General features: G+C 50.4%; 2 protein-coding genes and 1 pseudogene across 3 annotated transcripts in view; all 3 read right to left on the minus strand.

The window, feature by feature from the left end:
* Positions 1–17,433: 17,433 nt before the first annotated feature.
* LOC140429234 (uncharacterized) lies at positions 17,434–206,021 on the minus strand. Its single transcript, XM_072515986.1, has 13 exons — positions 205,832–206,021; positions 143,450–148,724; positions 126,774–126,869; positions 123,233–123,463; positions 96,661–96,683; positions 85,301–85,422; positions 82,925–83,074; positions 68,170–68,319; positions 66,466–66,613; positions 52,171–52,304; positions 45,235–45,349; positions 23,563–23,739; positions 17,434–20,436 (listed from the first exon to the last, which is right to left on the minus strand). The coding sequence occupies exons 1-13, from the start codon at positions 205,963–205,965 to the stop codon at positions 20,181–20,183; spliced, it is 7,011 nt and encodes a 2,336-aa protein (XP_072372087.1). The 5' UTR covers positions 205,966–206,021; the 3' UTR covers positions 17,434–20,180.
* On the minus strand, positions 56,570–58,386 carry LOC140429925 (large ribosomal subunit protein eL30 pseudogene; annotated as a pseudogene).
* Positions 206,022–217,504: 11,483 nt separating the features above from the next.
* Positions 217,505–288,358, minus strand: part of tent2 (terminal nucleotidyltransferase 2) — a 159,502-nt gene continuing 88,648 nt past the window's right edge. For both annotated transcript variants that reach the window (XM_072515989.1, XM_072515990.1), the window contains 3 exons: positions 273,953–274,044; positions 263,710–263,789; positions 217,505–219,700 (listed from right to left, as the gene is read on the minus strand). In XM_072515989.1, the coding sequence (XP_072372090.1) occupies positions 219,620–219,700; positions 263,710–263,789; positions 273,953–274,044 (253 nt within the window). In that variant the 3' untranslated portion in view covers positions 217,505–219,619. The remainder of the gene's footprint in view (positions 219,701–263,709; positions 263,790–273,952; positions 274,045–288,358) is intronic.

Genomic DNA, 288,358 nt, shown 5'->3' on the forward strand with positions numbered 1-288,358 from the left:
GCGAAGTTCCCCTGACGGTTTTTTGACACAGACCGTGGAACTAACCCAGTCCGTGGGTTCAGTGACCTTTGAAATGACACCCTGGTCCTGGAGGTCTTGCAGCTGCTGCTTGAGGCGGTCCTTGAGGGGTGCCGGCACCCGACGCGGTGCATGAACCACAGGTGTGGCATTCGGCTTCAGCAGTATCTTGTATCGGGAAGGTAGTGTACCCATACCTTCGAAGACGCTGTGGTATTGTGCTATGATGTCATCTAATTGGGCTTGGAAGTTGACATCTGGCGAGGCCGTTGCCTCTGCGGACGACATGGTGTGAACCCGCTGCACAAGATTCAGAATTTTGCAGGCCCGAGCACCAAGCAGGGAAGCTCTGTTGGTTCCTACGATTTCAAAACGCAGGGTTGCTTCTGAAGAACGATGGGATAGTGCAAGCTGGCATGAGCCACTGGCAGCAATGGCATTGCCATTGTAGTCGAGGAGCTGGCAGGCCGGTGGAAGAATGCTTGGTTTGACGCAGATGGTGTCAAGGTCAGACTTTGAAATGAGGTTTACTGAAGCGCCAGTGTCCAGCCTGAAGCGTATGCGAGCCTTGTTGACCGTGAGGGTGGCACACCACTCGTCGTCCGGATCAATGCTCATCGCTGGGAGTTGTTTCACCTTATTCGCTGAAAGCATCGTATGCTTGGTGATGATGCCCACCCGGAATGGGGATGTGAGGCCCTCGGTGTCAGAATCTGGAACCATGTCGGAGTCGGAGTCTGCAACAGGTTGCTGCACTGACCGGACGTTCCTGCGCTGCGACAGGGATCGCTGTGTATTGGGCAGTTGAGCAGATCTGCACAGGGCTGCGTAGTGGCCAAGCTTGCCACACTGGAGACAGCGTCGAGATTTCGCGGGACATTGCCGCTTTAAATGGGCGGAGCCACAGTTGTTGCACGTCATGGCGCCGACGTCAGGACGCTCCATGCGCCACCACGCATGCGCGGTGCGGTCAAACGATGTGCGCACCTGCGCAGTTCGGTCGTCGGTCTCGCCGTCCCCTTGGTCGTGGCGCGCATGAGCAGGAGCCCGGGAAAAGCGCGCGAAATGGCCGCCCTCATCCAGACTCAGGCCCGGGAACTGTTTTACGGCCTGCACCCGCTCCGCATCGTGGGGGCCTTGCCGCACCATCTCTGCCGCCTTGATATGGGAGTACCGGTTGTTAGCGTGCTCGTGGAGGACGCAGGTTTCGATGGCGATGGTAAGGGTCAGCTGCTTAACTTTAAGGAACTGCTGGCGAATGGGATAGGAGTGGACCCCGAAAACGATCTGGTCGCGGACCATGGAGTTGGAAGTGGAGCCGTAGTTGCAGGACTGCGCGAGGATACGGAGGTGGGTTAAGAAGGACTGAAAAGGTTCATCCTTACCCTGCAGCCTCTGCTGGAACACATAGCGCTCAAAGCTCTCGTTGACTTTGATGTCACAGTGGCTGTCGAACTTCAGCAGGACTGTTTTAAACTTTGTCTTGTCCTCGCCTTCAGCAAAGGTGAGGGAGTTGAAGATGTGGCTAGCGTGGTCCCCGGCTGTAGAGAGGAAGAGAGCGATCTTCCTGGCATCCGATGCGGTTTCGAGGTCGGTGGCGTCAAGGTACAGCTAGAACTTCTGCTTAAAAATCTTCCAGTTAGCACCGAGGTTGCCGGCGATGCGGAGCTGCGGGGGAGGGCGCTGTCCATGTTACCGGGTGGCTGATCGCTGGTCAAAGGCAGACTATCTCAATGTAGGTCCGTCAAACTCGAGCATAACTCACTAGTACCATGTTGTGTTGGGTATGACGGGTCTGTGAGGACTGCGTTTACTGCAGCAGTGAGAGAGACAGGCTTCCAACACTTGAAGAAATGCAATTCGATTTTATTGAACACTTAACTATCATACATACTTTAACTGTGGGTTGACACTATCCTTGACTGGAGACCTGAGGCTAACCTGACCAGACTATCTTACTACCACATGGTGTATGTTCTAGTTGCTGCTCATGGGCTCTGACTGTCTCAGAGGCTGGATCCCAAGAGAGCGGGAAAACTAGTGCCCTCTGGCTTTATAGTGGTTGCGTCCTGTCTGGTGATTGGCTGCTGTGTTCTGTGTGTTCACTGGTCATCCTGTGTGTCAATCACTGCCTGTCTGTGCACCATCATATACCTGTGTGTATATTATGACAGCTCATCTTCGTTGTCTGATATGCTCTGCGTAATCTTGCTCTCCCTGGCGGGGGCAGGGGGGGGGGGGGGACCCCAGGAGGACACTGAGGCGACAAACTCACCTCAAAGGAGGAATCTAATGATAACTCAGGTGCAGAGCCTGGACAGGAAGATGGTGAGGAAGAAGAGGCTGAAATGAGGAACATTCAAGGAGGTAGGAACACCAGGGAGACCTTAATTCAGCGTTCCCTCAGCTTGGCTGCCAAGGCTTCCCTTCCATCTGAGACCAAGGCACCACCTTGCCTTTGGCAGCACTCCCGATTTTGAGAGGATTCCTGCCCTGATGGTACGGTGTAAACCTACAGATGATGGCTGCTGGTGATGAATTTGATCCATCTGATGGGGGTCTTGGCTCTGTGGTGCAGAACATCAGGGCCCCATTTCAAGAGGCGCGAGGCATTTTTATGGAGGCGATAGTGGCGCACAAGGAGGTTTTTGTAACGGAGAGTTACTGTCTTTGGGGGAATTTGTTGGAGCACATTTAATCCTATCTCCAAGGCTTGGGGTTAGGTTGGCCTTCTGACCTTGGAGATCTCGTGCTAGTGCTGTTCAATTCTGGTGTTCACAAACGGTGACCAGAAGGAATGTCACTGGTGGGGGTCTCCCAGGAAATTGCAGGCCCCCAGGTGCTTGCCCGCTGGGCAGGGTGGCACCCTGGCACTGATGGTGCCACCTGGGCACCTTGGCACTGCCAGCCTACACCCTGGCAGTGTTAGGCACCCAGCAGTGCCACCTAGGTGCCAGCCTAGCACTGCTAAGGTGCCCAGGTGGCACTGCTAGCTGGCAGGAGTGCAGCAAGGCTGGCTCTGCCAAGGTGTCAGGCTGGCATTTTTCCTGTGCTACGGATTGGGCCCGGGGATGCCCTGTGCAGTGAGTGTTGGTGCAGGATGTGTGAGGGGGCTGGGAGGACCCCATTATCAGTGAGTTGGGGCTTTGTGGGGGGGTTTGGGTGTCTGCACTGAGGAGTTTCAGCGAGTGGAACACCTCAGTGCAGAAAATGGGAAATTAGGGTGTTCCCCATGAGGCCTCATAGCTACCCAAGTGGGGGTTCAATAGCGTGGTGTTTACCAGTGCACCGAGCGGCGGGCAAACCCGGCTAAATGTGCTCGTATGGGACTCTCATTTGGGTACATTGCGCCCAGACTGTTTAAATTGTTTTTTTTACCTTTCCTACAGGAGATCCTGGGCTGAGTAATGAGGTTTGGTAGCATCCGCTCCTCCCTTTGACATTTTGCTGTCTTGCAGTTACGGGATGGCTGTCTGTCATGGCCTGGATCTGGGGAGGAATTTAAATTGTGTTGCGAGTGTTAGCTGATTTCCCCTTAGTGCTGGGTTTCTCGGGTTATTGTTTTTTTCTTCCGTCATTTTGTTTTGAAGCTATGGGTATGATGTAGGTCTGTAATGTTGCCTGTATCCTGTTCGGGTACAGGCATGTCATTTATCCATGGAGGGAGCTTGTTGGGGATTTTGTTCCTGATTCATCCAGTCTTGTTTGTTCCCAATTATGTAATGACTACTGTTTTATGCTGTATCTATTGTACGTTGATACCTATAGCTATCTTTCTGCTTTTGCTACTTTTGGGGCAATTTTTGCAAAAAAATTGAAAATTCCCAAGAAATAAACATTTAAGACAGAGAGGAGGGCAGCACGGTGGCAGAGTGGGTTAGCCCTGTTGCCTCACGGCACCGAGGTCCCAGGTTCGATCCCAGCTCTGGGTCACTGTCTGTGTGGCGTTGCACATTCTCCCCATGTTTGCGTGGCTTTGGCCCCACAACCCAAAGATGTGCAGCCTAGGTGGATTGGCTATGCTAAATTGCCCCTTAATTGGAAAAAGTGAATTGGGTACTCTAAGTTTCAGAAAAAAATCAGAGAGGAGGAATTTCTTCTCTCAGGTTGTAGTGAATCTGTGGAATTCTTTACAACAGAAAGCTGTAGAGGTTGGGCCGTTCAGTATGTTCAAGGCTGAGATAGACAGATTTTTAATCTGTAAGAGAATCAAGGGAATGAAGTGTGGTGCTCTGAGGTACAGACGAACCAACATGGTTGCGATTGGTACAATGCAGTTTTATTCTATTAAACTATTTATACATCAGACTTGGTACTCAGCATGTTGTGCTGTGTGAGTGTCTTGCTATGAGGTCCTGGCCCTGTGCCATCTCCAGATGGACTGCCCAGGAAGTGTCGTGTTTCTTGTTTTATACTGTGTCTGCTCTTGTCTGTGATTGGCTGTCGTGTTATGTGTGCTAATTGGTCCGTTGGTCTGTCTATCATTATGTATGTGTTATGATGTATGTTTGAATATCAGGACAGAGAATAAGGCAGGAAAGTGGAGTTGAGGATTATATCAGAGCAATCATGATCCCATTGCCTGACAGAGCAGACTTGATGGTCTGAATGGCCTTTATTTGCTCTTACATCTTATGGCCTTATTTAATTAAAAAAAGGTTACTTCACAACAATCTCCATCAAAGCTTTCAAGCCACTAGAGATCTTTAGGATGGTGAGTGACTTGGGAGGGGAAGCTGCCAGAGCTGGTGTTCCTATGCGTCTGCTGCCCTTGTCCATCTAGGCGGTAGAGGGCAGGAGTTCGGAAGGTGCTGTTAAAGGAGCTCTCAACTCCTGTAGGAGTGTTAAGTGGGCAACAGCAGATCTCCCATCCATCAACTTTCTTTTTATTAACTTCAACTGGGAGGGGTATATTACGGGTGGACAATTTGCTGCTGCCCATTTTCCACACCGCCAGGGCTAAATGTTCTGCCCTTCATTTTCAGTATTTGTGGAATGACAAAATAGCTTGGAAATGCAGTCTGTAAAATGGTCGGGGCTGTGGATGTTAATGGTATAGCACTGCCGTCTCACGGTGCCGAGGTCCCAGGTTCGATCCTGGCCCTGGATCACTGTCTGTGTGGAGTTTGTATATTCTTCCCCTTGTCTGCGTGGGTCTCACCCCCACAACCCAAATAGATGTGCAGGGTAGGTGGATTTGCCACACTAAATCGCCCCTTAATTGGAAAAATAAAAAAAAACTACTGATTAATGAGCTTAATTAGCACCCCACCCACTACTTAAATATTCATTCTTCCTTCACTGTTGCTGGGTCCTGTTCTCTCAGCACTGTGTGTGTACCTAAACCACGTGAACTGCTGGTTTAGCTCAGTGGGCTAGACAGCTGATTTGAGATGCAGAACAAGGCCAGCAGCGCAGGTTCAATTTCCGTAATGTGGCGACTAGGGGCTTTTCACAGTAACTTCATACTTGTGACAATAAAAGGTTATTATTAATAGTTTAAGAAAGTGGCTCACCACCACCTTCTCAAGAGCAATTAGGGATGGGCAACAAATGCTGGCCTTGATGCTCGTGTAATTGAATAAAAAGATTTTTTTTTGTCAAAATATGTCACATTTTCTACCCTTTCTGCATTAGCATTAGGAAGTACTGCTCTAAATTTTTTTTTGACATTTCCTCCGATTTATCCCTATTTCTAACCCAGATGATCCAGCTGCTGCGGAGAGAGCAGCTTCACGGACTGCATTGCGGGAGCTCTACCTTTAAATTGAACCACTAGATCATCCGTGGCATTTCCCATGGGTGGTCTGCAAATGACTAAGAGAGCAGAACGGTGAAAAGTGTGAGGTAGCACCTGCTGCATATGTCTCGCCCAGTTTTAGGGACAGATGATTTGCAAATAGATGACTCCTTCTCCAATTGGTACCAGAGTTAGTGGTGAGGAAGACTACCATGACGTCACTGTATCATTGAAACTCCCCCCAGTTTCCTCACCTCTACCGAGAAAGATCACCCCTCCGCTTTCCCACATCAGGGCTAAAACTGAGATCAGTGACGCTCAGGCATAAACCAACTTCGCACAATTTCTTTCAAAGGATCTTCACTCACCAGGCAAATGTTTCAAACGTCATGTGCAAGGAAAATAAATGCTCATTGAAGAGTCCAGTGGAGAAAGCCACTCGATTCTGACAGGCAGCCACGTCGTGTCGATGTCGAATGATGACATGTACCGGCCTATGATTTGCTGCAAAGCTCTATCTATGCATTCAACCCAATTTGACAAAACTGAAAACATGGTACATTAGTTTCTGGATAATTAGGGATTTAAGATCAGCAGTACCACGTACAAATTCTGTATGGGTAGAGTCACAGAATTAAAGAAAATCAGTCTTACTAAAATCATTTAGGCCACAGTTTAGAAAATGCTTGCAAACTTCAGTGTGAGGTAAATATGATATCTAGTGACGTGATGAATGTACCCACTATAACAGCTGTACCACTATCCCATGATCTTCGGACTTGGTGCCAAACAGACAATCAGATTAACACCCTCTGGATAGACAGACAGGTCTCTTTGTTGCTGTGTTTTGCATTCAGCTCATTAAAACAAGCTTGGTCAGCAGGACTGTAAATCTGTTTTAAAGTTATTATGTAGATAAAACAAGAAATTTTATGGCCAGCTGAATCATTTTGAGTGAGGCTGATATAATGTTCAGACTGGCATTAACACTACTTGTATTCACAGATTATTTGTAACCTGGGGCAACACACATTGCATTGAGATGTATATGATTTGAATGGGTTGCTAATTAAATGTAAATGATTAGCATTAGTTGCATTATCAAGGCTTTGAGGCCTTTGGAAAATGACACGGCCAAAATTGGAGGCAACAATGCCACAGAGCATTGTTAATTAATACTTGGGCTTGGGCTCTATTCACTGCAGAGATCATGAAGAACAAACTGCTCAGGCCAGACAATCAAACAACACTGCTGTCAACGTATGGGGAAATATTACAATTGTTTCAATGCATAGTTTGAGCTGCAGAGAAGATCTGTGGCTGGATTCACCACCGCGCCAGATTTCTATTTCACCCCACCGGCGGAATGCTCCGTTATGCCGGCTGGTCAATGGGAGGGATTTCCCATTGTGGGGCAGTCCCACGCCGTCAGGAAACCCCCGGACTGCCAGCAAAACAGAGCATCCTGCTGATGGAGAATCCAGCCCCTGATGTTGCAGGTGAGGTGGAAAATTTGACAGTGCAGCCAACTTTTTGACTTTGGATGGAGATGTTTGGTCCCGAGGACAGGACCGGAAAATCCCGGCCACTATGTGCCTCAACTTTCTCAACAAATCTTCTTTGTGGCACCTGGTCAAATTCATCTTTATTTGAATTTATATATAAACAACATCCACTACATTCCCTTTACCAAAACGCTGGGGGAAAATTCAACTTTTTTTTCCTGCCCTTTGGGTGAAATCTTGAGGTTGAGGGGAGGCAGTAACGTAGTGATATTGTCGCTGGACTAGTAATCCAGAAACCCAGGATAATGATCTAGGGATCTGGGTTCGAATCCCACCACAGCAGGTGGCGGAATTTAAACTCAATAAAATATCTGGAGTTAAAAAGTCTAGTGATGACCATGAAACCATTGTCGATTGTTGTAAAAGCCCATGTGGTTCAATAATGTCCTTCAGGGAAGGAAATCTGCCATCCTTACCTGGTCTGGCCTACATGTGACTCCAGACCCACAGCAATGTGGTTGTCTCTTAACTGCCCCCTCAAGGGCAATGAGTGATGGGCAATAAATGTTGGCCCAGCCTGCGATGCCCACGTCACATGAATGAATAAAAAAGATTTTAGTTTGCTCCGTTGGCAGTCCTGTCAAAAATGTAGGTAACGAAACAACTGCTGGGCAGAGAAAACATTGGGCATGATTCAGCGGCCTCGTCGAGCCCGACTTGGTGTTGGGAACAGGCTGCTGAATCTCGTGAGAGGCCTCTTGCGAGATTAACAATGCTTGAAACATCTCTGGCGAGATTCATCGCAATCTGGTTCATTGGGCATGAACTAGATCAGCATATTTAAATGACCAATAGTCCAATAGGCATCCGTGATCTAATCGCCATGCTTTGGAGATCTCGCCAAGGTGACATTTAATACTGGTCCACACAAATATGGATCAGTCGTAATGGCAGCTGGGGAGGAGGGGGCGGTCTCCCAGGCCATTAGAGACCCTGGGTGGTCAGGGACAGGGCAGAGTGGCTCGCTGGCACTTCCGCGGGCACCTGGGCACTTTGGCATTGCCAGACTGGCAGCGGCACTGGCAGGGTGCCAGGGTGCCCAGGTGCAAGGTTGCCACTGCCAGGGGTCGGGCCGGGGGGGGCCTTACCAAGTGGAGGGGGTGAGGAGGTGCTCCCGGGGGCCTCCCCAAGGTTGGAGGAAAGGGGGAAGGAGATCAAGGCAGCCTTCTAAAATGGGACCTCAATCTGCGAGAAGCTTTTCGTTCACCAGCAGGAAAGCACTCTAAGTATGGTCTTGGCGGAGAGAAACACCCTGAGGCCAGAAAAATGACAAAGTGTTGTTGAATAGCGGGGTGGTTCTTGGCACTGCAGCCACTGAGTAACATTCTGCTAAATGCGCCCAAAATCAGGCATAGAATATTTTTGGTTGAATTGCGCCCATTGTTTGTTTGAAAGCTCAGGCTATCTGATCCCAGTGGCCAATTTCACAATGTTTGTTGACATAAGTAAACTTAAAAGGGCCTGGATGATTGACACTTTAATTAGCTTGCTGTCCAGACCGTTATTTTCATAGGAAAATGTGATCAATGGATTTCATTCTTTCAGCTTTTTAAAAAAAGTCATCTCACTTTACACTGTGATGTTCATTGGTTGTAGAATGTTTACAGTAGGTCAATGGACATGGAAGTACCAGTGCCTGACATGGGGACATGATGGGATATGAGGGTGGGTGGAAGGACAGAAACTCGCATAGGGACATGAGGGGTCTTAGGGGTGGGTGGAAGGTCAAAGCTGGGCAGAGGAGGTATGAAGTCATATGGGTGGGGCATGTGGAGTGTTTGGAGGGTGAAGAGGGTGTGAGAGCCGACGGATGGAGGATTTTGTGAGTTTTCTTTCACTGGCCTTTTAAACAGCCCACTCAAACCTGACCCCCAGAAATGAAGATCCTGTCAAGGTGGGCACTTTCTTGCGAGGCTGGTGGACCAAGCTAGGAATTTTTCCATCTTCCTCTGCCTGCCTCGAGGATGAAAATCAAGGCCGTTATTCGAGAGGAGTAGGATATGGAAACATTGGAACCTTAGGGCAAGATTTTTCCTGTGGACTTCTCAAGCTGGTGTGTGGATCAGAAGGCCCAGAAAACCATGGGAAATAGTCACCAATTGTGATTTTCCCTGTGTCATCCAAAGGATGGGGAATGGCCCTGTGCAGGGAGCTGCAGCATCCAGGCAGGCAGGGAGAGTCTGCAGGCCTGAAGGTCCAACCTCCCCAGCCTGCCAACGGGAAGCTACCTCCAAACAGTTAAACTGGCTCCAGGAACCTGGAGACTGACGAGCCTTCATAGGCAATTAACAACCTTGCTTGCCTACCAATCATGTGCAGATGTATACCTCTGTCACCTCCACAAAACAGCCTGGAGGCTGGATGGAGCCTGGGAGCAGACACACAGGCTTGCCAGCCCCTGATCCCAGCCCTGGTGGGGCCTAAAAATCACATCTGCAGAAGTCCAATAGAAGCGACTCTGTTCTGGATAGTTTTACATCAATTAACACTCAATTTCAAATAAAGCATAATACTGCATTTTTTGACATTTCAGACCATTCTTTATTTTACTGCATTTATATGTGAACAACATTTACAGTATTCCAAAAGAACAGTTTGCCTCTCTTTCTAGAAAGGCAAGCCCAAGTATGTCAAGTTATATGCACAATTAATAGTTAGCATAGAGATCATTGCCCAATTACTCAACAAACTGTGTGTAGTTTATGCCAGGGGTCAAAAGAGATCATGGGCTGGATTCTCCATTGGTGGGATCTTCCGTTTCGCCGGCAGATCACTCACGCCCGCGGATTTACTGACGGCGTGGGGGTGCCCACAATAAGAAAACCCATTGGCCAGCTGCTGGGGCGGAGAATCCCAGTGTTGGTGGGGGCGCGCGCCGCAGCTGAAAATGGGTACGGTGGGACAGAGAATGCCGCCGATATTTTGAAAATAAGTAAAAATTCAGACAAATGATCTCCATTCGCAAAGTAAGCAGATTCATTCATTTATTGTTGCGCCTGTTAGATAATAGACCATCAAGAAGATTTCTTTTCACTAAGGGACAAGGGCAGGCTGACTTATATTTTGCTTGGCTTTGATTGACTTTATGATGAATTAATTTTGTGATTCATTCACAGAAACAAGGGCATTTTTAGTTCAAAGATTCTGACTATGTTGCAATCTTAGAACCTAGATAATGGGGTGCGAGGGGTGGTGCATGATTGGTAGTACTAAAGCCAAGTTCAGTCGGACATTGTACAATTATCTTCTCTAAGCTTTCAACCAGCTATACTGCTGTATTTACAATCTCTGAAATAAGTTTTAAATCCCCTCAGTCACTATGTCTTTTTCCTCTGGTCAATTTTATATAGACTGATACCAAACTTCACAGGTATCTGTGGATACTCACATTAGAAACATGAGTATTTTAACATTTCTACTTTTAAACGTCTTTATTCAGATTAATGAAATTATCCAATAACCCTGCCATGTATAATTATAATATCTTCAGATATCTAGCTCAGCAGGTAGATTTCAGAATAAATGCAATGCATGGCATTGACATGACAATTTATTTTTAGCTTATTTTTCATGAAACAAATATTAATTTATAATAAATAAATCCACAGCAGCAGACACCATTAGTAATGAATATGTCATTACACCATCTAACAAGGCAACACTCTCCCTTTAATAGAGAAATTATTAACACTTATCTACAGTACACCTCTTTCAGAATATTCTTTCAGCGCAGCTCATGAACAGTTCTAGAAAAGAATTGTATGAGCCATTTTCCACAAATATTTGGACGAGCAAGGCCATTTCACCCACTCTAGTTAATCCATTCAGGATAACCTCCAGTCTCTCATCGCACCATCTAACTGTTTCTTAAATGACCGTAAGTTTTATTTCCTCTATTGCTTTATCCAGAAGTCTATTCCACATGTTGATCATTCGTGAGAACTTCCTGACATCAGGCTCAATTTTGCAATTTACTAGTTTCTTCCCAACACAATTGTGTAATGCTAGGAATTAGCCTAATGAACGTCCTTCTGGTCTAGAATATTTGTTTTGTGTATCAATAGTCCACTCAAGGTGCAGTCGGATTAGAATATTAGAATATAAAATTAGAATCTTGCAAAGTTTTAGCACAATATAATTTGACTTGTACTTCAATGGCTTAAAATAAATCATTCTGTATGTGTTGTTGATGTCTACTCACATCCTCCCACCGTCTTTCAAATGTACCATTAACTATTGATTAAAAGGGCAGCACGGTGGCGCAGTGGGTTAGCACTGCGGTCTCACGGCGCCGAGGTCCCAGGTTCGATCCCAGCTCTGGGTCACTGTCTGTGTGAAGTTTCCACATTCTCCCCGTGTTTGCATGGGTTTCGCCCCCACAACCCAAAAATGTGCAAGCTAGGTGGATTGGCCATGCTAAATTGCCCCTTAATTGGAAAAAATGAATTGGGTACTCTAAAATTTTTTTTAAAAACAAACACTATTGATTAAAATGGTCAATTAGAAGGCCGACCTGATTGAGGTGTACAAGGTTATGAGGGGCATGAACAGGGTAGATAGGGCGGAGCTGTTCCCCTTAGTTGGAGGGTGAGTTACGAGGGGACATAGGGAGCAGAATTCTCCCCCCCCCATGCCGGGTGGGAGAATCGCCCGGGCGCCGCGTGACTTCCGCCACGCCGCCCCAACGCCCGCATGCGATTCTCCCACCCCCCCCCAAACCGGCGCGGCGAGAAGCACGGCTGGCCGCTGGGAGAATCGCCACTTGACGTTGGTAACGGGCGAGTGGCGATTCTCCAGCCCGGATGGGTCGAGCGCCCTGCCCAACATGACAGGTTCCGCCAGCGCCATCCATACCTGCTCGCTGCCAGCGGGAACAGCGCGGGAACACTGGGGGGGGGGGGGGGCAGCCTGTTGGGGGGGAGGGGGGTTCCTGCACCGGCGGGGGCCTCAAAAGAGGCCGGCCCACCAATCGGTGGGCCGGCATCTCTGAAGGAGGACCTCCTTTCCTCCACCGCCCTGCAAGATCAATCCAACATCTTCTTGCGGGACGGCCGCGGGGAGGACGGCAACCGCGCATGCGCGGGTGACTTCATTTACGCGGCGCCAGTTGCGTCATTTACATGGCCCCGCGCACGTAAATGCCGCGGCGCCGCTCCTAGCCCCCCGGGGGCGGGAGAATAGGGGACTGAGAGCGGCCTCCGACGCCGGAGTGAAACACTCGGGTTTTCACTCCGGTGTCGGGACTTAGTCTCCCGATGGGAGAATTGCGCCCAGGTGCTTTATGTTTTTCAATTTAGAGTACCCAATTCACTGTTTCCAATTAAGGGGCAATGTAGCGTGGCCAATCCACCTACCCTGCACATCTTTGGGTTGTGGGGGCGAAACCCACGCAAACACAGGGAGAATGTGCAAACTCCACACAGACAGTGACCTGGAGCCGGGATCGAACCTGGGACCTTGGTGCCGTGAGGCAGCAATGCTAACCACTGCGCCACCGTGCTGCCCGGAGGGGGGGGGGGGGGGGGCATAGGTTCAAGGGGCAGGAGGTTTAGGAGGGATTTGAGGAAAACCATTATTACTCAGAGGGTGGTGATAGTCTGGAATGCACTGCCTGGGAGGGTGGTAGAGGCGGGTTGCCTCACATCCTTGAAAAAGTATCTGGATGAGCACTTGGCACGTCATAACATTCAAGGCTATGGGCCAATTCTGGCAAATGGGATCAGACAGGCAGATCAGGTGGCTTTTCATGCGTCGGTGCAGACTCGATGGGTCGAAGAGCTTCTGTGCTGTATTATTCTGTGATTTGTAAGATAAAGGATTGAAGAACACCGAGCGAAATTCTCCATCCCGCCCCACCACATTTCTGCCCCGACCCGCCGGCGGGATGCTCCGTTACACCGGCCGGTCAATGGGGTTTCCCATTGTGGGGCAGCCCCACGCCGTCGGGAAACCCCCGGGCGCCGGCAAAACGGAGACTCCCGCCGGCGGAGAATGACGCCCACCATGTTTCATTTCTATTTGTGGCTGTTATAGATTCCTAAACAGCTGTTGCTTTATAAAAACGTTTTTCTTTCTTTATTGAAGGCTGTCAGCATGTTGACAAATTTTATACCAAAATGAGCCATTGTGTCACCTGTGCATAATGTCATTCCTTCACAAGAAACATTGCACTTTAAAAAAAAAAAGATACACATGATTCCATATACAGAACGCAATTGAATGCAGTTCTCATGATCTTTATTATTCCTCTTCAGAGGGTAAAAGGCAAGGGAGGAAGTGATTTCAGGTGTCAAGAATTTAAGTTATGAGGGAAGGTTAAGGAAATTGTCATTTTTATGGAAAAACCAAGTCCGGTCATCTGTTTGAAGTTTCCAAATTGATCAAGGGCATTGGCAAATCATTTCAGTTAAATTAATCACCATCGTGATAGGGCCAAGTACCCAAAAATACATTCAAAATGAGGAAGTTAAAAGGTAAAGGGTAGATCAAGCAGAATATTTTCAACCAACGAAAGGAAAAGAAAATTGTGGAATACGTTTCCTAGGAGGCTAATCGAAGTTGACAGCATAAATGGGTTCACTGTCTCAAGGGAATTCCGGATGGACAATAAATGTTGGCCTTGCCAGCGACTCAAATCCCATGAATAAATGGAAAAAAGGAACAATTAATCACTTTTCAGGACACACAAAGCTTTTGGGATTTAATGCGATGAGGGGCCGATGAGGCAGATTTATAATAAAGGGATTTGTTACTCCTTAAAATTCTGAAATGAGTAACAGCTCGGAAGTAAAATGACCGATATGTTAAAGCAACTGGGCATGGCAGATTGTGATTATTCTCGATTTGTTACTTTAAAATTCAGAATCATCTTTTTAAAAAATAAATTCAGAGTATATATATTTTTTTCAATTAAGGGGCAATTTAGCGTGGCCAATCCACCCACCTTGCGCATCTTTTTGGTGGTGGGGGATGAGACCCACACAGACATGGGAAGAATGTGCAAACTCCACACGGACGGTGACCCGGGGGATTGAACCCGGGTCCTCAGTGCCGTGAGGCAGCAGTGCTAAACACTCTGCCACCGTGCTCAAAATTGAAATGAAATACATCAGCATTTCTGCCGTTCCTCCACATCATCTAACTTCTAGGTTGCCCATTCTGCAGCAAACAAATGTTTTAAAAAAGATAAATGCAGTTCAAATACCGGACAAAGCAGAAAGTTGTCAAAAGAGTTACTAAATGCCGAATGAGTAAAAACTAAATATTGCAAAAACCTTTTTTATCCACCTACAAATGTTCACAAACTCAAACAATAATCTGCGTTTGCCTTGGTACTTAGCAAATAGAAATTCATTCCAATGCAAAAGGTATGAATTGGATTCAATAGTCAACCAGGAGTTAAGGTAAACTACTACACTACACAATATTCCTTCATTATAACACCCTCATGGCACAAACCCCAATTTAGCCTTTTATGTTCATGGCTCCCTCACTGACTGGGTAACTGCACTAGTCAAACAGCCCTGTATGATGTGCCACTTACTATTTTTGTATACCAGTGCTTGAATATTAAATATCTTTGTTTCTCATATTATAAATCTTCATTTATTTAAAAAACTTCTGCCAATTTTCAACCATATAAATAAACTACAAAATAACAGAACATGCCCTTGTACGTATAAACATTCTTATGTACATCACAACAGTATTATATGAAGATGCAGAACAAGCATGAACTGGCAGTAGAGAAAACTGTCAAGGTAAGAAGTATATTATTTTAAGATAATTTCGTGGGAGAATATATTACACTAATATAACAGTTATTACACAAATATAGCAGTTAGAAGTCAGTAGTCAGTACATGACGTACAAACTCACAAAGTTCCAAGCAAACCTTACCAGTGAGGTAACTTTGTTGGGCTTTGCTTTAGTTGTGTTTTATTAAAACATCCCAAATATCTGTTATAACTAACCTTGGGACAAAGGGTGATTGTTTTTGAACACTGCTTTCTTTGCTTTCTCCCTTCCAATGAAATTGGAACATCTTGTGTAAATAAAGTCAGTACTTTTAAGATAGAAGCTGCTGAAACAGTGGGGTATTTTTATTCATTTCCAGAGCAGCCGGTTTTCCAGTGCGGTCAGGGAGAGGTGCTGGATGTGGGATTCGGAGAAGCTTAATTAGAAGCCCACGTTCTTTAAACGTAGGAAGAGCATTTCTGCTCCTCCTGGTCCCACATTCAAAAACGTACCCAGGGCAGTCCAATCGTGCAGTGATGACCTCGAAAACAGGAGCTAGTCACAATATTCTAGATAATAAGCTGAGCCGTACAGTTTCTCTGGAAAGATTCTTCAGTGACTTTTGCAGAGAATGTTTAAAAGTTGAATTCCAAACTTTACTACATTTTTTTATGTCAACCAAGTGTTCATAAGCAGATCAATAAATTAATTGCACTGATTATCATAAAAAAAGTAATTGACTCTCATTTAATTGAGGGAACCAAGACTGAGGAGTGAAATATGTGCACAATGTTACCCTTCAATTTAAATCTCAATTATTAAAGTATCTTGAAGGGACAATTATTTCAAATTCACTTTGTTCACTTACACACTCCTATTGTCTATTTTGAAAGATACTTTTAGCTCATAGCGTTAAAAACAAGTGCGTACTTAAAATGTTCACTTATTTAAAAGACCTGCGTTCACAAGGGCTTAAGATAAATCATATGGTGATACGGCACTGAAGATATCCTTTCAACCCATCGTTCATGTACGAACTATTTGGTGCAGCAATTCAACTGGCCGCACTCTCCTGCTCTTTCCCCATAGCCTTGCAAATATTTTCACTTCAAGTATTTATCCAATTTCCATTTGAAAGTTACATGTTACAATGCAGGATATGGCACAATTTACAGAGTGTGCGGGTAGCACTACTCAAAAATTAACTCTTTCACCTCTGGAGACTCAAGTTCAAATTCAACACAGGTAAAGGTGACCTGAAATTGGTAGCGGGTGCATTGTGAGTAAAATATTTTCTAGTGCACCAAAAACAACAGCAGCATGTACTTATATAGCACCTTTAATGTAGTAAAGCACCCAAAGCGCTTCAGAGGAAAGAGTTACAAAACAAAATTTGACGCCAAACCAATTAAAGAGATTTTAGAGCGGATGACCACAGATTTGGTCTCGGAGGTAGGTATTAAGGAGCATCTTAAAGGAGGAAAGAGAATAATAATAGTATACATGCCAGTGATTATCAGGTCATCATCAACAGCTTCGGCAATCCCGTGTTGAGGATGATTCATCTTTTGCAGATGGCTGGGTGGATAAGAGATAGAATCATAGAATCACAGAATCCCTACAGGGCTGATGGAAGCCATTCAGCCCATTGAGTCTGCGCTGACCCTCTGAAAGATTACCGTACCTAGGCTCACTCCCCTGCCCTGTCCCCGTAACCCCACCAAACTGTTGGACACTAACGGGCATTTGTTTTCTGACCTGCACATTTTTGGACTGCGGAAGGAAACCGGAGCTCCCAGAGGAAACCCCCGCAGACACGGGGAGAAAGTGCAAACTCCACTCAGTCACCCACGGCTGGAATTGAACCTTGGTCGCTGACGCTGAGACACAGCAGTGCTAACTGTGTGCCACCATGCCACCCATCTGCCAGTGTTGGCTGCAGGTTCGCAGATGGCCTATGAGCCATTACAGAGCTCTCCCATAGTGAGGACATCAACTATCAGTTGGTAGAGATGGTGGTGGATTGTTGGCTCGAACAGCTTCCCTCAATTTCTATCTGTCTCTCTTTCCTCTCTCAGTGGCTGCTCTTGGTGAGGTGTAGACCCATTATAACACAGAGGGAAGCCATTCGGCAAATAGAGTCCATACCAGCTCTCTGTAGAGCAATCCAATCAGTCACATTCCAAGTCCATGCCAGCTCTCTGTAGAGCGATCCAATTAATCCCATTCCCCCATTCGTTTCTTGTAGTCCTGCAAGTTTGATTTCCTGAAATACTCATCCAATTTCCTTTTGAAATCATTGATTCTCTCCATTCCTATTGCTCTCGCAGGCAGTAACTTCCAGGTCATCAGCACCCACTGCACAAGACCCCCCCCCCCCCCCCCCCCACCCCCATCCATATCTCTTGTCCAAAACTCCAAATCTGTTCCCTAGTCCCTGTAACATCAGCTAATGGGTGCAGACCATCCGGACTTGTCAGAATCCCGTATACCTCCATCAAATCCAATTGGAAGGTCGTGACACCAGCTATGATGATGGATCATCATTTTGATTGTGATAGGGCACCTGCTTATTAAATGCTAATGGGGCAGACCTTCAGGGGGTCTTTGAAACATTCCTTGGGTCTCTATGCAAATGGGCGTAGCACTGAGCAGAGCATCTGTTTTGGGCAATCTTGAGCGGGGCAGTCTGATGACTTGTCCCCCATCCACCGCAGCTGCTTTGAGGTTATTCAGGTCTGCATTTTGTATGTCTGTGTCTTGGAGGGTGCTCATTTTGTTTTTCAGTCCTCCCATTTGATTTACAAGATCCTTCTAAGACCCTGTTGATAATGTTGTTCTAGGGTCTTGAAATGGTACAAGTTTCAGCCCCATAGCGACGTGTGGGGCCAACCGCTGCCCAATAGACTTTGAGTCTGATTGGTTCTGATATCACGATTATCAAACACTCGGGTACGTAATTTACTGAAGGCTGAGCTGGCACATTGGATTTGGTGATTTACCTCTTCACCATTGTCAGTCTTTTCATAGCTTACAAGACACAGGAAGTGAGCATGACTTTTCAACACTTCACATGAATCGCAATTGGATATTGGATATTACACATTTGGGGTGTGGGTTGGTAAGGACTTTGCTCTTCTTGATGTTCAGGGCAAATCCCATGCTCACATGCTCTCATTGGCTTCAATTAATTTATTTTGGAGTTTCTTTTGTTTGTGGCTTTCAGCTGGTAGAGATTGAAGTGATCATCACCATCAGTGCGATAAAGTTATTACCACACCTTGAGGGAATGTGTCAGTGGTAAGTTACAGTGAAAGATTGAGAATAGTGTTGATGTAGTGACACACCCTGGCTTGATGTCTAGTTTGACAGGAAAGGGGTTTGTGGTAGAGCCATTGAATTTGCACTGCTATCTGCAGTCTTGTAGGAGTCAGATGATGTTTGTGAACCTAGCTGGGCATCCGCGTCACTGTAGCACATTCCAAAGAGCAGTTTGATTCTTCGAGTCAAAGACATTTGTCAGATTGATGATGATTAGTTGTGGTATTTTTGTGCACAATAGATTTACCAACAACACAAAGGGTTATTCTGTCAGTGAAGCTCTTTCATCTTCCCGGGATCAACTGAGAAGGATGGAAGCATCCCTCGGCAGTAATGATCAGGGATACATTATTCTCAAATGGTTCGGCTGCTTAAGTGTTGGATTTGTTCATTTACTTCACAAATACAGAAACAGGAGTAGTTCTTCAGTTCTATCAGATTGGTCTGGCATTTAATTTGATCAGGCTATGATGTACCTTCATTTGCCTGCCTTTCTTCCATATCTCCTGACACCCTTACTGAAGATAGAAAACAAAAGCTCACTGAGGTCTGAACCCAGGCCACATGGTGAGCATGCTGAATTGCAACTACTAAATAATCAGGGGCACCAATGGTTCCTCTGTTGGCCTAGAGAAGATGGAAAAACTATCGATGGAATCACCCATTAGTGCTGATGTGTCACTTATTAATATAATGTGTATAGAAACACAATAAGTGACCATCATTGTAGGTCCTAACCACTAGATCACCAGGAACCTCTGAAAGGCACCTTTCACTTTTTCCTTGCTTTCAAAGTCCATTTTCTTAGTTTTGACTGTAACTGACAATGTTTCCAATGCACTTGCCAAATGTACAAAGAAGAAAGAATAATCAGGGGTGAACATTAGAGCAATATGGGTCAACAGGTTACAGTGCTCAAGGTTGTTTTCAGGTTGATATCCAAATTTTATACATCATAACATGTTAATTTGTTAGTGAAGCTCTCCAATAAATATGGCTTTAGTATGACAAGAAAACTTTCCAAGCAAGTCCATCCATGGAAAATACTTTGAAGTACCCAAAACAATCCAGATGGCAATGCTACTTTAGCAAGTATGCAATACCATGAAAAAGCTATTAATGTAAAGCAATATCTGACAACATACTTCTTATCTCAGTAAACATAGTGGCTAGGATATAAACACATCATTAAATAAAATGCATATTTTAATTGATGAAGATGCTTAGTTCCTGAAAATAACCTTTTACTAGCTGAGAGAATGCCTAATATGCATTGGATGAAAATGCCTTTTCTTCCAACAAGATCTACAAAAACGTTTCCACTGAAATAGAGTGAAAGCAATGATCATAATATTTAAGTCTTTAAAAAAAAAAATCAAAATTAGGCAATAATACATAAAGCCTGGGATTGGCTCAGGTCAGACCCCAGTTCAACGGATGGAGGTAAGACAAATAAGTAAAAAATTCCAAGTGACAGTCAGCGCCTTCTCTTGGTTGAAAGTAGATTTTTGTAAGATTGACAGCCTCACAGTAGGATATGAGCAAAATGCAACACATTTCTCTCTTTGCTCGGTTGGGCATACTATGATTGAACTGCAGAGGCTAACCTTATTTGCTGATAATCATCCATACTGAATTAATATTAACTCACTTCTGATGGGACAGGCATACCTTCGAATATGTACCAGGTTAGGTTTCGGGTGCCCTCAAGGGGAAAAAAAAACACTGCAATGTTCGTTAGCTACTGTTCAAAAACCTGGACAATTAAAAGACTTTGATGGTGTGAAAAATGAATGCCATTAACTGCATTTAGCAAACTCAGGTAACTCAGTGCCAGTGCAGACAGTCAGAAATCCAGGCTGCTCAATAACGAATGCTGGGCAGACGAAGCCAGTGAATTGGTGCTGGAAGGTATGAAGTAACTGTCCGCTTTGGGCATTGAAGAATGACAACTGACCAATGTCACAGTTCACAAAAACACCAACTCTTGCTGGGAAATCTGTGATAAGGACATCATGTGATGCGCCGTTATGAAGAAATTCATACATATGCCTACTAGAAAGAGAAGGAACGTTAACAAGATAACAGATTAGTCAAGGATGAAGCAGAATTAAATTAAACAACTAATAGGTTGCACGGAGTTTAAACATGGATTGTTACGACATCAACCATATCAACAAAAGTCTATGAGGAACGATAACATTTATGTGTTTGAGGGATACAAGCAAACTCATTTTGCAATTTATCGACAATAGTCAAATGACTATGTTCATGAAAATAAATTACTTAAAAGAAAAAATGTTCAATGCACCAGCAACCTCACCTATTTATACATTACCCCACTATGTGTTGGGTTACGCTGTTTGAGGCCACAGGTCTTGTGGCTATGAACCATCAGTCTTGTGATAACGTCAAGCTGGAAAAGCTACCCTGCAAACACCTTCAATGCTGCATTAACTACTGCTTTTACGAAAAGGCTTCATAAATTGCCTTAGTGGTTTACTGAGTGAATGCACCACATGAATCATGCAGACCTGAAAAATCTCAAATTTGTTACGTGAGGGAGATATTAGGAAATTGGGTCCAGAAATGGGATCAAAGATGTAGCAGGCAATTTAGGGGTTAAACAGACTGAGGGAATAAACTGCTAGAACGGAGTCAGAGGGATACGCCCACACCTGGCATGTGTTACATCATAATAATCTTTATTAGTGTCACAAGTAGACTTACATTAACGTTGCAATGATGTTACTGTGAAAATCCCCTAGTCGCCACACTCCGGCACCTGTCCGGGTACACTGAGGGAGAATTCAGAATGTCCAATTCACTATTTTTTGGGACTTGTGGGAGGAAACCGGAGCACCTGGAGGTAACCCACGCAGACACGGGGAGAACATGCAGACTCCGCACAGATAGTGACCCAAGTCGGGAATTGAACCTGAGACCCTGGTGCTGTGAAGCAACAGTGCTAACCACTGTACTACCATACCATGTCGGTGATTTGCACTTGGATTTGGAGCCCAGTCCCCTAGGGGCCGTATTTGGGGTGTCGGACTAACCGGAGCTACAGACGGGAGTAGGGGCAGACGTTTTAGCCTTCGCCTCGCTGATTGCTCCCAGACGGGTCCTGTTGGGGTGGAGGTCAGCCTCTCCACCCATTGCCTCAGTATGGCTTGGGGAACTGATGGAGTTCCTGTATTTGAAGAAGGTTATGTATTCCTTGAGGGGGAAATTAATGGGTTCCACAAGAGTTGGGGTATGATTATTCTTCACTTTACAGAGTTGGTTACCGTCAGCTGCTGGGGGAGGAGGGGGAAACTTGGGGAGGTAAGAATGGGGGGGCTGTTCTTTAATTTAGCGGGGTGTTGGTTGGTAGAGTGGGGGGGGGGTGTAGTTTCTGTTGTTCTTGTTGTTTAGCATTGTTTTATGTACAGAATGTTGAAATGTTAAAAAACAAAAAAAAATATTTTTTAAATAATGAAAGGTGCCACTGAGGTAGGCTTTGTAAAAGGGTTCTGAACGAACTTCCCGAACAGAAGTAAAATTGCTTTGTTAATGCAAGTAACACCTTTGCCCTGTTTGTGTAAGTGAAATGAGAGCTGCAAATTCATTTAAAGTGCTGTTTAATAGAAATTAGAATGTTAAGGTTAAGAAACAACATGATCTGTTAATGTTAAAGTTGAAGTTTAAAAGTTAAAATATTGTTTATCTTTTGTTTTAATAAAGTTTGTTTAGAAAATAACCAAGCCCTATATCGTATATTATTACCCGAGAACTAATCGTTCTTTCCGTAATGCCTTAAAATTGAAAATGTTAGGGCAGCACAGTGGCGCAGTGGTTACCACTGCAGTCTCACGGTCCCAGGTTCGATTCTGGCCCTGGATCACTGTCCGTGTCGAGTTTGAACATTCTTCCCGTATTTGTGTGGGTCTCACCCCCAAAACCCAAATATGTGCAGGGTAGGTGGATTGGACAGGCTAAAATTGCCCCTTAATTGGAAAAAATGAATTGGGTACTCTTTTTTTTTTTATTTTAAAAAGTTATGGGGCGAAGTTCTCCCCCAACGGCGCGATGTCCGCCGACTGGTGCCAAAAATGGCGGCAATCAGACGGGCATCGCGCCGGCCCAAAGGTGCGGAATGCTCCGCATCTTTGGGGGCCGAGCCCCAACATTGAGGGGCTAGGCCGGCGCCGGAGGGATTTCCGCCCCGCCAGCTGGCGGAAATGGCGTTTGGTGCCCCGTCAGCTGGCGCGGAAATGCGGCATATGCGCGGGAGCGTCTGCGGCCGCCGACAGTTTCCCGCGCATGCGCAGTGGGGAGAGTCACTTCCTCCTCCGCCATGGTGGAGACCGTGGCGGAGGCGGAAGGGAAAGAGTGCCCCCACGGCACAGGCCCGCCCGCGGATCGGTGGGCCCCGATCGCGGGCCAGGCCACTGTGGGGGCACCCCCCGGGGTCAGATCGCCCCGCGCCCCCCCCCCAGGACCCCGGAGCCCGCCCACGCCGCCTTGTCCCGCTGGTAAATACCAGCTTTGATTTACGCCGGCGGGACAGGCAATTTCTGGGTGGGACTTCGGCCCAAACGGGCCGGAGATTTCGGCGGGGGCGGGGGCGGGATTCACGGCGGCCAACGGCCATTCTCCGATCCGGCGGGGGGTCGGAGAATGACGCCCCTGGTTCTGGTCCAGTCTCTGTCCGTAACAGATTGAAATATTTGACTAGAGGTTTTTTTTCAAGTTAAAGTATCCAATTCTTTATTTTTCTAATTAAGGGGCAATTTAGCGTGGCCAATCCACCTACCCTGCACATATTTGGGTTTTGGGGGTGAGACCCACACAAACACAGAGAGAATGTGCAAACTCCACACAGACAGTGACCCAGGGCCAGAATCGAACCCAGGTTGTCAGAGCCATGAGGCGGCAGGCAACCACCTACACCTATGCCACCCTATTTGACTAGAGTTAAGGCTAGGGCTATTCTATTGAGCAAGAAGTTTGTTTGTCTCTCCATATCTATCTATAGCCCTTTCCTAACCATTGCCCAGAAAGGTTTAGGCAAAACTAGTGAGGACTAACCCCCTTTATTAGAAGCTTGAATGCAAATGTAAGTTAGGATACAATTGAGCTAATTTCTCTTAAAATGAATGAGCCACTACTATTTAGTGAATATGGGACAAACCATACCCAGCGGGTGTTGCATAATATCGCATGCACCATGATGTTCTGTTTTTCCCCAATGAACTACTTCTTGTAGTGATGGAATTTGCTACTCCGATCCTGTAGGCCTCACATCGGTCTACTATTGCTTCCCAATAAAGTCGACCACGAGCAGGCAAAGGTTCTCCAAGAACAGCAGAGCACCTGTGGAAAGTATAGATTCACTGAGGTTAATAACTTACACAACATAGTAGTAGTTCTGTTTTCGATAATGAGCTGAGTGTTTTTGTTCTGTTGGCAGTTAGGTTTAGTGGAAGTAGGTTTTAGTTGTTCATGTTGACCTCACTGGTTTCTGTATGCGTGTTTGGGTGTAGTGTTTGAGGGCAACGGCAAGGATGAGGGTGGGGAGGGGGATGGAGGATAGGGGTAGTTCGCTGACGGTGACTGCAGATTTTTCTCTGTTTAATCTTGTTTGCCATCTTGGGTGGGCCTGGCTTCTGTATTTTCTATGTAACTGTTGAATAATCCCTCGTGGTGAAAATGGCTGACTGGGGGGGTGGGGGTGGGGGTGAAGGGGAGCACCCAATTAATTTGGTCACCTGGAATGTAAGGGGGTTGAATGGCCCAGTGAAAAGATTGAGGGTATTTGCTTATCTTATAAGTTTATATGCTGATATGGTGTTTTTGTAAGAGACTCACTTGCGGGTCAGAGACCAGACAAGCTTGCGGAAGGGGTGGGCGGGACAAATTTTTCATTCGGGCTTTGATAGTAGGGCCCGTGTGTGGTAATATTAATCAATAAAATGGTTGACCCCAATGGTGGACATGTTACTGTCTGCGAATCTTTGGCGGGCACCTTGGCAATTCTGGTTAAAGTATATGCTCCAAACTGGGACGATTCAGATTTTATTAATAAGCTGCTGGCCTCCATCCCCGATTTAGATTCGCATCAGCTCACATTGGTGGTAACTAAAACGGTGTTTAAACCTCTGGCTCCATCAACTCATCATGTGGGAATCCGGGTGGCCCGTGATTGGGCCTCACTTCATAAATTAAATTATACTAGCCTGCTTATGGTGCCAAATCTGAGTTACAGAAGTGGGACAACCTTCCCCAGTCCTAGGCAGACAGGCTCAGACTATTAAAACAAATGTGCTCCCGAGATTTTTATTTCTTTTACAATGTCCCCCCACTTTTCTCCCCAAGTTCTTCTTTGTCAAAGTTAAGAAATTAGTGACCTAAATTATTTGGGCGGGTAAGACCCCAGGGATAGATAGGCAATCAGGAGGCTTGGCTTTACCCAATTTATTATTATATTGGGCAGCCAATATTCAGACAGTAATGTTGTGGTTCAGTAATCCGGGTTCCATATGGGGGCAAATGGAGTAGAGTTCCTATAAGTGTTTTAGCCTTGGTATAATAGTAACTGCATCTTTGCCGTTCTCTCTGGTAAGACTTTCCTTGAATCCGATAGTGGTGTCCACTGGAAGGAGTTCAGACATCATTTTAAACTTAGTTCCATGTCTTTACTGGCCCCTATCTGCAATAATCATGGGTTTGGATTCAACGTTTAGGTCACGAGAGGAGAAACATTTGGAGAGATTTGGGGACCTGTTTGTGGAGGGAAGGTTTGTCAGCTCTGTGGAGCTGTCAGAGAAATTCCAGCTCCCTGGTTCAGATGCTTCCAGATTTCCGATTATCCGCGCAAGACTTTTCCCTCTTTCCCCTTGGCACCATCCTCCTCCCTGTTGAAGAGGATTTTGTCTTTGACCTGGTCTGGTGAGGGGAGTTCTGCCTAAATGGAGGTCTCCTACTCCACCCAGTGCCTCGGCCTGGTTAGGTGACTCCATGTCTTTCTCACATTTGGAGAAGGTCAGGTACACCATTAGGGGGTCGGTAGAGGGGTTCTGCCTAAGATGGCCATTCGTTTCCCTTTTTCAAGAGCTAGTCACCGTCAGTTGTTCAGGGGCTTGGTTTAATCTTTGTGGGGAGGGCGGGGGGGGGGGGGGGGTTAAGTAAATTTGTGCTTTTGTTTGTTTGTCTTTTTCTTTGATATTGTAACTTGGTTTATTTGTCTTATATTGTTTTGTTTATAATTAAAAATTTTCAATAAACATATTTTTAAAAAAACTTACAACAGAGAAATACAATCCACACAAAAGTATCTGCAAGATATCTGTCACATATTGCATTAGGATAATTGTCTTGGATAATTCAAGAAGTTTACACAGAAGCACTTCACAATTACAAAAACAATGCCTGCACTTAGTTCAATGTATTCACCAGTTCAACATCCTTCTATCAACAAAAGATGATGGACACTTGGCACATAAATCATTGCTGATGGCTGAAGAGGCCTATCATCAAGAGGTACCTTCTTCCACAAGTGACGTAGTCAAAAGGAGCAGGAATAGGCCATCTGACCCCTTGAGTCTCCTCACCATTCAATTAAATCATGGCTGATCTTCCACCTCAACGCTATTTTTCCGCAATATCCCCATATCCCTTGATGTCTTTGTGACTAACTCCAAATCTATTGATCTCGGTTTTGAACATGGCAATGACTGCATCACGGAATCATTACAGTGCAGAAGGAGACCATTTGGCCCATTATGTCAGCACCTCCAGACTGAGCCCCACAATCTTCTGGGCTAGAGAAGTACAAAGATGTCCACCCTCTGGCTGAAGAAATTCCCCCTCATCTTAGTTTTAAAGGATTGTCCCTTCAGTCTGAGGCTGTGCCTAGTGACTCCCAAGTGCAATAATCAATATCAAGCCCTTCATGTCACACTTGAAGTGGTGTTTTGGGCATCCTGCTGGCTGTCTGGCTCCAGTGGCCCTACCAGACAGAAAGTCTTGGGTATGCAACCATCTTCCATTCTGCAGACGTGTCTGAGGCAATGAAGCTGCCTCTGTTTGATGAATGCTAACAAACTTGAGAGCTCCGCTTTTAATAGTTCTAAAATCTATCAGGATTAAAGACAAAAACACATTGGGCGTGGTCTACCGGCTGTTCAAGTCCCATGACGGTGCATGGGTTTCTCGGCAACGAAGGGTGCTGTCACCGGGAAATTCCGCTGACAACGGTGGGGTCGGGAGATCCCACTGGCAGGCTGCCTCTGCCACAGCAAATTGACGGCGGAGTGGAAAATCATGTCCATTGTGTCCTTATCAGGAACCCTTCTACACTGATGATGCTACGACAGTCGCCGACATGGACCGTCAGCTACAAAGACAAATGGATTGTCTCTCCCATTCCTGTAACTTGTTCTGTACAACTATCAGTGACATGGGGCATGGTGGTGCACCTCCATCGCTGATCACATTAAATAACATCCCGCTCGAAGTGGTTATAAAATTCTGCTATCTCGGGTCCACGGCGGTGGGCAACCCACCCCGTGATGTGGCGCTCAATGCACACATAGGGAAAGCAGCTACCAGCTGTGGCTGTTTGACAAAACACACATGGAATATCAAGCTGACCTTTAGGACCAAGCTGATGGGTTACGCGGCTTGTGTTGTCAACACCTTTCGAGATGACTGTGAAACATGGATGACTGTCAAGAAACTCAACAATTTCCACCTTCATTCACAGTGGTATACAGGCAGGAGGGAGTTGCCCTGGGGGTCCTCAACATCATCTCTCGACCCCAGGAAGTCTCAAGGCTTCAGATCAAACATGGGCAAGGAAACTTCTTGCTGATTACCATGTTCTGTCCTCTGTCAGCTGATGAATCAATACTCCTCCATGTTGAACACTGTAGCCAGTTAAAATGGCTAACTCCCGATTTAAAATGGCGAACGGCAAAGGCTGATGGGAAAGTCAGCCAACAGGACACAAATGAGCAGCTGCAGGTTGACTGTGTATTTACCTCTGGAAAGGCCAGACAAGATCGATACCGGCAACCATCAGCATAACAAAACACCAGCCATCTGCATATTAATGAGCAATCCCCGGGAATAATGAGCAACATTTAGACACACAAAGCAAAACCAGACTCTTTGGCGCCAGCAGAAGCCTACACAATGGGAGGTGAACGACCACCTCAAGACCCCCCATCGATCAGGGAACCGTTCCAGCATTGGAGAAAATCAAACCAAGTGATTGGGACAAAGTCCAATCACTTGGAACCAGGTACAGGGTCCGCCCCGAAAGGCGGGAAGCCCCTGGGGACTATAAGAATTAAGCCCAAGTTCAAATCTTTCTTCTTGACCGGGTCACTCAGTAACGCGAACCAACCCTTGACAGTGACCGGTTCAGCCGCCGCCGATATCCAGTAAGTATTACTTCAATGCTCGCTACGAGATAGGCGCTCCTAGCTACCAATCTGTACCAACTTCGAATCCCGCAGGCTCAGAACCCGAACGAAAGGCCATTCGCTTCCCTGACCTGGTGGGCCAGTTCCAAGTTAAGTATTGGCCTGTTAGCTGTAGAAGTAGCTTAGACGTAGAATTTGTACATGAGTAGTGATTATTGTGTATAATAAATGTGCTTTGATTTAAATCTTACTAAGCGGTGTATTGGATTATTGATCATTACTTGGACTTGAACCACGAGGCGGTATCATAAAGATACCTGGCGACTCAAGAGCAAAGGTGATAATACAGAGCAATTAAACTAAGGCAAAAGTTAGGAACATTATTTGGCGACCCCGCCGCGACCCGATTTAGAAGTGGAAAACCACTCCGGGAGAACCCAGAATTTGAATTAGAGATCCAATTGGAAACAGAAAACCACAAGTGTTCAAGCAGTTCTGATCAATACTCAGAATTCGGAAGTGTGTGTATGCATGCGTAACTAACAGGGCGATAAGGTAAAACTGATAGATTTTTTGTTGCGACAAAACTGTTGGAAGTTTGTATTTCGGAAAGTAGCGAAAGCCGTACCTGTATTTACAGCACCGCCTTAATACCCCTGTCCCAAATTTGAAGAGCAGCATCCGGATTAATACCCCTGTCCCAAAATTTGAAGAGCAGCATTTGGATTGGAAAGATGGCAATGCAGGCATTGCAGCGCCTAATGAACCCAGAGGAATTTGCAGTCGCAGCGACCAGCAGCAGTATAGTGGGACAATGTCCCATTTGGGAGGAAGAACATAGAACATAGAAAATTACAGCACAGAACAGGCCCTTCGGCCCACGATGTGCCGAACCTTTGTCCTAGATTAATCATAGATTATCATTGAATTTACAGTGCAGAAGGAGGCTATTCGGCCCAGTGAGTCTGCACCGGCTCTTGGAAAGAGCACCCTACCCAAAGTCAACACCTCCACCCAACACTAAGGGCAATTTTGGGCACTAAGGGCAATTTATCATGGCCAATCCACCTAACCGGCACATATTTGGACTGTGGGAGGAAACCGGAGCACCCGGAGGAAACCCACGCAGACACGGGGAGGATGTGCAGACTCCGCACAGACAGTGACCCAAGCCGGAATCGAACCTGGGACCCTGGAGCTGTGAAGCAATTGTGCTACCCACAATGCTACCGTGCTGCCCTTAAGAACAAATAAATCTACACTATATCATTTTACCGTAATCCATGTACCTATCCAATAGCTGCTTGAAGGTCCCTAATGTTTCCGACTCAACTACTTCCACAGGCAGTGCATTCCATGCCCCCACTACTCTCTGGGTAAAGAACCTACCTCTGACATCCCCCCTATATCAACCAACATTCACCTTAAATTTATGTCCCCTTGTAATGGTTTGTTCCACCCGGGGAAAAAGTCTCTGACTGTCTACTCTATCTATTCCCCTGATCATCTTATAAACCTCTATCAAGTCGCCCCTCATCCTTCTCCATTCTAATGAGAAAAGGCCTAGCACCCTCAACCTTTCCTCGTAAGACCTACTCTCCATTCCAGGCAACATCCTGGTAAATCTCCTTTGCACCTTTTCCAAAGCTTCCACATCCTTCCTAAAACGAGGTGACCAGAACTGTACACAGTACTCCAAATGTGGCCTTACCAAAGTTTTGTACAGCTGCATCATCACCTCACGGCTCTTAAATTCAATCCCTCTGTTAATGAACGCTAGCACACCATAGGCCTTCTTCACAGCTCTATCCACTTGAGTGGCAACTTTCAAAGTTGTATGAACATAGACCCCAAGATCTCTCCGCTCCTCCACATTGCCAAGGACTCTACCGTTAACCCTGTATTCCGCATTCATATTTTTCTTCCAAAATGGACAACCTCACACTTTTCAGGGTTAAACTCCATCTGCCACTTCTCAGCCCAGCTCTGCATCCTATCTATGTCTCTTTGCAGCCGACAACAGCCCTCCTCACTATCCACAACACCACCAATCTTCGTATCGTCTGCAAATTTACTGACCCACCCTTCAACTCCCTCATCCAAGTCATTAATGAAAATCACAAACAGCAGAGGACCCAGAACTGATCCCTGCGGTACGCCACTGGTAACTGGGATACAGGCTGAATATTTGCCATCCACCACCACTCTCTGACTTCTATCGGTTAGCCAGTTCGTTATCCAACTGGCCAAATTTCCCACTATCCCATGCCTCCTTACTTTCTGCATAAGCCTACAATGGGGAACCTTATCAAATGCCTCACTAAAATCCATGTACACTACATCCACTGCTTTACCTTCATCCACATGCTTGGTCACCTCCTCAAAGAATTCAATAAGACTTGTAAGGCAAGACCTACCCCTCACAAATCCGTGCTGACTATCCCTAATCAAGCAGTGTCTTTCCAGATGCTCAGAAATCCTATCTTTCAGTACCCTTTCCATGACTTTGCCTACCACTGAAGTAAGACTAACTGGCCTGTAATTCCCAGGGTTATCCCTAGTCCCTTTTTTGAACAGGGGCACGACATTCGCCTCTCTCCAATCCCCTGGTACCACCCCTGTTGACAGTGAAGACAAAAAGATCATTGCCAACGGCTCTGCAATTTCATCTCTTGCGTCCCATAGAATCCTTGGATATATCCCGTCAGGCCCGGGGGACTTGTCTATCCTCAAGTTTTTCAAAATGCCCAACACATCTTCCTTCCTAACAAGTATTTCCTCGAGCTTACCAGTCTGTTTCACACTGTCCTCTCCAACAATATGGCCCCTCTCATTTGTAAATACAGAAGAAAAGTACTCGTTCAAGACCTCTCCTATCTCTTCAGACTCAATACACAATCTCCCGCTATTGTCCTTGTTCGGACCTACCCTCGCTCTCGTCATTCTCATATTTCTCACATATGTGTAAAAGGCCTTGGGGTTTTCCTTGATCCTACCTGCCAAAGATTGTTCATGCCCTCTCTTAGCTCTCCTAATCCCTTTCTTCAGTTCCCTCCTGGCTGTCTTGTATCCCTCCAATGCCCTGTCTGAACCTTGTTTCCTCAGCCTTACATAAGTCTCCTTTTGCCTCTTAACAAGACATTCAACCCCTCTTGTCAACCATGGTTCCCTCACTCGACCATCTCTTCCCTGCCTGACAGGGACATACATATCAAGGACACGTAGTACCTGTTCCTTGAACAAGTTCCACATTTCACTTGTGTCCTTCCCTGACAGCCTATGTTCCCAACTTATGCACTTCAATTCTTGACTGACAACATCGTATTTACCCTTCCCCCAATTGTAAACCTTGCCCTGTTGCACGCACCTATCCCTCTCCATTACTAAAGTGAAAGTCACAGGATTGTGGTCACTATCTCCAAAATGCTCCCCCACTAACAAATCTATCACTTGCCCTGGTTCATTACCAAGTACTAAATCCAATATTGCCCCTCCTCTGGTCGGACAATCTACATACTGTGTTAGAAAAGCTTCCTGGACACACTGCACAAACACCACCCCATCCAAACTATTTGATCTAAAGAGTTTCCACTCAATGTTTGGGAAGTTAAAGTCACCCATGACTACTACCCTGTGACTTCTGCACCTTTCCAAAATCTGTTTCCCAATCTGTTCCTCCACATCTCTGCTACTATTGGGGGGCCTATAGAAAACTCCTAACAAGGTGACTGCTCCATTCCTATTTCTGACATCAACCCATACTACCTCAGTAGGCTGATACTCTTCAAACTGCCTTTCTGCAGCTCTTATACTATCTCTAATTAACAATCCACCCCCCACCTCTTTTACCACCCTCCCTAATCTTATTGAAACATCTATAACCAGGGACCTCCAACAACCATTTCTGCCCCTCTTCTATCCAAGTTTCCGTGATGGCCATCACATCGTAGTCCCAAGACCCGATCCAGGCCTTAAGTTCACCCACCTTATTCCTGATGATTCTTGCGTTGAAATAAAGACACTTCAACCCATCTCCGTGCCTGCAAGTACTCTCCTTTGTCAGTGTTCCCTTCCCCACTGCCTCATTACACGCTTTGGCATCCTGAATATCGGCTACCTTAGTTGCTGGACTACAAATCCGGTTCCCATTCCCCTGCCAAATTAGTTTAAACCCTCCCGAAGGGTACTAGAAAACATCCCTCCCAGGATATTGGTGCCCCTCTGGTTCAGATGCAACCCGTCCTGCTTGTACAGGTCCCACCTTCCCCAGAATGCGCTCCAATTATCCAAATACCTGAAGCCCTCCCTCCTACACCATTCCTGCAGCCACGTGTTCAGCTGCACTCTCTCCCTATTCCTAGCCTCGCTATCACGTGGCACCAGCAACAAACCAGAGATGACAACTCTGTCTGTCCTGGCTTTTAACTTCCAGCCTAACTCCCTAAACTCGTTTATTACCTCCACACCCCTTTCCCTACCTACGTCGTTGGTACCAATGTGCACCACGACTTCTGGCTGCTCCCCCTCCCCCTTAAGGATCCTGAAGACACGATCCGAGACAACCCTGGCCCTGGCACCCGGGAGGCAACATACCTTCCGGGGGTCTCGCTCGCGACCACAGAATCTCCTATCTATTCCCCTAACCATTGAATCTCCTACAATTTTGCTTTTCTATTCTCCCCCCTTCGCTTCTGAGCCCCAGAGCCAGACTCAGTGCCAGAGACCTGGCCGCTAGGGCCTTCGCCCGGTAGGTCATCCCCCCCAACAGCGTCCAAAACGGTACATTTGTTTTGAAGGGGAACGGCCACGAGGGATCCCTGCACTGTCTGCCTGTTTGGTTTTTTCCCCCCTGACTGTAACCCAGCTATTCTTGGCCTGTACCTTGGGTGTGGTTACCTCCCTGTAACTCTTCTCTATCACCCCCTCTGCCTCCCGGATGATCCGAAGTTCATCCAGCTTCAGCTCCAGTTCCCTAACACGGTCTTTGAGGAGCTGGAGTTGGGTGCACTTCCCGCAGGTATAGTCAGCGGGGACACCGGTGGTATCCCTCACCACCCACATCCTACAGGAGGAGCATGCAACTGGCCTAGCCTCCATCCCCTCTTACCTTACAGAATATAGCTGCCCTGTGGACCAACTGGATCTCCGCCCTCCAACTCTGCTCCCAGTCCGCTGCACTCTCTGTAAACTCCTGGCTCTCTTCTCACTCTTTGCGGAAATGTAGGAAACAAAATGAAAGGAGCACCTTACTCCCTCCTCACCTAACTCCCTCAGTCACCAAACTCTCACTATAGCACTCAAATGCACCAAATTCAGCACTCCCTCAGTCACCAAACTCTCACTATAGCACTCAAATGCACCAAATTCAGCACTCCCTCAGTCACCAAACTCTCACTATAGCACTCAAATGCACCAAATTCAGCACTCAGTGCAAACAAAGTCTGCACTGTTGGGGATCACTTTTATACTGTGAATCTAGCCTCTGAAAACTGGCCTAATCCAATTAACTAATTAGCAAGCTCCAGCCACAAGTGCCTAAAAGTAGAAGCTTTGTTTAAAGCTGATTGAAAATTCACCTTCTTCTAAACCAAACAGCAACTTTTAAGTTAATTAACTAAATAAAAGAAAGACTAGACTTTAGATTAAAATGAAGCCTTATACTCCCTCAGTCACCAAACTCTCACTACAGCACTCAAATGCACCAAATTCAGCATTCAGTGCAAACTCAGTGCAAAGTGATCAGGAAATATCTCAAAGGGAAAGGATGGCCCCTTTAGAATGAATTCTGTGACAACGGGGAATCAGGCCCCGGGAGTATAGGACATACTTGGTGGGAGAACCTGAGCGAGATCCACAAAAAGAGCTTAGGGAAAGCTCGCAAGCCGATGGCAATCGTGTCCTGCTTGGCACAATTACGAGGCACAGAGGAGGTCGTTAGGATGCTCCGGAAAGAAGTTGAGGGCATACATCGGATGAGTAAGGTCGATGTAAGCGAGGTAGAAAAGGAGAATTTGGAATTGAGAAGGAAGTTGGCAGCAAAAGATGGAGAGGTGGATGACGCCAAAAGGGCTCACCAGTCTCAATACAAAAAGGCCTATCAGGACACACAACGTGCAGTCCTGGTACGTGAAGAAACGGAAAAACAGGTAGAGGCATTACAGAAACAGTGTAGCGACCTCAAGGCAGCATTAAGAGCACTCCATGTTGCCACCACAGAACAAAGACAAAGCACATTAGACCACGCAAAGTGCCAGAAGCAGATTGCAGAGCTGCAATCGCTGCTTTCAGTTCAAAAAGGTTTCCAGGAAACCTTTGGAGAAAGATTAGATCAGGAAGATGGCCCTGATTGGGAAGAACTGAATGAAACAGCGCAGAGATATGTTCAGGGAACATGTGCGCAGGGAAAGCCACAAAAGAGAAAAGCGCCCCAATCCCCCACACAGCCGATAGTTCAAGCTCCAATGAACCCAGTATCCACCCACCGCACAGCCACATCGGACGATGCGGAATTTCTATACTCCACCCCCTTAACAGTGACCCAATTACGGGACACGTGCGATAAGATCACACCGTTCCTCCCCACCTCAGACCCCCACCATTTCTTTGCCACAGTTAAGCATCAGGCGACCATGTAAGGCCTGGATGAGCGAGAGCATGTAAAGCTCACCGTTTTAAGTTTAGACCCTTCGGTAGCAGCTGCCCTTCCCGACCCACAGAATGTAGGAGGAGGCACCCTTGCAGAAATGCATACCGCAATCCTGGATGCGATCGGGTATAACCGGGGTGACCCCGTAGATGGCCTCAACAAATGTAGGCAAAAGAAATCCGAGCACCCCACAGCGTTTGCTGGACGCCTGTGGATTCACTTTGCAGCAGTCTTTGGAGACGTAGACCGTGCCCATTTGTCCCCAGCCAACATGGCCAAATGGACCTGCACCCTTATCTCCCATGCCACAGAAACAGGACAGACAGCTTGCACGAGTTATGATCCCTCAGAGGAGGCCCATAACGAGAAGTGGGTAGTGAAAAGATTGTCCTGCGCTTGGGAGCAATCTGTTCAAAGTAAACCTGCAGTTAAGAATACTGAGGAAAAGCAGGCCGGTGCAGATATGCAGGCAGTAAAAACAACACACCAGAACCCCGCATGGGTGAATGAGGGAAAGAACAGCCCCCCACCCAAGTCACAGGAGTGTTACAACTGCGGACAGTTGGGACACTTCGCAAGAGAGTGCAATGCCCCTAAAAAGCCACAGAGCGCCCAGCAGACGGGCGCTCTGAGTAAGAAAAAGACAGAGCCCATTCATAGCGTTAGCATCCGCTCAGATCAGACGGACTTGACCGGAACGGACTGACGATGAACGGGCTCCCCCAGTTGGGTCTGCGACACCCTTTGGGATAGATCTGGACGACCGGTAGTTGCAGCAAAAATTCGGGGACAGCCCATCGAATTTCTCTGGGACACAGGAGGGTCCCGCACCACAATAAATTCCTCCACCATGTTTCAAAAAGACACGTGGCCCACTACAGCCACTATCACCCTCAGCGGCTTTACAGGCCACTCACAGCAGGGACACATCACAGCCCCTGTACCCATTCAAATCGGTACCATCACCACCAAGCACCCCGTAGTTTTAGTTGACCTGCCCCACACAGCAGAACACATTCTGAGAATCGATTTCATGAATTCCCATAATCTTTCATTCAATCCAGTCAACCAGTGTGTTTGGAAGATGGCAAAATCCGCAAGAGCCCCCGCAACGATCAACATAGGAGAGTACATGAACAAAATTAGCGCAGTAGGCGAATTTTGGTTCAACCCGACCACGCTTAGTACGGACAAGCAGGTTCGGGCGGTTCTGCAAAAGAACAGGGCAGCATTCGCGACCCACAAGCACGACTGTGGACGGATGACTGGCTCCGTACAAGTAACAGGACCTAACCCTAGACCCCAAAAACAGTACGGATTTCCCCAAGAGGCAGAGGGAGAAATCTCAAAGGTAATAGAAAGCTTATTAGAGCAGGGCGTACTTAGATCAGTAGCCTCCACTAATAATGCCCCCATTTGGCCAGTGAGAAAGCCCAATGGATCATGGCGACTGACCATCGATTACCAGGAACTCAACAAAGTCACCCCCTCAGCAGCCCCCAAAGTAGCAACCAGTCCCGAACCATGCTCAAGCAGGGACTCAATTCCCGATTCTTTACGGTTTTGGACGTCAGTAATGGATTCTGGTCCATTCCATTGGCAAAGGCGTGCCAGTACAAATTTGCCTTCACCTTTAAAGCACAACAGTACACGTGGACATGCCTGCCACAAGGATTCCACAACTCTCCCTCCATTTTCCACCGACAGCTGGCAAATGGTTTAGCCAAATTCTCTCGCCCTGAATGTCTGGTACAGTACGTAGACGACCTACTACTGCAGACAGACACCAAGGAAGAGCACATTGAGCTTCTGTCCGACCTCCTAGAACTCTTACACTCAATCGGTTGTAAAGTCAACCCCAAAAAGGCCCAGATTTTGGAAGAAAAGGTGATATATTTGGGAACAATTATCACACATGGTAAACGCGAGATCGAGCATAAAAGGATTGACTCGATTGCTAAATTGCCCCTTCCCCAGAACTTTTCAGCCCTCCAGTCGTTTTTAGGACTGGTTGGCTACTGCCGAAACCACATTGACGATTTCACCAGCAAGGCAGCATCCCTCTCAGACCTCCTAAAGAAAGGAGCCCCCTGGGAATGGCTTCCGCAGCATACGGATGCTGTGGACTCTTTAAAACAGGCACTCATAGCAGCCCCCGCACTACAAGTTCCAGACCCGCTTGCCCCTTACGCCATAGAGGTAGCGACCACAGACCGCACCCTTTCAGCCGTGCTCCTCCAGGAACGGCACGACCAGTTAAGGCCCGTAGCTTACGCCTCCAGAATTTTAGATGCTGTGGAGCAGGGATTTTCAGCCTGTGAGAGGCACCTGCTCGCAGTATTCTGGGCAGTGCAGTATTTTTCATACATTACCGGACTGAACCCCATCACAATTCTCACCGAACACACCCCTACCGAACTTTTACTGGACCGTCGACTCAAGGACGGTCCAGTAAGCCAGATTAGAGCAGCTAGATGGACCCTTCTCTTTCAGGGACGGGACATCACTGTTAAAAGGACAAAGACTCACACCTACTTAGCCGACAACTTACAGTATCCCGAAACCCCCCATGAATGTGAGATTATCTCTCCACACCACAACACACGCCCCTTTATCGCTAAAACACCCCCCAGAAAGATAGGTAGTTCAACCCAGAGCACCCAGCACACGGACACGTGTGAGTCCATAAAGATCTATGTGGATGGATCTTCCACAGTCTTGGATGGGAAGCGCAGAACAGGTTGCTGTATATATGTCGAGGACGCGCAGGGACGCGCCCTCGAGGAAATATTGTTAAAACTACCCGGACACTTAGGCGCACAGGCAGCAGAGCTCGCGGCCATCGCGTATATAGTTGAACACCCAGATTCCTTCCCCAGCCCAGCAGACATATACTCGGACAGCCTCTATGTCTGCAACAGCCTCACGGAATTCCTGCCCCTGTGGAAAGCAAGAGGATTTGTTTCCGCAGACGGAAAACCCCTCCCCTCAGCCCGATTGCTCCGTCATATTTTACAGAGAGCCCAGAACAGGACTTATGGGATAATCAAAGTCCGCAGTCACCATCGTTCCTCCCCCCCTGGAAATGTGAAAGCCGACGCACTGGCCAAAGCAGGTTCCAGGCACGGATATTTTTCGACACCCCCCGAAAGCGCACCAGTGAATGAAGTTCAGGTCTCATAGACAAAGATCGAGGATCTAGTGGAGGCCCAGAAGCAGGACAGCAATCTCAGGGAGATTGTAAAAGGAAAATATCCAACACCCTACGAGAGGTTTAGAAATGCACTGACCACACATGACGGTGTGGTGTTAAAAGACACCCTTTATGGTTCCTGAACAGGACAGGAATCAACTGATTTGTTTGTTCCATGACAGTCATGGACATCAGGGAATCGATCCCACTACAGCCCATCTCAAGCAGCTTTGTTGGTGGCCGAATTTAAAGGATGATGTAAATCACTACATCGAGATTTGTCTTATCTGTGCCCAGAATAATCCGGACAGATATGCCAAAACCCTACCCGTTAACGGCCCTGGACTAACCTCCAGATTGATTTTATAGGTCCATTGCCCTCTTGCAGGAATGGCTATAAATATGTACTTGTGGTAATTGACACATTTACAAAATGGGTGGAAGCATTCCCAGCCCGCACAAACACTGCAAAAACCACAGCCAAGGTTTTGACCCACCACATCTTTACAAGATGGGGACTCCCCCGCAGCATTGAATCAGACCAAGGTTCTTACGGGACGTGTCATGCAGAACGTCCTCACGATATTTGGCATCACCCAAAAATTCCACATAGCATACCACCCACAGTCGAGTGGTATCGTGGAGCGCATGAATCGGACCCTAAAATCCACCCTCAGAAAAATGGTCCAGCAAAACAACACCACTTGGGACTCAGTCCTCCCTTTTGCGCTGATGTTTTTGCATAACACTATTTCTACTCCCACAGGTTACACCCCACACACTCTCATGACCGGACGCCCCATGAAAGGCACAGAATATTTATTAGGTTTAGACCTGACCAGCCCCGAAGTGACGGCCCTCACACACGAGAAAGCAGTACAGCAATTAATTGAAAATGTTAAAACGGCTCAGCTAGCAGCCGCAGTAAATTTGGGCACCAGAAAGAAACAGAGCAAGGCTTGTTTCGACAAGACAGTGCATGCGACTGAGTACAGTATAGGACAGCAAGTTATGCTCTCTGTATATAACCCCAGCACATTCCTGTCACCAAAATACTCGGGTCCGTATTCCATTGCAGATAAAGTAAGCCCTTCCGTGTATAAAATAAAGTACCCCAACGGTAAGACTGCGTGGTTCCATATAAACCAGCTGATGCCATATGGAACACAGTCGAACCACGCACACCATGTCATGCTCGACGCAGCACACCACACCCCGCCCACAGCCAACGTAACCCTACCATCCCCCAACACGTCCAGCCCAGCCACGGACTCGACCTCGACTCCACCCCCGAAATATACACTCCGCACCGGAATGCCCACAGACTGCAGCAGCAGAGACAGCGACTGTGACTCGGACGATAGCCACAGCACGCCTCCCTACTACCCCCACCCAGCGATTCCGACTACGATCCGAGTGATCCCTTCATGATCACTTTCCTAAATAAACCCCACCACCGACCACCGACCTACACTGACGACCCCGATTCTGTCCCCACACAACTAGACACCAATTACTGGCACCGAGATAACTCGTTCCGACTCGTCCGCAACGACAAGAGCCCCACCTCACACCATGCAGCCCTTTCAGCCCTGATATACTCAAGAGTTTGGCACCCGGGAGAAGAGGACGACCTTGAGTCTGACTCCCAAAACCCTTTGCGACCCTGTTCGCAACCGAGAACTGAGGTGTCCAGATGATGTTTTAAAAGGAACCGCTTGGGAGAAGTGTTGTCCTTTCTGATGGAACCTGCAGAATGTTTATGTTGTTTGTAAGTTTGTTAAATGTTGTATGTCCGACAGGAGAATTTTTTCTCACTGCCCCAAGCCTATTCGGCCGAAACCTCTGAGGACTTGTCTGCAGAGACTGGTTTAGGAACCAGACGCCCGTTCGTAACTGTCCTTCTGGTTCGAAGGTAGAACCACTACGGCAGCCCCACCACGATGACTACATTTCTTGCCCGTTCTTGTCGGTTTCTCAGGCAGTGGAGAAACGGCTTGGGACCTGCCCTGCCTGGGAACCCCCCCTCTGGTCAACTACGCTCGGGTAGGAGAGACACGACATTAGTAGCCGTCCTACCCGGGGACTCCATCCAACTCTTACCCGTCGCGGCCCATACGCACCTCATTTTGGCACTTTTCGTTCAAAAAGTTTTGTTTTGTTTTAGGTAACCTTTAGGTTGCCAACCACATGCTATTTACATCCTGAAACATTTGGATGGTAAATTGCACAGTCAGCGAGACGGCTCGCACTGGTTCATTATTGGGAAGTGTGTCTTGTCCTAAAATTCGATTTTTGGAAAAAAAAATGAGGGAGTCACACATAGTGACCAATTATAAAGGGCACTACAGGACAGACACACTATCATACAAGATATTAAACAAAGATAGTTACAGACACTATGCTTGTTTCCACAGAACTCCAGAAGTTCCAGGACCGGAGAAGAGAAGAAAAGGAAAGAGAAGAGCCATGAGGACTTCCTCCACATGGATCAGCATCATATTTATGGACATTTGGTTGCGCATGACCGCGAACCCCATGACGTCAAGCCCCCCCAGCCGTTAATGTTTCACTTCCCCGCAGTACCCAGAGCCCAGTCACCAGCGACACCACATCATCTTGGTGTGCCAGGTTTATAACCTCGTACTCTCTGTCCTATGTAATAGAAACATTACTGGTATTAGCGATACTCTGCTGCATAGTGCAGACTATGCGTCGAAGGAAATGGAGAAGGAGAGCCTACCGCGCTTGAACCCCGGTATATAGGATAAGATCCCCTATTTTCGGATACGACCAGACCCCCGACCCCCGCGATCTATAATAAAGAACATTCACTTGCGTTTATTGTAAATAAAGAAATGTAAAGAACTGTTCATGACCAAATTGTACAATCCTGAGCTTGACTGCCAAGCCAGGAAAACTGATGTATAAGATGCTATGATTTTGTTTGTATGGTTGAGGAAGTTAGGATGATGAAGTGTTTAAGTGAGTGTAGTGTATTAAGAATAGTTAGAGGTTCCCAGTTTATTGTTTTGTGATGCATGTCCCTGTTTGTCATAGCGCCCTTAGAATTGTTAGTTAAAATTGCATAGCTATGGTCAGTGCAGAGGCCATGAAGGAAGTGTCCCCCCCAGGTCAGGGAATGGAAAGCAACATAGTTATGTGATCCTTCACGCTTCGCGTTAGGATCACAAGGAGGGAATGTAGCCAGTTAAAATGGCTAACTCCCGATTTAAAATGGCTAACTCCCGATTTAAAATGGCAAACGGCAAAGGCTGATGGGAAAGTCAGCCAACAGGACACAAATGAGCAGCTGCAGGTTGACTGTGTATTTACCTCTGGAAAGGCCAGGCAAGATCGATACCAGCAACCATCAGCATAACAAAACACCAGCCATCTGCATTCTAATGAGCAATCCCCGGGAACAATGAGCAACATTTAGACACAAAGCAAAACCAGACTCTTTGGCGCCAGCAGAAGCCTACACAATGGGAGGTGAATGACCACCTCAGGACCGCCCATCGATCAGGGAACCGCTCCAGCATTGGAGAAAATCGAACCAAGTGATTGGGACAAAGTCCAATCACTTGGAACCAGGTACAGGGTCCGCCCTGAAAGGCGGGAACCCCCTGGGGACTATAAGAATAGAGTCCAAGTTCAAATCGTTCTTCTTGACCGGGTCACTCAGCAACGCAAACCAACCCTTGACAGTGACCGGTTCAGCCGCCGCCGATATCCAGTAAGTCTTACTTCAATGCTCGCTACGCGATAGGCGCTCCTAGCTACCAATCTGTACAAACTTCTATTCCCGCAGGCTCAGAACCCGAACGAAAGGCCATTCGTTTCCCTGACCTGGTGGGCCAGTTCCAAGTTAAGTATTGGCCTGTTAGCTGTAGAAGTAGCTTAGACGTAGAATTTGTACATGAGTAGTGATTACTGTGTATAATAAATGTGCTTTGATTTAAATCTTACTAAGCGGTGTATTGGATTATTGATCATTACTCGGACTTGAACCACGTGGCGGTATCATAAAGATACCTGGCGACTCAAGAGCAAAGGTGATAAAACAGAGCAATTAAACTAAGACCACTTAGAGAAAGCAATGAGGATGCCAAGGGCACAGAATGTGGGTGACTTCAATGTCCATCACCAAGAGTAGCTCGGTTGCAGAACTACTGAACGAGCTGTCCAGGTCCTAAAGGACATAGCTGCCAGGCTGGGTCTGCAAGAGGTGGTGAAGAAACTAATAAGATGGAAAAACATACCAGACCTTATCCTCATCAACCAGCCTGCCACAGATGCATCTGTCCATATCAGCATGGATTACAAATACTGAATATAAGGACTGCTGCATTCAGGATTTTTGTCGCACCAGGACATACATGTAAAATGACACAGACAATGAAGATGGAAATTGTTGAGTGGGTTTACCTATACCAACCACATGGACTGCAGCAGTTCAAGAAGGCAGCTCACCACCACCTTCTCAAAGGGCAATTAGGAATGGGCAACAACACCCTGCTGGAGCGACTGTTGCTTCCTGATGTGGAAGGGGAGGGGAAAATTGGGGATATGCAACAATAATAACCTTTTATCGTCACAAGTATGAAGTTACTGTGCAAAGCCCCTAGTCGCCACATTCCGCCGCCTATTCGGGTAAGCTGGTACGGGAATTGAACCCGCCCTGCTGGCCTTGTTCTGCATCACAAACCAGCTGTCAAGCCCACTGAGCTAAACCAGCCCTTAATGGGAAATATGTAAGTGGCTGGCGGAGCAGGGAGGTGAGCGCGTGGTGAAGATCAAGGAGAAATGGGAAGCGGAGTTGGAACAGGAGATCAATTGGGGAGTATGGAGTGAGGGACCTCCTCTTGCACAAGGATGCGCCTAATGGGCGGTGGAGGCCAGGACGTTGACTGTCTTTAAGACAGAAGTTGATAAATTCTTGATTTCTCAAGGAATTAAGGGCTATGGAGAGAGAGCGGGTAAATGGGTGGGGGGCGGTGAAAAAGGGGAAAACTCTGTACATACTATATAGTTGATTGTTGGGAAGTATTTTTCCCGGGGTGTTTATTTCCTGTAACCTACATGTTTATAATAAAATAAGTTAAAAAAAAAAGAATGGGCAACAAATGCTGGCCTAGCCAGCGAATCCCACACCCCATAAAAATGAATTTAAAACAAGACAAGGTAGCAATAGACGGCAAATAAGTTGACTTTTGCCGTCTACCATTACTTGGAAAGATTCTGTAGCAAAAAAATTGAATTCTGCCACAATTTTTACAGTGTGGGCAGCACGGTGGCGCAGTGGATAACACTGCTGCCTCATGGCACCGAGGTCCCTGGTTCGATTCTGGGTCACTGTCTGTGTGGAGTTTGCACATTCTCCCCGTGTTTGCGTGGGTTTCACCCCCACAACCCAAAGATGAGCAGAGTAGGTGGATTGGCCACACTAAATTGCCCTTAATTGGAGAAAATGAATTTGATAATCTAAATTTTCTAGAACCTTAGTTAGGCCACACTTGGAGTATAGTGTTCAATTCTGGTCGCCACACTACCAGAAGGATGTGGAGGCTTTAGAGAGGGTGCAGAGGAGATTTACCAGAATGTTGCCTGGTATGGAGGGCATTAGCTATGAGGAGCGGTTGAATAAACTCAGTTTGTTCTCATTGGAACGAAGGAGGTTGAGGGGCGACCTGATAGAGGTCTACAAAATTATGAGGGGCATAGACAGAGTGGATAGTCAGAGGCTTTTCCCCGGGGTAGAGGGGTCAATTACTAGGGGGCATAGGTTTAAGGTGAGGGGGCAAGGTTTAGAGTAGATGTACGAGGCAAGTTTTTTACGCAGAGGGTAGTGGGTGCCTGGAACTCGCTACCGGAGGAGGTGGTGGAAGCAGGGATGATAGTGACATTTAAGGGGCATCTTGACAAATACATGAATAGGATGGGAATAGAGGGATACGGACCCAGGAAGTGTAGAAGATTGTAGTTTAGTCGGGCAGCATGGTCGGCACGGGCTTGGAGGGCCGAAGTGCCTGTTCCTGTGCTGTACTCTTCTTTGTTCTTTGTACTAACACTGCTGCTTCTCCTTGGTCGCTGGTTTGGTTCCAAGGGGGTTGGGGCACCTCACATAATGTTCCTCAGTGAGTTCTTCAGCCAGGAATGGACACACTGCATGGGGTAGCGAATTCCTATAGGATCAGAACCCCCTAGCCCTCTGCAGAACATCATCCACATTATCCTCCTCCTTCAACATGTCCAAAGTAAAGATTACTGATGCCACTGTGTGAATAATGCTTCTGGCTCCTCTGAATGTCAGGACCGCTGCCAATTTCCACACTGTCTTCACACTAACTTTGCAGCAGCTGTGGCACTGAGAAACGCTCCTCGTTCAACAATAAAGCAATTTAAAGGCTTTTTTTTATATGTAGAAAAACATGCCAAGGACACAAGCATTGTGAATGGATAACATGATAAATTTCACCCAATTTCACCCCTGATTGAATTTGAATATGTTGAAGGCTTTATGGAAATTTTCAGGAGACAATGGAGTGGGTTAAAGATGATGAGTGAGGTTACAGAAATGGAAGGAAGCAGTTCCCAGGGGTGTGCACTGGGACAAACATCAAATACGGCTGGAGCATTATCAACTCAATGAAAGGTGCTCTTTGATCTGCCCGAACGTGCTGGTCTCCCAGTGCAAAGAGTTGTCCTCAACTGAGTGTTGCGGACTGGCACATTCCAAAATTCAGGACTATGTGCTGAAGATGCTCTAAAGCTTGGGGCAGCTGCTGCAGAGGCGAAATTGGGAATGGTCATTGTCTAAGGCCATATTACATAGCGGGGCTGAAATTTGTGTAGAACCCCTCGGGCTATATAACTCACACTGACTGTATACAGCAAGTATTAAATGTGCCACAATTGTATTGAATCACCTCAGAGTGCAACATGAATTATGTAGAAAATTAGAATATCATTGCACTCTCTGTGGTGGCCATTTTAAATTTTTTTGTCTTTCTTTTAGATATATCAATAAAGAATGCTTCTGTAAAAAACAAAGAGTTGGGAGTTCAGAAGATTTTCTACAGTTTTCTCTTTCTATTTGGGAAACGGGTTGGTTTTATAATAGAAATCATACAGAGCAGAACAACGCCATTCAGCCCATCATACCAATTCTGGTTCTTTGAAAGAGCCATCCATGTGGTCCCATTCCCCTGTTCCTCCCACCAAACCACTGAAAATATTTCTCCTGCAAGTATTTATCCAATTCTCTTATCAAAGTTATTAGTCAATCACCTAACACCTCATTTAGAAAGGGAATCTCAATGCTTGGCCAATGGTGGGACCATGGAAACCAGGGATATGTCCAGCAGGCCGGAATTGGCCAGAATCTCCTTGACTGAAGGAGGTACTTGACTTGCACAAGAATCATGGAGGTAAAGCTGAATCCAATCACACAATGACAGAAGACAATGGAGCTTTAATTCGTTGAGTCATCACTGTCCTTTTTCAGGCTATGTTACAAAATGTAAAGTCTTCAGCCAACCACCAGTTACAGTGTGACGGAATTGTTCTTCTCATGTTTCAATATTGTGGCTACTCACTCAGTCAGGAGACTTTCATTTTCCACAGCTAGCTCATCAAAGTGAATGACTGTCCCGTCTTCAGACAGCTGCAAATGCGGAGGGACTGTTTCTTTGTTCAGTTGAAAGCGAGTATCTATTCAGTGACAAATTAATTTTAAAAATGAAATGCAGTCTTTACTAACAATACCTTTTCAACTTTCAATGTGTGCCGACTCCCCAAAGATAATCAAGTAAAATTCCAGAAATCCATTTATCTTCACACCCCCCAACTTTGAGCCATAGATAGTCATCAAGCAGCACAGGAACATTCCAAAAAGTATGTAATAATTTCAGTCTGCACTGAAGTGCATAGTTTTCGATCCTGTACCCAATCGGTACCTCCCTTTCCTCCAAAGAGAAAACTCAAAAAGATAAGAAGTAGCAGCAGGAAAAGAGTATACAGCCCCTCAAACCTGCTCTGCCACTGAATACATCATGGCTAATCTACTTTCACAACTCCATATTCCCATCTATTCTCCATATCCCCAAAACACCAAAATTCTGTCCATCTCAGCCTTAAATATATTTTTATAGAAATATATAAACAGAGCATCTTCGGGGGTTGAGAATTCCTCGGATTCACATCCCTTTGAGTGAAGTAATTTCTCCTCTTCTCAGTCTGAAACGATCGATCCATTATCCCGAGACTGTGCCCCCCCCACCCAACGGAAACAATCTCTCAGTATCTACCCTATCGAGCCCCTTCAGAATCATATGTTTTTATGAAATCACCTCTCATATTCCTAAACTCCAGAGAGCACAGGCTCAATTTACTCAACCTCTCGCCAGAGGACAACCACCACATCTCAGGGACTAATCGAGTGAATCTTCGCCGTACTGCTTCTAAGGCAAATATATCCTTCCTTAACATGGAGCCCCACCCTCACGTATGGAAGGGGAACCTCCCCCCAATGGAGCAGGGTAACCCCCTACCAATGCCCCCTGACATTGCCCTGTACTGGGGGCAGTGCCCAGGCATGTACCTCAACCCCCAGATGCTACAGGCATCTCCGTGCCCCTGGCATGCTCATCACAACTTGTTTTTTGTTTTTGAAAACCAATAGTGATTCACGCCGGCGGGACCTCACACCGTGGTGGTGGGGGGAGGGAGCGCAGAAACGTTGTGGGTGGACGATATGGTGTTAAGACCAGTAATTATATTATAATTTATAAAAATGTATGGAAGTCAGATTCATGCCTTTTTGGGTCATTACGGGATTTGCACTCAGGGCGAAGATCGCTGCTAATCTCCTACATCATTAATATAAATTGTAAATAGATGAGGCCCCAGCACTGTGCCATGTGGCACTCCATGAGTTACGGCAACCACCTTGTAAAAGCTACATTTATCATTACTCTGCTTCCTGTCCGTTAGACAATCCTCCATCCACACTAATATATTACCCTCTACTCCTTGAGCTTTTATCTTGCATGGTACCATATTGAATGTTTTTTGAAAATCTAAGTATACTACATCTACCAGTTGCCCTTTATCTATCCTAACAAGTTAAATTCTCAAAAAGTTTCAAATAAATTTACAAAACACAATCTTCATTTTGTAATACCATGACTTTGTCTGATCAGACAATGATTTCTTAAGTACATTGTTAAGACTTCAGAATAGATTGTAGCATCTTCCCAACAACTGATGCTAGGCTGCCTGGTATGTAGTTCAAATGTTGGGTTGTCATCCAAAATATTAATTAACCTTTCCTAGTGATTAACTTGTTGTGTATTTATGGCATTGTTTGGTTAACTCTACTTTTTGAGTAATGGTCACTTCGTCTCCAGGCCTTAACGAAGCTCGATTATTTCCTTTGCATTTCATTTGCCTCTTTCTTCTCATTTGCATAAAATGATCTGTCCCCATTTTCATGACTACTTATCTGCCACAATTAATTTTCACAATTATATTTCTATCTCTGATTCATTGCCCAAGGCTCTCAGCTGACGTTTGCTCCTTTCAAGTAGACTCATGGTCAATAATATCTCCAATTTTCAATGTTCTTTCAAACACCACTCGATATTGCAACCCACCCTCTATCCGCAATATCTCTCTACAGCATTGTTACCTCGCTCTACATCCAAGCTTCCCTGCTGCTCAGTTTCAATTCATCCAGTGTCTCATTCCTGTTCTTTCAGAACTATTCTTCTTCATTCCACGGAGTAAGAACAAAGTGTTGCCTCTTCTGCCTACCCTATTTCCATCTCTGACCTCATTCTTCTTCATGAAAGAGGGCAAAAAGGGGGCATGAAATTGTCTTGGCAGATAATGCAAAGGAAAATCCAAAGTGCTTTTACCGATACATAAAGGGTAAAAGGGTGACTAGGGAGAGGGTAGGGCCTCTTAAGGATAAACAGGATCATCTATGTGCAGATCCACAAGGGATGGGAGAGGTCCTAAATGAATATTTCTCGTCAATATTTATTGTTGAGAAAGATACCAATGTTAGGGAAACTGGAGAAATGAAATGCGATGTCTTGAGGAGTGTACATATTACAGAGAAGGAGGTGCTGGAGGTATTAAAGCGGATCAAGATAGATAAATCCCCGGGCCGGGACCTGATGAAATGTATCCCAGGATGTTGTGGGAGGCTAGGGAGGAAATTTCAGGCTCCCTAGCTGAGATACTTAAATCATCGACAGCGACAGGAGACGTGCCTGAAGATTGGAGGGGAGCAAATATTGTGCCCTTGTTTAAGAAGGGCTGTAGGGATAAGCCTGGGAACTACAGACTGGTGAGCCTTACTTCTGTAATGAAATGAAAATCGCTTATTGTCACAAGTAGGCTTCAAATGAGGTTACTGTGAAAAGCCCCTAGTCGCCACATTCCGGCGCCTGTTCGGGGAGGCTGGTACGGGAAATTGTTAGAAGGTACTCTGAGGGACAGGATCTACAGACATCTAATCAGGCATGGGCTAATTAGGGAAAGTCAGCATGGCTTTGTAAGGGGAAAGTCATGTCTCACCAATTTGATTGAGTTTCTTGAAGGGGCAATCAAGAATGTAGATGAGGGTAGTGCAGTCGACGTTGTCTACATGGACTTTAGCAAGGCCTTTGACAAGGTACCGCATGGTAGGTTGTTGCAAAAGTTTAAATCTCACGGAATCCAGGATGAGGTAGCCAATTGGATACAAAATTGGTTTGGTGACCAAAGCCAAAGTGTGGTTGTGGAGGGTTGTTTTTCAAACTGGAGGCCTGGGACCAGCGGTGTGCCTCAGGGATTGGCACTGGGTCCACTGTTCTTTGTTATACAATATTAATGATTTGGATGAGAATGTGGGAGACATGGGGCGAAATTCTCCCCCAACGGCGGGATGCCCGCCGACTGGCGCCAAAGCCGGCGCAAATCAGACGGGCATCGCGCCGGCAAAAAGGTGCGGAAGTCTCCGCATCTTTGGCGGCCTAGCCCCAACATTGAGGGGCTAGGCCGACGCCGGAGGGATTTCCGCCCCGCCAGCTGGCGGAAATGGCGTTTGTTGCCCCGCCAGCTGGCGCGGAAATGCGGCGCATGCGCGGGAGCGTCAGCGGCCGCTGTCAGTTTCCCCGCGCATGCGCGGGAGCGTCAGCGGCCGCCGAAAGTTTCCCGCGCATGCGCAGTGGGGAGAGTCTCTTCCGCCTCCGCCATGGTGGAGGCCGTAGCGGAGGCGGAAGGGAAAGAGTGCCCCCACGGCACAGGCCCGCCCGCGGATCGGTGGGCCCCGATCGCGGGCCAGGCCACCGTGGGGGCACCCCCCGGGGTCAGATCGCCCCGCGCCCCCCCCCAGGACCCCGGAGCCCGCCCACGCTGCCTGGTCCCGCCGGTAAATACCAGGTTTGATTTACGTCGGCGGGACAGGCAGTTTCTGGGCGGGACTTCGGCCCATCCGGGCCGGAGAATCCAGCGGGGGGTCCCGCCAACCGGCGCGGCTGGATTCCCGCCCCCGCCCAATCTCCGGGAGCGGAGACTTCGGCGGGGGCGGGGGCGGGATTCACGGCGGCCAACGGCCATTCTCCGACCCGGCGGGGGGTCGGAGAATGACGCCCAAGGTTAGTAAGTTTGCAGATGACACCAATATTGGTGGCATTGTGGATAGAAGAAGGTTATATAAGATTGCAACAGAATCTTGACCAATTGGGCCAATGGGCCGATGAATGGCAGATGGAGTTTAATTTGGATAAATGTGAGGTGATGCATTTTGGTAGATCAAATCAGGGCAGGACCTACTCAGTTAAATGGTAGGGAGTTGAGGGTGTTACAGAACAAATAAATCTAGGGGTACATAGGTTCACAGGTCCTTGAAGGCGGAGTCACAGGTGGACAGGGTGGTGGAGAAGTCATTCAGCATGCTAGGTTTTATTGGTCAGAATATTGAATACTGGAGTTGGGACGTCTTATTGAAGTTGTACTTCATTAGTCAGACCACACATGGAATACTGTGTTTAGTTCTGGTCACTCTATTATAGGAAGGATATTGTTAAACTAGAAAGAGTGCAGAAGAGATTTACGAGGATGCTACCAGGATGGTCTGAGCTATAAGGAGAGGCTGGATAGGCTGGGACTCTTTTCCCTGGAGCGTAGGAAACTTAGGGGTGACCTTAAAGAAGTTTATAAAATAATGAGGGGTATAGATAAGGTAGACAGTCAACATCCTTTCCCAAAGGTAGAGGAGTCTAGAAAGAGAGGGCATAGGTTTAAGGTGAGAGGGGAGAGATTCAAAAGAGACCAGAGGGGAAATTTGTTCACACAGAGGGTGGTGAGCATCTGGAATGAGTTGAGAGAGGCAGTGGTAGTGACGGGTACAATTTTTTCCTTTAAAAAACAGTTAGACAGTTACATGGGCAGGGTGGATATAGCGGGATATGGGCCAAATGTGGGCAAGTGGGACTAGCTTAGTGATAGAAACTGGGCGGCACGGACAAGCTGGGCCAAAGGGCCTGTTTCCATGCTGTAAACATATGACTCGAAGACTCTATGATGATTTTGCTATGCCCTCTATAACATTACCCTTTTGGACTCAACAATCTGTGCTCCAAGGGATACAGCGTCATCATTTTCTCAATTCACCTCAACGAGTTCAAGCTTGATGTTGAACTCATTTCCTGACACCTTCTCTTCCACATTTTTGTTTATGTTATCCGTCCTTGGGATGTGGGTGTCGTTAGCAAGGCTAGCATTTATTGCCCATCCTTAATTGCCCTCCAGTAATTGTAGGTGAGCTGCCGATAACTGACTGGCTTGCTAAGCCATTTTCAGAGGTCTGTTATGGGTCAACTACAAGTGACTCCGCGAGACCAGGTAAGGAAAGTAGATTTCTTCCCCGGAAGGCCCTTAGTGAACCAGATGGGGTTTTATGACAATCATGTAGTTTCATGATCGTCATTTATTTCGGATTTGTTAATTGAATTTAAGTCCCTCTAGCTCCCTCCCATGGTGGGATTTGAACACATGATGGCAGAGCATTAATCCAGGCCTCTGGATTACCTAATTCAGTAATTTGAGGAAGCCAGTGGTATTGGAACAAGGGTTTATTGAACTATGTACAATACTCTGCCCACGGCAGCACCCCTCTCCCAATCCAGTCCTTGGGCGAGATTATCCGACCCCCCGCCGGGTCGGAGAATCGCCGGGGGCTGGCGTGAATCCCGCCCCCGCCGGTTGCCGAAGTCTCCGTCACCGGATATTTGACGGGGGTGGGAATCGCGCCGCGCCGGTTGGCGGGCCCCCCTGTTCGATTCTCCGGCCCGGATGGGCCGAAGTCCCGCCGCTAAATTGCCTGTCCCGCCGGCGTAAATTAGACCACCTACCTTACTGGCGGGACAAGGCGGCGCGGGCGGGCTCCGGGGTCCTGGGGGGGGCGCGGGGCGATCTGGCCCCAGGGGGTGCCCCCACGGTGGCCTGGCCCGCGATCGGGGCCCACCGATCCACGGGCGGGCCTGTGCCGTGGGGGCACTCTTTCCTTTCCGCCTCCGCCACGGTCTCCACCATGGTGGAGGCAGAAGAGACTCCCTCCACTGCGCATGCGCGGGAATGCCGTCAGCGGCCGCTGACGCTCCTGCGCATGCGCCGCCTGGAGATGTCATTTCCGTGCCAGCTGGCGGGCACCAAAGGCCTTTTCCGCCAGCTGGCGGGGCGGAAATTCGTCCGGCGCCGACCTAGCCCCTCAATGTTGGGGATCGGCCCCCAAAGATGCGGAGCATTCCGCACCTTTGGGGCGGCGCGATGCCCGTCTGATTTGCACCGTTTTGGGCGCCAGTCGGCGGACATCGCGCAGTTTCCGGAGAATTTTGCCCCTGGTTGGGACAACCAATAATTCCTGGCCCTGCTTGGGCCAGTTTTTATATGGAGGTCTTGAACGAGCTCCAGCTGGGTGGCCCCCACCCCCTACTGGGGAAGCTCTTACTCCATGTTTCCTACTGGAAGAGCGACAATGGTTTCCCCGTGATCCTCATGGGGGTTCTGACACCCATCCAGTAACATTACAACTATGCTACTGACACCTACCCCCATTGACTAAGGTGGTCCCGCCTCATCATTCTAACCCTTTCCTCCTCCAGCTTTGACCTCATTTTCTTTCACTGAGAACTGTCACTGAGCCACATTGGGCCACCCAGATTTCTAAATCTTCTTTTGACTGTTTTATTTAATTGCAATTCTGTTTCTTTCAAAATGTTTGTTGCAAATAGGAAACTTTGACTATTTGTATTGCACCTCATTCCGATTTCTTCGCTAATTAATAAAAATTTGCCTGCTCCTTCAGCTCAACAAACTGTCGTGCATCGAGATGTCAGATTGTATCAGTCACAGAAACAGTCAGCAACCTTTGTACAGTCGTCTAAAATAACAAATTGTTCTTTAAAGAATGAGACAAAAATCTAGTAACTGCAGATTTCAGTCGGTAATTGCATCGCAAGATTTTGAAACAAATCACCTACTTTTAGTAGAAATCACCGCTGGCTTGCTCGTATCACTCGTTCCAAGAGTGTTCACGGTTTTCACAAAGAATAGAAACTTCTCTTGTGGCTGTAGCCTGACTGTCAGCTCACACCCTCTGATACCTGCTATTGACCTGAAAGAAGATAAAACGTAAAGTCAGTGTTACTAAACACAATTGAACATAAGGCAGATCTCAGCTTGCAAGGATTCTATTACGGTAAAACGACTTTCCGGCCTCCTTGTACCAATATATGATTCATCCCACACAAGTGTGAGTGAGAACCCCGAGTATTTGATTCTAAACTGAGCTTCAAACCCGCCCCTTTCATATTGGAGAAGAGCTTCCTTTGAGTCGGTTATCGCCGGTGCCCAAGCTGAAGTGTCAGCTTAGTTCAGTTGGTAATGTTTCCTCCTCTGGGGGCAGAAGGCTTACGTCTGATTCCAACTCTGGACATTTTGCGCACCAATACTGTATGGCAGTGATGTTCAAAATGTGTTTGGTCAGCTTCTCTGATCTGGCCTGCAAACCAACTTCCTCTTCAGAACTTGTGCTCCACACAGGCCTCAGCACCTTCTCGATGTTTAACGTTCAAAATCCTGGAGGATAGAAGAGGACTGCTCCCTGATTATTTAGTTGATAAGGGTGCAGCTTTTAATAGGCCAAGAAGCCCAGCGAATTTAAAGAGCTGAATCATTATACGCTGTTCCCTCGTCTACTTCTATATTTGTCTAACTGTGTAATACCATCCAGGTGGCAGGATTCAATGTCAGATTAACCATCAATCATTGGTACAATAATCTTGAGGCCCTTAACTCCCAGGAGCTCCATTTCTAACAGCGCTGTGAGAGTACCTACACCAAATGGACCGCAGCAGCCCAAAAGGAGGCTCACATACACCTTCTTAAAGGCAATAGGAATGAGCAAAATTGCAGGCCTTGCCAGTGAAGTCCATAACCCATGAGGTAATTTTTTTTCATCTGCAAAAAAACTAACAAAAAGCAAAATTCTGTTGGAAATGTTCCGAGATAACCAGAGGACAGAGAAGCAGAAAAGAAACATTAGGAGAGGACAGGGAGGCAGCTGGGGACAGAGATAACGGCTTGGATTTTTAACCCGGTGTCAAGTTCCGTGTGTCGGTGGCGATGGAGGCTGTTGTGACGGCAGGAAACCTGTGAGAGCTTGAAGAAGAGCGGGAGAGAGGGGGGGAGAAAGAGAGAGACAGAACATGAAGGAAGTAAGGGAGCAGACAGCAAGAATAAGACACAAAGAAAAAGAGAGGAAGAAAGAGAGAGAGAGAGAGGGAGAGAGAGGAGGAAAGAGAGAGAGAGAAAGAGAGGGGGGAAGAGAGAGATAGAGAGAAAGAAAAAGAGAACTAGAGAGATGGGGAAGAAAGTGAGAGGGAGAGAGGGAACAAAGAGGAGAGGGGGAAGAGAGAGAGAGGAAGAACTAGAGAGGAAGAAAGGGAGAAAGAGACAAAGAAAGGGAGAGAGAGCAGAAGAAAGGGAGAGCGAGCAGAAGGGAGAGGAAGAAGAAAGAGAGAGAGGGGGGAAGAAAGGGTGCGAGAGCAGAAAAAAGGGAGGGAGCGGAAGAGAGAGAGAGGGAAAAAGGGAGAGAGAGGGAGAGGGAGATGGAGAAAGGAAGAGAGAGAGGAAGAAAAGGAGAGAGGAAGAAAGGGAGAGAGACAGGGAGAGAGAGCGAGAGGAAGTATGGGTGTGAGAGTGGAAGACAGGGAGAGAGAGAGGATTAAAGGGAGAAAGAGAGAGGAAGAAAGAGAGGAAAGGGAGAAACAGAGAGGGGGAGAAAGGGAGAGAGGAAGAAAGGGGGAGAGAGGAAGAGAGGGAAGGGAAGAAAATGAGAAAGTAAGAAAGGGAGATGGAGTAAGAAAGGGAAAGAGAGGGACCAAGAAAGAGAGAGAGAGGAAGAAAGAGAGAGGGAGAAGAAAGAGAGAGAGGAAGTAAGGGAGAGAGAGGAAGAAATAGACAGAGGGAAGAGAGAAAGAGGAAGAAATAGATGGAGGGACGTGAGAAAGAGGAAGAAAGGGTGAGAGAGGAAGAAAAGGAGAGGAATAATGAGAGCAAGAGGAAGAAAGAGAACGAGAGGAAGAAAGAAAGCAAGGGAGGGTGAAAGAGAGAGAGAGACAGAGAAATAGAGCAAAAAAGGGAGAGGAAGAAAGGGAAAGAGAAGATGAAGGAGAGAGAGATGTTGAAAGAGAGGGAGAGGAAGAAAGGGAGACAGTGAGGCAGAAAATGACAGAGAGAGAGAGAGAGAGAGAGAGAGATGAAGAAAGATAAAAAGTGAGGAAAAAAGGTAAAGAGAGCGGGAGAAGAAAGAGAGAAAGGAAGAATGGGAGAGAGAGTGGAAGAAAGGGAGAGGAAGAGAGAGAGGATGAAACAGAGACAGACAGAGGAAGCAAGAGAGAGGAAGAGAGCGAGAGGGGGAAAGAGAAAGGGAGAGAGAGCGAGAGGAAGAAAGGGAGAAGAAGAGAGAGAGGATGAAACAGAGATAGACAGAAGAAGCAAGAGAGAGGAAGAGAGCGAGATGAGGAAAGAGAAAGGGAGAGAGAGGAAGAAAGGGAGAGAGAAGAAGGGGAAAGAGAGGGGAAGAAAGAGAGAGAGAGATGAAAGAGAAAGGTGAAAGAGAGAGAGGAAGAGAGAGAAAAGAAGAAAGGGAGAGAGAGATAGGTAAGAGAGAAAGGTGAAAGAGAGAGATGTAGAAAGGGAAGGTGAGAAGTGAAGTAAGAAAGGGAGAAAGAAAGAGTGAGAGTAAGAAAGGGAGCGAGTGAGAGGGAGAGCAAAAAAGGGAGAAAGAGGAAGAAAGAAAGAGAGAGAAATAGAGAGGAAGTAAGGGAGAGAGAGCAAGAAATAGAGCGGAAAAAGGAGAGAGAGAAAGAAAGGGAGAGAGGAAGAAAAGGGGAAACAGAAAGGAGGAAGAGAGGAAACAGAGAGGAAGACAGGGAGAGGAAGAGAGAGAGAGGAAGGAAGGGAGAGATGACGAAAGAGAGATAAACAAAGAGAGAGGTGAAGAAAGAGAGAGAGGGGAAGAGAGGGAGCAATAAAGCGAGAGGAAGAGAAAGAGAGGATGAAAGAGAGAGCAAGGAAGAAAGGGAGGCAGAAAACGAGGGAGAGGAAGAAAGAGAGAAAGGAAGAGGAAGAAAGAGAGAGGAAGAAAGGAGAAGAAAGAGAGAGGAAAGGGAGAGGAAGAGAGTGAGAAGAAGAAAGAAAGAGAGGGAGAGAAAGAAGGAGAGATGAAGAAAGTGAGAGAGCTGATGAGAGAGAGGATGAAAGAGACAGTGAAGCAGAAAATGAGAGAGAGAGTAAGGGTGAGAAAGAGGAGGAAAGGGAGAAATAGAGGAAGAAAGGGAGAGAGAGGAAGAAAAAAAGGGGAAGAAATTGAGAGGGGAGGAAAGGGAAAAAGAGAGGAAGAAAGGGGGAGAGTGGAAAAAAGGGAGAGGAGAAATGAGAAAAAGAGGGGGAAAAGGAGAAAGAGAGGCAAAAAGGGAGAAAGAGAGGCAAAAAGGGAGCAAGGGAGGAAGAAAGAGAGCGAGAGAAAGAATGGGGATGGGGGAATAGAGAGAGAGAAAATGAAAGAGAGCGAAAGGAACAAACAGAAGGAGAGAATGAAAGTGGGGAAGAGAGAGCGAGAGAGAATGAAAGACAGAGAAAAATTGAGCAAGTAAAAGAAAGAGAGAAAAAAAGACAGAGGAAAGGGAGAAGGGGAGGAAGAGAGAGAGGGAGGAAGGGAGAGAGGGTGAAAGATAAAGAAAGAGAGAGAGAAAGAGGGAGGGAGGGAGAGAGAGAGAGAGAGAAGAGAGAGAAAGAGGGAGAGAAATATGGAGAGAGAGAGAAGGGGGAGGGGAGAGATAAAGAAAAAGAGGTCCAAAACTTTGTGAAGTTTGAATGGTCCAGACCTTAGCCAAATTGGTGCTGGAGCCTGGAATCCAAAGTCCTGCCCCTAAACCCGACAGTCACAATTTTCACCCGTGTGGGAGATTTTTCAAACATCCATGGTTCAGGGAGGCAACTGCATGTTTAGAAGTACTTCTGGCTGGAAACAGAAGTAATTTTAGTAAACCAGGTTTCTAAAATACAACTCATGAGTTTGAGACTGTTGAGGAAAAAATCTAAAGCTGCCAGAATTATTTGGAGAGGTTAGGTACCCTTTTAGGAGAGATCAGTTACCCATTGGGATTGTTACGAGTAGGCATTAGTGTGTGTAAATGTGGAAAAGGTCTTTGGAATTGTCAGTCTCTCCAGCCCTTTAAATACCCTGCTCTTTAAATTTGGAAACAATTGGCAACCTGCAGTTGATTAAGATAATGCTTGCAATTTCAAGAGATGTTTGTTGATATAAGCCTGAGGGTTATCATTATAGGAATAGTGCTGTTTGATTGCTTTCAATTTTTTTTTCTTTTTTCTTTTTATATTGTAACTTTATTTGCAAAATATAACACTGGCTGGATTATTTTTCACTGATTTGCTCTGGCATGCTCCTGATGATGTCAGAATCACCTGGATCAATGATCGCCAATGTGCACACTCTGTAGTATTTACCACAAGCAGTACCCAGTTCAAAGTTGTCGCTGCTGTAGTGATGCACTCCAGTTTTTGCTAACATAGCATAGTACTCAATCTCAGATTTCCTCAAGGCTGGACAGTTGTTAGCAAGAATAACCAGCTTGGCTTTGCCTTGATGAATCATTTTCAAAGTCTGTTTGTAGCCCAGCACATATTTGCCACTTTTCATAACCAGCTGGCGCCTGGAGTTGATGGACTCCAATGACTTTTTTGTCTTCTTGGCTGCAACTATCTTGCCTGCCGCTGTGGCCGCCCCTGCTGCCTTAGCCTGAGGAACGCGGTGAATGGGGAGCCCGGGGGTTGTGAGGGATGTCACGGAGCGGCGGCGGGAGGCAGAGCGGCTCTGCCGGCGAGGCCAACACAAGATGGCTGCAGGGAGAGAAAGGCTTTGATTGCTTTCACAACCTGTCTTTATGATAGTGGAGCCCTGTAAGTTCACAGTTTGACTCACAGCTCTGGGAGGTTATATTATCTTTGATATCTTTATAGGGGACTAGTACTAGAAGGAAATATTTTCATAAGGGATTAAGTACTTGAATTAATTTAAATGTATTGAATGGGCTTTTACAATGAGTATTTATTAAACACAGTGAAGTCTATACTTAGAAATTTATTTTATTTAATCTCAGCATGGCTCCGGATGTCTGTCTATGGTGGACATTGGATAGTTAGCATTGAGAGTGTAAGGACAAAGTGTAGTGAGTGGGATGGGCATGGGCTGGCATGTGTTGGTGCGAAGTTGGCATGGTGGATATAAGGGGCATAGGTTGGCATGGAGGGTGTGAAAGACCATGGGGGGAGGGGTAGGGGTCATGTGGCGGTTGGTATGAGTAGACCTAGATGGGCCTGGGGAGTGTGTAGGGATAAGACTTGAGGCTATTTTTGATTTTTTTATTACAACGGGGACAGTCTCGGATCACTGTGGTGGGCCTTTCAAACAGTTTGCCTTGACACACAGCAACCCCCCACATGAACCAGATATCTGATCATTTGGGCAGTTTCTGAGTCAGCTTTGCTGGGTTGGGAAATTTCCTGACTCTATGCTCCCAACTTGGGAGCGAAAATTTGGCCCAAGAGAGACAGAGAGAAACAGAGAGGGAGAGGAACAGAGAGGCAGAGAGACACACGAGAGAGAGAGAGAGAGAGAGAGACACACACACACACATAGAAAGATGCCAAGAAAGAAAACAGGGAGAGAGCGCAAAAGAGAACGCAAGAGGAGATCTAGAGGAAAAGATCTATAAGCTGTAGGATAAAGAAGAGAGATGGCAGAAGATAATGCATAGACCAGGAGAGGAAAAAGGGGATCTAATAACTAGGTGTAGAAGATCCAGAATTGATGGAAAGAGTGAAATGTGGGATTATGAGTGAGGGATGCAGGACACATGTTCAGTGAGATGGACCAAGAGCATCCTCAGTGCTGGCAGACTTGTTTAGCCTGTATAAGAAGGCAATCTTTACACATTCCGTCCCAGGAAATCTGATGGGGGCCATTTAGCTTTATTGCTGGCCCAGTTTCTATCAGGCACCCAGTGAAATAATTCCTCAAAGAAGCTGACAGCAGCATGAGCTGGTGCATTATTTCTCTCATACAATCGCTTTTACGGTGCTCTTGCCATCAAAGTCAGTAAAAGAGGCATGTACGTGAACATGTGCCCATGGACGCTGTGGGGTACCTTAACATCTGATGCAAGTTTCCAATTATGGGGACAGAAGCTGTAGCTGTTCTCCTTCAGAGAAGAGAGAATTGAGGGGAGATCTGATAGAGGTGTTGAAATCATGAGAGATCTGGACAGGGTAGATAGGGAGAGACTGTTCTCAATGTTGAAAGCTCGAGAACCAGGGGACTCTGAATTCAGGTGATAGGCAAAAGAAGCAACAGCAACATGAGGAAAAGCTTCTTCACACAGCGAGTGGTTAGGATCTGGAACACACTGCCCGAGAGCGAGTGGTTAGGGTCTGGAACACTCTGCCCGAGAACGAGTAGTTAGGATCTGGAACACACTGCTCGAGAGCGAGTGGTTAGGATCTGGAACACACTGCCCGAGAGCGAGTGGTTAGGATCTGGAACACACTGCCCGAGAGCGAGTGGTTAGGATCTGGAACACACTGCCCGAGAGCGAGTGGTTAGGATCTGGAACACACTGCCCGAGAGCGAGTGGTTAGGATCTGGAACACACTGCCCGAGAGCGAGTGGTTAGGATCTGGAACACACTGCCCGAGAGCGAGTGGTTAGGATCTGGAACACACTGCCCGAGAGCGAGTGGTTATGATCTGGAACACACTGCCCGAGAGCGAGTGGTTAGGATCTGGAACACACTGCCCGAGAGCGAGTGGTTATGATCTGGAACACACTGCCCGAGAGCGAGTGGTTAGGATCTGGAACACACTGCCGAGAGCGAGTGGTTAGGATCTGGAACACACTGCCCGAGAGCGAGTGGTTAGGATCTGGAACATACTGCCCGAGAGCGAGTGGTTAGGATCTGGAACACACTGCCCGAGAGCGAGTGGTTAGGATCTGGAACATACTGCCCGAGAGCGAGTGGTTAGGATCTGGAACACACTGCCCGAGAGCGCGTGGTTATGATCTGGAACACACTGCCCGAGAGCGAGTGGTTAGGATCTGGAACACACTGCCCGAGAGCGAGTGGTTAGGATCTGGAACACACTGCCCGAGAGCGAGTGGTTAGGATCTGGAACACACTGCCCGAGAGCGAGTGGTTAGGATCTGGAACACACTGCCAAGAGCGAGGGTTAGGATCTGGAACATACTGCCCGAGAGCGCGTGGAAAGGATCTGGAACACACTGCTCGAGAGCGAGTGGTTAGGATCTGGAACACACTGCCCGAGAGCGAGTGGTTAGGATCTGGAACACACTGCCCGAGAGCGAGTAGTTAGGATCTGGAACACACTGGCCGAGAGCGAGTGGTTAGGATCTGGAACACACTGCCCGAGAGCGAGTGGTTAGGATCTGGAACACACTGCCCGAGAGCGAGTGGTTAGGATCTGGAACACACTGCCCGAGAGCGAGTGGTTAGGATCTGGAACACACTGCCCGAGAGCGAGTGGTTAGGATCTGGAACACACTGCCCGAGAGCGAGTGGTTAGGATCTGGAACACACTGCCCGAGAGCGAGTGGTTAGGATCTGGAACACACTGCCCGAGAGCGAGTGGTTAGGATCTGGAACACACTGCCCGAGAGCGCGTGGTTAGGATCTGGAACACACTGCCCGAGAGCGAGTGGTTAGGATCTGGAACACACTGCCCGAGAGCGAGTGGTTAGGATCTGGAACATACTGCCCGAGAGCGAGTGGTTAGGATCTGGAACACACTGTCCGAGAGCGAGTGGTTAGGATCTGGAACACACTGCCCGAGAGCGAGTGGTTAGGATCTGGAACATACTGCCCGAGAGCGAGTGGTTAGGATCTGGAACACACTGCCCGAGAGCGAGTGGTTAGGATCTGGAACACACTGCCCGAGAGCAAGTGGTTAGGATCTGGAACATACTGCCCGAGAGCGAGTGGTTAGGATCTGGAACACACTGCCCGAAAGCGCGTGGTTATGATCTGGAACACACTGCCCGAGAGCGAGTGGTTAGGATCTGGAACACACTGCCCGAGAGCGAGTGGTTAGGAGCTGGAACACACTGCCCGAGAGCGAGTGGTTAGGATCTGGAACACACTGCCCGAGAGCGAGTGGTTAGGATCTGGAACACACTGCCAAGAGCGAGGGTTAGGATCTGGAACATACTGCCCGAGAGCGCGTGGTTAGGATCTGGAACACACTGCTCGAGAGCGAGTGGTTAGGATCTGGAACACACTGCCCGAGAGCGACTGGTTAGGATCTGGAACACACTGCCCGAGAGCGAGTAGTTAGGATCTGGAACACACTGCCCGAGAGCGAGTGGTTAGGATCTGGAACACACTGCCCGAGAGCGAGTGGTTAGGATCTGGAACACACTGCCCGAGAGCGAGTGGTTAGGATCTGGAACACACTGCCCGAGAGCGAGTGGTTAGGATCTGGAACACACTGCCCGAGAGCGAGTGGTTAGGATCTGGAACACACTGCCCGAGAGCGAGTGGTTAGGATCTTGAACACACTGCCCGAGAGCGAGTGGTTAGGATCTGGAACACACTGCCCGAGAGCGAGTGGTCAAGATCAGGAACACACTGCCCGAGGGCGAGTGGTTAGGATCTCGAACACACTGCCCGAGAGCGAGTGGTTAGGATCTGGAACACACTGCACGGGAGCGAGTGGTTAGGATCTGGAACACACTGCCCGAGAGCGAGTGGTTAGGATCTGGAACACACTGCCCGAGAGCGAGTGGTTAGGATCTGGAACACACTGCCCGAGAGCGAGTGGTCAGGATCTGGAACACACTGCCCGAGAGCAAGTGGTTAGGATCTGGAACACGCTGCCCGAGAGCGAGTGGTCAGGATCTGGAACACACTGCCCGAGAGCGAGTGGTTAGGATCTGGAACACACTGCCCGAGAGCGAGTGGTCAGGATCTGGAACACACTGCCCGAGAGCGAGTGGTTAGGATCTGGAACACACTGCCCGAGAGCGAGTGGTCAGGATCTGGAACACACTGCCCGAGAGCGAGTGGTCAGGATCTGGAACACACTGCCCGAGAGCGAGTGGTTAGGATCTGGAACACACTGCCCGGGAGCGAGTGGTTAGGATCTGGAACACACTGCCCGAGAGCGAGTGGTTAGGATCTGGAACACACTGCCCGAGAGCGAGTGGTCAGGATCTGGAACACACTGCCCGAGAGCGAGTGGTCAGGATCTGGAACACACTGCCGGAGAGCGAGTGGTGAGGATCTGGAACACACTGCCCGAGAGCGAGTGGTTAGGATCTGGAACACACTGCCCGAGAGCGCGTGGTTAGGATCTGGAACACACTGCCCGAGAGCGAGTGGTTAGGATCTGGAACACACTGCCCGGGAGCGAGTGGTTAGGATCTGGAACACACTGCCCAAGAGCGAGTGGTCAGGATCTGGAACACACTGCCCGAGAGCGCGTGGTTAGGATCTGGAACACATTGCCCGAGAGTGAGTGGTTAGGATCTGGAACACACTGCCCGAGAGCGAGTGGTTAGGATCTGGAACACACTGTCCGAGAGCGAGTGGTTAGGATCTGGAACACACTGCCCGAGAGCGAGTGGTTAGGATCTGGAACATACTGCCCGAGAGCGAGTGGTTAGGATCTGGAACACACTGCCCGAGAGCGAGTGGTTAGGATCTGGAACATACTGCCCGAGAGCGAGTGGTTAGGATCTGGAACACACTGCCCGAGAGCGCGTGGTTATGATCTGGAACACACTGCCCGAGAGCGAGTGGTTAGGATCTGGAACACACTGCCCGAGAGCGAGTGGTTAGGATCTGGAACACACTGCCCGAGAGCGAGTGGTTAGGATCTGGAACACACTGCCCGAGAGCGAGTGGTTAGGATCTGGAACACACTGCCAAGAGCGAGGGTTAGGATCTGGAACATACTGCCCGAGAGCGCGTGGAAAGGATCTGGAACACACTGCTCGAGAGCGAGTGGTTAGGATCTGGAACACACTGCCCGAGAGCGAGTGGTTAGGATCTGGAACACACTGCCCGAGAGCGAGTAGTTAGGATCTGGAACACACTGCCCGAGAGCGAGTGGTTAGGATCTGGAACACACTGCCCGAGAGCGAGTGGTTAGGATCTGGAACACACTGCCCGAGAGCGAGTGGTTAGGATCTGGAACACACTGCCCGAGAGCGAGTGGTTAGGATCTGGAACACACTGCCCGAGAGCGAGTGGTTAGGATCTGGAACACACTGCCCGAGAGCGAGTGGTTAGGATCTGGAACACACTGCCCGAGAGCGAGTGGTTAGGATCTGGAACACACTGCCCGAGAGCGAGTGGTTAGGATCTGGAACACACTGCCCGAGAGCGCGTGGTTAGGATCTGGAACACACTGCCCGAGAGCGAGTGGTTAGGATCTGGAACACACTGCCCGAGAGCGAGTGGTTAGGATCTGGAACATACTGCCCGAGAGCGAGTGGTTAGGATCTGGAACACACTGTCCGAGAGCGAGTGGTTAGGATCTGGAACACACTGCCCGAGAGCGAGTGGTTAGGATCTGGAACATACTGCCCGAGAGCGAGTGGTTAGGATCTGGAACACACTGCCCGAGAGCGAGTGGTTAGGATCTGGAACACACTGCCCGAGAGCAAGTGGTTAGGATCTGGAACATACTGCCCGAGAGCGAGTGGTTAGGATCTGGAACACACTGCCCGAGAGCGCGTGGTTATGATCTGGAACACACTGCCCGAGAGCGAGTGGTTAGGATCTGGAACACACTGCCCGAGAGCGAGTGGTTAGGAGCTGGAACACACTGCCCGAGAGCGAGTGGTTAGGATCTGGAACACACTGCCCGAGAGCGAGTGGTTAGGATCTGGAACACACTGCCAAGAGCGAGGGTTAGGATCTGGAACATACTGCCCGAGAGCGCGTGGTTAGGATCTGGAACACACTGCTCGAGAGCGAGTGGTTAGGATCTGGAACACACTGCCCGAGAGCGAGTGGTTAGGATCTGGAACACACTGCCCGAGAGCGAGTAGTTAGGATCTGGAACACACTGCCCGAGAGCGAGTGGTTAGGATCTGGAACACACTGCCCGAGAGCGAGTGGTTAGGATCTTGAACACACTGCCCGAGAGCGAGTGGTTAGGATCTGGAACACACTGCCCGAGAGCGAGTGGTCAAGATCAGGAACACACTGCCCGAGGGCGAGTGGTTAGGATCTCGAACACACTGCCCGAGAGCGAGTGGTTAGGATCTGGAACACACTGCACGGGAGCGAGTGGTTAGGATCTGGAACACACTGCCCGAGAGCGAGTGGTTAGGATCTGGAACACACTGCCCGAGAGCGAGTGGTTAGGATCTGGAACACACTGCCCGAGAGCGAGTGGTCAGGATCTGGAACACACTGCCCGAGAGCAAGTGGTTAGGATCTGGAACACGCTGCCCGAGAGCGAGTGGTCAGGATCTGGAACACACTGCCCGAGAGCGAGTGGTTAGGATCTGGAACACACTGCCCGAGAGCGAGTGGTCAGGATCTGGAACACACTGCCCGAGAGCGAGTGGTTAGGATCTGGAACACACTGCCCGAGAGCGAGTGGTCAGGATCTGGAACACACTGCCCGAGAGCGAGTGGTCAGGATCTGCAACACACTGCCCGAGAGCGAGTGGTTAGGATCTGGAACACACTGCCCGGGAGCGAGTGGTTAGGATCTGGAACACACTGCCCGAGAGCGAGTGGTTAGGATCTGGAACACACTGCCCGAGAGCGAGTGGTCAGGATCTGGAACACACTGCCCGAGAGCGAGTGGTTAGGATCTGGAACACACTGCCGGAGAGCGAGTGGTGAGGATCTGGAACACACTGCCCGAGAGCGAGTGGTTAGGATCTGGAACACACTGCCCGAAAGCGCGTGGTTAGGATCTGGAACACACTGCCCGAGAGCGAGTGGTTAGGATCTGGAACACACTGCCCGGGAGCGAGTGGTTAGGATCTGGAACACACTGCCCAAGAGCGAGTGGTCAGGATCTGGAACACACTGCCCGAGAGCGCGTGGTTAGGATCTGGAACACATTGCCCGAGAGTGAGTGGTTAGGATCTGGAACACACTGCCCGAGAGCGAGTGGTTAGGATCTGGAACACACTGTCCGAGAGCGAGTGGTTAGGATCTGGAACACACTGCCCGAGAGCGAGTGGTTAGGATCTGGAACATACTGCCCGAGAGCGAGTGGTTAGGATCTGGAACACACTGCCCGAGAGCGAGTGGTTAGGATCTGGAACACACTGCCCGAGAGCGAGTGGTTAGGATCTGGAACACACTGCCCGAGAGCGAGTGGTCAGGATCTGGAACACACTGCCCGAGAGCGAGTGGTTAGGATCTGGAACACACTGCCCGGGAGCGAGTGGTTAGGATCTGGAACACACTGCCCGAGAGCGAGTGGGTAGGATCTGGAACACACTGCCCGAGAGCGAGTGGTTAGGATCTCGAACACACTGCCCGAGAGCGAGTGGTTAGGATCTGGAACACACTGCCCGAGAGCGAGTGGTCAGGATCTGGAACACACTGCCCGAGAGCGAGTGGTTAGGATCTGGAACACACTGCCCGAGAGCGAGTGGTCAAGATCAGGAACACACTGCCCGAGGGCGAGTGGTTAGGATCTCGAACACACTGCCCGAGAGCGAGTGGTTAGGATCTGGAACACACTGCACGGGAGCGAGTGGTTAGGATCTGGAACACACTGCCCGAGAGCGAGTGGTTAGGATCTGGAACACACTGCCCGAGAGCGAGTGGTTAGGATCTGGAACACACTGCCCGAGAGCGAGTGGTCAGGATCTGGAACACACTGCCCGAGAGCGAGTGGTCAGGATCTGGAACACACTGCCCGAGAGCGCGTGGTTAGGATCTGGAACACACTGCCCGAGAGCGAGTGGTCAGGATCTGGAACACACTGCCCGAGAGCGAGTGGTCAGGATCTGGAACACGCTGCCCGAGAGCGAGTGATTAGGATCTGGAACACACTGCCCGAGAGCGAGTGGTCAGGATCTGGAACACATTGCCCGAGAGCGAATGGTTAGGATCTGGAACACACTGCCCGAGAGCGAGTGGTTAGGATCTGGAACACACTGCCCGAGAGCGAGTGGTTAGGATCTGGAACACACTGCCCGAGAGCAAGTGGTTAGGATCTGGAACACACTGCCCGAGAGCGAGTGGTTAGGATCTGGAACACACTGCCCGAGAGCGAGTGGTCAGGATCTGGAACACGCTGCCCGAGAGCGAGTGGTTAGGATCTGGAACACACTGCCCGAGAGCGAGTGGTCAGGATCTGGAACACACTGCCCGAGAGCGAGTGGTTAGGATCTGGAACACACTGCCCGAGAGCGAGTGGTTAGGGTCTGGAACACCCTGCCCGAGAGCGAGTGGTTAGGATCTGGAACACACTGCCCGAGAGCAAGTGGTTAGGTTCTGGAACACACTGCCCGAGAGCGAGTGGTTAGGATCTGGAATACACTGCCCGAGAACGAGTGGTTAGGATCTGGAACACACTGCCCGAGAGCGAGTGGTTAGGATCTGGAACACACTGCCCGAGAGCGAGTGGTCAGGATCTGGAACACACTGCCCGAGAGCGAGTGGTTAGGATCTCGAACACACTGCCCGAGAGCGAGTGGTTAGGATCTGGAACACTCTGCACGGGAGCGAGTGGTTAGGATCTGGAACACACTGCCCGAGAGCGAGTGGTTAGGATCTGGAACGCACTGCACGGGAGCGAGTGGTTAGGATCTGGAACACACTGCCTGAGAGCGAGTGGTTAGGATCTGGAACACACTGCCCGAGAGCGAGTGGTTAGGATCTGGAACACACTGCCCGAGAGCGAGTGGTCAGGATCTGGAACACACTGCCTGAGAGCGCGATGGAGGCAGCTTCAATTGTAGCTTTTGAAAAAGGAGAACTGGATCATTATCTGAAAGAGAGAAAATTTGCAGGGCTGTAGAGGAGAGAGGTACTGGGCATATTATTTCTGCAGAGAGACAGCACAGAAAGGACAAGGCGAATGGTCCCCTTCTGCGCTGTACGCAATCGATCTCCGTAAGATCCAAGCATCTGCTTTTGATAAAATGGCTGTTAAATAAAACCTGAAGTCTTCGCAGGTGGAAGCAGACTGACCTGAAAGTCGACTTTTTAAAATCACTTTGTCTGTGGAACTCGAGAATAAAGTATTCAACTGCTTCCAGGTCTGCTGATATCCAGCGGATAGTGGCACTATCCCAGCACTCGGTACACTCCTCAATGTTAATGATGGGCGCTGATGGAACTATGAGAAGGACAAATGGGAAATTGGATCAGATACTGTCTGCTGCTAATATGGTGAACTATTTTCTTAATTGTTAAAAGAATACCTGCGCTCCTTCAAGATATACAGGCCAGCATGGTATTCCCATCACTGGAAGCCTGGGAAAACTCTTAACATTAAGGATGATCTTGGTCAATTTCAGCTGGTATGTCCAGCACACCATGTGACTCCAAGTCACACTGACACAGGTCCAGGTTCAATTTCCAATCTATGTTGAGCTACAACTGGCCTTGATGGGGTAGATTTTATTTTTTAACCTGCAGGGTGGAGAAACCCAATGTTATCCACTCCGTCCTCCATTTTCTTTCAATTGAGTTCAGCGGCAACCCAATGCACAATGCCAGTGGCGGAAGTTAAAAGTTACATTTACCCAGGTTTCCGATTTGGGATAGCTGAAGGAGGAAAATAAACCAGGGTTCCGGCACCTTATCATTCCCTAAAGGAATGCATATATATGCAGCAGGCAAGGACAGGCCCAAGGCCATGATGGAACAAGGTTAGAAACTCTACTGCAGTAAAACATGTGAGAACGCTCTTTGATGTGACGCGGGGGACAAAGCTGGTCTTGGCCTGCTGCATGTCTCCTCTTTTGGAGGCAGGACGGGATCTCCAGCCTGAACCATTGTTCTCATTTTGTGCCCGTGTTGGGGGAGGTGTGTAACAAATTACAAACAAGTCAAATGAAATATGGCCTTGTTCAATGGCTCTGACTCTTCGCGAGCATGTTGATAACAGTCTCCAATTTAATGTTAGACATCCTAGCTCGAGCCTGACAAACAGATATATTTTAAACCGGATATTTTGGCAAGATCATCTGCAGACAGGTGGCAGGATTTTGGGTTGGGGCACCGACATTGGGGTCAAACGGGGGTCACGTCTCTGCACTGTGGAGAAAACACTCACCCACCAGTGATTTTCCCAAAATGTGTTAATTAGTGTTCAGAGGGCAGGATCACTGTCCAATTAAGTACTGGGCTGGGCTCTCAAAGCCCGAGGGTCAACAGCAGAGCTTGGAAGGAGATGAAGCCTGCAGTTCAGGCAAGGTTGAGGGAGGGTACCTCAATCTTGAGGCTTCCGTCTCCAACTTTTTTAACTTTTAAATTCAAAAAAATGTCCTTGGCAGCCAGGCCACAGTTGTGGAGGTGAATCTCTCCACAGGACGGTCTATAGCCATTGCTGTATTCAGGCAGGCAGGGAGGGCCGCAAAACCTGAATGCAAACCCAATCTCTTCTGACCCGATGTTCACACACACAGTACAGTTCACTGAATGCTGACCCGGGCTGGATCCTTGACCTTAACATGAAGGCACTGTTGCCAATTCTCATGTCTAAACCTCTTCATAGATTGGATAAGATACTCATTAACTAAGGGTGCTGAACCTTGGAGGAGGGATCTGAACTCTTGGAAGCCATTTGTATAGAACTTCTGGCAAAATGTAATATTTAGCAAATAATCACTTGAGCGATGTTACAGGCTGGGTGTTCCTTTTTCTACTTAATTACTGGGATGGACTTACCAGTCTGAACTACCACCTTCTCACTGGGCAAACTGCATCCTGCAAAGTTCACTGCCATCACCCAGACCAGATAACACCGGTTTGGTTCCAGATTGTCCAACGTACAGTAACTCTCTTTCACAGCCATCTTGTATTCATCGGCTATACTTCCTTTAAAATAAACAAGCGTGATCAGTTAGGGTCGATACACTGAGTCATTATCCAGCTACTCCATTTCTGCTGTAATTTATAATTCTCCGGTTCTACTGTGCAAATTTTAAAGAGACTAACTTGAGTAGGTTCAAGAGAAAACACTGACATTCAACTTTCAGAGGTTAATTCACTTGTCAAAAGTATTATTTTCAGGCCTTAATTGCATAACAATCTTTCTTCTGAAGGAAACAGATATAGATTAGGTAGCCTATCTTCCAAGATAGGGCATGCCTCCCAATATAGAGCCTAGCTACCTCCCAATATAGGGCCTAGCTGCCACCCAGGTTAGGGCCTAGCTGCCTCCTGACGTAGGGCTGAGCTGTCTCCCGATATAGGACCTAGCTGCCTCCCGATATAGGGCCTAGCTGCCTCCCGATATGGGCCTAGCTACCTCCCGATATGGGCCTAGCTACCTCCCGATATAAGGCTTAGCTGTCTCCTGATATAGGGCCTAGCTGTCCCCCGGTATAGAGCCTAGCTGCCTCCCTATTTAGAGCCGAGCTGCCTCCCAGGTTATGGCCTAGCTGCTTCCCGATATAGGGCCTAGATGCCTCCCGATATAAGGCCTAGCTGCCTCCTGATATAGGGCCTAGCTGTCTCCTGATATAGGGCCTAGCTACCTCCTGATATAGGGCCTAGCTACCTCCCGATATAGGGCTTAGCTGTCTCCTGATATAGGGCCTAGCTGTCCCCCGATATAGAGCCCAGCTGCCTCCCAAGTTAGGGCCTAACTGCCTCCCAAGTTAGGGCCTAACTGCCTCCCAATATAGGGCCTAGCTGCCTCCCGATATAGGGCCTAGCTGCCTCCTGATATAGGGCCTAGCTGTCTCTTGATAAAGGGCCTAGTTGCCTCCCGATATAGAGCACAGCTGCCTCCCAAGTTAGGGCCTAACTGCCTCCCAAGTTAGGGCCTAACTGCCTCCCAAGTTAGGGCCTAACTGCCTCCCAATATAGGGCCTAACTGCCTCCCGATATAGGGCCTAGCTGCCTCCTGATATAGGGCCTAGCTGTCTCTTGATAAAGGGCCTAGTTGCCTCCCGATATAGGGCCTACCTGTCTCCTGATATAGGGCCTAGCTGCCTCCTGATATAGGGCCTAGCTGTCTCTTGATAAAGGGCCTAGTTGCCTCCCGATATAGGGCCTAGCTGTCTCCTGATATAGGGCCTAGCTACTTCCTATTATAGGGCCTAGCTGCCTCCCTAGATAGGGATATGTATTGAAGGAACATATGTATGGGATATATGGAAAAGAGGAGTTTAAGTTGGAGGAGAAAGATAAAAATCTAAAGCTGCCAAACTCCATGTTGAGTCCTGAGGGCTGCAATGTGCCCAGCTGGAATATGAGATGCTGCTCCTCCAGCTTATGCTGGGCTTTACTGGAGCATTACAGGTGGCCAAGGACTCACATGTGGGCATGACAGCAGGATGCTGAGTTAAGGTAGCAACCAATGGGAAGGTTGGGGTCATGCTTGCGGACTGAGCGAAGATGTTCCGCAAAGCGGTCACCCAGTCTGGGTATAGTCACCCTAATGTAGAGGAGACAAGATTGGGAACAGTGAATACAATAGACAAATTGAAGGAAGTGGAAGTGAAACACTGCTTAACCTGACAGGAGTATTTGGGGCCTTGACCGGTGAGGAGGGAGGAGGTAAAAGGAGGTGGAGTTGGGCGTGATGAATGAATGAACCAGGGTTTCATTGAGGGAGTAGTCCCTGCGGTATGCTGACAGTAGACGGTGAGCAGAAGATATGTTTCGTGGCAGCATTGCGCTAGAGTTGGCGGAAATTATGGAGGATGAACCTTTGAATAGTGGGGTGAAAAGTGAGGACAAGGGGGACCCTGCCATGGTTCTGGGAAGGAGGGGAAAGGGTGAGGGCAGACATGAGGGAAATGGGTCAAACCCAATTGAAAGCCATGTCAACCACAGGTGGGGGGAAAACCACGGTTAAGGAAATAAGCAAACATATCAGATGCACCCATTTTCAAAGGTGACATCATCAGCATAGATACAAAGGGCAGAGAAACTTGGAGAATGGGATGGAGTTCTTGCAGGAAGCAGGTGTGGGAGCCTTGTGTTTACTTTTTGTTGCAACCTCCCACAGTTCTGACACATTCGCTTTCCCTTCAGTTCTGACAAAGAGCCAAAGGACTCTTAGGGTGGCACGGTGTTACAGTGGTTAGCATGGCTGCCTCACAGCACCAGGTACCCGGGTTCAATTCTGGCCTTGGGTGACTGTCTGTGCAGAGTTTGCATATTCATCCCGTGTCTGCGTGGGTTTCCTCCGGGTGCTCTGGTTTCCTCCCACAGTCCAAAGATGTGCCGATTGGGTGGATTGACCTTGATAAATTGCCCCTTAGTGTCCAATGATGTGCAGTTTAGATGGGTTTGCAGGGGATAGGATGGAGGCCTGGATAGGATGCTCTTTCAGAGGGTTGGTGCAGACTCGGTGTGCCAAATGGCCTCATTCTGTACTGTAGGGTTTCTATGGTTTCTATGACTCGAAAGGTTATCTCTGCTGTTTCTCCTTACAGATGCTGCCTGAGTTTTTCAACATCCTCTACTCTTGTTTCAGATTCCAGCATCCGCAAATTTTGCTGACTAATATTTTAAAGTTAGTTACAACATTTTAGCTCAGCTCAAAAGTCCAATGTCTGTGGCACAGAGGGTACCCAAAAAATGCGCTAAGGGACAGTGGACTGAGAACCATCTGATATTCCAGTTTAAATGGTAGACTTCGGATGGTTCTGACTGTACCACCAGAATAGTGATGAGGATAAGTTAGAAAAATTACAACTTCTAACTTCTGGGTAACTAAAAGTGATGCCCACTGGACCCCCCCCCCCCCACGCAATACCTCCCAACCCCCAACAGGATAGCCCCAACTATACCCCAACTACCTTCCCATCCTCTCAATTACCCTCCAGATCACCTCCCATCCGCCTGACCACCCCCAACGTCTGACTGCCGTCCTACACACTTGATTATCGCCCTGGCCCCCCAACTCCACGGCTGACCACCACCCACCTCAACGACACCCCCTGCACTGATTAACTTCCACACCCAGGGGCAGCACGTAGCGCAGTGGTTAGCACTGGGTCTATGGCGCTGAGGACCTGGGTTCGAATCCCGGCCCTGGGTTACTGTCCGTGTGGAGTTTGCACATTCTCCTTGTTTCACCCCCACAACCCAAAGATGTGCTGGTTAGGTGGATTGGCCACACTAAATTGCACCTTTGGAAAAATATAATTGGGTACTCTAAATTTCTGATAAACAAAACTTCCAGACACCCGATTAACCACCAGACACCCAACCATCCCCCCCCAAAACCTCTGACCATGCTCCCACACACCTGATTAACCTCCTGACCCCCCCAATATCTCGACTAACATTCACCCTCCCAACTGCCAGCCAAGACCCCCCATTAATTAGCCTCCAAACACCCGACTACCCACCAACCCCCCAAACCCACCCAACACCCTACGCTCCCACATATCCAATTAGACTCCTGACCTCCCAAACACCCGACTACCTCCCACCACCCACAACATCCCAACTATCACCCACATCCCCCCCCCCCCAACTGATTAGCTCCCACACACCCGACCCCTTCAACCACCACCCCACCCTCCCTGGTTCTGCCCCAATACTCCCCACTGGCAACCAAATAGCCCCCCCCCCCGAATGATCACCCAACCCCCATCCACCTGATCCTCTTCCACTAATCACCTGACCCTCATCACCCCCCACGACCACCCCACCCACTGACCACCTGACCACTCTCTCCTGATCACCCCCCCATACACCAAACCCCCCCCCCCCCTTACCGACCACCCCACAACTCCCACCGACCACACAACCCCCCCACACCCCCTTCACTGATCACCTGCACACTGACTGGAAATTACCTTCTGCGCTCCACTGTAGGCCTCGGGAACCCGTTGCTCTGCACTATTCTCACCCAAACCGGGTCCTGAAGTGTAAGTAAACAGGAAGGGAGTGCCAATCTGACTGTGGTTGGAAGATCAGGCCCTACATTTGCAGCTTTTATTACTTCAGCCATGCAAACCATTGGAAAACATTTGTCTCCATCCTATAAATAATCAGGTGGCTCTTTCTTACTAGATTGCTCAACATTAGTAAAACAGACTAGCTTGATATTTTAAACATAACATCAGGCCTGATGTGGTTCCACAAGGCTTTTGAAAACAGGAGTGAGATGTAGGGCGTCATTCTCCGCCGGCGGGAGTCTCCGTTTTGCCGGCGCCCGGGGGTTTCCCGACGGAGTGGGGCTGCCCCACAATGGGAAACCCCATTGACCGGCCGGTGTAAAGGAGCATCCCCCGGCGGGTCGGGGCAGAAATGTGGCGGGGCGGGGCGGAGAATTTCGCCCCTTATATCATTTGGAAAGCAGCGGTATAATCAGACAAAATCAGCATGGATGTACACAAGGAAAATCATGCTTGACAAATCTACTAGAATTCTTTGAAGATGTAACCAGTAGAGTTGACCAAGGAGAACCACTGGATGTGGTTTATTTAGATTTTCAGAAGGCTTCCAACAAGGTCTCACAGAGCAGATTACTATGTAAAGTTAAAGCGTATGAGATTATGGATAGTATCTTGAGATGGATAGAAAGATGGTTAGCAGGCAGGAAGCAAAAAATAGAAATAAATGGGTCTTCTGATTGTCAGGCAGTGACTACTGGGTACTGCAGCGATCTGTGCCAGGACCCCAACTGTTCACATTATTTATTAATGATTTGTATGAGGGAACTAAATATATTATCTCCAAATTTGCAGATGCTACAAAGTTGGGTTGGAGGGTGAGCTGTGAGGAGGATGCAGAGATGCTTCAGCAGGATTATACATGCTGAGTGAATGGACATATGCTTGGCAGTTGCAATATCATGTGGATAAATGTGAGGTTATCCACTTCGGTAGCAAAAATAGAAAGGCCGATTATTATTTGAATGGGTAAATTGAGAGAAGTGAATACTCAGCGACACCTTTGTGTCCTCATGCATCAGTAAAGAAAGCAAATGGTATTTTGGCCACCACAGTGCAAGGATTTGAGTATAGGAATAGAGATGTTTTAGTGCAATTGTATAGGGCATTGGTGATTAAAGCAAATAACTGCGGATGCTGGAACCTGAAACAAAAACATAGGGCGCGATCGCCGGGTGGGAGAATCGCCGGGGCGCCACGCGAATTGCGCCACGCTGCCCCGTCCCCGTACGCGATTCTCCCACCCCCCGAAAGCAGCGGCGCGTGATTCACGCCAGGCCACTCGGAGAATCGCTGCAAACGGCGAGCGGCGATTCTCCGTCCCGGATGGGCCGAGCGGCCGCTACGACATGACAGGTTCCCGCCAGCGCCGCCCACCCCTGGTCGCTGCCGGCGGGAACTCTGCGGGAACGCTTGGGGGGGGCGGTCTGTGGGGGGGGGCTCCTTCAGAAGGGGGGGCCTCCGATGGGGTCTGCCCCGCGATCGGGGCCCACCAATCGGCGGGCCGGCCTCTCCCCGCCTCCAGGCCTACCTCCTTCCGCGCGCGGCCCCAGAACATTGGCGCCATGTTGGTGAGGGGCCAGCACGCGTAAGACATTCCCCGCGCATGCGCAGGATGGCGCGGCCCACCTGCGTGTGCGCAGGATTGGGCTGCCCCCAACTCCGCATGCGCGGGAGACCAAGACAGGTGACATGGCCAGATGACTCTTTATCAAAGCAAAGGGCATTGGTGAGGCCACACCTGGAGTATTGTGTGCAGTTTTGGTGTCCTTATCTGAGGAAGGATGTTATTGCTATGAAGGGAATGCAGCAAAGGTTTACCAGACTGATTCCTGGGATGTTATATGAGGAGAGACTAAGTCGGTTAGGATTATATTCATTGGAGTTTGGAAGGATAGATTCAGATAGACTGTTCCTGACGGTGGGGGAACCCAGAACTAGGGGTCATAGTTTGAGGTTAAGGGGTAAACCTTTTAGGACTGAGGTGAGGAGAAATTTCTTCACCCAGAGAGTGGCGAATCTGTGAAATTTGCTACCACAGAAAGTAGACAAGGTCAAAAGGTTTCAGGAAGTATCGCAAGGGAAGATAGAGAAGGGGTGTAGAGGAATTAGGAAGGGAATTCCAGGACCTGGGCAACTGAAGGAATAGCCACCAAATTGTGGAGCAATTAACATGAGGGATATTAAAGAGGCCAGAATTAGATGAGTGCAGATATCTGGGAGGGCTGTGGGAGTGGAGGAATTTTAGTGATAAGGAGCGACATGGCCATAGAGCCATTTGTGAACAAGGATGAGAATTTTAAAACCTAGGATTGTTTAACTGGGAGCCAGTGTAGGTCAGCGACCACGGGGGCGATAGGTGAACAGAACCTGTTGCAAATTTGGACACAGGCAGCAGAGTTTTAGATGATCTCAAATGTATGGAGGGTAGAATGAGGAAGGCCATCCGGGAGTTTAACAAGGACACGGGAAGTCCACACCGAGTAAAAATAAGATCAAAGTTTTATTTACAAACAATATATATATACACTTCCCGGTTTACTCCTACCGGGTTCCTCTTTGGTCGATGCCTTACTGGCCGACCTTATATACACTGGGTAATTAAGTTACCGCACCCCCACTGAAGGAGCTCGTACTCCGCATGTGCTGGCATGGTAGCACATGGTTAGCACTGTTGCTTTATATCGTCAGGGTCCCAGGTTCGATTCCCGGCTTAGGTCACTGTCTGTGCGGAGTCTGCTCATCCTCCCCGTGTGTGCGTGGGTTTTCTCCGGGTGCCTGGTTTCCTCCCATAGTCCAAAGATGTGCAGGTTAGGTGGATTGGCCATGATAAATTGCCCTTAACGTTCAAAATGGTTAAGTAGGGTGCACTTTCTAAGGGCCGGTGCAAACTCGATGGGCCGAATGGCCTCCTTCTGCAATGTTAACTCTATGATTCTATGACAAGCATTCCCACCCCGTAGGTCCCGCATGGAATATTACAGGGGTTATTTTAGAATAGCCAAGTCTAGAGGTTACAAATGCATGGATGATGATTTTAGCAGCAAATGAGCTGAGGCAGAATTGGGGAATGTTATGGAGGTGGAAATTAGTGATGACTCAGATATAGTGGTTGGAGGATCATCTTGGGGTCAAATATTACACCAAAGAGTCTGGTTTAGTCTCGGACTCTTGCCAAGGAAAGGGGGGATGTATAAGTGAACTATTATACTCACATGTGGAACGTGTAACAAATGTGCACTGTACAGTAATTAATTACACCATTTGTTACAAACACTGGACCTTATAGATGGTTATGTTTTAAAATGTCTCCTTTGACTTCCAGTGAAACAGAACACTCTGGAGATTGGGATGGTGAGGTCATACTAAACATCTCCCCTTGGAGATAGACCTATGTGATCTGGTTGCCATGGGGGAGAAATTCATACAGAAACTATTCAAATATCTAGTGACAGCTTACACACCTGGGTCAGCTACAATATCAGACAGAGAGGGCAAGAGTGTGAATGGACAACTAGGTGTTTAGAAATAATTTTCATCTCTATCTGAGCACTAGCTTGGAGTTCAGAGCTCCTGAGGTTATATCAGGATTCAAAAGTGGCGCAGGGCAAGGGGAAGCAGCTGATTGGGTGAGTGCAGTCAGGTAAGTTTTACCATTTTTATACTTAAGAGTTTTTAAGGTCTATATTTTGTGGTTTATAGTTTGTAAGGCTATATTATTAGGGGTAAGTCACGGCAGGTGAGCTCAAAGCCATGGGTCGGGAATTACCGACCAATCCCAGATTTCTGAGCTCGAGCGGCGGCCGGGGACACTGTGGGGCATTTGCAAGATGGAGGGTATCATGGGTAGCATGTATAGACAGGTGGTCACACTACAGGCTAAGACTCCAGAGGCAGGAAAGGAATGGATAACCTCCAGGCAGAGTAAGAGGACTAGGCAGGTAGTGCAGCAATCGTCTGAGGCCATTTCTATGCAAAACTGATATACCACCTTAAATACTGTTGAGAGGAATGGGATCAGTACAAACTGGATGGGTTACACATGGGCAAGACCGGGTCTGATGTCCGAGGGCAAGTAATAATAATAATCTTTATTAAGCTTACATTAATACTGCAATGAAGTTACTGTGAAAATTCCCTAGTCGCCACATTCCGGCGCCAGTTCGGGTACACTGAGGGAGAATTCAGAATGCCCAATTCATCTAACAGCACGTGTTTCGGAACTTGTGGGAGGAAACCGGAGCACCCGGAGAAAAGCCATGCAGACACGGGGAGAATGTGCAGACTCCGCACAGACAGCGACCCAAGCCGGGACCTGAGACCCTGGCACTGTGAAGCAACAGTGCTAAGCATAGTCGGGATTACAGAGACATGGCTGCAGGGTGACCTAACTCTCCCATCAAACCTACTCCCACACGAGGGAAGGGCTCTAACAACGTAGAGACATGGAAACAATCTCTTTCCTCAACAAATCAGTCAAGGATTGATCAAGCCCACCTCAGCTTGCGCCACCACTTAATTCTTCCTATTCTAATAGCTCAAAAGAAAAAAAGACTCAGAAAACACTACAACATCAAGGAAAAGTCAGAAGAAACCCAGTGCTCCCAGGATACATAAACCTCTCGGGCCATCGAAGGCAACGAGCATGGATTCTTACATTCATAATAACAATAAACAAAATAAAGACCAGATACAGTTATCTCTAACTGTGGGGGGCTACCTTCAATCTCAGTGAGATTCCAGCTCCACACCAACCACTATATCACCCTACTGTGGCTCCGCTCATCTTCATTATAAATGAGATAAGGAGTTAGGGTTTGGGTTAGGGTCCAAAAAGGACTTCCCTCCCATAACCACAAAGATTCTAACACATAATGACAAGGAAGAGTAAAACTGTGCAGCGACCCCATTCCGCATAATCGACTCAACATGGTTTATGCTAGAACTTGATAACGTGCGACTCTCGCCCTCGTGCTCACCCTCACCGCCCTTACAGGAGAAAAGACAACAAATAATAAACAACATAATCACACTGTCCGTGTGGAGTTTGCACATTCTCCCCATGTTTGCGTGGGTTTCGACCCCACAACCCAAAGATGTGCAGGGTAGCTGGATTGACCACACCAAACTGCCCCTTAATTGGAAAAAAATAATTGGGTACTCTAAATTTATAGAAGAAAAAATAAACAACATAATCACAAGGGAGTAACGTGCAAGATTATTGAAGAACTGCTGGATAATAGCACCATCTATTTTGCTCTAAAAGACCAAAGCCATGACAGGATTGTCGAACATTCCTCAGGATCTTTCCAGGATACCCACGAACGAAGTTAACTTCACCATGCTGCCGCCCCAGTGCCCAATGAATCCACAGCCTAGGCCCTGGCCAGGGGAGATGACTCAACACGATCAGCCACTTTAAACTCCTCACAATGAGCTTTGAGAACAGGATAATATAGGGCCAGTGATCGGAGGGCCCAACCGACCCCAGGCCTCAAAGACCAGACACAGTGTGCTCTGTCGAGCCTGATACACCCAACTTCAAGATTACTAAAGCATGGGAGCCAATTTTCAAACTCAATGGGAAAATCACTTCCCACCTCTTGCACCTGGCTCATGGACACTCCTTGTCCAGCCCCTACTTCCTGACCCCATCAGGATAGACGACACACCGTGCAGCAGGATCTCAATGAATCGAAAAGCACTGTTACCAGGGAAGCGTTTTCCCAAGCTCTGGCTCTGCTCGTCTTTTAATCCTTTATTTTATCCTGGTCCATATTTCATAATTGTGCTCTATTGAATACAAATATTCTCTCCTGAGCCTCCACCTCCTCAAAGCGAGCTCCAAAGACAAGCTCCATGGAGCCGAGATCCTCATCTATAACAACATTCTCAATGGTGCCCATCATCCGGATGCACACAGCACCGCCAGGGTGAAGCCCTGCTCATCACAGCACCGTCAGGGTGAAGCCCTGCTCATCACAGCACCGCCAGGGTGAACCCCCACTCACCACAGCACTGCCTGGGTGAACCCCCACTCACCACAGCACCGCCAGGGTGAACCCCCGCTCACCACAGCACTGCCGGGGCAAACCCCCACTCACCACAGCACCCCCGGGGTGAACCCCACTCACCACAGCACCGCCGGGGCGAACCCCCACTCACAACAGCACCGCCAGGGTGAACCCCCACTCACCACAGCACCGTCGGGGTGAACCCCACTCACCACAGCACCCCCGGGGTGAACCACTAATCACAGCACCCCCGGGGTGAACCCCCACTCACCACAGCACCGCCGGGGTGAACCCCCACTCACCACAGCACCCCCGGGGTGACCCCCACTAATCACAGCACCGCCCGGGTGAACCCCCACTAATCACAGCACTGCCGGGGTGAACCCCCACTAATCACAGCACTGCCGGGGTGAACCCACACTCACCACAGCACCGCCGGGGTGAACCCCCACTAATCACAGCACTGCCGGGGTGAACCCCCACTCACCACAGCACCGCCAGGGTGAACCCCCACTCACAACAGCACCGCCAGGGTGAACCCCCACTCACCACAGCACCGCCGGGGTGAACCCCCACTAATCACAGCACAGCCGGGGTGAACCCCCACTCACAACAGCACTGCCGGGGTGAACCTCTACTCACCACAGCACTGCCGGGGTGAACCCCCACTAATCACAGCACAGCCGGGGTGAACCCCCACTCACAACAGCACTGCCGGGGTGAACCTCTACTCACCACAGCACCGCCAGGGTGAACCCCCGCTCACCACAACATCGCCAGGGTGAACCCCCGCTCACCACAGCACCGCCGGGGTGAACCCCCACTCACCACAGCACCGCCGGGGTGAACCCCCACTCACCACAGCACCGCCAGGGTGAACCCCCGCTCACCACAGCACCGCCGGGGTGAACCCGCACTCACCACAGCACCGCCGGGGTGAACCCGCACTCACCACAGCAGCGTCGGGGTGAACCCCCACTCGCCACAGCACCGCCAGGGTGAACCCCCGCTCACCACAACACTGCCTGGGTGAACCCCCACTCACCACAGCACCGCCAGGGTGAACCCCCGCTCACCACAGCACTGCCTGGGTGAACCCCCACTCACCACAGCACCGCCAGGGTGAACCCCCGCTCACCACAGCACTGCCTGGGTGAACCCCCGCTCACCACAGCACCGCCGGGGTGAACCCCCACTCACCACAGCACCGCCAGGGTGAACCCCCACTCACCACAGCACTGCCAGGGTGAACCCCCACTCACAACAGCACCGCCGGGGTGAACCCGCACTCACCACAGCACTGCCGCGGTGAACCCCCGCTCACCACAGCACCGCCGGGGTGAACCCCCGCTCACCACAGCACTGCCTGGGTGAACCCCCACTCACCACAGCACCGCCGGGGTGAACCCCACTCACCACAGCACCGCCGGGGTGAACCCCCACTCACCACAGCACCGCCGGGGTGAACCCCCACTCACCACAACATCGCCAGGGTGAACCTCTACTCACCACAGCACCGCCAGGGTGAACCCCCGCTCACCACAGCACCGCCGGGGTGAACCCCCACTCACCACAGCACCGCCGGGGTGAACCCCCACTCACCACAGCACCCCCGGGGTGAACCCCCACTAATCACAGCACCGCCAGGGTGAACCCCCACTCACCACAGCACCGCCAGGGTGAACCCCCACTAATCACAGCACCGCCGGGGTGAACCCCCACTCACCACAGCACCGCCGGGGTGAACCCCCACTAATCACAGCACCGCCGGGATGAACCCCCGCTCACCACAGCACCGCCGGGGTGAACCCCCACTCACCACAGCACCGCCGGGGTGAACCCCCACTAATCACAGCACCGCCGGGATGAACCCCCGCTCACCACAGCACCGCCGGGGTGAACCCCCACTCACCACAGCACCGCCGGGATGAACCCCCGCTCACCACAGCACCGCCGGGGTGAACCCCCACTCACCACAGCACCGCCAGGATGAACCCCCGCTCACCACAGCACCGCCGGGATGAACCCCCGCTCACCACAGCACCGCCGGGATGAACCCCCGCTCACCACAGCACCGCCAGGGTGAACCTCCACTAATCACAGCACCGCCAGGGTGAACCCCCACTCACCACAGCACCGCCGGGGTGAACCCCCACTAATCACAGCACTGCCGGGGTGAACCCCCACTCACCACAGCACCGCCGGGGTGAACCCCCACTAATCACAGCACCGCCAGGGTGAACCTCTACTCACCACAGCACCGCCAGGGTGAACCTCTACTCACCACAGCACCGCCAGGGTGAACCCCCGCTCACCACAGCACTGCCGGGGTGAACCCCCACTCACCACAGCACCGCCGGGGTGAACCCCCACTCACCACAGCACCGCCGGGGTGAACCCCCACTCACCACAGCACCGCCGGGGTGAACCCCCACTCACCACAGCACCGCCGGGGTGAACCCCCACTCACCACAACATCGCCGGGGTGAACCCCCACTCACCACAACATCGCCGGGGTGAACCCCCACTCACCACAGCACCGCCGGGGTGAACCCCCACTCACCACAACACCGCCGGGGTGAACCCCCACTCACCACAGCACCGCCAGGGTGAACCCCCGCTCACCACAGCACCGCCGGGGTGAACCCCCACTCACCACAGCACCGCCGGGGTGAACCCCCACTCACCACAGCACCGCCGGGGTGAACCCCCACTCACCACAACATCGCCGGGGTGAACCCCCACTCACCACAACATCGCCGGGGTGAACCCCCACTCACCACAGCACCGCCGGGGTGAACCCCCACTCACCACAACACCGCCGGGGTGAACCCCCACTCACCACAGCACCGCCAGGGTGAACCCCCGCTCACCACAGCACCGCCGGGGTGAACCCCTGCTCACCACAGCACCGCCAGGGTGAACCCCCGCTCACCACAGCACCGCCGGGGTGAACCCCTGCTCACCACAGCACCGCCGGGGTGAACCCCCACTCACCACAGCACCGCCGGGGTGAACCCCCACTCACCACAGCACCGCCGGGGTGAACCCCCACTAATCACAGCACTGCCGGGGTGAACCCGCACTCACCACAGCACTGCCGCGGTGAACCCCCACTCACAACAGCACCGCCGGGGTGAACCCCCACTCACCACAGCACCGCCGGGGTGAACCCCCACTAATCACAGCACTGCCGGGGTGAACCCGCACTCACCACAGCACTGCCGCGGTGAACCCCCACTCGCCACAGCACCGCCGGGGTGAACCCCCACTCGCCACAGCACCGCCGGGGTGAACCCCCACTCACCACAGCACCGCCGGGGTGAACCCCCATTAACCACAGCACCGCCAGGGTGAACCCTCACTAACCACAGCACCGCCGGGGTGAACCCCCACTCACCACAGCACCGCCGGGGTGAACCCGCACTCACCACAGCACTGCCGGGGTGAACCCGCACTCACCACAGCACTGCCGCGGTGAACCCCCACTCGCCACAGCACCGCCGGGGTGAACCCCCACTCGCCACAGCACCGCCGGGGTGAACCCCCACTCACCACAGCACCGCCGGGGTGAACCCCCATTAACCACAGCACCGCCAGGGTGAACCCTCACTAACCACAGCACTGCCGCGGTGAACCCCCACTCACAACAGCACCGCCGGGGTGAACCCGCACTCACCACAGCACTGCCGCGGTGAACCCCCACTCGCCACAGCACCGCCGGGGTGAACCCCCACTCGCCACAGCACCGCCGGGGTGAACCCCCACTCACCACAGCACCGCCGGGGTGAACCCCCATTAACCACAGCACCGCCAGGGTGAACCCTCACTAACCACAGCACCGCCGGGGTGAACCCTCACTAACCACAGCACCTTCGGGGTGAATCCCGGTCACCACAGCACCGCCAGGGAGAACCCCTGCTCATCACAGCATGGCCGGGGTGAAATCCCGCTCACCACAACACGGCTGGGGCGAACCCCCGCTCACTACAGCACCTCCGGGCGAATCTCCGCTCATCGCAACACCGTCACATCTCAAAACCCCGATCAGGATCATCTAGGGACATAGCGTAAGACATATATCCCAAAACGAAAGACAATTATGAAATGTGCACTCAGATAAAATAAAGCATCAAAAGAGCAGAGCCAGAGCTCGCAAAATCGCAGCCGCACCTGCCCTCAGGTCACATGACCCCTCTCCGCCTCATTGACATTTCTAGCAGGGCCATAAACACATTCTGTTGGACAAATTTATGATTTAACTAGAATAGCAAACGTTGGGAAATCCTTCCACTCTATTTACCCTATTGCTGACACACAGCAGCAGAGAAAATCTTCCCCTGTATTGTTCATTTCATTTGTGAGATTGTGATGAGGTGAAATGGATAATTACTGAAATTAACTTAAATGGAGTTCCTGAGTTAATTTAAAAAAATCAAAAACAAGATGTACTATTCATGAAATTACGACAATTACTTCATAGTTACTGTTCACTACATTCTTGCAATATTCAAAAATGGAGACCATTTGATGTTAAGGCCCTACCACTTTGCTCTCTGTTGCCCTCTGATTCTTCCATACAGTACACCTGGAAATAATCAATGACATCTTCCTTCCCAACTGTCCAGTAGACGGTTATTGTGGTGCTTGTTGCAGTGTTTGGCTCCTGGGGAACAATTGTTGGGGACTGAGGAACTGAAAGCAAATTCGAAAAAAAAAAACAGACACTGTGATAAACCTCAAACGTGCGACATGTCAAAAAAAGGTAATCACTTTCTTAAATGTTACAGGCACTAATGGGTTAAAAATGTTTTCGTTTCACTTGCACTTCAGAAAGGAATGCGTGAACTGCGCTGATGTAAATGCACGATGAACAACAGTCTATTAAAAGCAACTGCAAGATGGAGAAACTCAAGCAGTGTTTACCAGCATTTGTTGGCCACTGTTTCATCCCATTTAATGACTTTCCTCAGACTTGAATCCAGCCCTGACAAAGTTCTTGAAAAGGATGCAACATTGACTCATAGCCATGACAAAACCTTCTAAGATGCACATTTTTCTACTTCAATTCCCAGCACAACAGCTTAAAATGTTTGGTGTGCAATTTGCACTTGTTAAAAGTCTTATATTAAAAGCCATTGACATGGGCACTGCTATTAACAGATAGAGTGTGGGGAAGAAGACTACAAGGCTCCTCATGCTCCAGAAGGAGTGCCGAAAGAGTTCCATAACTTGGTGAGTGGGTAGCTGCAGCCTCAGATCAGCTGCCAGGAACCCCACCGTTCAGCTCTCTTTCTTGCTTCCTGCTAAATCCTTCCTGCTAAATCGAAGTTGCAGTGCAGATGCTGTCACTAAGCCTGCCTCTTCAATCTGTGCTCTAAATAATGTACTTTAAAGGGGTGGGAATGTGATCAGGTTTCCCCCGTTCTGTTATTACCAAAACCTGCTCGCCCATTGAAGTGGGTACTGATAAAGATTAGGCCATAAGTTGCCATCCATCACTTTTCAGTCCTTCAGAATGTAGCTTCGCTTGACAGGAAGCTCCACTGCTTGAAGTAGTGATCACTGACTCTACCAAAATTCCATGCCTTTGTGCAAGCTCCAAACATCGAAAGTGCCTCTAGTCAGGAATTCAGTCACAAGTGTGGTGGTTGGAGAGAGACAAGTTTTAAAAGGGCAGCATCTGCTGAAAAGAACCTGGGGTTTCCCAGAAGCGTGGGGTGGCTACAATGGGAAATCCCACTGGCCGGGGGTGGGGACGGAGGATTCCGCTACCAGCGACGGCTCGCCGCTGAGAAATACACAGCTGGGGAAGCGGTGCATTCACCCCCCCTAAGTAAATGCAGGAACTTAGTCAACTTAATACAAGTTTTTTTTAAATGGTAATGGAGAAAACCATGGGATCTGATGGCTCAACCCAATATAATGGCAGAAATTTGAGATGCATTAGGCAAAATTTTCCAAAGATCTAAGATTTAAGAATCTTGCAATCCTTTCGATTGGAAAATTGCAAATGTCACATTGTTATTTAAGAGAGTTCAGAAGGTTGAGGAATGATCTAATTCAGGTGTTAAAATGATCAAAGATTTTGATACAGTAGATACAGAGAAACTATTTCATCTGGTAGAGGAATCCTGAACAAGAAAGGGCATAATCGTAAAATTAGGGATAGGCCATTTATGCCTGAAAATAGGAACACTGTGGGTGGAATTGTCCCAAGCTTCCGCCAGCGGGTCCGATGGCAGGCATGGGCGGGGGGTGATATATGGCGGGAGGCCCCAAAATCATTTTCAGTGGGTTGTTCTGCTGGTGCATGCCATGGCAGGTTGGAAATCCTGCCAGAGGCCGGCATAAATCTCATTTGTATCCCATTAATGGCCGACTCTTGCTCCTAATTTCTATGTTGCTGTGGTGACCGTGAAACCATTGTCAATTGTAAAAATCCCATCCTGTATACTAATGTCCCTTTCGGGAAGGAAATCTGCCATCCTTACCTGGTCTGGCCTACCTGTAACTCCAGACCCACAGTATTTTGGTTGACCTCTTAAAAAAAATTTTTTAAGTACCCAATTCTTTTTTTTCCAATTAAGGGGCAATTTAGCATGGCCAATCCACCTACCCTGCACATCTTTCTGGGTTGTGGGGGCAAGACCCATGTAGACACAGGGAGAATGTGCAAACTCCACATGGACAGTGACCCAGGGCCGGGATCGAACCTGGGTCCTCAGCGCCGTGACGGAGCAGTGCTAACCACTGCGCCACCCTGCCACCCTAATATGATTCACTCTGAATGCCCTCTGAAATAGCCCAGCAAGCCACTCAGTTCAAGAGTAATTAGCATTGGACAACAACTGCTGGCCTTCCCAGCGACACCCACACCCCATTGAAAGAATAAAAAGTAATTGAAAGTGATGGTCGTACCAGGCAAATTTTTTAGTGACTCAAATCCAGGCCGTGCAGATTTGACAGCAAGATCTTCAAGAGAGGAGCACCAACTTGGCTTTAAATCCATCGAAATTGCTGCCTCCAAGGCAGAAATCACACTGTGTAAACATATATTGATTTATCAGTTATTCTAATTCCTTATGAACAATTTGAATAAATTAGTTATTAACAGCAAGCACTGAAAGCAAAGCAAGATTTAAAAAAAAAAATGATTCATAGAAAAACTCTTCTTTATTTGGAAAACGGAATGGACCAGGTTACAATGTAAATTACTTCTCCACCTTTCCAGCGCCTCAATATCTCATCTTATTTACTGACTACAGGGACAAAGACAATAATCAGGCCTCTGCCTGGTGCGTTCTTGAATCCATCACATTGAGGTGTATGAGCAACGCCAGTTCTTTGCCCTTCCGAATATTTCGACCTCGGGGGAGTGCCCCGTCACACCCTTGCCAAGACGAAAAAGTGTGCGGAGTTCTGCTGGCAGCAGCAGACGCGTAGCCCAGCTTTGGTGAGGAGTTATCCAGATTCAAAACGTTAGCTCGCCTCTCTCTCCATAGATGCTGCTAGACCTGCTGAGATTTTCCAGAAATTTCTGCTTTTGTTTCAGATTCCAGCATCCACAGTAATTTGCTTTTAACACAGCCCAGAGCTCTGTGGAGCAGCACACATACATTAACGATATGCGTCACCAGTCTGCTAATGTCCTTAATTTGCTCTAATAGTAAGGTAAGGTAAAGTTGCCATACTCCCAGATGACCATAGGCTGCTTTCCCCTTTTGAGGGGGAGAGCTGACTGGTGGTGGTTTAACCTGAGGATCACCACACCTCAGGGCGAGGGGCAAGGTTGAGAAGGCGGGGCCTTCATGAATAACCTCAGCTGGTACGGAAATTGAACCCGGGCTGCTGACCTCGCTCCGCAACACGGACCGACTGTCTAGCCAAATGAGCTAATAGCAAAAGAGTAATACTGAAAAACAGGCAGCATTGTTTTTTGCAGAAAGAATTTGACAACCAAGGCAATGTGAATAAAGTAGGACCACCCTGCGTGTCCAAAATACTTCAAATACAGATATCATTAGGCTGCAAATAAGAATATAACAAGATCAATTAGGCAGTTTACATGGAACTTCACTTTATCAGCGGTACTGATTTATCCGCGGTAGATTATGAAAAGAATTTATCTTCAGAGTACCTGCCACAAGTAAAACTTTACAGATCAGGATAAAGTAACTCATTTAGATAAAAACTGAGGAGCCTTGTAAAATTTCTGGAGATACAATTCAGACGATTAGGCTGGTAGGAGACATCCTGACATCCCTTCCCAAAATAATCAATTGTTGGGGATGGAATATTAGTCATTTCCTGAGAAGCTTTCAGCAGAGAGTGAGACAGTGGGACACAGGACTTTACAACTAAATCAGGAGATTCCTCTTCATACAAGAGTGATCCACAAGGCAGAGTAGTCTTTTCAGGAAGGGTCTGTCCATCTGTATATAGCCATTCTCTGCAAGGGACCCTTGGCATGTCTCTCTGTGTTAGAGAGACAAATGGTTACAACCAAAGGGGCGCCACTCTGCATCAATACAGCTGGCCAGGACATTCTCCTGCATTTCCTGCCTGCCATGGGTGTGATGGAAGAATTAGCAAGTTGATTATCAACCTGTTTGGCCGTGTCATGAGCAGTTGACACTAGACTTTGAAACTATTTTTTAAAGAAACAATGCATGGTGAAATTAAAAAACTTTAAAAGCTCTCAGGATGAAAGAATAAAGAAGGGTTCATCTCGTGACCTTCTAATTTATGGGTCAGCATGAAGCTAGCAAGCTATGGATTCCTTTTGTTAGTAGAAGCATTTATGATAATCACATGGGCCAGACTTGACTCAAAAAGGAAGAGAGACAGAAAGCAAGAAATTACAGGCTGGTTAATCTGTCATGGGGAAAATGTCAGATTCCATGATTAAAGATGTTATAACAGGGCACTTTGATAAATACAAGGTAATTGGGTGTAGTCAACATGGGCCACGATCGAACGGCCTCGTCATGCCCGACTCGGTGATGCGACGAGGCCTCTGATGAAATTTGCGATGCTCGGGACCTCGCGATCTGGATCTCACACTTGCTGGGCCAAATCCAAATTTACAAATTTAAATGAGATATTAGGCTCATTTAAATATGTCCGCACCCAATTTTCCCGAGGCCCGGGAACGAATGCCCTCGCATGGGACACTTTGCTATGTGGACCAGGTGTAATGGCACTGGGGGGAGGTCTCCCAGGCCATCAAGGCACCTGGGAGGTCAGGTTCTCGGCAGGGTGGTACCCTGGCAATCCCGCTGCCACCCGGGCACCATGGCACTGTCAGCCTGGCACGTTGGCACTGCCACTTTGGCACGTTGGCAGTGCCACCCTGGCACTGTTTGCATGTTCCCGCTGACGTGGGGAGGGAAGGCCAGTATGGCCAGTAAGGCGGGCGGGACCGGAGACCGGTCTGCCACCAAGTGCCGAACCCATTCCCGATCTGTGGAGAATTCTGCCTTATGATTCAGTTGTACAGGGCACTGGTGACAGCACTGTCATAATATACACCAGTATATCATGGTGCAGACACACACTGATGGACACACAGTGGGACCAATCAACACACACAACACCGCAGCCAATCACCAGTTAGAACACATGCACTATAAAGACAGGGGGCATCAGAGTTCCTGCTCATTCGAGCTGTAGTTAGCTAGGAGGTCAGAACTCACAGCCTGCAACACAGACATCCACCATGTGCTGAGTGCATCAACTGGTTAGGACAAGGCAAAGGTCTTTAGTTAAAGCTAGTATCGTATTAACCCACAGTCAGAGTATGTTACAACAGTTAATGATTCAATAATATAGTGTTGCACTATTTCAAGTGTTGGTGACATGTATGTGTTCCACGGATCCAGAGCACCCAACAAAACATGATACCAGGAGTTGAGGGATATTAGCACTTCTTAGACCTACCTGCAAGTGATCTGCCTTCCGCCAGAATTCCGTCATCCTGCAACATGGACAACATCCGCCCGCCGCTGCCGCTCCGCATCACCGGTAACCTAGGGGCCAACTGGAAGATATTCAAATAGCGCTTCCAGCTCCACCTTGAAGCCACAGACCGGGAAGATGCCTCGGACACCAGGAAGATGGCTCTCTTCCTATCCACGGCCGGGGAACGTGCCATCCACATTTTCAATTCTCTCACCTTTGCGGATGATGAAGATAAAACAAAGTTCAAGACGGTCCTCCTCAAGTTTGACACTCACTGCAGCATAGAGGTGAATGAAAGTTTCGAGCGCTACGTGTTCCAACAGCGTTTGCAGGGTAAGGATGAACCTTTCCAATCCTTTCTCACCCACCTCCGCATCCTTGCGCAGTCTTGCAGCTACGGGCCCACCTCCGACTCCACGATACGCGACCAGATCGTTTTCGGTGTTCAGTCGGACCCCCTACGACAGCAGCTCCTCAAAGTGAAGCAGCTCACCCTAGCGACCGCCATTGAGACCTGTGACTTACACAAAAAACGCCACGAGTCGGTATTCCCACATCCAAGCTGCTGAAACGGCGCGGCAAGGTCCCCATGAGGCAGAACGGGTCCAAGCGATTGAGCAACTCCAGGGCCTCAGCCTGGATGAGGGCGGCCATTTTGCGCGCTTTTCACGGACTACCGCGCTTGTGCGCACCAAACGAGGGGGCGGCGACGTCGAAGAACGTAATGCGCAGGCGCGCACCACGCATGACCGCACCGCGCATGCGCGGTGGCGCAGCGAATGTGCTGACGTCACGACGTGCGGCAACTGTGGCTCCGCCCATTTAAAATGGCAATGCCCTGCCAAATCTCGACAATGCCTAAGATGTGGCAGACTTGGCCACTATGCTGCCTCCTGCCGAGCAGCTCAGCCTGCCAATTCATATCGCTTCAGCCAGCCTCGCAGGAATGTCCGGGCAATTCAACCCACGGTCACCGAGTCCGATGCGGAACTCCCACACAGCAGTGACACCGAGGACCCGAAGCCGCCTTTTCGAGTCGGTGTTGTGACAAAAAACAGGCTGTCCCCGAAGCAAAGACACCAGCTGCTGTCGGTATACAGCATCGATCCAGACGATGAGTGGTGTGCCTGACGGTCAACCAGTCCCAAATACGATTCTGCCTGGACACTGGTGCCTCCGCCAATCTCATTGCGCGGTCTGACTTCCAAATCCTTCATGTCAAACCAGCCATCCTTTCATCAGCCTGCCAGCTATTGGATTACACTGGCAATGTCATTGCTGCCAGCGGCTCATGCCAACCTGAAGTGATGCACAGGTCACGCAAAGCCATCCTTCCTTTTGAAATCGTGGGCTCCTCGAAAGCCTCCCTGCTTGGCGCGCAGGCATGCAAGCTGTTGAACCTAGTTCAGAGAGTTCACTCTCTCTCTCCTGATGACACATCTGCCTTTCAGGACATTGACTTCAGGGCGCAACTCGACGCCATCATCGACCAGCACCACGACATCTTCGAAAGCATGGGCACGCTCATATATACCTACAAGATCTTATTGAAACAGAATACCACACCTGTGGTGCACGCACCTCGCAGGGTCCCAGCACCCCTTAAGGACTGCCTCAGGCAGCAGCTGCAGGGCCTCCAGGACCAAAGAGTGATCTCCAGAGTCACCGAACCAACCGACTTGGTCAGTTCCATGGTATGTGTGAAAAAGCCTTCCGGCGAATTGAGAATTTGCATTGATCCCAAGGATCTAAATTGCAATATCATGAGGGAGCATCATCCAATTCCCAAGCGCGAAGAGATCACATGCGAGATGGCTCGCGCCAAGCTCTTCACCAAACTCGACGCCTCAAAAGGATTCTGGCAAATCCAGCAGGAAACTGTGTACATTCAATACCCCCTTTGGCAGATATTGTTACAACAGGATGCCGTTTAGGATCATATCTGCTTCAGAAATGTTCCATAGGATCATGGAACAAATGATGGAAGGCATTGAAGGTGTTCGGGTCTATGTCGACGACATAGTCATTTGGTCCACCGCCCTGCAGGAGCATGTCAGTCGCCTCCTTCGCGTGTTCAAACGCATACGTGAGCAGGGCCTACGCCTCAACAGGGCCAAATGCTCTTTTGGCCAGACGGAACTCAGGTTCCTCGGGGACCACATCTCCCAGTTGGGTGTGCGGCTGGATGCGGACAAGGTGGCTGCTATCACAGCCATGAAAACGCCAGAGGACAAGAAATCGGTCCTCCGATTTCTGGGCATGGCCAACTTTTTAGGGAAGTTCATCCCTCAACTCACCTCTCATACCACAGCTCTCAGGAACCTGGTCAGGAAGAAATGGCTCCCTGCCCACGAGCACGAATGGAGAGAACTCAAAACCAAACTCACCACGGCCCCGGTCTTGGCTTTCTTTGATCCAGCAAAAGAGACCAAAATTTTGAGTGATGCCAGCCAATCCGGCATTGGGGCAGTGCTCCTGCAACGCGATGAGGCCTCATCATGGGCCCCCGTTGCATATGCGTCACGCGCCATGACCCCAACGCGCAGATAGAAAAGGAGTGCCTGGACCTTCTGACCGGTGTGGTCAAGTTTCACGATTATGTGTACGGACTTCCTCAATTCACCGTCGAGACCGACCATCGCCCGTTGGTCAATATAATACAGAAAGACTTGAACGACATGACGCCTCACCTCCAGCGTATTCTTCTCAAGCTCCGGCGATACGTCTTCCAGCTGGCATACACCCCAGGCAAAGACCTCATCATTGCCGACGCTCCAACCAGGGCAGTCAACACTCCGTGAGACCCAGCGGGATTCGTCTGCCAGGTTGACGCCCATGTGGCCTTCGTGGCCTCCAATCTATCTGCCACGGATGAACGCCTCATCCAAATTCGCCGCGAGACAGCGGCTGACCCTTTGCTACAGCATGTAATGCGCCACCTAACAGACGGGTGGCTCAAGGGCCAATGCCCTCAGTTCTATAACGTCAGAGATGATCTGGCGGTAGTAGACGGGGTTCTTCTGAAACTTGACCGCATTGTCATCCCGCATAGCATGCGCTAGCTTGTCCTGGAACAGCTACACGAGGGCTATCTTGGCGTGGAAAAGTGCCGCCGACGGGCCCGAGAGGCAGTGTACTGGCCCGGCATTAATGACGACATAGCCAACACAGTGCTCAATTGCCCCACTTGTCAGCGCTTCCAGCCGGCCCAACCACGTGAGACCCTGCAGCTCCATGAGTTGGTCACGTCACCTTGGACCAAGGTGGGCATCGACGTGTTCCACGCGCTGGGTAGAGACTATGTCCTGATTGTGCACTACTTTTCAAATTACCCGGAGGTGATATGGTTGCATGACATCACATCGTCTGCAGTCATCCGTGCCTATAAGGACACCTTTGCTCGACACGGCATCCCACTCACGGTTATGTCGGACAATGGGCCCTGCTTTGCAAGCCAGGAATGGTCCAACTTTGCCAGGCGGTACAATTCTGCACATGTGACATCCAGTCCCCTGTACCCCCAATCCAATGGCAAAGCGGAGAAGGGCGTCCACGTAGTCAAACGGCTCCTCTGCAAGGCTGCCGATGCTGGGTCCGTTTCTACCTCACCTTGCTGGCCTATCGCTCTGCCCCACTGTCCACTGGCCTGTCGCCAGCCCAGTTGCTCATGGGTCGCACCCTGAGGACGACGGTGCCGTCCATTCATGTCCCAGACCTCGACCGCGTTCCAGTCCTTCGACGGATACAACTGTCTCGTGCACAGCACAAGGCGGCTCATGACGCCCGTGCAGCTGATCTCCCTGCTCTGGCTCCAGATGACAACGTCTGCATCTATCTTCCGATGGCGGCTGGTCTGCAACCGCTGTGGTCCTTCGGCAGGTGGCCCCCCGCTCGTTCCTGGTTCGTCTACCGGATGGCTCCATTCTACGCCGCAATCGATGCGCCCTTCGTCTCGTTCCGCGCTCGCTACGTGATCCTCCACTGTCACCTCACCCTCCTGCTGACCCTGCCACGGACTATGCAGAGACTCCGGTCACTCTGCATCCTCCTCACTCTGACGCAGTCCAGCCCGCTCCTGAACCGGCGGCTCCCGACCCACCCTTGAGGCGGTCAACCAGAATTTGTCGCCCACCTCAGAGACTTAATTTGTGAACTTTGTGGACTTATGGACTTTCTGATTTGTTTTGTTCTTCCGTTTGATCGTTTACATGGTTTGTATATAGTGTTCATCTCGTTATTCTTGTTGCATACTGTTTTTCTGCACCTGGCACCTTCCCATGTAAATAGCTTAGTTCTCATGCACATAGTCCTGTAAATATGTCTTCGCACCCCACACGTAGTTAGGAACATTCTCACCATACACTATTTATTGCCACACAGGTACATTCTTTTATAAAAGGGGGATGTCATAATATACACCAGTATATCATGGTGCAGACACACACTGATGGACACACAGTGGGACCAATCAACACACACAACACCGCAGCCAATCACCAGTTAGAGCACACGCACTATAAAGACAGGGGGCATCAGAGTTCCCGCTCATTCGAGTTGCAGCTAGCTAGGAGGACAGAACTCACAGCCTGCAGCACAGACATTCACCATGTGCTGAGTGCATCGACTGGTTAGGACAAGGCAAAGGTCTTTAGTTAAAGTTAATATCGTGTTAACCCACAGTCAGAGTATGTTACAACAGTTAATAATTCAACAAAATAGTGTTGCACTATTTCAAGTGTTGGTGACCTGTATGTGTTCCACGGATCCAGAGCATGCAACACAACAAGCACACCTGGAGTACTGGTCTCCTTATTTTAGGAACGATGTAATTGTGTTAGAGGCAGTTCAGAAGTTTGCTGGACTAATACCAGGAATGGGCGTGTTGTCTTACGAGGCAAGGTTGGAGAGGTTAAATTTGTAATCACTAGAGTTTAGAAGAGTAAGAGGCAATTTAATCAAAACATTTAAGAACCTGAGGGATGACAGGGTGGATGTGGAGAGGATGTCTCCTCTTGTCGGAGATCTAGAACTAGAGGTTACAGTTTAAAAATAAGCGGTCGACAAAGATGAGGAGAATTGTTTTCTCTGAGGGTCGTGTGTCTCTTGAACTCTCTTCCTCAAAAGGAAGCAGGGTCCTTGGGCGGGGAGTGTCAGGCTTTGACTGAAAATCGCTGTCTGGCTCTCCAGCTGCACATTCTGAGCTTTTAGTCCAAATTTTCAGGGACTCTGAAGGAAAAGGAGTGGACGGGGTTTACACCATCAGTCTGGCGGGCCGGTGCCTGATAGAGCCAGCAAGGCCAGCTCCTTCGAGATCGGGGCACCATCTTTAATGGACACACTGAGCTGCACAGAAAGCAAAGACCCCCAGCCGCCAACCTTCCGCACGGACACGGAGGACCCCCCTCACAAGCATCAGGGGCTCTCCACCACCCCCAGCTTGCCAACATCAGGGCAACCCTCCCCACCACAATTGCAAAATCCCCCCCCCTTCACAGGCACCAGTGCTCTCCCTCTCCCATCGCCGCAGTCGAGGCCACTCTACCTTTCACAGGCATCAGCCCTCCCCAAAACACATGGGAGAGGCTACCCCGCACTGCCTCCTGGCACAGGTTGGCGCTGACATGTGGCTGTTAAATCTCACGAGAGGCCTCTCGTGAGATTTGCGACACTCGGAACGCCTCACGAGATCTAACAAGATCTCGCGAGGCGCTGCGATCTGCATCTCGCCCTCACTGCGCGAGATCCAGATATACATATTTAAATGAGCCATTAGAGAACGAATGCCCACGCCTGGGAGACATCACCAGGGCGCCGTTTAGCACTGGGCACACAACCACTTGATGGTTCTCCCAGGACATCGGAGGCCCCTGGGTTGTTAGGCTCTGGGCAGGGTGGTACTCTGGCACTCCTGCTGGCACCCAGGCACCTTGGCATGGTGAAACTGGCAGGGGCACTCCAGGGTGCCAAGCTGGCAGTGCCAACATGCCCGGGTGCTAGGTTTCTTGGGATTGGGTCCGGGGGTGCCTTGCCCTTAAGAGGTGGGGTGAGGGGCTCAAGGCCCCTAAGAGGTAGGTTGGGGCATTGGGGGTGAGGTTTGGAGGCTGCGGTGGGGATTCCGAAGGGGTCAAGAAATCAGGGTGGCTTTTAAATATGGTGCACTGGTGAGCTGAGCTGAGCTCGTCTGTGCAAGAAGTGAGGTAAGTGTACCCTTGCCGAGGCATTCCTTTTGAGTCCTGTTTGACAGCGCCCAAAACGGGACCCTGCTTATTGGGCATTAAATTGCGGCCAGTATATTTAAATGAGGTTCCGACCCTCCCTGGTTGGGAACTTTGTTACTTCACCGGTGAGGGCTTGGGAAATTCAGGAATTGCGACCTCGATGAGAAAAAATCCCTCCCCCTCCACCCACGTTTGAGTACTTTAATGGCAGAGCTAGATAGGTCCTTGATTAAGAGGGGATTAAAGATTATCGGGGTGGCAGAAATGTGGGGTTGAAGTTACGATCAGATCAGTCATGATCTTATCGAATAGCAGAGCAGGCTCGAGGGGCCAAGTGGACTACTCCTGCTCCTGATTCATTAGTATGTTCGTATGTGTAACAGAGCCTCCATATCAGCTCTGGGGAGGCAGTGGCGTGGTGGTATTGTCGCTGGACTAGTAATCCAGAGACCCAGCATCATCTCTGGGGACCCAGGTTCGAATCCTGCCATGGCAGAGGGTGAAATTTGAATTCAATTAAAAAATCTGGAATTAAAAGTCTAAAGGTGACCATGAAACCAATATTGATTGTCGTAAAATCCCACCTGGTTCGCTGATGCCCTTTAGGGAAAAACTGGTCTGACCTATATGTGATTCCAGACCCACAGCAATGTAGTTGACTCTTAAATGCCCTCAGGGATGGGCAATAAATGCTGGTCTAACCAGTGATGCCCAAATCCCATGAATAAAAATATATATATATTAGAGGTCCCGGCATTACCAGGACAAGAGTCATTGTGCATGAATCAAGGTACTAATAAAGTCAACTTCTAAATAGTAACCTCCAAATTCAATACCTTCAATAAAGGTTTGAGGGTTTGTAAGAGTGTAATTACACCTTAAGAGTGTAATCACACCTTTGGCAAACACCTACGAACACGAGGTTTTGGTCTCCTTACCTTTTTTTAAATAAATTTACCCAATTATATTTTTTACCAATTAAAGGGCAATTTAGAGCGGCCAATCCACTTAACCTGCACATCTTTGAGTTGTGGGGACGAGACCCACATAGATACGCGGAGAATGTGCAAACTTCACACGGACAGTGACCCAGGGCCGGGATCGAACCCAGGTCCTCAGCGCCGTAGGCAGCAGTGCTAACCACTGCGCCACCGTGCCGCCCCCCCCTGGTTTCCTTACCTAAGAAAGGAGATACTTACCACATAGGGAGTGCAGAGAAGGTTCACCAGACTGATTCTTGGGACGGCAGGATTGTCGTATGAGGAGAGATTAGGTCAACTGGGTCTGTGTTACTGGAGTTTTGAAAAATGAAAGGGGATCTGATTGAAACGTATAAAATTCTGACAGCGATGGATAGACCTGATTCAGGGCTGTTGTTTCCTCTGGCTGGGGGGGGGGGGTTCTAGAACAAGGGGTCACAGTCTCAGGATACAGGGTAGGTTATTTAGGACCGAGAGGAGGAGAAACCTCTTCACTCAGAGGGCGATGAACCTCTGGAATTCTTTACCACAGGAGACTGTGGAGGCCAAGTCACTGAATATATTAAAGAAGGTAAAAGATAGATTTCTAGATTCTAAAGGCATCAAGGAATATGGGGAGAGTGTGGGAGTATGGGTTGAGATAGAGGATCAGCCATGATCATATTGAGTGACAGGGCAGACTCGAAGGGGCGAATGAACGACCCCTGCTCCTATTTTCTGTAGCTATGTTCTCATATTCAGGCAAGATTGCCGGAGCAATGTAGCAGGGAGAACACAACAGAGTTTATCAGCTTATTTTCGTATTTGGAACAATGCATATTGTTTAATCTTCTTGACTATGTTGTCCCTAAACTGATTATGAAGTTGGAGGAAATGTATATAACACAACATTATAAACATTTAAGCCCTGGTATTATTTTGCAAACTTTAGTGCTGGTACATTGTAGGAAGGTTCTATAATCCAAACGGGGGTTAGTATAGTGTTAAAAACATTCCATGTGCATCAATCAGGAACATCAAGGCTATTATGCTTTTCACTGTGATGGCACCGCTCATTAGTGAGATTAGTACAAAAACCACTCTTGATTAAAGAGAGCATAGATTGATTCGCCCAAAGTACCTGTCATTGGTCATTCTGAAGGACTGTAGATAAAAAGAGAGAGATTAAATGAAGAGAAAAAGCATCTACATGCTGTCAACAACAGGCATGACACATTCCTCAAGAGCACTCAAATTTCTCATCTGTGAACTGCAATTGGGATTAAATAACTGGCAAAAAGAAGTCTTAATTAAATTGACAGATTTTAGAATGAATTAAATTAACTTTAAATTAACCCAGTTTCATGTAAATGACTGACATTTTATGCACCTAATTGCTTTCAATTAAATCAATATGGAGCATAAACATTTCAATTAGTCAAAAATTAAGAGGAAAATAAAGTAACTGGATGTTTGTTATCTGCATTGAGAGTGAAGCAGAGAAGCAGCAAAATGCACAAAGAAGTGGCTTAATCATTCCAATATTTGAAAGTTTCCAGGTCGAAGATGAGATCAGCCTTTGCTCAGTGTTGGTCGCCTTGCCAGAGAAGGAGGTTCTGGTTTCAAAGCCCAATTTAGAGAGAACATGATCTAGGCTAACATGTAAGTGCAGCAATGAGGAAATGCTGTAATGGATTTCAGATGAAGAGTTGCTGGTGACCCTTCCCACACTCCGGTTCAATATTTGATGGCATTGATTTGAAGAAGAGCAGAGGAGTTACCCCTTGTCTTCATCAACATTTATACTGTGTAACGACAACAATCTATCCCTCAATGCCAGCAAAACTAAAGAGCTGGTCATTGGCTTCAGGAAGCAAAGTCCTGGGCACACCCCTGTCAGCATCAACGGGGCCGAGGTGGAAATGTTTGACAGCTTCAAATTCCTATGTGTGCACATCACCAACAATCTGTCTTGGTTGGATTGGATTTATTTATTGTCACGTGTACCGAGGTACAGTGAAAAGTATTTTTCTGCGAGCAGCTCAACAGATCATTAAGTGCATGGGAAGAAAAGGGAATAAAAGAAAATACATAATAGGGCAACACAACATATACAATGTAACTACATAAACACTGGCATCGGATGAAGCATACAGGGTGTAGTGTTAATGAAATCAGTCCATAAGAGGGTCATTTAGGAGTCTGGTGACAGTAGGGAAGAAGCTGTTTTTGAGTCTGTTCGTGCGTGTTCTCAGACTTCTGTATCTCCTGCCCGATGGAAGAAGTTGGAAGAATGAGTAGGCCGGGTGGGAGGGATCTTTGATTATGCTGCCCGCTTTCCCCAGGCAGCGGGAGGTGTAGATGGAGTCAATGGATGGGAGGCAGGTTCGTGTGATGGACTGGGCGGTGTTCACGACTCTCTGAAGTTTCTTGCGGTCCTGGGCCGAGCAGTTGCCGTACCAGGCTGTGATGCAGCCAGATAGGATGCTTTCTATGGTGCATCTGTAAAAGTTGGTAAGGGTTAATGTGGACATGCCGAATTTCCTTAGTTTCCTGAGGAAGTATAGGCGCTGTTGTGCTTTCTTGGTGGTAGCATCGACGTGGGTGGACCAGGACAGATTTTTGGTGATGTGCACCCCACTTCGACGCTACCACCAAGAAAGCACAACAGCGCCTATACTTCCTCAGGAAACTAAGGAAATTTGGCATGTCTACATTGAGTCTTACAATTTTTACAGATGCGCCATAGAAAGCATCCTATCGGGCTGCATCACAGCCTGGTATGGCAACTGCTCGGCCCAAGACCGCAAGAAACTTCAGAAAATCGTGAACACCGCCCAGTCCATCACACGAACCCGCCTCCCATCCATTGACTCCATCTACACCTCCCGCTGCCTTGGGTAAAATGATATAGTGTAGATTTATTTGTTACGGTAAAATGATATAGTGTAGATTTATTTGTTACGGTAAAATGATATAGTGTAGATTTATTTGTTACGGTAAAATGATATAGTGTAGATTTATTTGTTTTTAAGGGCAGCACGGTAGCATTGTGGATAGCACAATTGCTTCACAGCTCCAGGGTCCCAGGTTCGATTCCGGCTTGGGTCACTGTCTGTGCGGTGTCTGCACGTCCTCCCCGTGTCTGCGTGGGTTTCCTCCGGGTGCTCCGGTTTCCTCCCACAGTCCAAAGATGTGCAGGGTAGGTGGATTGGCCATGATAAATTGCCCTTAGTGTCCAAAATTGCCCTTGGTGTTGGGTGGAGGTGTTGAGTTTGGGTGGGGTGCTCTTTCCAAGAGCCGGTGCAGACTCAGGGGGCCGAATGGCCTCCTTCTGCACTGTAAATTCAATGATAATCTATGATTAATCTAGGACAAAGGTTCGGCACAACATCGTGGGCCGAAGGGCCTGTTCTGTGCTGTATTTTCTATGTTCTATGTTCTATGTTCTTGGGAAAGCGGGCAGCATAATCAAAGACCCCTCCCACCCTGCTTACTAACTCTTCCAACTTCTTCCATCGGGCAGGAGATACAGAAGTCTGTAGTGAAAGTACAGGTCGAACTTTCGAAACTACTACTGGGCGGCCAATATAGCTATGATTAGGAAGTGTGCGATTGGGGGGGGGGGGGCGGGGGGGGGGGGGGCACGTTGTCGGAGCAGCTGAGGCGGCGTCATGTAAAGGTTCTAGTCTGGGAGCTTTGATAACGGATCCTTTGCCGTTCTCGCCGACCTGTTACTCCACAAGTCCGGTGGTGGTGGCAACACTGCGGATCTGGTGACAGTGGAGGAGGTACATGAAGGTGGAGGGAGCATCGGTCTGGACCCTGATATGTAACAACCACAGGTTTGTCCCGGGTAGGATGGATGGTGGGTTCCAGAGCTGGCAGTGGGCAGGCAGCAGAAGGATGGGATATCTGTTCATAGACGGAAGCTTTCCCAGTTTGAAGGCGCTAGAGGACAAATTTAATCTGCCACCAGGAAACGCCTTTAAATATCTGCAAGTACGAGCCTTCCTGAAAAAACAGGCAGTGGCCTTTCCGACGCTGCTGCCACTGAGGTTACAGGACAGGGTGGTCTCCGGCACCTGGGAGGAGGAGGGGAACGTGTCGGATATCTACTAGGAGCTATAGGAGGCGGAGGAAACCCCGGTGTGTCATGATATTTAGATCAGCATATCATGGTGCAATCAAACACACACTGATGGACATGCAGTAGGACCAACCAGCACACACATAACATCGCAGTCAATCACCAGTGAGAGCACACGCACTATAAAAACAGGGTACACGACAGTTCCCGCTCATTCCAGCAGCAGCCAGCTCAGAGCACCGAGCTCAGAGCCTGCCACTCAGACATTCACCATGTGCTGAGTGCCTCACCCAGATAGTAATAGGACAGGGTCCACAGATTAGCTGGTAATGCACGTACCCAAGTTAGCAGTGTGCTGTTATAGTTAAGTAGTAAATAAAATTGAGCTACACCATCTCCAGCCGTGTTGGATCGTTTGTACATCAGAACATCCAACACGACACAGTGGAGGAGCTCAAGGGCAAGTGGGAGGAGGAGCTCGGTGAGGAGTTGGAAGCGGGTCTGTGGGCAGAGGTCCTGGGCAGGGTTAATTCCGCCTCATCATGTGCCAGGCTCAGTCTAATTCAATTTAAGGTGGTCCACCGGGCACACATGACGGCAGCGAGATTGAGCAAGTTTTTTGGGGTAGAAGACAGTTGTATGAGGTGCAAGGGCAGCCCTGCAAACCATGTCCACATGTTTTGGGCATGCCCGGAGCTTAGACAGTTCTGGCAAGGGTTCGCGAGGGCAATGTCCAAGGTGCTTAACACATGGGTGGTGCCGAGACCAGAGATAGCGATCTTTGGAGTTTCAGAAGACCTGGGAGTTCAGGGGGCGAAAGAGGCCGATGTCTTGGCCTTTGCCTCCCTAGTAGCCCGGAGACGTATTTTATTAATGTGGAGGGACTCGAAGCCCCCAAGTGTAGAGACTTGGGTTAACAACATGGCTGGGTTCCTCAGCCTCGAGGAAATAAAGTTTGCCTTAAGAGGGTCTACGCTAGGGTTCTCTCGGAGCTGGCAGCCGTTCATCGACTTTCTCGGGGAAAATTAAAATGTCAGCAGCAGCAGCAATCCGTAGGGGTGGGGGGGGGGGGGGGGGGGGGGGGGGGGGGGGAGTGCTTCATTGGGATGGTGTAGGAAGACCGAGTCGCGTGGGGTAATGTCTATTTAATTGTTATTGTATATTCTCTTTTTGCACTATGTTAATGTTCACCCTAGTTTGTTTCGTTATTATTGTTACTACTGTTTTATTATGAAAAGTTCTGCAAAACCTTAATAAAAATAATTTTTTTAAAAAAATGAAGACAGTGAAGATGAACAGGACTTTTAGGGAATTCTAAACCGGATTATACAAGTCGGAGCAATCTGATAACCTGTTGGCAGGTGTGGAGCAATTTTTCTCTTCCCTGGAGCTAGCAGAGGCCTTGGAAAGCCAATGCAGGGCTCTTAATGCTCCTCTTTCTAAGGAGGAGGTGTCAAAAGCTGTGAACAAGCTTCAGCTGGGTGAAGCGCCGGGATCGATGGCTTTGGGCGTGTGTTTTGCAGGGAGTTTAAGGATTTGTTGTTGGACTGTTGGTGGATCTGTATTGTTACTCTTTTGAATCAGGGCTGTTGCCACCAGCTCTTCATGAAGCTAATGTCTCCTTGCCTCCCCGAACACGCGCCGGAGTGTGGCGACTAGGGGCTTTTCACAATAAATTCATTTGAAGCCTACTTGTAAATAAGCGATTTTCATTTCATTGAATTTCATTGTGAAGGCGGGCAAAGAGGAATGCGTTTCTTCTAGGCCAATTTCTCTTCTAAATGTTGACCTGAAACTGTTATTTAAGGTTTTGGCAAGAAGGCTGCAGGATATCGTGCGGGAGGATCAGACTGGGTTGATAAGATTTTCTAGTAACAATATTAGAAGGTTGCTGAATATGATACACATTTTTCAGAAGTGCCACTGGATGGGCTGGCGATTTCTTTATGTGCAGAGAAGGCTTTTGAATAAGTTAAGTGGAATTATCTGGTGTATACGTTGCGAGGCTTTGGGTTGGTGTGAGAAATATATCAAGTGGGTTCAATTATTGTGTCACAGACCTGTGGCATCAGTGGTCACGAACAGCTAAAGTCATTGAAAACAGCGCGAGAGGAGAGACAGTCGGGGGAGTGAAAACAGCGCGAGAGGAGAGACAGTCGGAGGAGTGAAAACAGAGTGAGAGGAGAGACAGTCGGGGGAGTGAAAACAGCGCGAGAGGCGAGACAGTCGGGGGAGTGAAAACAGCGCGAGAGGAGAGACAGTCGGGGGAGTGAAAACAGCGCGAGAGGAGAGACGGCCGGGAGAGTGAAAACAGCGCGAGAGGAGAGACAGCGGGGAGAGTGAAAACAGCGCGAGAGGAGAGACAGTCGGGAGAGTGAAAACAGCGCAAGAGGAGAGACAGTCGGGGGAGTGAAAACAACGCGAGAGGAGAGACAGTCGAGAGAGTGAAAATAGCGTGACAGGAGAGACAGTCGGGGGAGTGAAAACAGCGCAAGAGGAGAGACAGTCGGTGGAGTGAAAACAGCGCGAGAGGAGAGTCAGCCGGGAGAATGAAAACAGCGCGAGAGGAGAGACAATCGGGGGAGTGAAAACAGCGCAAGAGGAGAGACAGCCGGGAGAGTGAAAACAGCGCGAGAGGAGAGTCAGCCGGGAGAGTGAAAACAAGGCGAGAGGAGAGACAGTCGGGACATTGAAAACAGCGCGAGAGGAGAGACAGTCGGGGGAGTGAAAACAGCGGGAGAGTGACAGCCGGGAGAGTGAAAACAGCTCGAGAGGAGAGACAGTCGGGAGAGTGAAATCAGCGCGAGAGGACAGACAGTTGGGGGAGTGAAAACAGCGCGAGAGGAGAGACAGTCGGGAGAGTGAAATCAGCGCGAGAGGTGAGACAGTCGGGAGAGCGAAAACAGCGCGAGAGGAGAGACAGTCGGGAGAGTGAAAACAGCGCGAGAGGAGAGACAGCCGGGAGAGTGAAAACAGCGCGAGAGGAGAGACTGCCGGGAGAGTGAAAACAGCGCGAGAGGAGAGACAGCCGGGAGAGTGAAAACAGCGAGAGGAGAGACAGTCGGGAGAGTGAAATCAGCGTGAGAGGTGAGACAGTCGGGAGAGTGAAACAGCGCGAGAGGAGAGACAGCCGGGACAGTGAAAACAGCACGAGAGGAAAGACAGTTGGTGGAGTGAAAACAGCGCGAGAGGAGAGACAACCGGGAGAGTGAAAACAGCGCGAGAGGAGAGACAGTCGGGACATTGAAAGCAGCGCGAGAGGAGAGACAGCCGGGAGAGTGAAAACAACGCGAGAGGGGAGACAGCCGGGAGAGTGAAAACAGCGCGAGAGGAGAGACAGCCGGGACAATGAAAACAGCGCGAGAGGAGAGACAGCCGGGACAGTGAAAACAACGCGAGAGGAGAGACAGCCGGGAGAGTGAAAACAGCGCAAGAGGAGAGACAGTCGGGACATTGAAAGCAGCGCGAGAGGAGAGACAGTCAGGACATTGAAAACAGCGCGAGAGGAGAGACAGTCGGGAGGGTGAAAACAACGCGAGAGGAGAGACAGCCGGGAGAGTGAAAACAGCGCGAGAGGAGAGACAGTCGGGACATTGAAAGCAGCGCGAGAGGAGAGACAGCCGGGAGAGTGAAAACAACGCGAGAGGAGAGACAGTCGGGAGAGTGAAAACAGCGTGAGAGGAGAAACAGTCGGGACATTGAAAGCAGCGCAAGAGGCGAGACAGTCGGGAGAGTGAAAACAGCGCGAGAGGAGAAACAGTCGGGACATTGAAAGCAGCGCAAGAGGCGAGACAGTCGGGAGAGTGAAAACAGCGCGAGAGGAGAGACATCGGGAGAGTGAAAACAGCGCGAGAGGAGAGACAGTCGGTACATTGCAAGCAGCGCGAGAGGCGAGACAGCCGGGGAGTGAAAACAGCGCGAGAGGAGAGACAGTAGGGAGAGTGAAAACAGCGCGAGAGGAGAGACAGTCGGGAGAGTGAAAACAGCGCGAGAGGAGAGACAGTCGGGGGAGTGAAAACCGAGAGGAGAGACAGTCGGGAGAGTGAAAACAGCGCGAGAGGAGAGACAGTCGGGAGAGTGAAAACAGCGCTAGAGGAGAGACAGTCGGGAGAGTGAAAACAGCGCGAGAGGAGAGACAGTCGGGAGAGTGAAAACAGCGCGAGAGGAGAGACAGTCGGGAGAGTGAAAACAGCGCAAGAGGAGAGACAGTCGGGAGAGTGAAAACAGCGCAAGAGGAGAGACAGTCGGGACATTGAAAGCAGCGCGAGAGGAGAGACAGCCGGGGGAGTGAAAACAGCGCGAGAGGAGAGACAGTCGGGAGAGTGAAAACAGCGCAAGAGGAGAGACAGCCGGGGTAGTGAAAACAGCGCGAGAGGAGAGACAGTCGGGACATTGAAAGCAGCGCGAGAGGAGAGACAGCCGGGGGAGTGAAAACAGCGCGAGAGGAGAGACAGTCGGGAGAGTGAAAACAGCGCAAGAGGAGAGACAACCGGGAGAGTGAAAACAGCGCGAGAGGAGAGACAGCCGGGAGAGTGAAAACAGCGCAAGAGGAGAGACAGTCGGGACATTGAAAGCAGCGCGAGAGGAGAGACAGCCGGGGGAGTGAAAACAGCGCGAGAGGAGAGACAGTCGGGAGAGTGAAAACAGCGCAAGAGGAGAGACAACCGGGAGAGTGAAAACAGCGCGAGAGGAGAGACAGTCGGGACATTGAAAGCAGCGCGAGAGGAGAGACAGCCGGGGGAGTGAAAACAGCGCGAGAGGAGAAACAGTCGGGACATTGAAAACAGCGCTTGAGGAGAGACAGCCGGGACAGTGAAAACAACGCGAGAGGAGAGACAGCCGGGAGAGTGAAAACAGCGCAAGAGGAGAGACAGTCGGGACATTGAAAGCAGCGCAAGAGGCGAGACAGTCGGGAGAGTGAAAACAGCGCGAGAGGAGAGACATCGGGAGAGTGAAAACAGCGCGAGAGGAGAGACAGTCGGTACATTGCAAGCAGCGCGAGAGGCGAGACAGCCGGGGAGTGAAAACAGCGCGAGAGGAGAGACAGTAGGGAGAGTGAAAACAGCGCGAGAGGAGAGACAGTCGGGAGAGTGAAAACAGCGCGAGAGGAGAGACAGTCGGGGGAGTGAAAACCGAGAGGAGAGACAGTCGGGAGAGTGAAAACAGCGCGAGAGGAGAGACAGTCGGGAGAGTGAAAACAGCGCAAGAGGAGAGACAACCGGGAGAGTGAAAACAGCGCGAGAGGAGAGACAGCCGGGAGAGTGAAAACAGCGCAAGAGGAGAGACAGTCGGGACATTGAAAGCAGCGCGAGAGGAGAGACAGCCGGGGGAGTGAAAACAGCGCGAGAGGAGAGACAGTCGGGAGAGTGAAAACAGCGCAAGAGGAGAGACAACCGGGAGAGTGAAAACAGCGCGAGAGGAGAGACAGTCGGGACATTGAAAGCAGCGCGAGAGGAGAGACAGCCGGGGGAGTGAAAACAGCGCGAGAGGAGAAACAGTCGGGACATTGAAAACAGCGCTTGAGGAGAGACAGCCGGGACAGTGAAAACAACGCGAGAGGAGAGACAGCCGGGAGAGTGAAAACAGCGCAAGAGGAGAGACAGTCAGGACATTGAAAGCAGCGCGAGAGGAGAGACAGTCGGGAGGGTGAAAACAACGCGAGAGGAGAGACAGCCGGGAGAGTGAAAACAGCGCGAGAGGAGAGACAGCCGGGAGCGTGAAAACAGCGCAAGAGGAGAGACAGTCGGGAGAGTGAAAACAGCGCGAGAGGAGAGACAGTCGGGAGGGTGAAAACAACGCGAGAGGAGAGACAGCCGGGAGCGTGAAAACAGCGCGAGAGGAGAGACAGTCGGGAGGGTGAAAACAACGCGAGAGGAGAGACAGCCGGGAGAGTGTAAACAGCGCGAGAGGAGAGACAGTCGGGACATTGAAAGCAGCGCGAGAGGCGAGACAGTCGGGAGAGTGAAAACAGCGCGAGAGGAGAAACAGTCAGGAGAGTGAAAACAGCGCGAGAGGAGAGACAGTCGGGAGAGTGAAAACAGCGCGAGAGGAGAGACAGCCGGGAGAGTGAAAACAGCGCGAGAGGAGAGACAGTCGGGAGAGCGAAAACAACGCGAGAGGAGAGACAGCCGGGAGAGTGAAAACAGCGCGAGAGGAGAGACAGCCGGGAGAGTGAAAACAGCGCGAGAGGAGAGACAGCCGGGAGAGTGAAAACAGCGCGAGAGGACAGACAGCCGGGAGAGTGAAAACAGCGCGAGAGGAGAGACAGTCGGGAGAGTGAAAACAGCGCGAGAGGAGAGACAGCCGGGAGAGTGAAAACAGCGCGAGAGGAGAGACAGCCGGGAGAGTGAAAACAACGCGAGAGGAGAGACAGTCGGGAGAGTGAAAACAGCGTGAGAGGAGAGACAGTCGGGACAGTGAAAACAGTGCAAGGGGAGAGACAGCCGGGAGAGTGAAAACAGTGCAAGGGGAGAGACAGCCGGGAGAGTGAAAACAGCGCGAGAGGAGAGACAGCCGGGAGAGTGAAAACAGCGCGAGAGGAGAGACAGTCAGGAGAGTGAAAACAGCGCGAGAGGAGAGACAGTCGGGAGAGTGAAAACAGCTCGAGAGGAGAGACAGCCGGGAGAGTGAAAACAGCGCGGGAGGAGAGACAGCCGGGGGAGTGAAAACAGCGCGAGAGGAGAGACAGTCGGGGGAGTGAAAACAGCGCGAGAGGAGAGACAGCCGGGGGAGTGAAAACAACGCGAGAGGAGAGACAGCCGGGCGAGTGAAAACAGTGCGAGAGGAGAGACAGTCGGGAGAGTGAAAACAGCGCGAGAGGAGAGACAGTCGGGAGAGTGAAAACAGCGGAGAGGAGAGACAGCCGGGACAGTGAAAACAGCGCGAGAGGAGACACAGCCGGGAGAGTGAAAACAACGCGAGAGGAGAGACAGTCGGGAGAGTGAAAACAGCGTGAGAGGAGAGACAGCCGGGAGCGTGAAAACAGCGCGAGAGGAGAGACAGTCGGGAGGGTGAAAACAACGCGAGAGGAGAGACAGCCGGGAGAGTGAAAACAGTGCGAGAGGAGAAACAGTCGGGACATTGAAAACAGCGCGAGATGAGAGACAACCGGGAGAGTGAAAACAGCGCGAGAGGAGAGACAACCGGGAGATTGAAAACAGCACGAGAGGAGAGATAGCCGGGGGAGTGAAAACAGCGTGAGAGGAGAGACAGCCGGGAGAGTGAGAACAGCGCGAGAGGAGAAACAGTCGGGACATTGAAAACAGCGCGAGAGGAGAGACAGCCGGGAGAGTGAAAACAGCGCGAGAGGAGAGACAGCCGGGACAATGAAAACAGCGCGAGAGGAGAGACAGTCGGGAGAGTGAAAACAGCGCGAGAGGAGAAACAGTCGGGACATTGAAAACAGCGCGAGAGGAGATACAACCGGGAGAGTGAAAACAGCGCGAGAGGAGAGACAGCCGGGAGAGTGAAAACAGCGCGAGAGGAGAGACAGTCGGGAGAGTGAAAACAGCGCGAGAGGAGAGACAGCCGGGACAGTGAAAACAGCGCGAGAGGAGACACAGCCGGGAGAGTGAAAACAACGCGAGAGGAGAGACAGTCGGGAGAGTGAAAACAGCGCGAGAGGAGAGACAGCCGGGAGCGTGAAAACAGCGCGAGAGGAGAGACAGTCGGGAGGGTGAAAACAACGCGAGAGGAGAGACAGCCGGGAGAGTGTAAACAGCGCGAGAGGAGAGACAGTCGGGACATTGAAAGCAGCGCGAGAGGCGAGACAGTCGGGAGAGTGAAAACAGCGCGAGAGGAGAGACAGTCAGGAGAGTGAAAACAGCGCGAGAGGAGAGACAGTCGGGAGAGTGAAAACAGCGCGAGAGGAGAGACAGCCGGGAGAGTGAAATCAGCGCAAGAGGAGAGATAGTCGGGAGAGTGAAAACAGCGCGAGAGGAGAGACAGCCGGGAGAGTGAAAACAGCGCGAGAGGAGAGACAGTCGGGAGAGTGAAAACAGCGCGAGAGGAGAGACAGCCGGGACAGTGAAAACAGCGCGAGAGGAGAGACAGTCGGGAGAGTGAAAACAGCGTGAGAGGAGAGACAGTCGGGACAGTGAAAACAGTGCAAGGGGAGAGACAGCCGGGAGAGTGAAAACAGTGCAAGGGGAGAGACAGCCGGGAGAGTGAAAACAGCGCGAGAGGAGAGACAGCCGGGAGAGTGAAAACAGCGCGAGAGGAGAGACAGTCGGGAGAGTGAAAACAGCGCGAGAGGAGAGACAGTCGGGAGAGTGAAAACAGCTCGAGAGGAGAGACAGCCGGGAGAGTGAAAACAGCGCGGGAGGAGAGACAGCCGGGGGAGTGAAAACAGCGCGAGAGGAGAGACAGTCGGGGGAGTGAAAACAGCGTGAGAGGAGAGACAGCCGGGGGAGTGAAAACAACGCGAGAGGAGAGACAGCCGGGCGAGTGAAAACAGCGCGAGAGGAGACACAGCCGGGAGAGTGAAAACAACGCGAGAGGAGAGACAGTCGGGAGAGTGAAAACAGCGTGAGAGGAGAGACAGCCGGGAGCGTGAAAACAGCACGAGAGGAGAGACAGTCGGGAGGGTGAAAACAACGCGAGAGGAGAGACAGCCGGGAGAGTGAAAACAGTGCGAGAGGAGAAACAGTCGGGACATTGAAAACAGCGCGAGATGAGAGACAACCGGGAGAGTGAAAACAGCGCGAGAGGAGAGACAACCGGGAGATTGAAAACAGCACGAGAGGAGAGATAGCCGGGGGAGTGAAAACAGCGTGAAAGGAGAGACAGCCGGGAGAGTGAAAACAGCGCGAGAGGAGAAACAGTCGGGACATTGAAAACAGCGCGAGAGGAGAGACAGCCGGGAGAGTGAAAACAGCGCGAGAGGAGAGACAGCCGGGACAATGAAAACAGCGCGAGAGGAGAGACAGTCGGGAGAGTGAAAACAGCGCGAGAGGAGAAACAGTCGGGACATTGAAAACAGCGCAAGAGGAGAGACAACCGGGAGAGTGAAAACAGCGCGAGAGGAGAGACAGCCGGGAGAGTGAAAACAGCGCAAGAGGAGAGACAGTCGGGACATTGAAAGCAGCGCGAGAGGAGAGACAGCCGGGGGAGTGAAAACAGCGCGAGAGGAGAGACAGTCGGGAGAGTGAAAACAGCGCAAGAGGAGAGACAACCGGGAGAGTGAAAACAGCGCGAGAGGAGAGACAGTCGGGACATTGAAAGCAGCGCGAGAGGAGAGACAGCCGGGGGAGTGAAAACAGCGCGAGAGGAGAAACAGTCGGGACATTGAAAACAGCGCTTGAGGAGAGACAGCCGGGACAGTGAAAACAACGCGAGAGGAGAGACAGCCGGGAGAGTGAAAACAGCGCAAGAGGAGAGACAGTCGGGACATTGAAAGCAGCGCAAGAGGCGAGACAGTCGGGAGAGTGAAAACAGCGCGAGAGGAGAGACATCGGGAGAGTGAAAACAGCGCGAGAGGAGAGACAGTCGGTACATTGCAAGCAGCGCGAGAGGCGAGACAGCCGGGGAGTGAAAACAGCGCGAGAGGAGAGACAGTAGGGAGAGTGAAAACAGCGCGAGAGGAGAGACAGTCGGGAGAGTGAAAACAGCGCGAGAGGAGAGACAGTCGGGGGAGTGAAAACCGAGAGGAGAGACAGTCGGGAGAGTGAAAACAGCGCGAGAGGAGAGACAGTCGGGAGAGTGAAAACAGCGCAAGAGGAGAGACAACCGGGAGAGTGAAAACAGCGCGAGAGGAGAGACAGCCGGGAGAGTGAAAACAGCGCAAGAGGAGAGACAGTCGGGACATTGAAAGCAGCGCGAGAGGAGAGACAGCCGGGGGAGTGAAAACAGCGCGAGAGGAGAGACAGTCGGGAGAGTGAAAACAGCGCAAGAGGAGAGACAACCGGGAGAGTGAAAACAGCGCGAGAGGAGAGACAGTCCGGACATTGAAAGCAGCGCGAGAGGAGAGACAGCCGGGGGAGTGAAAACAGCGCGAGAGGAGAAACAGTCGGGACATTGAAAACAGCGCTTGAGGAGAGACAGCCGGGACAGTGAAAACAACGCGAGAGGAGAGACAGCCGGGAGAGTGAAAACAGCGCAAGAGGAGAGACAGTCAGGACATTGAAAGCAGCGCGAGAGGAGAGACAGTCGGGAGGGTGAAAACAACGCGAGAGGAGAGACAGCCGGGAGAGTGAAAACAGCGCGAGAGGAGAGACAGCCGGGAGCGTGAAAACAGCGCAAGAGGAGAGACAGTCGGGAGAGTGAAAACAGCGCGAGAGGAGAGACAGTCGGGAGGGTGAAAACAACGCGAGAGGAGAGACAGCCGGGAGCGTGAAAACAGCGCGAGAGGAGAGACAGTCGGGAGGGTGAAAACAACGCGAGAGGAGAGACAGCCGGGAGAGTGTAAACAGCGCGAGAGGAGAGACAGTCGGGACATTGAAAGCAGCGCGAGAGGCGAGACAGTCGGGAGAGTGAAAACAGCGCGAGAGGAGAAACAGTCAGGAGAGTGAAAACAGCGCGAGAGGAGAGACAGTCGGGAGAGTGAAAACAGCGCGAGAGGAGAGACAGCCGGGAGAGTGAAAACAGCGCGAGAGGAGAGACAGTCGGGAGAGCGAAAACAACGCGAGAGGAGAGACAGCCGGGAGAGTGAAAACAGCGCGAGAGGAGAGACAGCCGGGAGAGTGAAAACAGCGCGAGAGGAGAGACAGCCGGGAGAGTGAAAACAGCGCGAGAGGACAGACAGCCGGGAGAGTGAAAACAGCGCGAGAGGAGAGACAGTCGGGAGAGTGAAAACAGCGCGAGAGGAGAGACAGCCGGGAGAGTGAAAACAGCGCGAGAGGAGAGACAGCCGGGAGAGTGAAAACAACGCGAGAGGAGAGACAGTCGGGAGAGTGAAAACAGCGTGAGAGGAGAGACAGTCGGGACAGTGAAAACAGTGCAAGGGGAGAGACAGCCGGGAGAGTGAAAACAGTGCAAGGGGAGAGACAGCCGGGAGAGTGAAAACAGCGCGAGAGGAGAGACAGCCGGGAGAGTGAAAACAGCGCGAGAGGAGAGACAGTCAGGAGAGTGAAAACTGCGCGAGAGGAGAGACAGTCGGGAGAGTGAAAACAGCTCGAGAGGAGAGACAGCCGGGAGAGTGAAAACAGCGCGGGAGGAGAGACAGCCGGGGGAGTGAAAACAGCGCGAGAGGAGAGACAGTCGGGGGAGTGAAAACAGCGCGAGAGGAGAGACAGCCGGGGGAGTGAAAACAACGCGAGAGGAGAGACAGCCGGGCGAGTGAAAACAGTGCGAGAGGAGAGACAGTCGGGAGAGTGAAAACAGCGCGAGAGGAGAGACAGTCGGGAGAGTGAAAACAGCGGAGAGGAGAGACAGCCGGGACAGTGAAAACAGCGCGAGAGGAGACACAGCCGGGAGAGTGAAAACAACGCGAGAGGAGAGACAGTCGGGAGAGTGAAAACAGCGTGAGAGGAGAGACAGCCGGGAGCGTGAAAACAGCGCGAGAGGAGAGACAGTCGGGAGGGTGAAAACAACGCGAGAGGAGAGACAGCCGGGAGAGTGAAAACAGTGCGAGAGGAGAAACAGTCGGGACATTGAAAACAGCGCGAGATGAGAGACAACCGGGAGAGTGAAAACAGCGCGAGAGGAGAGACAACCGGGAGATTGAAAACAGCACGAGAGGAGAGATAGCCGGGGGAGTGAAAACAGCGTGAGAGGAGAGACAGCCGGGAGAGTGAGAACAGCGCGAGAGGAGAAACAGTCGGGACATTGAAAACAGCGCGAGAGGAGAGACAGCCGGGAGAGTGAAAACAGCGCGAGAGGAGAGACAGCCGGGACAATGAAAACAGCGCGAGAGGAGAGACAGTCGGGAGAGTGAAAACAGCGCGAGAGGAGAAACAGTCGGGACATTGAAAACAGCGCGAGAGGAGATACAACCGGGAGAGTGAAAACAGCGCGAGAGGAGAGACAGCCGGGAGAGTGAAAACAGCGCGAGAGGAGAGACAGTCGGGAGAGTGAAAACAGCGCGAGAGGAGAGACAGCCGGGACAGTGAAAACAGCGCGAGAGGAGACACAGCCGGGAGAGTGAAAACAACGCGAGAGGAGAGACAGTCGGGAGAGTGAAAACAGCGCGAGAGGAGAGACAGCCGGGAGCGTGAAAACAGCGCGAGAGGAGAGACAGTCGGGAGGGTGAAAACAACGCGAGAGGAGAGACAGCCGGGAGAGTGTAAACAGCGCGAGAGGAGAGACAGTCGGGACATTGAAAGCAGCGCGAGAGGCGAGACAGTCGGGAGAGTGAAAACAGCGCGAGAGGAGAGACAGTCAGGAGAGTGAAAACAGCGCGAGAGGAGAGACAGTCGGGAGAGTGAAAACAGCGCGAGAGGAGAGACAGCCGGGAGAGTGAAATCAGCGCAAGAGGAGAGATAGTCGGGAGAGTGAAAACAGCGCGAGAGGAGAGACAGCCGGGAGAGTGAAAACAGCGCGAGAGGAGAGACAGTCGGGAGAGTGAAAACAGCGCGAGAGGAGAGACAGCCGGGACAGTGAAAACAGCGCGAGAGGAGAGACAGTCGGGAGAGTGAAAACAGCGTGAGAGGAGAGACAGTCGGGACAGTGAAAACAGTGCAAGGGGAGAGACAGCCGGGAGAGTGAAAACAGTGCAAGGGGAGAGACAGCCGGGAGAGTGAAAACAGCGCGAGAGGAGAGACAGCCGGGAGAGTGAAAACAGCGCGAGAGGAGAGACAGTCGGGAGAGTGAAAACAGCGCGAGAGGAGAGACAGTCGGGAGAGTGAAAACAGCTCGAGAGGAGAGACAGCCGGGAGAGTGAAAACAGCGCGGGAGGAGAGACAGCCGGGGGAGTGAAAACAGCGCGAGAGGAGAGACAGTCGGGGGAGTGAAAACAGCGTGAGAGGAGAGACAGCCGGGGGAGTGAAAACAACGCGAGAGGAGAGACAGCCGGGCGAGTGAAAACAGCGCGAGAGGAGACACAGCCGGGAGAGTGAAAACAACGCGAGAGGAGAGACAGTCGGGAGAGTGAAAACAGCGTGAGAGGAGAGACAGCCGGGAGCGTGAAAACAGCACGAGAGGAGAGACAGTCGGGAGGGTGAAAACAACGCGAGAGGAGAGACAGCCGGGAGAGTGAAAACAGTGCGAGAGGAGAAACAGTCGGGACATTGAAAACAGCGCGAGATGAGAGACAACCGGGAGAGTGAAAACAGCGCGAGAGGAGAGACAACCGGGAGATTGAAAACAGCACGAGAGGAGAGATAGCCGGGGGAGTGAAAACAGCGTGAAAGGAGAGACAGCCGGGAGAGTGAAAACAGCGCGAGAGGAGAAACAGTCGGGACATTGAAAACAGCGCGAGAGGAGAGACAGCCGGGAGAGTGAAAACAGCGCGAGAGGAGAGACAGCCGGGACAATGAAAACAGCGCGAGAGGAGAGACAGTCGGGAGAGTGAAAACAGCGCGAGAGGAGAAACAGTCGGGACATTGAAAACAGCGCGAGAGGAGAGACAACCGGGAGAGTGAAAACAGCGCGAGAGGAGAGACAGCCGGGAGAGTGAAAACAGCGCGAGAGGAGAGACAGTCGGGAGAGTGAAAACAGCGCGAGAGGAGAGACAGTCAGGAGAGTGAAAACAGCGCGAGAGGAGAGACAGTCGGGAGAGTGAAAACAGCTCGAGAGGAGAGACAGTCGGGGGAGTGAAAACAGCGCGAGAGGAGAGACAGCCGGGGGAGTGAAAACAACGCGAGAGGAGAGACAGCCGGGCGAGTGAAAACAGTGCGAGAGGAGAAACAGTCGGGACATTGAAAACAGCACGAGGTGAGAGACAACCGGGAGAGTGAAAACAGCGCGAGAGGAGTGACAACCGGGAGATTGAAAACAGCACGAGAGGAGAGACAGCCGGGAGAGTGAAAACAGCGCGAGAGGAGAGACAGCCGGGACAATGAAAACAGCGCGAGAGGAGAGACAGCCGGGAGAGTGAAAACAGCGCGAGAGGAGAGACAGCCGGGACAATGAAAACAGCGCGAGAGGAGAGACAGTCGGGAGAGTGAAAACAGCGCGAGAGGAGGGACAGCCGGGACAATGAAAACAGCGCGAGAGGAGAGACAGTCGGGAGAGTGAAAACAGCGCGAGAGGAGAGACAACCGGGAGAGTGAAAACAGCGCGAGAGGAGAGACAGTCGGGAGAGTGAAAACAGCGCGAGAGGAGAGACAGTCGGGAGAGTGAAAACAGCGCGAGAGGAGAAACAGTCGGGACATTGAAAACAGCGCGAGAGGAGAGACAACCGGGAGAGTGAAAACAGCGCGAGAGGAGAGACAGCCGGGAGAGTGAAAACAGCGCGAGAGGAGAGACAGTCGGGAGAGTGAAAACAGCGCGAGAGGAGAGACAGCCGGGACAGTGAAAACAGCGCAAGAGGAGAGACAACCGGGAGAGTGAAAACAGCGCGAGAGGAGAGACAGCCGGGAGAGTGAAAACAACGCGAGTGGAGAGACAGCCGGGAGAGTGAAAACAGCGCGAGAGGAGAAACAGTCGGGACATTGAAAACAGCGCAAGAGGAGAGACAGCCGGGCCATTGAAAACAGAGCGAGAGGAGAGACAGCCGGGAGAGTGAAAACAGCGCGAGAGGAGAGACAGCCGGGCCATTGAAAACAGCGCGAGTGGAGAGACTGCCGGGAGAGTGAAAACAGCGCGAGAGGAGAGACAGCCAGGACATTGAAAAAAGCGCGAGAGGAGACACAGTCGGGACATTTAAAACAGCGCGAGAGGAGAGACAGTCGGGACATTGAAAACAGCGCGAGAGGAGAGACAGTCGGGACATTTAAAACAGCGCGAGAGGAGAGACAATCGGGAGAGTGAAAACAGCACGAGAGGAGAGACAGCCAGGACATTGAAAACAGCGCGAGAGGAGAGTCAGTCGGGGGAGTGAAAACAACGCGAGAGGAGAGACAGCCGGGAGTCGCAGTGGTTGCTGGTTAAGTGTTTTATTATTATCTCTATTTAAGTTGGGCGGTTGCTAAACCCGAGACACTACATTTGTAGTGTCCCCCATACTTCCATCTTCTCAAACCTAAGTGGGTGAGTGAATATCAGGTAAGCTCTTTCTTTTTCTTGTTTTTACCACAAGTTATCTAGGGGGATAGAAGGGAAGGCAGTGCAATGTTCCTCCTGCAGAATGTTTGAGGGACGCAGTCAGTGTCCCTGCTGATTTCACCTGTGGGAAATGCAACCATCTCCTGCTCCTCAGAAACCGCGTTAAGGAGCTGGGTCTGGATGAACTTCGGATCATTCGGGAGGCAGAGGTGGTCATAGATAGTAGCTTCAGGGATGTAGTTACTCCGAAGAATGAAGATAGATGGGTGATGGTGAGAGGGGCTGGGAGGAAGCAGGCAGTACAGGAATCCCCCGTGGTTGTTCCCATTAGTAACAAGTATACCACTTTGGATGCTGGTGTGGGGTACGACTTACCAGGGATAAGCCACGGTGACCAGATCTCCATCACTGAGTCCGTCCCTGTGGCTCAGAAGGGAAGGAGGGAGAGCAGGAGAGCAATAGGTATTGGGAACTCGATAGTTAGAGGGACAGATAGACGGTTTTGTGGCAACGAAAGAGACTCAAGGATGGTATGTTGCCTCCCGTGTGCCAGGGTCCGTGACGTCTCGGACTGTGTTTTCAGAATCCTTAAAGGGGAGGGGGAACAGTCACAAGTCGTGGTACACATCGGTACCAACGACATAGGTAAGAGTAGGGACGGGGATTTAAAACAAGAATTTAGGGAGCTAGGGTGGAAGCTGAGAGCCAGGACAAACCGTGTTGTCATCTCTGGTTTGTTGCCGGTGCCACGTGCTAGCGAGTTGAGGAACAGGAAGAGAGTGAAGATAAACACGTGGCTGCAAGGATGGTGTAGGACGGAGGGTTTCAGTTACATGGATAATTGGAGCACATTCTGGGGAATGTGGGACCTGTACAGACAGGAATGTTTGCCCCTGAACCAGAGGGGCACCAATATCCTGGGAGGGAAATTTGCTACAGCTCTTCGGGGGGGGGGGGTTAAACTAATTTGTCAGGATGGGAAAATGAGCTGTAGTCCAGAAGCCAGTGTTGAGAGTAGTGAGGTACTGAGGAGGGTATCAAAGTCGCAGGAGTGTACCGGCAGGCAGGAAGGTGGGTTGAAGTGTGTCTACTTTAATGCAAGGGGCATCCAGAATAAAGTAGGTGAACTTGGGGCGTGGATTGGTACTTGGAACTATGATGTTGTGGCCATTACGGAGACATGATTAGAACAGGGACAGGAATGGTTGTTGGAAGTTCCGGGGTATAGATGTTTCAGTAAGAGTAGGGAAGGTGGTAAAAGAGGTGGAGGAGTAGCATTGTTAATCAAGGATAGTTTAACGGCTGCAGAAAGGCAGTTCGAGGTGGATCTGCCTACTGAGGCAATATGGGCTGAAGTTAGAAATAGGAAAGGAGCGGTCACGTTGTTAGGAGTTTTCTATAGGCCCCCAAATAGTAATAGAGATGTGGAGGAAGAAATTGCAAAGCAGATTATGGATAGGTGTGGAGGTCTCAGGGTAGTTGTCATGGGTGACTTTAACTTTCCAAATATTGATTGGAACCTCTATAGGTCGAACAGTTCGGTCGGGGCAATTTTTGTACAGTGTGTGCAGGAGGGTTTCCTGACACAATATGTTGATAGGCCGACAAGAGGTGGGGCCACATTGGATTTTGTACTGGGTAATGAACCGGGCCAAGTGTTAGATTTGTTTGTGGGAGAGCACTTTGGAGATAGTGACCACAATTCGGTGTCTTTCACTATTGCAATGGAGAGGGATAGGGCCATACGGCAGGGCAAGGTTTATAATTAGGGGAGGGGTAATTATGATGCGATTAGGCAAGAATTAGGGAGCATAAGATGGGAAGAGAAACTGTCAGGGAAAGGCACAAATGAAAAGTGGAGCTTGTTCAAGGAACAAATACTGCGTGTCCTTGATAGGCATGTCCCTGTCAGGCAGGGAGGAAATGGCCGTGTGAGGGAATCATGGTTCACAAAAGAGGTTGAACGTCTTGTCAGGAGGAAAAAGGAAGCGTATGGAAGGATGAGAAAACAAGGTTCAGTTGGGTCGCTTGAGGGTTACAAGGTAGCAAGGAATGAGCTAAAAAAGGGGCTTAGGAGAGCTAGGAGGGGGCATGAGAAGTCGTTGGTGGGTCGGATCAAGGAAAACCCCAATGCTTTTTAATCTTATGTGAGAAATAAAAGAATGACCAGGGTGAGGTTAGGGCCGGTCAAGGACAGTAGTGGGAACTTGTGCATGGAGTCAGAAGAGATAGGAGGCATTGAATGAATACTTTTCTTCAGTGTTCACCGAGGAGAGGGGCTAATGCTTTTGAGATGAAAGTGTGATACAGGCAGGTAGGCTGGAGGAGATAGATGTTCTGATGAAGATGAATTAACAATTTAAAATTTTTTGAAAAACCTGCGGGTCGACACGTCCCCTGGACCAGATGGAATATATCCTAGGATTCTTTGGGAGGCCAAGGGATGAGATTGCTTTGATCTTTGGGTCCTCACTGTCCACGGGGATAGTGCCAGAGGACTGGAGAATGGCGAATGTTGTTCCTCTGTTCAAGAAAGGGAATAGGAATGACCCTAGTAATTATATGCCAGTTAGTCTTACTTCGATGGTCGGTAAGTTAATGGAAAGGGTCCTGAGGGATAGGATTAATCCGGGATAGTCAACACGGATTCGTGAAGGTTAAGTCTTGCCTCACAAATTTGATTGAATTCTTTGAGGAGGTAACTAAGTGTGTAGATGAAGGTAGAGCAGTTGATGTCATATACATGGATTTCAGTAAGGCATTTGATCAGGTTCCCCATGGTCGGCTTATGAAGAAAGTAAGGAGGTGTGGGATAGAGGGAAATTTGGCTAATTGGATAAGTAACTGGCTATCACATAGAAGACAGAGGGTGGTGGTGTATGGAAAATTTTCAGACTGCAAACCAGTTACCAGCGGTGTACCACAGAGATCAGTGCTGGGTCCTCTGCTATTTGTGATTTTTATAAATGACTTGGAGGAGGGGGCTGAAGGGTGGGTCAGTAAATTTGCTGATGATACCAAGATTGGTGGAGCAGTGGATGAGGTGGAGGGCTGTTGTAGGCTGCAAAGAGGCATTGATAGGATGCAGAGCTGGGCTGAAAAATGGCGGATGGAGTTTAACCCTGATAAGTGCAAGGTGATTCATTTTGATAGAACAAATTTGAATGCGGATTACAGGGTCAACGGCAGGGTTCTGAGGAATGTGGAGGAACAGAGAGATCTTGGGGTTCATGTCCACAGATCTCGGAACGTTGCCACTCAAGTGGATAAAGCCGTGAAGAAGGCCTATAGTGTGTTAGCGTTTATTAACAGGGGGCTTGAGTTTAAGAGCCGTGGGGTTATGCTGCAACTATTGGGCAGCACGGTAGCATTGTGGATAGCACAAATGCTTCACAGCTCCAGGATCCCAGGTTCGATTCCGGCTTGGGTCACTGTCTGTGCGGAGTCTGCACATCCTCCCCGTGTGTGCGGGGGTTTCCTCCGGGTGCTCCGGTTTCCTCCCACAGTCCAAAGATGTGCGGGTTAGGTGGATTGGCCATGCTAAATTGCCCATAGTGTCCAAAATTGCCCTTAGTGTATGGTGGGGTTACTGGGTTATGGGGATGGGGTGGAGGTGTGGACCTTGGGTAGGGTGCTCTTTCCAAGAGCCGGTGCAGACTCGATGGGCCGAATGGCCTCCTTCTGCACTGTAAATTCTATGATAATCTATGATAATCTATGAACTGTACAGGACCCTGGTGAGACATTTGGAGTATTGTGTGCAGTTCTGGTCACCTCATTATAGGAAGGATGTGGAAGCATTGGAAAGGGTGCAAAGGAGATTTACCAGGATGCTGCCTGGATTGGAGGGTAGGTCTTATGAGGAAAGGTTGAGGGAGCTAGGGCTTTTCTCATTGGAGCGAAGGAGGATGAGAGGCGACTTAATAGAGCTTTATAAGATGATGAGGGGGATAGATAGAGTGGACGTTCAGAGACTACTTCCTCGGGTGGATGTAGCTGTTACAAAGGGGCATAACTATAAGGTTCGGGGTGGGAGATATGGGAGGGATGTCAGAGGTAGGTTCTTTACTCAGGGAGTGGTTAGAGTGTGGAATGGACTGCCTGCTGTGATAGTGGAGTCAGACACTTTAGGAACTTTCAAGCGGTTATTGGATAGGCACATGGAGCACACCAGAATGACAGGGAGTGGGATAGCTTGATCTTGGTTTTGGACAAAGCTCGGCGCAACATCGAGGGCCGAAGGGCCTGTTCTGTGCTGTACTGTTCTATGTTATAGGAAGTCGACGAACTTTGGGCTTCTGAGAGGGACGCTGGGGTGGTCCGCTCTCCCCCTTGTTGGCCATTGAGCCACAAGTGGAATCCATTAGATCAGATCCTCCATTATCGGGATTAGAGTGTGCGGTAGAACAGCACAAGATCAGGCTTTATGCAGATGACGTGCTGCTGTTTGTGTTGAACCCTGGTCACCGCCATGAGTGGAGTGATAGATAGATTTAGTACTTTCTCTGGTTATGTGATCAACCTTCCTGTGTCCGAGGCTATGTGAGTGTTTGAGGGGTAAGCCACGTCCTGTTGCTAACTTCCCCTTTAGGTGGTTCCGCCGGGATATAAAACCTGGGAGTTTCAATTACCCCCTCATTTAGAAGTTGTATGGGGCCAACTTTCCACAGCTGATTGTGACCATAAGGTGGGACCTTGCTCGGTGGTCAGCTCTACTGAATTCTTGGTTAGGCAGCCCTAATTAAAATTAATGAGTTGCTCAGATTGTTGGGCCCCTGCAGCTGCTGCCCATATTGTTATCGGCTAGAGTCATTAAGGAAATTAACGGAATGATTAGTACATTCATCTGGAACAAAAATAAATTTCGCCTCAAATTTGTTAAGCTTCAATTACCAGGAGCTCAGGGAGGGTTGGGTCTCCTAAATATCAGGCTACATCAACTGGCCTCTCATCTAAGATTCCACCAGAATTTATTGGGGAGGGTCTTCCCAGACGTCCGCGGGTCGACTTCCTGATCCCGCCTAAAAAACTAATTTTAAAAAAAAAGAAAAATTCTCAGCTCCTGCTGAAATTGACTAACCAGCCAGCTCCACTCCCGCCGAAATCGACTGGCCTGCCCCTGCAAAGAGAAGTGCTTTTAAAGGTTGACTTACCTCCCAGCAACCTCCTTCCGCAATGCTCCCGCTGAAACTGACTAACCAGCTGCTCTCACGCCGCCGAAATCGACTGGCCTGCCCCTGCAAAGAGAAGTGCTTTTAAAGGTTGACTTACCTCCCAGCAACCTCCTTCCGCAATGCTCCCGCTGAAACTGACTAACCAGCTGCTCTCACGCCGCCGAAATCGACTGGCCTGCCCCTGCAAAGAGAAGTGCTTTTAAAGGTTGACTTACCTCCCAGCAACCTCCTTCCGCAATGCTCCCGCTGAAACTGACTAACCAGCTGCTCTCACGCCGCCGAAATCGACTGGCCTGCCCCTGCAAAGAGAAGTGCTTTTAAAGGTTGACTTACCTCCCAGCAACCTCCTTCCGCAATGCTCCCGCTGAAACTGACTAACCAGCTGCTCTCACGCCGCCGAAATCGACTGGCCTGCCCCTGCAAAGAGAAGTGCTTTTAAAGGTTGACTTACCTCCCAGCAACCTCCTTCCGCAATGCTCCCGCTGAAACTGACTAACCAGCCAGCTCCACTCCCGCCGAAATCGACTGGCCTGCCCCTGCAAAGAGAAGTGCTTTTAAAGGTTGACTTACCTCCCAGCAACCTCCTTCCGCAATGCTCCCGCTGAAACTGACTAACCAGCTGCTCTCACGCCGCCGAAATCGACTGGATTAGATTAGGAAGGATCCTGCATTACCACATTGAATGCCTTGCAGTCATGGGAAAAAGACTTAGCAATCAATACTAATGAGGAGACACGGGGTAACGTATGGGACTATGTAAGTAAAATTTTGGTTTGTAATAAAATGGACGAGACCGTCTTCCTATTGCGCCTAGTCTTAGATACAGCGTCGATTCTGCTGTATCCCTAAAGTGCCTAAAGTCCCTGGTAGTCAAGGGGGCCTATATGAATTGTGTATGGGCCTGTACCAAGATTGGTCAGGTGTTTCGGAGAGGATTTTTGAGAGTCTAATCCTGTGTTCCTGATACTGGGTTTCCCAGATGAGAGAGCCATCGATTCTAATGAAAAAAGGCTACACAATATCCTGACTGCTGCTCATAAGAATATCCTATGCTTGTGGATTAGTGACAAATATCCTTCTATCCAAAACTGACATAGGCTGATTATGGAATGCATCCCCACACAATTCTTGACATCTGTACTCCGTTCTAAATCTGATGCATTCCGTAAAGTATGGGAACCCCATCTTAAATTCATAGGCTCCACTTTGGCTGACTTGCTCCTGTAGGGCTTTCCATGAGCTAACTCAATCCAATTCAATCAAATTCATTTAATGTTTTCTTAATCGTAGAATCCTAGAATTTACAGTGCAGAAGGAGGCCATTCGGCCCATTGAGTCTGCACCGGCCCTGGAAAGAGCACCCTACCTAAGCCCACACTTCCTTCCTATCCCCGTAACCCCACCTAAGCTTTTAGTTTGGACACTAAGAGCAATTTAGAATAGTCAATCCACCGAACCTGCACATCTTTGGACTGTGGGAGGAAACCGGAGCACCCGGAGGAAACCCACGCAGACACGGGGAGAATGTGCAGACTCTGCACAGACAGTGACCCAAGCACAAATCGAACCTGGGACCCTGGTGCTGTGAAGCAACAGTGCTAACCACTGTGCTACCGTGCCAGCCTGAATCACAATACTTTAGGGTGTGCAACCTGAATTGTTATCCTTCTGTATTCATATGATATTGCCCTCTTTCCCAACTCACTGTGTTAATCTATTGTTGGATTGATCCGGCATTTATTCTAGAGGCTCTGGGTCCTCAAGTGCCCTGTTCCGAATTTATTCCATACTGTATGGTGTGTATTTTTCTGGCAATAACTCTTGCTCTGTCTTGTACCCATTTTGTACCAATTTTCGTGTTACTTATTGTTAAAAAAAACCTAATGAAAAATATATTTTTTAAAATGTGATATATAAATGAAAGACTTTTGCTTTTACACAACACACTGAGAGGGGGATATTGGCACCATCGCCTAGTAAAGAGCGGCACATCTAAAAAGCATGGAGGCAACATAGGTCCAGCTTTAAGAAGCTGACTGTAGGTTCAAGTAGGTTCAATGGAGCTGAACAAATCAACATTAAATACAATATATGCCAAGAAATGCCTGCAAACAGACACTACAGCTACTGGCAGCAGATCCTTCCTGTTGAAGCTCACGGATAAACAAATGAGGAGACCTTTCCCACACAGAGCCTGTATGACACGCACTAGGTGTCATGTAATGTGGGAATTGGCTCCCAATATGCATCAGCATTACAGGCGTCAACGGTTACTTTCAGGCTCTATATATTCTTGTGAAGATAGCTACAAGAGGCCTTTAGGCACGTTATTTCAATATTAAAATAGTAATGTAGGAAATGTCAAATTGGCAATGGAGGATAATGTTATATCAGAGGCTACAGTCAGAATTGACAGTGAATAAATTTAAGTTGTCTGAAGGCATACAAATAGAGATAGGGATATTTGACGGAAGTTTATGGTCAAGCACCTCGTCCGAGCATTGAATCTGACCGGTTCAAGTTGGATCCCACCCAGACACTGTGCCTCAGCTGCTTTGCTCATCTGCAATAGTGATAGAGAAGGCAGTGCCAGGCACATCAGGTAAAGATCAAATAAAGCCATGGTCTACCTGCTGAACAGTGAACTGGGCTAGATCAGCAAAGTTGGTTAAAATCAACAACTTAATTAAAATGCAAAATGCGCTGAGTTTATAATGGTGACTTTAATCAATAAATTGCTGTTCATACTTAAGTACACATTTTACTTGCATGACTGATTGGAGGGGGTGGACAATAATGATATACATGTTGCTACTTTTCATAAATATTAATGAATGATAAATTCTAATTTCCTGGTGCATGCAATCATGTAACAACAACAATTAATAAGTAGATATAAATCTGTTGGCAATTAGTATACATCAGGACTAATGTGAAGTCAAGGCAGAATAAATTATGGCAATCTTTAAACCATCTCCCGCTTTACTTTTTTCAGCACTGAGTTTTATTCACAGCAAACAACATATTTCTAATAGTGGGCGGTCCCCCAGCCGCATGTTTCTCGGCCATTTGTTGGCGGCGGGATTCTATATTCCCTCTGCCTGAAGGTGGGGTTTTCCATTGTAACCCCCGGGAAACCGCGGGCGAGGGTGCACTGCCGGCAGGAAAGTGAATCGCAACGACCAGAGAATTCCAGCTATTGTCTTCGAATATTATTGGGGCATCTATCTCATGCTTTGTGAGAGAAAAATTCAAAATTTATAGCTCTGCACAATTTGATTTCTTAAAGGTTAAATATGAAGCTCCCTCATCTTGGTCCTGTATAATATTATTGTATTAGCAATATGAAGAAGTATCTGTAAACATACCTTTAGGAATGTTATGTCATCGAGCTGGAAACACGTCTTCGCCTTCTCAACAGCTTCCTTTGCAGAATCAATACCACATCGATAATGTGCCATCTGGTCATACAAATGCTCCAGTTTCATTTTCTTCTCCTCTTCCAGGACCTGTGACATTTCTGTGTACTGTGACAGCAGCAACTTCATTACTTCCTCATGCTCCTCCTCAAGACATCTTTCTTCCTTGGTACAGTTCTCCTGTTATTGCCAGAGAAATAATCATTAATGAAATTGTCCCAAGTTCCTTCCTTGCCTAGAATGATGTTTGTTGCTTATTCAATGTAGTGTGCCTCACCATGCCACCCAAAATTTCCCAAAGAATCAGCAAGTACATATTCAATTATTGTATCAAGATGAGTTTGTCAACTTCAGTTAAAAAGAAAGGAAGAGAGAAGAAATTAAATAGATTTAAACTGGACAATTTCAGCCTTGTGTATACAATGAAGGGTTATCTACTTAAAGGTTCCACAGGAAGAGAAAAACCTGGGATTCCCAGTTGGCAAAACAAAAGGTCTACAGCCAATCTTGAGATACAGGTAAAGCAAACTCCTGTATCAGATGAAGTTAAAAGGATGATGCATGGCTTAGAGAAGGCCGCATCTAGAACACTAGCTTGGATCTTGCAGTCAGCAGCAAAATAACAGTGCTTCACCACTGATCGGAAAGAGAAGGATGCACAAGGATCTTAGGGTCCAGCAATCTCTGGGCTGTGTATTTCCCCTTCCCTAAAATCAGGTTGACTTTGGTGCCAGTTCAAGGAGATCTCCAGGCATCCAATAGAACTGATCAAGGAGGGTAAGCACAAAGAAGAGTTCTCACATACAGCAAACCAGGAAGTAGAATGCACTGAATTTCTAGCTTCTAATTGAAATTTTGCAAAATGAAATGAATATTTGGGACATATACATGGGATTAATGTAGAAACTGAAATGGTAATTTATCATAATCGAGAAATGTGGGGCAGGATTCTCCAATCCCGCGGCCAAGTTCCGACGCTGGCGTGAAAAGCGGCGCAAGCCACTCCGGTGTCAACGCGCCTCAACTGGCAGGTATCCACCCCTTCCTAGGGGGCTAGTACGGCGCCGGAGTGGTGTCGTCAGCTCTGGCGCCCAAAGCCGGCGCGTCACAGCCAACGTGGGTTCGCGCACGCTGCCATGACCAGCGCGGGTTCGCGCATGCGCGTGGGTTCCCGTCTCGACGCCGGCCCCCGGGCAATATGGCGGAGGAACATAGGCCCCCACGGAACTAGCCCGCCTGCCGATCGGTAGGCTCCGATCGTGGGCCAGGCCACCATGGAGGTCCCCCCCACCCCCCCCCGGCATTGGATCCCCCCGCCAGGACGGCCCCCGCAGGCAGAACACAGAGGTCCCGCCAGGTGGGCCATACGTAACCAAGCCGGTGGGACTCGGCCCGTCGAATCACCGGGGGATCGCGCTTTCAACGGCCCCCGACCAGCGCGGCGGCGATCCCGCGGGCGAGCCAGAGTTGGTGTGGCACAATTCTCACGCCCCCCCCCCCCCCCCCCCCCCCCGCCGCCGATTCTCCAACCCGTTGCAGGGTCGGAGAATGCCGGCCGTGATATTCCCCAAATTTTAAATTAGTATTCTAGGGTTACTTAGGGTGAGCATTGTGAACATTTGAACTATTATGAACTTAGTGCATCATTAAAAATCCAATAACACCTCATTCAACAAGGTATGACTTTTTCAATGGATTTTACAGCAAGGTTAATTGGGAAAAAGAGCAAATTCTGGTCAGCTCAGTGATTTTTTTTTTACTTGATTGGTGTCTAAAGGGGGACGTCACCATTGCTCCCGATGGGGAAGTGCAGAATCGCTGACTGCAACTTGTGGATTTCCACGGTTAAGTGCGCATTTGCGACCTCAGAAGTTGCTGTCAGTTTCAAAGGAGTGACAATGGCAAACCTGGGAGTTTCTCGGTCATTACTTTTGCAAATTCTGGGTCATTGTGTCAATTTTGATCCCTCCACATAGCAGGGGAAATGGAGATGTTGAAGATTATTCAGAAGAAGGCAACAGGAATTGGGTGTGGTATTAGTCAGTAAATAGGGATATAATTAGGGGGCAGCCACATAAAATACGAGGAGATTGGTTAAATGCCACGAGGCTCTGCTTTTCAAATAGAGTCACTGACGTCTAGAGTAAGTTACTAAGCTTGCAGTGATTATACATTCATGTTGGTCAAATGTTTTGAAGCCAAGAGCATCACTCTTTTAAATACTAGATGATGATTTGCTACAATTATTGACAGTTTATATTGGACAGTTACTGCAACCCCCCCCCCCCCCGAGGCTTGCTTGACCGCCTTCAGAGGAGGTGGACAAATTTCCCAATTTATGTTCCTAAATTATCTCTTTCCCCCCCTCTAATGGAAGATTGTGTGGCTGGACGTGGAGGGAGGGCAGTTGGGGCATTGATGATGTATGTAGTGAGTGGGATAAGTTTGTCTTTTTCTGACCTTTTTAATATGTTTATGTTTGGTAAATGCTTAATTGTCAACTGCACTCAATTTGCACTGCAGTCTCCTAACACAGTCTTCCCGGCTAATTAACATTTAGTACAGAAAATTGGTGCCTCAAGATGATCACCATGGCTTGCAATTTTTTTTTTTCAAATTTAGAGTACCCAATTCTTTTTTTCCCAATTAACGAGCCATTTATCGTGGCCAATCCACCTATCCTTGCACATCTTTTAGGGTTATCGTGGTGAGATCCACGCAGACACAGGGAGAGAATGTGCAAACTCCACACGGACAGTGACCCGGGGCCATGATATAACCCGGATCCCCGGCACCATGCAGCCCCCTACCATGGCCTGTAAACTAAAGTTCCACTTGATGTCTATTGCTCAATCTTTTCATTGGTCACCCTGAATTTTTCAACCATCCTGTGTGCAGTACAGTGCAGCAGACAAACCTCACTGCACTAGACCATATGTGAAAACATCATGCTCTTACCCACAAACAGCCACCAGCACCAATAATAGGTTTCTTAACAATGTTCCAATGAGAGCTTTGAAGGATTAATTTGAGAAAACAATTTTTTAAACATGAGATTTAAAGCTAATGTGTGTATTAAACATATCATAAAATATAGGTGCAGATGAAAATGAGGAGCACTGATAGGAAATTGGTTGCTGACAGGGAAGAATTTGGATCCAACAGATTTGTAGAATGGGCAAAATGGTAAGTGTAATGTCATGAGTGGGAGAATACATTTAATGGAAAGATGATGTGAATGAACAATGAGGGCTCAGAGTTCAAATATGTAGCTCCCTAAATTGTGGATAAAGCCACAAAAAGTAATAGTATTTGCGTTTTTTATGAGTAAAGAAGCAAATGATTAATTAATATCAACTATTGTTTTGTTAAGGTACTATAGCTGTCCCATTGCAGAAGAGGCATTAATGTGCAATTTTATGTTATCCAGTATTATATAGTTACTGAATTCACAATGGAAAATGTTGCCATTGTGTGCATAATAACTCACCTCAACAACATTGAAAATATCTTCTAGTTCAGTCACAAATTCTTCCGTTCTGTTTGCCCTTTCTTCCGCTGCTTCCACACACTCGTCCAACTTTTCCTGTTAAGGAAAGCATTTAAAAATCCAAGACAATTGCAAAATTAATTTTAAAAATTTAAATATCTCTAATGCAACGGTGAACAATTTATGTCATCATTTTCCAGTCAGAAATCAGTCACTTGTTGATTTGCAAAGACATTTTCTCTCAGATTTAGTGGGGAAGAATTTCATTTCCTGCTGCAATCCTGTAGGCTTATGTTTGAGAAGGAATGAGACAAATACATAAATGTATCTGTGGTGCTGTTTGTGATTCTTGTTCTCAGGATGTTATAATGTTCACAAAGACCACAAGAAGCCATGTTAATAAACAAAGCTAACATTTATTTGCACTACTTAAATTAAGCTCACCCACCTACTCCTAAAGTAAACAATAATCTAATCTACACTCAACTACACTAGTCTCAACACTAATACTGTACTGAACTCTCTATCACTGCTCTCTCTAGCTCTCCTCTCCAGCTCTCTCCCAGCGGTCTCTGAGTCAGTGCTTTATATAGGCCTACATCTAGCTCCATCTAGTGGTTAATTATGGTATGACATTAACCCTTTGTCATCTGTACATTTCCTATAACGTCACAGTATCCTTGTATGGATATACTGAATGTGTGAAAGGTTTGATTAAGCTATACGCTAAGCTCGAAAATTTATCACCTTCAAGTTCCCAATACATAGTTGCCCTTGTGTGGTTTAAGTGCTACCCGTCTGAGTACTTAATACATTATGAACATTAACTTTAATGTTTAAGAATTTCATTAATTAGAGGAGTGGATAGGATATCTCATTACAAATAAATATTATCCTCCAACTGGTGGGGGAAAAAAAAGTTGGATTCTGACACCAGAGGAAGTCATAGGAAATGGGTTGAGTGTCATGCCGAGAGTCAGAGGAGCATGTTGGTCCTCAATATTGATCTTAGCAATAAGATAGGATAAAAAGGTGTCACTGGACTAGTAATCCAGAGGACCAGGCTAATGCTTGGTTCAAATCCTGCCCAGGCAGCTGGAAGAATTTAAGTACAGTTAATAAAATCTGGAACGTAACGGTCTTTTTTCTTTTTAAAATAAATTTTAAAGTATCCAATTTTTTTTTCTTCCAATTAGGGGGCAATTTAGCGTGGCCAATCCACCTGCCCTGCACACTTTTGGGTTGTAAGGGTGAAAGCGAGACACGTGGAATGTAAAGCCAGCTTCAGTAACGGTGATCATCATTGATTGTCCTAAGGACCCTCCTGGTTCACTACTATCCTTTAGGGAAGGAAATCTGCCGCCCTTACCTGGTCACACCTGCATGTGACTCCAGACCCACAGCAATGTGGTTGACTCAGAGCGGCCATCTGAAATGGCCTAGCAATTCCTGCACTCAGATCAAGGACAAATGCTGGCCTTGCCAATGATGCCCACATCCAGTGAGAGAATAAATGGAAAGCCTTTTGCAGACACCTATCAGAGCCAGTGGTATTATTTGCAAAAGCAGAACTCCATGGAACTCCGGGGTTCTGAAGAAGAATCATATTGGACTCGAAACATTAACTCTGTTTCTCGCTCCTCAGATACTGCCAGACCGGCTATGTCTTTTCAGCACTTTTCTGTGTTTATTTCAGATTTCCGGCCGGCAGCTGCGGCATTTTGCTTTCATTTCAGTGCATAATTCTCGTGATCCTGGAAATGTTAAATTAAGGTTGAAAATTTAGAAAACGCTCAGGCGGTCAGGCAGCATCTTTGGAGGGAAACAGAGTTATTCCAGGTCAATGATCTTCCATTTCAAAACTCAATGATGAACATTCACTGAAAATTAACCAAGTTTCTGTCTCCATTAATGCTGCCTGGCCTGTTGAGAGTTTCCCAGCATTTGCTGTGTATTCACTTCCCTTGTTCCAGCATCCAAGCACGGAAACAATTACACTTTAGGCAGCAGAGGCCTGTAGCGTCAACATTCTACTCTCCATCTCCAACTCAAATCGACCTAAAACGCAACGGATTTGAAAGTTTCCCTCTCAAGTTACATTAAAAACTCACAAAATATTTAGTGGGATAAAGTAAAATAAAATCATATAAGATTTTAAATGGCTCACAGAGGTAAACACAACACCGGCCTAAAACTAACATCCCAGCAAGTGGAAACATTTTATTTTTCAGTGCTGTTCATCAGCGTTTAGCATTTAGCAATAATTTTGGTTGGTGCTTTAACAGACCTTAAATAATGGAAAAGTAATGTCATAGACTTTGTTTCCTGTGGGAGAGATCTTCTTCGACTTTAAAAAAAAGCTGTTGATCAAATAAATATTTTATTCATATTCATTTCTGGTATGCAGATTATGCAACTGTAAAATACAAGATATTCACTCCATCAAGAATGCTGCATTATCTAAAGAAATTGGCTGTAAGTATGCCCCCATCAATTACAGGCCAGTCGGTTTAACATCAGTGGTGTCTATCTAACTTGGAGTTTTTTGAGGGGGTAAAGGAAAGGGTGTGTAATAATTCCAGTAGAGGCCAGGCTAACACAAAGCTCAGGTCTATTCCTTAAACAAAAAGAACCCGCAGCCATGGTGTACAATGCTCGTGTCCCAGCCTGGGATCATCGGGAACACCGGTCCGGGTCTGGGTTACACACTTTAAAGTCCCGCCAGTGAGTGCCTATTGGGCGAGCCTCCATCCGATCAATACGGGAACCATACTCCACGAACCCCACAGGAATACCAATCGACAATACCCCGTAGTCTTCATGGGCATTATTAAGCCCTCCCCTCTCAAGTCACTTTCATCCCCGATGCTCCCACGGTGATGAGGTCTCTTCCGCCACAGCCCACAGCAGATGAGCCAGATCGGGTGTGTAAAACAGAGGTCGACCTTCGCTTCCGCAAAGAGCGTCTGACGCAGATTCTTCAGCAGTACCGGCCACCAGGGGAAAACCTGGGGCTGAATTCTCCATTCCTGAGACTACGGGCTGGATTCTTCGATTCTGCGGCTATGTCCGCAGGACCCGTCTGGTCTTACGACCAAAAGGTTGGCGCTGCCCCCGCACCAATCCTCCGCCCGGTAGGGGACTAGCAGCCATGCCACCTAAAGCTCCCGGCTTTACCTGCGGCTATGGCCGCAGAATGGCTGGGTCCATGGCCGTGCATGCGCACTGCAGTGGCCTGCGGCAGCCGCGCCGTATGGCATGCCGCTGGACTCACATGGACCCGGCCTGCCAAAAACTACCCCCTGTAACTCTCTTGCCAGCCCCGGAACACCCTCCACCAGTCCCCCCAGCCCCCGCTGAAACCCCCCTCCTGTCAGCAGAAATGCTCATTATTTTTTAGATAATGCAGCATCCCCCTGATAGTGGCGGCGCTGGACACAGTCCAGTGGTATTCGCGTGGTATCCGAAAGTTGTGAGGACACATGTCCCACGTCGCCGGGGACTCTGCCCATCGGGGGTGGAGCAGCGAGGAGGGCCTCAGGTGACGTCTTTGAAGAGTACGCGTTTTTGAGGGGGCGGATCATTGGAAAAATGGCGCCACCCCGATTCCAGCATAAAAATAGATTCTCCGGCCGATCGCTGAACGAGATTTCGGCGTCAGTGATCGGAGAATCCAGCCCTACATGCTGACATCAACGGAGCTTGTGTGGTCTTTCAAGACCAAAAGATCAACGTGAAACCCTTCACTGATTCCGGGACCGGCGAGGGGATAGTGTCGGCACGGACTGGAACTTCCGCCGCCCGCGTCGAGAACGGCCAGAGAGTAGCCGTGTCCCAGGCCGTGCATGCGGTCGTGACGCACAAGGCATCGGTCGTGCGTGAACCCAACTCGCTATCCACGACCACACAGCCCACGCCTTGGCCACCCCCCCTACCAGTCCCTCCAGCCCTCGCAGAAATCCACCCGGCCAGCGGCACGGCTCCCAGAGGAGTGTGGCGGCGCTGGACACTGACCGCGGCCGGCACGCCGGGTCCTAACCGCTGGGACCACACAGGGCTGGCGCAATCGGGAACTCGGCCCATCGAGGGCAGAGCATCGCAGGTGGGCCGGCTGATGATGCTCCAACGCCTTCAAGTCAAAATGATGCAGGGCAGCACAGTGGCGCAGTGGGTTAGCCCTGTGGCCTCACGACGGCGAGGTCTCAGGTTCAATCCCGGCTCTGGGTCACTGTCCATGTGAAGTTTGTACATTCCCGCCGTGTTTGCGTGGGTTTCGCCCCCAAACCCCAAATAATGTGCAGGCTAGGTGGATTTGCCACGCTAAATTGCCCTTTAATTGGAAAAAATTAATTGGGTACTCTAGGGCGGGATTCTCGGACCCCCCGCCGGGTCGGAGAATCGCCGGGGGCTGGCGTGAATCCCGCCCCCGCCGGTTGCCGAATTCTCCGGCACCGGTTGGCGGGCCCCCCCTGGCGATTCTCTGGCCCGGATGGGCTGAAGTCCCGCTGCTGGAATGCCTGTCCCGCCAGCGTGGATTTAACCACCTCTCTTACCGGCGGGACAAGGCCGCGGGCGGGCTCCGGGGTCCTGGGGGGGGGCGCGGGGCGATCTGGCCCTGGGGGGTGCCCCCACGGTGGCCTGGCCCGCGATCGGGGCCCACCGATCTGCGGGCGGGCTTGTGCCGTGGGGGCACTCTTTTCCTTCCGCCTTCACCATGGTCTTCACTATGGCGGAGGCGGAAGAGACCCCCTCCACTGCGCATGCGCGGGGATGCCGTGAGCGGCCACTGACGCTCCCGCACATGCGCCGCCCGGCAAAGTCAGTTTCGCGCCAGCTGGCGGGGCACCAAAGGCCTTTCCCGCCAGCTGGCGGGGCGGAAATCAGTCCGCCGCGGGCCTAGCCCCTCAAGGTTAGGGCTCGGCCGCTCAAGATGCGGAGGATTCCGTACCTTTGGGGCGGCGCGAAACCGGACTGATTCGCGCCGTTTTTGGCGCCGGTCGGCGGACATCGCGCCGATTGCGGAGAATTCCGCCCCTAAATTTTTTTTAAAATCACGATTGTGCCAGTTTGGAGGTGGTGGAGCATGGCGGACCGGCATCAAACCGGCGCCGGACCCAATTCGGCGTGGATATCCATTCTCCGCTCGATCGCTGATTACAATTTCGCCGTCAGGCTATGGAGAATCTGATTCCTCGACTCCCATTCAGAACATGAGTCTTCATCTTCACTCTGGTGATATGCCTCTGCATATAGTTAGTAATGCGACCTCCAACCAGCTGCTGGTGATAGAGATCTATCATGTGACTCAATACACCTAGCAATTGGTAGTAAGATGTACAAGAAGACAGTCGCACTTAGGGTAGCGCCAGGAGAATTCACTGAATTAATTTAGCAGCCATCGTCTGTACTGTAGTTCCTTAGTTATCTTTTCCATGTGTTTGTTAACAAATCATCTTTACAGTTAAACACGATATGTTCTGTGTACACTATTACAACGGTTACATCACAGAACACAACATTCGCTATTGTGGGAGACAGGCAAAGGGTCACCGTCGGCTGCAGCCCTGTGGCAGGGACGCCCACAACTGGGGTCAGATTTGTGGGCTGTGATCTACCGGCCTCTTTGTGCTCGACTCTGGATGCAACAAGGCCTCTGACGAGAATTAACAGTCTCGCCATGCCTCACACGAGCTAACGAGATCTCGCGAGGCGTCCTGATCTGGATCCCGCCCATTGAGGCCGGGATCCAGACTTGCATATTCAAGTGTGCAGTGGCTCCCTTGAATATGCCATAACTGGAGTTACCCGAGGTGCCTCGGAGACACTGAGCAAGTGTTGTTTAGCAATGATCTCCACCAATGTGGACCAGGCATACCAACACTTGGGGGCGGGAGGGGGGGGTCTCTCGGCAGGGTGGTGCCCTAGCACCCCTGATGCCAGCCTGGCACTATGGCCCTGCCAGCCTGGCAGTGCCACCTTGGTGCTGGCAGGAATGGCACCAGGCTAGCAGTGCCAAGGTGCCTGGGCGGCTTCTTGCCTGCGCCAGGGATCAGGCCTAGGGGGTTCTCTGCCCTTATGAGGAAGGGTGTGGGGGGCTCAAGGTTCCCCTCATTGGTATTTTGGCATGTTGGGGAGTTCCGGAGGCCGCGGTGGGGGGATTTAAGAGATCAGGCACCATTTGTAATCCTGCATTGGCGAGCGGAGCTCATTAGTGCAGGAACTGGGACTAAGTGCGGCTTCGACAGGGCATTCCTCACCAAGGCCCCGAAATGAAGCTGAGTCCCGTTTAATAGCCGGGTCGCCGTCCACACTGGCAGCACTGGGAAACACCTGGCTAAATGCACTCGACACAGGATTCTGTTTAATTTCTGTTAAATCATGCCGGAGCTTTTAGTGGGAAAAGGCTCCCTACTGGTCCAGGTGCTTCCTTGCTTGGACCATCACTTCCTCGGAGGCGGGCTGACTTTTTCTAGGTACTGGGCTGGAGTCCTCGCCGAAGTTCAGCATGTGGACAGCATCCCCAGTCTTGAACATTTTCTCAGGTCCCATAGCATCATGATTCCTTTTTTGATTCTCATGTTTGGACTCCACCCGCTCCGCCAAATTTGGAAACAGCCCTTTCAACTAGATGCCAAGTTGTCACCCATCAATTGCTCAGCCAGGCGACTCCTGTCGTGGTATGGGGTGTGGTTCTGTAATCGAACAGAAAGCGTGCCAACCTCGCCTTCATGAATTCGGCCAGCTGCTTCTTCATTCCGTTTTTGAAGGTCAGCACTGTTCGCTCTCCTAGTCCATTGGCCAATGGGGGATATGGCGCCATCCTAATATGTTTGGTGCCATTTGATTTCAAAAAAGCCTGGAACCCCCCCCACTAGTGAAGGCTGTACCATTGTGCTGAGTTTCTCAGTCGGAGGGTGGGAAGTTGTAGAGGACATGTGGTACGGGCGGCATGGTAGCACAGTGGTTAGCACTGTTGCTTCACAGCGCCAGGGACCAGGGTTTGATTCCTGCTTGGGTCACTGTCTGTGCGAATCTGCACATTCTCCCAGTGTCTGCGTGGGTTTCCTCCGAGTGCTCCGGTTTCCTCCCGGAAGTCCCAAAAGATGTGCCGTTAGGTGAATTGGACATTCTGAATTCTCCCTCTGTGTACCCGAACAGGCGCCGGAATGTGGCGACTAGGGGATTTTCACAGTAACTTCGTTGTCGTGTTAATGTAAGATTATAATAAAGATTATTATTAGAATCTTTAAATAATAAAGATTATTATTATACTTCCATCAATCTCGACAGGGCATCCACTAAGATTAAGAACATAGAACTTAAAAGTGGACTTGCGAAATCTACATGTACCTGCACCTATGGTCTTCCTGGTCACTCCCAAAGGTGTAAGGAGGCCGAAGGGGAGCTTCTGGTTCTCTTGGCATAAAGGTTACCAGGTCCACAATATCCATGTTGAGCTGGGCCACCAAATGCAGCTCCTCGTGAGCATCTTCGTTTTGGAAACCCCAGAATGTTTGTTACAATTCCATTAAGATTGGGCTTGGCCTGGATAGGGAACATCTACCCGAGACCCCCAGGGGTTATACCGTTCTTAACACTCTGGGCGTGATCACTGGCCATGTTGCGCTCGAGCGCAGTGTGGCCGGTGAATGCCGGGAGAGCCCTCTCAAGGACTTCCTGGAGGTTTTCAGGCCTCTCACGTCCCGGAGTTTCGGAGTCAGGGGGCGGAACCAAGCGGCGCACGCCAAACCTGGTTGTAAACTAGCTTTGCCGAACTTACCCTGTATCCACCGGCATCACGGGATCCACCGGCCTCCCCAGTGAGGCTGCAAACGTGGACCAGGCGGAACGGCACGCAGCGGGTCTCCCAGGCCATCAGAGACTCCTGGGTGGTCAGGGTCAGTGCAGGGTGGCCCCTGGCCCTCCCCCTGGAATGTGGGCACCTTGGCACTGCCACCCTGACACTTCCAAGCTGGCTGGAGCACTGCCCGGGTATCAAGGTGGCATTGCAAGGGTGGCACTGCCATGGGTCAGGGGCTGAGGGGCGCCATGGCCATGAAAGGAACGTGGAGTAGGGGGAGGTTTGAAGGGTGGGAGTGTGCAGGGCAGGTAAGTAGGGGCCTCGGGAAGGTTGGGGGTGGTGACACGTGCGAGTCCTGGAATGGAGGGGGTCCTGTAAGGGTGCATGGGGGGGTGGGGGCTGAAGAGAGGGGCCCCCAGGGATGGCATCACTTGGGGGGGGGGGGGGTAGTGTCCATGTGTGTGGGGGGTGACATTGCCCTTCCATGGGTAGGGGGGGGGGGGGGGGGTGGGAGGGACCCACAAGCACACCAAAGAGATCAGGGCACCCTTTCAAAATGGTGGTCCAATCTCAGAGTTCAGCTCCCAGTGCTGAAAAATATTTTAGGGTTGCGATTCTCCGGAAAGTTTTCCAAGTGTTGCAGTGAGTGGGAATTGCCGTGGGCTTCCTGATGCTTGGCTCAGCAAGGCCGACAACGCTATTCAACATTAATTGGTGCACTTAGCAAGGCTTCATGGGCTTCTCGCCGCCAATGAAGGCTAGCCAGCTCATTCACCGGCACCACGCTCGCCAGCCCCCCGTTAACAAAGTTGAGCAGCACTTAAGCTGCATTTGCTCAGCCAACCCCAGCTAGTTCGCAACAATGGTGCCGAGGAGACTAGCCCCAAGATTCGGGGATGCTGACCTGGGGAGGCTGCTAGACACAGTGGAGACCAGAAGGGATGTCCTGTTCCCCCAAGGGTCCAGGAGGGTGAGCCATAGGGCAGCCAGTGCCGCCTGGGATGAAGTGACGGCGGCTGCGAGCTCGGAGGAGTGTGACCAGGAGGACTGGCCTCCAATGCAGGAAGAAGGTCAATGACCTACACCTGGCAGCACGAGTGAGCAGACTCCCCTCCACCTCGCCACCACGGGAGCGTAAACCCCTCTCCGCCTTCAAACCCCCCCAACCCCTCCTTCACCCCCTCTGCCTTCAAACCCCCAACCCCTCCTCCACCTTCAACCCTCCCAACCCCTCCTTCACCCCCCACCCCCCCCCCCCCCCACCCTCCCACCACTGTAAACAACATGTGTAGCTAAGGATGCCCCCTCTCTGTCTCCCCAGAAAAGGGGTACAATTGGTCAGGGTGTGCGTGAGCAGAGGGACCTGGATGTATATAATCTAAAGATCACTGAAGGTGGCATGAGAGCAGATAATAAAGCATGCGGTATTCTGGTCTTTATTAATAGGGGCACAGAGTACAAGAGCAAGTAGGTTATGCCGAAGTTGTCCTAGATTGGACCTCTGAAATATTGTGTACAGTTCTGGGCACCATGCTATAGGAAGGATGTGAATACATTGGAGAGAGTGCTGAAGAGATTTACAAGAATGGTTCCAGGAATGAGAAACTTGAGTAATGAGGATAGATTGGAGAGGTTGGGGCTGTTCCCCTTGGAGAGAAGAAGGCTAAGAGGAGATTTGATAGAGATGTTCAAAGTCACAAGGGGCGTGGACAGAGCAGATAGGGAATACTGTTCCGCTTGTTAAAGGATTGAGAATAAGAGGGCTCAGATTTAACATAATTTGCGAAAGAAGCAAACATAATGCGAGAAAAAACCTCTTCACACAACCAGTGGTTCGGGTCTGGAATGCACTACCTGGGAATGTTCAATCAAGGCATTCAAGAGGGCATTAGATGATTATTTGAACAGAAACAATGCACAAGGGGTACAGGGAAAAGGCAGAGGAATGGCACTAAGCCAGGATGCTTGTTTGGAGAGCCGGTATAGACACAGTGGGCCAAATGGCCTCCTCCTGCGCCATAACAATTCTGTGATTGTGATCTAATGTGATTGATGTACAGTAATCCCAAGTATAACTATCAAGCCTTTTTAGCACAATTAACAATATTCTGACAAATTTCAATGTAAATATTAAACAGACAAAGATTTTCCTATTTCTCCTTATTATTTTTCTCTCCTTGGCCTATTCTCTGCCCCTGTGACATGGACCTAACCTGGTTGGAAAGGTCGGGCCTCTGTAACCAGCCATTTGGAGATGCATGAAAGCCACACAAAGTTAATACCTAGTGCCTTCTGCACCCTTACCCTTTTGATTTTAACCCTCTGAAAGAAAGTCCCTTATCTCTACTCTGGACTTATCGGACACCCAATCAAGCTCAAAACCTCGGGGGGGGGATTTTCTTCGATATTGGCCAAGGCTGATGCCAGGCAAGGAAAGTGATGTTGAGGCTGTTGACAGCAATGGTGGCTTTTTCTGTCATATAATGCAGGATTTGGAAGAAAAATAAAGAGGCAGGCAGGGGTTCCCAGTTTGATTCACTCACCCTGCCATCAACTCTACAGATCGTTGATCTGGGCGCCATTTTTAAAGTCTGTCCCAGCGCACAGCGAGCTTACCAGGAAACAATCTTCACCCAGGTGCACCCCCCCACCCCCACAACGGCACCTAGTTGGCACCACCCTGGCATTAAGATGACATCACTCTGGCATCATCTTGGCACCCCCTGGCATGGCCCTCTCCTCCCTGAGCACAGTGCTCACCTCCAAACTCCCCCTGAGAGTATTGCTCATTAGGGTCATGGCTTCTAAGGCCAGTTGTGCTTCAATCCCTTTGTATGGGGGTATGATTCTGGTGTATGGGCCCGATAATGAGATGCTAATTTACCACAATGAGGTTCACAGTGTTGAACATTGGGAATTATGACCCACCACTGATGGGGGGGGGGAGAGGACAATTGCTTCCTGCTTTTACATTGCCGTGAAACGTGACTATGGCCTTCTCATGATATTTTCCACTCTCGTCGTCAAACCCACCCGACTGAAACAGGAGAGGAAAATCCCTGCCCTGGTATTTGTACAATTATAGGCACAACTTGATCCATCACTATAGAACATAGAACATTACAGCGCAGTACAGGCCCTTCAGCCCTCGATGTTGCGCCGACCTGTCAAACCACTCTGAAGCCCATCTACACTATTCCCTTATCGTCCATATGTCTATCCAATGACCATTTGAATGCCCTTAGTGTTGGCGAGTCCACTACTGTTGCAGGCAGGGCATTCCACGCCCTTAATACTCTCTGAGTAAAGAATCTACCTCTGACATCTGTCTTATATCTATCTCCCCTCAATTTAAAGCTATGTCCCCTCGTGCTAGACATCACCATCCGAGGAAAAAGGCTCTCACTGTCCACCCTATCCAATCCTCTGATCATCTTGTATGCCTCAATTAAGTCACCTCTTAACCTTCTTCTCTCTAACGAAAACAGCCTCAAGTCCCTCAGCCTTTCCTCATAAGATCTTCACTCCATACCAGGCAACATTCTGGTAAATCTCCTCTCCACCCTTTGCAATGCTTCCACATCCTTCCTATAATGCGGCGACCAGAATTGCACGCAATACTCCAAATGCGGCCGCACCAGAGTTTTGTACAGCTGCAACATGACCTCATGGCTCCGAAACTCAAACCCTCTACCAATAAAAGCTAACACACCGTACGCCTTCTTAACAACCCTCTCAACCTGAGTGGCAACTTTCAGGGATCTATGTACATGGACACCGAGATCTCTCTGCTCATCCACACTGCCAAGAATCTTACCATTAGCCCAGTACTCTGTCTTCCTGATATTCCTTCCAAAATGAATCACCTCACACTTTTCTGCATTAAACTCCATTTGCCACCTCTCAGCCCAGCGCTGCAGCTTATCTATGTCCCTCTGTAACTTGTAACATCCTTCCGCACTGTCCACAACTCCACCGACTTTAGTGTCATCTGCAAATTTATTCACCCATCCTTCTACGCCCTCCTCCAGGTCATTTATAAAAATGGCAAACAGCAGTGGCCCCAAAACAGATCATTGTGGTACACCACTAGTAACTGGACTCCAGTCTGAACACTTTCCATCAACCACCCCCCTTTGTCTTCTTCCAGCTAGCCAATTTCTGATCCAAACTGCTAAATCTCCCTGAATCCCATGCTTCCGTATTTTCTGCACTAGCCTACCGTGGGGAACCTTATCAAACGCTTTACTGAAATCCATATACACCACATCAACTGCTTTACCCTCATCCACCTGTTTGGTCACCTTCTCAAAGAACTCAATAAGGTTTGTGAGGCACGACCTACCCTTCACAAAACCGTGTTGACTATGTCTAATCAAATTATTCCTTTCCCGATGATTATACACCCTATCTCTTATAAACCTTTCCAAGATTTTGCCCACAACCGAAGTAAGGCTCACTGGTCTATAGTTACCGGGGTTGTCTCTACTCCCCTTCTTGAACAAGGGGACAACATCTGCTATCCTCCAGTCTTCTGGCACTATTCCTATAGACAAAGATGACTTAAAGATCAAAGCCAAAGGCTCAGCAATCTCCTCCCTAGCTTCTCAGAGAATCCTAGGATAAATCCCATCCGGTCCAGGGGACTTATCTATTTTCACACTTTCCAGAATTGTTAACACCTCCTCCTGATGAACCTCAAGCCCTTCTAGTCTAGTAGCCTGAATCTCAGTATTCTCCTCAACAACATTGTCTTTTTTCTGTGTGAATACTGACGAAAAATATTCATTTAGCACCTCTTCTATCTCCTCGGACTCCAAGCACAACTTCCCACTCCTGTCCTTGACTGGCTCTACTCTTACCCTAGTCATTCTTTTATTCCTGACATATCTATAGAAAGCTTTAGGGTTATCCTTGATCCTACCTGCCAAAGACTTCTCATGTCCCCTCCTGGCTCTTCTTAGCTCTCTCTTTAGGTCCTTCCTAGCTAACTTGTAACTCTCGAGCGCCCTAACTGAAACTTCATGTCTCATCTTTACATAAGCCTCCTTCTTCCTCTTGACAAGTGTTTCGACTGCCTTAGTAAACCACGGTTCCCTTGCTCGACCACTTCCTCCCTGCCTGACAGGTACATACTTATCAAGGGCACGCAATAGCTTTTCCTTGAACAAGCTCCACATTTCCATTGTGCCCATCCCCTGCAGTTTTCCTCTCCATCCGATGCATCCTAAGTCTTGCCTCATCGCATCATAATTGCCTTTCCCCCAGATATAACTCTTGCCATGCGGTATATACCTATCCCTTTCCATCACTAAAGTAAACATAATCGAATTGTGGTCACTATCACCAAAGTGCTCACCTACCTCCAAATCTAACACCTGTCCTGATTCATTACCCAGTACCAAATCCAACATGGCCTCGCCTCTTGTTGGCCTATCTACATACTGTGTCAGGAAACCCTCCTGCACACATTGGACAAAAACGGACCCATCTAAAGTACTCGAACTATAGCGTTTCCAGTCAATATTTGGAAAGTTAAAGTCCCCCATAACAACTACCCTGTTGCTTTCGCTCCTATCCAGAATCATCTTTGCAATCCTTTCCTCTACATCTCTGGAACTTTTCAGAGGCCTATAAAAAACCCCTAACAGGGTGACCTCTCCTTTCCTGTTTCTAATCTCAGCCCATACTACCTCAGTAGACGAGTCCTCATCAAACGGCCTTTCTGCCACCGTAATACTGTCCTTGACTAACAATGCCACGCCTCCCCCTCTTTTACCACCTTCCCTGAGCTTACTGAAATATCTAAACTCCGGCACCTGCAACAACCATTCCTGTCCCTGCTCTATCCATGTCTCCGAAATGGCCACAACATCGAAGTCCCAGGTACCAACCCATGCTGCAAGTTCACCCACCGTATTCCGGATGCTCCTGGCATTGAAGAAGTCACACTTTAAACCACCTTCCTACCTGCCGGTACACTCCTGCAACTTTGAAACCTTACTCATGACCTCACTACTCTCAACCTCCTGTATACTGGAGCTACAATTCAGGTTCCCAAGCCCCTGCTGAGCTAGTTTAAACCCTCCCGAAGAGCATTAGCAAATTTCCCCCCCAGGTTCTTGGTACCCATCTGGTCCAGGTGTAGACCATCCCATTTGTAGAGGTCCCACCGACCCCAGAATGAGCCCCAATTATCCAGAAATCTGAAACCCTCCCTCCTGCACCATCCCTGTAGCCACGTGTTCAACTCCTCTCTTTCCCTATTCCTCGTCTCGCTATCACGTGGCACGGGTAACAACCCAGAGATAATAACTCTGTTTGTCCTAGATCTAAGTTTCCACCCTAGCTCCCTGAATTCCTGCCTTACATCCCTATCCCTTTTCCTACCTATGTCGTTGGTACCTATGTGGATCACGACTTGGGGCTGCTCCCCCTCCCCCTTAAGGATCCCGAAAACACGATCCGAGACATCACGCACCCTGGCACCTGGGAGGCAACACACCAACCGCGAGTCTCTCTCATTTCCACAGAATCTCCTATCTATCCTCCTAACTATGGAGTCTCCAATGACTAATGCTCTACTCCTCTCCCCCTTCCCTTCTGAGCAACAGGAACAGACTCTGTGCCAGAGACCTGCACCCCATGGCTTACCCCTGGTAAGTCCCCCCCCCCCCACCCCCGTCCCCCCCCCCCCAACAGTATCCAAAGTGGTATACTTGTTACTAAGGGGAACGGCCACAGGGAATCCCTGTACTGACTGCTTCCTCCCAGCCCCCCTCACCGTCACCCATCTATCTTTATTCTTCGGAGTAACTACATTCCTGAAGCTTCTATCTATGACCACCTCTGCCTCCTGAATGATCCAAAGTTCATCCAGCTCCAGCTCCAGTTCCCTAACGCGGTTTCTGCGGAGCTGGAGATGGGTGCACTTCCCACAGATGAAATCAGCAGGGGCACTGTTGGCGTCCCTCACCTCAAACATTCTGCAGGTGGAACATTGCACTACCTTCCCTGTGGTTCCCTATAAACCACAGAATGTAGTCCACCAACATGCAGCAATGCAGGGCCATTCATGTAATGATTGTTATTGTAATAATCCACTCTCTCTTTACTCTGTGCCTACTGTGTGTTTGAGAAAGCACTTTATACTCTATGTGTTACCACTAGGATTTATATACATGGATGGCTCAGGTAAGAAAAATTACAGAATATGTAACATGAAATTCCTGTGCCTAATATTTTAATAGAGATGTTAATAAATATATTAATCTCGAATTTCAAATGCCCTTCCTTGGCTCGGTTGGAAACTGTATATGTACTTAAGTAACAGACAAATATGAGATAGAGCTTGAACCTTGAAATGTAATGAAGGTACATAATATACAATTCTATTTATTTGTTGTTACATGCTAATCCTGACTGCTCCATAACTCAAATTCTCATCTACATGTCTCTTGTGCTTCTATTTCGACTTAGTATGGAATTAAGTCAGCCTTTCTGGTTGTCTGCAAGATGTGCATTCATAAACAAATCTCTTCCACTCTGCTCTCACTTGTGCACTAAGAAAATAGATTCAGGAAATAACTCAAACTAGTTCAATCACCCTTACCCCTGCAAGTCTTCTACTGTCACTGGAGGCTTCAAGGAAGCTGAAACCCCTCCAAAGACTAGTCTCCATATTCATGCAGCTGGGTGATTAAAAAATAGCTCAGCAAAACTTTCAGACAGGATGTGTGCTCCTTCTGACAAGACCATTTATATATCCAGTTAAAGAACAAGTTGAGCCAAAGATAATAATGTCAGTCATTGCTGAGTTTCCATTGATTTGTTTTGTCGAAAGACAATGAACAAATTCTAACAGGACTATACAGGATAGATGCAGGAAGGATTTTCCTGATGGTGGGAGAGTCCAGAACTGGGGGTCACAGTATGAGGATAAGGAGTAGACCATTTAGGACTGAGATGAGGAGAAATTTTATCACCCAGAGAGTGGTGAGCCTGTGCAATTTACTACCACAGGAAGCAATTGAGGCCAAAACATTGTATTAGTTCAAGAAGCAGTGAGCTATATCTCTTGGGGCTGAAGGGATCAAAGGATATGAAGGAAGGCGGGAAGAGGTCACTGAATTGGATGATCGGCCATGATCACAATAAATAGCGGAGCAGGCTCGAAGGGCCGAATGGTCTCCTCCTGCTCCTATTTTTTATGTTTCTATGTAAACATAATCTAATAATCTATAATTATCACAAGTAAGCTTACATTAACACTGCAATGAAGGTACTGTGAAAAGCCCCAGTCACCACACTCCAGCGCCTGTTCGGGTATACAGAGGGAGAATTCAGAATGTCCAAATTACTTAACAGCACGTCTTTCGGGACTTTTGGGAGGAAACCGGAGCACCCGGAGGAAACCCACACAGACATGGGGAGGACGTACAGACTCCGCACAGACAGTGATTCAAGCCGGGAATCAAACCTGGGACCCTGGTGCTGTGAAGCAACAGTGCTAACCACTGTGCTATGGTAGTCAATAATTTCCTTTTGCACTCATTTGATAGGCATTGCACAAATTTTCAAATGGGACGTATCACAAATTCAATTCTAGCTAGAAGATTAAGGTTTGGTACAAGTCCGAGGCTGGTTTAGCACACTGGGCTAAATAGCTGGTTTTTAAAATAGACCAAGGCAGGCCAGCAGCACGGTTCAATTCCTGTACCAGCCTCCCCGAACAGGTGTCGGAATGTGGAGACTAGGGGCTTTTCACAGTAACTTCATTTGAAGCCTACTTGTGACAATAAGCGATTTTCATTTCATTTCATTTCCATGTGGAGAATGATCTAAATGTATATTTCATTTAAATTAAAGTTCTCACCTTTACTTTTACCACAGCTGTATCTATTGCTATGACATCATGATCTTGATGTTCTCCAAAAAGCTTATCAATTGCAAAAATTGGAAGCCCACAAGTAATGCAAAAGGTATCTGTTGGTTTTGGTGGTTTCTGCGAGGTTAGCACAGCTACATCTTCTCCTCCTTTCCTTGCCTCGCCATGTGTGCCTTCCAGTTTATCTTCAGCAAGTTCCTGTAATTCTTGATCCTCAATATCCAGACCACCATCACAGATTTCAAATGCGTCACCATCATCTATAATTTTCACATCCTCTAATAAAGGCCAATCGCTGGATTCTTCCATGGCTTTCCCAAATAAATTCTCTGGGTCTTCATGAAGGTCTGTTTCATCTACCTGGCAAGGGGCAATTTCTTGTGGGTAATGCTGTTGTGCAGTGTCTGTTTCATTATTTTCTGGCTCACTGGCCTTTCTATGAGTTTGGGAATCTTGCTCAGTTTCCGTCTTATACTCGCATGTAAATATGGCATTAAGTGTTTCCTGTGTTGCTACTTCCAACGGTTCACATTCACTTTGTGGGGGTTGCACAGAGTTTCCAGTGAGGCATTCTCCTTCCTGCTTTTCTTTAGCGGGATCCACAATGGCTTCATAATTATCAGGTCTTGATATAGTCGTGTCATTCATTATTTGAGAGCTGGCTACATCTAGTGCCTTTGCTTGTTCTTGATTTTCAAGGTTGACCTCTTCCTTTGCCATGCATTCGGTACCTGGTGGATACATAATTTCAACAGCTAACATTTCCAGCTCATCACTGGTCCCAGGACTCTCTGTTAATTCTAAATGATCAGCAAAATCCGTGATTCCTTTCAGGGCACCTGTACAAGCTTCTTGATCCACTTTCTCAGAATGATCTACTTCCTCATATTCTTCGATTACGATCCGTGGTATTATTTCATCGATCTCTACAATGGACTCAATGTTACTTGTTTGATCAGGCACGTTATTTTCAGCCTTTATTGACTCGCCAGATCCTTCATGTTCAGTTTCCTGTTGTAATTCAGCAAGATGGTGTCCAACCTCAGGCCTGCATTCTTGCTCGGCAGTTTGCTCCTGTTCCAATACATCAGCCTTAATCTGATCCAAAGGTGTTTCCCCTTGGAATACGTCTTCCTGAATATCTTTGATTTTCACCGAGGTGGAAGTATTGCTCACTTCTTCTAATCCTGCTTCACTTGGGAGGTTTCCATATTCTTCAAAGGAGTAACCTATATTGGCAAGCTGTCCGGTATCCAAGTGATTTTCAACATTAGAGGCAGGCTTCTCAATATCTTCTACTAGAGTTTCTTCAAACAATGCTACTTTTCTGTTCTGTATTTCTTCACACACCAACTCATTATTATTCTCTTCCAATAGCTCAATTGCCTGACTTGGTTCTTCTATTTCCTCATAATTCACAGAACGAATATCTGACAAAACATTACTGCCCTCATAAATATTCTCGCCGGTCTCACGTTTTTCTTCACATTCTTTTTGTATCTCCAAAACTTTGTCAGAATCCATTTTTTGTGTCGGAATTTCTGCCCGACCCATGAACATTTGAGGAAACTGGCCATCACTTTCTGAAAACAATACATGTCTTTCTACACCAATTGCATCATTTGGTGACATGGCTTCCAGCCAAGAAGGTGATCCCTCTGGTTTAGATTCTCTTGAAGACTCAAGAACATCATCCCTCAGGACATACTTTTCAAAATATAATCCATTTCCATCATCTGTATCAGACGATTGACAAGGGAATGAAAATTCAGGATTACTGCTTTCTTCATCTGACTGTTCACCGTTTTGTTCTTTCCGTCCCTTAGCTTCCTCATAAAGATCTTTATAATAAAACGCCAATGCAGGTGGTTCCTCCAGAAGTGCAATATCAATCAATTTGGTTGATGTAGGAAAATTGTAAGAACGTGTCAGGACTCCTTCATCCATGTCAAATAACAACGAACCAGCCTCCTTTTGATTTAGTGCATAGGTCATATTTTTATTAATATCTTCTTGCTTTCCTTCATTGCATGGTTCAGAGATGGGTGCTAGTACAGAAAATCCTGTTGCATCATCAAGGGTTCCAGGATTTCCTGACACATCAAACTCATCAAAATTAAAAACCTCTATATCTTCGGAAAATGATGTACTTTGGAGCTTTGACTCCGAAGGGTTGTACACCTCTGGAATCAGCACTTCCTGTGATTTTCGTTCCACTGTTTCCAGGTCAACGGGGACATTTTCATCCACTAAAGTATATTTTTCAAAATAATCATCATCCCCATTTCCACCTTTACTTGCAGATGCAGCAACCTCAGGGGATTGTTCAATGGAACTGGGATTAGAACCTTCAACAACAAAAGGATTAACTGTCCCAACCATGGGAGGATTGGATGTGACCTCTTGGGAGGCATTGGATCCGATTGCATGGGAGGGATTGAATGCGGCTGCATGGTAGGGATTGGATCCAACCGCATGGGAGGGATTAAATGAGGCTGCATGGTAGGGATTGGTTCCATCTGCATGGGAAGAATTGAATGCGGCTGCATGGGAGGGATGGGATTCGACTGCATGGGAAGGATTGAATGCGGGTGCATGGGAGGGATCGGATCCGACTGCATGGGAAGGATTGAATGCGGCTGCATGGGAGGGATGGGATCCGACTGCATGGGAAGGATTGAATGCGGCTGCATGGGAGGGATCGGATCCGACTGCATGGGAAGGATTGAATGCGGCTGCATGGGAGGGATGGGATCCGACTGCATGGGAAGGATTGAATGCGGCTGCATGGGAGGGATCGGATCTGACTGCATGGGAAGGATTGAATGCGGCTGCATGGGAGGGATCGGATCCGACTGCATGGGAAGGATTGAATGCGGCTGCATGGGAGGGATGGGATCCGACTGCATGGGAAGGATTGAATGCGGGTGCATGGGAGGGATCGGATCCGACTGCATGGGAAGGATTGAATGCGGCTGCATGGGAGGGATCAGATCCGACTGCATGAGAAGGATTGAATGCGGCTGCATGGGAGGGATCGGATCCGACTGCATGGGAAGGATTGAATGCAGCTGCATGGGAGGGATCGGATCCGACTGCATGGAACGGATTGAATGCGGCTGCAAGGGAGGGATTGGATCCAACTGCATGGGAAGGATTGAATGCGGTTGGCTGGGAGGGATTGGATCTGACTGCATGGGAAGGATTGAATGCGGCTGCAAGGGAGGGATTGGATCTGACTGCATGGGAAGGATTGAATGCGGCTGCATGGGAAGGATCGGATCCAGCCACATGGGAGGGATTGAATGCGGCTGCATGGGAAGGATCGGATCCAGCCACATGGGAAGGATTGAATGCGGCTGCAAGGGAGAGATTGGATCCAGCCGCATGGGAGGGATTGGAATGTACCACAGAGGGAGGGTTGGACTTTCCCACAGTGAAAGGATTGGAGCTCCATGGATTAGAAGGATTCGCAATTTGTTCCAGCTCATTGTGTTTTGATGCATCCAATGATCTTGTTTGCTCTTCATCTTCCACTCTATTAAAATTATTTTCAAGAGAGTTTCTTTTCAGAATCGGATTTGTTTGCAAATAGATCAGGTTGTCCTTCATTTTGCTACATGTCTCTTGATCCACAGAACAAATTTGTGCTGGAGCAACAATGTTTAATATCTCAGAGCCTTCAGCCACAATATTGAAACTAGCTTTCTGATTTTCTGTACCTTCTTTATGGTTTAGTTCATCTCCTATGTTCTGCAGCTCCACTACCTGTGATTGAGAGGCAGCCTTGAGATCTCTACAAGTTTTGCTGAGTAAGGAACCATTCAGCTCCACATCTATCACTTCTGAAAATTCAGGATTTGCCATTGGGTAGAACAGATTTTTGCTCATTGCAGCTTCTTGCTTTTCTGGCCAATAAGGTAATACCGTATCTGCAAACGTCCTACCAGCTGAAGCGCAAGACAGATTTTTCAAATCTCCAGTTTCCATGCCCTCATCTTTGATTGCTGACATGGAATTATCCGTATCCTTACAAGTTACTGCTGATGGTAGACTTCCCACGGGGTTAGCAAGCTCTGAACTGCTGGTTACAAACGTATTTGGATCTTTGCCTTCTAGATCTGCCATTGAATAAGATTGATCCTCTTTTACAAATGTTTTACCAGCTGGACTTTCATTGAAGTAAGAATTATCCTTTAATGGAACAGGTATTGGATCCGTGTCAAACGCTAAACTTTTAAAGTCTGAAATAATTATCTCAGGAGATGGGGACCGATGGATATCTGAGCCAGCAACTAAAGCAGTCTTTTTCAAGACATCTGTGCCTGTGTGAATTGCTCCATTCGTTGTTATTTCTGTGTCTGCTGAAAGGAGGTTAGCTGCGTCTGTACAAGGAGCTTGTGGAACCATGGCAGGCTCTGAAACGATTGTTGCCGACAGCCGTGACTCCCCTTTGTTTTCTGGTGGAGCTGAACTCATTCTTTCCTCCGAGAAATGTTTTGAAGCAGTTCCGGATTCTTCCTTTTTTCTCGGTAGTACTGAAGAGGTATTTATTTGTTGTTCAGGTTGTGCCGAAAATGAATTGTTTAAACTGTGATTTTTCAGATTCATCCGTTTCTTACTCCGTTCAATTGGGTTTTTATTACATTTCCTTTGACTGTGTACTGGGGTATATTGTTGCACACTCTCTTGAACAGAGGAAAATACCTCACACACTTCATTTCCATCCTTATTGGATTTTCCTGCTATTTTTGATGGCGTTGGGCTGTGCTCAATTGGTGACTGAAGCTCTGGCTGGGTTTTGTTAGAATCCTGCAAAGGCCTTGACTTTGACACTTTCTCTGTTGCCGTATTGAATATCACGGTAGGTTCATTTTTTCCCGGTTGGGCTCTCAAAACAGACAAACTATTTCTCGGTTTCGTTGGGGCATCTTTTAATTCTCCTGACTTAAGGTTGGCCGTCTCGATGTGGCGTTTTTCAGTTTTACTACCTTGGCGTTCATTCGCACACGGAGACTGAGGCAGTTCGTCCATTATGAATATTACTTTGCCTGGCAGAGCGCCCGTGGAGGTACCGTCCACGCTGTAAACATCGGAGGCTGTGCTTTCTGATGCCCATGGCGTGGAGCATCGGCTACTTGAAACAGTCTCCCAGATGATTCCACTGTCCTCACTTTGAACTGTCAGCATGGAGAAGGACGAACTTGACATAATGTAATTCACCTTAGGTTTTACTGACTGGTCTTTAATGGCATCCTTGAAGCTGTCAGGGGATAAACAAACAGGGGTTTAAGGTCAAGTTGTGGTGCGTGTTTCCAAACTGCTAGAAAATATATCAATCTAAATAAGATTAAAAATTAACTATTAATATCAGACACAATTCACATGTCCAAAAGTAAGACGTTTAAATAGATTGTAAATATCTGAATAATAAAGTGATGATAGACATGCCAGCTGTGACTCAGTGAGCAGCACAGGGGCCTGGACTGGGCTGGTAATGCAGAGATCCAGGGTACTGCTCTGGGGTCCCAGGTTCGAATCCTACTACAGTAGATGGTGAAATTTGAATTCAATGAAATCTTGAATTCCAAGTCCAGTGATGACCATGAAACCATTGCTGCCCGATTATAGTAAAACATTTGGAAATCTGCTGTCCTTACCCGGTCTGGCTGACCTGTGACTCCAGATCCACATTAATGTGGTTGACTCGTAACTACCCTCTGTAATGGCCCAGCAAGCTATTCAGCTCAAGGGCAATCCCATCCCATGAAATAATAAAGAAAAGGAAAAGGGCTCTGGGTTCATGTCCCATTCCAGCTCAAAAGAAAAATGAGGCTAAGCTCCAGTGTAGTACTGAGGGATTGCTGCACTGTCAGAGGTGCTGTCTTTCCGATGCCCCATCTGTCCCCTTGGATGGATGTTAAAGATTCCCATGGCATTTTTCAGAGGAACAACTGAGGGGATATTCCAGGTGTCCTGGTCAATGTTTATCCTTCAATCAACATCACAAAAAACAGATTATCTGGTCATGTGGTCATTATTGTTGTGCACAAGTTGTCTGCCACACTACAACAGTGAAGACACCTAAAAAAAAAAGTACTTCACTGGCTGTAAATCACTTGGGAGATGTCTGGTAGTTATGAAAGGCCCTATAAAGTTTTTCTTTTCATACACTTGCTTGTGGAATATGAATTGTTGTGAATTTGTCACTGTAATAGACAATAAACACTTTTTTATTCTTCATGAAGGCCCCGCCTTCTCAACCTTGCCCCTAGCCTGAGGTGTGGTGACGCTCAGGTTAAATCACCACCAGTCAGCTCTCCCCCTCAAAGGAGAAAGCAGCCTATGGTCATTTGGGACGATGGTGACTTTACCTTAAATAATTTTTGTAAAAAGATACAATACTGTTCAGAATTATTTTAGTGTAGGAGTTAACATTAATGTGAGCTTAGTGTGGACACTTATTGTGATGGGCACTAATCATTTGGAAACCCCCCAGCTAATTGGATACTGTGTGCTGACCTTGCTCAACACGATGGGATGTTAACCAATGTCATGTTAATCCGCATGAGGTCCCCCTCACCACTGATGTTTTAAGGCAGCATGCAGTACCAACAGGTTAGTTGCTAGTTTGCCAATTTTACACTTGTTTACTTGTAAAAATATTTGACAGTGGCCTATCACACTGAATTCAGATAGTCAGAGAGTTTTGACTGCTTTTTGCAATGCTATTGTTTGTCTCACTGATTGTCTGCTCACACTCATATGTGGACTGGTAAATCTTACCTCTGGATATGAAGCATTATTGGGAACACCAATTGGGAATAAGCCACCAGAAGAGCGAGTAGGAGGAGAGCAGGAGCGCTCAACTGGAGATGGATTCCACACAGGGTTCAAGAAGCAATTCTCCTAATGCAACTTCATTGGTAAGAAATATATGAGACGCCTTCACTTCACCAAGGAGGTTGTTCCCGAGCTATGTCAGCCACAAGTGCAGGCTCAAACCAGGCATGCAAAGCACTCCCTACAGCTGTCAACATTATCATCTTACTCAATACGCCACAGACAACGTCCGTATCGCAACAGTTGACATCAGCACCATTTCACAGTATGCAAAAGTATCAAGGACGCTCTCCACTGAGAGAGAGAGAGAGAGAGAAAGTGAGAGACAATTGAATCTCTTTCCTTATTGATAGAGGAAAATATGAATGAGAGACCACAAGGTTTTTCTCACATGGCCGGTGTTCCCATGGTGCACCCATGGTGCAACGTGCCATTGGCTTCAGACACATTGCCTTGCATGCTCCAAATCAGCAGCCTGGAAGTCCATTTCATCACCGTACAAGAGGTTTGTGACCACAGGCAGCACATCATGCAGGATATGCCAACAGCAGGCATGACTCTTTCATTCTGTGCCAGTCATTGTCATAGGCTTTTATTCTAATTAAGCGTCCAAGTTAAAAGTCTGCCTCTTGGGTGACAAGGGTTATCCTCTCCTAACTTGGGTCCTGACTCCAGTTAGGAAGTCATATGTAACTGCACAGCAGGCCTACATGAGAGCCAAGATTCCACAAGGATTATTATGATGCAAACCATCAGGTTGGGCCGTGCCCCTAGCCAAGTTGTTCTAGCACAGCTACAACACTGGCATCCACTGGCAATGTGGAAAATAGACCAGGTATGTCCTGTACACAAGAAACAGGACAAATCCAACCCAACCAATCACCGCCCTATCAGTCTACTCTCAATCATCAGCAAAGTGATGGAAAGAGTCGTCAACAGTAATATCAGCAATACTGAGGGGCGGTTTAGGGGTTAGCACTGCTGCCTCACAGCACCAGGGACCTGGGCTCAATTCCAGCCTTGGGTGACTTCTGAGTGGAGTTTATACATTCTTCCCATGTCTGCGTGCATTTCCTCCAAGCACTCCAGTTTCCTCTCAAAGTCCAAAGATGTGCAAGTTAGATGAATTGGCCATGCTAAATTGTCCCTTAAGTGTCCAATATGTCCAGGTTAGGAGGAGTTATGGAGTTAAGGCAGGGCAGTGGTCATAACAACATAACGGGCTACAAAGCGAAGCCGAACAGTTTCTCTGGCAGCAGCGCACCACTCCCCGATGAACTCAATGCATTCTATGCTCGGTTCGAGCAGGTAACCAACAATCCGCTGGCGAGTACCCCAGCAGCCCATAATTCACCCATATCCACCATCACAGCTTCCGAAGACAGATTGGCCTTCCTGAAAATGAACCCTCGGAAGGCGACGGGCCCAGACGGGAACCCTGGTCGTGCACTCAGAGCCTGCGCAGACCAGCTGGCAGAGGTATTCACGGACACCTTTAACCTGTCCCTACTCCACTCCAAGGTCCCCACCTGCTTCAAGAAGACCACCATCATACCGGTACCAAAGAAGAACCAGGCAACGTGCCTCAATGACTACCGACCAGTGGCCCTGACTTCAGTCGTAATGAAGTGCTTCGAGAGGTTGATCATGAAGCGCATCACCTCCATACTCCCAGAACGCCATGATCCACTGCAATTCGCATACCGCTGCAACCGGTCCACATCAGACACCATTTCTCTGGCCCTACACTCATCGCTAGAGCATCTCGAAAACAAGGACTCCTACATTAGACTCCTATTTATTGACTACAGCTCCGCCTTCAACACCATAATCCCAGCCAAGCTCATATCAAAGCTCCAAAACCTAGGACTTGGCTCCCCACTCTGCAACTGGATCCTCGATTTTCTGACCAACAGACCACAATCAGTAAGAATAAACAACAACACCTCCTCCACAATAGTCCTCAACACCGGCGCCCCGCAAGGCTGCGTACTTAGCCCCCTACTCTACTCCCTGTACACACACGACTGCGTGGCAAAACTTGTTTCCAACTCCATCTACAGGTTTGCTGACGATACGACCATAGTGGGCCGGATCTCGAATAACGATGAGTCCGAATACAGGAGGGAGATAGAGAACCTAGTGGAGTGGTGTAGCGACAACAATCGCTCCCTCAATGCCAGTAAAACTAAAGAGCTGGTAATTGACTTCAGGAAGCAAAGTACTGTACACACCCCTGTCAGCATCAACGGGGCCGAGGTGGAGATGGTTAGCAGTTTCAATTTCCTAGGGGTGCACATCTCCAAAAATCTGTCCTGGTCCACCCACGTCGACGCTACCACCAAGAAAGCACAACAGCGCCTATACTTCCTCAGGAAACTAAGGAAATTCGGCATGTCCACGTTGACTCTTACCAACTTTTCCAGATGCACTATAGAAAGCATCCTATCGGGCTGCATCACAGCCTGGTATGGCAACTGCTCGGCCCAGGACCGCAAGAAACTTCAGAGAGTCGTGAACACCGCCCAGTCCATCACACAAACCTGCCTCCCATCCACTGACTCCATCTACACCTCCCGCTGCCTGGGAAAAGCGGGCAGTATAATCAAAGATCCCTCCCACCCGGCTTACTCACTCTTCCAACTTCTTCCATCGGGCAGGAGATACAGAAGTCTGAGAACACGCACAGACTCAAAAACAGCTTCTTCCCCACTGTCACCAGACTCCTAAATGACCCTCTTATGGACTGATTTCATTAACACTACACCCCGTATGCTTCATCCGATGCCAGTGTTTATGTAGTTACATTGTATATGTTGTGTTGCCCTATTATGTATTTTCTTTTATTCCCTTTTCTTCTCATGTACTTAATGATCTGTTGAGCTGCTCGCAGAAAAATACTTTTCACTGTACCTCAGTACACGTGACAATAAATAACTCCAATCCAATCCAATCCAATGATGTTCTTTCAGAGGGTCTGTGCAGATTCGATGGGCCGCACTGTAGGAATTCTATGGTTTTAATAACCTGCTCACTGACACTCAGTTTGGATACCAGCAGGTCATTCAGCTCCTGATCTCATTACAACCATAGTTCAAACATGGACAAAAGAGAACTCCAGAGGTAAGGTGAGAATGGCTCGATATCAAGGCAGCATTTGTCCAAGTGTGGCATCACGGAGCCCTGGCAAAACTGGAGTAAACGGGAGTCAGGCATAAAACTCTGCACTGGCTGGAGTCATACTTGGCCCAAAGGAAGATGGTTGTGGTTGTAGGAGGCCAGTCAATTCAGTCCTGGGATATCATGCAGAGCTCTGCAGTGTAGGGTCCTATACCCAACTTCAGCTGCTTCATCAATGATCATCCTTCCAACGTAAAGTCAGAAGTGGGGAAGTTCGCTGATGACTGCACAATGTTCAGCACCATTTTTGACTCCTCAGATATGGAAGCAGTCCATGTCCAAATACAGGAAGACCTGGACAATATCAAGGCTTGGGCTGACAAGTGGTAAGTAACATTCACATCAAACAAATGCCAAGCAATGATCATCTCCAACAAGAGAGAATCTAACTATCTCCCCTAATTGTTTCAATGCCATTACCATCGCTAAATCCCCCACCATCAATAACCTGACATTACCATTGACCAGAAACAGTAACTGAACTGTAGCAGACATATAAATACTGTGGCTACACGTCCAGGTCAGAGACCATGAATTCGGTGGAGAGTAACTTACTCTTGACTATCTCTTGACTCCCCAAAGCCGACCCATCTACAAAGGCACAGACCACCAGTGTGATTGAATACTCTCCCTTGCCTGGCTGAGTGCAGCCCAGCAACACTCAAGAAGCTCAACATTAACCAGGACAAAAACAAAGTAGCCCGCTTGATTGGTACCCCTTCAACCACCTTCAACAGCCACTAATAGCACTGCCAACGCACTGTAACAGCATGGTTTACCATTCACAAGATGCACTGCAGCAACTCACCAAGGTTCCTTTGACAGCACCTTCCAACCTGTGACCTCTACCACCTAACATAGGGGCACAGCACGTGAATGGGAACACCACAACCTCCAGTTTTCTCTCCAAATCACCCATCATTGTGACTTGGAACTATATTACCGTTCCTTTATTCAAAATCATAGACCTGGGCATCATAGAATCCCTATAGTGCAGAAGGAGGCCATTCGGCTCATTGAGACTGCACCAACCCTCTAAAAGAGCATCTTACCTAGGACCACTCACCCGCCCTATCTGTGTAACCCCATAACTCCACCTAACCATTGGACATTAAGTTGCATTTAACATGGCCATTCCTTCACTTTTGCTCATTCAAAATCATATACCTGGGCATCATAGAATACCTACAGTGCAGAAGGAATCTATTTGGCCCATCGAGTCTGCATTGACCCACCAAAAGAGCATACTACCGAGGACCACTCCTTCGCCTTACCCGTAGCCCCATAACCCCACCTAACCTTTGGACACTAAGGCGCAATTTAGCACAGCCAATCGACCTAACCTGCACATCTTTGCCTGTGGAAGGAAACCGGCACACCCAAAGGAAACCCAAGCAGATGGGGAGAAAATGCAAACTCCACACAGGCAGTCATCCAAGGCCAGAATTGAACCTGGGTCCCTGGTGCTGTGAGGCAGCAGTGCTAACCACTATGCCACCGTGCTGCCCCGGGACTCTCTTCCTAATAACCCTGAGGGTATACCTACACCACATGGACTGCAGTAGTTCAAGGAGACAGTTCACTACGATCGCTCAAGGGCAATTTGGGATGGCAATAAATGCTAACCTAGCCAGCGACACCAACATCCCATTAACCTAATAAAAAACATGAGTGCCAGGCAATGACCATCTCCAACAAGAGAGGATTTAACCATCTGCCCTGATATTCAATGGCATTGCCATCACTGAATCACCTACTATCCATAATCTGGAAGCTACCATTGAACAGAAACTGAACTGGACAGCCATACAAATACTGTGGCTACAAGAGCAGAACAGAGGTTGGGAATTCTTCAGCAAGTAGACACCCCAAAGCCTGGCCATCACTTACAAGGCACAAGTCCGGAGTGTTATGTAATGACTCTTCACTTGCCTGGATCAGCACAGCTCGGGGATAAGACTGAAGAATCTTGGTACCATTCAAAACAAAGCAGCCCGCTTGATTGCCACCTCATCCAGGACCGTAAACATTCACATCCTCCACCACTGACGCACAGTGACAGCAAGGTGCACTATCAACCAGATGGAATGCAATAACATGCTTCTTCAACTGCACCTTCCAAACCTGCGACCTCTGCATTTTGAAGGACAAGGTCAGCAGGTGCAGAAGAATACCACCATATTGCAAATTCCATTCCAAGTCACACACCATTCAGACTTGGACCTATATAGCCATTCCTTCATAGCCACTGATTCAAAATCCAGGAACTCTCCCCCTAAGAGATCTGTGGGTGTACCTACAACATTGGACTAAAGTCGATCAACAAAGCAGCTCACTGCCACATCTTTAATAATCTTTATTGTCACAAGTAGGCTTACATTAACACTGCAATGAAGTTACTGTGAAAAGCCCCTAGTCGCCACATTCCGCCGCCTGTTTGGTACACTGAGGGAGAATTCAGAATGTCCAATTCACCTAACAAGCAGGTCTTTCAGGACTTGGGGGAGGAAACCGGAGCACCCGGAGGAAACCCACACAGACACAGGGAGAACGTGCAGACTCCGCACAGCCAGTGACCCAAGCCGGGAATCGAACCTGGGACCCTGGGGCTGTGAAGCAACAGTGCTAACCACCGTGCTACTGTGCAGCCCCAAGGGCAAGTAGGGATGGGGGTTAATTGCTGGAATTGCCATTGACTCTCACAGCCCATGAACGAATAAAATCAAAATCCCCATTCTGCATTCACCAACAGCTACACATAAACCTCTATTCTGATAACCACATTGGCTTCCTTCACTCCACTTATTAGTCACTTCAATACAAACATACATTCAAATAACTAGTCCAAATTCCAAACCAAAATTCATCAAATAAATAATTTCAAGCTTGACAGGAAGTATGACTCCTCAACCTTAGTTGTCTATTTTACATATTGCATTGCCCATGATCAGCGTTTGCTCTAGTTGCTTGGCCATGTGGGTCTGCGCAGAAACCTGAACACTGCGCAGCACTCACAACATTTGCCCTCTTTTGAATTACCAGCTGCCAAATAAATTTCAACGGGGCCGCTCACTTAAATGAGTTGGCCGTACACTACAAAAAAAAGTATGTTGACGATGATCTGCATAAAAGGTGCAGATTTCTTTTTTATGGTGATTGGCAAACAAACCAGAAATGGGATGAGGAAAAAATAATTTATGCAGCAAGTTATGATGATCAGGAATGCACTGCCTGAGAGGCTGGTTGAAGCAGATTCAAGAGTAATTTTCAAAAGTTAAATGAATAAATGAGTAAAATTTGCATGGCAATGGTGAGGGAGCATATGAGAATTGTTACGACACGGCTGGGCTAGTGCGTGGCCAATTCCACTAGCACTGGTGGAATCGCAACACAATTGAAATTGACAAATAATTCTGAGAAAACGTCTTCGGCCCTTGGCTGCCCAATAATTACAGTCACCAGGTTTGTAAATTTAAACACAATTAATTTTGTTAATAACAATAACTATGGTTAAATATGCAGCAAATACAACAGGTTAATTATTATCTAATTCCTAAACACCCCCTCCACTTTAACTCGCCCCACTCTCTAGAAGACCATCGGACCATAAGACATAGGAGCAGAATTAGGCCACTCGGCCCATCGAGTCTGCTTCACCATTCAATCATGGCTGATATTTTTCTCATCTCCATTCTCCTGCCTTCTCCCCATAACCCCTGATCCCCTTATTAATCAAGAACCTATCTTTCTCGGTCTTAAAGACATTCAGTGATTTGGCCTCCACAGCCTTCTGCGGCAAAGAGTTCCACAGATTCACCACCCTCTGGCTGAAGAAATTCCTCCTCATTTCTGTTTTAAAGGGTTGTCCCTTTAGTCTGAGATGGTGTCCTCTGCTTCTAGTTTTTCCTACAAGTGGAAACATCCTTTCCACGTCCACTCTATCCAGGCCTCGCGGTATTCTGTAAGTTTCAATAAGATCCCCCCCTTATCATTCTAAACTCCAACCAGTACAGACCCAGAGTCCTCAACCGCTCCTCATACGACAAGTTCTTCATTCCAGGGATCATTCTTGTGAACCTCCTCTGGACAGAGGGGACAAGAGAAGCGTAAAATAATGATAAAAGTAAAAAGGATAAGAGTCTTTGTTTCAGAGGGTTGTCTTCTAGCACATCTTCCCCCAATTCAGGCTTTCAGTTTGAATTTTTAAAAATTCATTAATGGGATGTGGGCATCGCTGGTTAGGCCAGCATTTATTGCCCATCCCTAAATGCCCTTCAGAAGGTGTTGGTGAGTTGCGTTCTTGAACCGCAGCAGTCCCTGAGATGTAGGTACACACAGTGCTCTTGAGAGGGTGTTTCAGGATGTTGCCCCAGCAACAGTGAAGAAGTGGTGATATATTTCCAAGTCAGGGTGGTAAGTGACTTAGCCATAGAACATACAGTGCAGAAGAAGGCCATTCGGCCCATCGAGTCTGTACCCACCCACTTAAGCCCTCACTTCCACCCTATCCCGCTAACCCAACAACCCCTCCTCACCTTTTTGGACACTAAGGGCAATTTAGCAAGGCCAATCCACCTAACCTGCACGTCTTTGGGCTGTGGGAGGAAACCCAAGCACCCGGGAAGAAACCCATGCAGACTCCGCACAGCCAGTTCCCCAGCAGGGAATCGAATCTGGGACCCTGGCGCTGTGAAACCACAGTGCTAACCACTATGCTACCATGGTGCCCTTAAACTCCATTTCCCGGCCCAAGACCAGTTTTTCTTATCTTGCTGTATCTTCTGACAATCCTCTTTACTAACTGAAACTCCACCAGTTTTTATGTCATCTGCGATCTTACTAAGCAGACCAGGTACAGCCCAAACCTGTAGCCAACGTGGATACAAAGATGTCAGTAAAGGCACCTTTAATTTCCTCCCTTGCTTCCCCCGGTATTCTGGGATAAATCACAACCGGTCCAAACTTGGAGGGGAACCTCCAGGTGGTGGGGTTCCCAGGTATCTGCTGCTCTTGTCCTTCTAGATGGTAGCAGTCATGGCTTTGGAAACTGCTGACTAAGGAACCTTGGTGAATTACAGCAGTGCATCTTGTAGATGGGTGGCATGGTAGCACAATGGTTAGCACTGTTGCTTCACAGCACCAGGGTCCCAGGTTCGATTCCCGCTTGGGTCACTGTCTGTGCGGAGTCTGCACATTCTACCCTGTCTGCGTGAGTTTCCTCCGGGTGCAGCAGTTTCCTCGTACAATTCCAAAAAGACGTGCTGTTAGGCGATTTGGTCATTCTGAATTCTCCCTCTGTGTACTCAAACAGACGCCGGTGTGTGGTAGGAGGTGAGTTACTCGCTGTAGGATTCCTAGCCACAAAGTTAATATGGCTACATCTGTAATAATTTTCACTACAGATTCATTTAGGCCTCTACTGTTTCAGAAATTCAGCAGCTAGGCAGCTTTTCTGGAGAAAAAGTAAGAGAGAAAGAGAGAGAGCAGCTTCTTTCCTCTGAGCATCCCGGACTCAATTGTCCTGTCTTGGTTGTCTGAATAAAATCATCCCACCCGGGCAGGATATAATTGCCTGTTAGCGGGCAGAGTACAGTCTTTTGGCCAATACATCGACCACCAGCCAACCAATCAAACCGAGTGCCACCAATCCCTCGGGTGCCGAAACATCTGAGTTCTGCTGTCCAAAGGCTAACACAGTGTTCTCTTTTATAACTTCTGAATCCCTCATTTCCCCTGCTTAAAGGAATATGTTCATTAAGCATCCATGGACAAAATGATAACAGCAAAAGTAAAGAAATGGGAAATAGGGGAATTAACAGGAAGGCACTTACAGAATGGACTAATCCGATACCTCTTTCACGGGAACAAGAGGTCAAAGCCCTCCTGCAATGCTGTCATATTCAAACCCAATTCTCCTACAAGGTTCTTCCTTCAAGACTGCAACTTGGAAGACAGAAGAGAGTGTGGCGAATCTGTTTAGCACACTCTGTGGATGTTCTTGGAGGACAACCTCAACCACAGGAATCCCCTGTGGTTGTCCCCCTCTCGAACAGGTCTACCCCTTTGGATACTGTCGGGGGGGATAGCCTATCAGGGGAAAACAGCAGCAGCCAGAGCAGTGGCACCACGGCTGGCTCTGATGTTCAGAAGGGAGGGTCAAAGCGCAGAAGAGCAATAGTCATAGGGAACTCGAAAGTCAGGGGCACAGATAGGCGCTTCTGTGGACGTGAAAGAGACTCCAGGATGGTATGTTGCCTCCCTGGTGCCAGGGTCCAGGATGCCTCCGAACAGGTAGTGGGCATCCTGAAGGGGGAGGGCAAACAGGCAGAGGTTGTTGTACATATTGGTACTAACGACATAGGCAGGAAGGGGCATGAGGTCCTGCAGCAGGAGTTCAGGCATCGAGGCAGAAAGTTAAAAGACAGGACCTCTAGGGTTGTAATCCCGGGATTACCCCCTGTGCCACGTGCCAGTGAGGCTAGAAATAGGAAGATAGAGCAGCTAAACACGTGGCTAAACAGCTGGTGTAGGAGGGAGGGTTTCCAGCATCTGGACCACTGGGAGCTCTTCCGGGGCAGGTGTGACCTATATAAGGACGGGTTGCATCTAAACTGGAGAGGCATAAATATCGTGGCCGCGAGGTTTGCTAGTGTCACACGGGAGGGTTTAAACTAGTATGACAGGGGGGTGGGCACGGGAGCAATAGGTCAGAAGGTGAGAGCATTGAGGGAGAACCAGGGAATAGGGCCAGTATGGCTCTGAGGCAGAGCAGACAGGGAGAAGTTGCTGAACACAGCGGGTCTGGTGGCCTGAAGTGTTTTAATGCAAGAAGTATTACGGGTAAGGCAGATGAACTTAGAGCTTGGATTTGTACTTGGAACTACGATGTTGTTGCCATTACAGAGACCTGGTTGAGGGAAGGATGGGATTGGCAGCTAAACGTTCCAGGATTTAGATGTTTCAGGCGGGATAGAGGGGGATATAAAAGGGGTGGCGGAGTTGCGCTACTGGTTCGGGAGAATATCACAGCTGTACTATGGGAGGAAACCTCAGAGGGCAGTGAGGCTATATGGGTAGAGATCAGGAATAAGAAGGGTGCAGTCACAATGTTGGGAGTTTACTACATGCCTCCCAACAGCCAGCGGGAGATAGAGGAGCAGATAGATAGACAGATTTTGGAAAAGAGAAAAACAACAGGGTTGTTGTGATGGGAGACTTCAACTTCCCCAATATTGACTGGGACTCACTTAGTGCCAGGGGCTTAGACGGGGCAGAGTTTGTAAGGAGCATCCAGGAGGGCTTCTTAAAACAATATGTAGACAGTCCAACTAGGGAAGGGGCTGTACTGGACCTGGTATTGGGGAATGAGCCCGGCCAGGTGGTAGAAGTTTCAGTAGGGGAGCATTTCGGGAACAGTGACCACAATTCAGTAAGTTTTAAAGTGCTGGAGGACAAGGATAAGAGTGGTCGTAGGGTGAATGTGCGAAATTGGGGGAAGGCTAATTATAACAATATTAGGCGGGAGCTGAAGAACCTAGATTGGGGGCGGATGTTTGAGGGTAAATCAACATCTGACATGTGGGAGGCTTTCAAGTGTCAGTTGAAAGGAATTCAGGACCGGCATGTTCCTGTGAGGGAGAAGGATAAATATGGCAATTTTTGGGAACCTTGGATAACGAGAGATATTGTAGGCCTCGTCAAAAAGAAAAAGGAGACATTTGTCAGGGCTAAAAGGCTGGGAACAGACAAAGTGTGTGGAATATAAGGACTGTAGGAAGGAACTTAAGCAAGGAGTCAGGAGGGCTAGAAGGGGTCACGAAAAGTCATTGGCAAATAGGGTTAAGGAAAATCCCAAGGCTTTTTACACGTACATAAAAAGCAAGAGGGTAGCCAGGGAAAGGGTTGGCCCACTGAAGGCTAGGCAAGGGAATCTATGTGTGGAGCCAGAGGAAATGGGCGAGGTACTAAATGAATACTTTGCATCAGTATTCACCAAAGAGAAGGAATTGGTGGATGTTGAGTCTGGAGAAGGGTGTGTAGATAGCCTGGGTCACATTGAGATCCAAAAAGACAAGGTGTTGGGCGTCTTGAAAAATATTAAGGTAGATAAGTCCCCAGGGCCTGATGGGATCTACCCCAGAATACTGAAGGAGGCTAGAGAGGAAATTTTTGAGGCCTTGACAGAAATCTTTGGATCCTCACTGTCTTCTGGTGATGTCCCGTAGGACTGGAGAACAGCCAATGTTGTTCCTTTGTTTAAGAAGGGTAGCAAGGATAATCGAGGGAACTGCTGGCCGGTCAGCCTTACGAAGTGGTAGGGAAATTACTGGAGAGAATTCTTCGAGACAGGATCTACTCCCATTTGGAAGCAAATGGGCATATTAGTGAGAGGCAGCATGGTTTTGTGAAGGGGAGGTCGTGTCTCACTAACTTGATAGAGTTTTTCAAAGAGGTCATAAAGATGATTGATGCAGGTAGGGCAGTGAATGTTGTCTATATGGACTTCAGTAAGGCCTTTGACAAGATCCCTCATGGTAGACTAGTACAAAAGGTGAAATCACACGGGATCAGGGGTGAGCTGGCAAGGTGGATACAGAACTGGCTAGGTCATAGAAGGCAGAGAGTAGCAATGGAAGGATGCTTTTCTAATTGGAGGGCTGTGACTAGTGGTGTTCCGCAGGGATCAGTGCTGGAACCTTTGTTGTTTGTAGTATATATAAATGATTTGGAGAAAAATGTAACTGGTCTGATTATTAACAACAGCGCAACCTCAAACGAACCATTGTTTGCAGCAAACTACCCAGTCTTCAGAACAGTGACCACGACACCACACAACCCTGCCATGGCAATCTCTGCAAGACGTGCCAGATCATTGACATGGATACCACTATTACACGCGAGAACACCACCCACCAGGTACGTGGTACGTACTCGTGCGACTCGGCCAACGTTGTCTACCTCATACGCTGCAGGAAAGGATGTCCCGAAGCGTGGTACATTGGCGAGACCATGTAGACGCTGCGACAACGAATGAACGGACATCGCGCAACAATCACCAGGCAGGAATGTTCCCTTCCAGTCGGCGAACACTTCAGCAGTCAAGGGCATTCAGCCTCTGATCTCCGGGTAAGCGTTCTCCAAGGCGGCCTTCAGGACGCGCAACAACGCAGAATCGCCGAGCAGAAACTTATAGCCAAGTTCCGCACACATGAGTGCGGCCTCAACCGGGACCTGGGATTCATGTCACATTACATTCATCCCCCACCATCTGGCCTGCGAAATCCTACCAACTGTCCTGGCTTGATGCAATTCACACCTCTTTAACCTGGGGTTACCCCATCTCTGGATCTGTAAAGATTTAATCACCTGCTAATGGTCGCATTCCAAGCATTGTTTGGCATCTTTGAATTTGTCTATATATGTGTTTCTGGAACATACCTCTTCATTCACCTGAGGAAGGAGCAGCGCTCCGAAAGCTAGTGACATCGAAACAAACCTGTTGGACTTTAACCTGGTGTTGTAAGACTTCGTACTGTGCTCACCCCAGTCCAACGGCGGCATCTCCACATCATGATTAGTAAGTTTGCAGACGACACAAAGATTGGTGGAATTGCAGATAGCGATGAGGACTGTCAGAGGATACAGCAGGATTTAGATTGTTTGGAGACTTGGGCGGAGAGTTAGCAGATGGAGTTTAATCCGGACAAATGTGAGGTAATGCATTTTGGAAGGTCTAATGCAGGTAGGGAATATACAGTGAATGGTAGAACCCTCAAGAGTATTGAAAGTCAGAGAGATCTAGGTGTACAGGTCCACAGGTCACTGAAAGGGGCAACACAGGTGGAGAAGGTAGTCAAGAAGGCATATGGCATGCTTGCCTTCATTGGCCAGGGCACTGAGTATAGGAATTGGCAAGACATGTTGCCTAACTAAGGTACAGAACCTTAGTTAGGCCACACTTGGAGTATAGTGTTCAATTCTGGTCGCCACACTACCAGAAGGATGTGGAGGCTTTAGAGAGGGGGCAGAAGAGATTTACCAGAATGTTGGCTGATATGGAGGTCATTAGCTATGAGGAGCGGTTGAATAAACTCGGTTTGTTCTCACTGGAATGACGGAGGTTGAGGGGCGACCTGATAGATGTCTACAAAATTATGAGGGGCATAGACAGAGTGGATAGTCAGAGGCTTTTCCCCAGGGTAGAGGGGTCAATTACTAGGGGGCATAGGTTTAAGGTGCGAGGGGCAAGGTTTAGAGTAGATGTACGAGGCAAGTTTTTTTACACAGAGGGTAGTGGGTGCCTGGAACTCGCTACCGGAGGAGGTGGTGGAAGCAGGGACGATAGTGACATTTAAGGGGCATCTTGACAAATACATGAATAGGATGGGAATAGAGGGATACGGACCCAGGAAGTGTAGAAGATTGTAGTTTAGTTGGGCAGCATGGTTGACACGGGCTTGGAGGGCCGAAGGGCCTGTTCCTGTGCTGTACATTTCTTTGTTCTTTGTACATCTGGGCCTAGTAGGCACCAATTTGACTTGGGCTGCAGCAATGTGGAATAGCAGGGCACTGGCAGAATGGCTGGCTGGCGAGGAGACAGGCAGCCTTCGGGAGAGAGGACAAGTTTCGCTCTTGGGATGGCACCTCATCATCCCCAGTACCCTTTTAGAGAATAGTATGCTGGATTGGTGTGATATCCTGGAAGCCCTTTCCAACTGAGCCGAGATGGCAGCTGTCTGGGCTTCCATAGCGGCAGGATGTTATGATGACAGGATACAATTGTCGACAGGATAGTCTTGTTGCTATAGAAACTAGATCGGAGGATATTACATACAGAGTGGTTAAGAACGCAGAATTAGATGGCAATGACACACTTGAGACCTCAAAGAGGAAAAGGAGGTATAAGGTGATGATGAAACATTAAGCTTAACGTGACGGTGGGGCAAAAATAATCTTTCTCAGCAGGGCTATAAATGATGCCATGAGAAGAGAGAGACGCGAGCAAAGCACTGCTCTGTGAATTGGTGGCAGTTAGCTTGGCAGGGAATACATGAAGGTGGGAGCATGTTTCAGGGAGGAAAGAGGGAAGGGAGGAACAATTGAGATTTGCAGCTTGGGAAGGGTGTTGAGGAAAGGGTGTCAGGAAGGTAGAGACAGCAGGACGTGGCAACTTAGCTTTTAAAGAAATTAAATCTCTTTAATCGAGATGGGAGAGATCTAGTGGGGGAAAAAAAGCTTCTCTATTGCACCTATTCTCCACATTGTTCCTGCCGAACCAGAACACTCAAGAGCCATACCACATGACCCCAAGATACCAGCCATCAGATTTGGAGCCATGATGAGTGATACCTGGGGGAGTGGTGTGGTAAGATGAAAATAAGGGATTCAAAGAGAGAAGCAAAACCTTTGTTGAGTCATGGTGCCAAAAGGGAGTTAGATGGGCTAGGGTGCTGCATGGAGCAAAGGGGTGGATTGTTTCTTGGGGAAGAAGATAGTGCGGGGCGGGGTGGGGCACATAAGGGTTGCAGGAGTTTAAGGGGCGGTAAAGAAGATGAGGAAGTAAGTGTCCGGGGCAGCAGCCAAGATTCTCACATGGGCAGGAGCATAGTATGTTTGACTTACATAAACAAATCATGAGCTAAAAGTCCTTAAAATAGAAATTGGAGAATGATAGCTGGAGTTGGAATTGTAGTACGGTCAGAATGGAATAGTCACGTATGTCATATAATTCTTAGCATATAAATGCCCACTCCCAGTATAGGAACATAATATACCCCATCACTCAATTTTGTAGGTTTACTAAAAGGAACTTGCAATTTTATAGTACTTTTCACATGCTCAGACTGTCAAAGTGCTTCACAGCCACTGAAGTTCTTTTGAAGTGTAAGGCACTGATGTAATGTCTGCAAAGACAGCTGCAAATATGTGCACAGCAAGGTCCCACAAACAGCAAAGTGATAACTGACCGGATATATTTATTTTTAGTGGAATTGGTTACGAGACAAATTCTGTCCAGAGCACTGGGATAACTCCCTCTTCTTCAAATAATGACACACTTGGTAGTTCATCCCCTCAACCATAATGCACTGCAGGCAGGCTTGACAAGGCTATTGTGTGACTTCTGCCCCCTATTGGGGAGGAAGCACACCCTCTGGACCTGCCTGTCAATTGGATTGGCCTAGGGGGCTTCCCCTTGATCCGCAAAGGGCAGCCCCCAAAGATTGTATGGCATAGGAAGTGTACTATCAGCATCAACTGGCTTGGTAACAACCCTAATTGGCCTTCATAGCAAGAGGATTCGAGTGCAGGAGCAGGAATGTCTTGCTGCAATTATATAGGGCCATGGTGAGACCACACCTGGAATATTGGGTGCAGTTTTTGTCACCTTATCTGAGGAAGGATGCTCTTGCTCTGGAGGGAGTGCAGCGAAGGTTTACGAGACTGATTCTTGTGATAGCGGGACTGACATATGAGGAGAGATTGAGTCGGTTAGTTCATAAGATATAGGAGCAAAATTAGGCCATTTGTCCCTTCAAGTCTGTTCTGTAATTCGATCATGGCTGATTATGGTTCATAGAATTATAGAATTTACAGTGCAGAAGGAGGCCATTCAACCCAGCAAGTCTGCACCGGCCCTTAGAAAGAGCACCCTACTTAAGCCCACCCTATCCCTGTAACCCCACCTAACCATTTTTGACACTAAGGGCAAGTTAGCATGGCCAATCCACCTAACCTGCACATCTTTGGACTGTGGGAGGAAACCAGAATATCCGGAGGAAACCCACGCAGACACGGGTAAAGGTGCAAATTCCACACAGACAGTGACCCAAGCCTGGAATTGAACTCGGGTCCCTGGGATATGGGATTGTGGTTAGGATTATGTTCGCTGGAGTTTAGAAGAATGAGGGGGGGGGGGGGGGAAATCTCATAGAAGTCTTTAAAAATCTAAAAGGACGAGACAGGTTAGATGCAAGAAGCATCTAACCTTTATTAGTGTCACAAGTAGGCTTACATTAACACTGCAATGAAGTTACTGTGAAAAGCCCCTAGTCGCCACATTCCATCGCCTGTTCGAGCACACGGAGCGAGAATTCAGAATGTCCAAATTACCTAACAGCACACCTTTCGGGACTTGTGGGAGGAAACCGGAGCACCCGGAGGAAACCCACGCAGACACATGGAGAACGTGCAGACTCCGCACAGACAGTGATCCAAGCCGGGAATTGAACCTGGGACCCTGGCGCTGTGAAGCAACAGTGCTACCACTGTGTTACCGTGCCGCCGATCTTCCCTATGGCTGGGGATTCCAGAACCAGGGGTCACAGTCTGAGGATATGGGGTGAACCATTTAGGACTGAGATGAGGAGATAGTTCTTCACCCTGAGAGCGATGAGCCTGTGGAATTCGCTACCACAAAAAGCAGTTGAGGCCTAAACATTGTATGCTTTCAAGAAGGAGTTAGATATAGCTCTTGGGGCCAATGGAATCAATGGATAGGTGGGGAATGCGGAAACAGGTTACTGAATTGGGTGATCAGCCATGATCATAATGAATGGCAGAGCAGGCTTGAAGGGCCAAGTGGCCTCTTCCTGCTCCTATTTTCTATGTCTGATTTCTGAGTTTCAACTTTACACAACCCTAATCTGCACATCTTTACATATCAATTGCAGAATTAACAGGAGTGTTAATTTCAGATAATACAGGAGGAGCTAGAATGTGTATAAAATTATTTTTGCAGTTCTAGCTGATCAGAAATGTTGTTTGCTGGAACTAGTGAAGTGATAATGAACATGGAGCCTCTGCAACAATGGTTGTGACTGTCATATCTTAGAGAGAATGCACAGCAGGTGAGGAAGGTACAAGTGTTGCTGAACAGTTGGATGTGGCAATGTAGAGTGAAGACAGCAGATTTCTCTGCACTCGATCCTGCCGCTGTCAACGGCGGGGGTTTAGTGTCTGTGGGACAAGAAGATTATAATTATATGATGAACAGCTTTTGGAAGAGATCCCGAAAATGTTAAACAGTTGAGCTGGTGTATTAGCCTATCAAAGTTGATCCAAAATAGCTGATTCTATTGCTGTTTTTTGTATATTGTATCGCACCACCAGGGCCATGTGGGTGAGGGCAGGAATGTTTGGGAAATCCTATGCACCACCTCCTCCTCTTAATGGAGATTCAACATAGTGCTTCCCGCAACATCCTGAGGGGTTACCATTGACCAGAAACCGAACTGCACCAGCCATAAAAATACTGTGACTACAAGAGCAGGTCAGAGGCTGTGAATCTTGTAGCAAGTAACTCACCTCCTGACTCCACAAAGCCTGTTCACCGTCTACAAGGCACAAGTCAGGAGTGTGATGGAATACTCTCCACTTGCCTGGGTGAGTGCAGCTCCAACAACACTCAAGAAGCTTGACACCACCCAGGACAAAGCAGTCCACTTGTTTGACACTCCACCCACAAACTTCCCTTTCCTTCCCTTCTTCCTTCCTTCTCTCCACCACTGACGAACAGTGACAGCCGTGTGCACCATCTACAGGATGCACTGCAGCAACTCACCAAGAGTCCTTAGACAATGCCTTCCAAACGCACAACCTCTACCAACCAAAAGGCCAAGGGCAGCAGATATATGGGAACACCACCACCTGGAAATTACCCTCCAAGTCACACAACATCCTGACTTGGAAATATATCCATTACTGTCACTGGGTCAAAATCCTGGAACTCCTTCCCTAACAGCATTGTGGGTGTACCTACATCACATGGACTACAGTGTTTCAAGAAGGCAGCTCACCACCTTCTCAAGGGAAAATAGAGATTTGAAGAAAATGCTGCCTTGCCAATGACGCTCACATCCCACGAACAAATGGAAAAAACACTCAGGAATAATAAACCCAAATCGAGTAGAACACAACAAATAAATAACGAGTCAATAGGTGAAGATTTTAGTCAGGACTTGGGGAGTCCACACTGAGTCAAGTAAGAATGAAGTTCACGAGCTGGTCGAATGTTCGCGTATCCGGCATCACCGGGTACATGAGACGCCGGATCACCCGAATGTTTGCGGTCCACAGGCCATCAATATTATGACCTTCTGGCACTCACTCTCCGTAATATTATTGGCCCTGAAGAAATAATGCATTTATTCAGCGTATTAGTTCCAGTCTTCAATATGGGCACCTAACCGCCCTAACAGAGGCATGGCGAATCAAAACCTGGTCCAGAAAATCGGGGGGGGGGGCTCAGTTGAGTGGGTCGCAGTGCCGACAGCAAACCAGTTTCTCCTTGTTGCCAGTTTAATAAGGACACGGGAAGTCCACACCAAGTAAAGTAAGAACAAAGTTTTATTTAAACGAATGATGTATACACCACCCAACAGATCCCTATCAGGTTCCCCTCTCCATGGTCGGTGGCTTACTGGCCAACATTATATACATTGGGCAAGATGCCGTGGGGAAGAGACGGGTTACCCTGCACCCTGGGGTGGGAAGGAGGCTGCCAGCCGCCGCCATTCGTTGTGCCCGTATGCAAGTGGCAAAGGCCGTGGGCAACACCTTCCCCACCGGCTGCAGTGCCAGAAAAAATGGCATGGCCTCCTCAGGGCGGCCAAGGTGAGTAGGTAACACTGTGCCCCGGCACCAACCCCTGTCCCACAAACCTGTAAACCTACGCCCCCCACCCCTTCCAACCCGGAGGGTGGCTGAAGCCCCACCCTGCTCCACATGCTGGAAAACATACCGGCCGTCATGGCCGGGTGCCGTGGCCACTGAAGCCACCAGCTACCCATCCCCGGGCTGCATGTGTTGGACTGTCTTACACTGTGCATTTTCTGTATGGCTCCCACACTCGCCACTGCCAGGAGAAGACTGCTCATAACCTTGAGTCTTAGGATGAGAATCACAGCAGGTCACCTCCACTCCTGATGTACTGTCTGGGGATCTACCTGGGCGTAGCGTTAGGTCCCGTAAATCCGACTCCCCGCCCCATCGTCTTTCCCGATTTCGGCGCTGGCGGACAGAGAATGCCGCCCATGTACATAGTTTTCTGAGTATCTCTTCACAACCTGGAGAACCGAAACCATTGTGGTCATTTTTCCCGAAACACGTTTTTTAACGATGCCTCTATTTTATCTGAAGTAGAATGTTCAATTTGATTCTTTAAATCAATCTTTCAATGGGACCTGGGTCAATTTCTGTTGAGAAAGGGGAATTTAAGAGTCCAGGGATTTAACATCACTGTTTTATTTTCTACTTTTTAGAGGAAACAGAGAAATAAAATTCAAATTCCTTAAAGTAGAGCATCTACCATTAAGGTCGAGGTGAGAAAGAAGAACTTACAATATTCTGAATGGAGTAAGTAATAAATGCTGGCCTTGCCAGCAACACAAATATCTCTTGAATGCATAATTTTAAAAAGCCGAATGGGTTCAATGGCTTTTCTCGGATTCCACTTTGTAATAATCTATTATATTCAGATATTTCAATGCAATAGAACTTTTCAACAGGGATGACATTGGAATGAGTAATCCATTCCAGTTGTGGATCATCCTATGTATAAAGAAATACGTTTTAACATCTGTTCCAAATCTGACCCGCAGACTGTGGTGTTGGGTGCTCTGAGGTACAGATGAACCAACACGGTTGCAATTGGTACAACGCTGTTTTATTTCAGCTTGTTATTTACAGATCTGTCCTGCTACTCAGCACGTGGTGACTCTCTGAGTGTGTTGTTAATCAGGTCCTGTCCTTGTCCTGGTCTCCAGATCTACTGACCACCAGGTGTCGTGTTTCTTGTCTTATACTGTCTCTGTCCTTGTCTGTGATTGGCTGTCGTGTTATGTGTGCTAATTGGTCTGTTGGTCTGTCTATCATGATGTGTGTGTTTGAATATCATGACATCCCCCCTTTTTTACAAGATTATGTGCCTACGTGGTTATAAATATGAATGTGTCCTGAGTGCAGCGAAAGATGTGTGTGCATGATATTTACAGCATGTACATGTGGCGTAACTATATACATGGGGCGATGTCAGGTGTGGCATGCTAACGAAGTTGTACCATAACAAAAGAAGAAAAACTTTGAAGTGTGGTCCAGTCAAACGAGATCTGGAACGATAAAACAGTAACATGTTACAATACAATAGTTTCTAAACTTTGGCGTGTGAACAGTCTCATAAGTCCAGTCTAGTAGGTGGGTGACGAATTCGGGTTGACCGCCTCAAGGGTGGGTCGAGAACCACCGGCTGAGGTGCGAGCCTGGCCACGGGTGGCGACAGAAGTGGCATGGTATATGGCAGCTCCACGAAGTCACTATCAGGAACCATTGGAGGACACGGCGTCGGTGTGTGGTTCCGTTGCGAGCGTGGAAGTAGGCGGAAGGCTCGCCGATTGCGCCTACGCACCGATCCATCCGTCATGCGTACCAGGAACGAGGTGGAGTCTTTTTCTTTTTATGTTTGTGGTGGTGCTGTCGGATGGCATCTTGTAGCTGATGGGCCGTTGACATTGAAGAGGTACCATCAACAATATCATTCAAGGTCATGAATGTGCCAGATGTTGAAGTCGGATGAGACTGTGCATGCTGGTTCTGGCCACATGCTGTGCTGGAAGGGTGATTCTGCTGAGAAGCGTTGAAGCATGTCGCTTTGGAGACAGAATTTCTGCTCGTATCAACGTCTGGTGATGGTGTGAAACTAGAACCTTGCATCTGATAGGAATATGCTATCTGGCCAGGCTGTGGTGCAGCAAATCCTGGGCAGTAACTAAGGCATCCAGTCTGTAGTGCAGATTGCACTGGCGGTAGTCCTCCTTCGGTCTTGATTCCATTAGTGGGCAATCCGTAGTGCTGGCCTGTTTGAGAATATGCTGCATCGACTGCTGGCTGCTGCAGGCTTGAATACTGGGTTTGTCCAGCATGAGCTGTCATTGGCCGCACTGTCGGTGTGGAACAAATGTGTGGACATAGCTGTGGTGAAAATTGGTGTATTCCTCTTGGACTATAGCCGCTGCTTGTTATTACTGACCCAGTGTGATTGTCACGTGATCCATCTCCTGTCGTTGTGGCATCTGCTGTCACCCTGAGCGTGCCATCACTGAGGTTGCGACACTGCCTGTCTGGAGTAAAGTCTGGCTTACGTGAATCAGAGTCGGCGTTTGGTTGCTCCCCATCTGGAGTCTGGTCTGTTTTTTGTTGATGCTCCCCGTCCGGAGTCTTAGCAGGTTCACTGGAGTCAGCTGAGATTTCTTGAAGCTGCACTTCTGGAGTCGGAACATGCAGGAATGCGTTAACTAGTGGAGAGGTTCGAGCAATTGAGGGTGGAAGTAGTGTGGTGTCACCGTAGTTACCAGTGGTCTCACCGTGATCGTCGAGTGCCTCTGTACGCACTAGCTGAGGTCTGTCACTTTGCACCTTTTGCATGGGAAGTGGGATGCTGTCGTCACTCGTTTCACATACCGCGGGTAGATCCTCAGTAGCTGCTTGCTGTTCACTAGGGTTGGGTAAATTGTCAGAGTTTTCATCTGGTGGTGCAAACCATGTGGGTGGACTGTCATTGTCTTGCCGTTGTCCTTCATTTGGGCTTTTCTTCTTTGGAATTTTAAATCTTCCCCCAGACATTACAGGAGCTTGTTCATTTCCCTCAATTTCTCCCATATGTAGGGCATCAAATGTTGGATCCAATGTTTCTTTCGTCATTGTACTAGTTTCCAAAGAACAGTCCGTTTCAATTTTCTTCTCAGTTACTTCATATGTATCCTTTTCTAATGGTTCATGAACATGCCTTCATAGTCTCTGGGTCTGATTTTGCTGGGACTGGCATAGTCACAGTCTCTCTTTTACTGTTCTCAATTGCCCACATTCTACTCCCCAGACATAAATGCTTACTCTCTGGAGTTAATGTGGTACAATGGATAATCGGGTCAACCTTATCTGCATCTTCACCATCAGTGGAAAGCACAATTGGTTCACTTGAAACTGCTGCGGGTTTTAAGTGCTTTGTCTGGCTACTCGATGTCGGTGTCCTCAGGATTCTTGCTCCAATGTTCTGCTCATTTATCAGTGGAGTGTGCATAGGTTCAATGCGATTAATATTCCCATCAGGGTTTGAAGAGTCATTACTGACTAACTGCTGGTCTCTGAAGTTGGGACTTTGCGGTTTTGTGTTGAAGGGAGACAGTTGTCTCTGCTGTAGCTATGATTCAGGTTGTGATATTTCCATTAAATGAGGATCAATGTCTTGTCCATTTTTTCGATCCGTACTAAAACAATGGCAATTTTCACTCTGCTCCTTGCAAGTTAGACATACAAGTAATTTCTTTAGCAAATCCTCAGCATCCTTCTGCGACTGTGCAGCATTATTAATATCTCTTCGGCTATAATGATCCTGAAGGTCAGCGCATAATCCTTTTTTCTTCGGGCTTGGAAGAGGCGATTCCTTTGGCTTGTCTTCATTTGGGCTTGAGCAGTCATCAGCGCTGTGCCCTTCATTGTAGCATGATAGACCGTCATGGTCGTCGTGCTGTGCACTGGAGCATGGTGGACTGTTATAGCCTTCTTGCGGTTTACGTGAGCATGGCAGACTTGCATCATCTGCCGCTAGTTGGTCAGAGGAGGTTGCTAGACCCTCATGGTCTTGTTCCTGCAAGGACTGTGCATTGGATTCTTGCGTTGCTTCCCTCGTAGGGTCGGGAACCCTGAGCGGGGCGTGGACCACGCTCCGTGTGGCAGCTGGGTGCTCTCTGTGTGTCTGTACCGCCTTCTGTCTCTTAATTTCAGGCTGCAGCATCATCCTGCACTGATGAGTTGGGACGTCGTATCTGCTGGGTTGAAGATCCTCAGATCCGAAAAGTGAATCCGCATCTGCGTCGGATTCAATGTGGGGGTCGCCAATGTTCAACATGAAAGGTTCGTCCGGGTCGTAGGCGTCTAGGACCATGGAGCTGTCATTGGGCTCGCGAGGTCCGAAAAAAATGTAAAGATCGGTATCGAAGTATTCGAGGTCGGAATCATCGGTTTGTGCGTAGGTAACTGCTTGTTGCAGGGTTCTTCAGAGGTTAAATTCATTTCCTGGTTCAATTTGAGGCATTGTGCTGTCATTCCAGGTGAAGGAAGGTTGTTTTACAGCTTTAAAAGATTTTTTCTTTGATTTGGGACGTTTCCCCTTTAAATTGGATTTGGGACGTTTCCCCTTTAAATTGGTGCGGTCTGGGGCCTCTGACGTCATGACGCGCGTGACGTAGCACGTAGGAAGCGATTGCGCATGCGCAGATCGCTGTTCCTTTACCGATGGCCGTTTTCTTGATTGCGCATGCATGGCGTCTCGCGCATGCGCAGACGAAACTTTCGGTTCTGCGCACTTCTCGCGCAACTGCGCTAGTGTACTCCCTTTAGCAAGATGGCCGCCGACCTCGACCCAAATCGCTCTCTGGACCGGGATTTCAGCCTCGAGGTGAGTACTGCCGCTTTTCTTACCTTTCCTTGCCGATTGGAGTGTGTTTTCCTCACAGTATTTGGCGAATTTGTCCAGGACTGCCTGGAAGTCGTACCTGTTTTGCCCCTTGGAGAACTAGAATTTTAAAAAGATTTCTTCTGCTCTTGCACCGGCGATGGCGAGGAGAAACTCTATTTTTTCATCATCGGCCAGGTCTTGAAGTTCGGCTGCCACCAGGAAGAATTCAAACGCTTGCCGGAATCGCTGCCAGTTTTCGCGGAGATCGCCGTGGCACCGGAGCGGCTGCGGAACCGGGAGCTCGTACATCTTGCCTGGGTATTGCTGGTTGTCTCTGTACGCTGAGGTATGGCAGAGGGTATCGATCCACTCACTTGGTACCATGTGGTGTTGGGTGCTCTGAGGTACAGATGAACCAACACGGTTGCAATTGGTACAACGCTGTTTTATTTCAACTTGTTATTTACAGATCTGTCCTGGTACACAGCATGTGGTGACTCTCTGAGTGTGTTGTTAATCAGATCCTGTCCTTGTCCTGGTCTCCAGATCTACTGACCACCAGGTGTCGTGTTTCTTGTCTTATACTGTCTCTGTCCTTGTCTTTGATTGGCTGTCGTGTTATGTGTGCCAATTGGTCTGTTGGTCTGTCTATCATGATGTGTGTGTTTGAATATCATGACACAGACCTCTGAACTCAGTCTTTTGTTATCTGTTTTTCTGAAATGTTTGTCGACAGTGGGAATTTAATCTCCGTAGAGCCTAGGGCGCGATCCAACGGCCATGCTGCACCAGAAAAGCAGCTCGCCGCAGCGTGGCCGTTGAAAGCCATGAGACCCCGCTCCCGGGATCTAACCGCCTCACAACGTCTCGCGAGAGTCAACGCAATCTCACGTGACGTTCCAATGTGAATCCCGTCCACAATGGGCAGGATCACTTTTTAGCAAATCTGCATATTTGAGCGAGGCAGTAAGCCTTACTCTAATGTACAGATTCCCGAGGTATCTGAGGCTTTGGGATTCAACCCCTTTGTCTCAGAGACCTCGGGCGAGTGTCATTTAGCACTGGTCCCCACAAACGGGGACTAGGCGAAACAGCACTCATGAGAGTCTCCCAGGAGATCGGAGGCCCCCAGCTGCATGCCCTTTGGGAAGGATGGTGCCCTGGCACTGCTGGTGCTACCTGGGCACCGTAGAAGTGCCAGCCTGGCACTCTGGCAGTGCCACCTAGGTGCCAAGCTGGCATATCCAAAGTGCCCAGGAGGCATCGCCAAGCTGGCATCAGTTTTGACAAAGAGTCATCGGACTCTTTTCTCTCCCGACAGATGATGCCAGACTTACTGAGATTTTCCAGCATTTTCTCTTTTGTTTCAGATTCCAGCATCCACAGTAATTTGCTTTTATTAAGCTGACATTTTGTGTGTGCGTGTGATTGGGTGGGGTTGCCTGCTGTGGGTGTTGGGGGGTGCGGAGGAGCCGGGGACCCACCCATATTGCGTTCAGGTCGGGAGGTTGGGGGAGGGGGCGGGGATTGTTTCGGGGCCTCGGAGATTGGGGCGCTATTTAAAAATGGAGTCCTGTTCTCTCGCTACAATGGGCAGTGATGCACGATCAATGACCACTAAAGCGAGGTTGTAGTCCAACTGAAGGCTTTAATAAGCTAGATGTTTCCCCCAGCAGCTCAGGTATAGAATGAATGCTGCTGGGGCGGCACGGGCTCTTATACCCCACCTTGCAGGGCGGAGCTACCATACAGCTTGACCAATAGGAAACATACAATATCTAACAATGGTGTTCCAGCATTACGAAGTACCGTAATACCTCTACACAGACTACCACATTCACCCCCTGTTAAAAAAAGAGTCCGGCGGGGGTAGTGGCTTGATATTACAAAATGGTAACGTGGTAGAAATTATAGTTATGGAGGTACCGTAATACCTCCATACGGCGTTTTGTCTTATTGTCGTAACTATTTACAGATTCAAAATTAACTATATACACTTTAAAATGAAGCAATCAGTCGATCGGGGGCCCTGGTCGTCCTCTGTGATCGTCGAAGCTCTGGTGGTGACGCCGGTGGAGGCTTGGGCGTCTGTGACTCCGGGAGCGTGGCCTCGATCCCTGTGGCTGCTTCAACACCCCTAGACGGCGCTGGTGGGGAAAACGGTTGACCTGGAAAGGGAGCATCTGCAGGGTGAGTCGGTGGGTGGGGGGGCCTAGACGGGGCCGGCGGAAGGACCGATCCTCCTGTAAGGTGCACCAGTGGGAGGGAGGGTGGGACTGGTGGCTGGGGCGTGCGTGGGGATCCGGCGGGCGCCAGGTCTCGTAGGGAGACCGTATCTTGCCGGCCGTCGGGGTACGCCACGTAGGCGTACTGGGGGTTAGCGTGGAGAAGATGGACCCTCTCGACCAACGGGTCCGACTGTGCACCCGCTCGTGTTTTCGGAGCAGGATGGGTCCAGGAGCTGCCAGCCAGGTCGGGAGCGAGGTCCCAGAGGAGGACTTCCTGGGGAAGACAAGGAGACGTTCGTGGTGTTTGGTTGGTCGTGGTACAGAGCAGTGACCGGATGGAGTGGAGGGCATCTGGGAGGACTTCCTGCCAGTGGGAGACTGGGAGATTGCTGGACCGTAGGGCCAGTAGGACGGTCTTCCAGACCGTTCCATTCTCCCTCTCTACCTGTCCGTTACCCCGGGGGTTGTAACTGGTCGTCCTGCTCGAGGCGATGCCCTTGCTGAGCAGGAATTGACGCAGTTCATTGCTCATAAAGGAGGACCCCCTATCACTATGTATATAAGCGAGGAAGCCGAACAGCGTAAAGATACTATGGAGGGGCCTTGATGATGGTGGTTACGGTCATGTCGGGGCAGGGGATGGCGAATAGGAACCGGGAGTACTCGTCAATCACATTCAGGAAGTACGTGTTGCGGTCGGTGGAGGGGAGGGGGCCTTTGAACGCTGAGGTGCTCAAAGGGACGGGAAGCCTTTATCAGGTGCGCTTTCTGTGGCTGTAGAAGTGCGGTTTGCACTCCGCGCAGATTTGGCAATTCCTGGTGGCTGTCCTGACCTCCTCGATGGAGTAGGGCAGGTTGCGGGTCTTGATAAAGTGGAAGAAGCGAGTGACCCCCGGGTGGCAGAGGTCCTCGTTGAGGGACTGGAGGCGGTCCACTTGTGCGTTGGCACATGTGCCGCGGGACAGGGCATCAGGAGGCTCGTTTAGCTTCCCAGGACGATACAAGATCTCGTAGTTATAGGTGGAGAATCTTATCGTTTTTTTATCTTGCCCTGCTGTGCATTATCGAACATGAAAGCAACCGACCGTTGGTTAGTGAGGAGAGTGAATCTCCTGCCGGCCAGGTAATGCCTCCAATGTCGCACAGCTTCTACTATCCTGGGCCTCCTTTTCGACTGAGGAGTGGCGGATTTCGGAAGCATGGAGGGTACGTGAGAAGAAGGCCACGGGTCTGCCCGCTTGGTTGAGGGTGGCTGCCAGAGCTACGTCAGACGTGTCACTCTTGACCTGGAAGGGGAGGGACTCGTCGATGGCGTGCATCGTGGCCTTTGCAATGTCTGCTTTAATGCGGCTGAGGGCCTGGCGGGTCTCTATCGACAGGGGAAAAATTGTGGATTGGATCAGGGGACGGGCCTTGTCCGCATAGTTGGGAATCCACTGGGCATAGTAAGAGAAAAACCCTAGGCAGCACTTCAGGACCTTGGAGCAGTGAGGGAGGGGGAACTCCATAAGGGGGCGCATGCTTTCAGGGTCGGGGCCTATAACTCCATTTCACATTACGTAGCCGAGGATGGCTAGGCGGTCGGAGCTAAACACGCATTTATCCTTGTTATACGTAAGGTTAAGGATCCCTGCGGTCTGGAGGAATTTTCGGAGGTTGGTGTCGTGGTCCTGCTGGTCATGGCCGCAAATGGTGACATTATCGAGATACGGGAATGTTGCCCGTAAACTGTACCAGTCAACCATTCGGTCCATCTCGCGCTGGAAGACCGAGACCCCGTTAGTGACACTGAAGGGAACCCTTAAGAAGTGGTAGAGTTGCCCATCTGCCTCGAAGGCAGTGTACTTGCGGTCACTAGTGAGGACGGGGAGCTGGTGGTAGGCGGACTTAAGATCCACCGTGGAAAAGACCTTGTAATGCGCGATCCTGTTTACCAGGTCGGATATGCGGGGGGAGAGGGTACGCGTCCAGCTGCGTAAACCTGTTGATGGTCTGACTGTAGTCGATGACCATCCTATGTTTCTCCCCGGTCTTTACCACCACTACTTGAGCTCTCCAGGGACTGTTGCTAGCTTCAATGACTCCTTCCCTCAGTAGCCTTTGGACCTCTGACCTAATAAAGATCCGATCCTGGGTACTGTACCGTCTGCTCCTGGTGGCGACTGGTTTGCAATCCGGGGTGAGGTTCGCAAACAGGGAAGGCGGATCGACCTTGATGTAGCGAGGCTGCAGACAGTGAGGGGGGTATAGGGCCGCGGAATTTGAAAGTTAGACTTTAGAGATTGCACTGGAGGTCTAACCCTAGGAGTGTGGCCGTGCAGAGGTGGGAAAGGATGTAGAGCTGGTAATTTTTAAACACCCTTCCCTGGACCGTGAGATTTGATACACAAAACCCCTTTATCTCTACTGAGAGGGAACCGGAGGCCAGGGAGATTTTTTGATTAACGGGGTGGACGGGGAGAGAACAGCGCCTTACCGTGTCGGGGTGTATGAAGCTCTCCGTGCTCCCAGAGTCGATTAAGCAGGACGTCTCATGCCTGTTGATTAGTACTGTTGTTGTAGCAGTTGAGAGTGTTCGAGGCCAGGACTGGTCCAGGGTCACCGAGGATAATCGCGGCAGCAGTTGAGTGTTTTCTTCGGGCGGTGTGTGGTCAGCCGAACTGGGGTCCTCGGAGTCCATCCAAGATGGCGGCGCCCATTGGTCGCACATGGCTGGGGGTGCACAAAATGGCGGCGCCCATCCATCACACGCGGTGTCCACGGGACAAGATGGCGGCGCCCGGGGGGGCCGCACGTGGCCCTGGAGGAGGAAGATGGCGGCGCCCGCTGGCCGCACGGGGACCGTAGAGAGGGTTGTGGTAGCGGTCCACATGGCTGGGGGTGCACAAAATGGCGGCGCCCATCCATCACACGCGGTGTCCACGGGACAAGATGGCGGCGCCCGGGGGGGCCGCACGTGGCCCTGGAGGAGGAAGATGGCGGCGCCCGCTGGCCGCACGGGGACCGTAGAGAGGGTTGTGGTAGCGGTCCACATTCGCCACCAGAGACCGCAGCGACTGCATGGGCCTGGCATACCGCCACAAAGTGGCCCTTTTTACCCCATCCCTTGCAGGTGGATGCGCGGGCCGGACAGCGCTGTTGGAGGTGCTTCACCTGCTCGCAAAAGTAGCAGTGGGGCCCCCTGGAGTTGCCAGGCCACCTTGCAGCACAAGCTTGTGGGGGGATAGGAGATGTCTCGGGCTCGGCTGCGGAGGGGTTCCACGCTGCCAAGGGGCTGCCGTGCGGTCGGGGACGTAAGTGCGGGCGTTTCGGGAGGCCACATCCAGGGAGCCTGCAAGGGCCCGTGCCTCCTTGAGGCCTAGGGTATCTTTCTCCAGCAATCGCTGGCGGATTTGGGAGGACAGCATACCTGCCACGAAAGCGTCCCGGATCAAAGGTTCTGCGTGGTCGCTCGCCGAAACTTGCGGGCAGCTGCAGTTTCTCCCCAACACCAGGAGCGCACGGTAGAATTCTACCAGCGATTCCCCAGGGATTTGTCGCCTTGTTGCTAGCAAATGTCGGGCGTAGACCTGGTTTACCGGGCGAATATAATGTCCTTTTGCAGCTCCATTGCTGCATCAAAGTCGTCCGCATCCTCGATGAGGGTGTAAATTTCCAGGCTCACCCTCGAGTGCAGGATTTGCAATTTCTGTTCTCCCATGGGTGTGTTTTCGGCCGTTCCGAGATATCCGTTAAAACACCCCAGCCAGTGCTTGAACGTTGCCTCTCAGTTCACCGTGTGGGGGCTGAGTTGCAGACACTCTGGCTTGATTCGGAGCTCCATCCTTTTAAATCTAGCTTATTAAATTGATGCACGATCAATGACCACTAAAGCGAGGTTGTAGTCCAACTGAACGCTTTAATAAGCTAGATGTTTCCCCCAGCAGCTCAGGTACAGAAAGAAAGCTGCTGGAGCGGCACGGGCTCTTATACCCCGCCTTGCAGGGCGGAGCTACCGTACAGCTTGACCAATAGGAAACATACAATATCTACCAATGGTGTTCCAGCATTACTAGGTACCGTAATACCTCTACACAGACTACCACAGGCAGTTCCGGCGAGCAGAGCCCCCCCCCCTGTAAAAAACGAGGCTATGTGCAACCTCAGCCGTACGTTCCCCATTCAGGCCCCTTATTCAACGTGAGTTGCATTGACTGCCCATGTGTTTCTCGGCCCTGCGAGGGCCAGGAATCACGTGGCTATCCGCGCTCACTAGGGGACTTTTGTTCCCTTTTGGGAGAATCACACCCCTAGGATTGTTTTACTGGAGCATGCCGTGTCGCTAGCAACTTCGAGCGCAGCATGTATGGTACACCCTCAAGGCGCCCATACAGGCATCTGCAGAGGGCCAGTGGAAAGCTCTATCCTGGCATCACACAGTCCAACCTGTAGTTTTATGGTGTTGAGGATATAAGGGTTAATGTGGGACTGGGGAAAACAGTACCCCCCCCCCCCCCCCCCCCCCAAAATATGATGTAGAGTCACATGGGAGTAGTAGAATGTGATGGTGAGTTTGGTAGAGATCCTCGTCAGGACCATATCCTCCACATATATATATGTGTAATTAACGAGCAGTTATACAAGTCTCTAGACCTCACCGTGAGAGAACACACAATCGTACAACACTACCAGCTGATCTACAGCAGGATAGTTCATTTTGGCCATGCAATCCAGGCAGCACATTTGAGCATCACCCAGCAAATCAGCGCTAAGCTGCAAGATGGACCCTGCATGGTGTTCCTTAAAGGGCCAGGAACTCCAATTACAGGTGAAACAATTTTGAAGAATTTCTACCATTATAAAGTCTCGGGACATTTTTTGTTTTTGGAGGCATGGTGATTCCTGGATTTGCCAGTGAGTGTTGCAGCATCCTCATCGGGAGGGCAGATAGATACATGTTCTGTGCACATAAATGGCTGCAGCAGGAAAGGCGGCAGCAGTGGCAGTGTCTCTGAGTCTGAAACACAACATAGAAGCAGAGGCTACGGTGGGGGGTGGGGAGCAAGCTAGGCATCATACCCTCTGCTAACTTGGAGCTAGAGTCCTCCATGCTCCTTTCAGGTGACAGGGGGCTTTGTGGCAGTCAGCCAATGCAGCCCGCAGCCCTGTGTGCATCCCAGTCAGTGCTTCTCTGTATGCCGTTCCATTGACATCCTGATCTGTTTCACCTGTAGCAGGAGCTGTCTGCAATCTTGCCATTGGTGAGTTGGCATATCCTTTACTTCTGCCTGGCTGCAGCCTACTGCGCCCTAGTAACTCTCCACAGCTCCTTCCACTTCCCAGCCTCCAAGGTAAGTGCAGTGACAATATCTGAACTGGCGGTTGTGAATATCAGATCAAGTGACAGAGTCTCTTCATCAGTGAGGTGCCATTGCTGTCTCTCTTCCTCCCTGGGCAGGAGGAGTGCTTGAGAGTTTTAAAAACAGGAAGTTAGAAGATTAGTGAGAAGGAAATGGAGGTGATGTGAAAAGCAAGAAGTGCATGGTCATCCATGAGCAGCTTGCTCATCAGGTCAGATTGCAGGATGAGCGTGTGTTGGAAGTTGAGAAGGGGCAGACTGTCCTGCAGGTCTCAGCAATGCTAGATGCCAGAGGCCCTGTCACAGTCTGTCACACACTCATGTTGTTGAGTCAGCTCCTCTGTAAGCTCAGGAGATGCAGCCGCTCCTGCCCCCTGCCAGTTCTGTTCTGCTCTATTTTATTAGCTTGAATTTTACTCCCCTCCCCCCACCCCCTGCAGGGAATGCCCACCACACAAACCTGACTGCCAGGTTGGTGGCGGTCCCGCTGTTTATGCATCCTTTTCTCCAGAGAAGAGTCCCCAGCAGAAAGGATGTTCTTGCTTGAACCCCCATCTCCACCCATCGCTGGCCTCTGAATCACCACCCTCACCACCATCCCCATGCTCCCCTCCCACCACTGCCTCGCTGGGGCCAGTCTGACTTCCCCCATTGAGGCTGCCCCATTTACCACGAGTTCCGGCCTCCAGCAGCGGTCACCTTGCTGACTAGTTGCAGTCCCAAAAATGGCCACACCTCCCGGTGGAGTAGTTGAGACTGGAGAATTGTTGGCCCTCTGATTGGCTGTCAGATCTTGGAAGTGGGACATGAGGTGAAAGCCAGGACTTCAGGCACCTAATTTTCTGATGAGTGTAAAATCCAGTTGTGGCTTCCAGGGCCCTTGCCCTTGACTTTCGAACTGGTGGATGGAGCTGCTACCTTCACACGAAATTCAGCCCATTATCTGCCACCTCGTTTTGCAATGGAGGGAGCAGACTGAGATGTTTGGGTGATATACTTGCCGTGGCTGAATAGCTGGAGGCAGTTGTGAGGTTGGCAGCATTGTGGGGATGTGGTGGAGTATCTGGATGTGAGTCAGGAGTCCTGAGTGGCAGGTTGCAGGGAGTGCTACTGTGTGTGATGGGGGTGTGATTCATTGAGCAGCTTGAGATATTGGTGGGTGGATGTCATATGAAGAGTTGAGGGGGTTGGATTACGAGGAGAGGTTGAGTAGACTGGGACTGTACTCGTTGGAATTTAGAAGGACGCGGGGGGTGGGGGGGGGGGGGGGGGATCTTATAGAAACATATAAAATTATGAAGGGAATAGATAGGATAGATGCGGGCAGGTTGTTTCCACTGGCGGGTGAAAGCAGAACTAGGAAGCAAAGCCTCGAAATAAGGGGAAGTAGATTTATGACAGCTGAGGAGGAACTTCTTCACTCAAAGGGTTGTGAATCTATGGAATTCCTTGCCCAGTGAAACAGTGGAGGCTCCTTCATTAAATGTTTTCAAGATAAAGATAGCTAGCTTTTTGAATAAAGGAATAAAGGGCTATGGTGTTCGGATGGGAAAGTGGAGCTGAATCCACAAAAGATAAGCCATGATCTCATTGAATGGTGGAGCAGGCTTGAAGGGCCAGATGGCCTACTCCTGCTCCTAGTTCTTATGTTCTTATCAAGATGCATTCGATGTCTTTGATCTGACATCAGTGTGAAGTTATCAGACTTCTTGTGACACTGTTGCCAGGTCCTCGGGACTAGACCCCAAAGGTTGAACTCCCTGGCCACCTGCTCCTGCTCTCCTGAGGGTGGTCCTTGATTTGATTCCCATCCCCTATGTAATCTAGCTATCACTTCTCCTGCCCACCTTTACCTGTCTCCAGAGACTCAGATGTTATCATGAAGCCCTCCCTCAGCCCTGGGGTATTTTCTTTATTTTAAATTGCAGCATCATTATCCAATGCTAAGAGGGGCAGACTGCCTTTAGGAAGAGCAGACTAGCTGCAAGATGTGCCCTCAACACAATGCTGATCTGCTGAGCTCAGTGGCAACTGGGAGCAGAGCAAAGGAAGTCAGCAACAAGTCCTCATTTGGCCCTATGCTACAATCATGGGATAGAGGTGGGAGCACCAAGTTTGCAAGTTGCTCACCTCCAATGGAACCAGCATATTTAAGTCACGAAGTGCTACCTCTACATCCAGAAAATAAGGGCAGATGAATTTTTAGCCTCTTATTTTTTTATTTACTTAGAGGTTCCCCTGATACCTCTATCCTCATAGTTAATTCCCCCTATTGCTCTCTTCTGCATGGCATCCTTGGTCTGAATGACCTTCCGTATCGTGGGGACTATAAAGTATGTGCAGCATTCCTGATGTGGCCTGATCAGCATGCTCTAGATGGACATATGCAATTGAGTTAGCAATATAAGCCAGAATTACCAATTTCAAATTATAATCACTGATCCCATTTTTTCAGACAGAGGGTATTGATTATTCTGTTCATTTAATCTTTCTTGCCTTCCACCCTATCGTGGACCTATTCTTTTGTTCTTGCCTTGTCAGCCCCTTTTCACTGACTGTACCTGGAATAGTCTCCAGTCCTGAAACAATGTCACCAGCTTGAGATATTGGTCAGGACTTTGGGGGTGACGGGGGCCTTGTCTGCTGGCTGGAGAGCAAGTGAGAGACCCACATTGCCTCCTTTAGGGAGGGTCCACTGAACCACAAGTCAATCAGGTGCTTTGGGCCAGGTTTTAGAGAACCCTAGAGTGCATCATGGAGTTCACCTGACCCACAACTTTTAATAGATTGTGGTATGGGGAGCACACGGCCCACTCTACAGGTGTGGTACAACAAAACTGGTAACGTATTTTTTAAAGCAAAACAATGTTTATTCTATTAACTCAAGTTAACCGTTTTAAAACAAACAGTGAACATCTTAACAACCATTAATTCAAAAACAACCCCCAAAGAATACAACAGTAAGTAATCCGTAAGCTGTCCTTTTAACCCACAAGACTTTTAAAAAAACCTTTAAACAGAAGCACATCAGGTTAAATATTTATAATTCTGAATTCACCAAATGATCAAGAGATAGTCTTTTCATGGCAGAGAGATCAACAGTACACTTGCTCTGTCTGGCTTCAGCTCCAACACTGAAAACAAAACTAAAACACACCTTGCAGCAAACAGCCTAAAACAAAAGTAAAAAGCTGACAGACAGCCCAGCTCCACCCACTTCTCTGACATCACTGCAGTAATAAACACCCATTTCTTAAAGGTACTCTCACTACAGATATTTATATACACACCCATTTATAAATACCCATTTCTTAAAGGTACTCTCACATGACACAGGGAGTTGAGAGGCCACCGGTGACTTTTTCCCCCAGGACTAGGACCCCAGGAGTGGAGGTTCCACCCACAGAGAGCTTCCCGTCAGTGTCTTCAGGGAGGTGGTGGCTGCTGCTAGAACGACACCCACTGGAGGCCCAGCATCACGAACAACCCAGGCCACAGGTAAGTTTATAATGGCAGCAGGGGTTTCGTAATGTGGGGATTTTAGGTTGCGAGTGTGCATAGAGCGTCAGCAGCAAGAGCAGGGGGTGGGTCTCAGCAGGCAGCCCCTTCCTGATTTCAGGTCCCTCTGTTTGATCCTCCCCATGACACCTCCCTGAGAGTCAGATTTACTCGACAGGCTCCCTGTGTGGCAATAGGCCTGCCCTCAGCTGGTTTAATACTCGCGGCAGCTGTATGTGGTCATTAGGGATCAAGTTCCAGCAGTGCGGGATGGCCAACCATGGATTTTCCAACTCCAGACTTAATCAGGGTGGAGCTGGACAGTTGGCGGTCCTGTCCAGCACCCTTCCTATCCCCAAAGTCACCACTAAAGAAGGCAGTAGGATCTGTCCATTAACTATGGGCGCGATTCTCCGGCCTCGTTACGCTTTCGCTCGAGCAACATGAGGCCAGTGAATAGCGGGATAGGCTGAAAGTGAGAACCGCGCCAGGCACTAAACAGTTTGCGAAGCAACCAGCTTGGCAAGAAACCTATTATCACCACTGAAGCCCGACTACCATACAATTAATGGGAGCTACCCCATATCCAGCGGTCTCCCATGATTTTGAAGCCTCCCCAGCAAGTACTCAAGCTGTCGCTGATTAGTACTTCGTTTGAAAGACATGAACCTGGCGGAAGGACTTCAGTGGGGAGACGAGGGGGTGAGTAGCCATCTTTGTTCACAGGCAAAGAGCCTGGGGGTGCTGGGCTTGCCACCCCCTGGGGGGGGGCACCCTTGTCCAGGGGTTGGGGACCCTAAACAGGGGTGGGCCGCCATGGGAGGGTGGGAGGAGGCCCTGGGGGGCAACTTCGTGCGGCACCACCATGCCAACCCCTGGATTATGTGTACCCTTTTCAGGGGCAATCCTTGTCCCTGTCCATCTGTCCCACTGACCTCCCATGACCCCACCGACTGCTGAGGCCTCTGGCCATGCGGCTGTGGCTATTGCTCATAGGGAACTGGAAATCATGGTTTCGTGAGCACTTCACACAACCCAAGTGGATTCCCGTGGATGGGCGGGCCATGTAGCATGTGGGAGTCATTGCCTAGCATCCCAATCAGACCATGATGTCTGGACAGTGTGCTTGAACAATCAATGTGAGATTGGAAGGTCCCGGGATGGGAGCCACTGCTGTTTGTCAGTTTAACACCCTCTCCCAATGCCTTATAGATATTGAACACTATGGCAGGGAATTTGGACTTAGAACCTGCCCTAGTGGTGCTGCTGCTAGGCTGGGCGGCCTGACGCCAGAGACAGCGGCAGCAGCATCTGCAGATGCTCGAGCAGCAGACCATGTGCCAGACCCCGCTCCACACCCTGAGGACCCGGCCGCCCATCAGGCCATTGAGGGCCCCAGAAGGGGAGTCCTACGAAGGCCCAGGGTGTACAGGTGTCGCTGGTTGTTTGAGCAGAGGATGGACAGTGCGTGCCACAGACGGCTCCGTCTCAATAAGGAAACAGTGCAACACCTGTGCCATGTCCTCGCAGACTTGGCACCACATGGAGGAGGAGGACACCCGCACCTGGTGGCCGTCAAGGTCACTGCAGCCCTAAACCTTCACACCTCCAGGGCTCGAACGGGGACCTATGTGGTATCTCACAGGCCACAGCCCACAGGTGCATCCGACAGGTCACAGATACCCTGTTTGCCCAGACGGAAAATTACATCCGGCGGGATTCTATGTCCCGCCGCACCAGAAAACCGGTGCACTGCATCCCGCCAGTGGCGCAATTCTTCGCCTCACCAATTGATCTTTGGTTTCCCATGGTGGGCAGCCCCATGCTGTCGGGAAATCCCTGAGCGTGGGTGCGCTGCCGGCGCAATGGAGAATCCCAACCGCGGAGAATGTAGTCCATCATCAGTGACATGGCCAGCAAGATGTCTGGGCAGTAGGTTTCTCCACCATTGCCAGGTCCAGGGGGTAATAGATGCCAGACATGTTGCCCTACACTCACCAGGCCATCTGCGAATCCCCAATATTAACAGACAGGGGTTTCATTCCCTAAACATAAAGCTAATGTGCGACCCACCAGAAGAAGATAATCCACGTGTGTGCACACATCCCGGGGAACGTGCTCCGATTTCCTCCCACAGTCCAAAGACGAGCAGGTTAGGTGGATTGGCCATGATAAATTGCCCTCAGTGTCCACAAAGGTTAGAGGGGTTATTGGGTTACAGGGATAGGGTGGAAGTGAGGGCTTACGTGGGGCAGTGCAGACTCGATGGGCCGAATGGCCTCCTTCTGCACTGTATGTTCTATGTTGGGGCAGCACGGTAGCACAAGTGATTAGCACTGTGGCTTCACAGCGCCAGGGTCCCAGGTTCGATTCCCTGCTGGGTCCCTGTCTGTGCGGAGTCTGCATGTTCTCCCCGTGTCTGCGTGGGTTTCCTCCGGGTTCTCCGGTTTCCTCCCAGTCCAAAAATGTGCAGATTAGGTGGATTAGCCATGATAAATTGCCCTTAGTGAGCAAAAAAAGATTAGGAGGGGTTAGTGGGTTACCGCGATCGGGTGGGTGAGGGCTTAAGTGGGTCGGTGCAGACTCGATGGGCCGAATGGCCTCCTTCTGCACTGTATGTTCTATGTACATCCTGGGACAGTCAGCCATCTCCGGTCTCTTTTAGGACCACTCCAGGATGGGCAGCTGGCTCTTGGGGGATAAGAGGTACCCGCTGAGGACCTGGCTAATGACGCCAGTACGGACCCCAGAGACCGAAGCAGAAACCAGGTACAACAAGGCTCATGTTGCTGTCATTGAGTAGTGCATCGGACTCCTCAAGATGCGGTTCCGATGCCTTGTCCGCTCCGGTGGTGCTCTCCAGCACATCCTCCTGCGGGTCGCCCACTTTGTGGTGGTCTTCTGTGTCCTCCATAACCTCGCACAGCCTCGCAAAGCAGCGGAACGGCGAGCTGGAGGTTGGTGATGAGGAACATGTGGTCACCTCCGAGGAGGAGGAAGACAAGGTTGATGAGGCAGTGCCAGACCAGCAGGGGCTCGAGGACAAGCCCAGGGAGGAACTGGAGGACCAGCCGGCGGCTGCACGCCAGGCAGCAGTGGCGAGGGACCAGCAAACCCGGAGGGCCAGGGAGGCCCTGAAACTCGCCGATTCACTTAGGACGTGGTCAGGTCCATCATCACTACCTTACTCACCCCCATTTCCATCCCTCCCAAAGTCTGTGTCACATCACTCCAGGGTGCTGGGACTGTGTCGGCAACGTCAGCGGGTCACTGTCGAGGGCAGGGGGGGGGAGGATGACAACCCGCAGAGAGCTGAGCGCCAATGTTCCTCGTTCTATGCCATAGTCTGATCCCTGCCTGTCTGCTGAGTGCTCGCTCACACCCACCCCTCACATGATGTGCAGGGCGGGGGGGGGTGGGGGGGTGGGGGGGGCGTTGCCCGGAGAGATGGGCTAAGGGTTCAGAGGGTTGCCTGCATTGCGGAAGAAAGCGACAGAGGTATCATACTGGTTGTGCACAAGGGTGTTTATTGTGTGTAACAGTTCCCCACTCTCCAGATCGTGCTGCTTGAGTAGTCAAGCTTCTGGGGCACAATCTGGTGAGCACCACACTGCTGATGCACATCAGATGGAGGCAGGAACACCCAGGCGAAACAGCAATCGGAGGTCTGCAGGATCCCAGGACCCAGTTGGCTCCCAACCTGATGCTGAGCCTGTGGAAGAGGTTTCCCCGAGGCTGATGAAGACGATCGGGAGCGTTAAGGACATTCAGAGGGAGATGTCAGCGACACTCCAGAAGATCAATGGCCGTTGGGAGGAGTCCCAGAGACTACGGGCGCAGGACATGTTGCCGGCAATGGTGGCACTGAGGCCAACACTGGTGGTGACCGCAGTGGAGAGCCTGGTGCACGTCGGCACCATTAGTGAAGATGTCCAAGGTGTCACACAGTTGGTGACGGCCATGGCTGAGGGTCTCGGCAGAATGTCTGGGGGCTGTCACCCAGTACCAGGCTGACCTTGATGAGGTTCTGCGTGACATGTCCCGCTTCTAGCGGGGCATGTCCCAAGCACTGCGGAAGGTGTCCCAGTCGCAGGCGGGCATTGCCGAAGCACTGCAGAGCATGGCCCAATCACTGAGGAGCATTGGCGAGGGCGTCGACAAGGCGTAGCATAGAGCTAGGAGGACAAAGCACATCGAGGATCACTGAGGGCACCAGGGGAGGGTAGGGTAGGTAGGGAGTGAGTGGGTTGGGGGTGGGGAAGGGGCAGCATCATCGGGAATTGTAAACAAAGAAGAACAAAGAAAAATTTCAGCACAGGATCAGGCCCTCCGGCCCTCCAAGCCTGTGCCGATCCAGATCCTCTATCTAAAACTGTTGCCTATTTTCTAAGGATCTGTATCCCTCTGCTCCTGGCCCATTCATGTATCTGTCTAGATACATCTTAAATAACACTATCGTGCCCGCCTCTACCATCTCCGCTGGCAATGCGTTCCAGGCACCCACCACCCTCTGCGTAAAGAGTTTTCCACACATATCTCCCTTAAACTTTTCCCCTCTCACCTTGAACTCGAGACCCCTAGTAATTGAGTTCCCCACTCTGGGAAAAAGCTTCTTGCTATCCACCCTGTCTATACCTCTCATGATTTTGGAGACCTCAATGAGGTCCCCCCTCAACCTCTGTCTTTCTAATGAAAATAATCCTAACCTACTCAACCTCTCTTCATAGCTAGTGTCCTCCAGACCAGGCAACATCCTGGTGAATCTCTGCACCTTCTCCAAAGCATCCACATCCTTTTGGTAATGTGGTGACCAGAACTGTACGCAGTATTCCAAATGTGGCCGAACCAAAGTCTTATACAACTGTAACATGACCTGCCAACTCTTGTACTCAATACCCCTTCCGATGAAGGAAAGCATGCCGTATGCCTTCTTGACCACTCTATCGACCTGCGCAGCCACCTTCAGGGTACAATGGACCTGAACGCCCAGATCTCTCTGTACATCAATTTTCCCCAGGGCTTTTTCATTTACCGTATAGTTCGCTCTTGAATTGGATCTTCCAAAATGCATCACCTCGCATTTGCCCGGATTGAACTCCATTTGCCATTTCTCCGCCCACTCTCCAATCTATCTATATTCTGCTGAATTCTCGGACAGTCCTCTTCGCTATCTGCTACTCTGCAAACTTGCTAATCAGACCACCTATACCTTCCTCCAGATCATTTATGTATATCACAAACAACAGTGGTCCCAGCACGGATCCCTGTGGACAACCACTGGTCACAGTTCTCCATTTTGAGAAACTCCCTTCGACTACTACTCTCTGTCTCCTGTTGCCCAGCCAGTTCTTTATCCATCTAGCTAGTACACCCTGGAACCCATGAGACTTCACTTTCTCCATCAGCCTACCATGGGGAACCTTATCAAAGGCCTTACTGAAGTCCATGTATATGACACCTACAGCCCTTCCCTCATCAATCAACTTTGTCACTTCCTCAAAGAATTCTATTCAGTTGGTAAGACATGACCTTCCCTGCACAAAACCATGTTGCCTATCACTGATAAGCCTATTTTCTTCCAAATGGGAATAAATCCTATCCCTCAGTACCTTCTCTAGCAGCTTCCCTATCACTGACATCAGGCTCACCGGTCTATAATTACCTGGACTATCCCTGCTACCCTTCTTAAACAAGGGACCAACATTAGCAATTCTCCAGTCCTCCGGTACCTCACCCATTTTCAAGGATGCTGAAAGATATCTGTTAAGGCCCCAGCTATTTCTTCTCTCACTTCCCTCAGTAACATGGGATAGATCCCATCCGCACCTGGGGACTTGTCCACCTTAATGCCTTTTAGAATACCCAACATATCCTCCCTCCTTATGCCGACTTGACCTAGAGTAATCAAACATCTATCCCCAACCTCAACATCCGTCATGTCCCTCTCCTTGGTGAATACCGATGCAAAGTACTCGTTAAGAATCTCACCCATTTTCTCTGACTCCACGCATAACTTTCCTCCTTTGTCCTTGAGTGGGCCAGCCCTTTCTCTAGTTACCCTCTTGCTCCTTATATATGAATAAAAGGCTTTGGGATTTTCCTTAACCCTGTTTGCTAAAGATATTTCATGACCCCTTTTAGCCCTCTTGATTCCTTGTTTCAGATTGGCCCTACATTTACGATATTCCTCCAAAGCTTCGTCTGTCTTCACTTGCCTAGACCTTATGCATGCTTCCTTTTGCCTCTTAGCTAGTGTCACAATTTCACCTGTCATCCATGGTTCCCTAATCTTGCCATTTCTATCCCTCATTTTCACAGGGATATGTCTGTCCTGCACTCTAATCAACCTCTCTTTAAAAACCTCCCACATATCAAATGTGGATTTACCTTCAAACAGCTGCTCCCAATCCACAATTCCCAGCTCCTGCCGAATTTTGGTATAGTTGGCCTTCCCCCAATTTAGCACTCTTTCTTTAGGACCACTCTCGTCTTTGTCCATGAGCGTTCTAAAACGTACAGAATTGTGCTCACTATTCCCAAAGTAATCCCCGACTGAAACTTCAACCACCTGGCCGGGCTCATTCCCCAACACCAGGTCCAGTATGGCCCCTTCTCGAGTTGGACTATTTACAAACGGCTCTCGAAAACCCTCCTGGATGCTCCTTACAAATTCTGCTCCATCTAGACCTCTGGCACTAAGTGTATCCCGGTCAATGTTGGGAAAATTAAAATATCCTATCACCACCACCCTGTTGCTCCTACATCTTTCCATAATCTGTTTACACATTTGTACCTCTATCTCACGCTCGCTGTTGGGAGGTCTGTAGTACAGCCCCAACATTGTTACCGCATCCTTCCTATTTCTGAGCTCTGCCCATATCGCCTCACTGCTCGAGTCCTCCATAGTGCCCTCCTTCAGCACAGCTGTGATATCCTTTCTGACATTAAGTAATGCAACTCCTCCACCCCTTTTACCTCCCTCTCTATCCTGCCTGAAGCATCAATATCCTGGGATATTTAGTTGCCAATAATGCCCTTCCCTCAACCAAATCTCAGTAATAGCAATAACATCATACTCCCAGGTACTAATCCAAGCCCTAAATGAATCTGCCTTACCTACTACACTTCTTGCATTAAAACAAATGCACATCAGACCACAAGTCCCTTTGCATTCATCATCTGCTCCCGGCCTACTCTTCTCCTCAGTCACGCTGACTTCATGATCTAGTTCCTTACCGGCTTTAGTTACTACCTCCTTACTGTCCACTAACCTCCTCATTTGGTTCCCATCCCCCTGCCACATTAGTTTAAACCCTCCCCAACAGCGTTAGCAAAAGCACCCCCAAGGACACTGGTTCCAGTCTGGCCCAGGTGTACACCGTCCAATTTGTAGTAGTCCCACCTCCCCCAGAACCGGTCCCAATGTCCCAAAAATCTGAACCCCTCCCTAAACTAATGTGGCAGGGGGATGGGAACCAGATTTGGAAGTAAGAGGTCAGTAAAGAGGCAGTAACTAAAGCCAGTAAGGTACTAGATAATAAACTCAATGTGACTAAGGGGAAGAATAGACAGGGAAGAGATGATGAACGCAAAGGGACAGGTGGTCTGAGGTGCATTTGTTTTAATGCGAGAAGTGCAGCAGTTAAGGCAGATGAACTTAGGGCTTGGATTAGTACCTGGGAATATGATGTTATTGGTATTACTGAGACTTGGTTGAGGGAAGGGCAAGACTGGCAACTAAATATCCCAGTGTATAGATGCTTCAGGAGGGATAGAGAGGGAGGTAAAAGGGGTGGAGGAGTTGCATTACTGGTCAGAGATGATATCACAGCTGTGATTAAGGAGGGCACGATGGAGGATTCGAGCACTGAGGCAATATGGGTAGAGCTAAGAAATAGGAAAGGTGCAGTAACATTGTTGGGACTTTACTACAGGCCTCCCAAAAGCGAGCATGAAGTAGAGATACAAATATGAAGACAGATTATAGAAAAATGTAGGAGCAATGGGGTGGTCGTGATAGAAGATTTTAACTTCCCCAACATTGAATGGGACTCATGTAGTGTTGGAGGCGTAGATGGAGCAAAATTTGTATGGAGCATCCAGGAGAGTTTTTTAGAGCAGTATGTAAATAGTCCAACTTGGGAAGGGGCCATACTGGACCTGGTATTGGGGAATGATCCCGGCCAGGTGGTTGAAGTTTCAGTCGGTGATTACTTTGGGAATAGCGATCACAATTCCGTAAGTTTTAGAATACTCATGAACAAAGACGAGAGTGGTCCTAAAGGAAGAGTGCTAAATTGGGGAAAGGCCAAGTATAACAAAATTCAGCAGGAGCTGGGGAATGTGGATTGGGAGCAGCTGTTTAAGGGTAAATCCACATTTGAAATGTGGGAGTCTTTTAAGGAAAGGTTGATTAGATTGCAGGACAGACATGTCCCTGTGAAAATGAGGGATAGAAATGGCAAGATTAGGGAACCATGGACGACGGGTGGAATTGTGAGACTAGCTAAGATGAAAAAGGAAGAATACATAAGATCTAGGCGACTTAAAACTGATGAAGCTTTGGAGGAATATCGGGAAAGTAGGACTAATCTCAAACACGCAATAAAGAGGGCTAAAAGGGGTCATGAAATATCTTTGGCTAACAGGGTTAAGGAAAATCCTAAAGCCTTTTATTCGTATATAAGGAGCAAGAGGGTAACTAGAGAAAGGATTGGCCCACTCAAAGACAAAAGAGGGAATTTGTGCGTGGAGTCAGAGGAAATGGGTGAGATTCTTAATGAGTACTTTGCATCGGTATTCACCAAGGAGAGGGACATGACGGATGTTGAGGCTAGGGATGGATGTTTAAATACTCTTGGTCAAGTCGGAATAAGGAAGGGGGATATTTTGGGTATTCTAAAAGGCATTAAGATGGACAAGTCCCCAGGTCCGGATGGGATCTATCCCAGGCTACTGGGGGAAGCGACGGTCGAAATAGCTGGGGCCTTAACAGATATCTTTGCAGCATCCTTGAGCACGGGTGAGGTTCCGGAGGACTGGAGAATTGCTAATGTTGTCCCTTTGTTTAAGAAGGGTAACAGGGATAATCCAGGGAATTATAGACCTGTGAGCTTGACGTCAGTGGTAGGCAAACTGTTGGAGAAGATACTGAGGGATAGGATCTATTCACATTTGGAAGAAAATAGACTTATCAGTGATAGGCAGTATGGTTTTGTGCAGGGAAGGTCATGTCTTACAAACCTAATAGAATTCTTTGAGGAAGTGACAAAGTTAATTGATGAGGGAAGGGCTGTAGATGTCATATACATGGACTTCAGTAAGGCGTTTGATAAAGTTTCCCATGGCAGTTTGATGGAAAAAGTGAAGTTGTATGGGTTCAGGGTGTACTAGCTAGATGGATAAAGAACTGGCTGGGCAACAGGAGATAGAGAGTAGTGCTGGAAGGGAGTGTCTCAAAATGGAGAAAGGTGACCAGTGGTGTTCCACAGGGATCCGTGCTTGGACCACTATTGTTTGTTATATACATAAATGATCTGGACAAATGATCTGGTGGTCTGATTAGCAAGTTTGCAGATGATACTAAGATTGGCGGAGTTGCAGATAGCGAGGAGGACTGTCAGAGAATACAGCAAAATATAGATAAATTGGAGAGTTGGACAGAGAAATGGCAGATGGAGTTCAATCCAGGCAAATGTGAGGTGATGCATTTTGGAAGATCTAATTCAAGAGCGGCCTATACGGTCAATGGAAGAGTCCTGGGGAAAATTGATGTACAGAGAGATCTGGGAGTTCAGGTCCATTGTAACCCTGAAGGTGGCAACGCAGGTCGATAGAGTGGTCAAGAAGGCATACAGCATGCTTGCCTTCATCGGACGGGGTATTGAGTACAAGAGTCAGCATGTCATGTTACAGTTGTATAGGACTTTGGTTAGGCCATATTTGGAATACTGCAAGCATTCTGGTCGCTACATTACCAGAAGGATGTGGATGCTTTAGAGAGGGTGCAGAGGAGGTTCACCAGGATGTTGCCTGGTATGGAGGGTGCTAGCTATGAAGGAAGGTTGAGTAGATTAGGGTTGTTTTCGTTGGAAAGAAGGAGGTTGAGGGGGGACCTGATTGAGGTCTACAAAATTATGAGAGGTATGGACAGGGTGGATAGCAACAAGCTTTTTCCAAGAGTGGGGGTGTCAATTACAAGGGGGTCACGATTTCAAAGTGAGAGGGGGAAGGTTTAAGGGAGATGTGCATGGAAAGTTTTTTACGCAGAGGGTGGTGGGTGCCTAGAACACTTTGCCAGCGGAGGTGGTAGAGGCGGGCACGATAGCATCATTCAAGATGCATCTAGACAGATATATGAACGGATGGGGAACAGAGGGAAGTAGATCCTTGGAAAATAGGCGACAGGTTTAGATAAAGGATCTGGATCGGTGCAGGTTGGGAGGGCCGAAGGGCCTGTTCCTGTGCTGTAATTTTCTTTGTTCTTTGTCCTGCACCATCTCTCAAGCCACGCATTCATCCTGCCTATTCTTTCATTTCTACTCTGGCTACCACGTGGCAATGGTAGCAATCCTGAGATTACTACCTTTTTCAAAAAAATATATATTTATTAAAGTTTTTTAACACAATTTTTCTCCCTTACAAACAATAACCCCCCCCCCCCCCCCTCCCGTAACAAAATAACGAGAAATCGCGCAGAGCAAGATATATACATGGCAAAATGATATATTTACATGTCTTTGTACACTGGCTCTCTCCCATACGTGCCAGTTTCCCCAACCCTTCATGTTATCTCTTGCTCATCCACCCTCCCAGGCAGTCCCCCTTCCCCCCCCGCCCCCCCCCCCCCCAGGTTGCTGCTGACCGATCTTCCTCTAACGCTCCGCGAGATAGTCTAGGAACGGTTGCCACCGCCTGTAGAACCCCTGCGCAGACCCTCTCAAGGCAAACTTAATCCTCTCCAACTTTATGAACCCAGTCATATCGTTTATCCAGGCCTCCACGCTGGGGGGCTTCGCCTCCTTCCACATTAGCAAGATCCTTCGCCGGGCTACTAGGGACGCAAAGGCCAGAATGCCGGCCTTTCGCCTCCTGCACTCCCGGCTCGTCCACTACTCCTAATATTGCTAGCCCCCAGCTTGGCTTGACCCGGACTTTCACCACCTGAGGTATTGCTCCTGCCACTCCTCTCCAGAACCCCTCCAGTGCCGGGCATGACCAAAACATATGGACATGGTTCGCCGGGCTCCCTGAGCACCTTCCACATCTGTCCTCTACCCCAAAGAACCTGCTCAACCTCACCCCCGTCAGGTGAGCTCTGTGAACCACCTTAAAATGTATCAGGCTGAACCTGGCACACGAGGAGGAGGAATTAACCCTACCTACGGCATCCGCCTACAGACCTTCCTCGATCTCCTCCCCCCGCTCCTCCTCCCATTTACCCTTCAACTCTTCTACCAGCGCTTCCCCTTCTTCTTTCATCTCCTGGTGTATTTCCGACACCTTGCCCTCCCCGACCCATACACCCGAGATCACCATATCTTGAACTTCTTGTGCCGGGAGCAACGGAAATTCCCTCACCTGTCGCCTCACAAAAGCCCTCACCTGCATATATCTAAAGGCATTTCCCGGGGGTAACTCAAACTTTTCCTCCAGTGCCCCTAGGCTCGCAAACGTTCCGTCAATGAACAGGTCCCCCATTCTTCTGATCCCCGCCCGATGTCAGCTCTGGAACCCCCCGTCCATGTTCCGCGGGACAAACCGATGGTTACCCCTGATCAGGGACCACACCGATGCTCCCATTGCACCCCTGTTCCATCTCCACTGGCCCCAGATCCTTAGCGTTGCCGCCACCACCGGGCTCGATGTATACTTTGTCGGCGAGAGCGGCAGCGGTGCCGTCACCAACGCCGAGATTACTACCTTTGAGGTCTGACTTTTTAAACTTGGTTCCTAACTCCCTAAATTCTGCTGGTAGGACCTCATCCCGTTTTTTACCTATATCATTGGTGCCTATATGCACCACGATAACTGGCTGTTCACCCTCCCCCTTCAGAATGTTCTGCAGCCGACCTGAGACATCCCTGACCCGTGCACCTGGGAGGCAACATACCATTCGGGAGTCTCGTTTTCAACCACAGAACTGCCTAGCTACTCCCCTTACAATTGAATCCCCTATGACTATAGCCCTTCCACTCTTTTACCCGCCCTTCTGTACAGCAGAGCCAGCCACGGTGCCATGAACCTGGCTACTGCTGCCTTCCCCTGGTGAGCCATCTCCCCCAACAGTATCCAAAACGGTATACCTGTTTTGGAGGGAGATGACTGCAGGGGACACCTGCACTGCCTTCCTGCTTTTTCTCTGTCTTGTGGTCACCCATTCCCTTTCTCCCTCAGCAATCCTAATCTGTGGTGTGACCAATTTGTTAAACATGCCATCCACAACTTCCTCAGCATCGCGGATGCTCCAAAGTGAGTCCATCCGCAGCTCCAGAGCCGTCACGCGGTCTAACAAGAGCTGCAGCTGGACACACTTCCCGCACGTGAAGGAGCCAGGGACATCAGCCACGTCCCTGAGCTCCCACATTGAGCAAGAGGAGCATAACACGGGTCTGACCGCAATGAACACCTTTGTGCACAACTAGTTTGGTGCCTCTGTCACTTTATTCCGCAATGCATTCCGACCTCCGAACCCGCTCTGCTGGCGTCCATCCACACCCCATGGCACTCATCCGCCCTCTGATCATGGCTATGTCCTTGGTGCTGTGTCCAATCCCCTCAGTGTTCAGACGTTGACTGTTGCATGTGTGGTGGTGCTTCCCGTTCTGTTCAAGCACAGTGTCCAGGCATCATGGTCTGATTGGGATGCTAGGCAATGACTCCTACATGCTATATTGCCCGCCCGCTTGGGCTGTGTGAAGTGCTCACTTAACCATGATTGGCAATTCCCTGTTAGCAATAGACGTCAGTCGCACAGCCAGAGGCCTCGGCAGTTGGTGGGGACTTTGGGTGGTTGGTGGGGCAGACGGGCCGAGACAAGGGTTGCCCCTGGAATGGATACACACGATCCAGGGTTTGGCATGTGTGGTGATATGCATCACTGTAAATACACAAGGGGTGAATGTAAATACACTTAGACTAAGTAACACTAGAGGGAGCACCAGAGACATCATGACACACAGACATACAGCGAATGAACACATAGAATAGGACACGACCAATGGGCAGTCAAGACACCCAGAGGTGACATACCACAAGGGGGCAACCCATATAAAAGGACAGGGCACACATGCTCTTTCTCTTTCCACAGGCGACACTCAGAGAGAAGGACAGGGGAAGATCAGAAGCATCACACCCACCGCATGGCTTAGAGCAGATGGGTTAGTTAGACTGAGTTACTTTAGCAAGATTAGCAGGAGAGTCAGACTCAAGTCGGTGAATTGTGAACTGTTCAATAAATGTGTTAAACCTATCTCCAAGTGTGAACCTTCCTTTGTCAGAGTATACATCAAGGAAGCAGCTTATGCTACATGAAGAAGCATAGCACAACAGCGTGGTGGTGCGGCGCACGGTTGCCCCTAGTTGCCCCCCCCAGCGCCACCCCCCAACCCCTATGGCAACCCACCGCTGCGGAAGGTTACCCACCCCCAGCCGAGGGTCCTACACCCCCTCTGCCTAGCACTGGGGTGGCAAGCCCAGCACCCTCGGGTTCTTTGCCTGTGAGCACAGATGGCTACTCACCTCCTTGGCTTCGCACAGAAGCGCTTACGCGAGGATCACTTTTTTCAAAAGGAGTATTAATTGGTGCCAGCATGACCACTTGCTGGGGAGGCCACTGAATGATGGGAGGCCATTGGATATGGGGTGGCTCTCGATAATTGTATGGAAATAGGGTTTAAGTGCTGATAATTGGTTTCTCACCATGCTACAGCGAGATCCTAATTTTGCCTACCGGTTGCATCGCAAACTGGCGCATGGCACGGTTCTCGTTTTCTGCTTCCTTCGCTACTCACCGGCCTCGTTCCGCTTAAGCAAGAGAGTACCGAGGCCGGAGAGAGGCCTAAGGTTCTTAATTGGGGGAGGGCCAATTTTAATAAAATCCCTCCTTATGCTTCACTCGATGTCTATGTATTTACGTTGTGTATTTATTGTATGTCCTATGTTTTTCATGTATAGTAAGATCTGCATGCAGAACACTACTTTTTCACTGTACCTTGGTACACGTGACAAATCTAAATCAGTCCAAAGTTAACTGGGAGTAGCTACTTGAAGGAAAATCTACATCAGAGCAGTGGGATTCATTCAAAAAGGAAATAGAGAGAGTAGAGGGCCAAAATGTTCCCATGATAGTAAACAGTGGGAGCAATAAATCCAGAGACCCCTGGATGTCCAGCATTGGATAAGGAATAAGAGAGGTTTATGACAGAAACCAACGGCTCAAAACATCAGAAGCCCTAGAGGAATATCGAAAGTGCAGAGGGTTACTCAAGAAATAAATTAGGAGAGCGAAGAGGGGGCGTGAAAAAGCCCCGGCTGTAAAATACAGGAAGATCCAAAGGTGTTTTATAAGTATATTACGGGCAGAAGGTTGACCAGGGTAAGAGTAGGGCCCATTAAGGACCAATGTGGCAATTTGTGCGTGGAACCGGAAGATATAGGTGAGGTTTTAAATGAGGTTAACAGAGGTTTTGCATCTGTGTTCACTGAGGAGAAGGACGATGTAGATATAGGAATTAGGAAGGTGGGGAGTTGGAGGCCAGATTATGGGAGAAGGCCCTGAGGCGTATCAATGCATCCTCACCGTGTGCTCAGCCTGATACAATTCACGATGGTTCACAGGCGCACATGACTGTGGCCCAGATGAGTAGGTTCTTTGAGGGGGTGAAGGATAGGTGTGGGCGCTGTGCGGGGGGGCCTGTGAACCACGTCCATATGTTTTGGGCATGTCCGAGGTTGAGGGTTTTTTGGCAGGGGTTTGCTGACGTCATGTCAGAAGTATTAAAGGTGAGGGTGGTGCCGAGTCCAGAGGTGGCGATCTTTGCCGTGTCAGAAGATCCGGGAGCCCAGGGGGTGAGAGAGGCCGACGTCTTGGCCTTTGCCTCCCTGGTGGCCCGGAGACGGATCCTACTAGGGACTCGGAACCCCCGATGTCGGGGGTATGGGCTAGCGGCATGGCGGGGCTTCTTAGACTCGAGAAAATCAAGTTCACTTTGAGGGGATTGCTGCAGTGGTTTGCCTGGGGGTGGCAGCCATTGGGGAAGAAGGTTCAGTTTGTGTAAGCCATATTGGCTGGGGTTTGTTATTGGGTGGGGGGTGGGGTTTATCTTGTTTTGTTCCTGTTGATACCTGGTGGTTAAAATTATAAATGCCTTCATAAAATATTTTCTAAAAAAACGGAAGGAGATTGCTGTGGCTCTGACAACATTTTTTTAATCTTCTCTGGCCACAGGAGAGCTGCCAGAGGACTGGAGGATAGATAATCTGGTGCCATTATTCAAGAAGGGAAGTAGGGACATAGGAAATTGCAGGCCAGTGAGCCTAACTTCAGTGGGAGGGAAACTACTGGAAAAGATTCCGAGGGTCAGAATTAATATCCACTTGGAGAGGTAAGGATTAATCAAGGATAGTCAGGATGGTTTTATCAAAGGGAGATCACAGGCTGGATTCTCCGATTTTGAGACTAAGTGCTGACGCCGACATTGAAACAGGGGCGTTTTACGATAGACAAAATGGTGCATCTTTTCAGCTACTTTAAATGAGCTAGCAACATCTCCACGTGGAACACAACCAATTCCATGCAAAACGGTGCCGGATCCGTGATTGGCGGACAGGAGGCTCACATGCCGCAGCCGCACTTAAACGATCCATCCTTCCACACACACCATCCCAGCCGACAAGATGGCTGGAAGGAGAGCAGTGCCATGGTTCAGGGACGTTGAGCTGGACACACTCATGGACGCCGTGGAGGAGAGAAGGATGACCTGGGAGAAATGCCACCAGGTGCTGTCATTCGCCGTGCCTGAGTGCAGGTGGCAGACATGGTCAGCGCCATGGGCAACTTCGCCCGGATTGGCATGCAGTGCAGGAAGAAACTCCACAACCTCCTCAGGGCGGCCAGGGTGAGTACGCAGCGCTGTGCCCCTGGCACTAACCCTGCCCCCCCCCCACACACCCGCAATCTGGCCCCCCCCTCAGGGGAAGGCCGAACCCCCACCCTGCCCCACATGCCAGCACCCATGCCAGCCGCCATGGCCGGATGCCCTGGCCTCTGAGCCCACTATCTACCTCAGCTGATGGTGGGTAGTGTGGTTGATGTATTCTACATGGACTCTAGTAAGGCTTTTGACAAGGCTGATGAAGAAGGTAAGAGCCCATGGGATCCAGGGCAATTTGGCAAACTGGATTCAAAACTGGTTTAGTGGTAGGAGGCAGAGGGTGATGGTGTTTTTGTGACTGGAGCATATGTCAAGTGGTGTTCCGCAGGGATTGGTGCTGGGTCCCTTGTCGTTTGTAGTATACATTAATGATCTGGATATGAATGTAAGAGGTATGATAAGTAAGTTCACAGATGACACAAAAATTGGTGGTGTGGTAAATAGTGAGCAGCAAAGGCTCAGATTACAAGATGATATAGATGGGCTGATCAGAAAAGTGGCAAATGGAATTTAACCATGAAAATGTGAAGTAATGCATTTTAAGAGGACGAACAAGGTAACGGAATATACAATGAATGGTCGGGAAGTACCGAGGGCCAGAGACCTTGTTGTGCACATTCATAGATCTCTGAAGACAGCAGAATCACAGAAGAGGTCCTTTGGCCCATCGTGTCTGCACTGACGCATAAAAAACACCTGACCTGCCTACCTAATCCCTTTTGTCAGCCTTCGGCCCATAGTTATGACGTTCCAAGTACTCATCCAGGTACTTTCTAAAAGGATGTGAGGCAACCCACCCCTACTATCCTCCCAGGCAGTGCATTCCAGACCGTCACCAGTCTCTGGGTAAAAAGGTTTTTCCTCAAATCCCCCCCCCAAAAACTCCTGCTCCTGACCTTGAACTTGTGTCCCCTCATAACTGACCTTCAACTAAGGGGAACAGCTGCTCCCTGTTCACCCTATCCATGTCCCTCATAAACTTGTACACTTTGATCAGGTCACCCCTCGGTCTTCTCTGCTCCAGCGACATCAACCCAAGCCTATCCAACCTCTCTTCATAACTTAAATGTTCCATTCCAGGCAACATCTGGTGAAATGCCTCTGCACCCCCTCCAGTGCAATCACATCCTTCTTATAATGTGGTGACCAGAATTTCACACAGTACTCCAGTTGTGGCCTCACCAAAGTTCACCAGCAGTGCCAGGGCACCACCTTGTCCAAAAGGAATGCAACTGGAGGCCTCCAATCCCGCGAGGCATGGCGAGCAGGGTAGATCCCAGGAGCAGGGGATCATGCCCTATGACTCTAAATGACCATTACCATGCTTTGTGAAAATATTCCTGCAAATACAGCTGACTATTTAACATGTTTTATGCTCAAATGTCATGCACATCTTAAGCAAAATTCTCCATCCCGCCCCGCCACATTTCTGCCCCGACCCGCCGGCGGGATGCTCCGTTACACCGGCCGGTCAATGGGGTTTCCCATTGTGGGGCAGCCCCACGCCGTCGGGAAACCCCCGAGCGCCGGCAAAACGGAGACTCCCGCCGGCGGAGAATGACGCCCCTTAATTTCCAAGTGGCTTGCAGTTATTCTCAGTAGGCCATGTTAGCTAATAAAATGTTACTATAGGGAAGACAGTTACATACAACAACTACATACAAGTCACCATCAATTTTGGGGGTGTTTCGCAACTGCAGAGAGCGAATAGGCAAATTTGACCGTACCTGCCACCTCCACTGTGAGAACCATTTAATTCACAAGTATGGTGACATCAAAATTCAATACAAGGCTAGCTGGGCATGAGAAAAAGGGCAGCATATGAAAGCAGAAAATACTCGATGAAGGGCCAGGCCTGTTTGTTGCCCTATCTTTTGCTTATTGGTGCTGATCATCCTGTTGTGCATTTCTAGAAATTCCTGTTTTAATTACCAATTTCCAATCTTCACTTTCTTTCTTATCTTCATCATGGCTTGGAGCCAGTGTTGCAAATGCTGTAACTCCCACTTCCATTATCATGACTGTCCTTTATGGATTTTGCAGGGGAGACTTTTGTTCATGGATTAAATCATGGCACTAAGATTAAATTTTTAATTTTCAGTTTAATTACCAGTGTATGTTCACATTGCTAGCTAGAGGCAAGTTCACAGAATCATGGAATGGTTACAACATAGCAGAGGCATTCTCTCCTCCAAGGAGATCAGCTCCAGAAACTGGAGTTGGATTAAAAGTTGTACAACAGACTAAGGAAATGATTTGCTTCATATACCAGACCATGAATAACCCTACTATTCAAGTCAATTATCGGATGTTTCAGTCCTTATCATACAACCACATTACTGAATGGGCGAGAGCTTTTCAAAGTGTGAGTCGCGACCAGTGGGTAGGTTGAGGATGAGTGTCGGGAAGGGCGTGGAGCCATCGGTCACAGCATTCCCCTGGTGGTCCCATTTGTGGGAGAAGCGCTCAACGGCGGCTATTGGTATGTTTATTGAGAATGGCGGCTGCTGCCTTTTAAATAAGGAGTAAATTAGGCTGTGTGCAGTCTTCTGACCAGAAGCAGCAGCAGTGAGCAGGTCACGAGACCTGCACGTACACTTGACGTCAAGTGCCCGATATGTACGTGCTTTTGCCGCCTAATCACCATAGAGAGCTTCTTCCATTTTCTAGCTGCTGGCAAGAAACGCACGAGGACTGTGAAAGTGAATTGTTTTCTTACAAGTAAGAGATGGCCAGAGACACAAATAGACAATGTACCTATTGGCCAGAATCTCACAAATAAATCTCCTGGAGAGAGCTGCTCAGGTGAGTCCAGGGCAGGACAGAGGAGTGTAAGTGGTAGCGCAGTACAGATCTCCAGAGCCTTTGGTTAACAGCCTACAAAAAAGAAACTTAACTCGGGAACAAAGCTGTAGAAAGATGATTTCTTGAGGTTTTTTCTATTGTGCCAATTCAAATAAGGATGCAAAGCCCATGTGTGTTATATGCAGGTAAGTACTGGAAAAGGAAGAGTTACTGGGTGGCATGGTAGCACAGTGGTTGGGGCTTCACAGTGCCAGGGACCCAGGTTCGATTCCTGGCTTGCATCACTGTCTGTACGGAGTCTGCACGTCCTCCCAGTGTCTGCGTGGGTTTCCTCTGGGTGCTCTGGTTTTCTCCCACAAGTCCTGAAAGTGCTTGTTAGGTGATTTGGGCATTCTGAATTCTCCCTCAGTGTACCCGAACAGGTGCCGTAGTGTGGCGACTAGGGGATTTTCACAGTAATGTCATTGCAGTGTTAATGTAAGCCTATTTGTGACACTAATAAAGATTATATTAATTAAGTGAAGAGGTGTGTGAAATATTCCTTTTGAGGTCGAGACCCCAGAGTCAATTATTAACTTACAGCTGACTCCAAATGAAAGACTACGGTGCTGTACCTGACCTGTGCTAGCACATTAAAAACACACCAAAAGCACATGTGTCTGTTAGAATTCTGGAGTAGCATCTCCCAGGAGTATCCACTGCTGAGTAAAACAAGCATTGTGTTACTATTGCCCTTCCCAACGACCTACATGTGAGGTTTGATTTTCCATTGTGACAAAGACGGTAAGTCGGCACAAGGGAACTGGCTGATGTCTTCACTCCGATATGCGCACTGCCTTTTCCTCCTGTGAGCCTGATGGTGTGAGATCATGAGGATCAAGCAGGTTCCCCTTTTGAATTAAAGGTAAGCGAACAGGGCATGTGTCGCGAAGGTCAGCTGGTTGGCAAAAAGTGTGTCGCGGGAAAAATAACGTTTGCAAGACACTGGGCTAGCGTTGCCAATCCTCTAGGACTGGCTGGCAAATTCCAGGAATTGAAGATAAGCACGGTAGCACAAGGGGATAGCACTGTGGCTTCACAGCACCAGGGTCCCAGGTTCGATTCCCCGCTGGGTCACTGGCTGTGTCCGGAGTCTGCACGATCTCCCCCTGTCTGCGTGGGTTTTCTCCGGGTGCTCCGGTTTCCTCCCACAATCCAAAGACGTGCAGGTTAGGTGGATTGGCTATGCTAAATTGCCCTTAGTGACCAAAAAGGTTAGGAGGGGTAATTGGGTTGCGATAGGGTGGAAGTGAGGGCTTCAGTGGGCCTGTGCAGACTCGATGGGCCGAATGGCCTCCTTCTGCACTGTATGTTCTGTGTTCTCATAAATCTCCAGGACACTGTTGTCTTCAAGCCAGGTGAAAAATCCCGGGGACCCATTCATTTTTTTGTCATATTCTTTGAACATTTCTCGGTCAGATATAAAAACATTGAAAATCATGTGTGTGTGTGTGTGTTGGGGGGGGGGGGGGGGGTGGAAACAGTTTGGTTAACAACCAAGCACCATCCAATTGGGTAATGAGTCTTCTTGCCCAGCCAAAGTGTCATCCGACAACGGCATTCCGTTTAATGCAAAATTATTTTGGTTCTAGCAGACAGCTAGTAGGAGGGGCAGAGATGCGATGGTATCTGGTGTCTGAGTCACTTTAAATAGCCAACAGTACAAACACTGCCACTGCCAAACTGCAGGCGAGGAGCCTGAGCAAAGTTAATTTGAATGCCACACAATTGCACTTGACACCATTTTTACAACCTTTCCCAGCACCATTCACCGTGGCAAATTAACCCAAAATTGCCCTCCCCGCTGACTAAACTGGTTTCCCCTGTGAATTCCGTTACCTTTCCCCAAGTTCTTCCTCCTCCTCCGTCTCCAACTCTCCACCTTCACACGTTTCATCCTCCAGCGTGAAGGAGATTTCTGGCTCCATTTTATCGGGGTTTTCTGCAGGAAAGCAAGCTTCCAAGTTTTCCATTTTCGCTCCTATTTCCTGTTGCACTGCCAGTTTAATGGAGAGACTCTAGAAGCCTGTCATTGCGGAGCCCAGGTTCCCTGACTCAGGGCACGCTTTAAATAGAAATGTCAGCGCCAACAAATAGGGACTCCCCTTTGCCTCCCGAACCTGCCATCCCCTGGGTCCTAAAGCCCACGAGAAGCGAAATAGATCACACAAGACAATTCCGGGCCACATCTTAGTCCATTCAACCTGATTATTTTAACTTCGTCACCCATCGCAGCATCGACCCCTAACTATGTTCTACATGGGCGTTCCCTACATACAAAAAAAAGTACCCATTTAGATTGACAGGGATGTCCCGAATGAAATATAAATCACCCCTTTTCTGTTATATATGACCCTGGGGGTTATGCCACCGCTACTTTATCTGGAAGTTTACTTCTCGCGCGTTTTTATCAGTCTGAAATAATTTCCTAGTATCAATCCTATAACTGCTCTTTACTAATTTAAAGCCATGTCTCCCATCTCTAGCTCCACGGTTTAAATCCTAGAAACCCTGCAGTACAGGAGGAGGTAATTCGGCCCATTGAGTCTGCACCGACCCTCCGAAAGAGCACTCTACCCAGGTCCACTCTTCTGTCCACCCCACCCCCTAACTCACACATCCCTGGACACTAAGGGCCAATTTATCATGGCCAATCCACCTAACCCACACACCTTTGGACTGTGGGAGGAAACAGAGCACCGGATTAAAACCCACACAGACACTGGGAGAACATGAAAACTCCACACAGTCACCCAAGGTCAGAATCAAACTTGGGGGTCTAGTGCTGTGAGGCAGTAGTACTAACCACTGTACCACCAGTGTAAATTAACTTTTTCTCCAGTCTTGCCTATTCATTAATAGGCCGAAAGGTGCTAACTCAATCCCCTGACAATGGGGCTCAGCTCATCTCCACACTGTTCCCAGTTCGTAAATATCTAACTTCTTGGTACTCGAAATTGGGGGCAGAATTTAAAGCGTGGGGCAACTTAGAGCACGAGAATATTTCACAGCCTACCAACATTAAATTTAAACCACTTCTAATTGCAACAATTAAATGGAATCATTATTTTGAGATATGCTGACACTGAAAGTGAATTTTAACACAGGTACCATTCAACTCACCAAAAGTGGCTCGCCTCCCCAATACATCCAGACCTAAGAATCAATTCTCCCATCCTGCAAATTCCTAAGTGTACACATCACCAACACACTGTCCTGGTTGACTCTATGACCAAAAAAGTACAATAATGCCTATATTTCCTCAGGAAACTAAGGAAATTCGGCATGTCCACATTGAGTCTTACTAATTTTTACAGATTCCCCCACACCATAGAAAGCATCCTATCTGCCTGCATCACAGCCTGGTATGGTAACTGCTCGGCCCAAGACCGTTAGAAACTACAGAGTTGTGAACACAGCCCAGTCCATCACGTGCATCCACCTCCCATCCATTGACTCAGTCTACACCTCCCGCTGCCTTGGGAAAATGGGCAGCATAATCAAAGACCCCTTCCACCTGGGTTATTCTCTCTTCCAACCTCTTCCATCGGGCGGGAGATACAAAAGTCTGAGAGACACACTAACAGATTCAAAAACAGCTTCTTCCCTGCTGTTATCAGACTCCTGAATGACCCTCTTATGGACTGAACTGATCTCTTCACGCATTTTCTCTACTGAGTAGTACTGCACTCCGTATACTTCACTTGATGTCTGTGTCTATGTACCTTGTGTATTTATGTATGTCCTATGTTTTTTCATGGATTGAATGATCTGTCTGGAATGTATGTAGAACAATACGTTTTCCTGTACCTCAGTACACGTGACAATAAATCCAAATCTAACCCTTCACGAACAGACTCCTGGACCTTTCTTCAATCAATCCCCAAAAGATCCAAGGAATTTGGTCTCCCTTTGCAGTGTTGCCATTCCTCAGGTTTGCTCCTCTGAAATACTGCCAATTATGACACCTACCCTCCGTGTTGCCAGACATCTCCATTGTATGGCCTTGCCCCTACACAACCCCCTCCCCCCCATCCCATGCAAAGCCCCAATTCTGATGGATGCTCATACTCCCTATTGCTGGCAGCTGTTTCTTCAACTCCTTGTGCCGCAGTTCGAATGTATGTAGAATCGCTCAGCGTCCTTAAATATTTATTTCAGCACAAAACTTGGAGGATGACTTTTTAAAATAATCTTTATTGTCACAAGTAGGCTTACATTAACACTGCAATGAAATTACTGTGAAAAGCCCCTAGTCGCCACATTATGGCGCCTGTTCGGTTACACTGAGGGAGCATTCAGAATGTCCAATTTACCTAACAAGCACATCTTTTGGGACTTGTGGGAGGAAACCGGAGCAAACACAGAAAGGGAGAACGTGCAGACAGTGACCCAAGCCTGGAATTGAACCTGGGACACTGGCGCTGTGAAACAACAATGCTAACCACTGTGCTACCGTGCTGCACAGTCTCCATCCACCATTAAAACTTCAGATTTTTCTTTTTCCTATAACGTACCAACAATCCCTGGAATTAATTTGAAACGTTTTTTTCCCCCTCACAGGTACTAAAATATTGCCAGAGGAAAAGCAATATGTGAAAGAAAGACAAAAGGCTTTGCACATTTTCAGATGCCACAACTTCTAAAAGAGCGATTGTGCATACAAGATGCATTTATCAACAGAAGTCTTTATTCTTCCTCAACAATGAACGTCAGCCTTTCAGTTACCTTGCTGGATATAACAATTTTGAAATTGCAATTTGTGGTTGCTTTGGGAAGAGCCATGTTTATTCCATTGAATCTCTAATGCAGGAGGCGGACACTCAGACCATCGAGTCTGCACCGACCCACCGAAAGAGCACCCTGCCTAGGCCCATTCCCCCAACCTATCCCTGTAACCCCACATAGCCTGCACTGGGATAGGAAATCGGAGCACCTGGAGGAAACCCACAGACATGGGAGAATGTGCAATCTCCTCACAGTCACCTGAAGTTGGAATCGAACCCGGGACCCTGGCGCTGAGTGGCAGCAGTGCTAACCCCTGTGCCACCACATTCAGCCAATCTCAAACCAACAAGCTGGAACAGCATCCCACTTGGCATTTAGGCTTACCAGCAACATGTCAATGAGGTCCAGGAATCAAAATAGTTCAAACAGGCAGAAGTTTCATTTCGTGCACCAATAACTCCAAAGTGTCTATCTCACATAAAAACATCTCAAATATCCAGAGGACTGGGCTATAAGGACGCAGAAGTTAGGCTGCTGCAGCTTTACAAAACATTGATTGGATCCCACTTGGAATACTGAGAACAGATCTGGGCATCACGCCTTAGGAAGGATATTTTGAACTTGAGGGAGTGCAACACAAGTTTACAAGAATTATATCTGGACTTCAGGGGTTAAGTTAGGAGGAGAGATTATACAAATTAGTCCTGTTTCCTCTAGAATTTAGAAGGTTAAGGGGTAATCTGGTGGAAGTCTTCAAGATATGTGGAGTCTGTGTGGACTTTGCACTTTCTCTCCGTGTCTGCGTGGGTTTCCTCCGGGTGCTCCGGTTTCCTCCCACAGTTCAAAGATGTGCAGCTTAGGTGGATTGGCCTTGCTAACATGCCCTTTAGTATCCAAAAATGTGCAGGTTAGGTGAGGTTATGAAGGTGGAGTCGCAGGTGGACAGGGTGGTGAAGAAGGCATTCAGCATGCTAGGTTTTATTGGTCTGAATATTTAATCCAATGGGATGTCTTGTTGAAGTTGTACAAGACATTGGCAAGACCACATATAATAATAACTTGTCACAAGTAGGCTTCAATTAAGTTACTGTGAAAAGCTCCATATGGAATACTGTGTTCAGTTCTGGTCACTATTATAGGAAGGATATCGTTAAACTAGAAAGAACACAGAAGAGATTTACAAGTATGCTACAAACCAGGACTTGATAGTCTGAGTTATAAGGAGAGGCTGAGAGTTTTTTCCCCCTGGAGAGTAGGAGGCTTAGGGGTGATCTTATATAGGTCTATAAAATAATGAGGAACATAGAACAAAGGCAGAGGAGTCTAGAACTAGAGGGGATAGGTTTAAGGTGAAGGAAGAGATACAAAAGAGACCAGAGGGGAAATTTCTTCACACAGAGGGTGGTGAGCATATGGAACAGGCTGCCAGAGGCAGGGGTAGAGGCGGGTACAATTTTGTTTTTTAAAAAGCAGTTAGACAGTTACATGAGCAGGGTGGGTATAGAGGGATATGGGCCAAATGCGGACAAGTGGGACTAGCTTTGTGATAGAAACTGGGCAGCATGGACAAGCTGGGCCGAAGGGCCTGTTTCCATGCTGTAAACATCTGACTCTTGTCATGATATGCAGACATGCAGATAATGATATACAGACAGGCAGCTAATGAACACAGAGAACAGGACATGACCAATGAGTAGGCAGGACACTCAGGGGTGGTATCTCACTATAAAAGGCACGAGACACTCACACTCCGCCTCTTTCCACTGATGAACATCTACAGAGTGAGTCAGGGTGTATGTACAGTATCACACCTCCAGCATGTGGCTAAGAATTAGTCTGGTTCAGTCAGACAGAGTAACCACACTTAGATTAGCAGAGAGTCGAACTCATAGAGAACTGTGCTACCGGTTCAATAAATTAGATTGAACTAACTTCAAGGTCTGGAGTATCTTTTGGTTAAAGCTGCATCCAGTTGCAACCTGTGTTATCCCAGAGTACATAACACAAGATGCTACCAGGAGACTGCTTAATCTAGGTGGTTTACCTCAGTCCGTTTCATGACGATCAGCGAATGTATCCCGGCACCATGGAGAAGATTCAGGCTCCTCACCAGCTCAGGACCTCCGGCAATCTCAGTGCCAACAGACGGACATTCAAGCAAAAGTTTCTGCTGTACATTGAAGCTTCAGATCTCGTGGGTGCATCTGATGCAAGGAAGATCGCGCTTCTCCTCTCAACAGCGGGTGATCAAGCCATCAAACTCTTCAACTTTCACTTCACCGAAGGCCAGGACAAGACAAAGTTTCAGACCATCCTGGACAAGTGGACAAGTCACTGTGAAGTGGGCACCAATGAAATCTTCGAGCGCTACATATTCAAACAGCGTCTACAAGGTAAAGATGAATCTTTCAATTCCTTCTTAACTAACCTCCGCCTGCTAGCGCTGTCCTGCAACTTTGGTGATATTGCTGACTCCATGATCAGAGACCAAATCGTTTTTGGAGTTCACTCTGATCCTGAGAGAGCAGCTACTGAAAATCAAGCATATGACCCTGCCAGTTGCGATTGAAACATGCAGTGCATGAGCACGCCACAAATCGCTATGCCCAGTACAAATCGGCTGAAAATGCGAAATTTGCCTCCCATGAGGCAGAGAGCGTGCAGGCCATCTCCCGGATGCAGCACCTCAGCATTGATGAAAGCGGCCATTTTGTGCACTTTCCCCGGGGCCCCACGCATGTGGAATGTGAACGGGATACCGAAGCGGCCAACACCCACACTGCGCATGTGCAACGAGGCGCGGAGCGTCAGGACGCCGATGTCATGATGTGCTCGAACTGCGTCAACGCCCACTTAAAGAAACACTGCCCTGCAAGAGGCAGGCGATGTTTAAACTGCGGGAAGCCTGGACACTATGCAGCCTTGTGCAGGTCTGCATCACCAGTCAGGGTCCAGCGCTCCCAATTCCGGCGACGGCGCGTTCAGAGTGTGCAACAACGATTACAGGATTCTGACCCTGGCAGCACAACGGATCCAGAGGAAGAATGCCTGGACTCCGCCTACTGTGTTGGCATCATTACCAAATGTGAATAAGCCACATCTAACTCATCACAAAGTCAATCCATCCTCGCTGTGAATTCTGTGAACGAATGGCGTGCGGTGATGCAGGTCAAACACTGCTCCATCCAGTTTAAGCTGGCCACAGGTGCTTCTGCCAACCTCCTCTCACAGGCAGATTTCAAACACATCAAGAAGCCCACCCAAGGTCCTTCCAGCAGTCTGCAGGCTTCTGGACTACAACGGAAATGCCATCACGGCACTGGGATCCTGCCATCTACTCGTCTCCAACCGGAGCACCCATGCACGGTTACGTTTTGAAATTGTCAAGCCAGACAGGGCATCCCTACTTGGCGCGCATGCCTGCAAGCAGCTGAACCTCGTGCAGCGAGTTTACACAATGACATCCTCCAATGTGGATCTTCAGGCCGGCATTGACGACATCCTTGCTAAGTATCCGGACGCGTTTGATGGGATGGGCACGCTGCCATATCGATACAAGATTCTGCTACGACCTGATGCCAAGCCAGTGGTCCACGCACCTCGCCGGGTCCCGGCTCCGCTGAGGGAGCGCCTGAAGACACAGCTCAAGGATCGTCAGCAACAGGGCATCATTTCCAAGGTAACTTAACCGACTGACTGGGTCAGCTCGATGGTATGTGTTAGAAAGCCTTCGGGAGACCTGCGCATCTGCATTGATCCCAAGGATCTCAATAAGAATATAATGCGTGAACTCACCAGTGAGATGGCACACGCACGTTTTTTCACCAAGTTAGATGCGTCACATGGATTTTGGCAAATCCAGCTGGATGAGTCCAGCAGAAGGCTATGCACCTTCAACACACCGTTTGGCAGATACTGCTATAATCGCATGCCGTTTGGCATTGTCTCGGCATTGGAGATCTTCCATCGCATCATGGAACAGATGATGGGGGGCAGTGAGGGGGTTTGTGTGTACGTGGACGACATCATCATATGGTCTACGACCCCTGAAGAGCATGTGTCCAGTCTCCAGCAGGTATTCCGCCGTGTCCATGCCAATGGCCTGAAGCTGAACAGGTCCAAATGTTGCTTTCGCATGTCGACACTCGCATGTGACCAGATCACTCAGCAGGGCGTGCGCCCGGACACAGAAGGTCAAGGCCATCGAAGCCATGAAGGTCCCTGAAGACAAGAAGGCGGTGTTGCGCTTCCTGGGCATGATCAATTTTCTGGGCAACTTCATCCAAAACCTGGCCTCACACATCACGGTGCTACAACACCTGGTGAAAAAGTCCACTGCCTTTGAGTAGAAGGCAGCACATCAGGCAGAGTGGTTGGAGCTGAAAGCCAAACTCACCACTGCATCCAATTTGGCATTTTTTGACCCAGACAGGGAGACGAAGATCTCGACAGATGCGAGCCAGGATGGAATCAGTGCAGTGCTGCTTCAACGCAATGACACTTCATCCTGGGCACTGGTAGCTTATGCATCGAGGGCCATGGCGCCCACCGAAACAAGGTATGCGCAAATAGAGAAGGAATGCCTGGGTCTTCTCACTGGCATTCAAGTTTCACGACTATGTCTACGGCTTGCCGACATTCACTGTCGAGACGGACCATAGACCTCTGGTCCAATTATCCACAAGGACCTGAACGACATGACGCCTTGGTTGCAGCGCATCCTCCTCAAACTCAGAAGGTACGACTTTGATTTAGTGTACACGCCAGGCAAAGAGCTCATCATCGCTGATGCATTGTTCCGCTCCATCACATTGCCTAGTGAACCGCTGGAAATCAGCCGGCAGATTGAATCACAGGTGCAGCTGCGTGCTAGCACCCTCCCAGCGTCTGATGAGGTGGTTCATATCCGCGAGGAGACAGCCAAAGAGCCCCTCTTGCAGCGTATCATGCACCACCTCGCCAATGGCTGGCACAAAGGGCAGTGTCCTCAATTTTACAATGTAAAGGACGACCTGACGGTGATTGATGGTATCCACCTCAAGCTGGGCCGGATTGTCATTCCACTCAGTCGCCAGAGCTTGGGTGCTCTGCCAAGTACACGAGGGACACCTGGATCACCTCCCGGTGCTGCAGAAGGTGCAGCAACTCTGAAACGAACAAAAGCAGGACTATGATGCTCATGCCACTGTTATCCCGGTAGACAGGATCAAGATACCGGATGGTGGCTGGTCTGCTCCAGCTGGCGTTTCTCGACAGGCTGCTCCCTGCTCGTATGTTGTACGTATGGCTAATGGTTCTGTTGTGAGACGAAACAGACGGGCACTGCGCAAAGGCGCCTGCCCGCAACCGCTTTCTTCTCCATTTCCGTCCGTTGTTCTGCCACCTCTTGATACCTCGAACTACGAGGCCACCAATCAGGCTTCCACCCCGCCTGTCAAAGCGCCTTCTCCGGCGGTCGACAAGGATTAGACGCAAACCCCAGATACTGGACTTATGAACATTTGTTTGCTATGTTGTTTTCTCACATTAGACAGCTGTCTTCACATGTAAATACATTCACATATGCCATTGCTTGTAAATATGTTAATATTCCACCACATCTAAGTATGCGCCCATATGCTAACAAAACAAAAAAAACAGGGAGATGTCATGATATGCAGATAATGATATACAGACAGGCAGCTAATGAACACAGAACAGGACATGACCAATGAGCAGGCAGGACACTCAGGGGTGGTAACTCACTATAAAAGGCACGAGACACTCACACTCCGTCTCTTTCCACTGATGAACATCTACAGAATGAGTCAGGGTGTATTTACAGTATCACACCTCCAGCACGGGGCTAAGAGCTAGTCTGGTTCAGTCAGACAGAGTAACCACACTTAGGTTGGCAGAGAGTCGAACTCATAGAGAACTGTACTAACTGTGCTACTGGTTCAATAAATCAGATTGAACTAACTTCAAGGTCTGGAGTATCTTTTGGTTAAAGCTGCATCCAGTTGCAGCCTGTGTTATCCCAGAGTACATAACACAAGAACTCTATGAATAGGCTTAGGTAGGGTGCTCTTCTAGAGGGTCGGTGACATCAATGGACCGAATGGGCTCCTTCTGAAATGTGGAAATTCTACTGTTTCTATATAGACAGGAAAAGACAGGGTAGATAAAGATAAATTGTTCCCACTGGTTGGTGATTCTAGAACTAGAGGGCATAGTCTAAAAATTCAGGTCAGACCATTCAGGAGAGATGTTAGGAAGCACTTCTACACACAAAGGAACTCTCTTCCATAAACAGCAATTGATGCTGGATCAGTTGTTAATTTTAAATCAGTTTTTGTTCAGCGAGGTATGAAGGGATATGGGCCAATGGTAGGTATATGGAGTTAGGCCACAGACCAGCCATGATCTCATTGAATGGCAAAGTAGGCTCGAGGGGCTGAATTGCCTACTCCTGTTCCTATGTTCCAAAGTCCAACACGGTCATCTACTCTACAATGTAGACGATTGCCCTAGAATGTCCTGGGCACAAGAAGCAGGACAATTTTAGCCTGGCTATTTACTGTCCCATTAGTTTTCTGGGGTTGGTTTAGTACAGTGGGCTAAACAGCTGGATTGTAATGCAGAACAAGGCCAGCAGTGTGGGTTCAATTCCCGTACCAGCCTCCCCGAACAGGTGCCGGAATGTGGCGACTAGGGGCTTTTCACAGTAACTTAATTGAAGTCTACTTGTGACAATAATCGATCATTATTATTATTTCACTGGAACAATAGAGGCTGAGGGGAGACCTGATAAGAGGTCTACAAAATTATGAGGGGCATAGACAGTGTGGATAGTCAGCGGCTTTTTCCAAGGGTGGACGTGCCAATTACAAGGGGGCACAGGTTCAAGGTAAGAGGGGGAAGGTTTAAGGGAGGTGTGCAGGGTACGTTTTTCAATCAGCGAGTGGTGGGTGTCTGGAATGCGCTGCCAGAGGATGTGGTGGAAGGAGGCACACATGAGCAACATTTAGGAGGCACCTGGATGGGTATATGAATAGGGAGAAAATAGAGGAATACGGACCGAGTAAAGTTTTGTTTTTAGTTTGGGATCATGATTGGCACAGGCTTGGAGGGCCGAAGGGCCTGTTCCTGTGCTGTACTTTTCTTTGTTGTTTGATGGAAGATGTCATTGATAGTGGTTAAAGTATCACTTGCATAACAGTAAGCTGCTCATCGATGCTCACTTTGGGTTCTCCCATGGCCACTCAGCTCCTGAACTCATTACAGCCTTGGTCCAAAACATGGGCCACAGAGCTTAACTTGAGGTGTGGGGAGAGTGACTCCCTTGGGATTAGGTCAACATTTCATTGGTTGTGGCATCAAGCAGTCCGTGAAAAATTGAAGTCAATGGGAATTAGGAAAAACTGTCCACTGGTTAGAGTCAAAATTAACACCAAGGAAAATGGTTGTGGTTGTTGAAGGCAATTATCTCAGTCCCACGACATCGCTGAATTTCCTCAGGGTAATGTCCTAGGCCCAATCATCCTCTACTATTTCATCAATGAACTCCTCTTCATCATATGGCCAGAAATGGGGATGTTCGCTGTTGATTGCACAATGCTTAGCACCATTTGCACCTTCTCAGATACAGAAGCAATCCATGCCCATATGCAGCAAAACCTCGATAATGTGCAGGCTGGGACTAGTAAATGGGAAGTAACAATCGTGCTACACAAGAGCAATGCAATGCTCATCTCCAATAAGAGAATCCAATCATCATCCCATGAAATTCAGCAGGGGTACCATCACTAAACCCCCATTATCAATATGGGGAGGAGGGGTCCATTGAACTAGCCATATAAATACTGTGGCTACAAAAGCAGGTCAGAGGCTGGAAATTCTGCATTGGAAACTTGCTTCCTAAGCCTGTTCACCAACTCTCCAGAGCCTGTCGACCATCTCCAAGGCACAAGTCAGAAGCATGATGGAATACTCTCAACTTGCCCAGACAAGTGCAGCTCTAACAAGTCGAGAAGCTCAACACCAATCAGAACAATTCAGGCTGCTTGGTTGGCACCTCATCCACCACCTTATCAATTCACCCTCTCCAAACCAGCAACACACAATGGCAGCAGTGTGCATCATATAAAAGATATACTGCAGCAGCGCATCAAAGCTCTTTTGGCAGCACCTTCCGAACCTATGAACTCTACCACCTAAACATAAAGTCTGCAGATGTATTGGAACACCACCACATGCAAGTTCCTCTCCAAGTCGCACGCCACCCTGACTTGGAACTAGATCAGTTCCTTCACCGTCTCTGCGTCAAATTCCTGGAACTCCCTTCCTTATGCCCATTTTGGGTATACCTACACCAGATGAAGTGCAGTAGTTCGAAAAAGCAGTTCACCACTACCTTCTCAAGCACAGTTACAGTTGCAAATGAGAAAGCAAGTATTCTATTACTGTACTTAGTCTTCTGATGCATTTTGAATGGTATTCATTAACACTAAATTAGTTGTTTGAAAGCCAGTCTGTTAGTGTATGACTGCTGATTAGAGAGCTAGGAGGGTATGGAAATAAGCCATACTCTTTCCGTGTACATGCTAACAGTAAAAAGGCTTGCTTCTAGTCTAGCTATGTAACATACTAATAATCATCTTTAGTCAAGTTGTGGTTCAAAGGAAGGGTATGCAGATCTATGGAAGCTTTTGCTTTGGGTATAGTAAAAACTACTGGGGAGTAACCAGAATTGTTACACTTTCTCTAGGAAAGCAAAGTAAAACTTACAATTAACAACAGTAGAACAGTGTAACAGAAATATTTATTTATTTATTTACAGTGTAATTCATGCCATTTTATGGAAATCACTTGGTCCAGACAAGTTAATAAGGAATAGCTGCTGCAATAAACCTACTGATCTCTTACCATTGAATTACTTCCATACCAACTGAGGCCAAATAATTGTGCGAAAATGCGCTTTGCTAACCAGACATTATATATTTCTATAACAAACAAAAATGAGAACATTCACTAAGTTTGGTTGTCACACATTACATTTATGTTTTTAGAATGTTAGATTTAAAAATACTTAAGTCAATGATTTGAGATTACTATGTTTAAAACATCTCATTTACTTATTATTCTAACTCAAGGAAATTCAACTGATCAGTGACAAATTCAAATTTTTCCTTCATCATCTTTACGTGTTTTTTCCATTATCTTCAATTAGAAGTGATTTTGTCAAAATTATATTTGTTGCCTAGCCTTCATTAGTCATCCTTTGCACAAGCATGTAAAGCTAATTGTAACCTTGTAACTTAATACTATGGTCTTGGCTTGAATCAATTATGCGGATGATTTGGCCTCTGTTTATTTGCATTCCTCTGTAAAAAATAAAAATAATTTAATCACAAAATAGTTTTTAAAGGAGAGAAACCGGAAATGGTAATATGATCCTGAAAATAGTATAAAACTTTAGCTCCAGTTATAAAGTTGCTACAAATTCAAATTGGAAAGCTTTTCAACTTGGGTGAGGCCATATACACAGCACAAAGCTGAGTTACCTGGTAAGCCAGTGTAACATTGATTTGAGGCTACTCTGCAACAAAATAATAGGCAGCAAAATAATTGAGTCGGTGACTGTGCAAATACAACTAATAATGCAAATTACTCTGTGGTCTAAAAGCGGCTTGATTTTTCAATTCATAATAATGCAAGTTGTCTCATGGTAATTGAGTCAAATTGCATGTGAGCACCAAGTTCAAAAATGCTAGTGTTGGGTACCAATTACAGTTGCTAGTTTGTAATTGCTGAAACCAATGTAATTTACAGCAGGTTGGAAGTTGAATCAATAGCCATGTAAAAGTAGTACAATATTTCACTGTAAATGCTTGATTCAGCAAGTTTTTCCATATGCGAACTTTATTTAAATTTAGACAATATACAAAATACAAAAGGGAATTTCAAAAGAAAAACAATATATAGAACATAGCAAAGACTGATTTCCATACTTTGTACAATAAACTTGGACAACAATAAACATAAAAGTAACAAGTTAATTACTTAAAAAGACAGCACTTTTTGAATTTGGCCTCCAGAATGGTTCAATAAATAAACTGAAAAAAACTCATCTTTCACCAACATTTTGCTTAGCATCCTACAAGATGTATTTTGATTTTACTCACAGTAAATAAAGGATGATTTAGATGGCATTATGTTTGAATGAAGCTTTATTTGATGTCTAGGAACAAAGGATTGAACTATGAAAATGTATTTGCTCAATATATGTTACAGAGAGTAACAATAATGGGGGTGGTGGAAATGGATAAATATGTATTCTTAATCTGCGAAAGGGGCAACAATTATTGTTAGAGTGGACCAGGACACCTTTTAACTCAAAAGTTAAAGTTTACTACAGTTATAACACTGCAATTAATAGCCCTGCCACCATTCAAAATAGTGCAATTGAGATGGTGCATTTGCTAAACTTTCTACTATTCATCATTTCTTATATCCTTCCCATTCCCTTATCCCGTTCCAAATTGCACAAACCGAACTTTGCAGCAAATCCATTAGAATCACTTAAGTAAATGTTTTACCTTTGAGGATTCAGAAGGATCTTTCAAAAGACTGTTTTAATAATCATCTGTCCTTAATTCTAGGATTCTATTCTTCAGTGTTATTACGTAGGCTTCATTGCCAGCTTGTTGCGACAAATGTAGGAAACAAAAAAGACAAAAAAAATCCATAGTTTTTGTTGCCACATAAAAGCCCCCCAAAAAGTTATAAATCAGACAAGTTTTTAAATGAAATCATCACTGCCAGCCGAAATCCTTCCATTGACGGAAGCATCGGTGTTTGTTTGCAATAGGATTTCCACTTTTCTTCAAGACAATCCCTGCATTTAGAGACAGTCCGTCATCTTCCCCCACACTCTGTTGTCGCTGCTGCTGGTAGGATGTTGAACAAGTCTCTCCTTTCTTTAAGCTTGTGCCATGACTAAAAAATAAATCAAACCTGAATCACTGCATCTTGCATATATTTCATGACTATTATTAAAAACACAACTATGTACCGGATCAACTTAGGCACAATAGTACAGTCATAGACATTGGAAGTTCAAGTCTCATAATAGTAAGTTGTGAAACTGAAAAATAAAATTCTGGTAAATTATGGCCTGGTGCAAAAACCACGAGTTTGTTGTAAAATCGCAACTGGTTAATTTTTGCATCAGGTAAATGTGCAAAGACCTTCTCAAAAACAAGATTAATTATATATTATTAAACAGAAATGTGATATTAACTGAAATCAATTGAGGCAAAGTGTTTTATAAGGGTAAACACCTTACAAGCTGCTGGGCTAACATTTAAAAAAAATACTTTAATGGAATTTTTATATCAAAAATATACAACCAAAACAATCACACCAATATCAAAAATTACAAACAACAAAGTAACAGAACCGCTACCCAAATAGAAATACAACCCAACTGCACAATCCCCCCCCCACTAACAGCGACCTCAAAGTGCAAAAGGAAAGGCTGCCATCTAAGGTAGAACCCTTCAATCGGCCTTCTTGGCCTTTGGCCAATTGGTAAATTTGGCCTTCTTGAGGCACAGAATCTCCATCAAGTCATCTAGCCATGCCGAGGTACTCCAGCTCAGCAGAATTTGTCTTTGAGCAATCAACGAGGCAGAGCATCTGCCCTGCGCCCTTCCTCAGCTCTGGCTGATCCGAGACCCCAGATATAGTCACCAGCGGACAGGGCTCTAAATCAATATTTAGGATTGCCGATGCTAAAGAAAGACATTTAAAAACATACCAATTTGGGACAGAACCAGAACATGTGCGTGTGATTCACAGGCCCACTCGAACACCGCTCACACCTGTCCTCAACCCCCTCAAAGCATCGCCTCATTTTGGCCTTGGCGAGGTGCGCCCTGAACACCACCATGAACTCGTCTATCGGGGCCTGCTCCTCCCCCATCTATTGGGGCCTGCTCCTCCCCCATCTATTGGGGCCTGCTCCTCCCCCATATGTCCCAGACGTGGTTCCCTCTTCCTGCCCTGTGAAGGAAAGAATCCTCTCCAATAAAGTAAATGATGGCACCACTGGAAATGTCCTACGAACAAAATCCAGTACCTGGAGGTAATTTGGCAGCGCCCCCCCCCCCCCTCTCAATTGCCTTCCAGTCTGTAAAAACCCCCCTCTAAATTAGAGGAGCTCTCTCCTAGCCCTGAGAAAGCCAGTTATGACCTGCTCCAACCGCCGGTAAACCGACTTTGGCAGAAAGGCTGGGTGGCATTGAAATAAAAAGTCGCGTCAAGGTGCTCATCTTAATGGCCCACCAATGACAACGGAAGGCTGTCCCACCTCCGCAAATCTACCCCGACCCTGCACGGCAGGCTGTTGCAATTTAATTTACGAAGCCGTGACCAAACCCGTGCCACCTGAACCCCCAGATACCAGAATCTAGTCCCAGCCAGTCGGAACGGAAGCCCCCCCAACCTAACTACCTCTGGAGGGCCAACCACAAAATATTCGCTTTCCCCCGAAATGTAACTTATAACCCAAAAGGAGCCAAACCTCTTCAATATTTCCATAATGTCCCCTATGACTCGTCTGGGTCCCTTACATACAACATAAGGTCATCTGCATACAGGGACAGCACGTGCTCTACCTCACCTCTAACTCCTCTCCACTGGTTCGAGGATCTCAGTGCAGTGCAAAAGCCAATGGCTCGATCGTCAACGCGAGAGGAGATATAGGACACCCTGCCTCGTCCCACTATGCAGCCGAAATGAGCCAGAACTCATGATGTTAGTATGTACGCTTCCAGATGGGGTTTTGTACAACAGCACACCCACAAAACAAACCCAGGACCCAGCTCAAACTTCTCTAGCACTACAAAAGAAAAGCTCCATTCAACTCTATCAAACGTTTTTTGTGTGTCCTGTGAGACTATTTTCTCCGGTTCCGGCTGCACTGCTGGGGTGAGAACTACATTGAGTAGCCACCTCACATTGGATGACAATTTCCTGCCCTTCACAAAACCCGTCTGATCCTGCCCCATTACCTCCAGGAGACAGGGCTCCAATCCCGTGCTAAGACCTTATCCAAAAGCTTCACATTTACGTTGAGCAACAAAATCTGGCGGTATGACCACACTTCATGGGATCCCTATCCTTCTTCAAGAAGGAGATAAACGCCTGCCCCAGCGTCTCCAGGAGAGAACACCATGCTAGTGAACCATTGAACATCCCTAACACCAACGGAGCCAGCTGATCCGCGAACCTCTAATAGAATTCTACCGGGAACCCATCCAGCCCCGGTGCGCTCCCCGCCCGCATCTTTCTCCAGCTCCAACGGCACTTCCTACTCCTCCCGTAAATCCTCCCCCACCTGTGGGAACTCCAAAATCTCTAGAAACTATCTCCAACTTGCCCTCTGATGGCTCCGACCTGTACAGCCCCTCATAAAAGGTTTGAAACGTTCTATTCACCTTTTCTGGGGCGGAAACAAACCCATTCCTCCGGCACCCTCATCTGCACAACCTCCCTACCCACTTGCTGTCACCTTAACTGGTGAGCCGGAAGGCGGCTAGCCTTCTCCCATATTCATATACCATCCCTTTTAAGCACTTTAACTGGTGCACTGGGACACCAGGTCAAACTGCATTTGCAGCTTCTTCCTGCGTGCCCATAACTCTGTCGTTGGTCACTCGCATATTCCCAGTCCACTCCCAAAATCACATTTACCAGCTCCTGATGTTCCTTCCAGGCCCTATTTAAATGTGCCTCATACGAGATGATCTCCCCCACAATCACCGCCTTTAATGCCACCAATAAAGTGGAGGGTGAGACCATCCCATTCTCATTCAACTCCACTTACTCCTTTATGGCCCTAGAGATCTTCACACTAAACCAGTATCAGCGAACAGTTGTACATAGAGTCTCCATCCTATGTGCTGCATCTGACCTGTCTCCAGCACCAAGTCCACCAAGTGCGGCGCATGGTAAGAAATAACCACCGTCCAGGACTCCACATTCTTCACCACAGGGAGCAGGTTCCTACTCATGGCAGAAAAGTTGATCCTTGAGTACACCTTGTGCACCGGTGAAAGTATTAAAATCTCCTTATCCCCCCCCCGCCCTCCTTTCTCGCTCTCCCCCCCCGCCCTCCTTTCTCGCTCTTCCCCCCCCCCCCGCCCTCCTCTCCCCCCGCCCGCCCTCCTCTCCCCCCGCCCTCCTCTTCCCCCCCCTGCCCTCCTCTCTCGCCCCCCCGCCCTCCTCTCTTCCCCCCCCGCCCTCCTCTCCCCCCCCGCCCTCCTCTCTCTCTCCCCGCCCTCCCCTCTCTCCCCCCGCCCTCCTCTCTCTCCCCCCGCCCTCCTCTCCCTCCGCCCTCCTCTCTCCCTCCCCGCCCTCCTCTCTCTCCCCCCGCCCTCCTCTCCCCACGCCCTCCTCTCTCTCCCCCCGCCCTCCCCCCCTCCGCCCTCCTCTCTCCCCCCCCGCCCTCCTCTCTCTCCCCCCGCCCTCCCCCCCCGCCCTCCTCTCTCCCCCCGCCCTCCTCTCTCTCCCCCTGCCCTCCTCTCTCCCCCCCCGCCCTCCTCTCTCTCCCCCCGCCCTCCTCTCTCCCCCCGCCCTCCTCTCTCTCCCCCCGCCCTCCTCTCTCTCCCCCCGCCCTCCTCTCTCTCCCCCCGCCCTCCTCTCTCTCCCCCCGCCCTCCTCTCTCTCCCCCCGCCCTCCTCTCTCTCCCCCCGCCCTCCTCTCCCTCCCCCCGCCCTCCTCTCCCTCTCCCCGCCCTCCTCTCCCTCTCCCCGCCCTCCTCTCCCTCTCCCCGCCCTCCTCTCCCTCTCCCCGCCCTCCTCTCTCTCTCCCCGCCCTCCTCTCTCTCTCCCCGCCCTCCTCTCTCTCTCCCCGCCCTCCTCTCTCTCTCCCCCGCCCTCCTCTCTCTCTCCCCCGCCCTCCCCCCCGCCCTCCTCTCTCCCCCCCCGCCCTCCTCTCCCCCCCCCGCCCTCCTCTCTCTCTCCCCCCCCCGCCCTCCTCTCTCTCTCCCCCCCCCCGCCCTCCTCTCTCTCTCTCCCCCCCCCGCCCTCCTCTCTCTCCCCGCCCTCCTCTCTCTCTCCCCCCCCGCCCTCCCCTCTCTCCCCGCCCTCCTCTCTCTCTCCCCGCCCTCCTCTCTCTCTCCCCGCCCTCCTCCCCTCCCCCCGCCCTCCTTCCTCCCTCCCTCCTCCCCCCCCTCCCCTCCCCCCCTCCTCCCCCCCCTCCCCTCCCCCCCCCTCCTCTCCCCCCCTCCCTCCCCCCCGCCCCCCCTCCCTCCCTCCCTCCCCCCCCGCCCCCCTCTCTCCCCCCCCCGCCCTCCTATCTCCCACCCCCCGCCCTCCTCTCTCCCACCCCCCGCCCTCCTCTCTCCCACCCCCCGCCCTCCTCTCTCCCACCCCCCGCCCTCCTCTCTCCCACCCCCCGCCCTCCTCTCTCCCCCCCCGCCCTCCTCTCTTCCCCCCCCCCGCCCTCCTCTCTCTCTCTCCCCCCGCCCTCCTCTCTTCTCCCCCCCCCCCGCCCTCCTCTCTCCCCCCCCGCCCCTCTCCCCCCCGCCCTCCTCTCTCCCCACCCCCCGCCCCCCTCTCTCCCACCCCCCGCCCTCCTCTCTCCCACCCCCCGCCCTCCTCTCTCCCACCCCCCGCCCTCCTCTCTCCCACCCCCCCCTCCTCCTCTCTCCCACCCCCCGCCCTCCTCTCTCCCACCCCCCGCCCTCCTCTCTCCCACCCCCCGCCCTCCTCTCTCCCACCCCCCGCCCTCCTCTCTCCCACCCCCCGCCCTCCTCTCTCCCACCCCCCGCCCTCCTCTCTCCCCCCCCCGCCCTCCTCTCTTCCCCCCCCCGCCCTCCTCTCTCTCTCTCCCCCGCCCTCCTCTCTTCTCCCCCCCCCCGCCCTCCTCTCTCCCCCCCGCCCCTCTCCCCCCCGCCCTCCTCTCTCCCCACCCCCCGCCCCCCTCTCTCCCCCCCGCCCCCCTCTCTCCCACCCCCCGCCCTCCTCTCTCCCACCCCCCGCCCTCCTCTCTCCCACCCCCCGCCCTCCTCTCTCCCACCCCCCGCCCTCCTCTCTTCCCCCCCCGCCCTCCTCTCTCCCCCCCCGCCCTCCTCTCTCCCCCCCCGCCCTCCTCTCCCCCCCCGCCCTCCTCTCTCTCTCCCCCCCCGCCCTCCTCTCTCTCTCTCTCCCCCCCCGCCCTCCTCTCTCTCCCCGCCCTCCTCTCTCTCTCCCCCCCCGCCCTCCCCTCTCTCCCCGCCCTCCTCTCTCTCTCCCCGCCCTCCTCTCTCTCCCCCCGCCCTCCTCTCTCTCTCCCCGCCCTCCTCTCTCTCTCCCCGCCCTCCTCCCCTCCCCCCGCCCTCCTTCCTCCCTCCCTCCTCCCCCCCCTCCCCTCCCCCCCCTCCTCCCCCCCCTCCTCTCCCCCCCCTCCTCCCCCCCCTCCCCTCCCCCCCTCCTCCCCCCCCTCCCCTCCCCCCCTCCTCCCCCCCCTCCCCTCCCCCCCTCCTCCCCCCCCCCTCCCCTCCCCCCCCTCCCCTCCCCCCCTCCTCCCCCCCCTCCTCCCCCTCCCCTCCCCCCCCTCCCCTCCCCCCCCTCCCCTCCCCTCCCCCCCTCCTCCCCCCCCTCCCCTCCCCCCCCCTCCTCTCCCCCCCTCCCTCCCCCCCCGCCCCCCCTCCCTCCCTCCCTCCCCCCCGCCCCCCTCTCTCCCCCCCCCCGCCCTCCTCTCTCCCACCCCCCGCCCTCCTCTCTCCCACCCCCCGCCCTCCTCTCTCCCACCCCCCGCCCTCCTCTCTCCCACCCCCCGCCCTCCTCTCTCCCACCCCCCGCCCTCCTCTCTCCCCCCCCGCCCTCCTCTCTTCCCCCCCCCGCCCTCCTCTCTCTCTCTCCCCCGCCCTCCTCTCTTCTCCCCCCCCCCGCCCTCCTCTCTCCCCCCCCGCCCCTCTCCCCCCCGCCCTCCTCTCTCCCCACCCCCCGCCCCCCTCTCTTCCACCCCCCGCCCTCCTCTCTCCCACCCCCCGCCCTCCTCTCTCCCACCCCCCGCCCTCCTCTCTCCCACCCCCCGCCCTCCTCTCTCTCCCCCCGCCCTCCTCTCCCCACGCCCTCCTCTCTCTCCCCCCGCCCTCCCCCCCTCCGCCCTCCTCTCTCCCCCCCCGCCCTCCTCTCTCTCCCCCCGCCCTCCCCCCCCGCCCTCCTCTCTCCCCCCGCCCTCCTCTCTCTCCCCCTGCCCTCCTCTCTCCCCCCCCGCCCTCCTCTCTCTCCCCCCGCCCTCCTCTCTCCCCCCGCCCTCCTCTCTCTCCCCCCGCCCTCCTCTCTCTCCCCCCGCCCTCCTCTCTCTCCCCCCGCCCTCCTCTCTCTCCCCCCGCCCTCCTCTCCCTCCCCCCGCCCTCCTCTCCCTCTCCCCGCCCTCCTCTCCCTCTCCCGCCCTCCTCTCCCTCTCCCCGCCCTCCTCTCCCTCTCCCCGCCCTCCTCTCTCTCTCCCCGCCCTCCTCTCTCTCTCCCCGCCCTCCTCTCTCTCTCCCCGCCCTCCTCTCTCTCTCCCCCGCCCTCCTCTCTCTCTCCCCCGCCCTCCCCCCCGCCCTCCTCTCTCCCCCCCCCGCCCTCCTCTCCCCCCCCCGCCCTCCTCTCTCTCTCCCCCCCCCGCCCTCCTCTCTCTCTCCCCCCCCCGCCCTCCTCTCTCTCTCTCCCCCCCCCGCCCTCCTCTCTCTCCCCGCCCTCCTCTCTCTCTCCCCCCCCGCCCTCCCCTCTCTCCCCGCCCTCCTCTCTCTCTCCCCGCCCTCCTCTCTCCCCCCGCCCTCCTCTCTCTCTCCCCGCCCTCCTCTCTCTCTCCCCGCCCTCCTCCCCTCCCCCCGCCCTCCTTCCTCCCTCCCTCCTCCCCCCCCTCCCCTCCCCCCCTCCTCCCCCCCCCTCCCCTCCCCCCCCTCCTCTCCCCCCCTCCCTCCCCCCCCGCCCCCCCTCCCTCCCTCCCTCCCCCCCGCCCCCCTCTCTCCCCCCCCCGCCCTCCTCTCTCCCACCCCCCGCCCTCCTCTCTCCCACCCCCCGCCCTCCTCTCTCCCACCCCCCGCCCTCCTCTCTCCCACCCCCCGCCCTCCTCTCTCCCACCCCCCGCCCTCCTCTCTCCCACCCCCCGCCCTCCTCTCTCCCACCCCCCGCCCTCCTCTCTCCCCCCCCCGCCCTCCTCTCTTCCCCCCCCCGCCCTCCTCTCTCTCTCTCCCCCGCCCTCCTCTCTTCTCCCCCCCCCCGCCCTCCTCTCTCCCCCCCCGCCCCTCTCCCCCCCGCCCTCCTCTCTCCCCACCCCCCGCCCCCCTCTCTCCCACCCCCCGCCCTCCTCTCTCCCACCCCCCGCCCTCCTCTCTCCCACCCCCCGCCCTCCTCTCTCCCACCCCCCGCCCTCCTCTCTCCCACCCCCCGCCCTCCTCTCTCCCACCCCCCGCCCTCCTCTCTCCCACCCCCCGCCCTCCTCTCTCCCACCCCCCGCCCTCCTCTCTCCCACCCCCCGCCCTCCTCTCTCCCCCCCCCGCCCTCCTCTCTTCCCCCGCCCTCCTCTCTTCTCCCCCCCCCCGCCCTCCTCTCTCCCCCCCCCGCCCCTCTCCCCCCCGCCCTCCTCTCTCCCCACCCCCCGCCCCCTCTCTCCCCCCCGCCCCCCTCTCTCCCACCCCCCGCCCTCCTCTCTCCCACCCCCCGCCCTCCTCTCTCCCACCCCCCGCCCTCCTCTCTCCCACCCCCCGCCCTCCTCTCTTCCCCCCCCCGCCCTCCTCTCTCCCCCCCCGCCCTCCTCTCCCCCCCCGCCCTCCTCTCTCTCTCCCCCCCCCCGCCCTCCTCTCTCTCTCCCCCCCGCCCTCCTCTCTCTCTCTCTCCCCCCCCGCCCTCCTCTCTCTCCCCGCCCTCCTCTCTCTCTCCCCCCCCGCCCTCCCCTCTCTCCCCGCCCTCCTCTCTCTCTCCCCGCCCTCCTCTCTCTCCCCCCGCCCTCCTCTCTCTCCCCCCGCCCTCCTCTCTCTCTCCCCGCCCTCCTCTCTCTCTCCCCCGCCCTCCTCTCTTCTCCCCCCCCCCGCCCCTCTCCCCCCCGCCCTCCTCTCTCCCCACCCCCCGCCCCCCTCTCTCCCCCCCGCCCCCCTCTCTCCCACCCCCCGCCCTCCTCTCTCCCACCCCCCGCCCTCCTCTCTCCCACCCCCCGCCCTCCTCTCTCCCACCCCCCGCCCTCCTCTCTTCCCCCCCCGCCCTCCTCTCTCCCCCCCCGCCCTCCTCTCCCCCCCCGCCCTCCTCTCTCTCTCCCCCCCCCGCCCTCCTCTCTCTCTCCCCCCCCGCCCTCCTCTCTCTCTCCCCCCCCGCCCTCCTCTCTCTCTCTCTCCCCCCCCGCCCTCCTCTCTCTCCCCGCCCTCCTCTCTCTCTCCCCCCCCGCCCTCCCCTCTCTCCCCGCCCTCCTCTCTCTCTCCCCGCCCTCCTCTCTCTCTCCCCGCCCTCCTCTCTCTCCCCCCGCCCTCCTCTCTCTCTCCCCGCCCTCCTCTCTCTCTCCCCGCCCTCCTCTCTCTCTCCCCGCCCTCCTCCCCTCCCCCCGCCCTCCTTCCTCCCTCCCCTCCCCCCTCCTCCCCCCCCTCCCCTCCCCCCCCTCCCCTCCCCCCCTCCTCCCCCCCCTCCCCTCCCCCCCCCCTCCTCTCCCCCCCTCCCTCCCCCCCCGCCCCCCCTCCCTCCCTCCCTCCCCCCCGCCCCCCTCTCTCCCCCCCCGCCCTCCTATCTCCCACCCCCCGCCCTCCTCTCTCCCACCCCCCGCCCTCCTCTCTCCCACCCCCCGCCCTCCTCTCTCCCACCCCCCGCCCTCCTCTCTCCCACCCCCCGCCCTCCTCTCTCCCACCCCCCGCCCTCCTCTCTCCCACCCCCCGCCCTCCTCTCTCCCCCCCGCCCTCCTCTCTTCCCCCCCCCGCCCTCCTCTCTCTCTCTCCCCCGCCCTCCTCTCTTCTCCCCCCCCCCGCCCTCCTCTCTCCCCCCCCGCCCCTCTCCCCCCCGCCCTCCTCTCTCCCCACCCCCCGCCCCCCTCTCTCCCACCCCCCGCCCTCCTCTCTCCCACCCCCCGCCCTCCTCTCTCCCACCCCCCCGCCCTCCTCTCTCCCACCCCCCGCCCTCCTCTCTCCCACCCCCCGCCCTCCTCTCTCTCCCCCCGCCCTCCTCTCCCCCACGCCCTCCTCTCTCTCCCCCCGCCCTCCCCCCCTCCGCCCTCCTCTCTCCCCCCCCGCCCTCCTCTCTCTCCCCCCACCCTCCCCCCCCGCCCTCCTCTCTCCCCCCGCCCTCCTCTCTCCCCCTGCCCTCCTCTCTCCCCCCCCGCCCTCCTCTCTCCCCCCGCCCTCCTCTCTCCCCCCGCCCTCCTCTCTCTCCCCCCGCCCTCCTCTCTCTCCCCCCGCCCTCCTCTCTCTCCCCCCGCCCTCCTCTCTCTCCCCCCGCCCTCCTCTCCCTCCCCCCGCCCTCCTCTCCCTCTCCCCGCCCTCCTCTCCCTCTCCCCGCCCTCCTCTCCCTCTCCCCGCCCTCCTCTCCCTCTCCCCGCCCTCCTCTCTCTCTCCCCGCCCTCCTCTCTCTCTCCCCGCCCTCCTCTCTCTCTCCCCGCCCTCCTCTCTCTCTCCCCCGCCCTCCTCTCTCTCTCCCCCGCCCTCCCCCCCGCCCTCCTCTCTCCCCCCCCCGCCCTCCTCTCCCCCCCCCGCCCTCCTCTCTCTCTCCCCCCCCCGCCCTCCTCTCTCTCTCCCCCCCCCGCCCTCCTCTCTCTCTCTCCCCCCCCCGCCCTCCTCTCTCTCCCCGCCCTCCTCTCTCTCTCCCCCCCCGCCCTCCCCTCTCTCCCCGCCCTCCTCTCTCTCTCCCCGCCCTCCTCTCTCTCCCCCCGCCCTCCTCTCTCTCTCCCCGCCCTCCTCTCTCCCTCCCCTCCCCCCGCCCTCCTTGCTCCCTCCCTCCTCCCCCCCCTCCCCTCCCCCCCTCCTCCCCCCCCTCCCCTCCCCCCCCCTCCTCTCCCCCCCTCCCTCCCCCCCCGCCCCCCCTCCCTCCCTCCCTCCCCCCCGCCCCCCTCTCTCCCCCCCCCGCCCTCCTATCTCCCACCCCCCGCCCTCCTCTCTCCCACCCCCCGCCCTCCTCTCTCCCACCCCCCGCCCTCCTCTCTCCCACCCCCCGCCCTCCTCTCTCCCACCCCCCGCCCTCCTCTCTCCCCCCCCGCCCTCCTCTCTTCCCCCCCCCGCCCTCCTCTCTCTCTCTCCCCCGCCCTCCTCTCTTCTCCCCCCCCCCCGCCCTCCTCTCTCCCCCCCCGCCCCTCTCCCCCCCGCCCTCCTCTCTCCCCACCCCCCGCCCCCCTCTCTCCCACCCCCCGCCCTCCTCTCTCCCACCCCCCGCCCTCCTCTCTCCCACCCCCCGCCCTCCTCTCTCCCACCCCCCGCCCTCCTCTCTCCCACCCCCCGCCCTCCTCTCTCCCACCCCCCGCCCTCCTCTCTCCCACCCCCCGCCCTCCTCTCTCCCACCCCCCGCCCTCCTCTCTCCCCCCCCCGCCCTCCTCTCTTCCCCCCCCCGCCCTCCTCTCTCTCTCTCCCCCGCCCTCCTCTCTTCTCCCCCCCCCGCCCTCCTCTCTCCCCCCCCGCCCCTCTCCCCCCCGCCCTCCTCTCTCCCCACCCCCCGCCCCCCTCTCTCCCCCCCGCCCCCCTCTCTCCCACCCCCCGCCCTCCTCTCTCCCACCCCCCGCCCTCCTCTCTCCCACCCCCCGCCCTCCTCTCTTCCCCCCCCCCGCCCTCCTCTCTTCCCCCCCCCGCCCTCCTCTCTCCCCCCCCGCCCTCCTCTCCCCCCCCGCCCTCCTCTCTCTCTCCCCCCCCGCCCTCCTCTCTCTCTCTCTCCCCCCCCGCCCTCCTCTCTCTCCCCGCCCTCCTCTCTCTCTCCCCCCCCGCCCTCCTCTCTCTCTCCCCGCCCTCCTCTCTCTCCCCCCGCCCTCCTCTCTCTCCCCCCGCCCTCCTCTCTCTCTCCCCGCCCTCCTCTCTCTCTCCCCGCCCTCCTCTCTCTCTCCCCGCCCTCCTCTCTCTCTCCCCGCCCTCCTCCCCTCCCCCCGCCCTCCTCCCCTCCCCCCGCCCTCCTTCCTCCCTCCCTCCTCCCCCCCCTCCCCTCCCCCCCCTCCCCTCCCCCCCTCCTCCCCCCCCTCCCCTCCCCCCCCTCCCCTCCCCCCCTCCTCCCCCCCCTCCCCTCCTCTCCCCCCCTCCCTCCCCCCCCGCCCCCCCTCCCTCCCTCCCTCCCCCCCGCCCCCCTCTCTCCCCCCCCCGCCCTCCTATCTCCCACCCCCCGCCCTCCTCTCTCCCACCCCCCGCCCTCCTCTCTCCCACCCCCCGCCCTCCTCTCTCCCACCCCCCGCCCTCCTCTCTCCCACCCCCCGCCCTCCTCTCTCCCACCCCCCGCCCTCCTCTCTCCCACCCCCCGCCCTCCTCTCTCCCCCCCCGCCCTCCTCTCTTCCCCCCCCCGCCCTCCTCTCTCTCTCTCCCCCGCCCTCCTCTCTCTCTCTCCCCCGCCCTCCTCTCTTCTCCCCCCCCCCGCCCTCCTCTCTCCCCCCCGCCCCTCTCCCCCCCGCCCTCCTCTCTCCCCACCCCCCGCCCCCCTCTCTCCCACCCCCCGCCCTCCTCTCTCCCACCCCCCGCCCTCCTCTCTCCCACCCCCCGCCCTCCTCTCTCCCACCCCCCGCCCTCCTCTCTCCCACCCCCCGCCCTCCTCTCTCCCACCCCCCGCCCTCCTCTCTCCCACCCCCCGCCCTCCTCTCTCCCACCCCCCGCCCTCCTCTCTCCCACCCCCCGCCCTCCTCTCTCCCACCCCCCGCCCTCCTCTCTCCCACCCCCCGCCCTCCTCTCTCCCACCCCCCGCCCTCCTCTCTCCCCCCCCCGCCCTCCTCTCTTCCCCCCCCCGCCCTCCTCTCTCTCTCTCCCCCGCCCTCCTCTCTTCTCCCCCCCCCGCCCTCCTCTCTCCCCCCCCGCCCCTCTCCCCCCCGCCCTCCTCTCTCCCCACCCCCCGCCCCCCTCTCTCCCCCCCGCCCCCCGCCCCCCTCTCTCCCCCCCCGCCCCCCTCTCTCCCACCCCCCGCCCTCCTCTCTCCCACCCCCCGCCCTCCTCTCTCCCACCCCCCGCCCTCCTCTCTCCCACCCCCCGCCCTCCTCTCTCCCACCCCCCGCCCTCCTCTCCCACCCCCCGCCCTCCTCTCTCCCACCCCCCGCCCTCCTCTCCCACCCCCGCCCTCCTCTCTCCCACCCCCCGCCCTCCTCTCTCCCCCCCCCGCCCTCCTCTCTTCCCCCCCCCGCCCTCCTCTCTCTCTACCCCTCCCCCGCCCTCCTCTCTTCTCCCCCCCCCGCCTCTCTCCCCCCCGCCCTCCCCTCTTCTCCCCCCCGCCCTCCCCTCTTCCCCCCCCGCCCTCCCCTCTTCCCCCCCCGCCCTCCCCTCTTCCCCCCCCCGCCCTCCCCTCTTCCCCCCCCCGCCCTCCCCTCTTCCCCCCCCGCCCTCCCCTCTACCCCCCCCGCCCTCCTCTCCCCCCCCACGCCCTCCTCTCCCCCCCCCACGCCCTCCTTTCCCCCCCCCCACGCCCTCCTCTCTCCCCCCCCACGCCCTCCTCTCTCCCCCACCCCCACGCCCTCCTCTCCCCCCCCCCGCCCTCCTCTCTCCCCCCCCGCCCTCCTCTCTCCCCCCCCCGCCCTCCTCTCCCCCCCCCGCCCTCCTCTCTCCCCCCCGCCCTCCTCTCTCCCCCCCGCCCTCCTCTCTCCCCCCGCCCTCCTCTCTCCCCCCCCGCCCTCCTCTCTCCCCCCCCCACGCCCTCCTCTCCCCCCCCCCCTCCTCTCTCCCCCCCCCACGACCTCCTCTCCCCCCCCCGCCCTCCTCTCTCCCCCCCCGCCCTCCTCTCCCCCCCCCGCCCTCCTCTCCCCCCCCGCCCTCCTCTCTCCCCCCCCACGCCCTCCTCTCTCCCCCCCCCCCACGCCCTCCTCTCTCCCCCCCCCACGCCCTCCTCTCTCTCCCCCCCCCACGCCCTCCTCTCTCTCCCCCCCCACGCCCTCCTCTCTCTCCCCCCCCCACGCCCTCCTCTCTCTCCCCCCCCCACGCCCTCCTCTCTCTCCCCCCCCCACGCCCTCCTCTCTCCCCCCCACGCCCTCCTCTCTCTCCCCCCCCCACGCCCTCCTCTCTCCCCCCCCACGCCCTCCTCTCTCCCCCCCCCACGCCCTCCTCTCTCTCCCCCCCCCACGCCCTCCTCTCTCTCCCCCACGCCCTCCTCTCTCTCCCCCCCGCCCTCCTCTCTCTCCCCCCCCACGCCCTCCTCTCTCCCCCCCCACGCCCTCCTCTCTCCCCCCCCACGCCCTCCTCTCTCCCCCCCCCACGCCCTCCTCTCTCCCCCCCCCGCCTCCTCTCTCCCCCCCCGCCCTCCTCTCCCCCCCGCGCCCTCCTCTCTCCCCCCCCCCGCGCCCTCCTCTCTCCCCCCCCCCCGCGCCCTCCTCTCTCCCCCCCCCACGCCCTCCTCTCTCTCCCCCCCCACGCCCTCCTCTCTCTCCCCCCCCCCACGCCCTCCTCTCTCCCCCCCACGCCCTCCTCTCCCCCCCCCCACGCCCTCCTCTCCCCCCCCCCCCGCCCTCCTCTCTCCCCCCCGCCCTCCTCTCTCCCCCCCGCCCTCCTCTCTCCCCCCCGCCCTCCTCTCACCCCACCCTCCTCTCTCCCCCCCCGCCCTCCTCTCTCCCCCGCCCTCCTCTCTCCCCCCCGCCCTCCTCTCTCCCCCCCCGCCCTCCTCTCTCTCTCCCCCCCGCCCTCCTCTCTCTCTCCCCCCCGCCCTCCTCTCTCTCTCTCCCCGCCCTCCTCTCTCTCCCCCCCCACGCCCTCCTCTCTCTCCCCCCCCCCCACGCCCTCCTCTCTCCCCCCCACGCCCTCCTCTCTCACTCCCCCCCCGCCCTCCTCTCTCCCCCCCACCATCCTCTCTCACTCCCCCCCCCCGCCCTCCTTTCTCTCTTCCCCCCCGCCCGCCTTTCCTTCTTCCCCCCCCCGCCCTCCTTTCTCGCTCTCCCCCCCCACCCTCCTTTCCTTCTTCCCCCCCGCCTCCTTTCTCGCTCTCCCCCCCCCCACCCTCCTTTCCTTCTTCCCCCCCGCCTCCCTTCTCGCTCTCCCCCCCCCCCACCCTCCTTCCTCGCTCTCCCCCCCGCCCTCCCCTCTCCCCCGCCCTCCTCGCTCTCGCCCCCCCCTCTCCCCCGCCCTCCCCTCTCACTCCCCCCCGCCCTCCTTTCTCGCTCTTCTCCCCCCCACCCTCCTCTCCCCCCCGCCCTCCTTTCTCGCTCTTCTCCCCCCCCCCCACCCTCCTCTCTCCCCCCCGCCCTCCTCTCTTCCCCCCCAGCGTCCTCCTCTCTTCCCCCCCCCACCCTCCTCTCTCCCCCCCGCCCTCCTCTCTCCCCCCCGCCCTCCTCTCTCCCCCCCCCCGCCCTCCTCTCTCCCCCCCCACCCTCCTCTCTCCCCCCCCACCCTCCTCTCTCCCCCCCCGCCCTCCTCTCTCCCCCCCCCGCCCTCCTCTCCCCCCCCCCCGCCCTCCTCTCTCCCCCCCGCCCTCCTCTCTCCCCCCCGCCCTCCTCTCTCCCCCCCCGCCCTCCTCTCTCCCCCCCCCACGCCCTCCTCTCCCCCCCCCTCCTCTCTCCCCCCCCCCACGCCCTCCTCTCCCCCCCCCGCCCTCCTCTCTCCCCCCCCGCCCTCCTCTCCCCCCCCCGCCCTCCTCTCCCCCCCCGCCCTCCTCTCTCCCCCCCCCACGCCCTCCTCTCTCCCCCCCCCCACGCCCTCCTCTCTCCCCCCCCCACGCCCTCCTCTCTCCCCCCCCCACGCCCTCCTCTCTCTCCCCCCCCCACGCCCTCCTCTCTCTCCCCCCCCACGCCCTCCTCTCTCTCCCCCCCACGCCCTCCTCTCTCTCCCCCCCCCACGCCCTCCTCTCTCTCCCCCCCCCACGCCCTCCTCTCTCCCCCCCCACGCCCTCCTCTCTCCCCCCCCCACGCCCTCCTCTCTCTCCCCCCCCCACGCCCTCCTCTCTCTCCCCCCACGCCCTCCTCTCTCTCCCCCCCGCCCTCCTCTCTCTCCCCCCCCACGCCCTCCTCTCTCCCCCCCCACGCCCTCCTCTCTCCCCCCCCCACGCCCTCCTCTCTCCCCCCCCCACGCCCTCCTCTCTCCCCCCCCCGCCCTCCTCTCCCCCCCCCCCGCCCTCCTCTCCCCCCCCGCGCCCTCCTCTCTCCCCCCCCCCCGCGCCCTCCTCTCTCCCCCCCCCGCGCCCTCCTCTCTCCCCCCCCCACGCCCTCCTCTCTCTCCCCCCCCACGCCCTCCTCTCTCTCCCCCCCCCCCACGCCCTCCTCTCTCCCCCCCACGCCCTCCTCTCCCCCCCCCCACGCCCTCCTCTCCCCCCCCCCCCGCCCTCCTCTCTCCCCCCCGCCCTCCTCTCTCCCCCCCGCCCTCCTCTCTCCCCCCCGCCCTCCTCTCACCCCACCCTCCTCTCTCCCCCCCCGCCCTCCTCTCTCCCCCCGCCCTCCTCTCTCCCCCCCGCCCTCCTCTCTCCCCCCCGCCCTCCTCTCTCTCTCCCCCCCGCCCTCCTCTCTCTCTCCCCCCCGCCCTCCTCTCTCTCTCCCCCCCGCCCTCCTCTCTCTCTCCCCCCCGCCCTCCTCTCTCTCTCTCCCCGCCCTCCTCTCTCTCCCCCCCCACGCCCTCCTCTCTCTCCCCCCCCCCCACGCCCTCCTCTCTCCCCCCCACGCCCTCCTCTCTCACTCCCCCCCCGCCCTCCTCTCTCCCCCCCACCATCCTCTCTCACTCCCCCCCCCCGCCCTCCTTTCTCTCTTCCCCCCCGCCCGCCTTTCCTTCTTCCCCCCCCCGCCCTCCTTTCTCGCTCTCCCCCCCCCACCCTCCTTTCCTTCTTCCCCCTCCTTTCTCGCTCTCCCCCCCCCACCCTCCTTTCCTTCTTCCCCCCCGCCTCCTTTCTCGCTCTCCCCCCCCCACCCTCCTTCCTCGCTCTCCCCCCCGCCCTCCCCTCTCCCCCGCCCTCCTCGCTCTCGCCCCCCCCTCCCCTCTCACTCCCCCCCGCCCTCCTTTCTCGCTCTTCTCCCCCCCCACCCTCCTCTCCCCCCCGCCCTCCTTTCTCGCTCTTCTCCCCCCCCCCCACCCTCCTCTCTCCCCCCCGCCCTCCTCTCTTCCCCCCCAGCGTCCTCCTCTCTTCCCCCCCCCCACCCTCCTCTCTCCCCCCCGCCCTCCTCTCTCCCCCCCGCCCTCCTCTCTCCCCCCCCGCCCTCCTCTCTCCCCCCCCACCCTCCTCTCTCCCCCCCCACCCTCCTCTCTCCCCCCCCACCCTCCTCTCTCCCCCCCCACCCTCCTCTCTCCCCCCCCACCCTCCTCTCTCCCCCCCCCACCCTCCTCTCTCCCCCCCCCACCCTCCTCTCTCCCCCCCCCCACCCTCCTCTCTCCCCCCCGCCCTCCTCCCCCCCCCCCGCCCTCCTCTCTCCCCCCCACCCTCCTCTCTCCCCCCCCCACCCTCCTCTCTCCCCCCCCCCACCCTCCTCTCTCCCCCCCGCCCTCCTCTCTCCCCCCCCACCCTCCTCTCTCCCCCCCCCACCCTCCTCTCTCCCCCCCGCCCTCCTCTCCCCCCCCCGCCCTCCTCTCTTTCCCCCCCGCCCTCCTCTCTTCCCCCCCCGCCCTCCTCTCTTCCCCCCCGCCCTCCTCTCTTCCCCCCCGCCCTCCTCTCTTCCCCCCTCCCGCACTCCTCTCTCTCTCCCCCGCCCTCCTCTCTTCTCCCCCCCCCCGCCCTCCTCTCTCCCCCCCCGCCCCTCTCTCCCCCACCCCCCGCCCTCCTCTCCCCCACCCCCCGCCCTCCTCTCTCCCACCCCCCGCCCTCCTCTCTCCCCCCCCCCCGCCCTCCTCTCTCCCCCCCCGCCCTCCTCTCTTCCCCCCCCCCGCCCTCCTCTCTCTCTCTTCTCCCCCCCCGCCCCTCTCCCCCCCGCCCTCCCCTCTTCCCCCCCCGCCCTCCCCTCTTCCCCCCCCCCTCTTCCCCCCCCCGCCCTCCCCTCTTCCCCCCCCCGCCCTCCCCTCTTCCCCCCCCGCCCTCCCCTCTACCCCCCCCGCCCTCCCCTCTCCCCCCCCCGCCCTCCCCTCTCCCCCCCGCCCTCCTCTCCCCCCCCACGCCCTCCTCTCCCCCCCCCCACGCCCTCCTCTCCCCCCCCCCCACGCCCTCCTCCCCCCCCACGCCCTCCTCTCCCCCCCCCCACGCCCTCCTCTCCCCCCCCCCCACGCCCTCCTCCCCCCCCACGCCCTCCTCTCCCCCCCCCCACGCCCTCCTCTCTCCACCCCCCCCACGCCCTCCTCTCTCCCCCACCCCCACGCCCTCCTCTCCCCCCCCCACGCCCTCCTCTCTCCCCCCCCGCCCTCCTCTCTCCCCCCCCCGCCCTCCTCTCTCCCCCCCCCGCCCTCCTCTCTCCACCCCCCGCCCTCCTCTCTCCACCCCCCGCCCTCCTCTCTCCCCCCCGCCCTCCTCTCTCCCCCCCGCCCTCCTCTCTCCCCCCCGCCCTCCTCTCTCCCCCCCCCACGCCCTCCTCTCTCCCCCCCCCCGCCCTCCTCTCTCCCCCCCCCCCCGCCCTCCTCTCTCCCCCCCCCGCCCTCCTCTCTCCCCCCCCGCCCTCCTCTCCCCCCCCGCCCTCCTCTCCCCCCCCCCCGCCCTCCTCTCTCCCCCCCCCACGCCCTCCTCTCTCCCCCCCCCCCGCCCTCCTCTCTCCCCCCCCGCCCTCCTCTCCCCCCCCCCGCCCTCCTCTCCCCCCCCCCGCCCTCCTCTCTCCCCCCCCCACGCCCTCCTCTCTCCCCCCCCCCACGCCCTCCTCTCTCTCCCCCCCCACGCCCTCCTCTCTCTCCCCCCCCACGCCCTCCTCTCTCTCCCCCCCCCCACGCCCTCCTCTCCCCCCCCCCCCACGCCCTCCTCTCCCCCCCCCCACGCCCTCCTCTCTCTCCCCCCCACGCCCTCCTCTCTCTCCCCCCCCACGCCCTCCTCTCTCTCCCCCCCCACGCCCTCCTCTCTCCCCCCCCCCACGCCCTCCTCTCTCTCCCCCCCCCACGCCCTCCTCTCCCCCCCCACGCCCTCCTCTCTCCCCCCCCACGCCCTCCTCTCCCCCCCCACGCCCTCCTCTCTCCCCCCCCACGCCCTCCTCTCTCCCCCCCCGCGCCCTCCTCTCTCCCCCCCCCGCGCCCTCCTCTCCCCCCCCCCCGCGCCCTCCTCTCCCCCCCACGCCCTCCTCTCTCCCCCCCACGCCCTCCTCTCTCCCCCCCACGCCCTCCTCTCTCCCCCCCACGCCCTCCTCTCTCCCCCCCACGCCCTCCTCTCTCCCCCCCACGCCCTCCTCTCTCCCCCCCACGCCCTCCTCTCTCCCCCCCCACGCCCTCCTCTCTCCCCCCCCACGCCCTCCTCTCTCCCCCCCCACGCCCTCCTCTCTCTCCCCCCCCACGCCCTCCTCTCTCTCCCCCCCCAAGCCCTCCTCTCTCTCCCCCCCCACGCCCTCCTCTCTCCCCCCCCCACGCCCTCCTCTCTCCCCCCCCCACGCCCTCCTCTCTCCCCCCCCCCACGCCCTCCTCTCTCCCCCCCCCACGCCCTCCTCTCTCCCCCCCCCCACGCCCTCCTCTCTCTCCCCCCCCACGCCCTCCTCTCTCTCCCCCCCCACGCCCTCCTCTCTCCCCCCCCCACGCCCTCCTCTCTCCCCCCCCCACGCCCTCCTCTCTCCCCCCCCCCACGCCCTCCTCTCTCCCCCCCCCACGCCCTCCTCTCTCCCCCCCCCACGCCCTCCTCTCTCCCCCCCCACGCCCTCCTCTCTCCCCCCCCCACGCCCTCCTCTCTCCCCCCCCCCCCACGCCCTCCTCTCTCCCCCCCCCCACGCCCTCCTCTCTCCCTCCCCCCCGCCCTCCTCTCTCCCCCCCGCCCTCCTCTCTCCCCCCCGCCCTCCTCTCTCCCCCCCGCCCTCCTCTCTCCCTCTCCCCGCCCTCCTCTCTCTCCCCCCGCCCTCCTCTCCCCCCCTGCCCTCCTCTCTCCCCCTGCCCCTCCCCCCTGTCTCACTCCCCTGCCCCTCCCCCCCTGTCTCACTCCCCTCCCCCGCCCTCCTCTCACTCCCCCCCCGCCCCCCTTTCTCACTCACCCCCCCCACCCTCCTTCCTTCCTCTCTACCCCCCCGCCCTCCTCTCTACCCCCCCGCCCTCCTCTCTACCCCCCCGCCCTCCTCTCTACCCCCCCGCCCTCCTCTCTACCCCCCCCGCCCTCCTCTCTACCCCCCCCGCCCTCCTCTCTACCCCCCCGCCCTCCTCTCTCTCCCCCCCGCCCTCCTCTCTCTCCCCCCCGCCCTCCTCTCTCTCCCCCCCGCCCTCCTCTCTCACCCCCCGCCCTCCTCTCCACCCCCCGCCCTCCTCTCTCTCCCCCCCGCCCTCCTCTCTCTCCCCCCCGCCCTCCTCTCTCTCCCCCCCGCCCTCCTCTCTCCCCCCGCCCTCCTCTCTCTCTCCCCCGCCCTCCTCTCTCTCCCCCGCCCTCCTCTCTCCCCCCCGCCCTCCTCTCTCCCCCCCGCCCTCCTCTCTCCCCCCCGCCCTCCTCTCCCCCCCGCCCTCCTCTCTCCCCCCTCCCCCCCCTCCCCCCTCCTCTCTCACTCCCCCCCGCCCTCCTCTCCCCCCCGCCCTCCTCTCCCCCCCGCCCTCCTCTCTCCCCCCTCCCCCCCCTCCCCCCTCCTCTCTCACTCCCCCCCGCCCTCCTTTCTCTCTTCCCCCCCCCTGCCCTCCTTTCTCGCTCCCCCCCACCCTCCTTTCTCGCTCTCCCCCCGCCTTCCTCGCTCTCCCCCCGCCCTCCTCTCTCTCCCCCCGCCCTCCTCTCTCTCTCCCCCCCCGCCCTCCTCCCTCTCCCCCGCCCTCCTCTCCCCCCCGCCCTCCTCTCTCCCCCCCCGCCCTCCTCTCTCCCCCCCGCCCTCCTCCCTCTCCGCCGCCCTCCTCTCTCCCCCCCGCCCTCCTCTCTCCCCCCCCGCCCTCCTCTCTCCCCCCCCGCCCTCCTCTCTCACTCCCCCCCCCGCCCTCCTCTCTCCCCCCCCGCCCTCCTCTCTCACTCCCCCCCCCCCCCGCCCTCCTTTCTCTCTTCCCCCCCGCCCGCCTTTCCTTCTTCCCCCCCCCGCCCTCCTTTCTCGCTCTCCCCCCCCCCCACCCTCCTTTCCTTCTTCCCCCCGCCTCCTTTCTCGCTCTCCCCCCCCCCCACCCTCCTTCCTCGCTCTCCCCCCCCCACCCTCCTCGCTCTCCCCCCCGCCCTCCCCTCTCCCCCGCCCTCCTCGCTCTCGCCCCCCCCTCTCCCCCCGCCCCCGCCCTCCTTTCTCGCTCTTCTCCCCCCCCACCCTCCTCTCCCCCCCGCCCTCCTTTCTCGCTCTTCTCCCCCCCCCCACCCTCCTCTCTCCCCCCCGCCCTCCTCTCTTCCCCCCCAGCGTCCTCCTCTCTTCCCCCCCCCACCCTCCTCTCTCCCCCCCGCCCTCCTCTCTCCCCCCCCCGCCCTCCTCTCTCCCCCCCCCACCCTCCTCTCTCCCCCCCCCACCCTCCTCTCTCCCCCCCCCCACCCTCCTCTCTCCCCCCCCCACCCTCCTCTCTCCCCCCCCCCCCCCCCTCCTCTCTCCCCCCCGCCCTCCTCTCTCCCCCCTCCCCCCCTCCCCCCTCCTCTCTCACTCCCCCCCGCCCTCCTTTCTCGCTCTCCCCCCCGCCTTCCTCGCTCTCCCCCCGCCCTCCTCTCTCTCCCCCCGCCCTCCTCTCTCTCTCCCCCCCCGCCCTCCTCCCTCTCCCCCGCCCTCCTCCCTCTCCCCCGCCCTCCTCTCTCCCCCCCGCCCTCCTCTCTCCCCCCCCGCCCTCCTCCCTCTCCGCCGCCCTCCTCTCTCCCCCCCGCCCTCCTCTCTCCCCCCCCCGCCCTCCTCTCTCCCCCCCCCGCCCTCCTCTCTCCCCCCCCGCCCTCCTCTCTCACTCCCCCCCCCGCCCTCCTCTCTCCCCCCCCGCCCTCCTCTCTCACTCCCCCCCCCCCCCGCCCTCCTTTCTCTCTTCCCCCCCGCCCGCCTTTCCTTCTTCCCCCCCCCGCCCTCCTTTCTCGCTCTCCCCCCCCCCCACCCTCCTTTCCTTCTTCCCCCCCGCCTCCTTTCTCGCTCTCCCCCCCCCCCACCCTCCTTCCTCGCTCTCCCCCCCACCCTCCTCGCTCTCCCCCCCGCCCTCCCCTCTCCCCCGCCCTCCTCGCTCTCGCCCCCCCCTCTCCCCCCGCCCCCGCCCTCCTTTCTCGCTCTTCTCCCCCCCCACCCTCCTCTCCCCCCCGCCCTCCTTTCTCGCTCTTCTCCCCCCCCCCACCCTCCTCTCTCCCCCCCGCCCTCCTCTCTCCCCCCCCGCCCTCCTCTCTTCCCCCCCCGCCCTCCTCTCTCCCCCCCCCACCCTCCTCTCTCCCCCCCCCCCACCCTCCTCTCTCCCCCCCCCCCACCCTCTCTCTCCCCCCCCCACCCTCCTCTCTCCCCCCCCCCCCCACCCTCCTCTCTTCCCCCCCCCCCACCCTCCTCTCTCCCCCCCGCCCTCCTCTCTTCCCCCCCCGCCCTCCTCTCTTCCCCCCCGCCCTCCTCTTCCCCCCTCCCGCACTCCTCTCTTCCCCCCTCCCGCCCTCCTCTCTTCCCCCCTCCCGCCCTCCTCACTTCCCCCCCCGCCCTCCTCTCTCCCCCCCCGCCCTCCTCTCTCCCTCACCCTCCCCGCCCTCCTCTCTCTCTCACCCTCCCCGCCCTCCTCTCTCTCTCACCCTCCCCGCCCTCCTCTCTCTCTCACCCTCCCCGCCCTCCTCTCTCTCTCACCCTCCCCGCCCTCCTCTCTCTCTCACCCTCCCCGCCCTCCTCTCTCTCTCACCCTCCCCGCCCTCCTCTCTCTCTCACCCTCCCCGCCCTCCTCTCTCTCTCACCCTCCCCGCCCTCCTCTCTCTCTCTCACCCTCCCCGCCCTCCTCTCTCTCACCCTCCCCGCCCTCCTCTCTCTCACCCTCCCCGCCCTCCTCTCTCTCTCACCCTCCCCGCCCTCCTCTCTCTCTCACCCTCCCCGCCCTCCTCTCTCTCTCACCCTCCCCGCCCTCCTCTCTCTCTCACCCTCCCCGCCCTCCTCTCTCTCTCACCCTCCCCGCCCTCCTCTCTCTCTCCCTCCCCGCTCTCCTCTCTCACCCTCCCCGCCCTCCTCTCTCTCCCCCCCCCGCCCTCCTCTCTCTCCCCCCCCCCGCCCTCCTCTCTCTCCCCCCACCCCGCCCTCCTCTCGCTCTCTTCCCCCCCCCCGCCCTACTCTCTCTCTCTTCCCCCCCCCCGCCCTCCTCTCTCTCTCTCCCCCCCCGCCCTCTTCTCTCTCTGTCCCCCCCCCGCCCTCCTCTCTCTCTCTCTCCCACCCACCCTCCTCTCTCTCCCCCCCCGCCCTCCTCTCTCTCCCCCCCCGCCCTCCTCTCTCTCCCCCCCCCGCCCTCGTGGGCAAAAACTCTTGCCGTCTTCACATCCCCCCCCCCCCCCCCCCGCCTATGGCCCCACACGTTCCAGATGACTAACCTTGCTGGGTGGTGGGGTGGGGGGTTTCACTCGCGCTGCTGCTTGATGCGGCCATCTGCACCTTGGTGCAATCTTCCTACATAAATTCCTTTGTCCCAGGCCCACTTTTGATGGCTACCAGCCTCAACTCTTAAGGTGAGACAAATATTCCCCTGGGTATTGTTAATTGCAGTGCCTTTGCCTTGTTAAAGTCCGCACACCTCTTCGCCAGCTCAGTCCCAATGTCCTGGTATAATCACTGTGTGCCCATACCAGTTGATGCTGAGGCTCCTTTTTGCCCATCCCAAGGCCTTTTCCTTCTCTGATAACGGAGAAATGGATAATTACCACCCATGGCTGCTCGTTCGGCCGTGGCTTCTGCTGGAGCACCAGATGAGTTATATCCAACTCTGGTGGGACCAACATCCCATCCCCTCCCACTAGCCGAGAAAACATCTCCGAAATGTACTCAGTCGGTTTTGAGCTGTCCACTCCCTCTGGCAACCTCACCATCCTGACATTCAACCACCTCGATCTGTTCTCAAGATCCTCCAGGGAGCTCAGGGAGGGACACGTCCACTGTCCCTGGCTCCTTCACGTGCAAGTGTGTCCAGTTGCAGCTCCTGTTAGACCGCTTGACGGCTCTGGAGCTGTGGATGGACTCACTTGGGAGCATCCGCGATGCTGAGGATGTCGTGGATAGCACGTTTAGTGAGTCGGTCACACCGCAGGTGAAAGGTACTGAGGGAGATAGAAAATGGGTGACCAAAAGACAGAGTAAGAGTAGGAAGTCAGTGCAGGTGTCCCCTGCGGTCATCTCCCTGCAAAACAGATATACCGCTTTGGATACTGTTGCGGGAGATAGCTCACCAGGGGAAGGCAACAGCAGCCAGGTTCACGGCACCGTGGCTGGCTCTGCTGCGCAGCTGGGCAGGAAGAAGAATGGCAGGGCTATAGTGATAGGGGACTCAATCGTAAGGGGAATAGACAGGCGGTTCTGCGGACGCAATCGAGACTCCAGGATGGTATGTTACCTCCCTGGTGCAAGGGTCAAGGATGTCTCGGAGCGGCTGCAGGACATTCAGGGGGGGGGGGGGGGGTGGGGGGAATAAACAGCCAGCTGTCGTGGTGCACATCGGCACCAACGATATAGGTAAAAAACGGGACAAGGTCCTACAAGCTGAATTCAGGGAGTTAGGAGTTAAACTAAAAAGTAGGACCTCAAAAAGGTAGTAATCTCAGGATTGCTACCAGTGCCACGAGCTAGTCAGAGTAGGAATGTCAGGATAGATAGGATGAATGCGTGGCTCGAGAGATGGTGCAAGAGGGAGGGATTCAAATTGCTGGGGCATTGGAACCGGTTCTGGGGGAGGTGGGACCAGTACAAACCGGACGGTCTGCACCTGGGCAGGACTGGAACCTATGTCCTGGGGTTTGCTAAAGCTGTTGGGGAGAGCTTAAACTAATGTGGCAGGGAGATGGGAACCGATGCAGGAAGTTGGAAGGTAGTAAAACATGGACAGAAACAAAAGGCAGTAAGGGGGAAAGTGTAAGGCAAAGAAGCCATAGTCAAAAATCAAAAAAGGCGACAGTACAAGGTACAGTGACTGAGGGGAGCTCAGTGAAAAGGACCAGGAATACTAAAAGGAATAAAACGGGAAGTAAAAACATTAATGGTAAGCGACGCGGCAGGTTGTTACATGAAGATATGGGTTCAACGACAAGGAAAATTAGGAGAAAGGTTAAGGGGAAATATAACTTAGGAGAGGTTACTGATCGAGGTGTTAAGATTCAGAACAGAGGTAAAAAAAACCAACATAAGTGTACTTTACCTGAATGTTCGTAGTATTCAGAATAAGGTAAATGAGTTGATGGCGCAAATCATCGTGAATGACTATGATTTAGTGGCCATGACTGAAACATCGTTAAAGGATGGTTACGACTGGGAGTTAAATATCCAAGGGTATCAAACTATTCGGAAGGACAGAGTGGATGGTAAGGGAGGTGGTGTAGCTCTGTTATTTAAGGATGACATCCGGGCAACAGTAAGGGATGACATCGGTGCTATGGAGGATAAGGTTGAATCCATTTGGGTGGAAATCAGGAAAAGTAAGGCGGAAAAGTCACTGATAGGAGTAGTCTATAGGCCACCAAATAGTAACATAATGGTGGGGCAGGCAATAAACAAAGAAATAACTGATGCATGTAGAAATGGTACAGCAGTTATCATGGGGGATTTTAATCTACATGTCGATTGGTTTAACCAGGTCGGTCAAGGCAGCCTTGAGGAGGAGTTTATAGAATGTATCCGCGATAGTTTCCTAGAACAGTATGTGATGGAACCTACGAGGGAACAAGCGGTCCTAGATCTGGTCCTGTGTAATGAGACAGGATTGATTCAGGATCTCATAGTTAGGGATCCTCTCGGAAGGAGCGATCACAATATGGTGGAATTTAAAATACAGATGGAGGGTGAGAAGGTAAAATCAAACACTAGTGTTTTGTGCTTAAACAAAGGAGATTACAATGGGATGAGAGAAGAACTAGCTGAGGTAGACTGGGAGCAAAGACTCTATGGTGAAACAGTTGAGGAACAGTGGAGAACCTACCAAGCGATTCTCATAGTGCTCAGCAAAAGGTTTATACCAACAAAAAGGAAGGACGGTAGAAGGAGGGAAAATCATGGATATCTAAGGAAATAAGGGAGAGTGTCAAATTGAAGGAAAAAGCATACCAAGTGGCAGAGATTAGTGGGAGACTAGAGAACTGGGAAATCTTTAGGGGGCAACAGAAAGCTACTAAAAAAGCTATAAAGAAGAGTAAGATAGATTAAGAGAGTAAACTTGCTCAGAGTATAAAAACAGATAGTAAAAGTTTCTACAAATATAAAAAACAAAAAAGAGTGGCCAAGGTAAATATTGGTCCTTCAGAGGATGAGAAGGGAGATTTAATAATGGGAGATGAGGAAATGGCTAAGGAACTGAATAGGTTTTTTGGGTCGGTCTTCACAGTGGAAGACACACATAACATGCCAGTGACTGATGGAAATGAGGCTATGACAGGTGAGGGCCGTGAGAGGATTGTTATCACTAAGGAGGTAGTGATGGGCAAGCTAATGGGGCTAAAGGTAGACAAGTCTCCTGGCACTGATGGAATGCATCCCAGAGTGCTAAAAGAGATGGCTAGGGAAATTGCAAATGCACTAGTGATAATTCACTAGACTCTGGGGTGGTCCCGGCGGAATGGAAATTAGCAAACGTGACACTACTGTTTAAAAAAGGAGGTAGGCAGAAAGCGGGTAATTATAGGCCAGTGAGCTTAACTTCGGTAGTAGGGAAGATGCTGGAATCTATCAAGGAAGAAATAGCGAGGCATCTGGATGGAAATTGTCCCATTGGGCAGATGCAGCATGGGTTCATAAAGGGCAGGTCGTGCCTAACTAATTTAGTGGAATCTTTTGAGGACATTACCAGTGCGGTAGATAACAGGGAGCCAATGGATGTGGTGTATCTGGATTTCCAGAAAGCTTTTGACAAGGTGCCACGCAAAAGGTTGCTGCATAAGATAAAGATGCATGGCATTAAGGGGAAACTAGTAGCATGGATAGAGGATTGGTTAATTAATAGAAAGCAAAGAGTGGGGATTAATGGGTGTTTCTCTGGTTGGCAATCAGTAGCTAGTGGTGTTCCTCAGGGATCAGTGTTGGGCCCACAATTGTTCACAATTTACATAGATGATTTGGAGTTGGGGACCAATGGCAATGTGTCCAAGTTTGCAGATGACACTAAGATGAGTGGTAAAGCAAAAAGTGCAGAAGATACTGGAAGTCTTCAGAGGGATTTGGATAGGCTAAGTGAATGGGCTAGGATCTGGCAGATGGAATACAATGTTGACAAATGTGAGGTTATCCATTTTGGCAGGAATAACAGCAAAAGGGATTATTATTTAAAAGATAAAATATTAAAACATGCTGCTGTGCAGAGAGACCTGGGTGTGCTCGTGCATGAGTCGCAAAAAGTTGGTTTACAGGTGCAACAGGTGATTAAGGAGGCAAATGGAATTTTGTCCTTCATTGCTAGAGGGATGGAGTTTAAGACTAGGGAGGTTTTGCTGCAATTGTATAAGGTGTTAGTGAGGCCACACCTGGAGTATTGCGTTCAGTTTTGGTCTCCTTATTTGAGAAAGGACGTACTGGCACTGGAGGGTGTGCAGAGGAGATTCACTAGGTTAATCCCAGAGCTGAAGGGGTTGGATTACGAGGAGAGGTTGAGTAGACTGGGACTGTACTCGTTGGAATTTAGAAGGATGAGGAGGGATCTTATAGAAACATATAAAATTATGAAGGGAATAGATAGGATAGATGCGGGCAGGTTGTTTCCACTGGCGGGTGAAAGCAGAACTAGGGGGCATAGCCTCAAAATAAGGGGAAGTAGATTTAGGACTGAGTTTAGGAGGAACTTCTTCACCCAAAGGGTTGTGAATCTATGTACTTCCTTGCCCAGTGAAGCAGTAGAGGCTCCTTCATTAAATGTTAAGATAAAGATAGATAGTTTTTTGAAGAATAAAGGGATTAAGGGTTATGGTGTTCGGGCCGGAAAATGGAGCTGAGTCCACAAAAGATCAGCCATGATCTCATTGAATGGTGGAGCAGGCTCGAGGGGCCAGATGACCTACTCCTGCTCCTAGTTCTTATGTTCAAACTGCTATCAGCTTGCCGAATTTTGCCAGCTTTTCTCTACACCTTGCTATAACTAACATTATATTCTGCAGTCTCTCCTTCCTTCCCTATGTACGGTATGCATTGTTTGTACAGCATGCAAGAAACAATACTTTTCACTGTATACTAATACATGTGACAATAATAAATCAAATCAAAAAGCTCCATCGCTATAACCAGCGTGGCTAATGTAATGGGCGTGGCAGCCATCGTCCCTCCTTCAAGCTCTTTCGACCGGTTACCCTCCTGGGCTTTCTTTACAGTGGGCTTCGTCGAGGCTTTTGGCATGTCTCTGTCGTGAATCAGTTCACTAACTCTATTAAATGAGTTTGGACATCAAAAACACATGAAAAAAAACTGGTAAAAGGGATCAAAAGCAAAGACCTGGATGTGAGCCACCTTTCATGAATCTTGCTTTCACATGACGTCATCAGAATCCATGCTGAGTTAACATAAAAGTCTAACTAATTCACTTTAGGAAGGGAAATCTCCCATCTTTACCTGGTCCAGCCTACATTTAATTCCAGACCCTCAACAATGTGGCAAACACTTAACTGCCCTGTCAAGTCGCTTAGCCAGCCACTCAGCTGCATCATACCATCTTACAAAAAGCACAGACCCAGCCCAATTGATTTGGCAAAGCCTTCCTCACTATCAGGGGGCTCGTGCCAAAGTTGGGAGAACTGTCCCATAGACAAAGGCAGCACGGTCGCGGTGGTTAGAACTGTTGCTTCACAGCACCAGGGTCCCTGGTTCGATTCCCGCTTGGGTCACGGTCTGTGCAGAGCCTGCACGTTCTCAGTGTCTGCGTGGGTTTCCTCTGGGAGTTCCTGTTTCCTCCCACGAGTCCCGAAAAACATGCTTGTTAGGTGAATTGGACATTCTGAATTCTCCGTCTGTGTAGCCGAACAGGCGCCGGAATGTGGCGACTAGGGGATTTTCACAGTAACTTCATTAGTGTTAATGCAAATCTGCTTGCGACAATAATAAAGACTAAAACAAGTTAAGCAGCAATCTGAATATCATACAGTCAGAATTATATCCATCAGCCAATGCCCCATTCTCCTCAATCAGCAATCCATACCATATTTTGTTCCATCAAGAGGACAGGAACCCACGAGGTGGAGCAAATATTACCCAATGCTGGGTGGTTTGCCAACTGTGATTAAACATATTCCTGGAGGTTTAATCACATGACTTGCACCCACACTCTTGCCATTAGTCAACAACATATCCAGCTTCATGATGCACTACTTCCTACAACAATTGGGAAGCACAAACATTCAAAGACCAAAAATATATTTTTTGATGTCTTGATGATTTTTATCCAATGTTACACAAAGCAGTGTTCTGGAGATTGGTTTTCAATTGCTGGAAATTCCAGGGCAATCGTGGACCCTAGTCGTAGAAGCTGGGGTGCAGAGTGACCCTGTAAATATTTAACCATACCGCTAGACCCAGCCAATTGTTGGCAAAAATATTTTATTACCACCCACAATTGAATTAGTTCTCCATATTGAACACAAGGACACAAAATGGACTGTGTTGGGAACTTCAAGATTAAACCTGGTAGGTGCATCAATAACCAAATTTTGAATTACTTAGTTGTCAGAATGGGTTTGCAGCAGCCTGCGAGAATGTCAACATCATTAATCTCTCTGGTACACCCAAACAAAGAACAAAGAAATGTACAGCACAGGAACAGGCCCTTCGGCCCTCCAAGCCCGTGCCGACCATGCTGCCCGACTAAACTACAATCTTCTACACTTCCTGGGTCCGTATCCTTCTATTCCCATCCTATTCATATATTTGTCAAGATGCCCCTTAAATGTCCCTATCGTCCCTGCTTCCACTACCTCCTCCGGTAGCGAGTTCCAGGCACCCACTACCCTCTGCGTAAAAAACTTGCCTCGTACATCTACTCTAAACCTTGCCCCTCTCACCTTAAACCTATGCCCCCTAGTAATTGACCCCTCTACCCTGGGGAAAAGCCTCTGACTATCCAACCCATCCATTAAAGCACAAATAGAATTGATCCATGTTACATCTTCACACTGAGGACAACTTGAAGTGTGTGGTACTGCACCAAGATAAATGGGATAGATTAAGTACAACTCTAGCATCTCAAAACTAGCCATCCATGCTGGTGGTGTTGGACCAGAACTATACTCCCACAATCTGTAATTTAATGGATTTACATATCGTTCACTCCTCCATAACTATCAAATATTTTGGCTTTAAAGACAAAATGCCAGAACAAAATGCCAGAAGTTACTGTGAAAAGCCCCTAGTTGCCACATTCCGGCACCCGTTTGGGTAAGCCAGTATGGGAATTGAACCCGCGCTGCTGGCCTTGTCCTGCATTACAAACCAGCTGTCCAGCCCACTGAGCTAAATTATGACAAACTTACATTTCACTAGTTTAAATTATGACAATATTACGTTTCATTAAAATCTTAACTGCTCCCTGTGCCATCAGGTGCAAATACTTTGGGAAGTTTGTGAGTAATCAGAGATATGAAGATTTGAGTAAGATATTTGTTAGTTTTCTAAGTGGGCATGTCTCTAGAGGTTTGCTGGCCATCTTTAAAGAATTGTTTCAGATACAGGTGAAGTACACTGCCAGGAGGGGGAAAGGAAGACCGACCAAATCCAGAGATCCTTATACGATTGAGCAAAGAAAGGGTGCTTATGACAGATTTCAGGTTGATATAATTCAAGTGAGAATGAGGCTAAATATAGAACGTTTAGGGGAGAAATTAAAAAGAATATAAGTGGCAAAGAGCAAGTTTGAGAAGAAACTGGCAGCTAACAAAAAGGGAATCCAAAAGTATTTTAAAGGCATATAAATAGTACAAGGATATGTGATGAATGGAGGCAGTTTTTAATATAGACTTTATATATATCTGTTGCAGTAGTGTTATTAAAAGCATGTATAAGGTATGTATATGTCGCAGTAATGTTAGTAAAGAACCTAGGTTAAGATAACCAGTCTGTGTGTCTGCTAGGACTACAATTAAGATGTTGTAAAAGTGAGATAATCAGGCACATGTTTACCTATATGGGGTTAGTGGAATATTAGGTATTTTGGATTGTCCCCTGTGGGGTAGATAATTTCAAACAGTGCGTTTGACTTAGGTAATCAGGTTATGGGACCGGAGTGGGATAGAGATGATGCAATTCATGTGAGGAGCCATTAAACAAATCTACTGGAATTCTTTGAAGGTGTAACTAGTAGAGTTGACCAGAGAGAACAGGCGGATGTGGTTAATTGAGACTGTAGGTTTTCGACAAGGTCTCACGTAGCAGATTACTAGGCAAAGTTAAAGCGCATGGGATGTGGCTGGTGGCTTGAGATGGAGAGAAAGCTGGTTTGCAGACAAGGAGCAAAGAGTTGGAATAAATGGGTCTTTTTCTGATTGGCAGGCAGGGATAGTCAGGAACTGCAGGGATCTATGTCAGGACTCCAAATGTTTACATTATATATTAATGATTTGGACGAGGGAATAAATGTATTGTCTCAAAATTTGCAAATGATACAAAGTTGGGTAGGAGGGCGAGTAGTGAGGAGGATGCAGAGATGCTTCAGTGGGATTTGGACAGTCTGAGCGAGTGGGCAGATGCATGGCAGACAGTATAATGTGGATAAATGTGAAGTTATCCACTTTGGTAGCAAAAAAAGGAAGGCAGATTATTATTTGAATGGATGTAAACAGAGAGGTGGATACTCAGTGAGACCTTGGTGTCCTCGTGCATCAGTTGCTGAAAGTAAGCACGTAGGTACAGCAGACAATAAAGGCAAATGGTCAAAGAACAAAGATTATAGCACAGTAACAGGCCTTTCGGCCTACCAAGCCTGCGCCGATCTAAATTCCTTATTTAGACCTACTACTTATTACCCAAACGATTTGTAGCCCTCCATTCCCCGCACATTTTTGTGTCTATCAAGATACATCTTAAACAGTGCTATCGTGCCTGCCTCCAACGCCCCTCACTGGCAATGCATTCCAGGCACCCACCACCCTCTACATGAAAAACCTTCCCCACACATCTCCCCTAAACGTTCCTCCTCTCACCTTGAACCTGTGCCTCCTTGTAATCAAGTCTTCCACGCTGGGTAAAGCTTCTGACTATTCACCCCGTCTACACCTCAAGTAATTTTGTAGACCTCAATCAGGTCTCCGCTCAGCCTCCATCTTTCCAACGCAAACAATCCAACTTTATTCAACCTCTCCTCGCGGCCAACACCCTCCAGACCAGGCAACATCCTGGTAAACCTTCTTTGTCCATAGCATCCATGTTCTTCTGGTAGTGTGGCAACCAGAATTGCACGCAATATTCCAAATGTGGCCAAACTAAAGTTTGAAACAACGGTAACATGACCTGCCAACTCTTGTACTCAATGCCCCGGCCGATGAAGGCAAGTATGCCATATGCCTTCTCGACCACCTTATCCCCCTGCATTGCCACTTTTATGAGACTATAGACCTGAATGCCCAGATTCCTCTATGTCAATGTTCCTAAGGGTTCTGCCATTTACTGCATAATTCACACTTGAAGTTGCTCTTCCTTAATGAATCACCTCATACTGAAAAGCTCCCTTCCAATGCTCTTATCTCATGTTGCCAAGCAAGTTCTTTATCCATCTAGCTAGCGCACTACGGGTCCCATGCAACATTACCTTTTGTACCAGTCTGCCATGAGGGACCTTGTCAAACACCTCACTAAAGTCCACGTAGACAACATCCACAGCCTGTCCCTCATCAATTGAATTTGTCACTTCCTCAAAAATCTCAATCAAGTTGATAAGACATGACCACTCCCGCTCAAAACCATGTTGCTGATCACGAACAAGTCCATTTGCTTCCAAATGTGAGTAAATCCTGTCTCTCAGTATCTTCTCCAACAGCTTCCCTACCACTGACGTCAGGCTCACCGGCCTATAATTACCTGGATTATCCTTGCTTCCCTTTTTAAACAAAGGAACCTTGCCTGTGGCCCAAAGATGATGCAAAGCTTTTTGAGACAAGATGGCGCCAGAGCGAGGCGACTCTCTGCGAGCTCTCCCCTACAGATCCACTTTTTACTTAACATATACTCGTTCTAATCTTTTAAAATTTAATTCTTACTAACCTCTCTCTTTTATCTTTTCTCACAGGCTTGAACATCTTCCGATGCCCGTGGAGACCTTTTGACCAGACCCGACCTCCATGACCTGGAAGTGGATCGGGCCCAAACCGGAAGTGAAGCCCCGAGCTCAATTTGGGGCCGACCAGGACCTCTGAGCTCCCAACCCAACCTAACAACCGACGCCAGCCCCCGGATCGTCCGTCCCCACCGCTCCCGACCCAACTCGACCCCGAGAGACCCGCCCAGCGACCCGACCCGGAGAGGCCCGCCCAGCAACCCAACCTACCTGGAGATGGAAGAAAGAAAAACCATCGTGGAGGCCTGACCGGGCCTACTTCAAGACCCGACCCCAGGAGCGCTCAGGGAGGGAACAGACCACGGGACCCAGCCCAATCTGTCTCAGGAAGCCCCTGCCCACGACCCAGGACCCCCGAAATGGCAGAGACCCTGCGTGAGGACCCGAACGTGCGGCAAGGTATTCCTGTGTCCGCAGAACGCCGGGACCCATCTGGATCGCAAACATGCCCCCCTAGCAACCCCTCTACCTCAACCAGCGCCCAGGACCCTGCCAGACGCTATCCCGGAAACGTAACCAGCGCCCTGGTCCCTGCCAGACGCAACCACCTACCTTCCACAAGGTCAGACTTCTCCCATCGGATCCCAGGATCATTCAGCCGCCGACCGTGGAAGCGAGGGAAACGCGGCGGTCAACAGGTTAGACTGAAGCAATGCGGTTTCAAGACCCCTCTCCCCAGCATACTCCTGGCAAACGTCCAAGCGATCGAAAACAAGCTGGATGAACTTAACGCCAGACTTACCTCTCAGAGGGAAGTAAGAGACTGCTGTGTGCTCTGTTTCACAGAGACATAGCTCACCCCCGCCTCACCGGACTGTGCCATACAACCTGAAAGCTGCTCAATTCACCGGGCAGACCGCACCGCGTCATCAGGCAAAGCGAAGGGTGGAGGGGTTTGCCTCTTCATCAACTCTTCCTGGTGCTTGGATGTGGTGACTCTGGCGATCTACTGCTCCCCAGACCTGGAATACCCGACTGTCAAGTGCCGCACATACTATCTTCCACGCGAGTTCACTTCAGCCATTATCACAGCGGTCTACATCCCACCCCAGGCAGAAGTGAGGAAGGTGCTGGACGAAGTGTACACAGTTATAAACAACTACAAAACAGAACACCCAGAGGCCTTGTTCATCGTGGCCGGAGACTTCAACAGAGCCAACCTCAAGAGTGTACTGTCAAAATTCCACCAGCACATCTCCTGTCCCACCAGAGGAGGCAACACCCTTGGCCACTGCTACTCAAAATTCAAGGGCGCCTACCGTTCCATCCCCCGACCGCACTTTGGGAAATCAGACCATAAGACGGTGCTCCTTCTCCCGGCATACAAGCAGAAACTCAAGCAGGAGAATCCAGCTAAGAAGGTCGTGCAGTGCTGGTCCGAGGAAACAGAAGAGCTCTTACGTGACTGCTTAGAGACAGTAGACTGGTCCATATTTAAGAACTCAGCGATCAACTTAAATGAGTATGCCACCACCGTCACAGACTTCATCAGCAAATGTGTGGACGACTGCGTGCCAAAGAAAGGAGTACGTACGTTCCCCAACCGGAAACCATGGCTCAATCGCAAGATTGACTCCCTACTGAAGGACAGATCTGAGGTGTTCAAGTCAGACAACCCTGACCTATACAAGAAATCCAGGTACGACCTCCGCAAAGCCATACGAGGTGCCAAGCTAGAATCACAGACGGACTCTCAGCGATTGTGGCAAGGACTAAACAACATAACGTGCTACAAAGCGAAGCCGAGCAGCATCTCCGGCAGCAGCGCACCCCTCCCCGATGAACTCAATGTATTCTATGCTCGGTTCGAGCAGGTAACCAACAATTCGCTGTTGAGTGCCCCAGCAGCCCATAACTCACCCAGACCAACCATCACAGCTTCCGAAGTCAGATCGGCCTTCCTGAAAGTGAACCCTTGGAAGGCGACAGGTCCGGACAGGATCGCTGATCGTGCACTCAGAGCCTGCGTGGACCAGCTGGCAGAGGTGTTCGCGGACATCTTTAATCTGTCCCCTGTGCACTCCGAAGTCCCCACCTTCTTCAAGACCACCATCATACCGGTGCCGAAGAAGAACCAGGTAACGTGCCTCAATGACTACCGTCCGGTGGCCCTGACATCAGTCGTAATGAAGTGCTTCGAGAGGTTGATCATGAAGCGCATCACCACGAGCCCGGTAGTGGCGGCTACCCTCAAAATCTGGGGGCAGTGGAGGCGGGGGGGTTGGGGCTCGGTGTAGACCCCAATACGGGGGAACCACCGATTTGTCCCAGGGAGAATAGATGGAGGGTTTTCAGGGTGGCACAGGGCAGGGATAAGAAGGTTGGGGGACCTGTTTGTGGACGGGAAGTTCGCGAGCCTGGGTGAGCTGGAGGAGAAGTATGGGCTCCCCCCGGGGAACACCTTTAGATACTTACAGGTAAGGGCGTTTGCCAGGCGGCAAGTGGTGGAATTCCCACGGCTGCTGCCACGCACAGTACAGGACAGGGTGCTCTCGGGGAGGGGGGGGGGTTGGAGTGGGGAAGATCTCCGAAACTTACCAGGTGATTCAGGAGGAGGCGGCGGCCTCGGTGGTGGAGTTGAAAGGTAAGTGGGAGGAGGAGTTGGGAGAGGAGATCGAAGAGGGGACGTGGGCAGATGACCTAGGGAAGGTGAACTCTTCCTCTTAGTGTGCGAGGCTCAGCCTCATTCAGTTTAAGGTGCTGCACAGAGCACACAAGACCGGGAAAAGGATGAGCCGGTTGTTTGGGGGTGAGGACAGGTGTGTTAGGTGCTCAGGGAGCCCAGCAAACCACACCCATATGTTCTGGGCATGCCCAGCACTGGAGGAAGAGCGTAGCGAGGACGGTGTCGAGGGTGGTAGGATCCAGGGTCAAACCGGGCTGGGGGCTCACAATATTTGGGGTTGCGGAGGAGCCGGGAGTGCAGGAGGTGAAAGAGGCCGGTATTCTGGCCTTTGCGTCCCTGGTAACCCGGCGAAAGATTAGAACATAGAACATTACAGCGCAGTACAGGCCCTTCGGCCCTCGATGTTGCGCCGACCTGTGAAACCACGCTAAAGTCCATCTACACTATTCCCTTATCATCCATATGTTTATCCAATGACCATTTAAATGCCCTGAATGTTGGCGAGTCCACTAATGTTTAGGCAGGGCATTCCACGCCCTTACTACTCTCTGAGTAAAGAACCTACCTCTGACATCTGTCCTATATCTATCTCACCTCAATTTAAAGCTATGTCCCCTCGTGCTAGACATCACCATCCGAGGAAAAAGGCTTTCACTGTCCACCATATCTAATCCACTGATCATCCTGTATGCCTCAATTAAGTCACCTCTTAACCTTCTTCTCTCTAACGAAAACAGCCTCAAGTCCCTCAGCCTTCCCTCATAAGATCTTCCCTCCATAACAGACAACATCCTGGTAAATCTCCTCTGCACCCTTTCCAATGCTTCTACATCCTTCCTATAATGTGGCGACCAGAATTGCACACAATACTCCAAATGCGGCCGCACCAGGGTTTTGTACAGCTGCAACATGACCTCATGGCTCCGAAACTCAACCCCTCGACCAATAAAAGCTAACACACCGTACGCCTTCTTAACAACCCTCTCAACCTGGGTAGCAACGTTCAGGGATCTATGTACATGGACACCGAGATCTCTCTGCTCATCCACACTGACAAGAATCTTACCATTAGCCCAGTACTCTGTCTTCCTGTTATTCCTTCCAAAATGAATCACCTCGCACTTTTCTGCATTAAACTCCATTTGCCACCTCTCAGCCCAGCTCTGCAGCTTATCTATGTCCCTCTGTAACTTGCAACATCCTTCCGCACTGTCCACAACTCCACCGACTTTAGAGTCATCTGCAAATTTACTCACCCATCCTTCTACGCCCTCCTCCAGGTCATTTATAAAAATGACAAACAGCAGTGGCCCCAAAACAGATCCTTGGGATACACCACTAGTAACTGGACTCCAGGCTGAACATTTCCCATCAACCACCACCCTTTGTCTTCTTCCAGCTAGCCAATTTCTGATCCAAACAGCTAAATCACCCTGAATCCCATGCCTCCGTATTTTCTGCAATAGCCTACCGTGGGGAACCTTATTAAACGCTTTACTGAAATCCATATACATCACATCAACTGCTTTACCCTCGTCCACCTATTTGGTCACCTTCTCAAAGAACTCAATAAGGTTTGTGAGGCACGACCTACCCTTCACAAAACCGTGTTGACTATCTCTAATCAAATTATTCCTTTCCAGATAATTGTACATCCTATCTCTTGTAAACCTTTCCAAGACTTTGCCCACAACAGAAGGCTCACTGGTCTATAGTTACCGGGGTTGTCTCTACTCCCCTTCTTGAACAAGGGGACAACATTTGCTATCCTCCAGTCTTCTGGCACTATTCCTGTAGACAATGATGACATAAAGATCAAAGCCAAAGGCTCAGCAATCTCCTCCCTAGCTTCCCAGAGAATCCTAGGATAAATCCCATCCGGCCCAGGGGACTTATCTATTTTCACACTTTCCAGAATTGCTAACACCTCCTCCTTTTAAACCTCCAGCTCTTCTAGTCTAGTAGCCTGTATCTCTGTATTCTCCTCGACAACATTGTCTTTTTCCTGTGTGAATACTGACAAAAAATATGCATTTAGCACTTCTCCTACCTAGTCGGATTCCACGCACAACTTCCCAGAAGCCACGTGCTTCTTGGTGCTCAGGCCAGAGAGGCCGGCAAAGCTATTCAACGTGAATTGGTCCACTTAACGAGGCCTCAAAGGCTTCTCGTCGCAAATGAAGGCTCGCCAGCTGATTCGCCGGCACCGACTCATCAGCCCCCCCCCCCCCTCCCCCCGCGCTAACAAGGTCGAGCTGCACTTGCTCAGCCTACTTCAGCCAGCCTGCAACAATGACACCGAGGAGACCAGCCCCAAGAGTTGTGAACACAGATTTGGGGAGGCTGGTAGACACTGTGGAGGCCAGGAGGGTCAGCTATAGTGCAGCCAGTTCCACCTGGGACGAGGTGGCGGCGGCAGTGAGCACTGGGAGTGTGACCAGGAGGACTGGCCTCCAGTGCAGGAAGGTCAATGACCTACACCGGGCAGCACGAGTGAGTAGACACTTCCACCCCCCCCCCCTCCACCCCGGCCCAGGTGCAAACAGGAACCCCTAGGTGGGTCAACTGTTGGAGGTCTGTTGGATCCCAGGAACCAGCTGTGTCCCAGCCTGATGCTGAGCCTTTGGAAGAGGTCATCATGAGCTGATGGAGATGGTTGGGTGCAGCCGGGACATTCAGAGGGGGATGTCACAGGATCGCAGAATACTAGTGCAGAAGAGACCCTTCGGCCCATCGAGTCTGCACCAATGCGTGAAAGGCCCTGACCTGCCCACCTAATCCCATTTGCCAGCATTTGGCCCATAGCCTTGAACAGAATGTCAGCATCACTCCAGGTTCTTCAGTGGAAAGATGCGAGGCCCCCCAAGCGTTGAATCCTGGATCAACGATATGGCAGGGTTTATTAAATTGGAGAGGGTGAAATTTGCCTGAAGGGGATCGGTACAAGGGTTCTTCAGGCGGTGGGAACCGTTCTTGGACTTCCTGGCAGAACGGTAGACAATGGACAGCAGCAGCAGCAACCCGGGGGGGGGGGGGGGGGGGGGGGGGGGGGGGGGGGGGGTTCTATTTTATTTTTGTTTGTTTACACTGGGAGATCTGAGGGGGTGTATATATTTGCTGTTTGCTTTGTGTTAATTCGGGGTGTTAATTTATTATTTATGTATAGGGGGAGGGGGGGCATAGGGGTTGTATTACTTTGTTCTGTATTTAATTCTATTGGGTTCCTTTTTCATTCTGTTGTTGATATTTTGTGAAAACCTCGATAAAAACTATTTAAAAAAAAAAGAATTGGATGCCATCGAACATTAAGAGGGGAGGGGGTACTGATTTGAGGGGGGGGGGGTTGAGCTCATTGTTTATGGGATGGCCATTGATTTTCTTTTGGTCTTTTTGTTTTACTTGGAAGGTATGGGTGATGCTTGGGTTGCTATATTGAAGGGAATGCTGTTTGGGGGATTTATTCTGTATTTTGATATTGTTGGTTTTCTTTTGTGTGTTTGATGAAAATGTGGAAAATGAGGAGAATTTTTTTAAATGTTAAGTTGGGGTGCTTGCTTGGTTTAAAGTTTGCTTTTGCTTAAAATAAATATTATCTTGTGGAAAAAAAAGAAGAAAAAAAAAGAGATCATGAAGCGCATCACCTCCATACTCCCAGAATGCCTTGATCCACTGCAATTCACATACCATCGCAACCGGTCCACAGCAGACGCCATTTCCCTGGCCCTACACTCATCCCTAGAGCATCTCGACAACAAGGACTCCTACATCAGACTCCTATTTATTGACTACAGCTCCACCTTCAACACCATAATCCCAGCCAAGCTCATATCAAAGCTCCAAAACCTAAAACTTGGCTCCCCACTCTGAAATGAAATTAAATGAAAATCGCTTATTGTCACAAGTAGGCTTCAATGAAGTTACTGTGATATTTGGGGTTGCAGAAGAGCCGGGAGTGCAGGAGGCGAGAGAGGCTGATGTCTTGGCCTTTGCGTCTCTAGTAGTCCGGTGAAGGATATTGCTTATGTGGAAGGAAGCCAAACCCCCGGGCGTGGAGACCTGGATAAACGACATGGCAGGGTTTATAAAACTAGAACGGATAAAGTTCGCACTAAGGGGTTCGGCTCAAGGGTTCACCAGGTGGTGGCAACCGTTCATTAACTACCTCGCAGAACGATAAAGCAAATGGGAAGGTAACAGCAGCAACCCAGGTGGGAGGGCTCAGGTGGGTCCTCAGGGGTGTTTTTGTAAAGATATTGGTACTTGGTTATGTATATTGGATTGCTGATTTTATTATTTGGGAGAGCTATTATTTTTGTTATGGCAGTTGCCATTTAGTTTATATATTATTTATTTATTTGTTAAAAACGGTCACTGTTATTTATATTGTTTTACTGTTGTAAAAAGGGGAAAAACCTTTGTACGGTTTTGTTTGGCCGAAAAATTTGAATAAAATATATTTTTTAAAAATGAAGTTACTGTGAAAAGAGCAGCACGGTAGCATTGTGGATAGCACAATTGCTTCACAGCTCCAGGGTCCCAGGTTCGATTCCGGCTTGGGTCACTGTCTGTGTAGAGTCTGCACGTTCTCCCCGTGTGCGCGTGGTTTTCCTCCGGGTGCTCCGGTTTCCTCCCACAGTCCAAAGATGTGCAGGTTAGGTGGATTGGCCATGATAAATTTCCCTTGGTGTCCAAAATTGCCCTTGGTGTTGGGTGGGGTTACTGAGTTATGGGGATAGGGTGGAGGTATTGACCTTGGGTAGGGTGCTCTTTCCAAGAGCCGGTGCAGACTCGATGGGCCGAATGGCCTCCTTCTGCACTGTAAATTCTATAAGCCCCTTGTCGCCACATTCCGGCGCCTGTTCGGGGAGGCTGTTATGGGAAGTGAACCGTGCTGCTGGTCTGCCTTGGTCTGCTTTCAAAGCCAGTGATTTAGCCGAGTGTGCTAAACAGCCCCTACTTATTCTTTCAAACTTGACTTAGTGAGACCATGAGCTTGGGCACATGGGTTGGGGGTCAGAAACACAAGAACAAGAAACAAAGAAATGTACAGCACAGGAACAGGCCCATCGGCCCTCCAAGCCCTTGCCGACCATGCTGCCCGACTAAACTACAATCTTCTACACTTCCTGGGTCCGTATCCCTCTATTCCTAACCTATTCATGTATTTGTCAAGATGCCCCTTAAATGTCACTATCGTCCCTGCTTCCACCACCTCCTCCGGTAGCGGGTTCCAGGCACCCACTACCCTCGGTGTAAAAAACTTGCCTCGTACATCTACTCTAAACCTTGCCCCTCTCACCTTAAACCTATGCCCCCTAGTAATTGACCCCTCTACCCTGGGGGAAAGCCTCTGACTATCCACTGTCTATGCCCCTCAATTTTGTAGACCTCTATCAGGTCGCCCCTCAACCTCCGTCGTTCCAGTGAGAACAAACAGAGTTTATTCAACCGCTCCTCATAGCTAATGTCCTCCATACCAGGCAACATTCTAGTAAATCTCTTCTGCACCCCCTCTAAAGCCTCCACATCCTTCTGGTAGCGTGGCGACCAGAATTGAACACTATACTCCAAGTGTGGCCTAACTAAGGTTCTATACAGCTGCAACATGACTTGCCAATTCTTATACTCAATGCCCCGGCCAATGAAGGCAAGCATGCTGTATGCGTTCTTGACTACCTTCTCCACCTGTGTTGCCCCTTTCAGTGACCTGTACTCCTAGATCTCTGACTTTCAATACTCTTGAGGGTTCTACCATTCACTGTATATTCCCTACCTGCATTAGACCTTCCAAAATGCATTCCCTCACATTTGTCCGGATTAAACTCCATCTGCCATCTCTCCGCCCAAGTCTCCAGACAATCTAAATCCTGCTGTATCCTCAGACAGTCCTCATCGCTATCCGCAATTCCACTAACCTTTGTGTCGTCTGCAAACTTACTAATCAGACCAGTTACATTTTCCTCCAAATCGTTTATATATACTACAAAGAGCAAAGGTCCCAGCACTGATCCCTGCGGAACACCACTGGTCACAGCCCTCCAATTAGAAAAGCATCCTTCCATTGCTACTCTCTGCCTTCTATGACCTAGCCAGTTCTGTATCCACCTTGCCAGCTTAACCCTGATCCCGTGTGACTTCACCTTTTGTAATAGTCTACCATGAGGGGCCTTGTCAAAGGCCTTACTGAAGTCCATATAGACAACATCCACTGCCCTACCTGCATCAATCATCTTAGTGACCTCCTCGGGAAAACTCTATCAAGTTAGTGAGACACGACCTCCCCTTCACAAAACCGTGCTGCCTCTCACTAATACGTCCATTTGCTTCTAAATGGGAGTAGATCCTGTCTCGAAGAATTCTCTCCAGTAATTTCCCTACCACTGTAGTAAGGCTCACCGGCCTGTAGTTCCCTGGATTATCCTTACTACCCTTCTTAAACAGAGGAACAACATTGGCTATTCTCCAGTCCTCCGGGACATCACCTGAAGACAGTGAGTATCCAAAGATTTCTGTCAAGGCCTCAGCAATTTCCTCTCCAGCCTCCTTCAGTATTCTGGGGTGAGGAGTCAGGGTTAAGCAGGACTGCAGAAAGAAATCAAAGTCCCCACATTGATCATGCTGCAAAGCACCAAACTTTCAGTGCAGCTATAATTTTATTTGGATTCTTTCAGATTTTAGTCTTTTTTTAAACAAAGTGTTTTACACGCTTCTACAGGACTACTACTTTTGCATTCTTTAGTTCCCGCTTATCTCAATCTTCACTCTTACTGAGTGCATTTAAAACTCAGTTAAGCAAAAATCATTAGATTAATATAAAAATATCAATAGCAGTGAAAAAAGTCAATAGAAAATCTTTCAATTGCCTTCTGCTATAGCTGTGTAGCAGTTTCATAATTTACTGAGTGGGACAGTGGCAGTTGACAGTGACATGAGGAAACTGATATGTGACCCAGGGGATGTACAGTGCAAACAGACATTTGAGTGAAATGTGTTTTAATAAAGAATGTTACAAGTTTGTGCCTACAAATCCCCGATCTGGAAAAAGTGCTCAGGCTTGCACTGAAAGGAGAGAAAAACTGTTTGCAGTTAACAGTCTCAAGATGGATCAGGAGCAGAAAATGAAAACGACCTAGGAGTAAATAACTGGATGCCCGTTCGATTCACAATACAAAAAGGAAATAATGACATAGGAATATCCAAAATAGGAGTATGAATAGATCACTAGGTCCTTCAAGCCTGTCTGTCAATCAATAAAATCATAATTGATAAGTGAACTCTACTTTCCACGCAATTCTCACAGTTTGATTCCTTTAATATCTAAAAACGTATCGATCGCTGACTTCAATATACTCATTCACAGTTTTTTGGGGTATGAAATTCCTTTGTATGAAGAAACTTCCCTTTATCTCAGTCTAAAATAGCTGACCCATTGACCCAAATCATTTGGTCTCTGGATAGTTGGAGACCGAATGGATCCCGAAGATGCTCTGCGGCCTCTCGGAATTCCCAATGCAATTCCTCCATGGGAACTGCCCCAGATGTTTGAACTTCTGATGGACAATCCCCCTGCTCCCAAGACGCTCTGGAAAAATCTTCAACTCTTTAGTTAAGAATCAGAGACTTCAGATGGTTCTTGCTTCTTATCTTGATAGTTACCAGGAAATGTTAGGAAAAAACCTAATCTTAACACCCGAGTACCTATACAACTGATCCCCCTCCCCTGCAATCACTCAAACTGAACCCTCTACAGCTACCCACTGTGACTCACTCGAACCCCCAACTGGCCCCCTTACCCCCAACTTGAACTGACTACCCCACCACTCAATTGGACCATCCCGACTCATCTACCTACTTGACACTTTATCCTAACTCCCTAGCCGATTTCAAAGCATCTTTGGCACATTTAAACGCCACTTACCATAATATGGCAGCTGGTTCTGGAAAAAAAGGGGTGCAGTTTCTAGGTGGATTCTCCAAGCTGCTCCCTACAAGGTTTGCTGCATTGGCTTGAATGTGAATGATCCTCCATCAGAAGATTGGTGGAAAAGTGCACATTTTATTTGTCTGATCAGGGCTTCTTACTTCCAAGACAGAAGCCCTGATTTCCAGACTGCCCAGCTAAGGAAACTTCCTCACCAATCTGGCAATTTCTGGGTAAGGCACTGAATTTAATCCCTTTACAAAGTAGCTTCATAATTTCCACCATTGATCTTTTCATCCACCTTTCGTTGTACTGCCCAATTCCTAATCTTCCTGGAAAATCATACGGACTTGAAATGTTAAGTCTATTTCTCTCTTCACTGATGCTGCCAGACCTGCTGAGTTTTTCAAGCATCTTATATTTCAGTCCTAATCTTCCTTGTTCTCCAAGGACTGATAGACATTTGCCTCCCAGGTTTGTTTCAATTTCTTCAGTCCAGTTTCTGTTCTGCCCAAAGCTGAAAACACCAAGTGGTTTGAAACCTTTCTGTATAATAGTTTTTAGTAATGTAAATTGGTCTTATTCAGCAGCTAATACCCTGAAGATAGTCATAAGTACTTTGTTTTGTATGGATTGGTTCTAATATAACTGGAAGCAGCTACTGACTTTTTATTCACACCTGCTTATTTACTGTGTAGTGAAAATTTAGCACATTAAATAGACATCCAGTGGTCATTAAAGGTGCTATATAAATCCACATCTATCATTTCTCCAAAGCACTTGTTCCCTGATTTTGGATTAAGAATGATTATATTTTGATGGTAGCCTTACATAGAAGAAGTTATGCTTTATATTTATTTGTTTCAGAATTTGAATAGGTCCAACATATTCCATTAAGATGAAATCATCATCGTTTTAATCTTAAAATAAATTGTATGTATATAATGTATATTAAAAAAATTCCCAATCTTTTTAGATTTTACCTGGATAAACTCCTTTTTGATCATGTCAAACTTGCATTTTTCATGGACAGCTCGAGCTGTGTTTGTTCTGTCAAAAGGTTCTGCAATGTCAAAAAATAGACACTGAGCCGAACACATTATTTCATTGTTTTACAAACACTTTTTGCATAGACAGGCATAAACAAATGATCTGGAACAAGAGCCATGGCCTTAATGTCCTTGAAAAGATAAAACAAAACGGACAGAGATGACTTGAGCTTTGCTGCTACCAGAAACTGTGTGTAATTAAGACCTTCTTTTAGAACAAACTAATTCATTAGATGCCCTGGAAACATCAAGATCTAGCTTTACGGCACAGCTGGAACTGATCATTATTGGATTTGATTATTGTCACGTGTACCAAGGTACAGTGGAAAGTATTTTTCTGCAAGCAGCTCAAACAGATCATTAGAAAGAAAATAAAAGGAAAATACATAAGTGCAACTTGCCATGATTCTGAACAACATTCTCAACACACAACTACCACATTACTGACTATGATACAGATCACTTTATGGTGCGCTGGACCGGGGTTAGGATGCAACCCTTGAAGCTTTTTAATTCAAAGCAGAAATCAATAATCAGCAATAATGCATACCCAGATAAAAAACAACAGTTTCTCGACTCGATTGAACAGATGCGCGCTCCAGCATTTCCACAGTGCAGAGGTGAAACGGTACAACTGCACTCTTAACATTTGGGAAGCAAGAGTGAAAAAAATGCTAACTGGTTCGAGGTCAACATTACAGTGATGGAACCAGTCATTGAAGCCAAACGGTCCACTCTCATTAATTACAAGAGTTCAGAGCGGGATGACTCTGGATGCACCAAGAGCCACTCAAAGGTCCAACAGACTGCTAGGCAGGATGTCAATGACTGCTGTGCCAGAATATTGAGAAGTTATGACATAGGGAGTGCTTGGGTCATATATGAAGGCAACAGGGTCATCAGCAAAGAAAAATTCTCTATTGAAGACAAAGACAGTGGAGGTCATTACTGACTGCAGTAAACAGTTGGAGAGATGGGTGGAGCACTACCTTGAGTTGTGCTCCACAGAGAACGATGAAGCTCTAGATACCACAGAAAGCCTGTCATGTCAGAGTTGGACATCGAACACAGTAGAAATTTAGCAAAGCTGTTGACTCACTTGCCATGAGCAAAGTTCCAGGTGCTGCTGCTATCCTGACGGAGCTCAGCAAGTGTGGGAAATCAGCACTTCCGCAGCATTTCCACAAATTTCTGTCTCTTCTAGTGAATGGGCAGTGCCCCAAGATGTGTGTGATGCAAATATTGAGATACTATACAAGAACAAGGGCAACCTTAGCAAATAGAACAATTATTGCGGCATCTCCCTGCTGAGCATTATGGGAAATGTCTGCCATATTGTTGTAGCCCTGGCCCTAAGCATTCTGGGAAATATAGCCAAGTAACAAGGGACACTATAGCCTGATGGATATTCGTAAAGGCACCAGCAAAATGAAGCCACCAGTAAAACCTGGTGTTAAAAAGACTAACTCTGTATCAGCATAAGCTGCATAAACAGTGGGAGTCTGCAATGAAGAACACTATGAAGTCAGGGAATGAGCACAGGAGCTGATTGGACAAAGACGGTTTCTGTGCCTTGGACAGAGAATGATTGAATGCAGTCCCGTATGTTGTGTTCCTGTGAAGAAATACAACCTGAGTGAGTCACGACGAACATTTGTGACTCAAAGTCATTGATTGATTAGTGTTATCCTGTGAGTGTATGACTAGAAGCATGAGGTCAATCTCTGTAAAATCTGTATATGAAAGAGAGACAAAGAGATTATCAGTGTAACCTTGAGGAACAACATCGCACAAGAAAGAAGCATCAAGACTCCAGCTCGAGGACTGAGTCCAATTCCCACTTGTGCCTGCCAAGTGCAATTGGGTAGTGATATCCTCTAAAGATGTTCGATACGGATGAACAGTTTAACATATACTTGTGAACTTGTTGTGGTTGCAAAGGAAGGTAGAATCCTTTGTGTTTTCAATGCAGTGCATGATTTGAATTATATTAAATAAAGATGTGATTTGATTTTAAAGATAAAGTTGTGTCCATCCAATTGAATTGGATTTCTTTTTTGTCACGTGTACTGAGGTACAGTGAAAAGAATTGTTCTGTGTGCAATACAGACAGATCATTCCAGAGATGAAAAAAAACATAGGGCATACATAAATACAAAATGTACATACACTAAATACACAGGGATCGGGTGAAGCATACAGGAGTGCAGTACTACTCAGTAGAGAAGATTTGTGAAGAGGTCAGTTCAGTCCATAGAAGAGTCATTTAGGGGTCTGGTAACAGCAGGGAAGCTGTTTTTGAATCGGTTAGTGCGTGTTCTCAGACTTTTATATCTCCCGATGGAAGAATTGGAAGAGTGAATAAGCCAGAAGGGAGGGGTCTTTGATTATTCTGCCCGCTTTCCCAAGGCAGCGGGAGGTGTAGACAGAGTCAATGGGTGGAAGATGGTTCGCTTGATGGAGTGGGCTGTGTTCACGACTCTGTAGTTTCTCACGGTCTTGGGCTGAGCAGTTGCCATTCCAGGCTATGATGCAGCCAGATAGGATGCTTTCTATGGTGCATCTGTAAAAATTGGTAAGTCAATGTGGACATGCCGAATTTCCTTAGTTTCCTGAGAAAGTACAGATGCCGTTGTGCTTTCTTGGTTGTAGCGTCGACATGGGTGGACCAGGACAAATTGTTGATGTGAACACCTCGATTTGACGCTGTCAACCATCTCCACCTCAGCACCATTGATGCAGACAGGGGTGTGTACGATACTTTGCTTCCTGAAGTCAATGACCAGCTCCTTAGCTTTGCTGACATTGAGGGAGAGATTGTTGTCGTTACGCCACTCCACAGAGTTCTCCATCTCCCTCCTGTATTCTGACTCATCTTTGTTCGAGATCCGACCCACCACGTTCGTGTCATAAGCAAACGTGTAGATGGAGTTGGAGCCCAATTTTGCCACACAGTTGTGTGCGTCTATAGGGAGTATAGTAGGGGGCTAAGGACGCAGCCTTGCGGGGCCCCAGTATTGAGGACTATTGTGGAGGTGTTGTTGTTTATCCTTACTGATTGTGGTCTATGGGTCAGAAAGTCGAGGATCCAGTTGCAGAGTGAAGAGCCAAGTCCTAGGTTTTGGAGCTTTGATATGAGCTTGGCTGGGATTATGGTGTTGAAGGCAGAGCTAAAGTCAATGAATTGGAGTTTGACGTAGGAGTCCTTGTTGTCGAGATGCTCCAGGGATGAGGGTAGGGCCAGGGAGATGGCGTCTGCTGTGGACCCGTTGTGGCAGTACGCGAATTGCAGTGGATCTAGGCATTCCGGGAGTATGCAGTTAATATGCCTCATGACCAACCTCTCAAAGCACTTCATAATGATCAACGTCAAGGCCTGGTTCTTCTTTGGCGCCGATTGACTGGAGCGAGGCTCTTGGTCAACACTGCCCTTGTGAGACTGCAGATCTTGGCTAAAAACATCTAGTATAGCTTCGGACTGGAAGATTACAATCAACATAATCTTCTCAGTTCAGCAATTGTAAGGGAAATGCCATGAACAAAGGAGGCCACTTCATATTGCTTTATCAATCTCACCAATGCATTTGACCATGTGAGCAGAGACAATCTATTGAAGCATTTGAAGAAAATTGGCAGCCCACTGAAGCTCTTCAGTGTAATTTCCTCTTTCCATGAGGGCATGAAAGGTAAAATCAGCTATGATGGGCAACATTGGAACCCTTGAGATGCACAGTCCAGTCAAATAGGGTTTTGTCCTGGCACCGGCACACTTTGCAATATTCTTTCCTTTGCTCTGTCATATGCCTTCGGATCATCTACTACTTACCAACCAGAACTGATCCTTCCCGAGATCCAAGACAAAAGTGCAGCAAGTCCTAATCAGAGTTGCTCTACATCAATGATGCCGCACCAATATTCCATACCGAGGAACACCTTCAGTGGCCAATGGACAAACTCCCTCATGTCTGTAAAGAGTGTGACGTTTGCATCACATCAAGACGACAAATGCCTTGGTCCAGGATGTTGCTATATCAGTTTTGGCAATGTGATTCTGGGGGTTATTGACAGCTTCACATATCTAGGCTCCACACTCACCAGCTTTCTGCTACCTGATGCTAAAATAAACACACGCATCAAAAAAGCTGCAGCCAGTATGTCCAAGCTGAGCGAGAGTGCTTTGAATAACAGCAACCTAAGAACACAATACGAAGTCTTACAACACCAGGTTAAAGTCCAATAGGTTTGTTTCGATGTCACTAGCTTTCGGAGCGCTGCTCCTTCCTCAGGTGAATGAAGAGGTCTGTTCCAGAAACACATATATAGACAAATTCAAAGATGCCAAACAATGCTAGGAATGCGACCATTAGCAGGTGATTAAATCCTTACAGATCCAGAGATGGGGTAACCCCAGGTTAAAGAGGTGTGAATTGTATCAAGCCAGGACAGTTGGTAGGATTTTGCAGGCCATTTGGTGGGGGATGAATGTAATGAGACGTGAATCCCAGGTCCCGGTTGAGGCCGCACTCATGTGTGCGGAACTTGGCTATAAGTTTCTGCTCGGCGATTCTGCGTTGTCGCGGGTCCTGAAGGCCGCCTTGGAGAACGCTTGCCCGGCGATCAGAGGCTGAATGCCCTTGACTGCTGAAGTGTTCCCCGACTGGAAGGGAACATTCCTGCCTGGTGATTGTTGCGCGATGTCCTTCATTCGTTGTCGCAGCGTCTGCATGGTCTCGCCAATGTACCACGCTTCGGGACATCCTTTCCTGCAGCGTATGAGGTAGACAACGTTGGCAGAGTCACACGAGTATGTACCGCGTACCTGGTGGGTGGTGTTCTCACGTGTAATAGTGGTATCCATGTCGATGATCTGGCACGTCTTGCAGAGATTGCCATGACAGGGTTGTGTGGTGTCGTGGTCACTGTTCTGAAGACTGGGTAGTTTGCTGCAAACAATGGTTCGTTTGAGGTTGCGCGGTTGTTTGAAGGCAAGTAGTGGGGGTGTGGGGATGACCTTGGCAAGATGTTCATCGTCATCAATGACGTGTTGAAGGCTGTGAAGACGACGACGTAGTTTCTCCGCTCCGGGGAACACAAGAACACAAACATAAGAACACAAAACAGAGTCTGCCAAGCCTGTGTTCTCAGCACACTCTGCTACAGTAGGGAAGCCTGGACAACATGTGTTCGGCAGAAGGAACGGCTGAACAGTTTCCACCATCGCTGTCTCAGACATACCCTCAGCATTTCTTAGCATGACAATGTCACCAACTCAGAGGTGCAGGAGTGTGCTAATTCCATCAGCATATACTCATTGCTAAGCCAACGATATCTGTGCTGGTTCGGCCACATTCATCAGATGGATCTTGGCTATCTGCCCAAAGACCTTCTGCAGAGGGAACTGGCCATTTGGTCATGACCTCCTGAGCTTCCATACCTCTGCTACAAGGATGCCTGCAAACGAGATACAAAGATGGTGGATATTGACCCTGAAAACTGGGAGACAGTCGCTGACAGCCAAGTCCTCTGATGGCTGGCTGTTTGGAAGGGCATTAGAAGAGGCAAAGAGAAATAAAAAGCTAAGCTTGTCAAGAAGAAAGCCCAGAGAAAAAAAAAAGCCCAGAGAAAAAAAAATAAAAAGAGGCCAACGAACCTTGCACCTTCTCAGCCCACTATCTTCCTCTGCAGCAAATGACTACCATGCCAGAGTGGGGCATCTGAGCCACACCAAGTGATGCTGAACACAGCTGACCACCACAGTGCAAATCATTGTCTTATGAAACAGAAGGCTGCTATTATGAACAAGTTTTCTTAATTTTGATGGAACCTACATCAAACATTGTTGAGAGACATTAACTTAGTTTCAAAATTCACACCCTCTTTTTCAAATCCCTTCATGACATTATAATCTCCTCCAGCCTCATCCTTCTGAAATACCTGCACTATTTGAGCATCTCCAATTTTAATTGCACAACTATTGATGCTCTTGCTTTCAACTGCCTAGGTCTTAATCCTCACTATAATTTTCTACCTCTCCTACTTTAAGACGGATCTTGAACACTTCCCGATTTAACTAAACTTTTGGCCATAGATCCTACTGATATTGCCTAGAGACCGCAAGAAACTTCAGAGTCGTGGCAACCGCCCAGTCCATCACACGAACGTGCCTCCCATCCATTGACTCTATCTACACCTCCCATTGCCTTGGGTAAGCGGGCAGCATAATCAAAGACCCCTCCCACTCGGCTTATTCACTCTTCCAACTTCTTCCATCGGGCAGGAGATATAAAAGTCTGAGAACACACACGGAAAGATTCAAAAACAGCTTCTTCCCCGCTGTTACCAGATTCCTAAACGACCCTCTTATGGACTGACCTGATTAATACTACACTCCTATAAGCTTCACCCGATGCCGGTGGAAATGTATTTACATCGTGTACCTTGTGCTGCCCTATGTATACCTTGTGCTGCCCTATTATGTATTTTCTTTTCTTTTCATGTACTAAATGATCGGTTTGAGCTGCTGGCAGAAAAATGCTTTTCACTGTACCTCGGTACACGCGATAATAAACAAATCCATCCATCCACTCTGACGATCAAACTCTGAAGCACCTGGTCTGGTTTATTACACTAAAGACACTGTATAAATAGAATATGTTATGAACAGTCCTAGTAATGTATCCCCTTCTGCGACTATTAATTTTTGTCTGATTGCTCTCCTGAGAAGTGCCTTGGGATATTTTACTACGCTAAAGCTGTTAAATATATCCAAATTGTTATTATGAATTCAGGTCTGGACAGGTACCTACTGGGGTTCAGGTGGTGTCAGTCACTCATTTATGTGCTCTAGTTGCCTCTTGTTTACAGAAAATGATTCTCATTGCTTGCAGTGTAATGGAACCCAGGTGTTTAACTAGGAAAGTCCATTGGGATTGGGGTCTTGTTCCGTGACTTACATTAAGCTAAATAGTGGGGGGTGGGGTTCAGTTGTATGGAAAATTAGAAAATTAAAATTAAACGAGGTGGTGAGATTGCAGGTTAATGATGAAGACTTTAAACAGGTTAGGGGCCAAGAGGTTAGTAAAGTTTCCAGAACACGTAATAAAGCAGAGTATAGAAAGCGGCAAGAATCTAACTTCAGACACAGCAAAAAAAAAAAAATAGGACAATGATGAGAAGGGGGCAGTCAACTCAGGACTAAGGGTGCTGTACCCAAATGTGTGGAGTATACAAAACAAGGAAAATTGAGCTCTTTGCGCACATTGAAATTGTCAGGTATGGTGTTGTGGGCATCACACAGACGTGGCTGCAAGGTGATCAGGGCTGGGATCTAAATATCCAAGGATATATGTCCTATTGATAGGACAGGCAGATGGGTAGAGGGAGTAGGGTTGCATTGTCCGTGACAAATGAACTAAATCGATAGCAAAAAGCAATATAGGGTCGGAAGGAGCAGAATTTGGGTGGATAGAGTTGAAAAAAGACCCTGATGGGAGTTATGTACAGGCCCCCTAGCAGTAGTCAGGATATGGGGCAGAAAATAAATCAGGAGAGGCGCAACATTACAATAATGGGGACTTCAATATGCAGACGGACAGGGAAAATCAGATTGGTAGTGGATCCCAAGAAAAGGAATATGGGAATGTCCATAAGATGTTTTTTTGGAGCAGCTTGTGATAGAGCCCACTAAGGAAACCAGCAATTCTGGATTTGGTATTGTGTGATGGGGCAGACTTGATGAAGGAACGAAAGGGGAAGGAACCCTTAGGGGGCAGGATTTTTGGTAAGATTTTAGAGTCTATTATTAAAGGTGAGATTACGGAGAACTTAGAAGTGCATTATAAAATAGAACCGAGTCAGCGTGGATTCGTCAAGGAGAGGTCATGCCTGATTAATCTATTAGAATTCTTTGAGGAGGTAACGAGGAAGTTAGACAAAGGAGAGCAAGTGGACGTGACCTACTCGGATTTCCAGAAAGCCTTTGACAAGGTACCGTACAGGAGGCTGCTAAGAGCCCATGATATTAGAGGCAAGGTACTGGCATGGATAGAGATTGGCTGACTGGCAGAAGGGGGGGGATAAAGGAGTCATTTTCAGTATAGCAACCGGCACCTAATGTTGTTCCACATGGGGCAGTGTTGGGACCACAGCTATTCACGAAATACATTCATGATCTGGAAGAAGGAACTGAGGGCATTGTTGCTACGTTTGCAGATGATATAAAGATATGTAGAAGGACAGGTTTTGTTAAGGATGCAGAGATGATGCAGAAGGACATGGATAGGCTTGGAGAGGTAGTAAAGAAGTGGCAGATGGAATACAATGTAGAAAAGTGAGGTTATGGCAAGAAGAAGAGGTATAAACTATTTTCTAGCTGGGAAAATGCTTCGGAAATCAGAAGCACAAAGGGACTTAGGAGTCCTAGTTCAAGGGTCTCTTGAGGTTAACATGCATGATCAGTTGGTAGTCAGGAACACAAATGCAATGTCAGCATTAATGTCGAGAGGGCTAGAATACAAGAGCAAGGATGTACTCTAAGCTGTAGGAGGCTCCGGTCAGACGCCATTTGGAATATTGTGAGCAGTTTTGGGGCCCGATATCCAAGGAAGGATGTGCTGGTCTTGGAGGGTCCAGAGGTTCACATGATCCCTAAAATGAAGGACTTGTCATATGAGGAGCGGTTGAGGACTCTAGGTCTGTACCCGATGGAGTTTAGAAGGATGAGGGAGGATCTAATTGTAACTTGCAGAATACTGAGAGGCCGAGATAGTGAACGTGGAGAGGATGCTTCCACTAGTAGGAGAAACTAAAACCCGAGGGCACAGCCTCAAACTGAAGGGACGATCCTTTAAAACATGAGGAATTTCTTCAGCCAGAGAGTGGTGAATCTGTGAAACTCATTGCCGCATAAGGCTGTAGGGGCCAAGTCACTGAGTGTCTTTAAGACAAAGATAGATAGGTTCTTGATTAATAAGGGGATCAGGGGTTATGGAGAGAAGGCAGGAGGATGGGGATGAGAAACATATCAGCCATGATTGAACGGCGGAGCAAAATAGCCTAATTCTGCTCCTATGTCTTATGGCCTTGTGTACTCATTAATCTCTTACCAGTAAGAAGTCCTACATCATCAGGTTAAAGTCCAATAGGTTTGTTTTGAGTTTCGGAGCACTGCTCCTTCCTCAGTGATTTGAAACAAACCGGTTGGACTTTAACCTGGTGTTGTAAGACTTCTTCCTGTGCTCACCCCAGTCCACCACCGGCGTCTCCACATCAATCTCTTACCAGACAGGCCTAGTTAACACTGGGTAAGATCTCATTTGGTTCAGTTTGTAAGGACAAAACAAAATATTGCATGACAACTTTCATTTGGTAGCAGAAGTAAGTTTTATACTCTCAGATGATAACTATAACAAATATATGCAAGCTGTATTAAAAGGGGAATTTTATTTAACAAATAGATTTCTCTATTTGTCCAATCAAGAATGCAGAGGCAATTTCCCTCTTGCAGGTTTTCAGCGGCACTTGTGACTTCTTTTGAAAGCCTCTTGGTAAAAAGTCTAATTTATAAGACAAGCCGAGATCAAGAAATATGTCAAAACCAAGGTCTTCCTTTGGTCTGCTAAAGAATGAAAAATACTCCCTATTTTGTGCAAACTTTGACACCGCTCTTCATGAGCTAGTCAAGACAGCATACTTTTGGAAATGAGTGGAGCTGATTTTGCTGTGCAGTATGTTCATGCTTCACATGTATCTACAACAGCAATAGAACCTGGTGAATTTCATCCGGTTTTGAATGAAATTGAATTCATTCATTGCAGACCAATCACAAGAATATAACAGCAAATTATTCCACCTCCTTATTTAAAACCTGGCAAAGTTTATAGTTCACATCATTTTCAACATCTCAGTTCAAAATTATCAAGGCTGGGATGCACAGGATCAACATGGGGTAGATGCCTGCATCTAGATTCAAACATCCACTTTTGTTGGGAAATGGTTCAGATGATCTTATCTTGGGAAACCTTTATTCTGGTGGAACGTGACTGCAGAAAATCACTCACTGGAAAAAGAAAATGTAAAAATTTATAAAAACAGAAAATCCTTTCTAAAAGACACCAGAAGCACTTAGCTAAGCAAATAAATGATATACATTAGTCATACAGGTACATTTATTACATACCTTCAACACAAATATATTTATTTTTCCATTCCATTTCATTGGTTTTGGGAATCACTTTGGCTTCACGAATTGAAATTATTGAACTATTCCAACTGATGGGGTAAAAGTGAGAGGGGTAAAAGTGAGAACAGACATGTATTAATATCTGATTCTAATTTGAACCATTTCAATGGAGCCATTTGTGTAAATGATCTGCAAGCATGTAACGATATATCACAAAGTTAACTTTAAAATCTGAAATCTTTGTCGCAATGCAATTCTTCTCAATCCTCCATCAGCAAGAATGACGCATAAGAACTTTGTGACAGATTATTACTATTAGTAACTTCCAGGTTGTGGTGCAAGTCAGTCCTCCAGTGATGCTTTAAAATAATATTTGTTATTATCCAGCTGGATAATAACAAAGGTGAATGGCAATTAAAAAAAACAATGGTTTTATATCGGAAGTAAAACATTGCAAAAATCACTTTTTTAGTACTGAATCTTTTGTCAAACCTGCATGTTTGTTAACTGCCAAGCAGGATTTTTCTTGGATGTTTTTAACTCTTCAAGGTGCACACATTGTTACAAGGCGCTATGTGACTTCGCTTGTGAAAATGCATTATTTCATTATTCTTTCATGGAATGCATCACTGGCCAGGCCAACCTTTATTGCGCATCTCCAATTTCCCTTGAGAAGGTGGTGGTGAGCTGCTGTAGTCCATGTGATGTAGGTAAGATGCTAGGTAGGGAGTTCCAGGATTTTGCCTCAGCTGTGAAGGAACAGCAATAGACATAGATACATAGAAGATAGGAGCAGGAGGAGGCCTTTTGGCCCTTTGAGCCTGCTCCGCCATTCCATCACGATCATGGCTGATCATCCAACTCAATAGCCTAATCCTGCTTTCTGCCCCATAACCTTTGATTCCATTCTCCCCAAGTGCTATATCCAGCCGCATCTTGAATATATTCAAAGTTTTAGCAACAACTACTTCCTGTGGTAATGAATTCCACAGGTTCACCACTCTTTGGGTGAAGAAATGTCTCCTCATCTCTGTCCGAAGTGGTTTACCCGGAATCCTCAGACTGTGACCCCTGGTTCTGGACACACCCATCATTGGAAACATCTTCCCTGCATCTCCCCTGTCTAGTACCACTAAAAATGTTATAAGCCTCTATGAGTTCTCACTGGAGTTCATTCTTCTGAACTCCAGTGAGAACAATCCCAACCGAGTCAATCTCTCCTCATGACAGTCCTGCCATCCCTGGAATCAGTCTGGTAAACCTTTGCTGCACTGCTCGAGAGCAAGAACATCCTCCTTCAGAGAAGGAGACCAAAACTGCACACGAGGGGCTGGTTTAGCACACTGGGCTAAATAGCTGGCTTTTAAAGCAGACCAGGGCAGGCCAGCAGCATGGTTCAATTCACGTACCAACCTCCCCGAACAGGCGCCGGAATGTTGCGACTAGGGGCTTTTCACAGTAACTTCATTGAAGCCTACTTGTGACAATAAGCTATTTTCATTTCATTTTCAATAGACCAGGTGCCTCACCAGGGCGCTGTATAATTGCAGTAACACATCCCTGCGTCTATACGCGAAACCTCTCGCAATCAAGGCCAACGTACCACTAGCCTTCTTTACCGCCTGCTGCATCTTTACCTTCAGCGACTGGTGCACAAGGACACCCAAGTCCCGCTGCTCACTCCCCTCTCCCAATTTACAACCATTCAGGTAGTAATCTGCCTTCCTGTTTTGCTTCCAAAGTAAATAACCTCACACTTATCCAAATTATACTGCATTTGCCATTGATTTGCCCACTCGCCCAACCTGTCCAGATCATGCTGTATATTTCCAAGTCAACATGGTCTGAGGCTTGGAGGGGAAATTCCAGGTAACGGTGTTCCCATGCCTCTACAATCCTTGTTCTTTTAAAAAAAAATAATAATAATTTAGAGTACCCAATTCATTTTTTCCAATTAAGGGGCAATTTAACGTTGCCAATCCACCTAGCCTGCACACCTTTGGGCTGTGGGGTAAACAAGGGGAGAATGTGCAAACTCCACACGGACAGTGTCCCAGAGCTGGGATCGAACCTGGGATCTCGGTGCCATGAGGCAGCAGCACTAACCACTGCGCCACCGTGCTGCCCACATCCTTGTTCTTCTAAAGATGATTGTCATGTGAGAGTACCTTTAAGAAATGGGTGTTTATTACTGCAGTGGTGTCAGAGAGGGGGTGGAGCTGGGCTGTGTCAGCTTTTTACTTTTGTTTTAGGCTGTTTGCTGCAGGGTGTGTTTAAGTTTTGTTTTCAGTGGTGGCGCTGAAGCCAGACCAAGCAGGTGTACTGCTGTTCTCTCTGCCATCAAAAGACTATCTCTTGATCATTTGGTGAATTCAGAATTATAAATGTTCTCAGTAGTGAACGTAAACCTAATGTGCTTCTGTTGAAAGGCGTTTCTTCTGTCTTCTGGATGTTGTTTGGGAAGCTTAAAGGATTAATTAGTGTTGTATTCTTTGGGGGTTGTACTTGAATCAATGGTTGCTAAGATGTTCACTATGTTTTAAAAAAGTTAATTTGAGTTCATAGAATAAACTTTGTTTTGCTTTAAAAAAATACTTTTCCATTTCTGCTGTACCACACCTGTAGAGTGGGCCGTGTGCTCCCCATACCCCAATTTATTAACAGTTGTGGGTCAGGGGAACTCCATGATACACTTTGGGGTTCTCTAAACACTGGCCCATAACAGGATGTGGGTTTGGAAAGTGCTGTCGAAGGAACCTTGATGAGATGCTGCAGTGCATCTTGCAGATAGTACAACCTGCCGCAACTGCGCATTGGTGGTGGAGGAGAGGCTGTTTAAGATGCTGGGTGCGGTGCTAATCAAGTGGACTGCCTGGTCCTGGACGGTGCCAAACTTCTTCAATGTTATTGGAGCTGCACATTATTCAGGCAAGTGGTGAGTATTCCATCACTCTCCTGACTGTCTTATAGATGGTTGACAGACTTTTGAGAGTCAGGAGATGCGTTGTTTGCCACAGTATCCCAGCCTTTGACCTGCTCTTGGAGCTACAGTATTTATACAGCTGGCCTAGTTCATTTTCTGATCAATGGTAATCCCCAGGATACTGATGGTGGGGGAATCAGTGAAGATAATCATTCAATGTCAAGGAGAGATGGTTCCATTCTCTCTTGCTGGAGATAGTCATTTTTTGTCACTTATGGTGTGCAATTGTTATTTGTCAATTATTAGCCCAAGTCTGAATGTTGTCTAGGTCTTGCTACATATGAACATAGACTGCTTTGGTGTTGGAGAAGTCGCAAATGGTACTGAACATAAGTAATCATATTCATTAATGATTGCATTATGACCTTGGAGATAGAGAGCAGGACAATGATGAAGCAACTGAAGATGTTTGGGCCTAGGTTACTATCCTGAGGAACTCCTGCTTGATGTCCTGGGACTTGGATGATTGACCTCCAACAACTACAACCATCTTTGTTTGTGTTAGCCATGACTCCAATCAGTGGAGAGTTACCCCCTGATTTGCATTTCCACGAGTTTTCCTCGGGCTCCTTTATGCCACATTGCGCCAAATGCTATCTCAATGTCAAGACAGACGCTCTCACCTCACCAGTTCATCTCTTTTGTTTATATGTGGACCAAGGGCGTAATGAGGTCAAGCGCAAAATTGCCTTGGTGGATCCCAAACTGAGCATCAATGAGTAGGTTATAGTTGAGTAAGTATTAGTTGATAGCACTGTACTATTCCTTGGAGATGTAGTCTAGAATAATGCACAGTAATTGTCCTGCTTTTTGTGGACAGGACATACCAGGCAATTTTCCACATTGTGACATAGATTCCAGTGTTTCACTTGTACTGGAACAACTTGGCTTTGGTATGGCTATTCCGGAGCATAAGTCTTCAGCACTATTGCTGGAATGTTCTCAAGGCCCATAAACTTTATACTATTCAATGCCGTCAGCCATTTTATTGTATTGTTCAGCTGCATTTCTAGTCACAATAATGGATATTTACAACAGAGCATTAAGGCATAGAATTAGAATCATAGAATTTACAGAAGGACGCCGGCCATTCGGAACATCAAGTCTGCACCGGCTCCTGGAAAGAGCACCCTACCCAAGTCCACACCTCCACCCTAACCCCATAACCCAGTAACCCCACCCAACACTAAGGGCAATTTTGGACACCAAGGGCAATTTAGAATGGCCAATCCACCTAACCTGCACATCTTTGGACTGTGGGAGGAACACTGAGCACCCGGAGGAAACCCACGCACACAGCGTGCAGACTCCGCACAGCGTAGGCCAGAACTGAGCAGAGTAGCTGAAAAGCTCTTCTTCACAACCTGTTTGGTTCAGAACTGGAAAATGGTCGAACAATTTTAACCTCACGAGTGGCTACAAGTCTTTAATGCAAAACTGTCCCAAATTCCAGAATCTGGTCTTTCTTTTTTGGAATGAAATATGATCACTATATGGAATAGAAATGCATATAGAAATTAGTGCAATGACTGAAGTAGAAATGATGGTTACAAACTAAAAATGTACATAAAAATATCTGTCCATAAAAATCACAAACCCGAGACTTCCGGTTGCAGCTATGCGGAGCTAAGTCGCACATTCGGCAGCTCCCGCAAAAAACAGACTTTTGGGCTCTTTTCAGGGTCCCCAACGGCATTTTTTCGACGTTTCCCGCTGTGGGAAGGAGAGTACAATAGTTCCCCGACAGTATGGCTTTTACCAGGAGTGGGGCGACTAAAAAATTGGTGGTGAACTCGAAGAAGGTACGAGGGAAGAACAAAATGGCGGCGGGCGGGGACCAGGCAGCGTGGATGCAGTGGGCGCAGGAGCAACAGGAGGTTATCCAGCGCTGCTTTAGGGAGATTAAAGCGGACCTGCTTGAGCCGATGAAGGCTTCTATCGATAAGCTGCTGGAGACAAAGACGGCCCAGGGGCCGCCGATCCGCGAGGCCCGACAAAAGATCTCCGACAACGAGGACGAGATCTTAGGCCTGGTGGTAAAGGTGGAGGCGCACGAGGTGTTCCACAAGAAATGGCAGCAGCAGTTCGAGGAGATGGAGAATCGGTCGAGGCGGAAGAACTTGCGGATTCTGGGCCTCCCGGAGGGGCTGGACGTGGGGGCCTATGTGGTCACCATGTTGAACTCGCTGATGGGAGCAGGGTCCTTCCAGGGGCCGCTGGAGCTGGAAGGGGCCCCATAGAGTGCAGGTGAGGAGGCCCAAGGCTAACGAGCCGCCGCGGGCGGTGCTGGTGAGGTTCCATCGGTTCGCTGATCGGGAGTGTGCGCTCAGGTGGGCCAAGAAGGAGAGGAGCAGCAGGTGGGAGAACGCGGAGGTTCGAATATACCAGGACTGGAGTGCGGAGGTGGCGAAGAGGGGGGCCGGGTACAATTGAGCGAAGGCGGTGCTGCACAGGAAGGGGGTGAAGTTTGGCATGTTGCAGCCGGCGCAACTGTGGGTCACTTACAAGGACTGGCACCATTATTTTGAGTCTCCAGAGGAGGCGTGGGCCTTTGTTCCGGCCGAGAAGTTGGACACAGGTTGAGGGTCGGGATGGGCGTTTGGGGATTGCGGTCGATATGTTACTTTTTGAGGGGGGGGTCCTTTGCTCGTTTTGTTTTCTTTCTGGTTTGGTGATGGTGGTTAGGGCGGGTTGGGCACTGTTTTGGCTGGGTTGGTCGGGGGGGCTCTTGGAGCGGGGTAAGCAAATGGAACAGGGGTGGATGGCCGGCAGTGTGATGGGGCCCTGAGGGGGAGGGGGAGGCCCGAGTCGGGGTTGAGGGGACTGGGCCTGTAAAAGGAGCTGCGTCAAAGATAGCGGGGCCGTGTAGGTGGTAAGCGCGGGCTTTTTCCCACGCTGAAGACTGAAGGGGGCAGGGTCGGGGCAAGGAAGCAAGGGTTGTTTCCCACGCTTGGGATGGAAGGGGGAGGTGGAGAGCCTGTGGAAAAAGAATAGAGTTACTGCTGCTATGGTCAAGGGGGAGTTGGAGCGAGTGGAGGGGGGGGGGTCGAGACAGGGGTCTGCCGCCGTGGGGAACGGGCCGGGCGTGGGGTGCGGGCGCGTGGCTGGCCGAGGAGAGGTTATGGCTAGTCGGCGGGGGAGGGGGCGGGTAGCCCCCTGATCCGGCTGATAACCTGGAATGTAAGGGGGACTGAACGGGCCGGTCAAGCGGGCCAGCGTGTTTGCGCACCTGAAGGGGCTGGAGGCGGATGTGGTCATGCTCCAGGAGACACACCTGAAGGTGGCAGACCAGGTAAGATTGAGGAAAGGGTGGGTAGGTCAGGTGTTTCATTCGGGGCTGGGTGCCAAAAATCGAGGGGTGGCGATCTTGGTGGGAAAGAAGGTGTCGTTCGAGGCGTCGGGCATTGTGGCAGACAATGGCGGTAGGTACGTAATGGTTAGTGGTAAGCTGCAGGGAGAGAGGGTGGAACTGGTCAATGTGTATGCCCCGAACTGGGACGATGCGGGTTTTATGCGGCGCATGTTGGGTCGGATCCCAGTTATGGAAGTGGGGGGCCTGATAATGGGGGGAGACTTTAACACAGTGTTGGATCCGGCACTGGATTGCTTCAGGTCTAAGACGGGTCAGAAGCCGGCGGCGGCTAAGGTGCTGAGGGGGTTTATGGACCAGATGGGAGGGGTGGACCCTTGGAGATTTGCAAGGCCGGGGGCCAGGGAATTTTCATTCTCCTCACATGTCCATAAGGCTTATTCCTGGATCGACTTTTTTATTTTCAGCAGGGCGCTGATAGCGAGAGTAGAGGATACGGAGTACTCGGTGATAGCCATTTTGGATCACGCCCCGCATTGGGTGGATTTAGAGCTGGGGGGAGGAGAGGGACCAGCGACCGTTGTGGCGTTTGGAGGTGGGGCTGTTGGCGGACGAGGTGAGCGAGCGGGTCCGAGGAAGCATAGATAGGTACCTGGAGGCCAACGATAACGGGGAGGTCAGAGTGGGGAATGTATGGGAGGCGCTGGTTAGGGGAGTGCTGATCTCCATTAGGGCCCACAAGGAGACGAGGGAGAAGAGGGAGAAGGAGAGGCTGGTGGGGGAGATGGTGAGGGTAGACAGGAGGTATGCGGAGGTACCTGAGGAAGGACTATTGAGGAAGAGGCGCAGCCTCCAGGCCGAATTCGACCTGGTGACCACCAGGAAGGCGGAGGTGCAGTGGAGGAAGGCCCAGGGGGCGATTTAGGAGTATGGGGAAAAGGCAAGCTGGATGCTGGTGCATCAGCTTCGGAAGCGGGACGCAACTAGGGAGATCAGGGGAGTTAAGGACAGGGGAGAGAGTGTGGTGTGGAGTGGGGTTGGTATCAATGGGGTCTTCAGGGACTTTTGAGGAATTGTATCGGTCAGAGGCCCCACTGGAGGGAGGGAGGGATGGGCCGCTTTCTGGACCAATTGAGGTTTCCGAAGGTGGCGGAGGGACTGGTGGCGGGATTGGGGACCCCAATTGGGCTGGAGGAGCTGACCAAAGAGATAGGGAGCATGCAGGCGGGGAAGGCACCGGGGCCTGACGGTTTCCCAGTCGAATTCTATGAAAAATATATGGACCTGTTGGGCCCGTTGCTAGTTAGGACCTTTAATGAGGCAAGGAGGGGGGGGGGGGGGCTTTGCCCCCGACCATGTCCCGGGCACTGATCCTGAAGCGGGACAAGGATCTCCTGCAGTGTGGGTCTTACAGGCCGATTTCGTTGTTAAACGTAGATGCCAAGATGCTGGCGAAGGTCTTACCCACGAGGATTGAGGATTGTGTGCCGCAGGTCATCCACGAAGACCAGACGGAGTTCGTGAAGGGGAGGCAGCTGAATGCGAATGTGCGCAGGCTTCTGAACATTATAATGATGCCGGCGAGGGAGGGGGAGGCGGAGATAGTGGTGGCGATGGACGTTGAGAAAGCCTTCGAAAGGGTAGAGTGGGGGTACCTGTGTGAGGTGAAGAGGTTTGGGGAGGGGTTAGTCGGGTGGGTCAGGCTGTTGTACGAGGTCCCGATGGCGAGTGTGGCCACAAACAGGAGGAGGTCTGAGTACTTTTGGTTGCACCGAGGGACGAGGCAGGGGTGTCCCCTATCCCCCCTGGCGATTGAACCCCTTGCTATGGCACTGAGGGAGTCAAGGAACTGGAGGGGGTTGGTGCAGGGTGGGGAGGAGCATAGGGTGTTGCTCTATCCGGACAACTTGCTGTTATAGGTAGTGGACCCGGTGGGGGGGATGCTGGAGGTAATGAGGATCCTCAGGAAATTCGGGGATTTCTCGGGGTACAAGCTCAACATGGGGTTCACCCAGAGGACCAGGAGAGGGGGATTGGCGAGCTTTCACTAAAAAGAGCGGAGAGGAGCTTCAGGTATTTGGGGGTCGAGGTGGCCAGGAGCTGGGGGCCCCTGAATAGGCTTAATTTCACAAGGCTGGTGGAGCAAATGGAGGAGGAGTTCAAGAGGTGGGACGCGTTGCCGCTGTCCTTGGCGGGTAGGGTGCAGTCAGTCAAAATGACGGTGCTCCCAAGGTTTTTGTTCCTGTTCCAGTGCCTCCCAGTGTTTATCCCGAAGGCCTTTTTTAGGCGGGTCAACAGGAGCATAATGGAGTTTGTGTGAGCGCGAGGGACTCAGAGGGTGAGAAGGGTGTTCCTGGAGCAGAGTAGAGATAGGGGGGGCTGGCGCTGCCCAACCTCTGTGGGTACTACTGGGCCGCCAATGCGACGATGGTGCGCAAGTGGGTGATAGAGGGGGAGTGGGCTGCATGGAAGAGGTTGGAGACGCCGTCCCTTGTGGGTACGAGTCTGGGGGCGCTGGCAACGGCGCCGCTGCCACTCCCTCCAAGGAGGTATACCACGAGCCTGGTAGTGGCGGCTGCCCTCAAACTCTGGGGGCAGTGGAGGCGGCACAGGGGGGAAGTTAGGGCCTCGGTGTGGACCCCAATACGGGGGGAACCACCGGTTCGTCCCAGGGAGAACAGATGGAGGGTTTTCGGGGTGGCACAGGGCAGGGATACGAAGGTTGGGAGACCTGTTTGTGGACGGGAAGCTCGCAAGCCTGGGTGAGTTGGAGGAGAAGTACGGGCTCTCCCCGGGGAACACCTTCAGGTACTTACAGGTAAGGGCATTTGCCAGGCGGCAGGTGGTGGAATTCCCACGGCTGCTGCCACACACAGTACAAGACAGGGTGCTCTCGGGGAGGTGGGCGGGAGAGGGGAAGATCTCGGAAACTTACCAGGTGGTGCAGGAGGAGGAGGAGGCCTCGGTGGTGGAGGTGAAAGGTAAGTGGGAGGAGGACTTGGGAGAGGATATCAAGAAAGGGATGTGGGCAGATGCCCTAGGGAGGGTGAACTCTTCATCTTCGTGTGCGAGGCTCAGCCTCATACAGCTTAAGGTGCAGCATAGGGCACATATGACCGGGACAAGGATGAGCCGGTTTTTTGGGGGTGAGGACAGGTGTGTTAGGTGTTCAGGGAGCCCAGCAAACCACACCCATATGTTCTGGGCATGCCCAGCGCTGGAGGAATTTTGGAAGGGCGTAGCGAGGACGGTGTCGATGGTGGTAGGTTCCAGGGTCAAACCGTGCTGGGGGCTCGCAATATTTGGGGTGGCAGAGGAGCCGGGAGTGCAGGAGGCGAAAGAGGCCGGTATTCTGGCCTTTGCGTTCCTGGTAGCCCGGCGGAGGATTCTTCTTCAGTGGAAGGAAGCGAGGCCCCCAAGCGTGGAATCCTGGATCAGCGATATGGCGGAGTTTATTAAGTTGGAGAGGGTGAAATTCGCCTCGAGTGGGTCGGTACAAGGGTTCTTCAGGCGGTGGCAACCGTTCTTCGACTTCCTGGCAGAATGGTAGACATTGGTCAGTGGCAGCAGCAACTCGGGGGAGGGGGGGGGTTACTTTATATATGTTTATTTACACTGGGGGATCGGAGGGTGTGTATATATTTGCTATGTTGGCTTTGTGTTAAGTCGGGGTGTTAATTTATTATTTATGTACGGGGGGAGGGGGGTATGGAGGGTTGTTTTTTGACTGTATTTAACCCTGTTGGGTTCCTTTTTCATTTTGGTATTGATATTCTGTGAAAACCTTAATAAAAATTTTTTTTTTTTTATAATTAAAAAAATCACAAATCCCCATTGGCAGTCAGTAGGTGTGTAATACAGACTGTAACTTATACCAATGACGTATTTCTCCCTCCCGCGAGCATTCATACACTGTCCCTGTAAAAACAGCTGAACACTAAAAGCTGCACTTTTGGCTACAACATCCATCTGTTTCAGAGGCCTCTATGTCTAAATCACACCTGCTGCCTTCATTCATTTTTGTGAAACCAGAACCTAAAGAATTGACACAGCAAAATGTACCCACCAAGGATATTCAGCTTTCATTAAGACGAAGACAGTGAAACGGCTGCTGCTGCTTTACAATAAGACTCAAAAACTGATTTTTGGAAATTTGAAAGACAAAAAAAGATTACCTGATTACAAACATTACTATTTTAGTTTGGAGGTTGAATTCCATTTTTATTATCTGAACTCACACTCTGTTTAATTTAGAAATTGGAGCCGACTTTGAATGGTTTGACAAAATGGGCTTCAATGTTGTTTATTAAGTTATAGTTAATTATCTCCTAATAGTTAATAGTTAAAAATCATTATAGGACAGCAAGAATCTGCTAGTTTAACGCACAACAACATTCTGCCCTGTTAATTTATTTGTAAAACATATCTTCACTGCACCATAAAAACAGCATACTTCCATCTCCACAACACTGACTGCCACCATTCCTTTACCTTGAAACCATTATATATACACCCTGGTCACATTCAGCCTAGTCTACAATTTGCTGGGTTCCCAACTTTTATTCTCCATAAACACTCTGCCCAAAACTCTGCTGCAAAGACCTTGTACCAGAGTAACTCTTATCCAGCATGCCATCCTTGTATTTGATGACCTACAATAGATGCCTGTCCTCCAAAAGTCTCAAATTTAAAATGCAGTCATCTTTAATTCCTCCCACGACCATTCCCCATCGTACCATATATCCACAACCTCCTAACATTCTACATTCCCTACAAACATGCCATTCCTCAAACCCCAGCCTTTGGTGCACCCCCCTTGTCCTGCCTCAATCGACCAACAAGTGTCACTGTGGAATTTCCTCCCTATACTCATACACCTAACTTGAATGTTGTAGATCCTAAGTGCTAATGCTCTAGAATTTGCTCCATTATTTCTGGGGAAACTTCAAAGCAATGCTAAAGCAATTGTGTTTGCAGTTAAGTTCCTTATGTCAAGGGAAGTTCAAAATAGGTTGGCAATGCAAAGAGCTGTCGAGGAGCAAAGGGATTTAGACACCCATGTACTCAAATCACTGAAAGCTAGGCCACAAATACAAAGAAATGATCAAAATGTTAATAGATCTTGCAGATTATATCAATATAATAATAAAAGGAGATTGGAATCTAAAAAGGTGAAGTAGTGATAAATCAGCGGTATAGAGCCTTAGAGAAAGAGGACTGTGTTTCTAAGCATCTAGAAAATTGTGGTGAATGTAGGAATTTCGGGAAAAATATTGTATTATATGCATTTGGTGCATTAAGGGTGAAAAATCTGGGTTAATGTGTATGACTGCTGCAGTAATGCTTTTTAAAAACCCTGATTTACATGATCAGCAGACACTTTGGTTTCAGAACATAGAACATTACAGCGCAGTACAGGTTCTTCGGCCCTCGATGTTGCGCTGACCTGTGAAACCACTCTAAAGCCCATCTACACTATTCCCTTATCGTCCATATGTCTATCCAATGACCATTTGAATGCCGTTAGTGATGGCGAGTCCATTACTGTTGCAGGCAGGACATTCCACGCCCTTACTACTCTCCGAGTAGTGAACCTACCTCTGACATCTGTCTTATATCTATCTCCCCTCAATTTAAAGCTATGTCCCCTCGTGCTAGACATCACCATCCGAGGAAAAAGGCTCTCACTGTCCACCCTATCTAATCTTCTGATCATCTTGTATGCCTCAATTAAGTCACCTCTTAACCTTCTTCTCTCTAACGAAAACAGCCTCAAGTCCCTCAGCCTTTCCTCATAAGATCTTCCCCTCCATACCAGGCAACATTCTGGTAAATCTCCTCTGCACCCTTTCCAATGCTTCCACATCCTTCCTATAACGCTGCGACCAGAATTGCATGCAATGCGGCCGCACCAGAGTTTTGTACAGCTTCAACATGACCTCATGGCTCTGAAACTCAATCCCTCTACCAATAAAAGCTAACACACCGTACGCCTTCTTAACAACCCTCTCAATCTGGGTGGCAACTTTCAGGGATCTATGTACATGGACACCGAGATCTCTCTGCTCATCCACACTGCCAAGAATCTTACCACTGTCTTCCTGTTATTCCTTCCAAAATGAAACACCTCACACTTTTCTGCATTAAACTCCATTTGCCACCTCTCAGCCAGTGCTGCAGCTTACCCATGTCCCTCTGTAACTTGTAACATCCTTCTGTCCACAACTCCACCGAGTGTCATTTGCAAATTTACTCACCCATCCTTCTACGTCCTCCTCCAGATCATTTATAAAAATGACAAACAGCAGTGGCCCCAAAACAGATCCTTGTGGTACACCACTAGTAACTAGTGGTGCAATTAAAACATGGTAAAAATGAAATCATCATTCAATTCCAACCATGTATATAGTTTACCTGAAATAGGGCCAATGTAATTTTGTTTACATAAAGAAGGTTCCCTGGAGTGTAGATTAGAGACTGTGTTCAGCTTTAGTAAGGTTATGTCGTTGATGGGAGAAGCCAGGGGCTAAAGCAGTCAGGTGTTGAGTTTTGGAGTTCAGTTTTGATCTGTTTAACAGTAGTTACAATTATTTTGCCTGCAACAGATCAGCAGTTTCTGAAAAGGCTGGCAGTTTGACACAGGCAAGAATCTGTAAGCTGTTTCCTGGAGGATCACTCTCTCAAAGTGCTTTATCCAAGACATTTCTTTACAGCAAGCATCCCAGAGTTGGCCAACTGTGTAATAGCACAGTGCTTAGCACTGTTGCTTCACAATGCCAGGCTCCCAGGTTTGATTCCCAGCTTGGGTCCACTGTCTGTTGGAGTCTGCACATTCTCCCAGTATCTGCGTGGGTTTCCTCTGGGTGCTCCGGTTTCCTCCCACAAGTCCCGAAAGACGTGCTGTTAGGTAATTTGGACATTCTGAATTCTCCCTCAGTGTACCCGAACAGAGCCGGAGTGTGGGGACTAGGGTATTTTCACAGTAACTTCATTGCTGTGTTAACGTAAGCCTACTTGTGATAATAATAATAAAGATTATTTAAAAAGTGGATCTTGACTGGAGAGGAGTTTTTCTTGAGTGGAGATAAAAGTTAACAGTTAGGATTTTGTGTTTCATTGTCATTAGTGAGCATTATTTAACCTTTCCTCCCAAGATACCATACCCATTTCAGGTTCTGATGGACTTCATCCTCAGGTTTTAACTAAGTGGCTAGAGTTTGAATTTTTCCAAATTCCCTAGATTAGGTGAAGGCCCCATTAGATTGGCAAGTAGCAAATGCTGTAATTTATTTCTCCCACACTCGGCCAAACAAACTGGAAAAACCTGTCGAACAATTGCAAAAACTGAGGCTCCTGATCTTGTGCCCTCTGGGTCCCCTTATCTGCCTTGCGCGTCGTCACACCCTCCTGTTTCTATAACCACAAACCAAATCTGAAGACCCTGCCCTAAGGGGTGTGACTTCTTTCAGGTATTAGGTGCACAGGTAACTTTCCCACTCCCTGATGCATCAGTGTCTACAGCTCAGCCACCAGTTCAATGACTCTGAGCCAAAGATACTGCCGACAAGTTTGCCATGGATCATACTAGTAGTCAGGAGTATCCACATGCTGTAACCATGACACCATCACCCATCCTGCCATCGTCAATGTGTTTTAATCAACTACTTGTTTTATTCAATTAATTATGGAAGGGCCCTTCCTGTTGCTTCTCCTTTTTCTCATTTCTTTCACTTTGTGGTTATCATTTTTGATCCATGGAAAATTAATGGACATATACCTTTACGTCAAAAGAGGAAGTGAGGAACTCAAAGTTCCAAAATAGTACTGGAGAAAGGCAAATTACTGCGGATGCTGGAGTCTGAAACTAAAAGAGAAAATGCTGGAAAATCGCAGGTCTGGCAGCATCTGTAGGGAGAGCAAAGAGCTGATGTTTCGAGTCCAGATAATAATAATAATATTTATCACAAGTAGGTTTACATTAACTCTGCAATGAAGTTACTGTGAAAAGCCCCTAGTCCCCACATTCCGGCACCTGTTTGGATTGACCCTTTGTCAAAGTTTTGACAAAGAGAAATCTGGACTCTTTTCTCTCCCTCCAGATGCTGCCAGA

Source organism: Scyliorhinus torazame, chromosome 9, assembly GCF_047496885.1.
Source record: "Scyliorhinus torazame isolate Kashiwa2021f chromosome 9, sScyTor2.1, whole genome shotgun sequence".
Taxonomy (NCBI): domain Eukaryota; kingdom Metazoa; phylum Chordata; class Chondrichthyes; order Carcharhiniformes; family Scyliorhinidae; genus Scyliorhinus; species Scyliorhinus torazame.

Bases quoted from the DNA above. Each gene is read 5' to 3' on its own strand.
- LOC140429234 (XM_072515986.1), bottom strand. From the start codon at position 205,965: ATGGAAAACTTGGAAGCTTGCTTTCCTGCAGAAAACCCCGATAAAATG. The intron at 126,870-143,449 runs GTGAGAACTTTA...TTTCCTTAACAG, and splicing joins CAGCTGTGGTAAAAGTAAAG to GAAAAGTTGGACGAGTGTGT. The intron at 66,614-68,169 runs GTAAGTCCATCC...TCCTTCTCATAG, and splicing joins GAAGGTGGTAGTTCAGACTG to TTCCATCAGCGCCCATCATT.